The 249,660-nt window shown below is 37.7% G+C and overlaps 4 protein-coding genes and 1 long non-coding RNA gene across 16 annotated transcripts in view; 2 read left to right on the top strand and 3 right to left on the bottom strand.

Annotated features, from left to right (window-relative positions):
• Window positions 1–19,999: 19,999 nt before the first annotated feature.
• On the bottom strand, window positions 20,000–204,380 carry acot7 (acyl-CoA thioesterase 7). Of its 4 annotated transcripts, none has more exons than XM_007247940.4 (10): window positions 204,160–204,380; window positions 190,336–190,453; window positions 182,449–182,605; window positions 146,339–146,430; window positions 142,170–142,284; window positions 141,059–141,073; window positions 140,751–140,837; window positions 88,546–88,662; window positions 71,144–71,328; window positions 20,000–20,449 (listed from the first exon to the last, which is right to left on the bottom strand). In XM_007247940.4, the coding sequence occupies exons 1-10, from the start codon at window positions 204,210–204,212 to the stop codon at window positions 20,351–20,353; spliced, it is 1,038 nt and encodes a 345-aa protein (XP_007248002.3). In that variant the 5' UTR covers window positions 204,213–204,380; the 3' UTR covers window positions 20,000–20,350. The 4 variants fall into 4 exon arrangements, with proteins under 4 accessions (XP_007248002.3, XP_007248001.3, XP_007248004.3 ...); XM_007247939.3 differs by lacking the exon at window positions 204,160–204,380 and adding an exon at window positions 202,338–202,425; XM_007247942.4 differs by lacking the exon at window positions 204,160–204,380 and adding an exon at window positions 195,618–195,751.
• On the top strand, window positions 182,576–237,685 carry LOC111192688 (uncharacterized). Its single transcript, XR_002650088.2, has 3 exons — window positions 182,576–182,663; window positions 234,439–234,641; window positions 235,746–237,685. It is a non-coding gene; the product is annotated as an uncharacterized LOC111192688 (long non-coding RNA).
• hes2.2 (hes family bHLH transcription factor 2, tandem duplicate 2) lies at window positions 205,864–207,355 on the bottom strand. The gene is made up of 3 exons (XM_007247938.4): window positions 207,157–207,355; window positions 206,853–206,940; window positions 205,864–206,681 (listed from the first exon to the last, which is right to left on the bottom strand). The coding sequence occupies exons 1-3, from the start codon at window positions 207,313–207,315 to the stop codon at window positions 206,389–206,391; spliced, it is 540 nt and encodes a 179-aa protein (XP_007248000.2). The 5' UTR covers window positions 207,316–207,355; the 3' UTR covers window positions 205,864–206,388.
• On the bottom strand, window positions 224,132–226,066 carry LOC103027912 (transcription factor HES-2). The gene is made up of 4 exons (XM_007247994.4): window positions 225,486–226,066; window positions 225,298–225,393; window positions 225,090–225,177; window positions 224,132–224,908 (listed from the first exon to the last, which is right to left on the bottom strand). The coding sequence occupies exons 1-4, from the start codon at window positions 225,573–225,575 to the stop codon at window positions 224,604–224,606; spliced, it is 579 nt and encodes a 192-aa protein (XP_007248056.3). The 5' UTR covers window positions 225,576–226,066; the 3' UTR covers window positions 224,132–224,603.
• Window positions 237,686–244,281: 6,596 nt separating the features above from the next.
• Window positions 244,282–249,660, top strand: part of espn (espin) — a 101,639-nt gene continuing 96,260 nt past the window's right edge. For 3 of the 9 annotated variants that reach the window (XM_049485551.1, XM_049485550.1, XM_049485547.1), the window contains exon 1: window positions 244,285–245,380. In XM_049485551.1, coding sequence (XP_049341508.1) covers window positions 245,087–245,380 — 294 coding nt within the window. In that variant the 5' untranslated portion in view covers window positions 244,285–245,086. Of the gene's footprint in view, window positions 245,381–249,660 lie in introns of all 9 variants that reach the window. The other 6 variants (XM_049485545.1, XM_049485542.1, XM_049485543.1 and 3 more) reach the window with 4 other exon arrangements.

The following is a 249,660-nucleotide window of genomic DNA, read 5'->3' as shown; positions in this document are numbered from 1 at the left end:
TCTGGAGATCTAAGTTTACTGTAAATAAATGGAAGCGCTTTACTCCCCCAAATAAACAGTTTTCAGAAGAGAAATCTGTGTAGATCAACATCCAGCACTTATTTTTTGAGAATTTTATTTTTAAGAATTACAGTTTTGTTTACTTAGCTTATCTTTATTTTACTTAGTTACCCCACATCACCACCGCCCAGCGGCGAGACCTGCTAAATTAGAAGGGAAATATGGCGACTCCACTGTTCCTTACTAGTGTCACATAATGTGTCTTATAATACGGTGCACATTATAAAAAGAAAATAGAAATAGAAAATAGAAAATGGACATTTATTGATAGTGCACCTTATAGTGTGAAAAATTAAGTCACGATAAGTTGACTGATGAGCACAAATGGATAGGTAGGATAGGGGAACAGACTGCAAAATTAATTCTGTGGAAATGCAGGAATTACAGCAGTTGCTAAAAAAATATCTAATGAATTAAGAGCAACATACAACAAAAAAGCATAAACTTAGTGCCTTTTAAGATTTTAAGATGGCGGTGCCCAAAGAACTGCCTCTATTCAACAAAAGTTCATACTCGTTATCATGTTTCACTACACCCTAAGTCCATTTCACACCAGATTTCACCTTTAACAGATACAACTGTAATGATATAATCTAGGTTAATCAGTTTACTGATCAGTGGGTTTAATGCTATGGCTAATAACATGTTACATTATGGCATATAAATAAACTGAGTGTGTTATTGCACATCAGTGGGTCTTATTTTCATGGCATTGTGCAGAACAGGACTATATACAGTAAGAATGAAAGCCAGGGCTGTGGAAGCCAACAGCTCTGGAAGTCTGGCTGCACGAGTGTTATATAATCACACAGAGCCTCCCCCGTGATTCACACAGAGATGTATATGTTGCATCAATGAACTCAACATCATTCACAGTAAGGAACTGAGAGAGCCTTGCATTGCACTGTTTCACACTGTGTACCATTTTTGCAATTGTATGAAGAAATAAGTAAGACAATGTAAATCTGAATAATACAAATTATTTTTAGATGTTTTATTCAGAATTAAACCTCAGATTGCTTCAAAATTCTGCATGCAGTTATGTCTCAGGCAGTGTACTCTTGGTTAGTGGGTAGTGTACCTCTTGGTGAAAGATCGTTGACTGCTAGACATGCCTTTTTGATGCACTGAAAGACATTTTGCCCAGTTTACAGACATTGAGAGAGGGTGCACCATTGGATTGAGAGAAACAGGATGCATCTCAAAAAAGTAGAACATCATTGAAGAGTTACTTTATTTCAACATTTAAATGCTTGCATTTGCATCTGTACTCAGTGCAGTTGGGTTATGAAGGTAGTATAAAGTATATGAGATAAATAAAGTGATCCAGACTAGTGCTGGCTACCACCATCATGCTAGAACATATTAACATAAAACATAAAACTGCTATCAGTCAAATATCAAGTCAATGGTGGACCAGACAGGCCACATCTGTTTTACAGCTTGGCAGCAACCAACATTAAGTGTGAAAACAGAAATATATGTATAAATATACAGGGGTTGGACAATGAAACTAAAACACCTGGTTTTAGACCACAATAACTTATTTTCCTGATGGACAGTTCTGGTGGAAACAGGAGAGTTGAGGTGTACATTGAATTCTGCCGTGATTTGAGCAGCCGTGGTTTTATGTTTTTTTGGATACAATCCGGGTCAGCACCCGAACATCCCTTTTAGACAGCTTCCTCTTACAGCGTCCACAGTTAATCCTGTTGGATGTGTTTTGTCCTTCTTGGTGGTATGCTGACATTACCCTGGATACCGTGACTCTTTATACATCACAAAGACTTGCTGTCTTGGTCACAGATGCGCCAGCAAGACGTGCACCAACAATTTGTCCTCTTTGTCCTCTCTCTGGTATGTCACCCATAATGTTGTGTGCATTGCAATATTTTGAGCAAAACTGTGCTCTTACCCTGCTAATTGAACCTTCACACTCTGCTCTTACTGGTGCTATAATGTGCAGTTAATGAAGATTGGCCACCAGGCTGATCTAATTTAGCCATGAAACCTCCCACACTAAAATGACAGGTGTTTCAGTTTCATTGTCCAACCCCTGTATATGTTGAAGTTACAAAAGTTTAAGAGATTTCTCAACAGTATTATGGAATTGGACTGCAGTAGCCATTTTTAATGCATGCTGGTGTTGGTCCACTGTGTTCTATCAAGTCCAAAGTCAGTGCAGTGTTTTCCCACAAAATCTTACAGCACTTCATGAGTCCCTCTGCTGACAACTTTTATGCAGATGCAGATTTAATTTTTCAGCAGGATTTGGCACACTGCCCACACTGTCAAAAGTACCAATTGGCCTTATATAATATTGTAATTTTGGGCTTTCATTGGCTGTAAGCAATAATTATCAACAATAAAAGAAATAAACACTTTATATAGATCACACTGTGTGTAATACATCTATATAATATACGAGTTTTACATGTTTGACTGAATTACTGAGATAAAGTAACTTTTCAATGATATTCAAGTTTTTTGAGACCTTTTGAAGAACCATTTTGCCAGGTTCTGTACTGCATACATCATCAGCCAGGCAAAAACAAATGCCTAAAAAAGGTTAGATTATCCAAATAACATTGCAATGGCCTTTTAAAGCAGGTGGTGGTCTACATTGTAAAGTGAAACTGGTTTAAATCACACCAGACCATCCATTTGCACTAAGAGGTTGAGAGGTTGTCTAGGTATTTTTTTTCCTATGATAGTAAAAGTCTGGCCTTCACACAGCCTTAAATTGCTTTCTGTCTGGAGCGTTTTTGTTGCTGGCCTGTTGTGCCACACAGTAATGCAAGATTTTCAAACAGAGCAAAACACCAAAATAAAGTACACTCACACAAAGAAAGAATCCATTCAGAAACTCAATTTCAACATCTCAAATTGTGAGTCAGTGTCACAGAAAGAGTAGGGCTACTACATACTATAGAAAATAAAAAACAATCTCCGTGCTCTCAACCATGGGAAAGTTTATAAAATATATGACTGGCAGATCACATGAAAAAGTGAGATATAGGATACCACATATACAATATGAAGCTAAAGCAAAGATGAACATAAAGCATAAAATATGAATAAAAATATAAATTCAAGTTTGAACAATTATTCACACTCAAGAATGTATGTAAAATAGAAGGAACTTAACAGTGTGTAATATAAGGATGAGCAGCAAGAAGGAATAAATAATACTTTGCTACATTTACTTCGGATGTTGGATATCGAAGCTGAGATTGACATTAAACCTGAGTTGAATGAATTCTATTTACAGTTGGGCCATTCCACCGAATGGGTGCCATTTCTGTACATAGGAAATGACATGTATAAATGTGAACGCAAAATAACTTTTTTTTTTAATAAAAAACATTTTATATTAAAAATAGTTTCTTGTACAGTGACCGAATTGCAAAAACAGCATTTGTTATCTGTCCCCCCCAGATATGTAATGTATGGCATTGTTGTGACTCCAAATCCCATCTATGCTTTAAAAATATATATTTTCATCATAAATCCACAATATTTAAGTTAAAAAACACATTTTAGTTGTGTCCTTGGGTTTCACTCATTCCTGTTACCGTCACACATCACCCCATCTGAAACATCTGGAACATTCTACAAGTCACATCTACAACAGGAAGTGACATCAGCTGGTTCTTCTGAAGATCATGGGAGACCAAAATTAAGTTCCTTTATTTGTTTTTCTGTATATTTGATCTTATTGTAACTCTGACTGAGGAGCTCAATCTCAACATTCATTTATGTTACCTAAATTCATTCTTAGATATTATTTGTTTATTTTTAAAATACAAATTTTGGCAAAATCACTAGAATGTGCTGTGTTCTCATGCTATTAGCATAGCCGCCACTTAGCTATTTAGCTATTTTTCATGTTTTTGCTAATTCTATGCTAAAAACTCATTCCTGTTACTTTAATTGCTGTTACTCATAATATAAAAAGTAACAGAAATGAGTGCCAATAACAGGAGTTATTTTCTGTCATAAATATCAATTATCTGAACATGCAGTCAACCATTTCTTTAAAATAGAATTAGTGGACTTGCTTTTAAACATGCCTTTTATGTAGGGTTGCCTGAGATTGAACAGTACATGTTTTGGATAGTCCAATATATGTGTTATTAGATTCAGAGTTGAAAAAAGTTTCATTTTGAAGGGTTACAATAAGCAAATGGCACCCATTCAGCTATCATTGATAGCATTGTCCCAGGGTTATTTTGGACTTTTAAACACCATGGAAACGTCCCCAGATAGAAGTTGGACTGTAATGTGTATACAACGGATTTAATGAGGCACCAACTGAAGTGCTAATAAACTCGATACAACTACTTCTTTTTTAACTACTTTCTGAACTCGGGGTTGGTGAGGCTCTCCCGAAGTAACTAGTAGAAAATTCCAACATCCAAGCTCAAATGAACTGCAATATAAGTACTGAGTGTGGTGTGTGTAATCCTAGCTGATGTCCTGTTTTAGAACACAAATCGTATGTGGGAAGAAGCTCTTCCTCATCCTCTCTGTGTTTGCCTTTACAGAGTAAAAGCACTTCCCTGACTACAAAAGAGAGAATTGTTCATTGTTGTGATAGCTTAGGGCCACATCTTTCTGGCCTCGGTCCTGCACCACGTCTTATGTAAATGTTTTACATTTACATGCACTCACCTGAACACACCACTCTCTGAAGTACCTGCCTGTTCTGCTGGGTGATGTTCCCAAACCAGACTGTGATGTTCCCACTGAGGATGCTTTCAATTCGAAGTGTAGAAGGTGTAGAAGTTGTGCAGCACCTTGGAGAGCAGCGAGAAGTCTTTTAAAGGTGTTCTTTGTGAAATACAATAGGTCTCTCTGAGTTGTTTATGATGCTGCTCATGAAACTTTTTGTTAACCTCCATTGTCTGCAACAGGTAAAAGATAATATTCAGAAAAAGGAGTTGATCAGGAAAAGCATCCGTGTCTAGAATTTGTTTATGGAACACCACCAGCAAAGTACAATTCAGATAGGTAGGTGTATGTTTAAACAGCTCTGTTTTTATTAGTTTTGTTCTAACTGTCTGGGCGGCTCTGCTGTGGCTTGTCCAAAAAAACTCTGGGGTTTATTTTTATTTTCTGGACCAGGATTACCCACTTCTGTTTAAATGTCCAGGTTTACATAGGATCTCCAGTGGATTTTGCGCTTTACATAAACTCTAAGGGTAGGTCAGTGGCTGAACTAGGCATTGCACATTGCAAAGACTGTTATTAATGTAAAAATGTCTTTTAAAAACATTTATAACTGTTGCCTGTCTTTCTGCCTCGCAAAGCTGTAAGCCAATGAGCCGGGGGTGGGCTCTGTAAGGATCCAGATGCTGTGTACCTAGGTCCAAGACAGGGCCTACACCAAATACTAATTTTGCATAAATTGTTATCTAATACATTGTTAATGCTATCAAAATTCAAGATGTTATTATTGCACGCTTGCCTCTGGAGTCGTCCTGGTATAACTCTGGTCCTTGAACCAGTTCCGTAAGGGCTTATAAGAACCATGGTGCTTTTCAGCGAACCAGTCTGCATTTCTGCAAGTTTTAGTGCAGTGTTAATTTAGACAGCAAATTTTGTTTTAGTTTTAGTCATAGTCTTGAGACGAAAATGACATTTAGTTTAAGTCATAATTTACTCATTTGAAATGTTTTTAGTTTTAGTCTAGTTTTAGTCGACTAATTATCATAAAAATATAGTCGACTAAAACTACTGTCAATTTAGTCGACTAAAAAGTAAAGGGTGTAAATGTAAATGCTTTTTCATCAGTTCCCTTAAATTATTAACCATACACTTATAAAAAATGAAACATTTATTAACCAGTTATGTAATATCATACATTTCTGAATGTAAAATCTATTTACAATTATATAGATTTAACGAATATTATCATTGTAGTTATGTGACTGTAAATATTTGACATTAAATTTTGTTTTAGAAATCAGGTCATAATTAGATGAATGTTTGGAATGTAAAACCCTTAATTAAAGCCCTGTCCTGTAGAGATGCTCTCAGGATGTACTTAGAGACAGGCACAGATTGGATGACTACCTTGCTTGTCCCGCCTCTCCACCTTCGCTAAAGTGGTAGTGATTGACTCTTCCTAAATAGTCCCTACCTTTCACAAAGCTAAATTTGTTCTGCCAAACATATTAGTCTCGTTTTTATTCGTGGCCAAAAATGTCAGTTAATTTTGTCGTCGTTTTTATTATTTTATGCTGTTTTTATTTAGTTATTGTCTTGTTTCCGTCTTGGAAAAAAGGTTAGTTGATGAAAACTATGGCGAAAATTACTCGTCAACGAAATTAACACTGTTTTACCTTCAAAAAGTCATGTCATACATCGCCAACAGAGGCGGTTTGCTCAACATTTTGCTCCTGTCCAGACAAACATGCCCACAGATGTCGTCACAGTTCGCGTTGAAGAACCTAGTATTCTTTGGATCCCATTGTGAAGAAAAAATAGGTTCTCAAACCAGAACAATGCCGGTTTCACATTGATGGAAAAGCACTGTAAGAGGCCTCCTGCCCAGAGAATAGATGTGTTTTATACAACATTTCTTTATCCTTAAGTGTAAAAAATATTTTTTTTTTTTACATACGACATCAAGCTCTTAAATGAAAAAAAGGGTTTAAAATTAAATCTTCAAAGCTCCACAGCACTGCTTTTTGTCTCTGTATACTGCACCTTCTCCTCCTGTTTGTGTGTGAGGCAGAGGTGCAGTTGCAGGAAAGCTGCCAACACAGCAGAGGAAAAATGAGAGGCTATTAGCAGTGTAATGATGTGGCTGGATGCTATTACTCGTAGATCCTTAGCTCATGACAGCTCACTCATAATACCAGGAACACTGCTGCAGCTGGGAGAGAACGAGGAAAAGGGTGGCAGTGATGAAGGACAGTTGTATACTGTAAGTTACATCATGTATAAGTTGTGAGATGTTATCCACACACTTTACTGTGTGTACAGAGGACTATTAGTGGCAACCAAACTTCTGAAAAATAGGTTATGTTTGTTAACTGATTATGAAATTCCATTGAGTTGTGGCTGTATTTGCAGTGTGTTTCTCTATTTGCAGCGCCTGTATTGTCATTGTGGTGCATGTGTTTTGTGCTTTTGCAGCTCTTTTCAATTTGCAGCGCATTGGGCTGCATGCTTTCATTTCTGTGGGACATGGCAGAATCACTGGATACAATTCAACAACATTTTCTACTACTTACTACAGTTCTTAAATGTGTCATTTGCAGCTAGTTTTTCTGGATTATTGGCTTCTACACATTCTAGAGTAGGGCTGTCTAGATTGGACAACACAATCACTCATTGAGAGAATATTTTTATACCAGATGTAACTCATTATATTCTTATTCTGTTCTTTTTAAATAAATGAAAAACATTTTCATTGAATCAAAACAGCATTAACATTTTAAACAGTCCGAAATTGGAAAAAAAAAAGGTTGTGGAGTGACTGCCCAGTAATATAAATACAGGCTTCTTATCTTATAGTTTAGAGATTTAGTTCACGATTAGTATGTGAATGTAGTCATAGTCCGGATTCTGGTAGAGTGTAAAATAGTAAATATATTCATATTTGAATATATATAATTGATAACTTCTTATAACATCAGATTAGAGCAGCTCTGCAAGTATAAAAAAAAAAAAATCTCCTCAGACCATAAAAACGTTTTTATTTTGACATGGTTTTCAATTACATTTTGATAATATTTTTGATATACTTTCACATCATTAATCAATATGTTTTTTTTTTCTTCAGGCTGGCTTAGTTTACCACGACAGCTAATTTTATAACATTTTAATGTTATGAAATGTATTAATGTCAGAAAAGACCTCGTGGTTTAACAAAATTATATAAAAAAAAACTCTTTAAACAGGCCTCGACAAAATATTGTACCCCTGAAAATAATGTGACCACAGGGGACACGCTAAATTAAGGTGTGTCACTAATTAGCATCACAGGTGTCTACAACCTTGTAATCAGTCAGTGGGTCTATATATAGGACTGCAGGTAGTCACTGTGCTGTTTGGTGTCATGCTGTGTAGCACACTCAACACTAAAGAAAGGTTATCTCAGGAGATTTGAAAGAAAATTATAGACAAGTTAAAAATTAAATAAGGAAAATGTAATAATGTTTATTTTAAGTACATAAAAAGTTAACAATTTGTACCACTTGAATAAAAGGGTGTAATTAAGGGCTTTAATTAAAACCTATTAACCCTTAGAACACTAGGCTGTTCTGTTGTGTTTTTTCTCTGTTTTTGTCAGTTCTTCTTTCAGGTCTTAAAACACAGTAATTATCAGACAGACACATGCACATATGAGCTCTTTTACTCCAGAAGACATATAATTGCTCAGAAATATAATCATTTAAAATGTAAAAGGAAGCAGAATAGTTATATTTTCCTGGAACTGATCATGTTTTGGTCAACATTTTACCATTTATTTTTGAATGTATAAGCCTTAAATATATTCACACCTAAGATATCTTTTAAAAATTGGTTAGGCTAGAGCAGGGGTGTCCAAACTCTTTTTGTTGGGGGCCAGAAGGAGAAATATATTTGAAGTCAAGGGCCACACTCTGTAATAAAACAAATAATGAAATATAACACTTTAAATAATACATTTTCCTGATAACTTTCATTTATACACCATTTTACTTGACTTACTATCTTTATCTTTGTCAGTGTTGTGTAAACTAAGATTTTTCAAATAGATGTTTCATTTCATGATGTCTCTTAATATTAAACTCCTTAATTACGCCAACTTTTAGACTCATTTGCCCTTTTTCTGCGCTAAAACTGCGCACTCTCTCCGCTTTTAGACTCTTCGGCCCATTTTTCTGCGCTAGAAACGCGCACCCTCTCCGCTTTTAGACTCTTTAGCCCGTTTTTCTGCGCTAGAAACACGCACTCTCTCTGCTTTTAGACTCTTTGGCCCGTTTTTCTGCGCTAAAATGCGCACCCTCTCTGCTTTTAGACTCTTTGGCCCATTTTTCTGCGCTAGAAACGCGTACTCTCTCCGCTTTTAGACTCTTTAGCTCGTTTTTCTGCGCTAGACACACGCACCCTCTCTGCTTTTAGACTCATTGGCCCGTTGTTCTGCGCTAGAAATGCACACCCTCTCTGCATTTAGACTCTTTGCCCCGTTTTTCTGCGCTAGAACTGTGCACTCTCTCTGCTTTTAGACTCTTTGGCCTGTTTCTGACACCTAGCGTTCAAACTTTGAATCTCACATTATAAAAACCTGGCTAACAGCGGGACCAACTTTCATTCTATTTCTAAAATACCTCGTGGGCCGCTCCAAAAAAGGAAACGGGCCGCAAATGGCCCGCGGGCCGTAGTTTGGACACCACTGGGCTAGAGTGTTTATGAGTTGAAAGCATAAGAATATTGATTACATGGTTTATTAATTATTACTTTGACAAAATACATAGAGAAACAGCATCAGGCGGATTTATTTTTCTTGATAATCACACCTCTAGGATACATGTAGATTCCTAAAAACCTGACACTCAGAGCAGCCTGTGGCTTTCAGTCTTTTAATCAGGACACACAAAGAAAACTATATACAAAAATTTTAACTTTTACTCTAAATAAATACAAATGTTTAGTGCAAAATTACCACTTAGTAAAATAAAAACTATATAAAGTAGTGCACACACCATACCTAGCTTTAGTTTGAGTAAAGCAGGTAGTTTTACACTTTTCTTTCTGTGAACACTTTTGAGTCAATTACTAATATTATTTTGGTTTGAAACATCATATAAATATGTTTGAAGCACTAAAGGTAAATACTATTGGTTGGGGAAGGAGATCTCACTTTTTTAGGTGTTTTTCTAAATGGGTTTCTTGTAGATTTAGCTTTATGGCACTATTTTTAGAAAGAGTAAGTTCCACCCTTTCTAATCATATATGGATTATGCTGATGTGTGAAGGGATTTCTGAGTAATTAAGCTGAAAACACAAGGTGTGATTTTGGATGGAAAATCCGTCCGCAGGGTTCTAAGGGTTAAACATAATATCAATATACTGAATAGATTCTTGCAGATACACAAATGCACATCACACCCATTTAAATGTATATTTTTCAAATCTAATTTCTTTGTTTGTACAGAATATTGCAGGCAGGACATCATCCCTGCATTTTATCTATTAGACAAAAAAATTGGGGAACTTTTAAAACAGCTGCCAATGGCCTTTAAGATCTATTATTATTAGTGGCATGTTTACGAGTGTGAGGACTATTTTTAATATTTTCTACATATTAATTAAGTAATGCCTCTTTATTATAAGAGTGAAGGTGTTTCACATCATTTTCACGTCTGAGTGTGATGTAGGCGGGGGTCCTACAGCACGTGTGATTGGGTTAAATACGTGTTCCTCGGCTGGAGAGCGTGAAGAATACGTATGGTTCAGTTCCTACATACAAGTGAGAGATTTTTCTTCCTCATTAAAAATTGATAAGGCTGGAAATGAGAAAAAGGTTCAGCACCTGATATTCTGTAAAATATCACACAGAAAAGCACATACAGTATGTCACGGACCCTGTGAACATTGCTCTGCTCCAGTATGGAGTCAGGTGACCTGTGAATGAGATTTTAGAGAGGAAAGGAATGGCAGAAGGCAGCCGCCCCCGTACCCTTGCCTGAGGCAGAGAGCGTGAAGTCCTCCACTCTTCTCCACGGAGCTCTGGGGAACTCTCGGGAACAGCCACACACACACACACACACACACACACACACACACACACACACACACACACAGCCACACCCCACCCTGCAGAGACACTGAGGATATCCTCTCACCTAGATCCACTTTCATGTTGACATTTTCATAGCAGAGCAACCATTTTACATTTTACACCATTTCACCTTCATTTTTACTGTAAAGCACAACTGTACATGCATGAACCTCAGAATTTTCCACCACAAAAGACTTTGTCTTAAAGCTATACTAAGAAATAAATCGCTAATGGTGTTAATAATAAGTAACAGCCAGTGCAAATGCTACAATGCTAACCATGGTAGCCATTAGCTTCCATTTATTATTATTGTGTTGATGTTTAAGTAGAACTTCAAGTAGACTTACACATATGGAAAAAAAATTTGGTACCCCTTGGTAAATGAAAGAAAAACCCACAATGGTCACTGAAATAACTTAAATCTAACAAAAAAATATGAAAAAAAAACATGCCAGACGGCATGTTTCAGCTCCTTCCAATGATGCTCAATAAGATTTAGGTCAGGGCTCATAGAATAAAGGCCACTTATGAACAGTCCAATGTTTTCTTCTTAGCAATTCTCAGGTGTTTTTAGCTTTGTGTTTTGGGTCATTGTCCTGTTGCAAGACCCATCACCACCGATACCAAGCTTTCTGACACTGGGCAGCACATTTCTCTCTAGAATCTCTTGATAGTCTTCAGATTTCGTTGTACTCTAAACAGATTTAAGACACCCTGTGCCAGATGCAGCAAAGCAGCCCCAGAACATAACAGAGCCTCCACCATGTTTCACAGTAGAGACAGTGTTTTTATTTATTGAAATGCTTCATTTTTTTCTGTCTTCTGTAAACACATGGAGCAGATGTGCCTTGGCAAAAAGTTAGATTTTTGTCTCATCTTTTCATAAGACATTCTCCCAGAAGCTTTGTGGCTTGTCAACATGTAGTTTGGTAAAATGATAGTCTGGCTTTTTTATGTTTTGTTTTCAACATTGGTGTCCTCCTTGATCATCTCCCATCAAAGGAGAATAGCCCACCTCCACTATCCCGCAGTTTTCTAAGATCCAGTATTTTGTGCAGTATTTTGTGTATTTTTTTGCACAAACAGCCTATAGAATGAGTGAGACAGTGCATGTCTTTAGATAAATGCCTGCAGATAAATCTCTTTTTCCCCATTATCTAGTCTCAACATAGCTCCACACTTTATTGGTAGAATCTGGAGAGCCCTGAAAATTAAAATGAAGCATTAAGAACTTTAAAACTGCACAAAAAGTGTATTAAAAGCCATTGTTTACATCCTAAGTCCCAAGTCAACCGTAATTAATGTAATTTGTTGTTGGTAATCAGATATTTTCAGCAACGGCTGGAATTCATGCTTTTCCATAGAACAAATTTTGCAATCTGCTCAACTGTTTGTTTGACTTAAATTTAAGTGGCAGTGTCCGGAGATTTACCTACAGTATGGGATGTAAACAGTGCCTTTTAATAGACTTCTCATGCGGTTTTAAAGTTCTAAATGCCTCGCTTTCAGTGTGGACATACAAGGACTTAGAAATTACCCAGGACTGCAGTGGTCTATGATATTGTACTTTTAATATATAATTTGCAATGTTGGAAAGTTTGATTGGAATTAGTCCTTTAAGAATTTATTAAACAGCTAAATGTGAAGCATAAAGTATAAAGAGCTTATAGAGACTCTTAGACAGCAACTGATGTACAACAACAGAACGCTGGTCTATGACTACTAAACGTTTCATGCCCTGAAATAATAAGTGAAGTGTCATTTTTGTCTCGCAACATTAGCACAGATAAATTGGGCGCTTTTGCAGAAACAGCAATTATATTGTCTAAATTCTCTCCAATTAGTTTCATGCTGAGCTTATCAAACCAGTCTATGAGAATCCTCAGCCTCAGCTTATTTTAGGGGATGTACATTGATTGTATTTTTCTTACCAATACACATCAGTCAGTCAATAAAAAAAGACTATAGATTCTGCATTATTATCAGGCCAAGGTGATGCGAACTCGTGTCAAACTCATATTTCAAACTAATAGCCACATTTCTTTGACAACAGAAGCACAAATATGACTTTTGTTTTTGTGGGAAAACCTGGCCGCTCCAGCACAGCTCCGATGATGTCATCCGTGACTTTGCCGGCTAGTTTATTTTCATCCAATCACATGATCTGTTTTCCCAGCTCAACTGAATTACTCTCTCACCCCAACTCCCTCTTGACCAATCCTATGAGAGTACTATGAAGTTCACTGCAGGACATAAATAGCCCGATTCCTTCCCTTTGATTGAGCTGGAGATGTTCTATTTAAAGACAAAGGAAGATGCATGTGCTCATCAGGGAGGACATGCAACTAACAAACGCTTCATAATGTGGGTTTTCATCAATGCTATTTTTACGATATTATTATGCATCGCTGTCATCACCCTCAGGCAAAGTATGCATGTCATCTGCTGCAGAAGGACCAGGAATCTGTTATATGTATATATTGAATATGAGTGCTTGCTGTGGTAACAGTATTAATGAAGCATAAATTAAATCATCCTTCTTCCACTGTGATAGGTAATTGGTATCTGGTTCTAATTCATCTTTTATGCCATTTAAAAATGCCTAGAAGCTTAAATTGTATTTATCTTGGCATATTTGAATAATACGAGACATAATGGGATCTTTATTTATTTTTTTATTTAAGAGAAAATCCAGCATAACAAAAACATGCCTGTAAAAAGCTCCTGAAACAGTAAAATAGAACACCAACAGGAGAATATGGTGGTGTTGATGCTGGAGAGCAGCTCATGACCTCCACACATGGACATGTGGACATGTGTACTTACTATTGAGGCATCATAGAAGACTACAAATACTCAAATGCATTGATTTACATATTTAATGGTATGAAACAGTGGTTTAAAAAAGTTTGGACACACCTGATCATTTTCATGATTTTCCTTTATAAATCGTTGGTTGTTCAGATCAGCAAATTTAGCTAAATATATCATATAGCAGACAAACACAGTGATATTTGAGAATTGAAATGAAATAACTTCCAATGAGAGTCTGGCTTCTGGTTGAAGGTATTTTGGATCATTCTTCTTTATAAAACATCTCCAGTTCAGTCAGGTTTGATGGTTTCTGAGCATGAACAGCCTGCTTTAAAATCACACCACAGATTTTCAATAATATTCAGGTCTGGGGACTGAGATGATCATTCCAGAACGTTGTACTTGTTCCTCTGCATGAAAGCTTTAGTAGATTTTGAGCAGTGTTTAGTGTTTAGGGTCGTTGTCTTGTTGAAGTATCCAGCCCCGGCGCTTTAACTTCAACTTTCTCACTGATTCTTGAACATTGTTCTCAAGAATCTGCTGATATTGACTGAAATCCATGAGACCCTCAACTTTAACAAGATTCCCAGTACCTGCACTGATCACACAGCCCCACAGCATGATGAACCACCTCCAGATTTTACTTTGTCTTGGAAAGCTTTGTTCTTTTGCTTCCATGCATACTACATACCGCATTCCAAACAACTCAATTTTAGTTTCACCTTATTCTTAAATGAAGCTGGCTTGTCCAAATGTGCTTAAGCTTTAGCATACCTCAAGTGACTCTGTTTGTGGCGTGTGCTCAGAAAAGGCTTCTTCTGCATTACTCTTCCATACAGCCTCTCCTTGTGCAAAGTGCACTAAATAGATAGTTAGACGATGCACAGTCTTTGGAGCTGGTCTGTGGGTTGACTATAACTGTTCTCACTATCCTTTTCCTCTGCTTATCTGAGATTTTTCTTGTTCTGCCACTTTGGGTCTTAACTAGAACTGTGTCTGTGGTTCTTCCATTTCCTCAATATGTTCCTCACAGTGGAAACTGACAGCTGAAATTTCTGAGATAGTTTTTTGTATCTTCCTCTAAACCATGATGTTGAACAATCTTTGTTTTCAGGTCATTTGAGAGTTTTGTTTTGAGGCTCCAGTGTTGCCACTCTTCAGAGAAGAAGCAAAGAGGAGAAAAACTTGCAATTGGCTCCTTAACCCTTTCTCATAATTTCCAGGATTCACCTGTGTATGTAGGTCAAGGGTCAGTGAGCTTACTAAACAAGATTTGTGTTCCAATAATTATTGCTAAAGTTATTCAAATCAATAAAACGACAAGGGTGCCCACTCTGTTCATCTGCTATATGATATATTTAACAAAAAATTACTGATCCGAACAACCAATAATTTATAAAGGAAAATCATGAAAATGCCCAAACTTTTTCATAACACATAATTACAATAAACACAAGCTAAAGTATAGTTGTTTCTATAGAGATTAGAATGAGTTGTCTTTTAATGTCCTCTGAGAATAAATAAAAAATGACTAATAACAAACAAATCCTGGTTATAGACCCAAGGGTACGTAAATATTTAGTGAGTGATCTGAGAATAAACCACAAGAATTGTGCTGTTTACTGTACAAACAGAGATTTTCAAACTGCGAGAACATCCACACACGTCTGTTTATCAGGCTAATCCCATACTATGGGAATGAATGAAGCGTGTTTTCACAAGGCAGCACTGCACTACACACTGAGATGTGGAATTGTTGGATGTTTACCACGAGGAAATATTCAGCCATACTGATAACCCTTATAAACCTCCCCCATTCATTTCTACATACCCTCATCGTCAAAAGAATGAAACTTGGTGGGTAGTCATGTGAAGGGCTGGCTGAGAATAACATCTTTTTAATCATGTTTAAGGATGGTTTATAAAATAAAAATGTCAATATGAAATATAAAATATTACACACAGGCTCCCAATACAATGGAAATAAAAAATATATTTAATATTTTAATTAACTGGATTTATTTACAAGTAGAGCTCATAAAATAATATTATAGTCTTTTTTTCTGTGCATTACAGACATAAATCAGTATTCTTACATCCATCACTTCAGTGATAAGCCCTGTTTTTATCTTTGCTAGAGATGTTCAACGAATCCCGTGTGGAGGCATCATCAAACATCACAAGTGTCATAGTGTCTGGTGCAATGTGTACATTCCAGATCACTATTGGTCTTAACCCTTTCAGACCCTGCATCCATTACAACGGACATCATGTATTTCTTTATTTTTAAATGTTTCGTTGCACAGAACACTATTTGAGAGCTGTCCATCCGAATAGACCATGAACCAGCCAATGAACAAGTTTAGCACTAATACTAAGTAACAGCTAATTTTAACTAGTTTAACTGGATTTAGAACACTTTTTAATCATGTTTAAGGATGGTTTATAAAATAAAAAGGTCAATATGAAATATAAAATATTACACACAGACTCCCAATGCAATGGAAATAAAAAAGCTATTAATTATTTTAATTAACTAGATTTATTTACATGTACATTTTATAGTAGAATATTAGAGTCTTATTTTCTGTGCATTACAGACAGAAAACAGCATTCTTAATTTTTTTTTGTTTCATCTTAACAATTTAAGTTTAAAATACAGATATTTATGTTTACTTATGCCAGAATTTGAGTTTAACTTAAGTTCATGTGAGAACAGATTCCAACAAAGTTTTGTAAGTACTAAATTTGTTTAAAATGAGTTTTCAAACATAAGAAAAACTCATCCATGCAGACAATGGTAACTTGCTCTTATAACCATTAACACCAAGGTTCACCAGTCAATTCTTGCACAAAATTTAGTAAAGAGGAGCAGGAGACACATGCGCTGTGAAAATAAATGGTTGCAAATGGGAAAGGTGTGAGCCATAACTCAAAAATTAACTAGTTTACTAAACTAATATAAAACCCTTGAAAAGTTGAAAGGCTGATAACTCATCAACTCTTGTTGAAATCACAAAAATTTAATTTGATAAAAAAATATCCTCACTTATTGTATGTACAGAAAATGTCCAGTACTAAGAGTTGTAGCGGAACTGAGAAACCTCCTAACTTTTTTTTTTTTTTTTTCTTCTTTTTTTTTTTGAATTGGTATCAGGGCTTGGCCCCAATCCATTTCTACATAATTCTCTGAAATGTCCCTTGCCCTGACTGACAATAGCTTGAGCTATTGAGCTACTACCAGGGATTCACAGTCCGTAATTTTCCCTGCTTCAGTCGCTGGGGGTTGGGGTTGAAAAACTGCTCTTCATCAATCATCGGCCGTGGCAGAAGGATGAGTCAGCAGAGCTGCATGTTAAGTTACGCTCTCTCTGACTGGCAGCGCAGAGGGAGCAGTGCTGATGGACTGCCGGATAGACCCCGGTGATAATGCTCTGAAAAAGAGGCGGCAGCAGACAGGGGGTCCGTTATGTTTCATTACATCTGTACTTTGGATTAATACCCTTCTCACCCTGCGCTCGGTTTTAGTGCTGACCGCCGCTGTTCCAGCCAGACAGATCGAGAAAAATCTTACTGACTTTCTGAACTTTTGAACTTTCACATATTCAATATAATTAGCATGCTATTTTAGATAAAGTCTAAAAATAGTACAATAGAGTTATTTGGAGTGATTCTACCCTAAAAAAAAACCTTACAATGTTAAGTTCAAAAGGAAGTATATATGCAAATGAGACATGACTGAGTGTGAAAAACCTTCAAAATGTTATAATAAAAAAAAAAAAAAGATCACATCGATAACATAATAATAATAAGTTCCTCTGTGCTTTTTTCCTTTGACACTCAGTTCTTGGGGAAGAAACAAAGCAAATTACCTTTTACTACATTAAATTACAGTTGTAGTGCAAAGTGCACATGCACTCATCATAGACTTGAATGTTTCACAGCAGTATGTGGCTTTTAATAGTTTCTGAAGGTGCTTTCTGTCCGTCATTCATCTTGCTTGATAAAATGAAATGTTATCAGCTGCATGTAACTAAGTTTGGTTAGCCTCCCACAAAACAACCTGAGCCATGTAAAACATTGACTGTCTGCAAGCTAGCTGGCTGTCTGGGTTTTTTGCTACCTAAACGTGGCACAGTAGGTGCTGTCAGATTATTTAGGATCACTAAACGTCCTAAACTCGACGAAATCGGATTTTAGAGAAGTTGATTGTGATCATGTCTTGTAATACTGTGAAGGCTACATTTCAAGCTCACCTTTAGGGCAGTCGCTCTACTCCCACGGCATCTTCAAAATCCTCTTGGGTCTCTGCTAGTCGGCTGAAGCGCCGCCCGGTCGTGTGCTGCGCTTTTTTATAATTTTTTTTTCTAGTGAAGCGTGCTCTCGAGGTGTCTGAATCTGAATGATTGACTCTATAAACTTTGTTTTACGAAACTTCAATCAAAATTACGAATTATAAAAAAAATCTTGTTGAAAAATGAAATCATATTTGCCTATTTTATTTTTTCCCCTCCCTCGGAAGGGCAATATCAGCCAAGGACGGCAAAAGGGCAGTTGCCCAAGCACATTGGGCCATAGCGTCTGCACGTCACTGTCTGAAGGAACATTTTATGGTCACACGAGACAAAGCAGTTAAAAGTTTGGAGCAGGAAACAGGAGGCATGTTAAGCATGGTGGTGGTAGCATTATGCTTTGGAGCTGGTTTGTTGTCAGTAAGCTGGTTTGTTGTCAAAATAAAGTTGCTGAACGAGATTATGGCTTGGTCTTGTTACTCCACCCTTGGGTGATGTTAAAATATATAAAGTTGTGCACCAACTGTACATTTAAAAACTCCTTTCTTTAGTAACCTTTATTTTTAAGGACCCATTTCCAAGCCAAGGATTAAGGCCCAATTCCATTTCTTCTTTGTACCCCTACCCCTTGTTTTTGAGTGTATCCCTTCTCATTGGAAAAGAGTTAGAATGGGAAAGGTTGAGATCCTCCCCCTAAGAACTGGGACAATCCTTCAAGCACCAGATATAGATACAGCTATACAGCTCAGGGACAATATTAAGAGATCACTGCAGTTTCTCAATCAGTTTCTCTGATTTTGATATTTATACGTATATGGTAAAATTAACATTGTTGTTTTATTCTATAAACTACAGACAACATTTCTACCAAATTTTTAAATAAAAATATTGTTATTTAGAGCATTTATTTGCAAAAAACACGAAATGGCTGAAATAAGAAAAAAGATGCAGAGCATTCAGACCTCAAATAATGCAAAGAAAACAAGTCCATATTCATAAAGTTTTTTTTAAGAGTTCAGAAATCAATATTTTGTGGAAAACCTGGTTTTAAATCACAGTTTTCATGCATCTTTGCATGTTCTCCTCCACCAGTCTTACACACTGCTTTTGGATAACTTTATGCCACTCCTGGTGCAAAAATACAAGCAGTTCAGGTTATATTCCAGAGGCTTTCAATTTGGTAAAAAAAAAAAAATTAAGACCTTTAACAATAGAGAGATAAAGTTTAGCAACCTAGCTGCTGATTAACTGGATAACTTTAGCGCATTGTATGTCTTCAGAATGGGGGCAGGTGGAGCAGAAATTATTATTTTTTGTCCACTACCCAATTCCTCTGTGATAGGGAGATACAATTAGCTTTTATTAGCTCTTATTTTAATGTGTTTTTCCATTCCACCTTAAATGCTGCAGCTGCCGAACCATTTAAATGTGGAACAAGAAAAGTTAGCTAGTTAGACAACTATCTACTGAGACAAACTGCTATTTGTTAATTAATGCTTATTATGAAGAAAATGACCATAAAACATTGGAACTACACATTAAACTATGGTAAGATAAGGGTTAATGTAATTTTTAACAAAGAAAATACTTACATTTGTGTGTGTCTTTGGTTTTGTGCCATCTTGCCAGTGATTCCATACCCTCTGTTTTGATTGTGCCTCTGAAAAATCTCTGTTTAAAGGATCATGTAGCCTCATAACACCCCTCTCATAACCAAGGGGAGAAATGGGATTGGACCAGGGATTAAGTCTAGTCCTGGGCTGCACAGCATTTTAATGGAGATTTTTCATTAAAAGGAGAATCTAGTCTACAACTAGGCTTAATCACTTTATAGTAAAACTGCTAAATAATCTTTTAAAATTCTATGGCTATGAAATCTACACTTTCTTATGGAATTACATTAAAAAAGAAAGTGTGCATTTCGGTTTTCATGATATTTCAAGTTAATTTGTTGGCATTTGCTTTACGATTGATATTTAATTAACCTGTGATCAATACACATTACTTCAACAAGCACCTTTCTATATAAATAAATCATGTTCTGCTACACAGGTGAAGTTCACGTAAGTTTTTATTAGTGCATCATGTTCATCTCCAATTTCTTCCCGCACAGAATGATCAAGGCGTTTCATAAATAAATCTCTTTAGAGTTAAAATAGCTTTACATTATATAATATTCTCTTTCATCAAACCTCCACATACACAAAGCTTTGGTATGCAGCAGTCAAACATCAGGAGTCAAAAGAACCATTCAAGTCAAGTAAAATTACATACACATTCCCCTTCCATTCAATCAACTACAAGAACCATAAAAGAGTAGCAGTTTTAACACAACAAAGAACAAGATTGGACGTTTCTGGAATATTCAGCTACAATACCACGAAAGATTTGATTGTGGGACATGTCATTGTTTGAGCTCCTTATCCGCCAGCCTCTTCGCCTTGTTCTGAAGATACCTCGCCTTCCCTTCCTCAAACCGCTTCTGCTCTTCTTCACCTTCCAGCTACAGAGAGAGAGAGAGAGAGAGAGAGAGAGAGAGAGAGAGAGAAATGAGAGAAATGAGTCATTTTAGTGCACAGAACAGACAGACAGATGCGAGACCTTTCACTGGCTGCTGTTTGATGAAGTTTCCAGGAACACTTCGTGTGAAGGTCAGTTTATAAGGTATTTATAAATCAGTTTAATAGATAAAGGGCTTTACTTATGAAGTGAATGGAGCAGTAGAGTACACACAGAAGAAGAGTACACCAAGAGAGTACACTTTCACGAACTGGTCACTATATTAGAAACACTGACCATGCACAAATATATGCTATTTAAACCACTTTATTACAAACATCTACTATGCACTGGCCACTTTATTAGAAACACCTACCATGCACTGGCCACTTTATTAGAAACACCTACCATGCACTGGCCACTTTATTAGAAACACCTACCTACAGTACTATCATCTACTGGCCATTTTATTAAAAAAACACCTACCATGCACTGGCCACTTTATTAGAAACACTTACTCGCCACTTTATTAGAAACACCTACCTACACTACTTTCATCCACTGGCAACTTTATTAAAAACCACTACTGGCCACTTTATTCGAAAACCCTTCCTATGCACTGGCCACTTTATTAGAAACACATACCTACAGTACTTTCATTAACTGGCCACTTTATTAGAAACACCTCCTATGCACTGGCCACTTTATTAGAAACACCTACCTACACTACTTTCATCTACTGGCCACTTTATTAGAAACACCTACCTACAGTATTATCATCTACTGGCCACTTAATTAGAAACATCAACTGGACACATTTTAATAGAAACACCTCCTATGCACTGGCCACTTTATTAGAAACACCTACCTACACTACTTTCATCTACTGGCCACTTTATTATAAACACCTACCAAGCACTGGCCACTTTATCAGAAACACCCTAGTCACTTTATTTGAAACCTCTTTAAGTTTGCTCGATTTATTTTCTTTTCTCTAATTGCTTGGAAAGATGATCTGTGTATCTGAGCATATGGCTGTAGCTGCAGCAGATGGAGAAAAGGTTTGAAAACTTTTTTTTTTCTGTGTTTTGATGATGAATATCTCTGAAATCTGCAGCCTGTAGAGAAGCTCTGCCACACAATCTCACACAGAAGCTCAGAGAGGTGTACAATGAGTGTCATTAATTATTACTGACTCCAGCCTCTGGAGTAAAATCTGATAGTGAGCTTGGTCTACTTTTCCACCTGTGTGAAGAACACCTGTCAGCTTGAGTTGAATGTGTGTGTGTGTGTGTGTGTGAGAGAGAGAGAGAAAGAGAGAGTGAAAGTGAGAGCATCAGCTGCATCCTCATTTTGTGTAGTCAACACAGTGCTAATTAAACCACTAGGAATTTGACTGGAAGAAACATGTCAAACACGTCACTTTCACGGTGCTGCCAGAGTGCAGCTGAGAGGCTGAGGTGTAGATTTCTTATCTAGTGTTGGGGTGAAGAAAAAACCCCAAAGGCATTAGAGAAATATTCCAGCTTGAAAAACCGATATTGCTTTTTAAGGCTCCTTAAAGGTAAAATACTGGACTGTCTTTTTTCCGTTGGCATATTTTCACGCACCTTCATGCAAACTTGGGTTGCCAACATTAACGTATTAACGCATTCAGTTAATCCGGAAACTTGCAGTAATTATTTTTTTTATACAAATTAATCACATCACAAAATTGACAGAGCCTTTTATTTGGAAATATAACACAGCAACGCTTATTGTGGAGCTCAGAAGGTAGATCACCTTTCTTTCTTTCTTTCTTTCTTTCTTTCTTTCTTTCTTTCTTTCTTTCTTTCTTTCTTTCTTTCTTTCTTTCTTTCTTTCTTTCTTTCTTTCTTTCTTTCTTTCTTTCTTTCTTTCTTTCTTTCTTTCTTTCTTTCTTTCTTTCTTTCTTTCTTTCTTTCTTTCTGACCATACATACACACAGGAATTCAGTAAAAATAAAATCAAATAAATAAAACAATCTAGTCTGCCAGGTTTAAACCACATTACACCATTATCACTGTCCCCTTTCCAAAAATACATTTCAATCATTAAAGTACAAGCATTAAAAAAAATAAAATCATGATTCTACCCATGATTTAGTCACAAAATATTGTTGTGATTATTATTAAAATTAGATTATTACAATTATTTAAAGGACTGGCATCAATAATGCAAATCTACGTGCTTCTATCACTGATTTGTTTAATCGTGTTTAAATACCCATTATCAAAAGCTTGTTTCTAAGGAAAAAAAGTGTGAATAATCATAAAATTCATTACTTTTTTTTAAATCAATTGACACAAAAAAAAAAAAATTGCGATTAGGCTTAGTCTTGGACTACACAGCCTTTTAAATGAGGATGTTCCATTAAAAGGAAAACTATTATTGAGCCTAAGGAAATGAAACTGACCCATAGTGTAAGTAGTCTTGTCCAGAGACTCCTATTGGTGTAGAACAGTAGTATTTAATTAGAATTCAGTATGGTCCAGATAGAGAAAATTTCGATAGGCCAAGGTTCGGACCGATTGTTAACTTGTGTTGTAATAAGTGCTATATCCGGTAAGGTTGTTTGAACGTAATGATGAAAAAAATATATAATAATAATAATAATAATAATAATAATAAATGCCTATCTGGCCAGATTTTGTATACATTCCTCCGGTCTCTCTGTCGCGCTCAGCGTGTCTTTAGTTTCCACCCGTTCTCGGGCTCCCTATCTCCTTATAAAGGCCTTTTTACACAGCCGCGCCCCAATTCAACAGCGGAACCACGACCCTGACAACACGGGTTGGATCCCGCGCGAGGAGCGGTGTGTTTATTTATTTATTTTTTCCTTACCGCGTCTGCACAGATCTGATTGACTGAAGAGAGCGTTTGGTGATCTTACCCCACACGTGATTGGTCTGTGAGATTACTGCGCCGCAAAGCACGAATACAATTAAATCCTTCTCAGTATACATTATCTCATAACAATAACAAACAATTACTTAAGTACATTTATTTATTTTTTTTATATTTTTATATATATTTTTAAGTTATATTACAGTGTTTCCTCTAAGGTTAGCATTTTTCACTCCACCCGTGTATTAAGCAAAGGCCTGAAAGGTATTCACATTTATTACTCGGGTAGAAGTATAGATACTAGGGTTTTAAATAATTCTGTAGTTAATGTTAAAGTATCAACTTTAGTCAAGTAAAAGAGTAAAAGAACTGGTTTCAAAACTACATAAAGTATAAAAGTCATGTAAGGGAGTTCAGACAATACACAGGAGCCTATAGGGCTTAAACAGACCACAACATGCTTTATATTTCCGATACTTCAAAGAAGATTAGATGGCAGTTTTGCACATCTTGGCTGGATTTTCTCAGTCAGTTTTATGAGGTAGAGTCTCATATGACTTTATAGTCTGAATGACTTAGTTAGCAATTGTTACAAAGTTCCTTCATTTTCAAAGGCTCAAACGTAATTGGAACATAAATAAATACAAATATACTAAACACAAAGATCACTTTTTAATTATGAATAAACTTTTCTATAAAGCGAAAAAAAAATGACAGGAAATTTGACACAGACTTTCCACAGACTTAAATAAAATGTTATTTGTTTTTCTCATGTCTTTCAAAGAACACAGGAAGAGTATAATAAACTGAACACAAAGAATAAAGTATAGAGATTCTCCGGTAATCACATCCACAATCCACCAACCCACCAAAAAAAAACAGACTACTTTATGCACAGCAAGACACTCCAGCAGCATCCTGTTGTTCCACTAAAGCTCCCAATTACACAACTGCAGTTCTCCGACTGAGCACATTTCATACTGAAATGAATGATTTGACTCAGGAGGAAAGCACTTTTTCTAAATTATGTGTCTATAAGTCTATATGTATATATGCAAAACAACTCTATTTAGTCTGGCTTAAATAGCTGTAGAACTGCATTCAAGATCATACATGCATGCAAATATAACACAGGCATGCTTTTATATGAATTAATAAGTCACATGTGTGGGCGCGCAAACACACACAGATACATTTATTATGCATGCTTGCATTCATTTATTCATTCATGTTAAATAAATCATACATGTGAACACACACACACACATGCACATCCATGTATACAGTCTGCTTATATACACACACACAGTGTGTTGGCTGTATTTCAGAGATCTTCTCACCATGCCTACATCTGATCTTTTATATACACACTTCCAGTCAGGGATAGGTCTAGCAATGCAACTGTTCAGGTGCCGATGTTCAGTTTATCAATCCATTAATGGCATATTATCTGTATCTTCTCTTGAGAAGGCAGCATTCAGAAATCAATTTTGGTGGAATAACCCTGGTTTTTATCAATTTTATCCCAGTTTTCATGTATCTTGGCATGTTCTACTCCACCAGTCTTACACACTGCTTTTGGATAACTTTATGCCACTCCTGGTGCCAAAATTCAAGCGGCACAGCTTGGTTTGATGGCTTATGATCATCCATGTTCCTCTTGATTATTTTCCAGTGGTTTATAATTAGGTATAATCAAAGAAATGTATAATTTTTACGTGATCTTATTTGTTTCCTCCAGAGCTGCATTTAAATAATAATAATAATAATAATAATAATAATAATACAATAATAATACAAATTACTTTTCTTGCTGGACTTTTTGTACATTATTTTGCATTTTTATTTTCCATATTTTTCGCACTATAAGGTGCACTTAAAATCCTTTAATTTTCCTAAAAATCGACAGTAAGCCTTATAATCTGGTGCTTCTTATGTATGAATTTTACCAGTCAGGTTATAAGGAGCAGTAAAGCCACTCCGCTGAAGTGCAGCGTTATACAGGAGTTTCAGTGAAGTTACTTGCGCTAAAATATTGCACGGTTAGTAGCGCTAATCTAAGCTCACTGTAAATAAACATGATTTACACACCCAAAAAAACACGTATCAGGAGAGAAATCTGTTTTGTTTACTTATGCGCCACCCAGCTTTCCTATTAGAGGGGAATGTAATGTAATGGAAACATGGTGACACCCTTATTCCTTACTATTGTCGCTTAAGATGCACCTTACAATCCAGTGCGCATTATATATTAAAAATAGACCAGAAAATAGGCATTCATTGATATTGCCACTTATAATCGGGTGCACCTTATAGTCCATAAAATACGCTATTTTCATCTATTCTTTGCACGTACTGTAATGATGCTGCTGGAATTTACTTTCCCTGACAGAACTCCCCCAAAATGATCAATAAAGATCTGTCTATCTCTTGCAAGAACACAGTCAAGCATTGTCCCGTTGGAATTGCAGTTGAGTGCAGAAACTTATCACATAAAAAAAATTCGGCAGTCAAAGTTCCCAAGTTGAGAACCAAAGATGATTAGTCATCATACAACATTGATAAAACACTGATAAAATGGTTGTGGGTTCAAAATCCAGATGTGCTAGGCTACCACTGATGCTTCCCTTGAAGACATACGACAAGATAATATGACATCACATACGAATTGCAATAATAACATGCAATACCTTTCCTGCTGGACTTTTTGTATATTATTTTGCATTTACCGTATTTTTCGCACTAAAAGGCGCAATTAAAATCTTTCATTTTCCCAAAAATCCTGTAAGTCTTATGCATTAGTTCTATCAGCCGTGCTGTAAGGAGCAGTAAAGCAACTCTGCTAAATGTACAGCATTATACAGGAGTTTCAATGAAGTTTCTCCAGCATCAAGGCTGGAGCAAAATAAGCATCATCCACTAACCACAGTGCTAGCTTTTTTTCGCTATTCAGAGGTGATTATATCAGAGTGTAGTCTGTGTGTTTAAAAACAAGCTACGTGAGATGAACCATGAGCAGAACATTCAGGGTAGCTCTGTGTAGCGCTGTCAGGCAGCATTTACTAGCGCTAAATGCTACTAACCATGACTACCGCTGCTGCTAACCGGAGCAAGCGCTGCTGCTTACTGCGCCAAAATAGTGGAAATCTAACTTAGTGTATTTAAACAGACAAGATAAAATGACATCACAAGTCACACATCTCCAGACCTATTGTAAGTATGAGTGAAGTTGTATGGGATGAATTATTGCAGGGCACCATTAGGAACCTCTACAGCTCCATGCCTAACTGTCCAATATGTTGCATTTCACATGCATTACACACTATACATACTATCGGATACTTCCCCACATATCAGTCTAAAATTCTAATCTTTCATTGTTCCTGGATTGCATTGCAATCTGACCCTTCTTTCTGGCTGCAACTATTTTTGCAACCATTTCTTGACTATGGGTATACAGTATATTATTTTCAGTTTTAAAATAACGAAGAATGATATGGTACAGAAGTCATGTAACCATAGAACCATCTGTGTTACTGGAGCAACTTACATTCCTTCCTATCCCACTTCAGAAGCACATCTAATTCATAAATCCTCACAGTTTTACCAGCTGAAAGATGCGGCTGCATCAGTAGATGTTGGTTACCCAGCTGCCCTCTGCACCGTGGCTATTTTCATCATTGGCTATAGGTCACCAAGCAGTCATGCACAGCAGTGGCAGATGGTAGGAAACCTTCGGGAAAGAACTGTGCAATGACAACTGAAGCAGCCTCGCTGCTGAGGACATCAGCTAAGAATCTGTATCATATTAATCATAGTAATACGGACTTTTAAATGTGAATGGAACGTTGTGAGCTTATACAGTTTATTCCTTTAATTTAGTACATTCAGATGTATTTATATACTATATTTATATTTACATTCCAGATATGGTTTAGGCTGCTTGAATGTACCTCTACTAAAGGTTTGGGTTTTATAGAGTGATTGCTAATATTACAATAGGGGACTGGAGTAACTCTTTAGATATCTATAATAGTTAAATGTGTGATACAGTTTTTTGTTAACATAAAAGAGTATTATTATGAAAATAAAGACCCTAGTGAAAAAAGTAGATTAAAGTATACTAAACATTATCATGCTATAGTGCACTAAAGTGTTCTTGTAGCCACATTACTAATCAGTATACTTTTAACTTTTTTTTGTACTTATTATACTTTAATTGTATAAGAAGAGTACAAAAGTCCTACTTAAAGTGTGCTAAATTGTGCTTTAGTACTTAAGTAACATTTAATCATACTACTTCATGTATGTAACCCCTTATTTTAAATATGCTTACAGTAAAATTATAATACATTCAATGAGTATTACAACTGTATCACTATTTATTATACAACAGGTATATTATAAATGTACTAGGAATTGATGTTAAATATATTTACATTAGAGTACAAATATGCTTCCTGTTCCTGTCTTTTGTAAGAAGCACACTTCTAGTATACCTTGTTGGGTGTAAAAATATATTGTAATATACTGTACTACAATGTTTAGTGTGTTAATAAGTAGTAGTAATTTAATTTACTTTCTAAAACGTTACATGATACATTGAACTTTAAGTGAACTACTGTAACAGTTGTTTTTTTTAACACACTTTGCTAAAAAATGTACAAAAATATATTTGGACATAGGTATTTTAGAAGTATATTAAATTGCATTAAACTAAAAGTGTACTTAACAGTTGTCTATTTATTTAAAATACACTATACTGTACTTAAAAAATATGATTAAAGTTTACTTTCAAACGTTTGATGAAAGCATAATTTTAATGTACTTTTAATATATTTTAAGTAAGTACATAAATCTGTATATTTACAGCAAACTAAAAAAAAACAACACTTGAAAATTGTTGCCCACTGTGATCAACAGTATGCTACATTTTCATTCTAGGAAAACTGACCCCACGTAACTTGGTGGGTAGTCACTTCAGACTGACATGGAGGGACTTAGAACAACAGTGCATCATCATCTGTCACGAGTCCTGCTTTTGTCTTGGTGGACCAACAAACCTGTGTGTGGAGGCACCATAGTCAGCACCAAGATTAAGATCAAGAGTTCCAGTAACAGGACCGAGTATTGGCCCCTGGTTTATTGACTTACAAATGTGAATATAAGTTAATGAAAACCACTTTTTTCCAATTCTGTTTGGTTCATCATTTATCCATTTGTTTAATAAATTGCACAGTAATAAATTTGATTAATTGCAGGTTGTGCATGCATACATAGTGATTTTTTGTTGTAAATATCAATCATTTCTTTAAAATAAACGCCTTCTTGAGAGAAAAACAAAGGAATTTGTGGACTTGCTTTTAAACATCCTTTTTGATTGTCACATGAGTTTTTGACTGAAAAAAAAAAGAAATAAAATCATCTGTGCAGCTTTAAAACTTTCTAAACATTTAATTAAAGCTGCCTGAGTTTGACCAGTACATGTTTTGAATAGTTAAATGCATATGTTATTAGAATCAGAATTAAAGATTTTAAAAAGTCTGTATAATTTGGACGCAAATGCCACTCCCATTCCTGTTTTACACTTCCATAAGGGCATTAAAAATAATAATAATAATAAATAAATAAATAAATAAACATTTCGGATCGGGTCCTAAATGGACGTTCATGGACATTTCACATTAGTCAGTGGTGCTTTAGTCACTGCTTGGTTTGCTTATATAATCAGGATTGCACTTACAAATTGTCGCTGTTCAATGAAAAACACTTATCTCCAAAACAGCAACTTTACAGGAGAGAGAAACAACCTTGTAAACTTTCAATGGAAGTCAATGTAAAAATAACTTATTTCAGGTCATTTTAAAGAGTTCCTATTGGTCCGTTCATCAATAATTTTTGACACAGTGTGAGGGGCAGTTTGTCTGTTCAAATTATGTAGTAAACTAAAAATCGACAAAAACGGAGATTTTTGTTTTTCATTGGACAGCAAGAAAAAGTACTTACACAGAAATTATTTTACAGGCTAGGTTTCTTTCTGTTAATAAGCTCATGCAGGTTAATAAATGGTGTGATGTAAGTTATGCAAATTCATAGTGAGCTTCAGCTGAACACAGTTTTCTGGGTGAAGGGTAAAACAAGGGCAGCAGAGTCAGTGATGGATTAGTGGGCAACACTGCTGGAGGTTAAACGGGTAAAAATAAATTACGGTGAATCCGTGACACCATCCGGGAGCTGGAGTGCTGCTATTTCCTGTGGAGGGCTCCCATATCTGAGAAACTTATTTATACATTCCTCTCAGGCTGGATATGAAATCCAGCCGCTTTTATGCGTGAGAATCAGCCAGCTGCAGTTTTTTATTTTATTTATTTATTTATTTTGGAAGCTCCCCTCCCCCCATTTTTTTTTTCTTTTCTTCTTGCGAGCAGCAGCATCATCTGACCTTGAAGGAACTCCTTCCGGGGTCACTGGCTGCCCTGCCGTGATGAGTTCAGAGAGGAATGTGTGAGTCTATGTATGTGTGTGTGTGTGTGTGTGTGTGTGTGTGTGTGTGTCGAGGGGTAGGACGACCATGCTCCATGCTTGTCTTGAACAAATTGAATTAAGTTGAAGGGGCACACAGTGCTTTAGTCAGAGGGAACAGCTGGCACGGGGCCAAAATGACCGGCTTTTATAAAGGCCACGAGAGCGTGAGACACAATCAGATGGGAGCTCTGATGGAGGGGGGGGGGGGGGGGGGGGGGGGAGATAATAGCTGTTAAGAGCTGCTATTAAATGAAAATGAAAATGAAATTGCCCATCTGATACAGTAAGGAGATAAAGGTAGTGAGCAATCAAAGCTAAGTAGCGTAGTAGCTTTTTTTTTTCCCTCCTGTAAAGAACAGACTGTACTAGAAGCTGGCATTGCTCACCATTAAAAAAAGGTTAATAACTCTCGACCCTACAGGTCTCACAGTTCATAATGGAATTTAACTACTATCTAAAATAATGATTTACGCAATAACACACGAGAGGAAGAGCTATAACGTGTAATATTGGCACTGCTGTGATGTGATATTACAGGTTATAGCATGAACCTCGAGTGTATTATTGCGATTATACCACAGTTCCATTATCGCTGTTTATTAAAAGATTTTGAGTAGGGCTGCAACAATTAGTCGATATAATCGACAATGTCCATTATTTAAATTTGTCGACTACAAATTTCATTGGCGACTAATTGTTCATTTGTAACAGTACCGTTACACAAAGTGCTGAGGACAGAAGTGCAATGGGAGATAAAGGGTAAATGTCTCACTCACACAGTTTACACTCAACTTACAACATATTCTGTGTCTCCAAAAGTGCACAAACACAACAGATTACATATTTACTCACTAAATATCAGTGATTTTCACATTTAAACAAAATCTAAACATTTACATGGTTCATGTTCAGCTGTTTCTATTGTTTTTAGAGATGGAGGACATGGCAGAAATAATCGTTGACTAATCGACTAACCGACAAAATAATCATCGGATTAGTCGACTGCCAAAATAATCATTAGTTGCAGCCCTAATTTTGAGTTAAACAGGATGAGAAAATGCGATCGGTTTGGTTATAAAAATGCTTTACTCACCTAAATAAACATTTTTTTAGGAGAGAAATCTGCATAGATTAAAGTCCAGTGCTCGTTTAACTGAAAGAAAATATGTTTCAAACGTTTTAAGAATTAAAGTTTTGGTCACTTCGGCGCCCCCCAGCAGCAAAACCTGCGAAATTACAAGAGTCCATCTTATATTCATCTTAAAATATCCTGAAGTAACTGGAAAATATATACACTTAAGCTTTTATTTAATAATAACCACTCTTAACCTGATATTAGCGGCTGATAATGTATTTATTGGAAATATGGCGTTTCTTCACTGTGCTTGTGGCATCCAACGGCTCCTAGTGGTGTATAATGACATTACATTTGGTTTGTATCATTGCTAGGTTACCTGTTTGTGGCGGAGTAATACATGGAGAGGTTCGGTTACAGTGCATTACAAGCTAATAATGTCACTCATAAAACACCTTACAGCCAATCATATTACAGGGTCGGACGTAACTGTGGTATAAACATACATAATGAAGCTGTGACGCTGCTACACCATGGCACAGTACTTTTTTTATTCTTTTTTATAAACTTACAGTTCTATTAAATATTTATTCTCTTTACAGCTATAAGACCCTATAAGATCTTACATCCTGTGCAAGGTGCATCGCAATGCTCATTGCTATCCTACACCCCACAAAAAAAAAGTCTATTTTCACACCTTGGGCCTGCAACGTTTAAATAGCAACGGTGCTTGTGAATATATCTACACTGATTGGCTCTCTTGGCAATGGAAAACACAACCATCAGACACCCCCCCTTGTTATGCACACATGGATACACAGCAGTGCACAAACCCATAGTGAGTGCCAGTTGGCAGCTATGCAAACTTTCACATTAATAATAAACAGCTCAGTTTCCTCTGGACACAACCACATAGCTGCCAAAGTCAGAGCACACCTGGCTGTTAAAGGGAAGCCAAACACTGATTGGTTTATTGCATGATACATCCAAAACACCCCCATGTTTAATTACGAGAATGTGTTTTTTTTTTCTTTTGTGTGTTTTGAGCCACGCAAGGCATACTTTTCCCGTCATTACGATAGCAAAGACAAAATATTTCTAATATAGGGCTAATAATTTTTATACATTAGACCTTAGTAAAGCCTTGGCTACACTACACATCTTTAAAAGTATAGCAGATACTAAACAATCTCACACTTTTTCCCCACCACACAGTTTTCCTGATATTTACGGAAAAATGTCCATCGCACACTATCCGACTGAGTATCATACACTACAACACTATGACTCCAAATTGCTGCTAAACCAAATCGAACACATCCCCAAAACAAAGAGGAAAACATGGAAGCACAACAGCCTGCTGCTACCATCCTTTGCACCACCATGTGTGCTGACACAAACCAATAAAAACGAGAAAAATAGATTTGAGACAGGCTGTAGAAGAGAAAACAAGTTCAGTATGGTCTGTACAGACTTCAGAAGTCAAGTCAAGTCAAGTCAAGAGGCTTTAATTGTCATTACATCTGAGTACAGGTACACAGTGTGATTACGAAATTACGTTCCTCCGGAACCATGGTGCAACATAGAACCACAAGCAATAGACAACATAAAGTGCAGGAGTGACGACAGTGCAACATAAAATTATAAAATTATAACAATAAATACAATAAATACAAAAGACGCGACAATTTAAAGACAGGACAGTGCAGTACCGATACGGTATAATAAAGTGTATAGTGGGGATAAGGTGCAGAGATGTGTGACATACTGTAACATATAGAACATATATAATCACAGCAGTTACTGAGGTAGAGTTTATAGTTTTTAAGAGTGCAGCAAATAAAGTCATGTCAGCCTCTGTGTGCTGACTGGGTGTGTGTGTGGGTGAAGTTCAGTTCTTTGTGAGTGTAAAGGGGGGGGGTGTACAGTTTAGTTTTGTGTAAAGGGGGGGGGGGTGTACAGTTTAGTTTTGTGCGAGTGTGTTGGGTGAGTGGTGGGTGGGGTGGGGGGACTGCCTGGTGGATGAAGCTGTTGCAGAGTCTAGTAGTGGAGGCTCGGATGCTCCTGTATCTTCTGCCGGACGGCATCAGAGCGAAGAGTCCGTGTGAGGGATGGGTGGGGTCGTCCACAATGCTGGTGGCTTGGCGGATGCAGCGTGTGGTGTAGATCTCAGTGATGGAGGGAAGAGAGACTCCGATGATTTTCTCAGCTGTCTGCACTATCCGCTGTAGGGTCTTGCGGTCTGAGGTGTTGCAATTCCCAAACCTGACGGTAATGCAGGTGCTCAGGATGCTTTCTACAGTGCCTCTGTAGAACATGGTGAGGATGGGGGGTGGGAGATGTGCTTTCCTCAGTCTCCGCAGGAAGTAGAGGCGCTGCTGGGCTTTCTTGGTTATGGAGCTGGTGTTGAGGGACCAGGTGAGGTTCTCTGCAATGTGAACACAGAGGAACTTGGTGTTATCCACAATTTCCACAGCAGAGCCGTTGATGTTCAGTGGGTGGTGGACACCTGGAGCTCTCCTGAAGTCAACAACCATCTCCTTGGTTTTATCCACGTTAAGAGATAGGTTGTTGGTTCTGCACCAGTCCGTCAGCCACTGCACCTCCTCTCTGTATGCTGACTCATCGTTCTTGCTGATGAGGCCAACTACAGTTGTGTCATCAGCGAACTTGATGATGTGGTTTGAGCTGTACTTTGCAGTACAGTCATGAGTCAGCAGAGTGAACAGCAGTGGGCTGAGCACACAGCCCTGGGGGGCGCCGGTGCTCAGTATGGTGGTGCTGGAGGTGTTGTTTCCAATCCTGACTGATTGTGGTCTCTCAGTCAGGAAGTCTAAAACCCAGTTGCAGAGGGAGGAGTTCAGGCCCAGCAAGCTCAGTTTTCCTATCAGATGCTGAGGGATGATGGTGTTGAATGCTGAACTGAAGTCGATGAACAGCATTCGAACATAGCAGTCTTTGTTGTCCAGGTGGGTGAGAGCCAGGTGGAGCGCAGTAGAGATGGCATCGTCTGTTGATCTGTTTGGACGATACGCAAACTGCAGAGGGTCCAGTGAGGACGGGAGCTGGTTTTTGATGTGCCTCATGACCAGCTTCTCAAAGCACTTCATGATGATGGGAGTAAGTGCAATGGGACGGTAGTCATTAAGGCAGGACACTTGAGACTTCTTCGGCACAGGGACGATGGTGGTCGTCTTGAAGCACGTCGGCACGACTGCAGTACTCAGAGAGATGTTGAAAATGTCCGTGAGAACATCCGTGAGTTGTTCTGCACATCCTCTGAGCACTCTGCCAGGTATGCTGTCTGGTCCTGGGGCTTTCCGTGGGTTGACTCTGAGTAGAGTTTTCCGCACATCAGCTGAGGACAGGCACAGTACCTGGTCATTTGGAGGAGGTGTAGTCTTCCTTGCTGTCGTGTAGTTCTGTGCTTCGAACCTTGCATAGAAGGAGTTCAGTGCATCTGGAAGGGAGGCATCACTGTTACAAGCAGGGGAGGGTGACTTGTAGTTGGTGATGGTCTGGATGCCCTGCCACATGCGCCGAGTGTCAGTAGTGTCCTGGAAGTGGGCGTGGATTTTCTTTGCGTAGTTGCGCTTTGCCTCTCTGATCCCCCGAGAGAGCTTGGCTCTAGCTGTTCGGAGGCGAGCCCTGTCCCCTGACTTAAAGGCCTTGTCTCGGGATCTCAGCAGCGCACGCACCTCTGCAGTCATCCACGGCTTCTGGTTGGGGCGGGATGTGATGGTTTTGGAGACAGTAACATCCTCAATGCACTTGCTGATGTAGCCAGTCACTGAGTCTGTGTACTCCTCCAGGTTGATGGAGTCATCAGAAGTAGCAGCTTCTCTGAACATGTCCCAGTCAGTGTGCTCAAAACAGTCCTGAAGAGCAGAGATGGCTCCTGGAGGCCAGGTTGTAACTTGCTTCTTCTCTGATTTGGCACGTCTGATGAGCTGTCTGTATGCTGGGATGAGCATGACAGAAATATGATCAGAGTAGCCGTAGTGGGGGCGGGGCTTTGCTCTGTACGAACCGGGAATGATAGTATACACACAATCGAGCAGGTTAGCTCCACGGGTTGGAAAATCCACATGTTGGTGAAAGCTGGGCAGCAGAGCCTTCAGATTACTGTGATTGAAATCACCAGCAACAATAAACAGTCTGTCGGGGTGTGAGTTCTGGAGTTTCGAGATAACAGTGTACAGTTCTTGCAGAGCGTTAGCATTAGCACCGTTAGCATTAGCATTAGCACTGGGTGCTACATACACTGCTATTATGTACACGCTGCTAAGCTCTCTGGGCAGGTAGAATGGCCTGGCTCTGACTACAGCAAACTCCATCAGTGGCGAGCAGTAGCTGGAGATCAGCGCAGCGTTGTTACACCATGCTGTGTTGATGTAAACACACACCCCACCTCCACGTACTTTGCCCGAGAGGCCTGCGTCGCGGTCCACGCGGTAGCTTAGCATGCCGCTCACCTCAATCGCGGAGTCCGGGATGGAGTCCGTTAACCACGTCTCCGTGAAAACGAACACACAGCAGTCTCTGAACTCGCGCTGGGATGTCCGCTGGAGCCGGAGATAGTCAATCTTGTTCGGCAGGGAGCAAACGTTGGAGAGAAGGAGAGATGGAACCGCTGGCCGGCTGGAGTTAGCCATTAGCTTAGCGCGGACTCCGGCTCTCTTACCGCGCTTTCGGCTCCTCGCGCAACACTTGCGGAGAGACCTCTTCCGGCTAGCAGGCTCAGGAAATGCCGCGGATCTTAGCAGGCCTAGCGCGCGTAGCTCCGCTCGTAGACCGTCTGTAAGTACAGATTTTTGTTGATTTTGCAGGCCTAGCAGGGTCTGTCGGTCGTAAGTTGTTCCCATAGCGAACTTTTGCATGATTGCGAGTTCAGATCGGATTATTTACACAGAAAAACAAACAAAAGCACCGAAAGAGCTGGAAGTAAAAACTGCAACCGTTCATAGAGGCTACGCTACACGTTAGCTTCTTTTTTTTTTCATGTTCTAGATTAAATAGTGCTGTGTTGTCTCTAGGGCTGCAGCTATCAAATATTTTAGAGATCGAGCAATCTGATAAAAGATATTTTTGCTTGGTTAACTTGACCTAATTTTCATAAAATTTCTGCCTGATATTTGAGAAATCTTGAGAAATCTTTGAGAAATCTTGAGGATTTCTACTCAAGTGTTACATAAAAAGGTTTCTTACTTGATAAGAAAAACATACTGAAAATTCTATTTGTAATTTTACCAGAAAAGAAAAAAGAAAAGAAAATTTGAAGTAAATCTGCAAATTTCAAAATATAATGAATAAAAAAACCTTCCTGTTCTTTACTTAAAAAAAATATATATTTTTCTGAATACACATTCAAATTTCATGCCCTCTAAAATTGTAGTTTCATTATGGACGTCTAATTTTTAGATCTATTATTTTAAAATGTAAGAATATGAGGTTGAGTCCTGTTACTGATCTGATATTATTAAGTGGAGTAGAGAGTGGACAGGCACCTTTTTAAGTGTTCTATAGAATGTGAATAATTTATTTTACTACAGAGAAAAAGGGTGTGGTATCACCGACATACGTGGCTTGGGTGCTTTAAAGAACATAAGGTGTGGATTGAGTGTAGAGTGTAGAGTTCAGTCATTGGGTGAATCGACTCAAAATTCTTCTGCTCACCTATAAAGCTCTGAACAACCTCACCCCTCCTTTTTTTATTTTATTTTTTATTTTTAATGCCCCAACCCACCAGGAGGGCGAAGACTAGAACATGCCTCCTCTGATACATGTGAAGTCAGCCACCGCTTCTTTTCGAGCTGCTGCTGATGCCGTATTGCTGAGGAGGAAAACGCAGCGACTCGGTTCTGATACATCAGCTCACAGATGCCCTGTGCTGCGGACATCACCCTAGGAGTGGTTTAACTTTTTAATTTAACTTTTTACATTTTGTGCTGGTATTTTAGGGCCATATCACCCACTCCAACTACCAAAGCAAACTAACGTTTTATAATAATAATAAAAAATATATATATTAATAAGATGTTGGCTGCAAACCATTGAATCTAATGTTGTTCTCAAGGAGAATGTTAAGAAAATTCTTAAAAAGATATTGGTAAATTTTCTTAACATCCAACATTATTTTTATTATATATTTTATTATTTATTTATCATATTGTTTTTATACACTAAGCAAATCTGAAATAAGAAAACATTGGTGAAAATTTAAAAATTTCACAAGTGGGTTGTTAGAACATGCTTAAGAATGGTTGGTAAAAGAGGCTAATTATTAAGAAATTGGTAACACATTATAATAAGGGTACATTAATTAACAGTACTTATGATAGAATTAGTTAAGACATAAATCAAGAAATTCATTATGCGTTAAATTCTTATGTGTTAAAATGTAAAAATGTTTAACAATATATTAAATAATAGCAAGTAAAAATTAGTTGAGAAATTACTTAATCATTTAACAATGTTTATTATTGTCGTAAATACTGTTAATTGATGTGCCCTTTATTGCAAAGTGTTTCCAAGGAAATTAGATGCCCACTATCTTTTGTCACGTGTGATTAATGATGGGAGCGTTTCTGTAAACCTGCAAGTCAGCTGATAAACTTTGATTTGTAATAGGCCACAAGCCCCCATGTGAATACAACCAATTTAATCCGGGCTGACACTGGAGAGATTTGGACGTTCAGTGTCAGCAGAAGCTCCAAGAGCGTTTTATTGTGGTGATGGAACATTAGCCTCAGTGGAAGCGTGACCTCTGCTGCAGATAAGCTGATTGTTTGACGGTTATTTCCTCTGCTGCTTTCCCTACATTCAGCTTTGTGACGCAGCACATTTTTTGGGTAACTGACCTCAGTTTGACCGAGCAGTGATTTGATTCTACAGCTCTGGAAAAAATTAAGAGACCACTTAAGATTTTGCTTTTTATAGGTATATGTTTGAGTTAAATAAACATTGTTGTTTTATTCTATAAACTACAGACATTTCTCCCAAATTCCAAATAAAAATATTGTCAGTTAGAGCATTTATTTGCAGAAAATGAGAAGCTCAAATGGCTGAAATAACAAAAAAAGATGCAGAGCTTTCAGACCTCAAATAATGCAAAGAAAACAAGTTCATATTCCTAAAGTTTTAAGAGTTCAGAAATCAATATTTGGTGGAATAACCCTGGTTTTTAATCACAGTTTTCATGCATCTTGGCATGTTCTCCTCCACCAGTCTTACACACTGCTTTTGGATAACTTTATGCCTGCACTCCTGGTGCAAAAATTCAAGCAGTTCAGTTTGGTTTGATGGCTTGTGATCATCCATCTTTCTCTTGATTATATTCCAGAGGTTATCAATTTGGTAAAATCAAAGAAACTCATCATTTTTAAATGGTCTCTTTTTTTCCAGTGTATCAATCATTTTAATATGATTTTATATAATTGAATTGTTTGGGAACACATTCATTGGTGCTGTGTATATTCCGTCAAAATTTTGAACACACCTCTTCTTATTCAATGTTTTTTTTTTTTTCATGATTTTTTTACATTGTAAATTTAGTATTAAAGACATTACAGCTATATAGGAACACGTGTGTAATTAAAATGTGTTAAACACATTAGAATATGTTTTATACTTTCTATTTTTTCTAAGTAGCCACATTTAGATTTGAGGGCATTCTTGTTTTTTATTTTTATTTTTTATCTCAGTGTCTTCATGAGTCACCTGGAATAGTTTTCTCAGCGTCTTGAAGGAGTTCCTGGAGGTGCTGAACAATAGTTGCTGCTTTTCCTTCACGCTGTGCTCTTAAAAAATGTAAACAATGTAAAAAAATAAAATAAATTTAGACCCATGAACCCAAATCTGAACCCTGAGCAAGGCCAGTGAGTCTTTAAATCTCACCTTTAACAGTTTTGGCTTTGAATATCCACTAAACCTTCATAGTGACTTGAGGTCAGAATTGAAAATGCATATCAATATTGTTGCTAGATTGCTACATCGAAAAATAGCATGCAAAATATAATTTGGTTCCCTGTAAATGCGCTCTGGAGTATTGGAATTCCACTTGACACTTGACAGTGAACCATTAGATGTTTCCTGAGAGAAAACATGTCCCACTCCTCCATGCAGAATTCTTTCAGCTGTGTGACTTTTGAAGGGTTTCTTGCATACACAACCAATTCATGCCCATGTAAGAGCTAGGCTTTGGATTTTTTGTGGGTCATTGTCATGTTGCATGGTCTACCTCAACTTCAGCTTCAGCTTTAGATTTAGCTTTAGTTTTTCTTAAGCACCCTCTCATACAGTAAATAATTTAAAGTATGATATCATCATGAATCATTTATAGTATGTATGATGGAGAGCTTGTTAGGTCCTGCTACAGCAAAGCAGCTCTAAACCATGTATTGTTCTACTCCTCGTAGGCAGGACTTCAGCTGAGATTGTAACTAAAAACTACAAACTGCATCAGGACACAATGCTCATGATGCTAATCTGCCGTGTGGCTGAACAGCGAGATACCTCGATTTCGCTGTATGACACAGGTTTAAATCAGCAAGGATCACCTGACCCGACCACATGCACACACACACACCTTTGTTCATGCCAGAGAGAGCTGACGCTGAGTGGCCTGACTATTAATTAGAGAAATGGATGTGGTCTGGGAGGGGTCCTGTGGAGGACATAATCATCTCTTGCCGCAAAGCCCCCGAGCCTTTCGGCTCCTTAATTACACAAATTACACCGGAAGCCGCTTCCAATGAACCAACAGCCGCAAAGTGGCATCTTTATGCAATCAGAGAGGCAATTAATCCAGCACTAGTGCACAGAGTTTTCTGGACCGAAATGCCTCCATTCTGAGCCATTCTGTCATTAGCGAGGGAGCCGTTACATAATATGATGATGATCACGCATTTAAAAGACAGCGGAGGTCAGTCAGCTTGACTTGGCTTTGGGTTGGTAAATGTTGGGGTATTAGAGATGAACATGAAGCTTCAATATGCAACTAAACACTCTTTTTACACTAACCAATCAAAACCTTCTGTACAGTGAGCTGTGAGCATGTTTACTAGATTTCTTTAGAGCTGCCGAATGTTTATTTTCATTCATTCAACACATAGGGCGTAGTGTGGGCGTAACGTGAAATAAACCAATGAGCGGGTCACTTACCATTTCCTTTAAGAGCCAGGTGTGTCCTGACTTTGGTGGACTGGTATTTTAACAGGGATGTATGCTTGTTGGGAATGTGCCTGTTGACAATTCACTGCCAAGATAGCAATAAACATCTCTCCATTGTCAGTAAATGCACTCTGACGTATATAATGGAATGCCACTTGGACAGTGAACAATTAAACTTTCCTTCCTGTAACCATCTATTAGTCTGACATTGACTAAGAGAAAACATTTCCCACTCCTCCATGCAGGATTCTTTCAGTTTAGTGATTTTTGAAGTGTTGCTCCCTGCTCTGCTCCCTGCTCTGCTCTCTACTACTCTGGTCTGCTGCTGTGCTGGTCTGCTGCTGTGCTGCTGTGCTGCTGAAAGCTTGCTTTAATCTTCAGCTTCTACACTTTTCTCTGTTTTCTTCTCTTTTTCTCTCTTCACACTTACTAATCCACTTTAAGTCTGCTTCCTCTTTGCTCTACACACCTATTAATCCACTCTCAGTCTACTTTTATAGACTTTTTCCTCAGGTTTGCTGGATTAGCTGTTTGCTGCTGCAGTTTGTTTGTGTAAGTTTCTAATTTCAACTGAAACAAGGTGAGTGCTTTTTTCTCCATGGCTTCTGCTCAGGTTTACACCTGTTTAGAGTGTGGCATGTATAGCTTAGATCCCTTATCCACCGATACTGGTAACAATAGTGGTATTTGTACTAAGTGTGAGATAGTTAGCACCTTGGTGGATAAGGTGAATAAGTTAGAGCTGCACGTCCGGGGTTTAATAAGGGATAGACAGCAGGATTCACTGTTAGCAGCCCCGGGTGTCTCAGGGAGAGTTAGTACCCCCTCGACTCCAGCCTTAGAGCCCTCACAGCGGGGCGAATGGGTAACGTCTCGGCGGCATAGTCGAAAGGCTAAGGCTAATGCTACCGCAAAGGCCACAGCCAGCCCACCTAAACACCACGCTCCCCCAGTTCACGTGTCAAACAGGTTTGCCCCGCTCAGTGAAGCACCAACTGAGGAGCCTGTTAAAGGTACTCTGGTGATAGGAGACTCTATCGTCCGACACGTGAAATTAGCTACTCCTTTAGGGGCACCAGCGGCAACAGTTACTTGTTTACCGGGAGCCAGAGCACCGGACATTAGTGGCAACCTCAGGTTAGGGAATAGGAGATATTCGAGGGTAGTAATTCATGTAGGGGCCAATGATATTCGTCTGCGGCAGTCTGAAGTAACTAAGGCTAATATTAAAGAGGTGATTAAACAGGCCCAGACGCTGTCCGAGGAGGTAATCTGCTCTGGCCCCATCCCAATGAGGCGTGGTGATGAAGCTTACAGCAGGCTTTCTTCGCTGAACCGCTGGATGTCCAAGTGGTGTGCAGAAAATCATGTGGGCTTTATAGATAACTGGCTACACTTTGAGGGCAAGCCTGGTCTTTTAGGTAGGGATGGTGTCCACCCCACGCGGGAGGGTGCTGCCTTACTTTCATGCAGCATAGCTCATAGTCTTTTAGCTAGTCGGCAGAGTAGTATTAGAAGCTGCTGACAATCCAGAGCCGGGACCAGGCCGCAGACAGAGAGGCTTAACCGACCGTCTGCGAGCTGCAAAGAGACGTTACCTAGATACCAATGTATTCAGACTGTGTCTGTCCCCCGAGTCAAACAAAAACATCAAAAAACTAAAACAGTAAATCTAAATAACTTAACTTATATTAAACAATCATATCCAGACTGTAGTACTAACATTTCAAGCCTAAAGATTGGTTTACTTAATATTAGATCTCTAAATTCAAAAGCAGTTCTGGTGAATGAAATGATAACTGATCAGAAATTCGATGTTCTGTGTCTGACAGAAACCTGGATTAGGCCAAATGAATATGTAGCATTAAATGAAGCCACCCCTGCAGGCTATAATTATATACACAATCCGAGATTGTCCGGTAGAGGAGGTGGGGTCTGCATATTTTTCCAAAGTACCTTAGTTAGCAATCAGAAACACTATGAAAATTTTACTTCTTTTGAGCTTCTTTACACCAGTATAATTAATCCAGTTACAAAAAAGAATGCATTTTCTTTAATTAACATCTACAGACCACCAGGGCCCTATTTAGAATTTTTAAAAGAATTTAGTGATTTTGTCACAGACTTAGCAGTAAGTAATGATAAAGTGATTATAGTTGGAGACTTCAACATTCATTTCGAAAAATTGGATGATCCATTAAAAAAGGCATTCACATCGATTTTAGACTCAGTTGGTATTATTCAAAATATAACAGGACCTACTCATTACTGTAATCATACTCTGGATTTAGTTTTGACCCTGGGTGTGAGCATAGATAACCCGAATATTCGTTCTCAAACCTCCGCAATTTCAGATCATTACCTTATTTCATTTAAATTACATCTCAGTCATAATATATGTACATCCCCTAGCTACTCTGTAAAACGTTCAATTACGCCTTTTACAGCCCAACAATTTACAGATAAGCTTCCAGACTTATCAACTCTAATATATTCTCCTATAGACCCAGTAGAACTAGACAAACTAACCGAAGGTTTAGAAAATACCTTTCGCTCTACCTTAGATGTTGTAGCACCCCTTAAACATAAAATAGAGAGACAGAAAAAGCTCGCACCGTGGTACAATGATCAAACTCGTACCTTAAAGCAGTTAGTACGAAATTTAGAGCGTAAATATCGATCAACTAAACTGGAAGTGTTTCACTCTGCGTGGAAAGACAGTCTTGTTAAATATAGAAAAGAACTAAATAAAGCCCGCTCAGCGTATCTGGCCTCACAGATCGAGATAAATAAAAATAATCCTAGAGTTCTCTTTAGTGTTATTTCCAAATGAACTAAAAGCCAGGCAGGTACTGAACCTCAGATTCCAGCCATTCACACCAGCAACGATTTTATGGACTTCTTCAATAGTAAAATTGAAAACATTCGGGATAAAATTAAACAGATAAATATTACATCCTCTCTGTCATCTGGTGTGGCTGATCTAGAACAAAACCCTGTTACTGAAGTTAGGTTGGAAGTCTTTAACCCACTTCCACAGCTAGAACTAGAGAAAATTATCTCCTCTTCAAACAGCACAACCTGCACACTTGATGCTGTTCCCACAAAATTACTAAAACAGGTACTGCCAGATATAATTAAACCTCTGTTAATGATAGTAAACTCATCGCTCACCCTGGGCCATGTACCCAAAGCCTTTAAAACAGCTGTAATTAAACCTCTGATCAAGAAACCAAATCTTGATCCTAGTGTACTGTCTAACTATAGACCTATTTCAAACTTACCGTTTATTTCTAAGATTTTAGAAAAAGCTGTAGCCCAACAACTTTGCTCTTACCTGCAAAGAAACCAGATCTATGAAAAATTTCAATCTGGATTTAGGCCTTATCATAGCACTGAGACAGCTTTAGTTAGAATAACAAACGATCTACTTATAGCCGCCGACAAGGCTGTGTTTCCCTACTGGTACTTCTCGATCTGAGCGCAGCCTTTGATACAATAGATCATACTATCCTTTTAGAAAGACTAGAGAACATGGTCGGTGTAACCGGAACTGCCTTAGCATGGTTTAAATCGTACTTAACCGATCGCTATCAGTTTGTGAGGTTAAATGATATGTCTTCCAGTTATACCAAGGTAAGATATGGAATTCCACAAGGCTCTATATTAGGACCGTTATTATTTACATTATATATGCTCCCACTGGGCAAAGTTATTAGAAAACACAATGTGAATTTTCATTGTTATGCGGATGACACGCAGCTCTTCATATCAGCCAAACCTGATGACAGAGTGAGATTAAAGAAAATCGAGGATTGTGTAGAAGATGTAAAATCATGGATGTCGCACAACTTCCTCCTATTAAATAGTGATAAAACAGAAGTTCTCCTATTAGGCCCCAAAGCTGCTAGAAATAAATTATCAGACTTAATGCCCTGGTTCAGCAGCTAAAAACCTTGGAGTTATCATAGATTCAGATCTAGCATTCGATAAACACATATCTAATGTAACTAGAACAGCTTTTCTACACCTCCGTAATATTGCCAAGCTAAGAAATGCCCTATCACTGCATGACGCAGAAAAATTAGTACATGCCTTTATTACCTCAAGGCTAGATTATTGTAATGCGCTACTGTCTGGATGTTCAGGCAGTAACTTAAATAAACTTCAGCTAGTTCAAAATGCTGCAGCCAGGGTCCTTACTAAAACTAGAAAATTTGACCATATTAGTCCAGTACTATCAGCACTGCACTGGCTTCCAGTCAAATTCTGCATAGACTATAAAATTCTTCTGTTAACGTATAAAGCCCTACACGGGCTCGCTCCTGAGTATTTACAAGACCTCATCTCCTGTTATGAACCACCGCGATTACTTAGATCTCAGGGTGCTGGTTTATTAGTAGTTCCTAAAATTCAGAGGAGCTCTGCAGGAGGAAGAGCTTTCTCTTATAAAGCGCCTCAACTCTGGAATAATCTCCCCGAATATGTTCGGGACTCAGACACAGTCTCAATCTTTAAGTCTAGACTGAAAACTTACTTGTTTAGTTTAGCTTTTGGTAATTAATGTTTTTCCCTTTAGATAAGGCTGCAGATTTAGGGGTTCATGGACAGAGGAAATTGTGGTAAACTGAGATGCTGGTGCTGTTGTTCTCCCACTGCACACGGTCACTCAGGTTTGTGGACGGTGGAGTGGGTGGATGCCAGTGTTTCAGGGAGCCTCCATGTCTATGTTACCTTCTGGCTCTCTGCCTTTAGTTAGGCTGTTTTATTCAGTTCTGCCGGAGTCATTTGCCACACTCTGATAATGTTTTATATTCTCTGTTTTACATAAATCCAGTCAAAACTAATTCCATCTCTCTGCCTTCCTCCGAGTTACTGACTGCCCACCTGTCTGACCCGATACCGAGGGATGTTGGACCCTCAGGCTCTCATGTCCTCTGTCTGGCCAGACTGGAAGTTACTGAAGTCAGCTCTTCTCCATCCACCACCACAGATCAGCTGCTCATCATCCATCTTACTCTATAAGCCATTAGTGGAGCTGCTATACACCTGAATATATAAAACCTATGTGGATGTATGAAAGACTTTTTAAAATTAATTTAAAAGCCATTTGACCAGTGGTAGGATGGTCCCCCCCTTTAATGTGAGTCTTGGTCCTCCCAAGGTTTCTTCCTCCTCCTGCAGCTCTGAGGGAGTTTTTCCTTGCCTCCGCGCTCACTGGGGGTTCTGTATTATGTATATTCTATGTTTAATGTTTTGCCTGATTCTTTGTCCTGTAATCATGTTTCTGTAAAGCTGCTTTGTGCCAACACCAGTTGTAAAAAGCGCTATACAAATAAATTTGATTTGATTTGATTTGATTTGATTTCTTGAATGCACAACGCATTAACGCCCATTTAAGAGCCAGGCTTTGAATTGAATATTCCAGAACTCTTTGTTTATTCATTTATTTTAAGTCATTCCGTGGTGGATTCACTGGATTTTGTTTTGGATCATTGTCATGTTGCATGGTCTACTTTAACTTCGACTTCAGATTTTTTTCTAAGCACCCTATAGTGGATCTACATGTATGATGAAGAGCTTGTCAGGTCCTGCTGCATAAACCACAACATTTCTTATTCCATGCTTCAAAGCTGGTATATGGTTCCTGTGCTCAAATGCCAAACATGACTTGTGTTACTTTTACATCCTGGAACTTTCCCAGGATGTAAAAGTTCCCATTGCAAGTGAGACAAGTCAGGCAAAACATGAGGACGCAAAAACACACAAGAACGCATATTAAGAAACAGCCCAATGATTAGATTCAACCAATCAGATAATCAGATAATCATCAAGCTCTTTAAGATGTGTGGTGGCTGTGTTAAAGCAGGAAATCCTTTAAAAATCACAGGACATGGTGCCTCCAGAACCAGGAATACGAAACGTCACTCTTAATGATGGTCATTTCCTAAAGGAAAACTAAATTAAAGCACTGTAGAAGAACCATTCAGACCCTTGAACACAAACCCCAACTGTGAGAGAGACCATTGAGTCTTTATATCTCACTTTCAACAGTTTTGTCTCGGAGCCTCCACTAAATCTTCAAACTGACTTGATGAAACATTTCTCAGCTTCTCTTGACAAATTAGCTGACATTCCCTGGCCAGCTCTACTAGATGGCAGTTTTATTAACACTTGCTGCAGATACTCAGCGGGCTTCAATCAGGCCTCTGTGTCAGTCAAGAAGATTCTCTTCTCATCTTCTCGTGAATTCCCTTTCGCTTTTTACTTTGTGCTTTTTAATACTTTTAAAATATATTTGTTCAGCTAATTTATGATTTTTTTAGTTTGTCTTTGTAAGAGGTTTGCTGGCCTGTGTTGCCAGCAAAATCACCCAAGGAAACTCCAAATCCCAGAGTTCCAAGAGGTGATCAGTGCAAACCAGGAACACCTGCTGGCACTGGTATATAAGGCCATGGTGAGCAGCAAACCCTTGTCGCACCTTTGTAGATGGGTTACTGGAAACATAGAGGGAGGGATCACAAAAGAAAGCCAATAACAAGCTTTCAAAAAAGGAAGATCTCAAAAGAAAGCAAAATGCTCACAAAAGAAAACAAGAAAAAAAAGAAGACTGCTTAAAAGCAAGCTTGTTCTCCATGTTCCTTTTTTAAGTTTGTTTGTATGTCCTTTGTTTGAGCAATGCCATGTTGCATTTCCTTTGTTTGTCTTTTCCGCCTTTACCCTTCTCACATAAGGGGTTATAAGTCTTTGTCAGTATTGAAGTATTGAGTGTTTTCCCAGCACTGACAAGGTTGTTAGTTCAAGTCCTGCTTTGAGTAAACCCGTCTTACACAGTTAAAAGGTCTCATTCCATCATTTTTTCATTCATTTTAAAATGTCTGGTTGTGGTCTGTAGTATGAATGAATGCCATGTGAGCCGTTTTATGTGTAAAAAAAAAAAAGGTTCAGGTGTTTCTTTTAAGCCCTGCTTTAGATCACTGAATTAGAGGTCTCTGAAGAAAGACAGGATTTCGGCTCTTGCTCATGAATATTATATACATGCAAACATATCGCCTCTGATTAGCTAACAGCACTGCAGCATAGAACGCTTACCTGCATTCCCCACAGTCAATTTTACAGCTTTAACAAAGTTAAAGTTTTCAGAGATACAGCCTTAGTTATAAAGATATAGCACTGTGCTTTCCTACTGTATATTTAAAGTCTCTGTAAAATGCAGAATCAACCGGAGATCCCATTTAAACCTAAAGTTACACAAGATGGCTAACGTTAACTAGCTGGTGTAAACAGAGCTGTTAAGTTTGTTAGCTAACGAGACAGTGTCGGCTTTGCTGCAGCCCAGCTTTGGCTCTGTCTGTTGGTGGTCCCAAACCAAGGTGGGCGAGGCCATGAACTCACAAGTTGACAGACACGATGCTTTTCCTGATCGAATAATTTTTTCTGAGTATTTTCTTGGTAACACTTCCTATGAACCCTGTATGCATTATAAATGTATTTATAATGCATTATATGACATACAAAATACATTATAATGACTGTAATAAGCCAGTATAATAGCTCATACGTACTTACAGTGACATTCATAACACATTATAAACTACAAGTATAAGGGTTTATAAAGAAAGAGCTTATAATGCCCTATAATATCGGTTCATAAGGACATTGTACAATGTAGTGTTGTAATGCACTATAACACAGATTTGGTCTATTTTGGTATAATGCATTATAATATGCAGCTATGATTTCTCAAGTTAAGCTTTTAAAAAAAGTATGTAACATTATAAAGCCTTATATACAGTCATTACTGACTTTAAGTGAAGTGAGTTTTCATATGCTTTTTAAACGTGTATAAAATAAAAGTAAATTTTATTATTCCTCACTGTAATGTCTTATAGAGCATTATGAGTGCTCTTTTCTGACTTTAAGTGAAGTGTGTTTTAAACGTGATGAAAATGTTATTATGCCTTACTATAGGTATTAGAAAAGGCATTTGAAAACACACTTCATTTAAAGCCAGTTTTTATAAGCATTATAAGCCCTTTCTTTATAAACCCTTATATTTGTAGTTTATAATGTGTTATGAATGTCACTGTAAGTACTTAGGAGTTATGATACAGGCTTATTACAGTCATTATAAGGTATTATGCATGTCATATAATGCATTATAAATGCATACATAAGGCATTATGAAAACAGGGTTACCATTTTCTTTTATTAGCTACTGCAGACAATAAAATTTGAGGAACAGTTTCATATGCAGCATCAAATACAACTCAGAAAGACCTATTGTATTTGTATTTGTATTGTATAATAATTATAATATATACTGTAGATTTTCCTCTTCTTGCTTGGGTCCAATCCTTAATAGTCTTGTGATAGTCTTGGAATATTTCGCTGACTATTTGTCCTTCAATCTTGACAGAATGAAAAAGTTATCACCTTGACTGAGAGATGCTCTGAATTGAACACATGCCAATGTCGCATCACCCAGCATTTAATCCAAAAGGTGTGTTTTAATCCAACTGCACTCAAGCACCTTGTGTTTCCTTTCATTCAGCCACACTCCGGGCTCTGAGATGGTTACGCCACCTGGTCACTGAGGTGAGTGATGTCTAATGTTCTGGGAACAGCCGACCGCTTCTATAAAATCACTGACGTCTGTACATTCTGAACGGTTATTTTTGGCCTCATAAAGACATCTCGTCAGTTTTCTCCCCGCCATTACTGGAGGAACAGGTTGATCCAGATGTATTTATTTAATTATATCTGTAAAAATGACTGCACTTAATACACTTTACCGCATACACATAAAAGTCCACACAGAGGGCCTTATATAGACCTACAGTCAATGCAAACAATTTTAGACGTTAAAATAAAAAAACAACTTTTAATTACATTTTATAAGAACAAAAATAAAAGATGTATTACCTCTTGAATTCACAGAATATATAAGATAAATGCCACCTCATGCAAACTAGTCTTTTTTATATAAATTTAATCATATGGACATTTGAGCTTTATTTGAACAGCATTCAGTGATGGAGCTTATATAATTAAACAAACACAATTTAATTGAATTATTTGTAAACATAAATTGTAAAATCTAATGTACAGTTAGAGCACCCTATAACCCCTTATAGATGGTAATCCAAACTGTAGTATAAATAATGATGTCAATTAGATGTTTCCTTCCTGATTTCCTACTCCTCCATACAGAATTCTTTCAGCTGTGTGATGTCTGAGGGTTTCTTGCATGCACAACCCAATTAAGAGGCTGTCTTTGACTTGGACATGACATGAACTCTCCATTTATTTATTTATTTTAAGTAATTCCTTGGTGGATTTACTGGAATGTTGTGGATCATTGTCATGTTGCATGGTCCACTTTCACTTCAGCTTAAGTTTTTCCTCAAGCACCTTTAGGTACAGTCAAACCATGGTCTAAAATCTAAGTTCAGATCATAATGTGTCATAGTGTCATAATTTTTCTATATTAATGTACAGTAGGGTAGATGCCTTTACTGTGTTTTCAGATGCTTCACTGCATCTGGAAAAATCCGTTCCACAAATAAATTATGATATAATAAAAAATAATAATGTATGTACACGACACCACAGGATCTGCATAATATTATCTGAATGCTCCTCATGACTCATTAAAAGACTCCCTATCTGCGACAGACGATTAAAAAGAATCTTAAACCGCTGTCCTCCCGCTGTTAGTGCTACCGAAGCTGTCATACAAATTAAAAACACGGTTTCATGTTGCCTCACAGTGTCTCGGTTTACTTGTTATTGGGTGACCTTTGCAGACCTACTCAGACAGCATCAGGGTGTTGCGGCAGAATGCGCTTCGTTCAGGCAGCTCCACTGGGCTTGAAAATGTGCATTTCTTTAACTTTCGCTTTGGCCTGTACAGCTTGTAGTGACATCTGTGAACATGACAGAGGCTGCTTGGTTTTTAGCTTCCACCAAACGCAGCCTTCACTTTATCTAAGAGAATTCTAGAAAAATCCAAATGCTGCACAGAGTACTTGTGTATACTTATGTACAGTATATGTTGAGCACTGTGGCCATTTAGATTTCATAATAAAAATCCTCAGGCCAGACTGTATTAATTAAACGATGCATACTAATAAAAAAATATATATATGTTTTTGTACTATTTTATTGTTTGGATGTTCTTACAGTATATATTTGGATACACTTCACAAACACGCCAAACACTTGTGGGCTGACTAAGGCGCTGCCACTACGATCAGGAGATTGCTGGTTCGAATCCCAGTCATGCAGCTTGCCAACAACTGCCGGAGCCCTGAGAGAGCACAATTGGCCCTGCTTTTTTTCGGTGGGTAGATGGTGCTCTCTCCCACAGCACTTTAAAGAGTGATGTCAACCCATACATCACCAAGCCTTTTTTTTTTTTTTTTTTTTAAGCATTTTTCAAATTTCTTATGTTATTTATGTGAAATAACGATTTTTTTTTTTTTTTTTAAACTTGCATGCGAGTTACAATATCAAACTCGACCTCAAGAAAGCAAAGCCAAAGCTGGAAAAACAAATGGAAGCAAATCTAAAATCAGGTCATATATATCAGGAAATTCAGTAAAATTACTATTTATACACACCTTAGCCAATGCTATGTGAAGCTTATCACAACAGTGTCTGCTGTTTAAATAAAGCTCAAATATATCATATTTTTCGCACTATAAGGGGCACTTAAAATCCTTTAATTTTCCCAAAAAATGGAGCAGTAAAGCCATTCTGCTAAAATACAGCATTATACAGGAGTTTCAGTTTCAGTAGTTCTCAGGCTCCAGGGCTGGAGTGGCATTAGCCGCTAACCGCTATTTCTCCGCACGGAGGAGAGTTTGATCAGTTAGTTTGTAGCCTGCTGCTAACCCTAGCTAGCAGTGCTGGAGTAACATTAGCATTACCCGCTAACCGCACTCCCTATTTCCCAGTTCAGATGGGAGCATTATCAGCCTGTAGCCTAGTGCTAACCCCGGCTAGCACTGTTGGAGCAGTTAGCCGCTAATGCTAATGCTTCAGCCTTAGTGCTGGAGAAATTCAGCAATCTAAGCTTACTGTAAATAAACAGAAGAGCTTTACTCACCCAAATATACAGTTTTCAGAGGAGAAATCTGTGTAGATTAACATCCAGCGCTCAGTTTTGTTTACTTAGCTTAGCTAGCTTAGCTCTACTTAACTTTCTTAGCCACCCCCCGACAGCCCCCCAGCAGCAAGACTTGCTAAATTTAGAAGTTTCTTTAATGTCTCTTAAATTGTGCCTTATAATCCAGTCCGCCTTTTGTATTAAAACACACTAGAAAATAGACATTCATTGACAGTGTGATTTTTAAATCAGCCGATCCACGGAAATAAAACACACCATGGCTCTGAGCTGATTTGTCTCATCAAGGTGATCTATCTTCCACATGGCTGAGTTCCTTAAAGCTCTCACACTTACCGTGAGGTGCTAGCTTGCACAGTGATGGATAGACGCCAGAAAGTCTGGACTGTCTTGGCACTGCCCGTCGCTGGAGCAGACAGGGGCCTCGGTTCTATGCCAAATGCCAATCTCAGCACAGTGGCACTAAATAGTCAATGGCGGCGTACAATGGAAAATAAGCACCTGGATATGAGCCCAGGGACATGCAGTCATTGCTTCAACCCTTGTCTGACTGAATTAGCTATCTAAGTACTGTTTGGTGTGTGTGATAAGATTTTATTATCAAAAATTCAAAATGAACCTTCCTGTGATGCTTCAACCTTTCAATACTACTTTTCTTCAAATTATGACCATGTCAGAGTACAAAAGTTATTAAACATTGATGCTTAAAATCTAAATCTAGAAATTCTTATAAAAGCCAGAGACTTAGGCCCAATCCTGTTTCTCATTTTTACCCCTGCCCCTTGTTTTCTTGTGTCACCCTTCCCCTTGGAGTTGCCCTTGGAACTACTTATGTCAGGTTCACACTACACGATTTTAGCCCACTTTTTCAGTCGCTGACTGTTTTTCTTTGATTGCTGACAAAAATTCTGCTCTGAGACAAATCAGAGATCACTCTGTGATTGCACAGTCATGTAGGGTATATTTACTGAAAGACGCTTGCCAAGCCTTTGTAGACTGATCACTGACCAGTCCAGATGCCTGGCAAATATCTGGCATGCTAGATATCTGACCCAGTCGGTGACTTGGAGTCAGGAGCTGATGTGGCTACATAACGGAGAAAGAGAGAACCACATGTCCAAAATGCATCCCCTGCATTACCAGAGCTGTTTTATGGAGAGTCTGACCACACTCTGCTTCCCCTGTTATATCAGTAAATGACTGTTAAACACTACAGGGAGCCCACAAGTGAAGTAAAGCACTAGCATTACTGCTACTGTGAGCTGATTGGTTGGTGAGCTGATCATGGAGATACAGGTAGAGCCTTTTTAAAAGGCTTATAACTGGAGTTTAAAACGATAATAAAAAATGATGTCTGAGGTACTGAAACATTTGATATAGTTCTGTGTTGAGGACATAAGCACATATTTCAATCAGACATTTATAAACTCTGATTTATAACTCTGAAGTTGCTTCATATGAACCCGTTCATGTTGGACTCATTGTTAGTGCATATTCTTCTCTATAGAGATTTTCTGGCACAACATCGCTAGTTATCGTGTGTTTAGTTCTGGTGTATTCTCGTGACGAAACGGGTTTCTGGAGAGCAGCCAGGTGAGTCTGTGGTTTCCCACAGTAAAAAATAATGTGTTAATTGTTATCCCGTGTTGCCAATCAGTCATGTAGTGTGAAAGTCTCATCAACTGAAGAACTCACGATTACAGCACAACCAGTTGTGTAGTGTGAACGTGTTTTTGTGACTGACCACACAAAAAAAATCATGTAGTGTGCCCTTGGCATAAAATAAACTACTACATAGTTGAAGAATGAAGAAAAAAACACAATGAATCGATACATCATTAAACATAAAGATAATGAAATGGTTATCGCAAAACTGTAGGAAGAAAATTTTACATCTTTGAGTTTTTTCATAACTTTCCATTCAGACAGTACATCTCAAAAACCTCAATTTGTAGAGTCCTATAGCCCTTACATGTCACCCCACCCCTCTATCCCAATAACAATGGGGCCAAACCTACCCCTAGGTATTAATGCACATAATTGAGGGGTAGGGCTAAGTGGGAGGGGAAAATTGGTGAAATGGGATTTGGCCAAGTTAAAAGCCTATGTTCAGCCTTTTAATGATTTTAAGGTATTGATAAAAAGATTTATAAAGGTTTTACTTTTCCACAACACTGCATAAAACATGTTCATGTCTAAGATTAATCTACAATGTAAAAAATAAATGTAATAAAGAAATAAAGAAATTAAAGAGTTAAAGTTGCCCTACTAAGATACACTACTAGTGATTAGGCCTGTCCCCATAATTACATTATCGACTTATCGAACAATAAATAGACACTACCCCAATAATTTTTGATAATGGTGATATTGTCTATTGTGTTTATTTGAATGTTTGTTTACGTACATAACAGAGAATAGTATTTTAGCCAGTCATGCTGTAAACAAATCTTCAATAACTGCAACTTATTAGGTAATGAAAAGATCATACATTTTCTAAACTATGATTAATTAAAATTTTGTTGTATTTTAAAGGGTATAAATGCTTTGTATAAATGTCCGACATTTAAATGGTCCTAAAATGACAATAATACCGTTTATTGCAATCATTTCTGAGATGATATATAGCTCATAAAAACAAAAAAATGCTATTGTGACAGGCCTACTAGTGATCTCAAAAGGCCTGTGCATCTCAAAAACCTCAATTTGAAGGGTCACATAGCCCTAAAACTTTGCCCTACGCCTCTATCCCAACAGGAATCAGGCCAAATCAACCTCTAGATGTAAATGCACAAAATAGAAGGACAGGAATAAGTGGTAGGGCCAAGGGGTAAAATGGGATTGGGCCTAGGTTAAATCCTACAGTATGTTTAGCCTTTCAATAATTCCAAAGTTCCAAATAGCTACAAAAAAAAGGCCACTCATAAAACCTCCATTTTTCAACCAAAAAAACTTATCACATACTGTACACAGCCCTCAAAGCTTTCATCTCTGAGAAAAAAAAAGTCCCACTTTCACTTCCCATCTAAAAAGATCCACAAGTGTCTTGCCCATCCTTCCAATATGAGAGGACAACCTGGCGATGTGGGTCTGAAAGTATTTGGCTCTGATCAAAAAGCTTTTACAAAAAAAAAAAAAAAAAAAAAAAAAGAATCCTGTTTTTATAGCTGCTGTTCTCAGAACAAAGGAAAGACCAGCCCAGAGTCCAGACCTCAGCATCATTAAGTGTGTTTTGGTTTGTCTGGAAGCTGAGAAGCAGAAATCACTCCAACTTTTAAAGATCTCTCTGCAGAAAGAAACAGAACGTGTTCTGAAGATAGTGAAGGCAGAATTAAAATCTGCAGGAAATGCATGAGAATTTTACAGTGGCTTGCAAAAGTATTCATAGCCCTTGAACTTTTCTACATTTTGTCACATTACGACCACAAACTTGGAATTTAATGTGAATGACTAACACAGAGTGGAATACAACTGTGAAGTGGAAAGAAAATTACGCATAATTAAAAACACTCACTCACGCACGCAGGCACTCACTCACTGACTCACTCACTCACTGCTACTGCTACTGCTACTCCCAAAAAACTATAAACTCTCTACCTCAGTTACTGCTGTGATTATATATGTTCTAAATGTTACTGTATGTTACACATCTCTGCACCTTATTCATCCTCACTATACACATTATTATACCGTATCTGTACTGCACTGTCCTGTCTTTAAATTGTCTCGTCTTTTGCTGCATTTTTTTTACTGTATTTATCATAGTTTATAGTTTTATGTATCATCGTCACTTTGCACGTTATGTTTATCTATTGCTTGTTGTCCCATGTTGCACCAGTGTAATTTCACTACACTGTGTAGCTGTACTCAGATGTAATGACAATAAAAGCCTCTTGACTTGACTCGACTTGAAAATATAGAAAAGGTCAATACTTTTGCAAGCCACTGTAGGTTGCATAGGACAGATATTATTGCAGGACACCATTAGGAACTCCATGCAGAGACATTTGACATTGATGTTGCTATTGCTTTCAGACTATCAGTCGAAATCGTTAATCATTTATTGTTCCTGGTAAAACATTGCTAGAAACATAGCTCCATTGGCTACCAGTTGATGCTCGTATCAAATTCAAAGCTCTTACAATCGCCTACAAGGTGACGACAGAACAGCTCCTTCCTACCTGCACTGATCACTCCTGATCCTGATGAAGACTTACTGCTCTTCTCCAATGAACGTCGCCTCGCTTTACCAAACAATCATTCACACAAAGCAATCCAGACTGTTCTCATACAGAGTTCCCCAATGGTGGAACAAACTACCTTCCACTACCAGATCAGGAGAATCTCTCTCTATCTTTAATAAACTCCTGAAGACAGAGCTCTTCAAAGAGCACTTACTCTCCTAACACCTCTAACTAACTACCTTCTACTACCAGATCAGGAGAATCTCTCACTATCTTTAATAAACTCCTGAAGACAGAGCTCTTTAAAGAGCACTTACTCTCTTAACACCTCTAACTAACTACCTTCCACTACCAGATCAGGAGAATCTCTCGCTATCTTTAATAAACTCCTGAAGACAGAGCTCTTCAAAGAGCACTTACTCTCCTAACACCCCTAACTACCAAACTAACGACTTCTAACCACATTTCCTTCTTCCCCTTCTCTACTCCTCTTTCTCATTTTTCCCCTTTAACCTCCTTTAGGCCCTATCTAAAGATGTTTTTACCTTTAACTTCTATTACTTTTGTACTTAACTATTGTAAATCGCTTTGGACAAAAGCGTCTGCCAAATGTAATGTAATGTAATGTAATGTAATATAGCTCCACTCTCCCTTCACATCTAAAAAGATCCACAAGTGTCTTCACACATGCACTGCACACTAATACTATAGCCTAACATATACATGTTGTACATTTGCATTACATATGCACACAATCTACAGCATATACTTCGCATGGATGTCTTCCAATTCAGATTCTAACCCGAGGCAGTGGCAGCATCGCAGCACACGAAGCGAGGGGCTCGGCGCCCACTTTAACCTCATGGTGTACACACGCTACATGAGCTGTGCCTAAAAATAAACACGAATTTCACATTGGCAGCCCAGAGGTTGCTACAGCAACGCAACTTGTTTTGTGCGGCAGGAGCGGCGCTAATGGGCGCGGGCGACTGAAAGGGAAGAATAAAACCTCCAGTCTCTTTTCCCCTTTATCTCGTCTCGCTTCTGTACCCCGCCTCGTCCTCGGGAAGATGTCCCGAGGAGAGGAGTCGCTATTGTCGCCCGCGGACGCAGCAACAAAAAGGCCAACACGGCCCTTTTGAGTGATCCTTACAGTGTTTTGTGTGCCGCCATTGTGTGCAGCGTGGCATTCAAGGCCACCCGGGACAGGCCTAGACCTCCCTCCATCCTCCATCCCTCCCCGTCGCTCCCTCACTCACTCACTCACTCCTCCGCTTCACTCCCCTCCCCTCGCCTCCCTCCCTCCTTTCCTTCCTTCCTTCCCTCCCTCTCTCTCTCCCTCCCTCTGACAACACCACCCCCCGCACACACACACTTCTGTGAAGAACTAAATCAGGAAAGTCTAAAAATAGACACGGATCTTTCACTCGGGAGGGGATGAAGAAGAAGAAGAGGAGAAAAAAAAAGTACCTCGGGTCAAAAAATAGCAACGGCAGGCTTGTCGATATACTATTTATAACTCGCAACACACTTTCCGACGGCCACATATGACAAGTCCATTTACATGAAGGGTGCTCAGCCAGTCGCCACGGAACGGGGGGCCTCGGTGGAGTACGCTTTTAGATACTTATTTTTATACCGATCGTGTGTGTTTTTCTTTTTTTAAATTTTTTTTTTGATTCTGCGCATGCATGCATCGCCGAGCAGCTCACGCAGAAGGCTTTAAAAGTGTGCTGTTTTAATAATGCACAGCACGGCCATTCTGGATTTCAATCAAGCCGAGGAGGATGCTAGCACCTACAGAGCCTACCTTCTGTCACTGGCATCTCTGCTGGACTTCTGTCTGAATAAGGTCAAAACTGGGACAGAGAAGCCTTTTATTCAAGGGTGTCCTTCTCCTGCCCGTCTGCCTTAATAGCAATACAGCATTAAAGCATCTACACATCTTTCTTTGACTCTTTGAAAGAGATTAAAACATGATTAAAACAATACAAATAAAGAAAAAGAAAGATCTGATTTAACCCTCCCATTATGTTCATTTTTCAGGAACAGAAATGGTTTTCCCGAGTCAATTTGACCTAGGTGAATATTTTATTACTAACTCCACTGCTAATTATTATCAATATAGTCAATATTTAGTGCAATAATGTTCCTTACCTCTAACAGGTAATGGTTCAATTAGGACAATTCACTCGTTTTTAATGAAAAAAAAAATTAAACTTTTTTTTTAATGTTTCACTACTTTACTACTTTTGAAAGGGCAGCCTATAAACCAATAGTTTTACATAATATTAAAATTAGGGGTGAAACGATTACTCGAGTCATTCATGTTACTCGATGAAAAAAATTTATCAATTTATTTTTTGTGCCCCGAGGGATCGTTTAATTAATTTTAAAACGCAGAGCACGGAATTTAGCACGGACTTTTAATGTGAAATATCGCGCTTAGAGTTACGTCACACATGCCCAGGAAGCAGGTGGAGGAGGTGGAGGTTTTTGAAGCGGTGAGCAGATAAATTTAACTTATAACAAATCAATGACAATAACAATCATGTACCTTAATACATTACAAACTATATATATATACATATATACATATGGGAAGGAATATTGCAGGACACCATTAGGAACCTATACATAGTTTGTAATGTATTAAGGTACATTAATGTTTATCTATTTTTTAAACATTTTACAAAAACTGTATAAAATAATGCTTAGCAGATTTACCTTTAATGTAATGTATTACTTTTGTGAAGGAAATTCTACTCTACGCTCTGGTAGAGGAGATACTATCGACTGAAACATCTGAACCCTCCTCCTGTTTCTCTACACTGTCTACAGGCAATACAGTATGCAGTATGAATATTAATGAGGCATGCCCTCCAAATGCCTGAATCAAACTGATGAAGAATTACAAGCCAACGTAGAAACATTTAATACAGAGGTAAAAAGAGAAAGAGGATTCTGCTTCTGCTTTTACCTCTTTATCTTCTACCAAAGATAACAAGCAAATACACTTAACGTCGAAGAACAGCTGCAAAAACAGCAATATTAGGAAGAAGATAAAGGAACAATCATTGATTAAAGATTTTGATTGGCTGATACGGACAACTATTGGTCATATTCACAGTATGGAGCTATCCATACAGAAGAAGCATGTTTACTGTAACATGCCAGACGTCATTGAATGGAGATGTAGAGGTTCCTAATGGTGTCCTGCAATATTCCTTCCCGTAGCTTTTGTTACAGCAGCGCTATGTGAACGAGCATTGTCCTAATATTTTCTCTTATAAAGTGCCCCAGATCTGCAATAACCTTTACTGAATATGTTCCGGACTCAGGCCTAGACTAAAACTTTTCGATAATTAATGTTTTTCCCTTTAGATAAGGCTGCAGATCCAGGGGTACATGGACATAGGGAATTGTGGGTAAACTGAGATGCTGGTGCATGTCTATGTTACCTTCTGGCTCTATGCCTTTAGTTAGGCTGTTTTATTCAGATCTGTCCGCCCAGACTGATGAACATTTCTTAAGTCACTAGGGGTTCTATATTATATGTTCAGTGTTTTGTTAGATTCTTTGTTCTGTAAAGCTGCTTTGTGACAACTTCAGTTGTAAAAAGCACTATATAAATACATTTGATTTGAGATTTGATTTATTATTATATGGGTCAAACAAAATACCAGGTATGCTTTGTCGGTTTGCAGTCACTGACAATTAGAGAAAGGGATGAACATTTATTATATATGTGTCAGCCATTTTCTTGCCCTTCAACAGAGATCAGTTTCTGACCAGATCTGTACTGTTAACTTTTTGACTGGCGGTTTATTCTCAACGCAGCAGTGTCACTGACACATTTTAAACCCCAGCCTTCTCTTATAAACTCACTCCAGCATCACGGCATGCCACACCGCCACGCCACAGTGATGTTAGTGTCACCGCTGTGCTGAGAATAGAGGCAAAGAACATCTGGTCAGTGGCGTCCTATAGTGTCTATTTACCACTGATAGATTAAAATAGATGGGGGCAGGAACAGACTGAGCAATAACTGTATACCTACATCAGTACATACTGCAATAACTGCTTCACAATTCTTTGATCATAAGTACAAGATTAGTCTGTAGAAAGCTTTATGGAAGCTAGAGCAGTGGAGATGTGTTATATTGAGTGACAAACGGATCACACTTCTCCATCTGGTGATCCGATGGAGTTGAGTCTGGGTTTTGTGGCTGCTGAGAGAATGGTACCTATTTGACTGCATTGTGCCAAATTACATTACATTACATTACATTTGGCAGACGCTTTTGTCCAAAGCGACTTACAATATTGAAGTGCAAATAATAGAAGAGGTTAAGTACAAAAATAATAGAAGTTAAAAATAAAGCATCTATAAATAGGGCCTTAAGGAGGTCAGAGGGAAATAATGGGATAGAGGAGTAGAGAAGAGGAAGAAGGAGATGAGGTTAGAATTAGTTAGTTTGTCAGAGGTGTTAGGAGAGTAAGTGCTCTTTGAAGAGCTCTGTCTTCAGGAGTTTCTTAAAGATAGCGAGAGATTCTCCTGATCTGGTAGTGGAAGGTAGTTTGTTCCACCATTGGGGAACTCTGTATGAGAACAGTCTGGATTGCTTTGTGTGAGTGTTTGGCAAAGCGAGGCGACGTTCATTGGAGGAGCGCAGCGGCCGGGAGGTAGCGTAAGCCTTCAGGAGCGAGTGCAGGTAGGAAGGAGCCTGTACTGTCATCACAGTACGATTGTAAGCACTTTGAATTTGATGCGAGCAGCAACCGGTAGCCAGTGGAGCTCAATGAGCAGCGGGGTGACATGAGCCCGTTTTGGCTGGTTGAAGACCAGACGTGCTGCTGCATTCTGAATCATCTGTAGTGGTTTTACTACACAGGCCGGGAGGCCAGTTAGTACGGCATTGCAGTAGTCGAGGCGTGAGATTACCACAGCTTGTACCAGGAGTTGGGTGGCCTGTTGCGTCAGAAACGGTCAAATTTTTCTGATGTTGTAAAGCGCAAAGCGGCAGGATCGAGCAACTGAGGCCACATGCCACATACACACAAATGCAGTGTAAAGTTTGGCAGAGGGGGGATTATGGTGTGTGGTTGTGATGGTTTTCAGAAATTGGGTTTGATGCCTTTTTTGGACAATTTCATGCTCCCAAATTTGCAGGAACAGTTTAGTTAAAGTAAAAGACTTGGATTCTTCAAGTTTGGTGTAGCCCGAGCCCAATTGAACCCTTGAACCCTAGGCTGTTTTGGTGTGTTTTTGTCAGTTCCTCTTTCAGGTCTTAAAAACAGTAATTATATCAGACAGTCACATACCATTAGCCATATGGCTGCTCAAAAATCTAATCATTTAAAATATAAAAGGAAGCAGAATTGTTATAATTCCTGGAACTGATCATGTTTTGTTTAAAATTTTACCAGGTGCCTGTTTTTTTTCTTTTTTTAACTTATTTTTGAATGTATAGACTTTAAATATATTCACACCTAAGATATCTTTTCAAAAATGGTTAGACTATTAGACTATTAGAATATTGATGATAGTTCATTACATGGTTTCTTACTTTGACAAAATTAGATTACTAAAAACCTGAAACTCAGAGCAGCCTATGCCTTTCAGTATTTTAATCAGGACACACAAAGAAAACTATATATGCAAAAATGTAAACGTTTTAGTCTAAATAAATAAAAAATGTTTAGTGCAAAATAACTACTTAGTAAAAATGTGCAGGTAAAGTAAAAACTATATAAAGTAGTGCGCACACCATACCTAGCTTTAGTTTGAGTGCAGGTAGTTTCACACACTTTTTCTGTGAACACTTTTGAGTCAATTACTGATATTATTTGGTTTGAAACATCATATAAATATGTTTGAAGCACTAAAGGTAAATACTATTGGTTGGGGAAGGAGATCTCACTTTTTTAGGTGTTTTTCTTTTATAAAGAGTAAGTTCCGCCCTTTCTAGCCATATATGATTCGTGTTGATGTGTGAAGGGATTTCTGAGTAATTAAGCTGAGAACACAAGGTGAGATTTTGGACGAAAAATCCGTCTGTCGGGTTCTAAAGGGTTAAATCGACATTTTTTTTAGTAAATAAAGCATTGGGAATCAACACTGTACTGGAACTTGGCAAGAGCTGATGCATTCACACACTCCATACCTGCACCACTGCTCATACTTGCACTGTCATACCCACTTTAACTCCCCCTTCAACTGTGACATAAAAGAACTTTATGCACTCATTCACTTTACCAGCCCTAAGCTTTTATACCACTATACCTGCACTACTGTTTATACTGGTTCTCTTCTGTTTACAATACTACTGTCATTCACTCTTTAATTCCCCCCATCATCACTATTGCACTAGTGTCTTGTGTCTCTTGTCTCACGTACGGTATGTCTATATCTGTGACCTTGTTGAATTGTGCATTTAGTGTCTCTCATTCTTTTATATTTATATTTTGATCCTGTTGTTCTTGTGAAGAAGAGTAACGTAATTTCAATCCTCTGTATATTCTGTATATATGCAGTATTGACAGTAAAACTACTTGTCTTGACTTGAAACTTGAAAGTAAGCTTGAAAGTAAGCTTTTTAAAAACATTTTTTCGGCATGTTAAAATCTGTTCAGAATGATGTAAACTAACATTGCAACACTGAAGAAGTATATGCAAACAATTTAAACATTGATCCACATGCCTGAACATCGCTAAATTAGGCTGCATAAATGGTGTCTAAATGACTTTTCTCTAATCTAAGATTATTTAATATGGTTTAAGAATATGAAACACTTTCTAAACAAACAAACTTTTTTAAATTGAGCTTATAGTTTAAGTGCAAAAACATTTAAAAACAGCAATTTGAATATGCACTGCACAATCATCAAACCCAAATAGACCAAGATCAAAAACATAATTTACAGTTACATCCTCTAATATACTCTAATTTAATATAATTAACAGGGTTTAAGAATATAAAACACTTTCTGAACAAACATTTTGTATTTTATTTTAAGCCTATTTTGCCTTGGGGCAAAAAACACACTGCGCAGGCCAGATCTGCATGATTATAACATTGTAACTTGCGCAACTTTTATTAAAAGCACAGTTTGATTTGTTATTTTGTTGCATTATGAAAATAGCATTAAAAACAGACGCCTACGTTACAGACCATTTTCTTGAGCTCGACCCCACACACAGTACTGACTTCAACTAGATAGAATCCTTTGGGATGAATTAGAATAAAATGTATTTCTAGAGGAATTTTCAGTGGACTCTCATAAACACACTCCTAAACCTTGCAGAAAGCCTTCCAAGAAAAGCTAAGCTGTTATAGCTGCAAAATTTGGGCTGACATCACTACTTCTTGTATGAAGAATATTTTATTATATTTCCACTGCTCGAATTAATGGTGCAAATGCAGCGAATATTAATATCTGCTACGAAGCCATTGACTTCCTGAAAGAAATGTTGTAAACCCCTCCCCCCTCTCTTTTTTTTGGTGTTTTTTTTTGGGTGTTTGTTTTGGTGTTTGTTTGTTGTCTTGTCTTGTTTTGTCCTGGTTTGTTAGTATTTTTGTGTGAATGTATCTAAAGGCCGGTTGTGACTTGGTAAGATTGGTAAGATTGGAATTGTGTTATATGTTCGCAGAACTGGTTGCTGCTTTTGTTTAAATATTCATAATAAAAATAATAATAAAAATGATCATATAAAAAAAGAATATTTTGATATATTATATATATATTATATATATTAGTGTTTTTTCTGGACAAATATACACTTACTGCACTGATGATCCATTTTTAAAATATGTTCTGAGTCTCCTTAACTTGTACAGGACTGCATACAGAATTAGCCAATAAAGCACCACAGCTAAAAGAGAACACAAAAATCCGAGGCAGACTGACAGATAAAGAAGAGGTGGGTGGGTGGTTGTAGGGGTCTGTAATGAAAACCAGTCCTGCTGAAGCCCCTGGGGCATTTCAGGGTGCAGGAAGTGCAGCAGTATAGAATTTACGCTCCAGATCTGACCCAGGAACGACTGCGCCGTGGAGAAGAATACATATTGACGTGATTTCCAGGAAGACATGTTACTCTTAAGGATGGATTTCACCTTCTGGAAGACGGAAGGCTAAAGCTACATCAGCATTCAGCTGGAATTACCAGCCACGACCTTCAGAAGCTACTGCGACTGCATTTTAAAACCGGGAAAGAAACGTACCTCGAAGCATGGGAAAGATTTCAGCTGTCTGGGTTTGTAGGAGAGAGAATGAGGGGGTGCAATTAACCTCTTAGCTGAGTGTCCTACCCACTTTACCATTATTAAGCTATTAACTTTTATTCTGAATTCTTCTGCCATTCTAAAATCTTGGATTTTGCTATTTATAGGTATATGCTTGAGTAAAATGAACATTGTTGTTTTATTCTGTAAACTACAGACAATATTTCTCCCAAATTCTCAAAAAAATATATATATAATTTAGAGCTTTTATATGCAGAAAAAGAGAAATGCAGAGCTTTCAGACCTTAAATAAACTACAGACAACATTTCTCCCAAATTCCAAACAAAAATAGTGTAATTTAAAGCTTTTATTTGTTTATTTGCAGAAAATGAGAAATGAGAAAAAAAAGAGACCACTTCAGTTTCTGAATCAGTTTCTCTGATTTTGCTATTTTATAGATAAATGTTTGAGCAAATGAACAAAATGAACATTGTTGTTTTATTCTATAAACTACAGACAACATTTCTCCCAAAATTCAAATAGAAATATTGTAATTTAGAGCTCAATTATGCACAAAAAAGATGTTTTATCAGCTTCATATGGCTACTGCAAATGCACAGATCTCTACATCAAGGCAAGCTTTGACCGCTACCATCCTTACCATCATCCACTCACTGCGTAAAAAGCAAGCTGATGGCTCCGCGACTTTATCTGTAAACAGACTCCTATTTAGATTTTCAACTCATTAATACTGTCTCTGGCTACATATAGACTAGGTTTCATATGTAGTTGCGTTCAAAAATGTCCTCTCTTTCTGAGTAAATAACTGCTGTTTGCTGTTGTTCTTCTATTTTAATTGAATAAAAACACTCATACAGTGAGGAGCAGCAGCAGCAGGAGCTCCTCAGATAAAGTGCCGTTCTCATTTCTCTCCAGGCAGGACAGAGCGAGATGAGCGTTTGACTCAGAGCTGAGCTACTGTCATTTCAATGTGTCACCTTGTTATGCTAACTGGCTAGAGCTTTGCCAGTATGCTTCTTTGGCAGTGCTGTTTTACGGCAGTATGTGAAAAATGGAACTGGTTATGACTCAAAAAAAAAAAAAACCTGTTATGGTGCAAACAAAAAGTCTAATTATTTTACACATAAGGTAAAGTATATACCAACAGTATATCCTAAGTATTTGTCGCATTTGTTATTAATATAATAGCAAGCTAAACAGATATGGGCAAAACAGGGCAAAAAAAAAAAAAACTAACTTTAGACAAGATAAAAAAAAAAAAACAGGGAAAATGACAATAGAGAGAGACAATACACAAAACTAAAACATGAAATTGCTCTTCATGCAATAAGGAATGGTTGGCAATACTTCGCAAAGGTTAGAGAAACTGAATTAGTATATAAACTAGCAACAAAAGTGACAGAAAACAGGTCAGTACTCAGGTAAGCGGGGGAAGCAGAACACATTCGTTTTTGATTGGGAAGTTAGAGAAGATAAATTATGGGAAATGTTGTTGGTGGACTTAAGGGAGGCAGAGGGAGCAGAAGGAAGCCTGGCACTTTTCTAATGATGAAACTTCTTTGCAATCAGGACAATAAGGCAGCAGACAGCAGCTCCTGTCAGTATGACTCTTACTGAATGTCAAAAAGCTTTCAGACTGTCTAAACTAAGCTTATAAAATTGTTTTCTCATGTTCTCATGTTACTCTCCCTTTCAGAGAACCATTACTTCAAATTATATTGTTGGTATGCTCTTTGCCACTTGACCACAGCTTTTATAAACAGACAGAAAGGTAAAATAAGAGATATTCAAACTAAACTGTATTGCACTAAAGACTGTGGCTTCGAAAAATAAGAAAATGTCATAAATAGTGACACACTGGAATCATGCCCACGAGGTCAGCAGACGTTTCGCTGAAGCGCCGTGAACCTTTTGAATGGGTTGCTAAGTCCTTGTAGCTATGCATCAAGTTAATGGCTGCAATAATTCACAGAGAGCAGTAAAGCCTGGAGAAAGCACAACCTTGAACCAGTATGGTGGAAAATAAAGAACCTGGATAGACTTCAGACTTCCCTTTTTCCTTATATGGGCATAAATGCCAACATATCATGTAAACTGCTCGTTACTAGAGACATGTTCCATAGGTTAAAATGTATACAACTCCAGTTATAAAGTGGGAAACTGAATTTGTGAGGCATAGTAATTATATTAATTAAGGATTAATTCATATTCAGAATCTATTGTGGTTTTTTTTGCACTTTTCTTATATTTTAGGGCAGGGGTGTCCAAACTACGGGCCATAGTTTTTTGAGAAATAGCGGTATTTTAGAAATAGAATGAAAGTTGGCCCGCTGTTAAGCAGGTTTCTATTATGTGAGATTCAAAGTTTGAACGCTAGGTGTCAGAAACGGGCCAAAAAGTCGGAGAGGGTGCGCATTTCTAGCGCAGAAAAACGGGCCAAAGAGTCTAAAAGCGGAGAGGGTGCGCATTTCTAGCGCAGAAAAACGGGCCAAAGAGTCTAAAAGCGGAGAGGGTGCGCAGTTATAGCGCAGAAAAACGGGCCAAAGAGTCTAAAAGCGGAGAGGGTGCGCATTTATAGCGCAGAAAAACGGGCCAAAGAGTCTAAAAGCGTAAAGGGTGCGCAGTTATTGCGCAGAAAAACGCGCCAAAGAGTCTAAACGCAGAGAGAGTGCGCAGTTATAGCGCAGAAAAATGAGCCAAAGAGTCTAAAACCAGAGAGAGTGCGCATTTCTGTCAAAGATAAAGATAGTAAGTCAAGTAAAATGGTGTGTAAATGAAATAATCAGAAAAAATTTATCATTTAAAGTGGTATATTTCATTATTTGTTTTATTACAGTGTGTGGCCCATGACTTCAAATATATTTCTCCTTCTGGCCCCCAACAAAAAAAGTTTGGACACCCCTGTTTTAGGGTCTATGATATTAAACTAAAGAGAATTATGACAGTAGAGTATTTTCTACATTGTGGATTAATATAGATATTAAAACAATTTAAAAACCATTAAGAATTATATATTTTCTTTAATAATTCATAACATGATCAGGATGCATGATCAGATATTAAGGAAAGATGCTAAATTTAAACACCGGCTGATCTTATCAGCAGAGCTTTAGCCAGTATTTTCTTATTTGAACTGTGTGGTACATCACAGTAATCTGTATAGGTTGTTGGCCCTGAAACTGCCCACCACTGATCCCTCATTCTCATTTTCACACCCTAGGGTTGCCAGGTAGAAACAACAGCATGCAAACAGTGCATTCCAGCCATGAAAATGGTCGAAAACATGTAATCACTGTTTTCACTATTTGGAGAAAATGAGAAATGGTTGAAATAAAAAAGATGCAGAGCTTTCAGACCTCAAATAATGCAAATAAATCAAGTTCATATTCATAAAGTTTTAAGAGTTCAGAAATTAATATTTGGTGGAATAACCCTGGTTTTTAATCACAGTTTTCATCACATGCATATTGGCATGTTCTCCTCCACCAGTCTTACACACTGCTTTTGGATAACTTTATGCCACTCCTGGTGCAAAGCTTAATTCAAGCAGTTCAGCTTGGTTTGATGGTTGTGATCAACCATCTTCCTCTTGAATTTATTCCTTTCTGATTTCTTGATTTTTATTTTATTCAGAATGCCTCAGATGGGTGCAAGGAGTGAAAGAATAATTCAAAATGTGTCTAAATTATATCAACAGCGAGTTTCCTGTCTGGAAACGTGGGCTCTCTGTCAGGTTAACGTTTATAATACTGTCATTGCAGGATGGGTGAGTGTTAACCCCCTTTAAACATGCTTCTATTAAACCTTATTATTAACAGAGTAATCTCACTGGGTTTTCCTTGGCGTGAATGCATTCATTTACAGTGAGTATTAGTAAGTACCAGAATTAACTTACATTTATAAAGGATGTATATACTCATGTATGCAAGAAGAATTAGCAATTTCTAGTTCCGTTTCTATGGGATGAAACAGATAATGAATATATTTGTTCATATAAAGGTATATATTTTTCTATATCTTTACTAATTGAATGGAAAATTAACTTAATTAACTCAAACCTCTCAGGCACTTGCGCTGTCTCTCTCTGGCTCTCCAGCCTATTTGTGTTGACTCTCTCTAGCCTCATGTCAGCTGTTAAATATATACGTTGTGTGAGAATAATTATTACTTTTGGTAACACTTTACTTGGATGGTCTATTTGATGGCCTCTTTGATGCTCAACTGACATTCAACTAACATTTAACTACATGTCTATTAAATGCAAATGAACTAAAAGGTGAAAGTAAATGATTCTCTGTTGAATATAACCCTACATCCAACTCTAACCCAAACACTTATTTTAATATTCTAGGATTGGGATTAGGGTTAGATTTTAAGCTCAGGTTAAGGTTAAGGTTAGGTGTAGGGTTTGATTTTATGGTTGATTAAGGGTTAAGGTTAGGGTTAGGTGTAGGGTTTGATTTTATGGTTGATTAAGGGTTAAGGTTAGGGTTAGGTGTAGGGTTTGATTTTATGGTTGATTAAGGGTTAAGGTTAGGCGTACGGTTAGGTTCTATTTTAAATCATTTACATTCAACATATGCTTGAGTTAAATTTAATGGATAATCAATTCAGTGTTAATTGAATGTCAGTTGAGCATCAACAAGACCATAAAATGGATCATCCAAGTAAAGTGTTACTTCACTTTTTGTATTTTTTGGTTACAATTTAGAAAAAGGTATCAGAAAAGTATCGCTTGGGAATCGTTATCCAATTCAAACTGTCATATCAATATTAGGGCTGCAACTAATGATTATTTTGGTAGTCAACTAATCTGACGATTATTTTTTCGATTAGTCGATTAGTCAGCGATCATTTCTGCCATCTCTAAAAACGATAGAAACAGCAAAACATAAGGTTTAAATGGCATTTAAATATCTGAATTTTGCTTAAACATGGAAATTACTGATATTTAGTGATTTAATATGTAATCTGTTGTGTTTGGTCACTTTTGGAGACACAAACTAAAAAAATAAAAGTCTCCTATTGCACAGGCTGCAGAGCGGAGCTGACGGTCTGTTATTGGTCCCGCCCATAACCAGCCCTTTTACAATAACCACACCTTTTTTGAATAGAGCTGAATAACGTTTTAAAAAACGAATTCTGTGGAGATATAAACATTTGACAATATAAGCAGAGGTTACACTAGCTGTTGTATTTAAATAAAGGAGGTAGAATTACAGTATATTAGAAAAAAAATATATTGAAAATTGTCTGTTTTGCCATTAAAACCTATGGGGATGGGTGGGGTTACACAGCAAGGGGCGCCCGACCTGTGGTGGCTTCACTTTTGAGAGACGATGCTCTGTCCAGCTATATGTTGCAGCCCTAATCAGTATCAAATTTTTTTTTAATGATACCCAGCCCTGCTCACCACATATATCATTGCATCCACCCACCTGTGACCACAACAAGGCCGGCTGCTATTTTCTAGAGTGTAGAGAATGGAGATACGATGTCCTGATACAGTATAACAGCAGTTTACTACAACTACAAGTAGGTTTACTTATAAAACTTTTTAAGTGGCCTTCACGTTGTGAGATTGATCTATTGATGAATCATCTGAGAGCTGCAGCTGTCTCAGGAAGCGAGCGGTGACAGCGAGCAGCATGCTTAAGTGTAAATATACCTCTGGGGTCTCTCAGAGTCTGTTATGTAACAACAAGACAGATAACTGAGCATCTTGAGATGCAAAGAAACCTACAGGAGCTCTCCCACAGCTCCGAGCCCATCTGGCTGAAGAGCAGTAGGTTCTGTTTAATGGGCTTCAACCTAACCACACCCCACCATCTGTAATTCCAACATAAAGACCCCGGTGGGGTCTGCATTCTACAAAAATACTGAGTACAGAAATAGCTGACATGAATACGATGCTAGCCTGGTGAAACGCTGTGAAGACAAGCTGCAGGAAAAGCACTTAACTCTCATAAATACAACAGCAGCGCTAACATGAACACGCAAGTACGCTACACCTACCTGAAATCAAGTGAATTAGGAAAAAAAAACATATTTATGAGTAGATCAATTATGTTAGTATGTTGGCATGGCAATAAACGAGACACAAAGCAAACATAAAACATTTATAAAGCAATATACAATATATAGACCTACTTCTGTGTGCTGTGGATAATTTTTCCTATTTTCTGTTTTTTACCAGATGTAAATAAACGAAAGATTAGACCACACAAATTGAATATTGACCAAAAAAACAGAAAATATTGGCTTTTTTGCTAAGGACTATTGAAAAAAAATAGCTAAATAAAATTATGAATATATTATTTTTTTTAACAGTCAATCACAGTGTCATGTGAAATTAACAATTCTATACAAATGTAGAGTTTCAGTAACAATATTAACCATATGTTTGTAAAGTTGATCGTTTTATGAACTGGTGTATGAGGTCTACTGCAATGAATGTTGATTGTGAAATACTGTGATTATGACCAGCAGCATCTGGCTAGAATTGTTAATGAGAACAGATAGAAATAAATAGAAAATTCACACCGTCATGCCTACCCATGAGCATGCTGGTCAGTGTTCAATCTGCCTCACGAGATAACACCTTATACTTACATATACTGTATTTTTCATTTTTCACACTATAAGGCGCACCAGATTCTAAGGCGCACTTTTAATAAACATTTATTTTCTGGTCTAGTTTCTTACATAAGGTGCAGCAGATTATAAGGCACATTTTATTCAACACTAGTAAGGAACAAGGGTGTCGCCATGTTTTCCTTCTAATTCAGCAGGTAAAGCTAAGCTAAGTAATCTACTCTCTCCTGAAAACTGTTTATTTGGGTGAGTAAAGCACTTTCATTCATTTACAGCAAGCTTAGACTTTCAGATTTCCGCTAAAACTGGAGCATTAGCTTTAGTGGCTAACTGCTAGTGGTTAGCAGCTAATGCTGCCTGACAACGCTACACTGAGGTACCCTGAGTGTAATCGCCCAGGAAACCAAGGGTGATATTAGCTAGCAGTTTGTCCCATGTAGCTTGTTTTAACACGGTAAACAGACAAGCTACAGGCTGATATACTCACCTCTGAACTGCGAAAGAGCTAGCGATTAGCACGGTTAGCGGCTAATGCTTACGCTGCTCCAGCAGTGCTAGCAGGGGTTAGCAGCACGCTACAGGCCGATAATACTCACCTCTGAACGGCGAAAGAGCTAGCACTTAGCGCCTTTAGCTAATGCTATTGCTAAAATTGCTGGAGAACTAAACTCCTGTATATCTCTGTACTTCAGCATAGTGTAGAATAACTTTACTTAACTTAATAAAATCACTTTAAATATAGTTTAAAATACTGTGCATATTAAAGTAAGAACCATATCAGAATGCATACTAACTGCAAAATGTGTTCTTTTTCAAATCAAAGGTGTGTGGTCAGCAATAGTTACTTCAGTAATTAGAGCAGTTAGATGTTTAAGTGTATTCAAGCATGACTTTTTAAATGCCTACCTTCAGCGGGGGCACAGGCAAGGGCTTGTTCTCTTTGTCCAGAGAGATGTAGGTGAAGAAGGCGGTGACTGCCCGGTATTTCCCTTTGTCAGTTTCCAACAGTGAGTCGGCATCCACAAACACTTCAATCTCCATCGACTTGTTACTGGTGAAGGTCATCCGTCCAGATATTGTGATCACGCAACCTGCAGGGGTGCCACAGGGTCAGGTATTAGGCCCATCGTTCATTTTGCTATACGAGTATTGGTAATCTGAGATTAGGGTGTATACTAGGGTTGCAATTTAAGACTATTTTAGTACTCGACTTATCTGCCAATAATTCTTTCGAAAATTTGAACAGTTCAGCTTGAATTGATGGCTTGTGATCATCTAGCTTTCTCTTGATTATATTCCCGAGATATATTCAAAGAACAAATCAAAGTAACTCATCATGGTCTCCCATTTTTTTTCCAAAGCTGTATGTTTTATATAGTTACTATAACAATTTTAATATAGTGTACAGAATACAGCATTTCCCTAACACTTAGCCAGCTACTCTATCTAGCGTTAGTAAAGTTAATGAAGGAGTTAATCCTGTTTAAATCCACCTTATTAAGCTTTCTGCAGTAGTTTAATCCACCACAGGTAATATACAGTAGAAGTCAGCGTTTAAACTGTGCAGTGAGCAGAACTGTCCTTATTTTCCTATATCCAGACTTCAGACTTCCAGTGTTCACTAAATCACTGTTTTTCTCTCACACACTGTCCTGCCCACACTGAAACCTCACTGGCTGAATAAGCAGGTTACAGGCCGATATACTCCCCTCTGAACTGCAAAAGAGCTAGCGCTTAGCGCAGGGGTGTCCAAACTTTTTTGTTGGGGGCCAGAAGGAGAAATATATTTGAAGTCAAGGGCCACACTCTGTAATAAAACAAATAATGAAATATACCACTTGAAATAATACATTTTCCTGATTACTTTCATTTATACAACATTTTACTTGACTTACTATCTTTATCTTTGACAGTGTTGTGTAAACTAAGATTTTTCAAATTGATGTTTAATTTCATGATGTCTCTTAATATTAAACTCCTTAATTATGACAACTTTTAGACTCTTTTTGGCCCGTTTTTCTGTGCTAGAATTACGCACTCTCTCCACTTTTAGACTCTTTGGTCTGTTTTTCTGTGCTAGAAATGCGCACTCTCTCCACTTTTAGACTCTTTGGCCTGTTTTTCTGCACTAGAAGTACGCACTCTCTCCGCTTTTAGACTCTTTGTCCCGTTTTTCTGCACTAGAATTACGCACTCTCTCCACTTTTAGACTCTTTGGCCCGTTTTTCTGCACTAGAATTACGCACTCTCTCCACTTTTAGACTCTTTGGCCTGTTTTTCTGTGCTAGAATTGCGCACTCTCTCCGCATTTAGACTCTTTGGCCCATTTTTTTGCGCTAGAAATGCGCACCCTCTCCGCTTTTAGACTCTTTGGCCCGTTTTTTTTCGCTAGAAATGCGCACCCTCTCCGCTTTTAGACTCTTTGGCCCGTTTTTCTGCACTAGAAATGCGCACACTCTCCGCTTTTAGACTCTTTGGCATGTTTCTGACACCTAGCGTTCAAACTTTGAATCTCACATTATAAAAACCTGCTTAACAGCGGGCCGGCTTTCATTAAAATACCTCGCAGGCCGCTCCAAAAAAGGAAACGGGCCGCAAATGGCCTGCGGGCCGTAGTTTGGACACCCCTGGCTTAGCGCAATTAGCGGCTAATGCTAAAACTGCTGGTGAACTAAACTGAAACGCCTGTATATCGCTGTACTTCAGTGTAGTGTTGAATAACTTATCTTAATAAAATAACTTCAAATATAATGACTTTAAATTGCTATTTGTGTTTAAAATATTGTACACATTAAAGTAAGAACCATATCAGAATGCATATTAACTGCAAAATGTGTTCTTTTTTTTATCATTTGTTAAAAAAACAAAAAAAAAACAATCACATAAAATATTCTTCTCTTGCGGCTTCTCGTAGCTCTCCTATTGGTTGTTGACATTGTTCCGAGTCTCAGACTTACTATCTTAATAGATAATATTAAACACAGTTGATTTTATCTGAACCAGGGCTCTAGCCTAACTTTTTGCACTGGTGCGCCTAACTTTTTTTCTTAGGAGCACCAGCACAAATGTTGGGTGCACCCAAATTTTCACACTGCGGTTTTGCATGGTTACTTTTTTAGTGCTGTCCATCTAGGCAATATTGACTTGTAAAACAATGCGGTCAGCATAAAGTTCTTTATTTGAAGCACAATTCTAGAAGAAAGGATATACGGAATATACGGTAAATATGTTGGTGTTTAAAGTGCTTTACTGATATTAAAGTTCAACTTAAATCTTTTAAGATAAATTAAATAAAAATAAAATGTAAGCTGATGTAATTTGTGTTCACTAAATCATCGTTTTTCTCTCGCACTGCAAGTCCCACCCACACTGAAACCTTACTGGCCAAATAAGCATAAGGTGAGGCCAACCAGGATGCTTTATTTCTCACTATATGTCCCCTTTTTTTCTTGCGCTCTCTCTTCACTCTCTCTCTCTCGCACTCCATCACACATTAACGACGCGTCGAATATGAAATTCTGTGTCGACAATTTTCTGTAGTCGATGTTGTCGATTACGTCGACTAATCGTTGCAGTTCTAGTCTATAAATTGAATTTATGGCTGAGTGATGATACTGAGTGATACTAGACAACTCAACTGGATGTCTATTGCAAAATCCACTGCACCAGAATAGAGAGATGCTTTTTTTTACCAACATGTGCAGCTTGGGACATAAACACATGCTAATGCTAATAAAATATTATGGCCTTCAGCATGGAGAACCAGTGATTTTGTGCAGCTGGATGGCAACATCATGTGTGTGTGTGTATGTGTGTGTGTGGGTCTGCATGTGTATCCTGGTGACACTGTGCTCACTAGCAGGGAAAAAGCAGCCCCTTCCAAAACGCACAATTACCGCTTGCAGCTTCATGTCTGCCGACTTTGATCTTATCATCCAAGGCTTTTTTTTTCCTCTCTTTTTTTCTTCCCCAGAGCGTCACTTTGGCTCTTTTATTTTTCCATTACACAGGCCCGGCGCTGACTGCCCTGCATCAGTACCTGCCCTATGAAACACGGCCCCGTAAGGGAGGGGCTTCATTACCGCATCGCGCTTGTAATGGATGCTAGATAAAGACATCATATAAATGTAAATATACTCATCTAATAAAGTGCTGTGAGGAGTGCTGTGGTACACGAACAGGGCGCTAGAGCTGAACATTTCAAGGTATTGTGGAGAAAAGTGCTTTCTACCTATTTAAGTAGTCAGAGTCATGATCATCTGTCATTTAAAAGACCAAATATAAAACAAGAGAACAGAGAACAACTTCTATGACTTCCTGTCATACTTTATATATTCATATACAGTGGTGCTTAAAAGTTTGTGAAGTATTTAGAGACATTTCAGTTTCCTCCCATGAACTGCATTTCTATTGGACGTCAGAAGGTCAGGACTTTTAAAACATTACTGTATTTTACAGTATATTTTTTTTGCACTATAAAGGGCACTATCAATAAATATCTATTTTCTGGTCCATTTTCATACACACCGGATTATAAGGAACATTTGTCGCCATGATTCCGTTGTAATTCTGCAGGTCTCACCGCTGGGGGCAAGATCTGTAAAGCTAAGCTACGTTATGTAAACAAAACTGTAATTCTTAAAAAAAAACAAAAAAAAAAAAAACAAAAGTCAAACAAGTGCTGGATATTAATCTACACAGATTTATCTCCTGAGATTTTGGTGAGAAAAGTGATTCAGTTTATTTACAGTAAACTTAAATTTCCAGATTTTTACTAGGGCTGGAGCATTAGCATTAGCAAGCGGCTACAGTGAGGAACCCTAAGTGTTCCGGTAAGCCAGGGCGGTATTAGCTAGCTTTTATTTACCTCTAAACGGCCGAATGGTAATGCAAATGCTGCTTCAGCAGTGCTTGCTGTGGTTAGCAGCAGACTACATGTCAATAACACTCACTTCTGAGCAGCCAAATGGCTAGCGCTTAGCAGGTAATGCTAATACTGCTTCATCAGTGCTAGCCAGAGTTAGCAGCAGACTACAGGACGATAATATTTACCTCTGAATGGCTGAATGGCTAGCGTTTAGCGGGTAATGCTACTGGTGCTGGAGAACTAAACTGAAACTACTGTATAACTCTGCTCTTTAGAAGAGTGGCTTTACTGATTCTTACAGACTGACTGGTAATATTCATAAGACACAACAGATAATGAGGTGCACTGATGATTTTTAGAAAAAAAAGTATTTTAAATGCGCCTTATAGTGTGAAAAACATGGTAACTTTATTTCAATTCTTTAACATTCTTTAACCATTCAGAATGACTTGTGTACTTAGAGTCGTTGTCTTGTTGCATGATCCACATTCACTTGAGGTTCCGAGGTTCTGTTCTTACAGGTAACAGTTATCCAGATATTTTCCTTCATAATTTGCTGGTACAATTGAAAATTTATTATCATTGTCGACAATAATTACAAGCTGTCCTGGACTACATTCAACAAAAACAGACTTAAACCATGATACTACCACCACCATGTTTCACAGAAGGGACTTTTTCAAGTTTTTCCATGATGAAATGCAGTGTTTTCCTAACTCCAAACATAACGCACCTCATTTAACCCAAAAAGATACAGTATTTTTATAAGAGCAATAGTAATTCGTTCACAAAACAATATTCCAGTAGTCTTTTGGCTTGTCCAAGTGAGCTTTGGCAAACTGCAGATGGAGATCAGTAGCTTTCTCCTCGCAAACCTGCCATTCACATCATTATGTTCTCAAGCTAACAACATGATTAACAAGTAACAAACTAGCCAATTTGAGAAAGACCTTCTGTTGTTTAGAAGTTACATTTCGGTTCTAATTATATTTAAGGTCAAATTTCTACAGAAATATACATATAAGGAAAAAATCCAAAAGGTTGACAAACTTTCAAGGACCGCTGTACAGTCTTTCCTAGAAAAGTTTAAGACGAGATGTTTAAATGCACACACACACAGCTTGTCCAATCCCTGTGTAGAAGTACTTCTAATATAATTAGTCTCTATGGAGCAGATAAACAGGAACCTAGAACTTTTGGCTCCACATATCATGCCAGATGCAGGCTAAATGGGATATAAATCTCGCAGGATTGAGCTGTAGAGCAGTGGAACAGTGGTGCTTCATCCAATACTTGAGTTTCTGAGTCCTCAAAAAACACTCCAAGATTTACTAGAAATTCTTCTTTAGACAAAAGAGAGGGTTACTCCAAAAAAAAAAAAAAAAAAAAAAAAAAACTTTTTAAAAACTTTTTAATTTCCTTGATTTCTTAAATAACAATAAATAATAAGCAGGTTTTCCAATACTTTTGTCCACAAACTGAATCTTAATAGAGTCTAAATTCATTCTAGTCCACCAGGGAAAAATGTAAATGCTGGAGAGTTAAACTCTAACTCTCCAGAGAATGCTGTAAAGTTCCTGCTCCCTCTACATGTTTTTTTTTTTATTATGCACATCTTCCTTCCTAAATCATTAAGTAACATTAAGTTGCCCTTTTTTTTTCTTTTGTCTTGCAACAGTTTAGTCTGGATTGCTTTCATAACTGTTCCCCCATGTGTCCCCAATTAAGCTGTAATTGGCCAGCAGAGCAGACCTTCTGCGAGAGAGACAGCCTATTAGCTGGGATCAAACAAACATAATATGACTCGCCTGGAAAGCACTAGTGCTCTAGTATCTTTTTAAGCAGCAGCTTAAAACTTTGTTAAACTTTAGTAAAAGAGAGAAAAAAAAACTGGTGTAGTTTGTATTAAATTGAAGGAAGTACCAAATGTTTTTAGTTGTTGCCAAAATTGTACAAAATGAATGATTTTGCCACAAATAATAGACAGGTGGCTGTGAGTATTCATACCCCTTGAACTTTTTCATATTGTGTCACATTACAACCACAAACATAAATATATGTCATTGGAATTTAGTGTGAAAGACCAAAGTAAAGTGGTATACAATTGTGAAGTGAAAATATATATTTTTTTGTTTTCTTATAACAATGGCTTTCTTCTTGCCACATTTGTTCAGTGCACGACTTATAGTTGTCCTGTGGACAGATTCCCCCACCTGAGCTGTGGATCTCTGCATTTCATCCAGAGTTACCATGGTCCTCTTGGCTGCATCTCTGATCAGTGCTCTCCTAGTTCGGCCTGTAAGTTTAGGTGGACGACCTTGTCTTAATAGGCTTACAGTTGTGCCATACTCTTTCTATTTCTGGATAACGAAGTGAACAGTGCTCTGTGAGATGTTCAAAGCTTGGGAAATTATACTTTTTTATAGCCTAAGCCTGCTTTAAACTTCTCCACAACCTTATTGCTGACCTGTCTGGTGTGTTCTTTGGACTTCACGATGCTGTTTACTCTTTTATATTCTTTTAACCACCCTCTGAGGCCGTCACGGAGCAGCTGTATTTGTACTGAGATTAAATGACACACAGGTAGACTCTTTATAGTTATTAGTAGAGGTGTGCCAAAAAATCGATTCACATAAGAATCTTGATTCTCATTTACTACGATTCAGAATCGATTTAAAATGTCCCAAAATCGATTCTGAGGGGCGGGTTTTAGACTGATTTTGGGCTGGGTATTTTTGTTGGACCTGGCAACCCTGGGGATAGCGCTTGTCCTTTCAAACGGAGATCTTCCAGACACACACAGAGCGTAGGTGTTTGAGAATCACCGGTAAGATGGCAGAACAAGCACTATATTACATTAGATTAACGTGTAGTTTCAATGTTTTATGGCAGAATGCTTCATAACAAGCATAAAAAAGATCGCTAGTAGTTAGTTTCAGTAACTGTTAGCTAGCTAACTAGCTAACTTTCCAGTTCCACCTTAAATAACGCTACAGGTGGCAGCGGGCTGCAGCATTTAAGGCGGAACGGAAAAATACAATAAGCTAATCAGAGCTAATTTCAGCTCCTCATCACAGAGGAATTAAGGAATGGACCATATGAATTAATTTCTCCACCTCCTGCCCCCTTTCTGAAGAAATACAACGACCTTAAATTAACTAGTTAATCAGCAGCTGCTCCTGAACTTTAGCGCTCCACTGCTATCATCACATCAGCCCAGCAGCGTCACCTACACACCACCGCTAGTAGCCTGGTAATAAAGCAGTGTTATTTATTATTTATTTATTGTTCATTAACGTCATTGTGATATCCCAGTGATTCCTCTGTCACTGAGGACCCACATTCCTGCACATTTTATTGTTTTTGTAACACATTACCTGCTCCAGGACCAGTGTATATTATGGAGGGTTTTTTTTCAATAAGATTCATAAGCCAGAAGCAGAAATTTTTATAATTCAAATCGTTTTGAATCAAAAATCGATTTTGAATCGAATCGTGGCCCCCAAAATCGGAATCGAATCGAATCGTGAGATAGTAAACGATTCCCACCCCTAGTTATTAGCATTCATCAGGAAACTTCTGAATGGAATTGGTTGCACTCAGAGAAAGGGGTGGCTGAATACTTTTGCACACCACACTTTTCAGTTTTTTATTTGTAAAAAATGTTTTGAATCATGCATCATTTTTTATTTCACTTTACAATTGTATACCACTTTGTGTTGGTCCTTCACATTAAATTCCAATTAAATAAATGTATGTTTGTGGTTGTAATGTGACACATTATGGAAAAGTTCAAGGGGTATGAATACTTTTGCAAGTCACTGTATTTCACCACTTTTTTCAGCACTGAATAATTAGCCTGAATTACAATTTTAGAATGTTTAAATAGTAGCACTGGGAATGGAACATTCTGGCACATTGTGTCTTTAATGGCTTTAAAGGAGACATATTATGCCAAACTCATTTCTGTGTGCTTTTTCTATTTCCAGTTAGCAGCTAACGCTAATGCTGCTGCCCCCAGACTTACTGATCTGAGCTTACTGTAAATAAATGAAATCTGTGTAGATTAACATTCAGCGCTCGTTTGACTTAAAAAAAAAAAAGAAAATAATATATATATATATATATATATATATATATATATATATATATATATATATATAAATTTTTTTTTTAAGAAATACAGTTTCGTTTACTTAGCTTAGCTTTACTTAAATTGGTTACATTCTGATTGCATTCAGTAACAACTCCCCAAATCATCCAAAAAAAAGTACTGTATGGATAATCAACTCATACTGTATATGATCTGAAAACATGTTACTTTGTAATGTGTTATTTTGACTTATATAAAATAAATAAAATCCCACCCTGCTATTAATAAGGAGTTAACCCTGTGCTTGTTTATTCTCATGCTGCATTTACACTAATCCGACGCATCGACGCACATGAAAGAACTGCCCCCTCCTACTGGTCACATGTGGCCGTTACAAAAGCGTTTTCTGCGTCGCCAATTAAGTATATTTAATAATTGAGAAATTATTTTATACAAGCATTATTTCCTATAAAATAATAAATAAAAATTTACATTTTGAACGTTCGATTGAGCTTCATAACACTGTCTAGTGCGCTAACAAAGTATAGGCTAACAAAAGGAAACTTTTCCAATTAAATTATATATTAAAATTTAAAAAACCCAGCAGAGACCCCAAAAATCTCAGCAGCCTTTTTCCACACTGTAATACGCTGACCAAGGTCACTGTAAATCAGCAGGGTTTAATCATAAAGGGCAGGGAAGTCTGAAACTGCAATGATTAGCTTTTCTTCCATGCTCCTCTGGAACGCTTGAAAGCAGAACTAAAATGTTTTCATACACTGCGCTAGTGCTGGGTGCTATAGCGGTTCATTCTGTATACTGCGGGGTGAACTTGAAGCGGTATGCACTTCTCTCATACCGCCACACCACTAGAGGCGCTGCGGAGCACCGTGCAGAACAGCAACGTCAATGAAGAAAAGAGAAATCCGAACAGCTCCTGCTTCTGTTTCTACTGTATGAGTGTTTTTATCCCAGTAAAATACAGCAGTAACTACAGGCCTTTCAAATATATTAATACTGTAGCTTGAAGGATGAACTGAATGTATTTGTTACATGGAAAAAGAAGAGAATTGTGGCTAAATTTAAATACTGTTATGCCTCTAGTGGCTTCAGGAATAACATATAGTAAATGTATATTAAACTTATGTCTTTAGGTCCGTTTATAGTGCTTATGGAACTATTACAACTATTTTTTAATATTTTGTAAAGAAAGTTGTGCTAAAGTTGTTGGCATATGTCTTGTAAAGTCTATTATTTACATTCTTTAGCTATTTTTCTGATAATAAAGTCTGATTTCTTCATATATTGTTTAATTTTGTGGGACAAAGTAAACCCATTACTAATCAAAGCCTTAATTTAAAGGCTTAGTGTTTTATATTATATGTACTCCTAACAGTACAGTAACTCACAAACCTATATTAAAGCCCAGTCATGCAAAAAAAATTATAATAAAATAATAATAGAAAAATACAGTGATATACTGTAAAACCAACAGAATCTTGAAAAATACCATGATATGCATTTTTGGCCATACCGCCCAGCAATACACTGCGCTGAGAACACTGATTGGATTGGATAGATGCATAATGTTGGACAGATTAATTTGCATAAAGTTCACCTTAGCTCATCTTTTTATCGCATTGCATCCCCTGAACTCGTCGTGCTGGACCCAAGATGCACCACGCGACTGCGTCTGATGGAGACGCCGCTTTCAATTGAAAATACTTTCCAATAGCGCATACTTCAGTTCTATTTATGCATGCAAACGAAACAATTTGTGGACGTTCCATTCTAAATGTGTCATTAAAAAAAAAAAAAAAAAAAAAACTGAAGGAGCTGATAAATGCTTTTACTGATACCGATGTCGTTTTCTATTTTATGGCCGCAAATGAGAAAAGCAATAATCGAGTGTTCCCACTGGCAGACTCCACTCTGACATAAACCAGCAGTCGGCACGAGAAAGCACGAGTGAAGTCAATCTCCGCAGTGCCCCGCGGGCCCTAAAATATCAACAGCACTGATGGCTGTTCCTGCCGCCGCTGCCACGCATAACCACAGTGTGATTTAATTTGCTGTTTACTGAACCCTAGAAACTAATTTATACAGCACCTCCCCGTTCCAAGCAGAGTTCAGGATAAACAGCCTTTCCAGCTGATATGTTTAACAGAAAGTACTTCAGCACAGTACGGCGTTGTGCAGCGCTGATGTCATGCCTGTTATAACGACCGCTGAGAACCACTCCGCCAAGTTCTGTGGAAAGCTTGCTGCTGGAGATACCTCCATAGCAATGAACCCAAGATCCTGAGCAGAGGTGGAAAGTAATGAATTACACTTACTCAAATTACTGTAATTGAGTAGATTTTATGAGTAATTTGTATTTTTTTAAGTAGTTTTTAAAATAGGTAATTTTACTTTACTCAAGTACAAAGTTTACACAAGTAATTTTTTATTGGAAAACTCCCCGTTACTGAGTAAAAAAAAAATTACGTCCTCAATGCAATGCAAAATGTGCCCCGCCAGACAGAGCTGTCAGCTTTTAAAACTTCCACATCAAATCTGCGAAAGCATGTGGTGGTAAGTTATATATATATATATTCTAAATTCACTGGTTAGCTGTGTATTTACTTTACAAAGACCAGTAATCTCCATTTATATGCAGCTACACAGATCATAAATACTTCTGTATTTAGTAAAATATCCAGTACAATAATCCCTTTATTAAAATTTTACAACCTAAGCCAGGGGTGTCCAAACTTTTTTTGTTGGGGGCCAGAAGGAGAAATATATTTGAAGTCACGGGCCACAGACTCTGTAATAAAACAAATTAAATGAAATATAACACTTTAAATAATACATTTTTCCTGATTATTTCATTTACACACCGTTTTACTTGACTGACTATCTTTATCTTTGACACTGTTGTGTAAACTAAGATTTTTCAAATTGATGTTTAATTTCATGATGTCTCTTAATATAAAACTCCTTAATTACGGCAACTTTTAGACTCTTTGGCCCATTTTTTTGAGCTAGAAATGCGCACTCTCTGCGCTTTTAGACTCTTTGGCCCGTTTTTTCTGCGCTACAAATGCGCACCCTCTCCGACTTTTTGGCCCGTTTCTGACACCTAGCGTTCAAACTTTGAATCTCACATTATAAAAACCTGCTTAACAGCGGGCCAACTTTCATTCTATTTCTAAAATACCTCGCGGGCCGCTCCAAAAAAGAAAACGGGCCGCAAATGTCCCGCAGGCCGTAGTTTGGACAACCCTGACCTAAGCAAATTCTTTGACAGAATTCTGTTTTCAGGGTTTTTTGAAAAACAGTGAAAGTTAATGGAGACTGAAGGTGTTTGTTATCCTGTATGTTAATTAATCGACTAACGTGTATTAACGCCTAAATTAATAGTATATTAAGTGCACTAAAAGCTGTATGAATTGCCTTTGTCGGCGTGATGTTAACAGGCGATTGGGGCAAATATAACCTAAATACCTTAGCTAATGATCATGGATTACATAGATCCCTTTTAGACATTAAACAACTAAACTGGAGACATATCAAACTGCCTGCCTAGGTTAGCTAACAAGTTAGTTAGTTAGCTAATCCAGCTAACAGAGCTGCGCTACATTACGTACTTAACCTGCGTCCACAAACTGAGTTTACCTATCTGAAAGTCTTGGTGGTGAGAGAAATGCCTCATAATGTTCGCTGTGTTTTTGTTCTGCTGATTTTATCACAGTTTGAGTTTTGTTCTCCATGGTAGCGTAGCTGAACTTTTCCTAGCTATGTTTATTACAGTTGTCTGAACAAATACTGCCTTAATGGTCCAAATTATTCCAAATTATTCCAAATTATTCCAAATTATTATGTGGAATAATAGTTATTTAAAATTATTTACTTTTTACATCAAATAATTAAAAGTAACTATGTAACTTTTACTCAAAGTACATTTTAAATTGAGTACTTTTTTACTTTTACTCGAGTAGATTTTTAATTGGGTACTTTTACTTGAGTAGATTTTAGCAAAGTAAAGGTACTTTTATTTAATTACAATTTTTCAGTACTTTTTCCACCTCTGATCCTGAGCAAAGTCAATAATTCACAGTGAGTGTAAAAGCTTGAGCAAATCTCACGTCAAGAAAAAGACACACACACAAAACCGATGCAGAACAAAAACACTTTACATTAAGTGTTGACTAATTAACATGAATTAATGCATAAGTTACCATGAATAAAACATGAGGTAATACATCAACAATGCTTAGGCAGTGTTGGGCGTGTTACTTTAAAAAAGTTATTAGTTACAGTTACTAGTTACTTCTCCAAAAAAGTTAAGTTACTAAACTATAAAAGTAACTAGTCACCAGTAAAAGTAACTATTGCATTACTTTTTTGTCACTCGCCCCATAAAATGTAAAAATGTAAAAATGTCTTGTAGTTAATATTTAAGATTCATTGCATTTTTTTTAACCAAAGAAAATGCAGAGCAAGCGGCATTATGAATTTAATTGGTCAAATCCTGTTGCCACGTCTGATTGGCTGGAGACTTTTGGCAGCTTTGTTGCAGTGAAAAGCTCCGCGCTCGAGCAGGGAACGCTCCGTGAGCACACAGGGGGAAGTGGAGCGCGCGCACACACTCTCAAAACATTAAGAACAGCCAGATAGCACACGAGGATGATATATCCGAGAGGGCGCACGCAGATTCGCACAAGAGGAGAGGTAATCTGAGAGAGAGCATGGTGAAATTGTGAGAGTACAGCTATATTGTACACGTGAGCAAATAAAATCCGTGAAAGCTGCATGAAATAGGCTCTTGCATTCAAAAACTTCGTTCTTGACTATTGGCAGTAAAATGACGGCATAATTGAGCGGCTAAAGTAACGGGCAGTAACGGGGTGTGGGAAATGGTAACGGCGTTATAGTTACAGTTAGAGTAATTAGTTAGATTACTCGTTACTGAAAAAAGTAACAGTGTTAACAACGTTGTTTATTTCAACGCTGTTACTCCCATCACTGTGCTTAGGTAATGTTAATTAAACACAGAACTACAGCATTAATTAATTAATTAATTAATTAATTAATTTCACATGAACTAATGTTAAGAAGTAAAGCATTGGTTAAGATGAACAATAAATCATACACTTCATTAATAATGTTATCTAATGTTAATTAAACAAGTAACAACTGCTCTTCTTACAGTCATTGTTAAATATTTATTCATTAAATATTAGTTATAAATATATTTGGCTGTGATAACACTTATGCAGTGGTAGCCAGTTACATGTTTTATTTACTGATGTCAGTTAACTAATATAATATTATATTTTTTACATTTTTACTTCTATTGGAAATAAATCTCTACATGGATTAGAATTATTTCAATTTCACTTTACATCAGAAATATTTATTTCACTGAACAGAGTTGTCTGTATAAGTGCTTAGTAATGTTTAACAGATGGTAATAATGCTTAACAAAGGCATTATTGGTTAATCATGGTTTATGCTTACAATTTCCACATGTAAGGTGAGTTCCAACAAACACTCATATATACTCACACATATATATGTGTGAGTATATATGATATATATGATAAAATAAAGCACAATCACCATCCAGACTAATATTTACTTAATAAATATTTAACGATTACCGTATGCATAACTGCAATACACAAGCAAATGACAAGAAGATAAACTAATGCAGTTGTTACTTGTTTACCTAACATTAGTAGAGTATATGATTTATTGTTCATCTTAATGATTCACTTGTAATGTGAAAGTAACATTAATTAATGTAGTTCCATGTTTAATTAACATTACCTAAGCACTGGTAATGTATTACCTCATGTCTTATTCATGGTAACTAATGCATTAATTCATGTTAGTTAGTCCACATATAATGTAAAGTGTTAGCCTTAATCTTAATCTGGCTTCCTCTTTTACATTTTAAACCAAATATGGTTCAAAATGCAAAACCTTTTTAGCCATATTTGAGCATTTTTGGAGCCTAAATCAAAGCTAAGCGTGACCACAGATGCCTCCAGACATGAGCAATGGAAAGCTGGAGAAAGTTATCGACTCAATTATTAATGGGATCAATTATTCATATTCGCTCACTGGCTCAGTGTGAAACAATAGCCGGTTTTGGAGGCTGGGAGTGTTGAAATGGGAGGCAGTGGAAATAGCAATTCAGCTAATAGACGACTGCGGTGAACAACACATAAATATCATTATCTGATACAGAATACAGAAATACTGCATTTATAGTACTTACTAAACAGGATGCTATTGAGTTATATATTGTGTGGTAGGGGTATATGTAATTACTAATAGTATCATCAGTAATCATTACATTTGTTGTTTTGTTTCTTGATTCTGGTTTTCTTATTGTAATTGTTAACTTTACTATATATTTTGCTGTGTTGTACCTTCATCAGTTTTTGCTTAATCTTTGTTGAGTACTTTACGCTTTTAGTAAAGGAGATCAAAGGAGGTCAAAAAATCATACAGTAAGAAACAGCAGCAGGAGCTCCTCAGATAACAAGCGTTTGACTCCACAGAGTTGAGCTTCCAGTGTGTTAGCTTGTTATGCTAACTGGCTAGCATTAGCTAGCGAGCTGTATCTGCTTCTTTGGCAGTGCTGGTGCTGTTCTACACAGCGCTCCGCAGTGCCTCCAGTGGTGTGTAAAAAAAAAGCATACTGGTTTTAATTTCCTCTCTGGTATACTGGATATACTGGATGAACCAGTATACCACCCAGCACTATATTTTAGAGGTTGATTGCTATTTAATTGCTAATTGGTTGCTAAATTGTGAGGATTATGTGGCTGTTATGCAGGTAATGTGTAGTAACCAACTTTTTTCTTTATTACATTAAATGTATTAATTATTAAAATGTAATATATGACCTGTGACTCTGTTTTCTGGTGTGAACCAAGGTTTTTGTATTATGTTGTACACATCTTGTGTGGTTAGTGTTGGCTTCACACTGTAATTTTGTAATTTGGTAAGCTAAACTCACTAAAAACCCATGCTCAACATTACTTTGTGTTTCTTTTTGGCTTCAGAGCTTGCTTCACTCCTACGTTTCTTTGTTTTTACTATGAGTAAATGAGCTGCTGAGCTCTGAGTTTCCTCTTCTGAAGTCTCCATTGCTCCACCAGCCGCTCGCGTTCAGTAAAACTGAGCCAGATCCTCTTTTAGAGGCTGTACGTGTGACGTAAGTACGCAGAGACGCGTGACGTGGCCAGAAGAACTAATGCAAAAAGTGACCCGACACCCCAGCTTTTAGAATGAATATATTAGGCTTAGCAGCGATGGTCGTTTTAGCACACTGTTAGCATTAAACACAATATTTTACCCCTTCTCCACTCAGAAATGCTTCTGCTTTCATTTTAGAAACAAAATAATACTTCAAAAAAAAAATTTTTTTCCAAATGTTTGAATCTTTACTGTGTAAATCACAAAAGCCTGAAAGTTACAGTCTCATTACAGACAGGAGAAGAATTCAGTCTTTTTTATTTACTGCCAATAAATATCAACTGCTTACAGAAACCTTATGCTACCTAAAATTTAAATATCTTTCCTTTCCCTTCTTTTGTTGGGTCGGCTCTACAGACAGCGATCAGATAACAATCTCATCCTGTACAGGTGGAGGAAAATAGCAGCAGTGCTTTGTCACTTCAGTGGGTGGCGTACTTTACGTCTATTTAATTTTCCACTACTCCATTTGCTTTGTTTATCTAGGCTATTTAAAGGCTCTGTCAGCAATCGTGTATACCTTTACCCATCAGAGCCGTCCTGGAGGCTTCTTAGATATTGTTTCTGGAAACATAATACTCCAATCTGCAGCTTGTAGCGTAGGATATTGCTTGCTCGTCTGAAATATAAATATAACCAGCGTCTGTAATGGATTAGCTGAGCAGCTCATTTAACTGGATGCTGTCTCCCAGAGCTGAAGCACAGGAAAAACCTTATAAGGAAGCTGACATCTAGGCACCAGACTGTAGTACTTCAGGACAGCAGGGCCATTTAAAATCATAACATGCTTTTCCGGTGACATTGTTTACCTTTATTTGTATAAGTAGCATAATTAAAAGCTCTACACAGCAAAAAGCTAAGTGTTGAATTAACTCCTACACAGTTCATTTGAACTCTTTCTCAGGGTTTATATAACTCCACACACTTCGGAGTTAAATAAACACTTTAAATATAGTTAAACATTTAACACTTTGCCAGACTTCCTTTTTAGCTCACATTTGTATTTGTTTAACTCCCTAAATTGTTACGCTAACAAAAAATGTTTAAAAATAAATTAGAATATTAAACAATTGATATGACTATTATAAGTTCTTCCAATGCATGGTAACTTTAATCCTTTAATCTCAGTGCATCACCAACACTTTGTCACAATTTACAGTACAAAAGATGGTAACTTGCTTTTATAGCCTACAACACAGTGGCTGGTGACCAACAATTATATAAAATATAATAGAATACCCAAAGGAAGGTAGCCCTTGTGGGCAAGTCAACACAGTGATGGGGGGTGGTTACATCCAACACGAAACACTATTTAAATCTGAAGGAGTTAAAATTGCACATTGAGAGTTAAAATCAACTCTAAATTTAACTCAACTCCTATTAGCCGTAGCCGGAGGAGGGTGGGGAAAGAAGGACGGCAAGAGAGTTAGCTAACTGGCTATGCTACAATCCAAACAACCTACAAAGCAACCCGCTCTGTAAAAAGAAATACTTTTTTTCACACTACAAGCTAGAAATCACTATACGCTCTTTGAAACTGCTCATTGTAGACATTTGCTCATGACACTGCAGTTGTGGGTTTCTTACCAGGTGATGAAAATGTTCATAAGGAGAATCAGTGTCTGTCTCCATGCCATCACTTCCACTAGCCATTTATTTTAAATTTTTACATTTTTACATTTTACGGCATTTAGCAGACACTTTCATCCAAAGTGACTTACAAGGTTATTTCAATTACAAAGGTGGGTTAATGTAGTGTTAGGAGTCTAGCCCATGGACTCTTATTGGCACATTTAGTCACCCAGACTGGGAATTGAACCCCAGTCTCCCACATGATGTGGTAGCTCACTAGCAAGTAGTGGTGTTATCCGTTGCGCCACACCAACCACCAAATTGCAGCGCTTATTTTTTTCTGGTTATTTTTTTTCACCTGTTATTTATGCGCCCCCGACTTGTATTTTTGAGCCCTCAACTTTTGACATTGATGTGACGCCATACATCATCCCAAACAGCAAATCGGTTAGGTCTGGAAAAAGTGACTAATTAATCATGGCTATAAAGCTGCAGTATTCTTATTTTTCTCTCTTTTACCTTTCTTGATCTTGCGGTGGAAGTTAATGGCATCCACAGACGCAGTCACAATGTTGGTCTTGCAGTGACGAGCTGCCACAATCCCTGCCACCTCATCCATCAGCTTCATGGTCACACCTGAAAATACATGAAGAAAAAAAAAAACCTTTAGATTGATCTCGTCATTTATTAAAGACCTTGTGTAACACCACTTCTGCTGCTGCTGAATTTTACTTCTAATGTAAAAAAAAATTCATCTTTACCAACAGCAGGCCAATGAGCCGCATCGATTAGCATAAACATGTCAATTAACTTCGTAACGACTTTAATTATAAGTAAACTGAGTTTCCATTCTACACGGTAATTGCCCAGACTTTCATGTGGAGCACCCATTTCATGCGTATTCCCATCTGACATAACACATTAATCTAACGCATGAATATGGAACTACTTGAGTGATGTGATGTTAATTACATAACTTCTGGCCTCACTGCATCATTAAATTAGACACAAGATAAAAAAAAAAAAGAATATGATAGAAACTTTCTTAGCAAACAGAATATTGTTATTTTAAATATTAAAAAAAGTTTGTTTTTGACATGAAACTATAGTGAAACCATTTTATGATCATTTTCACAGCATTTTTACAGCATTTTAAAAAAATAATCTAAAAGAGAATTTACATAATAGTAAAGATCACTTCTTGAACCTTACTTTGAAGCATTTAATCATTCAATTAGTTCAGTGAGTTGCAACAGTTCTCTCTCTCTCTCCCCCTTTCTGGATGAGTGCAATTAAGGAAACTACTGACTAGAGATGCAAAACTTTTTTTATTTTATTATTTTTCTTCTAATTTTTTTCCATTTTCTCACTGATTTTCACAGCCAATTACCAAACCCACTCATTAGGACTCCCCCTATCACTAGCGATGCCCCAACACCACAACAAGGAGGGTGAAGACTAAAACACGCCTCCTCCGATACATGTGAAGTCAGCCACCGCCTCTTTTCAAACAGCTGCTGATGCAGGAAAGCACAGCTACTCTGTTACAATACATCAGCTCACAGACGCCTTGTGCTGATTGACATCACCCTTTGGAGTGAGGTGGGTAGAGAGAGCGCCATCTACTCACCCAGAGAGAGAGAAAGGCCAACTGTGCTCTCTCAGGGCTCTGGCAGCTGAAGGCAAGCTACATAAATGGGATGCAAACCATAACATGAACGGGATTCGAACCAATGCTTTTCTTTTGGTTTTTGCCCTATTCACATAGAATTCGTTAATTAGGGTATATGATCAAACAAAAAACTGGCACATTTAAAACTGTAACAGACGTGAAAGAAGTGATTGAGTTTAGTTATTAAAGAGATACATTTACATTGTAGATTCTCACTGAAGGCATCAAAACTATGAATGAACACATGTGGAGTTTTATGTACTTAATAACAAATGAGCTGTCCTCCACAGTCACCGGCCCTGAACCCAATCCAGATGATTTGGGGTGAGCTGGAGCGCAGAGTGAAGGCAAAGGAGCAACAAGTGCTAATAAACACCTCTGGGAACTCCTTCCTTCAAGACTGTTGGAAAACTTCTCATTTCAGGTGGCCACCTCTTAAAGCTCATTGACAGAATGATGCCAAGAGTGAGCAAAACATTAATCAGAGCAAAGGGTGGCTATTTTGAAGAAACTAGAATATAAAACTTTTTTTTTTTTTAGTTATTTCACCTTTTTTGTTAAGTACAAAACTCTTCATGTGTTCATTCATAATTGTGATGCCTTCAGTGAGAATCTACATTGTAAATAGTCATAAAAATAAAGAAAACGCATTGAAAAAGAGAAGGTGTGTTCAAACTTTTGGCCTGTACTGTACATTTCTTTAATCATTATCCAACTGCCATCAAACTGCTTTAACATAAACTTCTGTAGCTTTTTAGGCTGGATGCAAAACTGAGAAAGCAAATTTGGACACCAACCACTTTCTGAATAAGTGAAAACATATGGGACAGGGAGAAAATCTTGGAAACGTACAGCAAGGCAGCTTTCTAACACTGACAAAGCTGCTGGCTGTGATACAGCGGCGACCGAAAACATTTATACTGGAGCAACATCAGCGCAAAAGCACCGCTGCCTGACTCGTCTACTTTTTGATTATTTCCTGTCAGGAAAGCTGTTAAATCAGCGTGGATCTGGCCCGACACTTCCACCGAGCACCATATTTGTTCCACTGTGAAATCATGTGACATGATTTCAATTTCCAAAAGCCACGGCTTCACTATGTATTGCTGCTGTAGGCCCATTTATTTTTAAACCCAGCTGGAGGTTAGCAATTTCACAGCACAGAGCCGGGCTTATATAGAGTTGATATATCACCTATAGGCTTTAAAGCTTCATGACAGCCTTCAAGTGACAAGTAAGCAGCGGCAGATGTTATCATTTATCAGTTATCATTTAGTCGGGTCATGTCCTGTTTAGTGGAGGAGAAGAAGAATAATCCATTAAACGCTATCTTGATCGCTCTGGTTCTCGAAAGTATCACATGATAAGGGTGATAAAGAGAAGAGAGGGGCGGAGGGGCTAGAGAGTCGGATCAGGGAACCATGATCTGTATACTGATGAGACACAAGGAGGAGAATTTTTATTTGTAGTTCTATTTTACACTGTAGTCCTTCTGTAGTTTCTGTACATATATTGTTAGCTTTATTAGACTTTATTTTTCAATGGTCAAGACCTCAAAAGACTAGTTATTATGAGAGTGTTGGATCATTCTCAGCATCTCAGTGAGATAGATAGATAGATAGATAGATAGATAGATAGATAGATAGATAGATAGATAGATAGATAGATAGATAGATAGATAGATAGATAGATAGATAGATAGATAGATAGATAGATAGATAGATAGATAGATAGATAGATAGATAGATAGATAGATAGATAGATAGATAGATAGATAGATAGATAGATTTTTTTTAATACCTTGGGTTATTTGTAAGGTGCAGGATTTAAAAAAAGAGTTATGTAATAAAACTCAAAAAAATAACCCATAAAAAAAAATAAAAATAGTTACTGTGCATCAACCAACTGTCCACAATAACTGTAACAGTCCACAAGCCAGCAGCCTTAAGTGCAAAAAATATATGTAACTCAGACTTTTACTTGATGTGCTTGATGTGCATAGTTTTAGTTAGTTTTTATTAATTCTAGTATTAGTTTTAATTTTTTTCATACTTTTTGTTATTTGTGAGGTACAGGATTCAAAAAGGTGTTATGTAATAAAACTCAACAAAAGAAACCATTTCAAAAATATATATTGAGTTACTGTGAATCAACCAACTGTCCGCAAAAACTGTAACAGTCCACAAGCCAGCAGCCTTAGGTGCAAAAAATAAATGTAATACTGCCGCGTGTTTCCTTCCGCTGTAAAACTGCTTGAATTGAAACAGCACTTATAAATAATTTAACAAACACAAAAACAAAGGGTATTCTATATGCAATTTTAGTTTGTTTTATTTAGTTTTATAACTCTCAATTTGGTTCCAGTTAGTTACCTTTTTATTTTTTTTTATTTTAATCACCGTTTCTATTAGTTTCAGTTAACAAAAATGTTTTTTTTTTCACTTTCAGTTTTCGTTATTTCATTTGTTTTCGTTAACATTTTTATTAATAATAACCTTGGTTAGTAGTATGACTTAAAGAAGTGATTTCTGGTTGGTGGACTATTAACAGTCCAGCACTGAAACTGAGGTGTTCAAAAACTCCAGCAGCACTGCTGTATCTGATCCACTCATACCAGCACAACACACTACCTACTAACACACCACCATGACGATCAGTGTCACTGCAGTGCTGAGAATAATGAGCTACCACCCAATAAACACCTGCTCTGTAACAATCTATCCTGTGGGGTCCTGACCACAGACAAGCAGGGTGAAAGTAGGATAATAATAAAAAAGTATGCAGAGAAACTGATGAAGGACTACAGTCTGTAATTATAGAACTACAAAGTGCTCCTTTATGGTAAGCTGAGCTGATAAAATAGCTGACCAGCGTATATTAATATTCTGCTGAAGGCTAGTGAGGACATTATAAACATTTACTGGAAACCTGAGAGCAGAAATAGCCAAGTGGAAAGAAAATAAAATGTGCCAGAAAATCATGAATGATTATCTTAAAATGCCATTACTTATTTCTTTCTGCTCAGGTTTTGGCAGATTCTTTGCTGGCTCTTTGCTGGCTTGTCAGCGCTGTAATCAATGCTATCAACGATGCCTGAAGCTGTAAATCGGTCTGCTTCAAATTTGCCAGGGAACAGGCTGTGAATCACACACACACAGTGTGGCTGCAATTGTTTTCTTTGGCAAACCGCCCTTTGGTATCAAATTACGTCAGAAATATGTGCGCCAAAAATATGATAAATGCAACGAATGCTTTTTAGTTTTTTAGGCTTATGTTGTGGTAATTTATCTGTGTTTGTGACTTTTCCTGATATTGGGTTTTAGAACAGTTACAGGACTCAATGCTTTTGTCAAACTTGGTACGACAAAAAAAGTAAACATTTTTTTTTTTTGCTAATGGGATTATTAGAAATTAACAATGACTTCCTGCAAAAAAAACAATGTCCCCATATGGGGACAGCAGTTTATTTTAACATTAAAAAAATATCCTAGCCATGGTAGCACCCAATTAATCCAAAAACAAAATTTTAGCTTTCTACAGTAACTAAATAAACTAGTTTTAAACATAGAATTCAATGAGATTTTTTATCTGATCCATGTTTCTGTCTGGACTGGCTGTAGAAACTTTTGTCTGGGATTCCCGCAACTGATTTTTAATCAATTGAGTGTAATGCTGTCATGTGACCACTAGGGCATACAGTCAGTGTCTCAATATGAGGCCACAGGCTCAACATTTTAAGGAATTAAGTATCTTTGTTAAGAGAAGCAGAAATGTAATGTCCACATACGAGGACGCAGGGTCTCAAGAGGTTACATATGTCCTAGAGTTATGGGGTCCTTAGAGTTTTCTGCAGTATATGAGTAAATCTTTAACAGCAGCAACATTAAAAGTGCACTGGTTTCAGGCCTTTTCCAGCTCCGCTACTATGATGTTAATAGTGGGTCCCTAGGCTAATGCAGCATAGCTATCATACAGTCAGAAGCACTATTAAAGCTGTTATCATCACTAGCACACCCATGTCATGCATTAGCATCAGTACCCAGCTGTTAGCATCAGCCAGTTTTTGTGGTATTGGAAACGCTGTTGCAGCATCAGCCTCTCCTTGCATCACTACCACAGTGTTAGCATCGCAAAAATGGCTGGCTGCCAGCTATAACCAGTCAAAAGCCATATTCTTCAGAGCTTATCACATCTAAAACCTGATAAATATATGGCCTACATTAGGGGCCGGCAATAGGCATTAAACATACGGCCCATGAGGTAGTTTGAACTATAATGAACGATAATGAACAAAAAAATTAAAATTTTAAATGCTTTTCTGGCGAGCTTTAGTTTACATTCCTCCCCTGTCTCTCTGTTGTGTCCACATGACTTTAGTTTCCGTCCGCTCACGTTTTTCCAATCCGTTCTTGGGCTCTCTATCTCCTTATAAGGGCGTTTTTTTTTTCCAGCTGTGTCCCAATTCACTATTTATTTATTTTTCCTTGTTTCTTGGATTTACCTGCTTTGAATTGAACTGCAAATTCTGCAATTGGGTTCAACATCCCTCTGGGCTGGAGAGCTACTAGTCTGTAGCACTCCATCCCATTACACTTTATTTTCCAAAAGAAATTTTGGATTTTTTTTTTTGTGGCCCGCCACTTAATGGCTTGGAAAATATCTGGCCCGTGGCCAAACTTAATTGCCGACCCCTGGTCTACATCTTAAGGGTTTGAAACCAAGACTTGAGTTCTTACCAGGCAAGGTCACATGATATGGTACATTAATGAATGTATAAATAATGTGTTTTCTAAATAATGTATGCATATAAACATTCTGTGCTCATTAATTTACAGCAACGAGCTAAAAAATAAAAAAACACCCACATTGTAAAACACAGGCCTGTCAAAAAAAAAAGCTCCTATCTGAAGGAGACTGCAGGGTGAAGCTGAGAAACATATTTCTGCCAGTTACCATGAATAGCAAACATATTGCTGCGCTCAGAATAGCTGAGACGCTAAAGAGCTCACAGGGGCTTGAAAATATTCCTGTATGTTTACAATCTTAATTAAAGCCAAAATAGATTTTTTTATTTCTGGTCAACTCCGGAACGGCTCGCTGCGCTTTTTCCTAGCTGTTGTGTACGACTAATTAGGCTGAAACAGCTTTAAACCTTCAATTTACATACTCTGTACTTTAAAATTTGCATAGACTTCACATAATTTATATACAGTTATGTGCACCTGGGCACAGACAAAAATCTTTCAGTAATAAGAGAGTTTTTTACTGTAAACACTCTAAATCACATAGAATAGACGCAGGTATTTCACATTCTGAAGAGAGTAGTTAAGATTTTGAGAGCTACTTTAAAGAACAAAGCTTCCAGGTTCCAGATTTCTCCTGGATTTTCAAAGCCAGCACAAACAGCTCTGGAAAAATAAAGAAAACACTTCAGTTTCTCAATCAGTTTCTCTGATTTTAGATGTTTTAAATTTAAACTTTTTGATTTATAGGTATATAGGTATTTATAGGTATATGTTTATATATATATATATATATATATATATATATATACATATACACACACACACACACACACACAAAGGTTTGGACAATGAAACTGAAACACCGGTCATTTTAGTGTGGGAGGTTTCATGGCTAAATTGGAGCAGCCTGGTGATCAATCTTCATTAATTGCACATTGTACTAGTAAGAGCAGAGTGTGAAGATTCAATTAGCAGGGTAAGAGCACAGTTTTGCTCTAAATATTGCAATATTGCAATATTATGGGTGACATACCAGAGTTCAAAAGAGGACAAATTGTTGGTGCACGTCTTGCTGGCGCATCTGTGACCAAGACAGCAAGTCTTTGTGATGTAGCAAGAGCCACGGTATCCAGGGTAATGTCAGCAGACCACCAGGAAGGACCAACCACATCCAACAGGATTAACTGTGGACGCTGTAAGAGCTGTCTGAAAGGGAAGTTCAGGTGCTAACCCGGATTAGTATCCAAAAAAATTAAAACCACGGCTGCCCAAATCACGGCAGAATTCAATGTGCACCTCAACTCTCCTGTTTCCACCAGAACTAGTTTTTGCAACTTGGGGTGTCTGTATTACTACTACAGTCACAGCTACAAGCCTTCTGCTGCATCAGAAAGGCACAGCCAACCAACAAGCAGATCCAACCAAATAGTCCTGTATTTAGTATAGATAGGTTTCTAAGAAAGCTGAGAAAAGTTTTGACATGGAAAAGTAGCCACAGTCTACATACAGTATTGTATTTAACTGATTAAATTAAGATAATGTTCAAAACACTGACGCCATCCATTAACTGCACACTTTTCAGATGCTCTCTAATGTTATATTTACACTCCATTCATGTAAACCAGAGTTCAGTCATGGTGCAGGAGTTGAAATGGGAATTCACAGATCCACAGGGATGACAGAGTTTGGATGAAGTAACCCCAGACAGGAATAAACTCACCAGCTGAAAATGCACTAGGTTTGCCCTAGATGGGCAAATAATGTGGTGTGTTTTATGGATGGCTCTCTGGGGCTTTTCAAGTGTTCCAGAGTCTGGATGGACCACATCATTAGGAGAAGGAGGATGGAGAATTTGGGCAGGGTGACAGGATGTACCATGCAGTGCATGTAGGCTGTGGTATACTGTACGTGCCAAAAAAAAAAACCTAGAGGGACACACTGCTCATACCATCAGTGTGTCTGGAGACCGTCTGTGCATACAATCTTCCAGCCCCCTGACTGCGTAATGAAGTTCCCTGCTAGCTTTTCTGCAGTAACTTCTGATGTACTGTAACAATTCCCATTTTAAAAGGAAGTTCTTTACGGGAAATACTGTAACACTGGGCTTCATGGTGTAGGAGAGGGTTAGACTGCTGAATTTCCAGGAATCTGTTATTGCACATCATTAAAAAACAGTTGTACATGTCATGTAGATTGCCATAAGCTACCAGAGCAATGAGAGAGCACAATAGGCCTTGCTCTCTTTGGGTGGGTAGATGGCGCTCTTTACCATCATCACTCGAAATGGTGATGTCGCTCAGCACAAGGCATCTGTGAGCTGATGTATAGGAACTGATTACAATGACATAAGATAATGATAAGAAAGATAAATGCTACTAGGAACTATAAATGATCAAAAGATTAGACTGATATAGGCAATATTTATTCAGCTACTCATATAGAATTAGGGTGTAATGTATGTAAAACACGTGTAACGAAACATGCCAGACTTTTTAGCAATTGGAGTTGTAGAGGTTCTTAATGGTGTCCCACAATAATCCATCACATGCATCTACAATATTCCTGCAGATTTAACAGTATAGGAGGAGAGTTGATAGCATATTAACTAGCATCCCATACATTATAAATCAGAGCATAGCATCTGTATCTACAAGGTGTGTATTCAGAAAAGGTCATGGTAATACCATAATTTCCAGGCTTTTGAGCGCACCTTAATGTAAGCCACGCCCACTAATTAAAAAAAAATGTACATGTACAGGCTGCACCTGTATAGATTATATAAAAAATAACGTTAAGTACCACAAACAGTGCTGCGACAAAATACAGTGGCCTACCAGAAAAAAAAAATTCACAAGAGTAAAATATTGAAAGGGAAAAGTAGATCAATTACAATGGCTGCCAGTTCAAGAAGCTCGGAGGGAAAGGAGTATTTTCCACTCATGATCCTTTACAGGGCTGCTGTGATTACCATCAGTTAATTAGATTGATAACCTGCTGCTTATTAATGCTCTAGTGAGTTAAATAGTACAGTGTGCAGATTTTGCTGTGGAGGCAAAGATTAATCTACACACATCACACATCAGAACAGGTTATTTGGCTGAGTATAGCATTTTTGAAGCTTGTTTGAAGTGCATTAAAAATATATATATTGGCCACACTGTTATATAAGCCATTTACAAGATTTGTTTAACCACGAAAAGAAAACAACCGTCTATACTAAAGAATCAGTATTAACCCATTTATGCCCAAATTTTTCCCAGACATGCAAATATGCAAATCATGTGTTATTAGTAACCCTTTGAAATAATCAAGAATTATTTCCTCCAAAAAAATGAGAAAAGTAGATGAAAAAGTGTGTTTTATTACCGGTCACAATTGTGACCGGTGGGATGATATGCGTATTCTCAATGAAAGGTTGCTCAAATAGTTTTTTTGTTGAAATAAGGGCCTTCTGACAGCAATCACTGAAAGAGAATACTTGATCAGGAACTTGGGACTTTCCACACCATAGGAACACTAAGACCCATGGCAAAATATGTTCAAAATATGTTAACCTTGTTTAATTATTTCAAATACAAATTGCAACAGCATCACTTTAGTGTAACATGTATTGAAACATTTATTTGTAAACATTTTAAATTGTACTTTACTGCAAATCTTTTAATGTTGGTATAATATTTTAGTACAACATTTACAACTAAATGTAAATTACAGTCAAATACTTCATTCAAAACTTCAGGAATGATGTAAACTGTTGTGTATACTATTAGTAAACAGTGTTGGGCACGTTACTTTGAAAAAGTAATTAGTTATAGTTAGTAGTTACTTCTCCGAAAAGGAAACTGATTTACTAACTGAGTTACTCCACTATAAAAGTAACTAGTTGCCAGTAAAAGTAACTACTGGGTTACTTTTGTTACTTGCCTCCGTAACCATACCCACCCCCCCGACCCCCCCCCCCCCCCCCCCCACCTCCCAGGCCCCACCTTCTCAGAGTGTGTTTCATAAGCCAGATAAACAGAGTGCACAACAGCAAAGACAACAATCATTGCTTAGGCGGTTATCTCATCCTCCCCTCCCTTGTAACTCACACACACAACACACACACTTGCATATTTGTCTGTATGCGCAAAGTTAAAAAAAAAAGTTAATTGAGCGTCTAAAGTAACGTGCAGTAACGGGGTGTTGAAAATGATAACAGTAATTAGTTACCAATTACTCCTTATTGAACACCGTTATTCCCTAATTTAACAAAAAATTGATTATAGGCAGGTATACAGTAACGAGGTATACGAGGTACCTGAGCGAAGTGCTTGATTCTGTTCAACAATCAGTCAGACATTGTATTACAGTAACTTAGAAAATAAAGTAACCAGATATGGTAGTCCATATCTGACCCATCACAATCACAATCACTTATAATAGCATCTTTCTCATTTTGAGGTATGATAGCAACGTTGCATGCCTAAAATTAGTCATCCTAAAATAAAAATATATATAGGTAAGATGCAACAAGAAATTTGTTTGTATATTTAGTATGTGTGCATCTGGATACAACATTCTATCCCACCGGTCACAATTGTGACTGTTTACATGTTTACTCATTCTGCAAACACACCAAAGACATTTGACTAATTACGAATGCATATATCATAACTAAACAACTTCGAGAGCATGTGTACAAAAATATTTGTTTCTATGTTTATTTTAACATACTTTACCAACCTTTTATTTGGGAGCTTTGAGGCAGCCATCCTCTTCTCAAGATGCAACCAGGAAGTAAACAGCTCTGGTCATGTGACAATTTACTCAAAACATTTGATACTGTCCACATTTAATTGAAACATTGTAATATTTCAATATTTCCTTATAGAGTATTGGGAAATTAACCAGTAACATTTTTAGAGGCTAATAATTAAAAAACTTTTTTTGGTCACAATTGTGACCGATGGGTTGAAATGGGTTAAAAGCGGCTTTAAAAAGGTACCACTTAAGATGTTTTATATATATGTTTTTCTTGTATGTGTAAAGTTTTGAACTTATCAAAAAGTGTTGAAATCCAAACCTCAAAACTATCAGCTATTTAAGATTCCTCTCAGCAGTTCGCTTTTTCTTGACTTTTCAGACTCACACAGAGCTACCAGAGGAGCCTTTAGAGATGCTTTTTCAAAAGGGCTTAAAAAAAAAAGGTTACGCTCATGCTGGCTACTTGGTTTTAAATCAACTATTTTCACTATTTTAGGGTATTCACATCAAAATCACTTTGAAATTATAAGACGAACATAAAATCTATATGTGCAAACTGATGGTTTGAATGATTTGAAATTGTGTATTGTTAAAACAAAATCTCAGCTCAAATTAATTTTAAGATGTTAATAAAATTCCTATTTTTCACACTATAAGGCGCACTATCAATGAACATTTATTTTCTGGTCCATTTTCATACATAAGGCGCACCGGATTATAAGGCGAATTTTGCAACACTAGTAAGGAACAGGAGCATTACCATGTTTTCCTTCTAATTCAGCAGGTCTCTAAGTTAAGTAAAGCTAAGCTAAGTTCTTCTTAAAAAAAAAAACATTTTATTTCAACATCAAACAAGTGCTGGATGTTGATACACACAATTTTCTCCTGACAATTGTTTATTTAGGTGAGTAAAGCGCTTCCGTATATTTACAGTAAACTTAGATTTCCAGATTTCCACTAAGGCTGGGTGCAGCAGCATTAGCATTAGCATTAGCAGCTAAGCACTAGTGCTAGCTGCAGTTAGCACTTGTAAATGCAACCAGACAGAACTACACTGAGGAACCCCGAGTGGCAATAGGCAATATTAGCTAGCGGTTCATCCCATATAGCTGCTGGAAAAAAAGGTTTAAAAATGAGATGCACACATTAGCAGAATTTAAATATTTGACCATATTTTTATCAAAAGTTTACTTGTCCAATAAAAAAAAGTATATGCTCAAGTATATGAGTTTCCCTGAGGACTTTTATCATAAAGCCCACAATCAGACCATGTAATCTTTATTTCTCACACTTCAGCTGCACAACTATTCTGTGTTTCCTTTATAAAATAAATTTTTCTATACTAAAGACTATTTTATAAGTTACTCTAAGTTGTGAAACAGCCCTGTTCACACCTACTAAGCCTGTGTGAGAGCACCGAGTCTATTTTCTAAAAATAGCAGGTATGTTCCATCTCTCACACCTTACCCAGGCTAAAAGTAGCACATTAGATCCAAATTACATCCAAATGCAGCAGAAATGCACTATGGGCAGCCTAATAGTAAACACAGCTATAACAGGAAGAGTAATAACCCTCTAGTCTGAACAAAACATCCAAAGGCAAAAAAGAAAAGAATTATGGTGTTACAACTGATCTGGCTCTGTCACATTCTCATATCAGTGAAATGTAGGCCTCTTTATACTTTTATTAAAGGAGAGAAAATGCTCAGTCTGACAGCACTATTTTCTTACCTCTCAGGACTTCTGGAGGCAAAAAAATGGAATATATTTTAAGTTTAAAACTACTTCAAGTGGATGTACAAATTTAAAGGAAATTTCAGTTTTACTATGGAGCTTTTGATACTAAGAAACCATCTTAAATGCTTTGCTAAATGCTAATGCAAAGGCACAATATATCAATTAAATACTGTGGTAAAAGACAAGTAATGGAAGACTTAGTTTAGGAGTTTAAAAAGCTTAATGCTAAGGAAAATATAGAATCTAGGGCTGCATCCCAATTGCAACCTGACTTAGCTATTTATAGGTTTATGTTTGAGTAAAATGAACATTTTTGTTTTATTTTATAAACTACAATAAGACGTTTTCTCCTAAATTCCAAATAAAAATATTGTCATTTAGAGCATTTACGTAGTTGCAGAAAATGAGAAATGGCTGAAATAACAACAAAGATGCAGAGCTTTCAGACCTCAAATAATGCAAAGAAAACAAGTTCATATTCATAATATATTCATAGCATGTTCTCCTCCACCAGTCTTACACACTGCTTTTGGATAAATTTATGCCTTTACTCCTGCTGCACCAATTCAAGCAGTTCAGCTTGGTTTGATGGCTTGTGATCATCCATCTTCCTCTTGATTATATTCTAGAGGTTTTCAATTTGGTGAAATCAAACAAAATTACAATTTTTAAGTGATCTCTTATTTTTTTCAGAGCTGTATGTACATGCATTGTATCTACAAAGCAGAAAGCCTGAAAACTTCCTTTTATAAGTGATCTGTATATATTTAGTAAAACCTTACATTTGCAGATTCCCTAAATTAGAGCGGTTATTTGACTGTACTTATCTATTGGTTATATTGAAAAAACTACATGTACTTAGGCCGAGTGACAGTCCTGTATAGAATAAGTTTTTATAATCAGAAGGGCCTTCTGGGGGGTTTTAGTGAAATAATCAACACGAGAGAAAAAGAGAAGATTAACTCTCACTTAATCGTCTCTTGCAGGGAAATGTGGATACCTTAATGAAAGCCAAATACTGCTAAAACCGCTGCAGGCAGGAAGCAAAGGCCAGAGCTTCTGAGTTTTAGGCAGAACTTTCGGTTACAAGTCTTCCACACTGAACAAGACTTTAAGTACAATCGGGATTATTTACACCCAGCTTGCAGGGAATGTTTCCACAATATTGGTTAATGGTATCTAAAAGTTCTCACAAAAATATCAATGGAACATTCTAAAAACTTTACAAGATCTAGTCCAAAGTTCACCCAAATATTGGAACAAAATATTCAGAAAGTAACATTTTTCCTCCACTTCATTCACTTCAACTTCATTCACAGTTCTCCCAAGGTTGGGAAAAAATAGTAGAAAATGTTCCGACAGTAATGTAACTTAATTAAACATTCTAAAAACGTTACACATGTTGTTTTAAAGTCATTTTAAAATAAGTTAAGGTCATATACTGGGAATGTTTATGTAACTTCAGATAAACAATCTGGCAATGTGTAAAAATTGGACAGATTCACATTGAGGTTCACATTGAATGCTATTTTAAAGTTACATTATGATAAGGCTCATTTAACTTGCACAAAACATCCTGGGAACTTGAAGAAAACTTGATATATGAACGTTATAGGAACATTCTGAAACATTAAACTACTATTTTTCTTATTAAGGATGAGGCAACATTGTGGGAACATCCCCTATAACCTTTCAAATTTCAGAAAACATTCTCACAATCAAAATATAACATTAGGGGAATGTTCTAAGAATTAAAATTTGATAGCTGGGCAAGTAAGCAACTTTTATATATTCAAACATTTAAACAAATTCACTTTTTAAATAAAGAGTTCTTTAGTAAAGGAATGGTTCTATATAGAACCAAGACAGCTCAAAGACCTCCAGAAATCCAAGAAAGATTTGGATGGGCAGGTTCAGTTTCATGGATGGAGGGATGGATGAACGGATGGACAGACAAACAGCCGTACTATATAGAACCAGGATAACTCAAAGACCTTGATTTGGATGCTTGAGCTGGTTGAAAACTTTTTAGTTCTGCTTCAAAGTCACAACCTAACAGCTTCAGCTTCATTAGTGGATGGATGGACAGACTGAAAGACAGATAGATGGAGCACAGCAATAGGTTTTCACACCACCTGAAATCTAAACCTAAAGCTGTAAGCAACTGCATTTGTAAAGTATTGTAACAAATGAAGTGGTTAAGGAGTATTGCTATGATAACTGTAGTCTTGTTTGTCCCTCCTGCTCCACTTTTTCTATCCTCCTCACTTTTATTTCTCTACCTCTGTCTTCTGCATGAAGAGAGAGAGAGTGTTTGTTTTTGCGTCTCTCTTTATTCTTTAGCTCTCAGTGTTCTCACTTTTGGATTTAAAATAACTGGAAATAAACAAGTATTTTACTGATATTCTTTAGCTTTAGTTTTTTATTTAAATTGGACAAGAATGAGTCATGTCATTTGTTTTTCGTCTGTTGCATTCAACCATGACACTTCTACGTGAAAACCATTACATCACTAACCAAGGCTTAAAGGAAATTTCACCAGTGACTTGAGGAATATCAGCCCAGTTAAAAAACTAGCACCTTTTATTAATACTTTTTTTTTTTGCAAAGCAATATAACTTTTCATGCATTGTCAGTACAAAATGGTGCAACATATGGTAATATTTTGCTCACTAACCTACCAAAATCTTAAAACTAAAATAATATAGAGTGGTATTCATGTTTTAAATACAGCTGGGCCCCTTTGCATTCTAAGGATGCATTCACTTCTCTTTTCAGACTCATCATCATTAAATCATCACAACTATTTTCTGTTGAGTTTTTCAGACAGTTTGGGTAATCCTAGCTAATTTCCCCCAACCCTCCCATCAAAAACCCATTTTCAGAGCTAAGATTTCCTATTAAATTATGGATTCTACACGGAAAAGCTCTTTATGCTATCCAGACACGATCACCAAACGGAGCTCCTGATCCTTCCACCAATGGGGCCAAGTGGAAAACGCAGGGTCTTGTTCGGGCCTTGGCGAGAACAATGACAGATGTTTTCAGTCTTCCCACGTTTTGTTTGTCACACAAAGCGGGGCGTCACAGTGGGACTGCAATGACCTCACCATCTGCCTCGCTTCGCTCTCCTCCACCGAATGCAGATTGCACAGCGCTCGGACCACTTGCTCGCGCTCTGACTGTAGGCTGCCGTTGCATATATTAAGATAAAAAAATCAATATTCTCACTGTTTAAATCTGCTAGTCTTCCAAAGGTCATGCCTCCTGTAACACTTTCACTGCATCTTGTTTCATGCAGAAAGTTACAAACTGAAAGATGCTTTATTCTAGAAATAAATATCATTATAAAATGTCATTATAAAAGCTTGCAAGGTGCAACTGGAGGCCTGAATAATAATAAATAAAAAAAAACACAAAAATATGATTGTATATACTGTACTAGACCATATATATGAGGCATTGTACAATCACATTTCAAAGTCATGGGATAGCAGTAAGTAAAGTGATCATGAAGTGTTACTTTGGCTTAAGAATTGGGAACACCCACATTTGTATATGTTGTGAGGTGTTATCTTGCGAGTGAGGTTGATGGCAATGGATTATTGAGATCTAAGCAAGTTTACTTACTTACAACTGCACTTATATAGTGCCTTTTTGCCTTTCTAGGCACCTGAGAACAGCACACTTACTATTACACTTACGATTCAAAACACAATAATTTCTACTCAGCACTCAACCAACAAACACACACCGTGAGAAGCGTCAGCCAATCACGGACAGCAAACTCTCAACCGGAAACAATCGTCCACCTGAAAGACTACATCTGGCATTAAGGACAGATCCATATCTAGACATACAGTCATACACACATTCATAAGCACTGACACCCACATACACTCACAACACCAGGGCAATTTTAGTGTATACAATTTTTCTGGGCAATTTAAAGTGTCTAATTCATCTAATCTCCATGTTTTTGGACTGTGAGAGGAAACTGGAGTCCCCGCAGACACAAGCAGAACATGGAAACTCCATCCAGATAGGGACTTGAACCCGAGACCCCAATGCTAAGAGATGAACGTACTAACCACTAAGCCACCGTGGCGCAAGGTCTAATAGGTTTCTGAAGTTGTGTCGGCATTTACCATTCTCCAATCCGCAGTGCTACCTGTGTACCGGGAATATGTCACAGATTTCAGTTATCAGTGGATGGTAATGATTGGAGCACTCAAAATCATTGAATTTCCCCAAAAATAGTCATTGCACCTTATAATCCAGTGCGCCTTATAATCCAGTGCGCCGTTCAGGCCATTCAGAGGTGAGTATTTTCGGCCTGTAGCCTGTTGCTAACCCTGGATAGCACTGCTGGAGCAGTATTAGCATTATCCGCTAAGCGCGCAAGCCTTTCGGCAGTTCAGAGGTGAGCATTATCGGCCTGTAGCCTGCTCCTAACCCCGGCTAGCACTGCTGGAGCAGCATTAGCCTTACCCGCTAAGAACACTAGCTATCTGCCCGTTCAGAGTTGAGTATTATCGGCCTGTAGTCTGTGCCTTTACCATGTTAAAACAAGTTACATTGGACGAACTGCTAGCTAGTATTGCCCTGCCTTAGCGGAACACTCAGATTTCCTCAGTGTAGCGCTGTCAAGCGGCATTAACCCCTAACCGCTAGTGGGTAGCGGCTGTAAATCTAAGCTTACTGCAAATAAACGGAAGAGCTTTACTCACACAAATGAACAGTTTTCAGGAGAGAAATCTGTGTAGATTAATATCCAGCACTGATTTGACTTGAATTGTTCCTAACAAGTGCTGCTTAAAATGCACATTCTAATCTGGTGCGTCTTGTGCATGAAAATAGACCAGAAAATACACATTTATTGATAGTGCGCCTTATAGTGTGAAAAATACGGTACGTACTATTTCGGCTTTCCAAAGCAGATGCCTTGTGCAGTTTCCTGGCAATGCTCCAAGCAGTGGTAAAATTGATGAAATCCAAAAACACTTCCATGTTTACTTGTACACAAATTGGACCACACAGACCTCAGTTTCCCCAAATCCAGCACATCACAAACAACCTATCCACTAGATTGTGGCACAGCAGTAACACTTCAGTCAGAGACCGGCCAATATCAGAAACAGCAGTGTTCTCATTATAGACACAGGACAGCCCACTGAGAGCTCATCAGATTCTGTACTGAGATCAGCTGGCAGGCCCGACACTCATCCTGGACTTAGGAAAGCATCTGTGCCTCTCCGAGCAGTCAGGAACTCATCTTGAGATTCCTGCAGAATTTCAAACCTGAAGAATCTCAACCTGTTTGGATTTGAGGAGCTTTTAGTCTCATCATCTTCAGCCTTCAGGCTGATGTGCTCCACATGGCCATAAAATCCATTAACGGTTGAAGAGATATATCTGTCTTCAATTGATTCAGGCTTTTCATTCTCTCAAGTGGGGAAATCTGTCAGAAAAACAGTGCTGTGAGCTTTCACAGGTAAAATCAAAAAACAGTCTTCCATACTCTTAAAGTCTTAAAAACAATGGGCAATGGAGATTTCTTATGTTTTAAACCCCAAATGGTAAAAGGAGGGGACTGAAGATTTGTGTTGTGATTTTTAAGTTAAGAGTGTAAGATTTGGAAGAAAAGTAAATAAAAAACTCAAGGACTACCGGTCAAAGGTTTTACAACACTTCCAATTTTTTCCATTTATTTATTTTTTTCATTTAAAGCTCTGGAAGTCCAGAGAATAAGCTGAAATGGTACAACATCTAGTGAAATTAAGAGATACAAATGTTAGAAGTAAGTTGTGTCTTTTAAGGAAAAAACTGTATATTTTTTATAAAAAAAAACTGAAACTGGGTTGGTTAACATCTCACAGCTGGTAAGTAGCAATTGAAATAAATTAAGCTTTAGAGAAGGATTCAGAAAATGTCAATTAAGAAAAAACCTTTGCCTGTAGTAAAGAAGTACAGAAAACTTACATACTTACACACACACATAGCACATTCACCCTTTCATCATAATTACTAAAAAAAGACACAGATGCTAATGTGTCTTTTTCTGCCTGTGTAGTAAAACCACTCCAAATGATCCAGAACGCAGCAGCACGTCTGGTCTTCAACCAACCAAAACGGGCTCATGTCACCCCGCTGCTCATTGAGCTCCATTGGCTACCAGTTGATGCTCGCATCAAATTCAAAGCTTACAATCGTCTACAAGGTGATGACAGAACAGGCTCCTTCCTACCTGCACTCGCTCCTGAAGGCTTACGCTACCTCCCGGCCGCTGCGCTCCTCCAATGAACGTCGCCTCGCTTTACCAAACACTCACACAAAGCAATCCAGACTGTTCTCATACAGAGTTCCCCAATGGTGGAACAAACTACCTTCCACTACCAGATCAGGAGAATCTCTCGCTATCTTTAATAAACTCCTGAAGACAGAGCTCTTCAAAGAGCACTTACTCTCCTAACACCTCTAACACACTAACTACTACTAACCTCATTTCCCTCTTCCCCTCCTTTATTTCTCTATCCCCTTATTTCCCTTCGACCTCCTTTAGGCCCTATCTAAAGATGTTTTATCTTTAACTTCTATTACTTTTGTACTTGACTATTGTAAGTCGCTTTGGACAAAAGCGTCTGCCAAATGTAATGTAATGATGTGGTACATAGGCTGCTACTAACTCCAAAGCTAAAATACATATTGTAAATTGTACAAAATATATATGTTTCAATACTTTTCAGGAAACAACTCATTGGTTAAGAACAGTGGAAGGAAAAATAATGTTCTAAAAAAAATAGATGCAAACAGTTCAGATATCAAACTTTTGCTAATAGCTTAACAGTGCTGGAACAGAGTGTGTTTCTGCAGAATATACTCAATAAATCCTGTATGTTCAGATTGCTATCCCAATGACTACAAAAGGGCAATTACAGTAAATCAGAGATAAAGCATTATGACTCTAACAAGTGAAGCACTTTTCTTTAGAGAAATTACATAATTACCATAATTACATAAAGCCTGAATGTCATGAGTACAGTTTACAACACCATTAAAAAAGGACACCTGCTCGTTTCTTCTGAAATCAGTTTCTGTTGAGTTGATAATGCTCCTTTTGCTGGAGTACCTGCCAATGCTGTATATGGACAGGTTTCCAAAAGCGTTAGTGAGTTCCTTCTCAACTTATCTTAAAAGTATAAGATGGAGCACTTTTATCATTTCTTAGAACACAGTTTAAATGCTCTACAGCTCAGAGAAAAATACTAGTATTTTAATAGTATTTTTTTTTTAGACCTTTCAAAGGCATTTGATACATTTAACCATAATATATTATTAGAAAAGTTGCATAAATATGGTTTTCAGGAAACTACGTATAGTCTAATAAAAAACTACATCTCACACAGAAGGCAGTTTGTTTGTGTAGATGGCTGCTACTCTAGTAAAGCTGAATTGCTTTGTGGTGTACCCCAGGGTTTTATTCTGGGACTATTATTATTTCTTATTTATATCAACGAGTTGTCCAATATTTCATATTTTTACCCAATAAAGTTTGCAGATGATAACTCTAATAAATTGTCATTCAAATTTTAGTTAATTGAATGAGGATGCAAATACTGGTTTAGCTGCTTATGCAATCTGGTTTAAATGAAACAAACTTGTCTTAAATATAAAAAAGTCAAACGACATTATTTTTAGTTGTAGAAAAATGTACTCTAAAAACATATAAAAAAAATTATGCAAAATTATGTGTTGCCTAAAGTGCCAAATCAAATTCAAAGTTTTTAGGAATCATTATTAATAAAAAAAATTAAGTTGGAAAGAGCAAATAGTCATAGGGTTAGTAGAAAAATAAATAAATATACTGTATTGGTATAATAGGGAGGGGTAGTTATCTGGTTAACGCAAAATGTCTTCTTACTCTTTATTACAGTCTTTTTAATCCTTATCTTTCATTCTGTGATATACTGTAGTTTGGGGAGTACATTTTTTCTACTAGTCTTAATAAAATCTGGTTCTTCATTCGATTAGTTTTTTTTATTGCAACACGATCAAATGTATGCACGCTATCTGCTCCTCTATTTCAGAAACTTCAACTTCTCTCTATTTATAATATTAATATATTTTAAATATGTATTTTTATTTATTAAATTTATTCAAATCATGAAAATATCCCAGAGCAATAAATAAATTGATTTATTACAAATGCAGCGATTCATAACAATTCAACTTTTCATCTTCCTAAATTTCTCTTCTGTAGAGGTCAATTTTCGATAAGATATAGGGGGACAAAACTGTGAGATGATTTAAAAAAAAAAAACCTGTTTAAAATATCATTTGATGAATGTATAGTAATCATTTCTTTTTGTATAAACATGTACTTTTTTGTGTTATATAGTTGAAATGTGATATTCATATGTTGATGTTTTGTTCGTTATGATATATTATTATATATTATTTTATTATCTTTTTTTGTTTGTTTGTTTGTTTGTTTTTAAATACTTGCACTGTTATGTGTAAGTGCTTGTATGCATGTATGTTTTTTTTTATGCACTATACCTTTTGTCTATGGCTGTGTTGTTAAGCGCTTTGAGTTTTTTGAAAGGCGCTATATAAATAAAATATTATTATATTATTATATATATATATTTTTTATATTATTAAGGTAGAGGCTTTATTTAAGCCCATGTTAGGTTTTTGCCTCTACCTGCACTGTATTTCATTGCTATTTGCAGTTTGTGTCTATTGCAATTTGTGTTTATTGCAACTATTTCTGGAAAAATATATCACCAAAACATAAATTTTTTTTGTAACAGGCCTACGGACCAGTGTAGGTTTTAACAGAGAAACACTGTGGCTGTACAGAGCTAGTTGTATAGATTTCCCTCAGCACTCTACAAGTGGAGACATGCCTTTGCTTTAGTGTGAAGTGTAAGCGTTTCCCAAGGGGAGTTGAAGTGAGATTCCCTCAATTTACACGTGCCGCCAAAAAAACCCTCCTCTGCCGGTTTTCGAAGCGTCTCTCGACAATTTGTGGCGGATTTTTCCCCACCATTCACAGACGCTGGGCTGGTGTCACCTCCAGAAGCGCCGCTGGGATAAAAAATGGAGAGTGGAAAAAATAGAGGAGGCTGGCGCTCTGTGCGCTAGATGGATGAAGCCATTTTGAAATTGAACAGGAGAATTTGGTGGAGGGAAAGCGGCCTCCACCTGCAGCCTTCTATAAATGATCTGTCATGTCCCGACTCATCTGATTTAGCAGGGAGTCCATTCTAAAAAGGAGCTCCAGCAGATCTGTCACCCCAGTCACTAGACTGCAGACCAAATGCCAAGCCCACACCAGGGACTCGGGCAGTTCTGACTTACAATAGCAGTAACATTTTCACCATTTAAAGCAGCAGTCCCTGAGATTTTTTATTTTAAATTAATAGAAGTAATATTCCTAACATTGGAGGGGACAAAACATTGTGCATTTTTTGTTTTAGTCTTCTGGCATGACCATCCCTGCAACATTAACAAATAAATTAATTACAAAAACAGTGTGGTCTGGTAGGTTTTTTAAATGATCAACACTGCAACTTACAAAATATTCCTTATATCTAGGCCCATTACGATAATTAAATTTTTTTGGGACGATATATTGTCGCAGAAATTTTTGTGATAAACGATAATATTGTCATTTTAAAGCACCACTATAGAAAATGCTTTTTTCCTACCTCTGGGTTCCTAAAGGATCTTTAAGACAATGTGCCACAGTAATAATATACTAGCATATTAATACTATTACACCATTTTACAGAAAAACGAAGTTTTTATTATTAAGAGCAGACACTGGGCTTTCATATATATATATATATATTTTTTAATATCCTAACTAAATATGTAAGTATATAATAAGTCTCAGAACTGCAGGTTTTGAGAAAATGTAATTTCTTTACACTGCATAACTGTACAACCTGTCCTGTAATGACAACAAAAGCCTCTTACTTTGACTCTTGAATGCGTCATTAAAACAAAGTCCTTCCGGGCTGGACTACTCTAAACTTTCTCTAAAGTTGTTAAGTTCTATTATAGTTCTAAAAGTCCTTTTAGCCTCAAATACGCTCACCAACCAACACATCTCCACACATTCAGCACAGCGTGACTTCTCAGCAAAAATGATTGCGGTTAAAAATTAGCGTACGGTAAGTCAGTAACGTATTTATCGCGAGAGGCCTAACTATATCTTGTTTTTTTTCCACTTAGAATTTCAGAACTTAAAATGATAAGAGCAGCCATTTACTGATTGGATGAGTACCCCGCTTGTCCCGCCTCTCCACCTTCGCTAAAGTAGTAGTGATTGGATCTCTTCCTAACTGGTCCCTACCTTTCACAGAACTAAATCAGTTCTGATTGGATGTCGTCCCTGCCAATCATTTTCGTCTCGTTTTTATTCGTTGACGAAAATGTCAGTTAATTTCGTCTCGTTTGTATTTTTTAATGCTGTTTTTAATTTAGTTATAGTCTCGTTTTCGTCTTGAAAAAAAGCTTTGTTGACGAAAACTATGACGAAAATTATTTTTCTACTAAATTAACACTTTCAGAACTGAAAATGATAAGCAGCCATTTTCTTGTTTTATTTAGGGTTTACAAATACTAAAATCTATTAAATCTATTGGTCACAGATCAAAAATTAGTAGATATTAATCAAACTTTCCTTTTCAGTGTATATCAGTGTTTATATTGTTCCCTTCACCCTGTTCAAATTTACCATTTGTTCTCAAAAAAAAAACTAAACAAAAAAAACATTAGATGTGTGTTGTGACCATGATTATGTTCTATTTCTCCATAGCAACCTATCACAAATAAATCTTTAAATTGTGATTTTTAGTGCTATATCTAGGGAAGATGCTGTCAGACAGTTCTTGCACCAGTTCCCACAGATATATTCCAGCGGCAGTGCTGTATTTCTGCAGTGTTTAAAGCAACAGTGTGTACATTTTTGGGGTTTGGAGACCTCTGTGGTGAGAATGTGTAACTGCAGAGAGCATGTGGAAGAGTACTTTTGCTTGATTTTAAGCATGATTTTGTTTTTTGTTTTTTTCTAATAAAAAACACATCTCCATTTTTGTGAATTTTTAGTTTACTACATAATTTGAACGGACAAACTGTCCCTCACACTGTGCCAAAATTTCTTGATGAACGGACCAATAGAAACTCTTCAAAATGACCTGAAATAAACTTTTTTTGCATTGACTTCCATTGAAAGTTTACAATGTTTTTTCTCCCTCCTGTAAAGTTGCTGCTTTGGAGATAAGTGTTTTTCAATGGACAGCAACAAAGTACACCCAATCACAACCTCCAGACCAATCTGTTTCTTGAATGAATGTATTGGATGTTGCAGGGATGATCATGCCAGGACAAGATATATCATTTAAGCTTCGGGATCGTGATGCGCAATGTCACTTAAGGCAATTAAATCACACATCGTGTTGCAATGTTTTGATTCTTGACACAAGAAGTAGATACACAGCGCTGTCTCTGTGTCTGTGTGAGTGACAGGCTGATGCTGCCTGAGAAGCACGAGGGGGAGGGGGAACATGTGTTGAAAGCTGTGCACCTCAGTCCAGCATAGTTTTTTGAGCAGATATTTCCAGTTACAGCTGAATTCACGCTTTTAATCTCAGAAAAATGCTCTTATTTACCTTTTAAAAAGCCATTTAAATGCCAGATTACTGTTGTTTTGCTGTTTTTCTTAGGTTTTGAGTGCTGGGTGTGGGCGGGGCTGTGCCCTGCATTGTTTAATATAGAACAAAAAAGAACATTTGCAATGTAATTTTTTTCCAATATCGTGCAGCCCTAACTGAAACCGTTAATTACAATATTTTTGAGGTTTTTTGAGATTACAATATTTTTGAGGTCTCTAAACCCTCAAAACTTCCAGACTGTTGCTTTGAACACTGCAAAAATACAGCAATTCAATTTAAAAGGAAAAATCTCAGGGACTGCTGCTTTAAATGGTGAAACTGTTATTGCTATTGTAACTCAGCCCTGCCCAAGTCCCTGGTGTGGGCTTGATTTTGAGCATATTGTTAATTTAGTTTATTTGTGAATAAACTAGCAATTACATCCAACAAACTACCAGACCACACTGTTTTTATAATTAATATTTGTTACTGTTTCTAGCCATGTAACATACCTTTAAATTCACTTGTCAAGTAAGGTAATGTGAGGAAATGTAATATTTAGATTTTTTCTCTTACCCACTTTTTGCTACTACTATATAAAAGAAGTCAATCAAGAGTTCCTGAACTGAATCCAGGCTAAATAAATGTGCTGGTCAGGTGGAGAGACTGTTCTTTTAAAGCTGTCGTTCTACATCAAGCACAGCAGTCTGAGGCAATTACGCTCCTGCTCGAGGTTTAAGAGTCTGAACAAGAACAATGAGAATCCAAACAATGAATCACTGCCATCTGACATTTCATAAAGATGATACATTTCCAGATGAGACGACACTGTCAGGTGTTGAAATGTGTTATTTAAATTTATGAAAGCCCCCTCCCCTATCTATCCCCTACATCTGTCTCTGGCTGTTAAGGGTAAAGTGAAATATAAGTTTCTCGTTGAGTCACTCAAGGAGGATGATGGTGACACACTACTTTGTAAAAGTTCTTAACACAAGTTTTCCATGATGCAGAACACTTTAGTTCAAAATTTAGTGTAAAATGATATTGGTATTGACCACTGAAGTACTGTACAGTAAATCTGGTTAGGGCATCAGATTATTTAATAAATGAATTAGTACTTGCAATTACTAGCTTCTACTGTACTTTTTACTATTGAACTATTTTCTATGTAGTATATACTATTAGGTGATGAGATTAAAATGGCAGGATATTTATCGTCAGGTGTTAAATGTGTCTCATGAGACAGGTAACCAAAAAAAAAAAAAAAGTTGATATATTTGGGCAGTGCTGCTTTGCTCGAGTGGGCCGCTGCGCGCGCACACACACACACACACACACACACACACACACACGCACACACACACACACACACACACACACACACACACACACACACACACAAACACACACACACACAAACACACACTCACACACACTCACACACAAACACACACAAACAAACACTCACAAACACACACAAACACAAACACACACAAACAAACACTCACAAACACACACAAACACACACACAAACACACACAAACACACACACACACACACACACACACACACACATTCAGTCATAGGTTGCCAGGTCTGTATAAAGCCCTCAAGGGGATTGCCAGTTTAATACAGAACACTCACTGGGGGATTCTGATAGTAATACTTAGGTCTGAAGAAACTCATGAGATTATTATTCTCATGAGTAAAATTATTATTCATAATAATCAGATCATTATTCATATTCAGAGTAAAACGGATTGACATACATATTAGAACATATTAAAAATATTAGAACATATTAAAAAATACAAACACAAATAACGCTTTGCATTTTGTGAGATTTACTCACAATATTTTCAATTATTATATATTATATATGAAACAATTAAAATAAAATAAATATATAATGAGAAATTATAATAATTATAATTTGTTTGAAAAGCACATTTAAATTATGAAACAAATTGATTAAATGAATATATTTATTTTTTTGGTTAAACCAGAAGTCAGTTGTTTGAATTAGGGCTGTGGCTACTTGTTGATGTAATCAATTTAATCAATTAAGGAAATATACGGATTTGCATAATGTGTATCACTTGAAATCATTGTAGTTAGACTACGCAAAAAAAACAAAAAAACATTTTACAACGATTACACTTTTAACCAGGCTTCTGTTATTGTACTTTTTATACAGTGTATGTAAATGTAATCTGATTGTGACTGTCTGTCTTGAATTTACGTCAAGTGAGGCACTGGGCACCCACTGAGAGCTCAGTAATGTTATCAGATTTTTGATGATATTTTTTTGCTACATGCCTGATCATCATAGATTACAATGCTATACAGAAGGAGGAGAAAGGTTCCAATCCATGACCACAGCATAGACCCTCCATCATCAAGGAAGGCTGTAGGGACAGAAGCAGAATGTGGATTGTCCTGTTGGAATAGTGCATTCAAAAAAAGGTAGAGTCAATTGTTGCAGGACCTTATTAATGGAATGTTGGACTGCCATTCAAAAAGTGACTAAAATGAAGACCTAAGGAGAACTGGCATCATACGTACTCGACTTTTCACTGCCATTCCACTGCATTACAGCCTGGCACAACTACCCACCAAGTTTCATTTCTGTTGGTTGACTCCTTATGGGTTCAAATATGTTTTATTTTGCCTTATGTCAGAAATTGTGCCTTACAATTCTCTTAATTTTCCCTCTAAACAATCCCTAGAATCTTGAATTCTTTTTTTGTCTCAACGTTCACAGTAAAAGCTATTGTTCTATTACTTTTTCAGGTCTACAAAAAGGCATCGCTGTCAGTGTTATGGCTGCAGCAGCTCCGCTAAAATGGCACACTGCCTGCAATGCTCCAGTCGCTCCAGCCCTGCTCTTACTCAGCCAGGCACTGAGTGACTGCAAAGGGCAGCGTTCCCTCTGTTCAGAGACCAAGCCGAGGACAGGCAAGGCCAGGGCAGCCTAAGGGGGCCTCGGCTGCACGATGAAAGAGTGACGCTCTGGTCCCGAGCCCCAGCGAGCTGAGAGAAAGAGAAAAAGAGCTGGGCGCACAATGGAGGGGAAAAGGGCAATTAGAACGCCACTCCCGGAAGAGCCCAGTTCGCTGTGGGCGCCCGGCTCGGTGATTAGATTCCTTGTGACTATTAGTCTTAAATCTTCTCCCACAATGCACTGATCCAAGGGACCACTGAAAATAACAGTTAGGAGAGCAATCTCATTTGTTTAATACAGAATCTTATATAATTGTGAGTAATGGTGAACATGGGGGAGAATGAGCAACAGAGTTCTGAGCAACACTGAGGAAAGTGAGGAAACTGGAATCTCGTTTACAACAGAAGGATCTCATGAATGCTGCTATTATTATTGATGTAGCTCTCAAGTACCAATTAACTTTAATCAAACTACAAAATCAAGAAAACTGCAACTTATGATTAAAATGTTTGGATTTTGGCTCTTGCTCATGAATATTCATACATGCAAACATATAATTTCTGATTGGCTAACAGCACTACGAGGAGGGGAGACAGACAACAGTTAGGAACGTTTTAACATAAAGACATTTGTACACTAATAACAGTCTTCTCAAATGTCATATGCTACTTTACCACATGTGTAATGATCTGCTAATGCAGTTCAGCCACTGATCTAGTCTTAGAGTCTCTGTAAAACACAAAATCCACCAGAGATCCTATGTAAACCTGGTTCTAAACATACACCTTCCTATCTCATTTGTAATTAGGTGGTGTTCCAGAGACAAATACTAATCATTTGTTCCTTAACTCTGAATTACTGGGCAAAGCATAAAACACTAATGTTATATGAAGGACATCTTTAATGCCTTCTATTGTTTTTTGGCCAAGAATTAGAATTCTAATGTTTGGCCGAAAACAAAAGATATGATTTTTAACTTAGTGGAACCATCACTCTGATACACTGACACATTTTTTGTGCTCTGTAAATGGGGCCAGACATTGTGTGCACTCCACAACATGTCCATTCTTTCAGTTTATCTGTATTTCTAATGCTTCTTGCTTCTTTTTGAAGGTTGGGACGTCTGTAGTAATGATACTACAGTACATCATCATCATCTCTCTAGTCATATTACAATAAACATTCCACTTTAGCTAATAACAACATTAGATTTTCTACAATTCCAATTCTGTTTTCCTCTTTTTGTCTACTTGCAATTGCAAAGTGTTTTGTACAGTAATCACAATTACTGTACAATGATTTTAACAGTTTTAGTGTGAATGCTTCAAATTTGCTTGGCTGTAATTTAAGTGTAGTAGTTATTTAGTGAATAAGCCAGATTTAGTATGTGATTAGCCTGATTTATGGGTAAACTGAGTAAACTAGCTAACTAAATACACTGTATTGCCAAAATGATCCACTTGCTACTTTGCTTTTGGTGATGTGAGGCTTTGATTGGGGCTGATCAACCATGAAAACCCATACCATGAAGCTCTTTATGCTCTACTGTTCTTGAGCTAATCTGAGATCACATGGAGCTTGAAGATCTGTAGGGATTGAGCACTGAACACTATGCACCTCAGTGCCTGCTGACACCACTCTGTCATTTTACACTGATAGAGTAAGTTGTTTTCGTTCCCAGTCACTTCCACTTTGTTATAATATCACTGACAGTTGACTGTGGAATATTTAGTAGACAGGAATTTGCGCGACTGGACTTGTTGCACAGGTCCTGCACCCTGTCACAGTACCACACTGGGTCCACTGAGCTTCTGAGAGAGTGAAATACTATAGGTCTTTCTGAGTTGTTTATGATGATGCACATGAAACTCTTCCTCAAACTATAGTCTGCAGTAGCCAGTGAAAGGAAATATTCAGAAAAACAAGCCAATCAGGAAAAGCACAGTGTCTACGTCAACCCGTGAATTAGTATTCATGGCCTCGCCCACCTTGGCTCGCAACCACCCACAGGCAGAGCTGAAGCCGAGCAGCGACGCTGTCTTGTCAGACAGGAGCTAACTAACTAGCGTTCCTGTATTATTTGTGCGAATAACACATCAGTGTTAAATGCTTTGCCTAGTAATTCAGAGCTAAGGAACAAATGATTAGAATTTGTCTATGGAACACCACCAGCGAAGTCCAATTAAGATATGTAGGTGTATTTTTAAGAAGTTAAAAGTAAAAATGGATTGAAGAAGATTTATATTTTTGGACCTGGACTACCCACTTCTGCGTGTTTATATAGGATCTCCGGTGGATTTTGCGTTTTACAGAGACTAGGACTAGGTTTTACATAGTAGGTCAGCGACTGAACTGCACTTAGCAGGACATTACACATATTGTAAAGTAACATATAACATTGCAAAGACTGTTATTAGTGTAAATGTGTGTATGTGTATTAGTGTATGTCTTTATTTTAAAAGGTTTCTAACTGTTGTCCGTCTCGCTGCATTGCAGTGGTAGTGCTAATCAGAGGTGATATGTTTTTTTATATATGAATATTCATAAGCAAGAGCCAAAATCCCATCATTTTTCTCCACCCCACTCTTCCACGGGACTAAAGAAGCGTCATACTGTATCACCGGAGCACTTATTTTTCCACAAAAAAACGTATATAAACTAGACGTTTTAAAATAAATGAAAAACGATGGAATGAGACTTTTAAAGAGGCATTCACACAATTTGACGTTGCAATCAATTCATAACCAGTTGTTGTCTGGGGACCTCAGGCTAGTTCAGGGGCCTAGGCCATTGATTGGTTTGCTTGCCTTGTTACAACAGGCCTGATTGCACTTCTATAAGGACGAATGGTGAAATCTGGGGAGCTGAAAAACTGACAATTGCACTGATTTCTCCATTTCTCAATTCTTTCAATCGTTACATTCTTGCTAATCAGCGCACATACAAGCTTTCATTACTTGCTTCATAGCAAATCTAAGAAGCTAACTCAAAGCAAAGAAGTCATGTCTAATAGGGGGAAAAGTGAGTAAACCTGTCATCTTCCTCTGCTCTGCATCACTTTTCAGCTCTATTTGTCTTTAGCCTTTGTCAAATTCTCTACTCTACTTCAGTCTGTATTAATAGTAGGCCTTTCCACATAAACAACAGAGCTCATGGCTTGTAAATAACATTCGCTGCCACTCACTACTCTACTCAAAAATGCACACTACCCCCTCCCTCCCCCGCCTGCCTCCACCTCCCCCACTTTCCCCTCCTCTGCCAGTGTTTTAATCATAGCGCTATAATCAAAAGACCTGAACCCAACTGCCTCGCAATGAAACGTTGCCATGGCAACAGGTTCTGGGTTATTGTCGCCAATGGGCTGAGGAGGAGTGCCTTTTATGTATATTTGTCCATTGTCTTAATGTTTCCAGCTGCTGCTGAAGCAGCGTTGCATTGGGACACATGCTGGAACTACTTTATTTGCATCTGCAGTAGGGAGCAACGGTGGGTGGGTGGGTGGGAGGGTTCAGGACCTGGTAAACCTCCTGACAACCATTTATAGAGTTAAAAATAAGCTTATATCAATCAAATATTTCAGTATTTCAAAAAATAACAAGTTGCAATGGAGAATAAATGAAAGGTAGCAGCTACTTATCATGACTGTATTTGGATTTGGATTGCTAATTGGTGGCAATTCACTTTCATTTACTGCTGACAACCTAAGTTTATTTTTAGGGAAGCATCAAATATTTGGCAACCTCGATTGTTCAGAGGGGGAAAAAAAACTCTTTCAGTGTTTAGTCAAATAATTAAAAAGCCCAAATAATTCATACTAAACAGTGACTAGTTTACTAGAAGTCATATTGCAGTGTTTACTCCAATGTTAGGGTTTTTTTAATGGCTGTGAAACAAGCCCACTCTCCACCCCATTTTTCCCACCCCACCAGTAGCACTGCGAATCATGCTGTATACAATGCCAGCATGAAAGCGAAGCAGGTTTAAGTTCATTTTTACACCTTAAATACATAAATTTAATGAAATAAGGCTTTTAGCATCACTTTTTATCCAGAGTATCAATTTACTAACTTTCTTTAAACTGCTCACTGTCACAAGCTGTACAGAACTAGGATAGTAAAATGAATGTCCAAACATTTGACTTGTACTGTATTTCAGTGCTTTGCTATATAGGTTAGAATATCATTATTGCAAAAATATGAACGAAATATCATGAAATCATCTTAGGGTTATAACGCCCATCCCTAATAGAAATTTTATGTTAAATTCTATTGTAAAATTGAGAACTGTTGAAAGAAGCAGGGGGAATTGGCTAATTTTATGTTGAGCCAAATGAAATGACCTCAGGCCAACTGGTCAAACACTTTGGCCCGCTCTGTTTAAGAGAGTTTTCACACTTGTAGTTGGTGTATCTGGTTTTAATCAGTTGTTGATTTTGTTTTCTTGAAACACACACAGAGACACACAAATACAGAGAGATACAGACACAGATACAGATACAGAGAAACACATACAGAGACACAGAGACACAGACACAGATACAGAGACACAGACACAGAGACACACACAGAGACAGACATACAGAGACACACACACACACACACACACACACACAGAGAGACACACACAGACACAGATACAGAGACACAGAAACGCAGACACAGAAACGCAGACACACAGGCACACACACAGGCACACAGACATAGAGACACACACACACACACACACACACACACAGAAACACACAGACACACACAGAGACACCAACACATACACAGAGACACAGACACACACATACAGAGAGACAGAAATGCAGACAAAGATACAGAGACACACACACAGAGACACAGACACACAGAGACACAGACACACACACAGACACAGATACAAAGACACACATACAGAGACACAGAAACGCAGACACAGAAACGCAGACACACAGGCACACACAGACACACACACAGGCACACACACAGGCACACACACAGACACACACACAGGCACACAGAGACACAAAAACACACATACACACACACAGAGACACACATAGAGAGAGACAGAAATACTGACAGACACACAGAGACACACATACAGAGACACAGACAGACAAACAGAGACACACAGAGACACACACACACAGACACTGCAGTAATGATGGATGTAGCTTGCCTGTGCACTATAATCATTTGTGGAGGAGCCAGACCAGAGACTATCCAGATGTGCTTATGCCCCCATTTGTTTAAGGTTTAAGGACACCCTGTCTGTCCAAACAGTCTCTTTCTCTGGCCAAGCAATCTCTCCTCTCACACACACACACAAACACACACACACACACTCAGGCTTCTGTGTATGGGAGCAGATCCAGTGTAAGCTATTGATGGTGGTGTGTAAGAGCTGCTGGAACAGGCTTGTTTTTAGTTCTGAGGTTCTGCTCACAGTGTTCCAGTGCAGTGTATTACTTTCCACTATAAGTCAGAATCTGCTGAAGCATATCAGCTGGAGCATATCAGGTTCGAGAAGAGGAGGGAGGAGAGAGGGACGGTCAAAACAGTCTAAAACAGTCCTTAGATCACTTAAAGCATAAAGCATAACATAATAATACAGCATATCACAAGATTGGGAAATGCACAACATAACTAAAAACAAAACAACACTTTATCAAAAGTTTTTTTTAGGGCACGACATTTGAGATTAAGAAACATCCAAATTATTCCTTTTACCAAATTTTGCCCCAAATTTCTCTTGCAATTCCCTGTTTTTACAGAGCCTTACTTTATGGCATACAAGACAAGCCTCCATAAAACAAACGGGGGTGAAGGATTTTTTTAATTAACATTCTACATGAAGGTGGAATAATCTTTTCAACCAAAGTCACATGGGAGGCAATACCAGCATTTGATAAAATTAAGTTTAAATGCCTTAAAGTTAAACTAATAAAATATGTATACGTGCATCAATATGCAATGAAATACACTGAGGTATTAAATGACATTTTTCATTTTTATTTCCTTATTTAAACAGTGGTTTTCATTTGGTGCCTCGGGCCAACATTATGCTGTCTCTTTATAAGCAGTGCTTGATTTTTTTATTCCAAATAAAATGAAATTCATGCAGCAGAGGGTTAAGCTTTACCTCTTTAACCTCTACGTATGGAGAGAACATGAGAAATATTGAAAGTAAAATTCATTATCGCTGAACATTCAGCAAGTGTCTTCTGTCCCTTGAAATTTAAAAACTGACCTACAAACCTAAATTATTAAAAAATCATCAAAACATAAGAAAATATAATTAATATATTATAAATGAGTATAATTTTTTATGCACAGTTATTAAACGTATCCCAGCAGCACTGTGGACATATACAAAATGAGCAAAAGGTACTTTAAAGTGAGGGTTAACATTCCTCTATAGTTATAATAATGTTTTAATCCAGAGTAAATCTTGAAAATGTGTTGTTACACAATGTTTGTATGAAATTAAAACAACTATGTGGCGAATACAAAAGACATGTTATGGGCCATTCGGCACCAAATCGGTGCCATTTCTTTCTTTCTTGTATAATGTGCACACAAAATCACTTTAAAATACATTGTATTATTGAGCATTATTATTGTCTTGTACATTGACCTTATTGCAAAAGTAAAATATGTTATTAAAACATTAAGAAAAACTACTTAGAACACTGAAAAAAAATGCATTTGTTACTTGTCCCCGCTCTCTAACTATAAACTTTACCATGAAATATAATTATTACAATTCTTTAGAGATGTAATTTTTCACATTGTTGTGTGACTCAAAATCCCTTCTATGCTTCATTTTTTTTTCCTAATAAATCCATAATATTTACCGTATTTTTCGGACTATAAGGCGCACCGTATTATAAGACGCACTATCAAAGAACGCCTATTTTCTGGTATTTTTCCATACATAGGGCGCATCGCATTATAAGTTAAGTGACACTAGAAAGGGTGCCTATATCAAAGTGAACAGGGGTGGCGCCATGTTTGGGTTTATTTGGGTGAGTAACGTGCTTCAGTTTATTTACAGTAAGCTTAGATTTCCAGATGTCCACTAAGGCTTGCTGCACCAGCGTTAGCATAGCTATCCGCTAGCACGCTAGCTAGTCCCCTAAACTAGTAAAGTTAACCCAAACTTAAACGACAGCGTTACACTGAGTAATCCTGCGTGTTCTGGTAAGACTGTGAGATATTAGCTAGCGATTCGTCCCCCGTAGCTTGTTTTAACACTGTAAACAAGCAGATTACAGGCTGATAAAACTCACCTCTGAGAGAGTTAGCGCTTAGCATCTAGCTAATGCTAGCCAGGCAAAGCAGCACAGACTTACAGGCTGATAACTCACCTCTGAACGGTGAACGCTTAGCGATTAGCATCTAACTCTAATAATACTGCTCCAGCAGTATTAAAAGTACTAAATTTAGATAATACTGATCTCTGAACAGTGAAAAAGCTAGCTAGCTTAGCGGTTAGCATCTAGCTAATGCTATTGCTGCTCCAGCCACGGAGCTGCACGGCTCTGCACGGAGTGTGTGTTTACTTTAGATAATTTAGATAATACTGATCTCTGAACAGTGAATAAGCTAGCTAATGCTATTGCTGCTCCAGCCTCGGAGCTGCACGGCTCTGGACTCTGTATAGCACTGAAACTCTGTATAACGCTGCACCGAGTGTGTGTTTACTGCTCCTTACAACCTGACGGGTAAAATCCATACAAAAGGCGCACCGTATTATAAGACGCACTGTCAATTTTTGTGAAAATTAAAAGTTTTTAAGTGCGCCTTATAGTCCGAAAAATACGGTAAGTTAAAATACACATTTTAGGGTACCACTTTAAAATAAGACTACCTTTATAAAGGGTGTATCAATGGTTTACAATTAGTTTATTAATGGTTACTAATTAGGTTGTAAATGCCTTAAAAAGCATTAATAATCAGTTATAACACATACGTAGAAAGGGCAACAATATAGATGGCTGTGGGTTCACTATTTGGCAAACAACAGGTCATGTGTTATAGCTGATTATTAATGATTTTTAAGGCATTTACAACCTCAATAGTAACCATTAACAAACTAATTGTAAACCATTTATAAACTCTTTATATTTATTTTAAAGTGGTACCCATTTTAGTTGTGTCCCTGGGTTTCACTCCTTTCAGTCCTGTTACTGTAACACATTACTCAATCTGAAACATCTGGAACATTCTACAACAGTTCACATCTACAACAGGAAGTGACATCAGCTGGTTCTTCTAAAGACCACAGGAAGACCAAAATTAGGTTTCTTCATTTGTTTTTTCTGTAAATTTGATCTTATTGTAACTGTGACTGAGGAGATCAATCTCAACACTCTGTCCTGTTACCTAAATTCATTCTTACATCTTATTTGTTATTTTTAAAATATTTTTTTTATTTTAGGAAAATCACTAGAATGTGCTCAGTATCCTCATGCTATTGGCATAGCCACTATTTAGCTATTTTTCATGTTTTTGCTAATTCTATGCAAAAAACTCATTTATGTTACTCAAAACATAAAAAGCAACAGGAATGAGTGCCAGTAACAGGGGTGAGTTTTTAGTAACAGGAGTGAGTGCCAGTAACAGGAGTAATTTTTTATCATAAATATTATTTATTTGAACATGTAGTCAAACATTTCTTTATAATAAAGACTTTCTTGAGAGGAAATCAAAGGAATTACTGGACTTGATTTTAAAGATGCTTTTTAAATATGTTAAATGCGTTTTGTAACCATCATCGGCTTAGAAACTTTATGTAAAATTAAGTAAAGCTCCCTGAGATTGATCAGTACATGTATGTTTTGAATAGTTAAATACATGTGTTATTAGATTCAGAGTTGAAAAAATATAAAAAACTAAAAATATTAAGTTAATTTGGCAGAGTTACAACAAGCAAATGACACCCATTTGGTGTAATGGCCCTTATATTGATATCACTTCTAAAAAAAAAAAAAAAAATCTCTTTAGCTTCCACTGCTGCTCATCATGCAGTCACGTTCCCTGATTTATATTTGATTGTGTGAGCATTCAGACAGACTGCAAATGAGCAGAAACAAACACTGCCAGCTTAAACGAGGCGTTTTCTCTCCCCCATGTAAATGGCTTTGGAAACGCTGTGTACAGTTGGAGTGTGGGAGCCGCTGTGCTGCTGGTTCTAGCATAACTTTATAATGAAGGGAAGACATGATCCTGCATGTCATGCCTACACACTGAGCCTATTTATAGCAGCCTGTCACTTAGGCAGGTCGTACTCGAGCGGGGATCGGTTTAAACGCTCGTTCGCTCTCTCGCTCGTCCTACACGGTTCTGCTCATGCGCTCTCCAACGTGCGCTCGGCTAGCTCGCTGCTAAACGCTTGATTTTTTATCACTCCGGTTTTATTCCTCTTCCATGCTGCTCTCCTTCTTGTCTTTAGTGATCAACCTCTGTTTCCACAGAAACCGGTAGCGCGGACCCAATCTCCCACCACCACCACCCCCTACCCTCCCCAAAGAGGACAACAAGAAAAGGACAAAGAGTGGGAGGAAAAAGGAGGGAAAAGAGAAAAGAAATACAAAAAAGGAATGTACAGCAACAAGAGAACAAAGAAAAGAGAGAAAGAAGTGTATGATTATGTTGATTCGACTCTGACTGATGTCATTACTGTTTTGTAAGCCACAGATTTTAGCAGCAGTTTGTGAAAACCACTTCAGATTGAAGACAGAATGAATTCAACTACATTAAATGATTCATTATTAATAAACATTACACATAGGCCTATTGGCTGTACAAAACATGAAGTTCTTTGCTAAAAAAAAAAAAAAAAATCACTCCCACCTAAAGAAGAGAGTTCTCACCAGCTTTCAGAATGAGCCGTTTGAGGGGTCTCTCACTTTTATGCAAATAAGCTGTTGCTGCCTATATGCCATGTATTGGAGAGAGGTTTTCACACGTAAATGGCAAAACATGAACAAGCTCATTCATGCTCATTTGCGATAGAAGCACAAAACTCTCTCATCTATTTAATAGATCTGCCATGGAGAGTAGGTATAGATTCCTACCTCAGACAAAGTCTGCTGGCTAATGGGAATGGAAATGATTCATTTATTTTTTTGAAGTGTGAGCAGCATAAAACAATGCACATTTCCTTAAAAAGACTTCAGTCCACAATTAAAGGTAATAACCAAGAAAAGAGGTTTAAAATTGTCACAATGTATCGTTTCTGTGTGTACTGTGTGTACTACAAATGTAGGCTACATCTAGTATTTACTGGTGGCCCACAAACTAATTGGAATGATTGTTTGGCCAGAGGTGGGTCAGATATGGTTAACGCAAATTTCGAGGAAGTTTGATCCATGTTAAAGGAAAAATCCAGAGTGAAATAGACTTGGAATGTAGGAAAATATGATAACTAGTCCAGACATTTGTCGAGTGGCCCGCGTCAATTTCCCCCAGCATTGTGTAATTTCCAATTTTAGCTGATGCTCCCAACTGGCTTACAATGCTATAAATAGGGGCATAGCGGTGCCTATGCAAATAAATCACTACTTTTACACCATTAACTCAAGCTCAAAGTAGCTCCACACTTCATTGGTAGAATTTTGAGGTCCCCTTAAAAGGAGGCACTAAGACCTTTGAAAGTGAACAGGAAGGTAAACTAAAGAGAACCAATGAAGAGGTAGGAAAGGGGAACAGATTGCTTAATTCTGATTAATTATTTGGACATGCATAAATTCCAGCTATTGCTAATAATATCCCTACAATATTCATGTTTTGACACATATTTTTGCAACTGTTCCTTATCCTACCTATTTGTTTGTGCTTGTCTAGCTGTGTAGCCGACTTACCATGACTTAACTTCAAGATGGCGGCACCCAGAGAACTACCTCAAGCTACTGTGTGTATAAACTGTGTTTTTAATAAACTATCTGTGCACTTTTAAGGTTCTCAGTGCCTTGTTTTAAATTTCAGGGCCCACAGATTTCTACCAATGAAGTGTGGAGGTGTATGCCTGTTGGGAGAATCATCTAAAAGTGCTGTATTTCGGAATGCTGGGGAAAAATTAGGGTGGACTATTCAACAAAAGTTTGTACTTGTTATCATGTTTTACTACAACCCAAGTCCAGTTCACACCAGAGTTCTCCTTTTTTATATAATCCCATTTTTCTTCCCAATTTACACGGCCAATTACCCAACCCACTTATTAGAACTCCCCCTATCACTAGTGACGCCCCAACACCACAACAAGGAGGGTAAAAACTAGCACATGCCTCCTCCAATATACTTGAAGTCATCTACCGCCTCTTTTCGAACTTTTCCGAGTAGCATCACAGGTCACTCGGAGGAAAGTGCAGCGACTCGGTTCAGATACATCAGTTCACAGACGCCTTGTGCTGATCGACATCACCCATCGACATTTTGGAGTGATGTGAGGAGAGAGAGAGCGTCATCTACCCACCCAAAAAGAGAGCAAGGCCAATTGTGCTCTCTCAGGGCTTTCGGTAGCCGACGGCAAGCTACATGAACAGGATTCGAACCAGCAATCCCCTGGTCATAGAGGCAGCGCCACCAGATTTCTCCTTTAAAATGTTGTTATCAGAGGAGTATCAACTCCGCAACTCTGTGTCCATCCAATAATCCAGAGCTCAAACCACTGTGGGTGAATGCGGCTCAAGTCTGACATTTAGGCTTTGGGGATTTGTGCCACTTCAACTCCGCAATATAAACGTAGCCATAGAGACGACATATAAAGGGGAAACAAAAAAAAAGAAAAAAAAAACAGCCTGAGAGTATTAGAGAGAACAGGACGACAAAAGAGCAGGAAAAGACGAAGCGAGGGGAAGATAAGAGGAGACGGGCTGATTCGTTTCCAAAGAGGTGTGTCACCTGCTTTTATTGTCCGAGAGGTCGTGCTGCTGGCTTTGTGTCCTGTAACAGGCTGCCAAGGGCCAGACATGAACCTAAAGACCAAACCCTCTCAGACATACGCATGCCTGCTCTCTCTCTCTTTTTCTCTCTCTTTCGCTTTCTCTCTGATCCTTTAGAAAAGCATTCAGGACGTCCAGGAGCATCCATCCACTTTCATCTTTTTACAATGGAGCGAGAGACAGAGATTGAGATGCATACAGGCAGGCAGTGAGGAGCAAAATAAAGAGATAAAGAAGCAAAGACAGTGGTTTTTGTGTGTGTATATATATATATATACAGTTGTGGTCAAAAGTTTACATACACTTGTAAAAAAACATAATGTTATGGCTGTCTTGAGTTTTCAATAAGTTCTACAACTCTTATTTTTCTGTGATAGAGTGATCGGAACACATACATGTTTGTCACAAAAAAAAGTCATAAAATTTGGTTCTTTCATAAATTTATTATGGGTCTGCTGAAAATGTCACCAAATCTGCTGGGTCAAAAATATACATACAGCAACATTAGTATTTGGTTACATGTCCCTTGGCCATTTTCACGGCAACTAGGCGCTTTTGGTAGCCATCCACAAGCTCCTGGCAAGCTTCAGGTCGAATGTTTGACCACTCTTCTTGACAGAATTGGTGCAGTTCAGCTAAATGTGATGGTTTTCTTGCATGAACCCGTTTCTTTAGCACTGTCCACATGTTCTCAATGGGGTTTAAGTCAGGACTTTGGGAAGGCCATTCTAAAACCTTAATTCTAGCCTGGTTTAGCCATTCCTTTACCACTTTTGATGTGTGTTTTGGGTCATTGTCTTGTTGGAACACCCAACTGCGCCCAAGACCCAACCTTCGGGCTGATGGTTTTAAGTTTTCCTGCAGAATATGGAGGTAATCCTCCTTCTTCATTATCCCATTTACTTTCTGCAAAGAACCAGTTCCACTGGCAGCAAAACATCCCCAGAGCATAATACTACCACCACCATGCTTGACAGTAGGCATGGTGTTCCTGGGATTAAAGGCCTCACCTTTTCTCCTCCAAACATATTGCTGGGTGTTGTGGCCAAACAGCTCAATTTTTGTTTCGTCTGACCAGAGAACTTTCCTCCAGAAGGTTTTATCTTTGTCCATGTGATCAGCAGCAAACTTCAGCCGAGTCTTAAGGTGCCTTTTCTGGAGCAAGGGCTTCTTTCTTGCACGGCAGCCTCTCAGTCCATGGCGATGTAAAACACGCTTGACTGTGGAGACTGACACCTGTGTTCCATCAGCTTCCAAATCCTTGCAGACCTGCTTCTTGGTGATTCTTGGTTGACTCTTGACCATCCTGACCAATCTCCTCTCGGCAGCATGTGATAGCTTGCGTTTTCTTCCTGATCGTGGCAGTGACACAACTGTTCCATGCACTTTATACTTGCATATAATTGTCTGCACAGTTGCTCTTGGGACCTGTAGCTGCTTTGAAATGGCTCCAAGTGACTTCCCTGACTTGTTCAAGTCAATAATTCGCTTTTTCAGATCCACACTGAGTTCCTTTGACTTTCCCATTGTAGCTTTTGTAGCTGAGTCTAATCACTGGGTCAAATGAGCCCTATTTAAATGGGCTCATGAGAAGTCAACAGCTGTAGTCAATCAGAATCACTTACAAGAAGTGAAGAGGCCATGACATGAAGCTAATTTGATTGACACAACTCGCTACATCACCAAAATTGACAAATTTTGTTGCTGTATGTATATTTTTGACCCAGCAGATTTGGTGACATTTTCAGCAGACCCATAATAAATTTATGAAAGAACCAAATTTTATGACTGTTTTTTGTGACAAACATGTATGTGTTCCGATCACTCTATCACAGAAAAATAAGAGTTGTAGAACTTATTGAAAACTCAAGACAGCCATAACATTATGTTTTTTTACAAGTGTATGTAAACTTTTGACCACAACTGTATATGTGTGTGTGTGTGTGTGTGTGTGTGTCTGCGCGTGTGCCAGATGTCCTTGCGTAGAAGACCCAGCTGTGAGAAAAGGCTCAGGGGGGGAAATGTGTTATTTTCTCCAGTACTGGCCTGTTCATAGCCCCCATTGAGCTGTCGTTCAATCCACAGCACCACCCCACACTTTAGCCTGCAAAACACGCTCTTCCCCCAACACACCCACACTCCAAATCCACAAACGCACGTCAATCCACGTGACATTTGTACAAACGGCACAGCACAGGGCAGATTCAACTGCTGTTAACTGAGGCTCCACTGACACACATTTAGAGGTCAAAATCTAAACATGCAAAGCTTGCTTGACTGGCGCAGAAGTGACAGTTATTAAGAATCTATTATATGTTGTATATTATATACCATAAAGAAGAGACTAGAGCTTAGATCGGACCCGCAGTCGGACTGCAGTCATTGTGAGCCCGAGCCAGAGACAGATTTAAAGCCAACATTTTTTTTTTTTTTTTAGTAAGTAGAGTGTTAAAACTGAGTGTTAAAAGCTTTTGAAAAACATTTTTGGGCTGTTTAAATGAGTAAAACCTGCTTATAATGATGTTAATTAACATTGCAACAATGAAAAAGCATAGATCTATTATTTAAGAAAAGTTTATTATAAATTGTATGCCTCTTTTTCAACTGCTATAGATGTAGCATTACCGGGTAACTGGAGCAAAGCATGGCAACCCACCTGACGTTTGTACAAACAGCACAGCATTAACAGTAGCAGACCCTCACAGCACAGGGCAGATTCAACTGCTGTTAACTGAGGTTCCGGTGCGCTTTAGATCGCTAAAATAAGGACCCTAGTGTCTTAGGTGGCTGCTCAGGTGTTGGCAAGTGGTTGCTCTTGTACCCCATATGGTTGGTTGTGTGTTACTACTAGGGGTGTAATGGTACACACAATTCATGGTTCGGTTCACACCTCGGTATAAATCCCACAGTTCAGTATGTTTTCGGTACGTTTTTGGTGCGGTTGGTGGAAAAAATAAAGAAGCTGGGCATTCTGTACAACATCAACTTTATTAACTTATTATTAATTAAAACAATGGATACCATGTTTAGTTTTTTGGGATGGAATCTTGAAACAGGGCTCAAGCTCTTTCATTAAATGCTTGAAACCAGGGTTCTCTCCTACTGTCATCATGAGAGGCTCCACCTTTTGAATCTTGTTGAAACAAACAAACAGTGAGCATGATTTATCACCAGTGGCGCTTTATCACCAGTCTGAATGATCTGCGTTTCTGCTAAGTCAGTAGCGAGTTGCTAATAACAACAGTGCTACAGCTACACTTTCTGGGTTCCATGCATTGGCTCCACAAGTCTCCTATAGACTGCCTGTGTACCGTGCATTCTGCGTGCATTTGCGCATACTGAACCGTGAACCCCCATGCATTCCTAATGGATAAAAATCTGCAAAAAAGTTTCTACACTTAATAAGAGATTTTACTGTTAATACAAGAACACCAGGAGCTGACTCGGGTAGTCTCAGCCGAAAATAAATAGTCATGAACCGCATTTGGACCTGATATTAACTTTCACATCAACTCTATTCCCATCCTCTCTCCACTACCTTAAAACCAAATAAATGTCTCTGCCCTCCTTTGCATGCCGCCATTAATTCAATTACCTGAAAATGGCTCCATTTGTCTCTGACCAGTCCTCAGCAAGGGCAAATTAATTAGCAGTGATTGATTTGAGGCAGCATCGTTAAGGCGTTCTAGAACATCTTTAGCTGAATAACACTGGGAGGAGAAGAGAGTGCGGAAGATGATAAGGAGGCGCATTTGCTGCTGATGGATTTGGCCCTCTGCAGGCGCAGTGTTTTCACCCCCTGATATAGCCAGCCTTCTGACGGCACTAATATGTGGGTGTAATTGAGCCATTCATTTTCTCTGCAGTGGATCAGCTATTATATGCCTGGTCCTACAAGTCTGCATCCTTAATACCAACATCACACATTTTCTACAAAGAACACTGAGAATCTAAGTGTGTTTTCACAACAGCAATATTTGGTCAGAAATTTGGTTAAATCTGACTCTGGTTTGTTTGCATCTTGGTGCGGTTTGTTTGAGCAAGTGTAAAATCACTGATTGCACTTGAGAGCAGACCAAAACAACCATACCAAGATTCGAGAGATGAGGTAGTCTTAGCCCGATTCTGGATCTTTGACTGGGCCATTCTAACACATGAATATTTTTTTATATAAACCATTTCTCTGTAGCTCTGGCTGTATGTTTTAGGGTCATTGTCTTGCTGGAAGGTGAATCTCCTTCCCAGTCTCAAGTCTTTTACAGCCTCCACCAGGTTTTCTTCCAGGATTACCCTGTATTTAACCCCATCCATCTTTTTTTATCATCTCTGACCAACTTTTCACTCCCTGCTGAAGAAAAGCATTCCCACAGCGAGATGCTGCCACCACCACGTTTCACAGTGCGGATGGTGTGTTCAGGGTGATGAGCAGTGTTACTTTTCAGCCACACAAAGCACTTTGTATTTAGGCCAAAAAGTTCAGCTTTGGTTTTATCGGACCACAGAACCTTCTTCCACATGTTTGCTGTACAAACAGCACTTCTTTTGTCTTTCTTTCAGCAGTGCCTTTCTTCTTGCCACTCTTCCATAAAGGCCAGATTTGTGGAGTGCATGACTTATAGTTGTCCCGTCAACAGATTCTTCCACCTGAGCTGTGGATCTCTGCATCTCCTCCAGAGTGACCATGGGCCTCTTGGCTGCTTCTCTGACCAGTGCTCTCCTTGCCTGATTTGCCTGTCAGTTTGGGTGGACGGCCATGTCTTGGTAGGTTTGCAGTTGTAGATACAGAACAGCTGTGTTTATACTGAGACTAAATTACATACAGCTGGACTTATTCATAACGTATTCAGTAACTTTTGATTGCACTGGACTGCACTGGATTTTATTTAGGGGGTTCAGAGTAAAGGGGATTAAATACTTGTGTACATCACACTTTTCAGATTGTACCATTTTCATTTCACTTCACAATTATGTGCTACTTTGTGTTGGTTTATCACTTAAAATCTCAAAACTGTTTCTCTACAGTTTGAAAGTGAAAATTACACTTTGAGCCACTACTCTAAAGCCCTATCCGGACGGGATTAGTTTCTCAGGGGGACGTCTGTTAAAAATATTTCACACTTCTTCTCTGTGATAAGACTTGTTTTCTAGGTCATCGTGTTCAGTAGCTCCTCCATTTCCACTCACTGTTAAGTTTACATGGATCTCCAAAGTGTAATTACGCTGCACGGCAGTGGACAAATAGCTATTTTATTAAATCTGAGCTGACGAAACTCAGAGATGTGAGTCCAGACAGGAGTAAAATTACCTTACGACCACAGAGATCAGCGATAAACAGGAAAAAAAACAAAGAGGACCCCTCCCATAAAAGAAAAAAATAACCCCAGGACCCTCTGAGAAACTAATCCCGTCCAGACAGGGCTTAAGATAGAAAAATAGCTGTTATACATTTAAGGTCCCAACAGTGGTAGTTTAACAGACATGCCATGGGTACCTACAACCAGGTGAACAATAAGCCAGTTATCTAACCAATGAGCCAACATCCTCAAGTCAAAGCGTGTTATAGTCAGTGGCGTGCAGTTAATATATTGGGTACCCCTTCTGCAACAAACCCCCCTTCCCCCCTCCACCCGCCGACCTACACATAGATTTATATTAGAACTACATATTCTCTGTCTCGACTTAGTTATATGAGCTTAATGCACATTAACAGCCATAAATACAGCTACAAACTACAAAATCAATGCTTAATTTTCCTACAAGTACAGCCGGCCAACAAATATCACTCATTTGTGTGCCTACAAGATGTCAGGTCAGCAAAAACATTAAGCACACACATAAAACACTCACCAGTCAGGTCGCCTATTGTTGTACATTAGTGTCACATTGAAGGACAGCCTTTAAAAAGGCTTTTTAATATATGACACAATATTTGTCTCATTTACCCTCGCAATTCCATGATAGGTAATAGCTAACTATTGAACTAATCCAGCATGCACTCCTTTTTACACTAAGCAACACGTAGCCCCTTCATCAGAGCGCTGAGAAGGGGTTAGACAGCCATGGCCCCGCCCCCGGAGTGAAAATCATGAATCTGATTGGTTAGATTGTCCTGTGACTTTGCTAATATACTCATTACTACACCCTTCAAAAAATCATCAGAAGGGTCCAGGCAGACACAAGGGGGCAGAAGCCATTTTAAAAAGCAGCTTTGATTGGTTAGAACAGCTGTCAGTCACATAAGAGACCTGTAGCAACTGAAAAACACAGACTAATGCTTTGAATTAGTTGCTGTTTTTTATTTTAGTTAATTTATGAAATATATGTTTACAGTTTTCAATAACTATAATATATATTTCCTAATTAAATACTATGTAATGATTTACATGCACCTATTGTCACCCCTTCTCGAAAGGGTTAGAAGGGCCTCACTGCACACCACTGGTTATAGTAAACTACTCTGAAGGCAGATCTTAAGAAAAAGGGATAGAAAAAGATAAAAGGGTAAAGCCTATGTCTAAAAAAAAAAGGCATCACTGATGACACATTAGGCAAGACAGGGCTATTCTCAAATATAACAGGACAGAGCAGAGAAGTTCTCCATATGGAGATGAGAAAGTGTGACACAAACTGTTAAAGAAACGCCACACACTGAACTCCTCAGAGCTCACATGCTAGCCTCACAGCAGTGCCACTTCACGCTCACCACAATAGCACTGAGACTGAGAGCTGCCTTCTGAACATTCCACAGTTATTAGCACTCTAAACACGAGCAGAAATGGATATAAAATTAGAAAATAGATTTTTTTGTGTGTCAGCTGTGGCAATATATAAAAGATCATATAAAACATAAAAGATATACAAACAAATAGTTTTTAAAGTATTTAAATAAACTGGAGGTTTCGAAAATATATAAATATATAATATATTCTTCAGAACTGTATCAATTCAAAATAAACCACTATACATTTGAATGAATAGTTGCACAATCAATACAATAAACTGTGTATTCCTGCTCTGCTCTTGCTGAGGCATTGTTAGTATAAAGGACAGAGAGGAATCATTTGGCCGTCTACATCTTTTGTCTGCCAAGTGCTTGAAGTTGGAGAAGCTTCTCAGTCCTAATCTGTGTGTCAGTGCTGTTTGCTTCTAACAGTACTGTGCCCTTGAGAAAAGCGACTCTCAAAAAAAAAAAGCCTGAGCATCTTGCAGCGACTGCTGAAGGAAATATTTATTGCTATTTTAAGTGGAATACACAGACGTAAACCCTCTCACTGGTACTGACTGAGATGTTAGCCAACCTCTTGTCGTCCAATTTCAAAATAAACAGCAAGTCAGTGATAGCATTACCCTTATAAAACCTGAAAAAAGCATGATCAGATACTGTATATTGTAAGTTAGGAAGAAACTGACAAAAAAGAGAGAATTTGATTCAATATATTGCAATACAGTTGCAAGAAAAACGATGTGAACCCTTTGGGATTACTTGGATTTCTGCATAAATTGGAATTGCATTAAATGTGTTCTGATCTTCATCTAAGTCACAACAATAGATAAACACAGTCTGCTTAAACATGTTAACATTCACAGTGAGGGTGGATAAAGTATGTGAACCCCTAGGCTAATGACTTTTCTAGGAGCTAATTAGAGCCAGGATGTGATGAGATTGGATGTGTTGGTTAAAACTGCCCTGCCCTATAAAAAAAAAACACACAGCAGTTTTGAGTTTGCTGTTCTTAAGAAGCATTGCTTGATGTGAATCATGTCTCACACAAAAGAGCTCTCAGAAAACCCACGTTCAAGAATTGTTGACGTGCATGAAGCTGGAAAGGGTAACAAAAGTATCTCTAAAAGCCTTGATGTTCAGGTGTCCACAGTAAGACAGACGGTCTACAAATGGAGAAAGTTCAGCACTGTTGCTACTCTCTCTAGTCGTGGTCATCCTGTAAAGATGACTGCAAGAGCACAGCACAGAATGATCAATGAGGTGAGGAAGAATCCTAGAGTGTCAGCAAAACTTACAGAGATCTCTGGCACATGCGAACATTTTTGTTGACAAATCTACAATAAGGAAAAAATTAAACAAGTGTGGAGTTTATGGGAAGACACCATGGAGGAAGCCACTGCTGTTCAAAAAAATACATTGCTGCACGTTTAAAGTTTGCAAAAGGGCTGTGGACAGATAAAACCAAAATTGAGTTGTTTGGAAGGAACACACAACGCTATGTGTGGAGAAAAAAGGCACAGCACACCAGCATCATCAAAACCTCATCCCAACTGTGAAATATGGTAGAGGGGCATCATGGTTTGGGGCTACTTTTTCTTGCAACTGTAAACTGTAATCAAGCGGATGTGTTGAGATTTTTTTAATCCTATGTTAGGAAAACTGTCAGTACAAAGGCACAAAAAAACACATGCGGGTAATACCCCAATAATATAACCTAATAAACCTGATAAATGATGACCCTATATTAATTTCAGCTTCTGGAAGGTTTCTCAGCATTTGGCTGGGCTGGGCAAATTATTTGTCACCAACCGTGATACATCTTAATGTTTAATGCTTTGTTTCATTTAATTCACAAGAGTAAGTAAAGTAAAAAAGAACTTAAACCTGCCTTTTATATGTGCTTTCTGCCTGGCCTAAAAAAAAAAGGTCACACTCTAATATTTCGTTGGACAGTCTTTAGCATTGATTGCTGCAATGTCGCAAGGTTTATTTTAATCCAGTTTTGCATGACCGCTGCACAAAGCCTTCTCCAGCACATCCTAAAGATTCTCAATAGGGTTAGGGTCTGAACAATCCATGTGTGAAAATGATGATCTCATGTTCCCTGAATCACTCTTTTACAATTCCAGCCCCATGAATCCTGGCTTCGTCATCAGGAAAGATAAAAAATCCATTGATGGAATAACCTGGTCTATATTCAGTATATTCAGGTAGTCAGCTGACCTCATGACTTCAGCACATACTGTTGCTGAACCTAGACCTGCAGACCAACTGCAGCATCACAACCCCACATCAACCCAAGCCGTGCATATTGCAGCGAAGAAAAAAAAAAAGGAAAAGAAGCAGAAGATTAAGAAAAAAGGGAGAAGAATACAGGATAGATACTGACTGACTACCAACATGCAAGTAAATCAATAAATGAGCTGAGACTGCCGAGGCACTTTGTTATTCTTTCTCTAATCCCCCACAGATCATCAGTGCAGGCGAATAAAATCCAAAAAGCTCCAAGACATCAATAGTGCTTTATCTACAGCTGCTGTTATGAACTGTTTGACTTTTGAAGTTTCTTTTATTAGAAACAATATAGTTGTTCTTTTTTATTTTCAAAAAGACTTTAATTTACAATAAAATGCAAATAAAAACAACATAAAAAAACAACTTAACCACTTAACCAACTAGGTCTCACTCATCTGATCTATACCTAGCACTTATTATACCTGCTTAATTTATGTAATGATCAATTATCAAATCTGAATTCTGAGTACTCTAAATTATGTGTGTTCAGGTAAATTTCTAAAGTTTGTGTGTATTGCTATCTTGGCAATGGAAAACACAGGTGCGCCACTTTTACGCCACTGTTACGCACACATGGACATGCAGCAGTACACAAACCCATAACACATGCCTGTTGGCAGTAGTGCTGGGCGGTATGACCAAAAACGTATATATATCACATTATTTTTTATCTTTTATACAGGTTTGTGACTTACTTTACTGTTAGGGGTTTATATACTATAAAACCCTAAGGTTCTAAATTAAGGCTTTGATTAGCATTGGGTTTACTTTGTCCTACAAAATGACACAAAATATGAAGAAATCAGACTTAATTAGCAGAAAACAGTTGAAGAATAAAACCAATAGACCTCAAAAAAGAGATACTCCAACAAATTTAACAGTGCTTTCTTTTTCAAACTAAATATTTAAAATAGTTCGACAAAAACTATAAATGGACCTAAAATACTCAATATTTAAATATTCAGAAGAGATATTTCTCAAATGTTCTATTGCACAAGTAAAACACAAGTTTAACATCAATTTACAATATGTTATTCTTAAAGCCAAGGCATTACAGTATTAGTCAGCTACAATTCCCTTCTTTCTCCAGTTTATTGTGCATTAAGATTGTTCTTCAAGCTACAGTATTAATATATTTAAACAGGGCTAGAGTTACTTCCTTGTATTTTTGTTTTAGGGAGTTTTATCCATTGTATAAATGATTTCACACTTGGGACTGATTCTGGGCTCATCGGGGGCACGAAAGGAACGTTTGTCTGAGCTGTGGATCGACTGCGCAATTCCATTCCTCTCACTCCAGTCCGTAATCATGTCTATGCTCCAGTCACTCCAGTGTGTTAGCTTGTTATGCTAACTGGCTAGCGTTATCTAGCGAGCTGTATGCTTCTTCGGCGGTGCTGTTCTACAAGGTGCTCGGCAGCACCTCTATCAGTTTCCCTTTCTGAGAAGCATTGGACATGTCCAGGTAGCTGCACCCCTGAAATAGTAATCCGCCAAAGTCAGAGCACACCTGGCTCTTAAAGGTAATGGCAAGAGAAATGCTGATTGGTTTATTCCACGTTACGCCCAAAACACACCCATGATTAATTATGGGAATTAGTACATGCCTTTTGTGCGTTTCGAGAGGCACACAGCATACTTTTCCTGTCATTACGATAGCAAAGGCACACTGACACACCCTAAATCAAAGTGCACAGAGAAACTTATCATCTGGAACACAATTTAAAAGCAAAGTCATTTACAGAGAAATCATAGACCTAGAACTGGTCACCCTCCAAAGCTTTTGCGACCTCTACTCAACCTTCTAAACCCAAAATACGATACTGAAATATGATCATGTTTCCAGATTTGAGCAGTATTGATTGGTCTAGAAGCTGATGAGTTATTCTTGATGTCTTCTATTTGAGACATGTCTCCCTCCATCCATTGCTCTATTTCCCCTCTATTTCTCCTCGCTTGTCTTTGTCTCTCTTTTGAAATATATTCTTCCAGCCACAGCATGTAAACTGTTGTCCTTGGCTCTGATGGTATTATATCAGAAATCAGTGCGTGTCTGCGTGTGTGCACATGCTCAGAATTACCCTTTGGAATTACTGGGATTTCTGCATTGATCTCTAATGAAACGTGTATAGATTGTTATCTACGTCACTATTATAGACACGCACAATTAAACACAACCAGACAAATAACACTAAGAACAAAGAGTTGTGCTGTTTTACTCTTTTCTTGAGCACACAGAGGCAACATCTAGTTCAGCATAGAAAAATAAGTGAACTCTAAAATGTGACACCCTGTAGATTCTAAAGACTACAAGCTTTACTGTAGCACATCTTCTGAAACCTTTAAGAAGTTGGTCACAGTGAGAGACTGAGGTTTATATTAATATATCCTAATCGAAAACATCAGATTTGTCGGTATCCAGGCTTAGTGTGTTTTAATCTAATGGCAAAAGACCCATGAAACCCACATTAGGCAAGTCAGTAACACCTAACGATTTTATAGAGATTTTATAGGCAAGTCAGACCCTACACCTAACGATTTTATAGCAATTTCACTGTCGCAGACAAATTTCCAGAGCCAGATGAATTTACGAGAGTCTTGCTAGAGTCGAGTTGTGGTCGCGTCATCTCGATTGTTCAGTGTAAGGTGGTTAGGATTAAAAGTTTTAGTAAGTCTTTTTCTCGTCCTGTGCTCAGATAAAATCTTAAGATGCAAATAATGACGTGAAAAATGTCAACTGCCAAAATAAATAAATACTATAAATTGTCCAAAAATAATGATTACAGTGACATGCCTAATCATATTTCCAGATCTTTGGATTCATGATGTATTTTCTACACAATCAAATGTGAAATTAATGGTAGAATGGTGAGGTCATAGATTTCCACCCCTACTAGGCAGCAAATCTGTCCAATTAGGACATAAATATTCAGCATTCATTTACATTCTGTTTTGCCTCTGTCTCTCTCTCTCTCTGTCTCTCTCTCTCTCTCTCTCAGTCTCTCTCTCTCTCTCATTAGGGATGCTGTGTGTGCATGGCTGGGCTGCTGCTGATGTTGTTGTGTTTACGTAACTCATTCAGGTCAGCGACTTGGACTTCTCGCTCTGTGTGTGTGAGAGGAGGTTACAGGACATGACATGAAGGTCCCACTCCAATACTCTTCATCTAATCCCTCTCTGTGCTGAACTACAGTGCTGTGCTCCCATTCCTTTACTGCTAACTGTTATTTCAGTACATCTTAACCTTAAACACAGTCTCTATTTTCTTATTAGAACTGCAAAATGATCCATTTGCTATCCATTTGTTATCCCATTCCAACTGTTTTTAATCACAGTTTTCATGCATCTTGGCATGTTCTCCTCCACCAGTCTTACACACTGTTTTTGGATAACTTTGTGCCTGCACTCCTGGTGCAAAAATTCAAGCAGTTCAGCTTAGTTTGATGGCTTGTGATCATCAATTTAGTAAAATCAAAGAAACTACTTTTTTTCCCAGAGTTGTATATATAATTATTTATATGTGAATAAAATAAACATTTCACAGTCATTTGCTGACAAAAACACACCTACACACTCAAAAAAAATACCAAAAGATAAAGCTAATCTTTATTTGAGTATCTTTAATTCTATGATTCATGATATATTCCTTAAAATATATGCTCGTAACTCAAATGTGCGATTCTAGTGAAGTGCTTTTAGTTTGTGTGGAACCTGTAGAAGGTTCTTCAATCATAAACAAAAAGGCTTTTTCAATAAATTGTTCATTTAAAGATGTTTTAAACAATTGACAAAGGATTCATCATTAAAATAAACTATTATAAGATTGTGTAATCAAGAATTGTAAAGCAACAGTCCAGAGATTTTGGGAATTTTTAGTGTGTCTTTATAGTCCTCTCTGGTGAGAATGTGTAATTACTGTGCTGTAGAGTACTTTGAAAACGTGTCTTGTGGTGTGGTCCACTTTCATAATGGATTATCTAACCACTGTAATTTTAGATAACGAATGTGCAGCAATATGAAATTAAATGGTCATATTTATTAGCAACCTTCTTAACTCTCTCAGTTTTTCATATGAATAGAAAATTAATTCTAAAATATTCCCCATGCAGGAGTACTACTGCTCTCGGTTAAAAAGGACAATTCTTAAGGACTGCAGTTTTAAAAGCCATGAATCACAGATATTGATTTTCTTGAGGTTCTGAAGTACATTTCTTAAACATTCTGAGAATGTTGAGTAGAGGAAGCTTTAAATTTGCTTACCGCCGTGAACAAAGCCATGCAGAGTGCAGTCTGAGGGGCCAATCAGGTGGATGAGACTTGACTGGCTGAATCCAACAGTATAGGGCTCTACAGCACACACACACACACAGAGACACACACACACAGACACACACACAACACCACTGAATCATTAAAGTCTGTCTTCAAGATACACATTAAATATACAGTAAAAAAAAAGAACCAAATTATCCACTGATGGAAACTCATTAACAAAATCATGAGAAAAAGAGAAAATGTTAGTTTAGAAGCTTTAGTTTAGCTTTAGATTTTTTTTAAATTTTGTTTACCTTTTGTATGTCTTTCTGCAAGCATCCAAAAAAAGAGAGGAAAAAATGAATTTAAAAAATTAAACACTTATTAGAATTCTTCAACCGTGAACTGCTAACAATATACATGGCAACATAAGTCCAGGAACTGTTTACTACAATAGCTGTGTAGGTTTATGGAACCCCTACTTTGTTTATATAGAACATTAATATAAACAATCAGAGATTCATTCAGAATGTCACTGTTGAAAAAAAAACTATAAAAAAAACTTTTTAAAACATAACATTAATATAATAAAGAAAGTGAATTGTTGAATTGAATTGTTTAGGATATATATAAAAATAAAAGTGTTAAAGAGGTTAAAAAATAGATATGTTGTTTTAATATAATAGCAGCAAGGGTTTTCTGCTAAAAATAAAATTGGTTACTCTAGGTCAAGTCTTTGTTGATGGGGTTGGTGGGGGTGGCAATGGGTATGTGGCGGTTCTGGCTGTTTACTGTTACTTCCCGAAAGTGCAGTAACATAATTAATCAACAGATGCTACTATTTGCCGTCAAGGTGGCCACCCTAACTACAAAGCGCTGCAGGAAACCCCGATTACTGTTGATTAAGTTATAAGCAAACAAATACAAAAAAAACAACTTAGAATGATCCATATGTAAGAGATAATAAAATGGCAATAACATATAGACAAGATATAAAAATATGGATATAGACAGCATCACTGGGTAGACGACACGTGTGAGTAAAGCACAGCACCCTGGCTCTGATACATGAGCTAACAGAAGCATGTGCTGACCTACATCACATTAGGAGTGATATGTGGGAAAAGAGCACCATCTACCCTCCCAATGAGAGCAAGACCAATTGTGCTCTCTCGGACTCCGGCTGCTGATGACAAGCCACATGACCTGGTTCCTTGGATGATCCAACGTTCCTTGAATCATAGTGACAGTGTCCCGCATCACAAAGAGTCTCTATCTTACCCATCTTATTATAATGGAGATATAACATTGATGTGTGACAATGACAATATATATCACAGTGAAAATAAAACATATAGAGCTATTTAGTAACCGACATACAGCTAATTATTACAGTTTTATAGTAGGCACAGTAAAAGGGATTACCAGGAAAAGAGATCGGTGTAATGACCTCGCCGTTCCTCTCTTTTGTCTCCATTCTTTCAAGCTTCTGAGCCTCGTACCTCTTCTTACCCAGCTCTTCACTTTCAGTGCTGGTATACTGAAACAGACACACAATATATAAAACACACTATATTTAAAACAATAGCAGCCACAAAATGAAGCTATAATGTACACTGTATTGACAGAGATGGGAACTAAAATGTTGATCCACATACAGGCCTTTAAGGATTAATGGGTTTTAGCTGCAATAAATGTAAAACAGAACTGGAAACGCCTTAGAATTTACCCCTGCAGTACCCCTTCCTTCTTTTTAATAGGGCTGCAACTAATCTAATCAGCTAATCTGCTGATTGTTTGTTTGATTATAATATATTGTCTGATAATCAGCCCTGCTATCACATTTTTGTAAAGCTGCTTTGCGGTAACATCAGTTGCGCTATATAAATACATTTGATTTTGCTGATAACAGTCTGGATGGTTCTTCATATCTTTGGTCTGAAGCCCAAGGCATCTATTTCCATAAGTTATCACTGTATGATCGTCTATTCTAGATGGCTTTGAGCTATTGAAATCATACTAAATACAGTATGCTAACATAATAAGGTTTAAAAAGGACAATAAGGCTTCTGGATATAGAAAGTGGTGTCTAAAACTATTTGTTCCACATGTTAAAGAGATTTATTTGATATAATTTTGATGCTATACATTACAAAAAGAGAAACAATAAAACAGATTTTCAGTAGAATAAGTCAATTTAAAGTCATGGCGTGCATGCGTGATGTGAGCAGCTCTTTTTGTCTGCCAGTATACATTTTAATAAAAGCTAATGAAGGGGCCCTGAAATTTGCAGCACATTATTCACCACAGCGCATTACATAATGCCATCCTACAGCCCAACCAACCCCCTCCATGCAGTCCAACAGTCACTAAGGAGCTGAGAGTAAGTGTCCAGGCCGTGTCCTGAAGACTGCTATGACCTTGCACTCGCGCCTCACTCATACTGTGAGCAATGCTGACAGGACAAAACCCCGACGTATGCTCTCAATGCTCTTCACCGAAACCACGCCATCTCTCCGCTATCACGTAGCCAGACTCCAATTCAGAAGGACAGTTACGCACCGAAGCACAGAGATCAGACTGTGACACTTCAGAATAAGACGGAACACTGATGACTACTTATAAATTATACATTGCTTGGCCTCAGAATGACATTGCGCGCTGAAATAATATGCTGCTTTGAATTGACATGAATAAAAAGTGTCAAACGCCGGCACATTAATAAAATGCGTTACATCAACACAATTCCTGTCAAAAGAAGCAAACTGAAGACAGCAATTGAGTTGATGAGGCATGTTTTATTCATGTGTAACCATTCAACACATTTTACTAATGTCAATTCAAAACAGCATTTCGTATAGATGGCTCCTGCCTAATGTTTTACTGGGTGTGATGAACTGTACTGTAAAAAAAAAAAAAAAAAAAAAAAAAACTGAAAGTGGAAAAGTAACTGATTACCGTATTTTTCACACTATAAGGCGCACTTAAAATCCTTTACATTTTCCTTTACAAAAATCACCAGTGCACCTTATAATCAAGGGCATCAGTCAGGTTGTAAGTAGCTGTAAAGCCACAGACGTTTCAGTTTAGTTCTCAAACACCGAGACTAAAGCAGTATTAGCATTAGCAGCTAACCTCGCTAATTGCTAGCTATTTTGCCGGTCAGAGGTGAGTATTATGCCCCTGTAGACTGCAGCTTACCTCGGCTAGCACTGCAGGAGCAGCATTAGCATTAGCCACTAACCGTGCTATGCAAGACAAATTAGCTAATATAGCCCTGGCTTACCGGAACACTCAGAGTTCCTCAGTGTAGCGCTCTCAGGCGGCATTTATATCCTGCCAACGCTAGCAGTTAGCCGCTAATTCTAATGCTGCTGCACCCAGCCTTCGTGGATATCTAAACTGTACTGAAACGGAAGCGATTTACTTACCCAAATCAACAGTTTTCTTTTAATTCTTTTTTAAGAATTAAGAGATTTGTTTACTAAGCTTACCTTTACTTAATTTAGTTATTTCCCAACAACCACCCCTGTTTTACTAGTGTTGCATAATGCACCTTATGTATAAAAATAGACCAGAAAATATAATACGGTAATTAAAAGAATTTGTACGTGCCTTTTGTGCACTTCAAACCATGCAAGGTATACTTTTCCTGTCGTTATGATAGCAAAGTCACACTGACACGCTCTAAATCAAGCTGCGTCATGCATGGCTGACGGCTCACCTATAGATCGCTAAAACAGGGCTCTTGATGAGTTAGACTGCTGTGCCACTCTTAGTTATGAATGTTGTTATGTCTTGTTTTTTTTTTTTATTTACTTTGCTAAAAGTTTAACATATCACTCAGTGGTTGTACTGTGTTCCCATGCAGTCTAAAGTTTTTCTAAAGCATTTTCACTAGAAAGTAAGCTCCAAAAATGTTTTTTTTTTTTTGTTTAGATTTTGTCTCAAAAAACCTCTGGTCACCCTATTTCTCAATTATTATCTCTCATGTCAAAACAAGCTGTGTTTTTAAAACAGCTGTAATTGTGTAACAGTGTATGACCTACAGTACTTAGTTACAAAGTGTCCTTTTTAATGATCAATGTTTAATGTTTGATGTAATTAATTTATGTTCCTATGAGAGTTTCCAGACTCTCTGATTACAGTGGTATTTGGTCTATGGATTGTGCAATACACTCATTAAGACCTAGACTCTGAACAGCTGAAGAGCTGGCTTTGAAATAATCCTAGTGTGTCTCAGTGAGTTCTCTGGTGAGAGTTGCTCGATTGATCTTCGCAAATAACAAACAAAATAATGAAGGACGTGGGAAAAGAATGAGTCAGTCGGTAATGATCATTACCTGAAGAGTTTGGTAAACTGAAACTTAATGAATGAGCGTCACACAATGTAAAATCGGTTTAGAACTGACAGTCATGCTCTAACAGCGTACTCTGACGGGAATAGGATTCTAAATGGGAATAAGGAGTAAAAATCTGAGAGAGCATTTAGCTAATTTTAGCCAAGTAATCATATTTCTCAGCAATGTATTCTTCTAACTGGAGTATTCTTGGACTTGGCTTAACACAGCACCAATTATATGGCAATAAAACACTTTTGGAGCAAGTACCCAACTTAAAGCTGATGTACATTCATATTACAGCCTGTTGTATTTTTAAAAAAGGCACAACAGGGCGCCGAGTAGTCCAGAGGTAGCCGGGTCAAAGCAGGCGCTCAGAGGGAGCAAAATTGGCCTTGCTCCCTCCGGGTGGGTAGATGGTGCTCTCTCCCCACATCACTAAATGGGTGATGTCCACAGCACAGGGCGTCTTTGAGCTGACGTATCAGAACCGAGTCGCTGCCCCAGCATTACCGTGCTGTGATGCTACTCGGTAATGCTGCATCAGCAGCAGCTCAAAAAGAAGCGGTGGCTGACTTCACATGTATCGGAGGAAGCATGTGTTAGTCTTCACCCTCCTGGTGTGTTGGGGCATTACTAGTGATAGGGGGGGTAATTGGCCGTGTAAATTGGGGGGAAAATGGGAAAAAATAAAATTATAAAAAAAAAACCACACATTTACTGTATTTTTCACACTATAAGATGCTGGATTATAATGCGCACCATCAATAAAAGTCTGTTTTCTGGTCTATTTTTATACATAAGGCACTTGATTATAAGGCACATTATAGGACACTAGTAAAGAACAGGGGTGTCGCCATGTTTTCTTTCTAATTCAGAAGGTCTCACTGCTTCGGGGTGAGGGGTAAGTTAAGTAAAGCTAAGCTAAGTGAACAAAACTGTAAATCTTAGAAAACATTTTAGTGCTGTATGTTATTCTACAAAGATTTCTCTCCAGAAAACTGTTCAGTTTTTTAACAGTAAGCTTAGATTCCCAAATTTCTCCAGCTTCTCAAGGTTGGAGCATTAGCAGTAGCGGCTAATTTGAGACAGTTTATTTGAGATAGTTCAGTACTTTAGTTACTGAGGCTATGGGAAACATCATTAATTAAAAAAAATCATTAAGTTACTTAAAAGGAAACTAAAAAGACTTAATGTAAAGTATATAATAATTAGATGGAATTTGTCAAAGGTAGTAACAACAACAAGTCTTACCTCAATTGGAGGGACTTCAATGATTTTGTCCACGTTCCGAAGGGAAAGAGGAACATACCACAGCGTTGCTTTGTTGGTCACCTTCTTGGCACCTAAGGAAGAAGAAGAAAGTGTATATGGCTTACAAATATGCTTTTTTTTAAGGCACAAAATCGACATTCCATTATTTTTCTTCATTAAAATCAATATACCATGGACTAAGTATGTCTCCATTGCTTCAAAAGACAGGATAACTACTTAAAATAATGTAAAGTAAATGTGTGATTCTTCAGGCATGTAGTTTACTTGAGGAGCTAGTTTACAATCTAAAGCCAGAATCATCAAATTTTCCACCAGAAAATTTAAATTTTTAAAAAAAAATTTAAGGAGTAACCAGTAATCAGAAATTAAATTATTTTTTCAAGGTAACTACACTCTCCCTGACTGTAAGTCAAAGAACACTAAACTTATGATACATTTGGCTGTAAAGGATTATCGGTAACACTTTATAATAACTTTCGTTAATATATAACTAATATATAACTAATGATCAGTAGATGTGAACAAAGCAGTAGTTCATCAGAATTTAAATATTAACAAATGCTCACACGACACTTATCTATCAGCATTGATATTTATATTAAACATGTTACCAAATCATTAGCTCATCAGATTTTAAACATTAATAAATCGCTAGTAAATACGTATTTTAAACTAGGTGAATGTTTATCAATTGCAGTTAATGTTGCCGATGTGTTTATTAGTATTTACAAATGTGATCGCAACTTTTTAGTTTCTTAAAATGTAAAAAATTATTAAACAGTTATTAAACATTAGTTAATGGTATATTAATGAAAGTAATTATAAAGTGTTAACGGATTATCTTATCTTATCTGTCCATATATATATATATATATATATATATATATATATATATATATATATATATATATATATATATATATATATATATATAGTGTAAAGCAGGGGTGTCCAAACTTTTTTGTTGGGGGCCAGAAGGAGAAATATATTTGAAGTCACGGGCCACAGACTCCGTAATAAAACAAATAATGAAATATACCACTTTAAATAATACTTTTTTTCCTGATTACTTTCATTTACACACCATTTTACTTGACTTACTATCATTATCTTTGACAGTGTTGTTTAAACTAAGATTTTTCAAATTGATGTTTAATTTCATGATGTCTCTTAATATTAAACTCCTTAATTACGGCAACTTTTAGACTCTTTGGCCCGCTTTTCTGCGCTAGAAATGCGCACCCTCTCTGCTTTTAGACTCTTTGGCCCGTTTTTTCTGCGCTAGAAATGCGCACTCTCTCCGCTTTTAGACTCTTTGGCCCGTTTTTCTGCGCTACAACTGAACATGCTCTCCGCTTTTAGACTCTTTGGCTCGTTTTCTGCGCTAGAAATGCGCACTCTCTCCGCTTTTAGACTCTTTGGCCCGTTTTTCTGCGCTACAAATGCGCACCCTCTCTGCTTTTAGACTCTTTGGCTCGTTTTTTCTGTGCTAGAAATGCGCACTCTCTCCGCTTTTAGACTCTTTGCCAATTTTTCTGCGCTAGAAATGCGCACTCTCTCCAATTTTAGACTCTTTGCCCTGTTCGTCTGCGCTAGAAATGTGCACTCTCGTTTTTAGACTCTTTGCCCTGTTTGTCTGCGCTAGAAATGCACACCCTCTCCACTTTTAGACTCTTTGCCCTGTTTTCTGTGCTAGAAATGCGCACTCTCTCCACTTTTAGACTCTTTGCCCTGTTTGTCTGCGCTTGAAATGCGCACTCTCTCCACTTTTAGACTCTATGGCCCGTTTTTTCTGCGCTTGAAATGCGCACTTTCTCCGCTTTTAGACTCTATGGCCCGTTTTTTCTGCGCTTGAAATGCACACCCTCTCCGCTTTTAGACTCTTTGGCCCGTTTTTCTGCACTAGAAATCCGCACTCTCTCCTCTTTTAGACTCTTTGCCCTGTTTGTCTGCGCTAGAAATGCACACCCTCTCCACTTTTAGACTCTTTGCCCTGTTTTCTGTGCTAGAAATGCGCACTCTCTCCTCTTTTAGACTCTTTGCCCTGTTTGTCTGCGCTAGAAATGCACACCCTCTCCACTTTTAGACTCTTTGCCCTGTTTTCTGTGCTAGAAATGCGCACTCTCTCCACTTTTAGACTCTTTGCCCTGTTTGTCTGCGCTTGAAATGCGCACTCTCTCCGCTTTTAGACTCTATGGCCCGTTTTTTCTGCGCTTGAAATGCGCACTTTCTCCGCTTTTAGACTCTATGGCCCGTTTTTTCTGCGCTTGAAATGCACACCCTCTCCGCTTTTAGACTCTTTGGCCCGTTTTTCTGCGCTAGAAATCCGCACTCTCTCCTCTTTTAGACTCTTTGCCCCGTTTTTCTGCGCTAGAAATGCGCACCCTCTCCGCTTTTAGACTCTTTGGCCCATTTTTCTGCACTAGAAATGCGCACCCTCTTATAAAAACCTGCTTAACAGCGGGCCAACTTTCATTCTATTTCTAAAATACCTCGCGGGCCGCTCCAAAAAAGGAAACGGGCCCGCTTTAAAGAGTAAAACATGTGTTCTGAGAGTGTTGCACATTATTCTTCCTCGCTCTGCCCGTTATTAACCATCATTTCACATCCAAAAATGACTCTGATTCCAAAATCAATGACCTGCTCAGGATAAAAGCCATGTCTGCTCTGTAGAGGTCCGTCCTAATCCACTCTGAAACAAACCCATCTTCCAAAAAACTGCTCCGCAAAGTGGACTGCTGGCTGCTCACTGTTACTTTTAGTTGTCATGGAGACTTCAGCATCTCACAGCGAAGCTCGTTCGCTAGCTCGCTCCAGAGTGCAAAATGAGGCTATTTTGGGTAGGCTGCATTTATGTGGCAGTGGAGTGATTTCAGGGAGAGAAAAGCGACGTGCGAGTGCTGCGGAACACTGCTATGAACCTTTCACACTAAATGATGGGAAATCAAGAAACGCAGAAAGGTTTAAAATCCACATTCATTTCTCTGAAACACAGGGACAGTCTGCTTCCACGAAGCGGTGTGACGTGCACAAGAAACCTGCTTCGGCTTAAAGTGAAACAAATTCTATATAACAAACGAAACTTCATCAAAGAAAAAAACTAATTACAGCAATATAACGCAAAAAACAGTAAATTTGTTCACGTAAAAGCAATGGAAAAAACTGCAAGAGAACATTTGTCAAAAGAGCCTTTGTACTAGGCTTAGGCAATAATGTAAATTCAGACACACAATTTATCACCACCAAAATGATCGCAATAAATGATATAATTGAAAAATTAATAAGGAACCCCATGTGACCTTATGGGCTTGGTTTTAAGTGATCCTGCTGCAGCTGAACAGCAAAGAATAACAGAGAATCTTGATACAGGGAAAAAAAAAAAAAAAAAAGATTAATAATAATTTTTTTTCTTATAGTTTCTTTAAGTGGACTATGCAGGGCTTTAAAAAAAAAAAAATGCGCAAGTGTGACGTTTAAATTAAGAATAAAATTATAAATAATGGGATATAATTAGCCTTCCATTGCAAAACCAGACAGGTGCTATTATTCAAAACTACTTTTATCTGTTTTTCCAAATAAGCTTCTTTAAAATATACCAGAGGAACACGCCTCATCCAGGAGAAAGGAGAAAGAGATGTTTTGTTATAATCCCATTATTTTAGAAACGAAATCACATTTGTTTTATATATGTGTTTACAATAAAGTTTATATATAATTTGTACTATATTATGGAAAAAAACATTCCACATTTTTGTCCCCTTAAGTGTTATTGACAATTGACCTCTATACATGAGACATTTCAGGAAGATGAAAATGTAAAAGTTGAATATTGATGCATACAAAATAATTCTACCCTTAAATATTTCCTTCATTTTTATTTTTTCTTTATTTCTTTCTTTAACTTATTTTCTACATTGTAGATTAAGGGACACATAGTTACCAAAAAAAGTGAATGTCTGAATGTGCTGTATGTTAATGTGCAAATGCTGCAGTAGAGAGTGCAGTAACACAATCAGTTCCAGCACTGCTTTACTACAGACACAGGCTTTGTAAATGTTTTTTTTTTATTATATATATTATTTTCAAAGCTAAGTTAATTTCTACTGCTACTTACCAGCTGTAAGCTGTTAACCAATAAATTATTTGCTAAAAAAATTCCCCTTTTTTTTTAACAATTTCAGATTTTTTCCAATATACCTTTACTTTTTTTACTTTTACTCCTATTTTTACAAAATTTAAAGGTCCTGGCAGTTTACCATAAAAAAAAAAAAAAAAATATATATATATATATATATATATATATATATATTATTATTTTTTTTTTTTTTACTGGATTTTGTACCATTTCTGGTTACTGACTGGACCTGAAGAGCTTAAATGGCAAAAAATAAAGGGGAAAAACAGGTTTTTATCTTTGAAACAAAATGATCATGTACCCAAATATTTGCATTAGGTTAAAGCATATTAATTAATTAAAGCATATATTTTCTGTGGCCCTGGCTGATGCATGCTGCTTCTGCTTCTGTGTTGCTGTCCTTCTTGCTCAAATGAGTGCTTAGCCTGAGTTGTTTTAAAATGACAAAGTAATAAAAATAATTTACATTTTTAATTTTAATAAAAAATAATTTAGAAAAATCATTGTTGTTGTTATTGTCTACCCTGTCAGAGTGGACAAATGCAGGCAAGTAAAAATGGATTAAAGATGTGTGAATATAATTTATCTATAGTCTAAAGTCATATACTGTTAATATAAAGTAATTAATAATAATACACTTTTAAAAACTAACGAGAGAGATGAGCTTTGATGGAAACTCCGACACTTGTTGAGAGGCCGTCTCTCTCTCTCTCTCTCTCTCAGAAGACCGTTAAAGTGAGAAACACAACGGCACGGTTGCGGAAGACGGGGTGACACTACGAAAATAGCGCCGGCTCCTCTTACAGTCAGTCAACACGGAGCAGATGATTTCTGAACCCAGCCCCGACTGTACAGAATCAGCGGAAAGTGCGAGATGGGTTCTGACAGGCCGCGTTTGGGAATAGCATTTGCATTTTACACTCCGTTCGAGGCACCCAGACGAGGGGCGGTTGCCGTGGCAACCACGCAGGGATCCTTCTCGCTAGCATGGTGAGAGAATGGCTGCTCTAATTGGTTCCCGCAGCAGCTTGTCTTCTGCCTCCACATATGAGGGATATTTACATGTCTTCAGCTAGCAAAGGCTGGCCTGCTAAAAATAGCCGCGTGCCGGACAGATGGAAATTAGATAGCGGCGTGTGCCGTCATGTTCTACTCGAGTCCAAACGAAGAAACTCGACAAGAAGAAGAACGAGAAGAACATCATCTCCAACCTCTTCCGGTCGGAGCAAAGATGACCTTCTGTACGGATAAACCAGGTAAAGAAAGTTAAAGAAGTTTAAAGAGAACTTTGTAGTCATGTGACGCACGCTTCACCCAATCTCCAGAAGCTACAGGGGGGGGGGGGGACAGAGCAAAAGACTAATCCAGCTCTGCAGCTGTGACTAAGAGCGTAATTAGATGAGTTGAAGACCCACTGGAGAGAAGGTGTAGCTCTTGTTCTTCTGCTGCCTCCATAGCATCATTATCTCCCTTCATTTGTTGCTCTCAAATATCAAAGCCTGCTGGTTTTTCTCCTCTTGATGCTGAAATTAAAGATTCCCGAGAGTAAGAAACTCTCACAGTCCATCAGGCTGTGAAACCAAACCTAATGAATCTGTGGCTTGTTTTCAAAACAGGTCTCTGCAATGAAACAATGAGTAATATAGGATTTCCGACAAATTTCTAACTCCTGTCTGCTTCACCAGATTTACACAGTGCAGTTAGCAGCATGCTAAACCCCAAGAAGCAACAACAAAAACACTACACTCCCTATTACAAGTCAGAGGAGCATTAAAATGTGGGCGTAACTAGAGGAGATGAAGAACTGCTTGAAAGTAAGAAGATATAGATCTCTTCTGTTGCCTCCATAACATCATTATCTCCCTTCAATTGATGCTCTCAAATATACAACGCTGGCTGAGTTTTCTCCTGTTGATGGTGCAAAATTGGTGAAATGAAAGACTACACAGAGTAAGAACTAGGAATGTCCCAAATCACATTTTTTGCTCCATATTTGGAGTCCAAATGATCTTATTTCGAGTATCCGTTGATACAGAGTCACGACCTGATACTTTGGCAATGCAAAAAAAAAAAAAAAGCAGAAACAACACATCCAAATTGTCCCTTAAGGTTTTTTTGGATCATTTTGTAATTGTTATTATTATGACCATTTAATCACAAAATAAACAAGTACTAAATAGCCATTTCCACTTAAAGAAATATCTTTTCTTAAATAAAAGAAATGTTCATAAAATCAAATATCATACAGAAATTTGTCATCGCAATTATCTGTGTAAAAAAAAAAAACTGTCAACATGCATTCTCAAAAGTACGTTTAAAAGTTATAGTTGAATAGTTTTAAATGTGAGGTGATGCATATTACTTGTGAATCTGTAGCTTAATATTACAACTCTACTATTTGTTCCTATGTACTGATTTACTAGGGGTAGTGATTAAGGGGGATGCACACAAACACACACAGACACACACACACACACACACTCACCCTTACAGACACAGAGGGTCTATTTTCCAGCCTCGTTCCTACTCGTTCGCACTGAATATGCGTGTTAAAGCCTTAATTATGCGACTAGCATTATTATACTCTATATTCCTTCAAGTCCACTCTCTGCTTTCTGCAAATGTGTATTGCTTACAGCATGGTCATATGCACAACATAATGTTACATTTTGATAAATCAGTGATCCAGATCTTTTCACATGATTGGATCGGGGACATCCCTAGTTAGAACCTTTGGCAGTCAATCCAGGCAGGAAACCAAACTAATGAATCTGTGGCTTGTTTTGAAAACCAGTACAATTTCCCCTCATGTAAGACAGTTTGAGTTTGAGCTACCCCTAAATGACTGCCCTCTGAAATGAAACAACGAGTAATATTACAGGACTTTTACATAAATCTTACTCATGTTATGCAGCTTTTCGCAGATTTTGCAAGCACTGTCGTCCTGTCTGCTTCACCAGAGTTACATAGTGCAGTTAGCAGCACACTGAGCGCCGAGAAGCAACGATAAAAACTCAGAGGAGCATTAATATGTGTCTTAGAATCTCTAAATGAGCTGCAAAGAAAGTACAGTTCTCTTCTGCTGCCTCCATAACATCATTATCTCCTGCCACTTGTTGCTGCTCTCAAAAATTAAAGCCGGCTGGTTTTTCTCCTCTTGATGGAGCCATGCTGAAATGAAAGATTCCTGAGAGTAAGAAACTCTCACAGTCCATCAAGGTGTGAAATCAAAACTAATGAGTCTGTGGCTTGTTTTCAAAACAGGATCCATTTTCTTCTACATAAGACACAGCAGGCCTACACCACACCTGTGCAAAATAAAGTTTAGGGACATTTTGTCTGACTTTTCTCACTTCACCTGTGCTACATAGTGCAGTTAGCAGCACAATGAGCCCCAAGAAGCATCAACAAAACACTATTATTCCTAATAAAATTCAGAGGAATGTGAAAACATGAGAGTAACTAGATGAGCTGAAACCCTGCTGAACACTAAGCATAGTTCTCTTCTGCTGCCTTCATAACATCATTATCTCCCTTCAATTGTTGTTCTCAAAAACTAAAGCCAGCTGGTTTTTCTCCTCTTAAAGAGGCCATGCTAAAAAGAAAGCTTGTTTTCAAAACTGGTGGCATTTTCTTCAACGTAAGACAATTTGGGTTTGAGACACACCTGGCATGACAAGCTGTGGGATACAGAACAAAAAAACAACAACAAATGGACAGAGACCGTAGAGTACTATTATCAGACTTTACTTTAGGCAAATCTCACCCAGTTATGCAGTATTTCGCAGATTTCGCAAGCAGTGTTGTCCTGTCTGCTTCACCAGAGTTACACAGCGCAGTTAGCACCACATTAAGTCCCAAGAAGAAACAACAAAAACTCTTTATTGTTCTCCTTATTACAAGTCAGAGGAGCATAAAATGCAAGAGTAACTAGAAAAGATGAGGACCTGCTTAAAAGCAAGTTCTTCATAACATCATTATCATCTCCCTTCACTTGTTGTTCTTCTCAAATATCAAAGCCAGGTGATTTTTCTCCTGTTGATGGGGAGAATGTGGTGAAATGAAATATTTCACAGAGTAAAAACTTTTATAGCCCATCAGGGCAGAAAACCAAACTAATAAATCTGTGGCTTGTTTTTAAAACAGGTGGCATTTTATCTCACATAAGACAGTAGGCCTACGCCACACCTGTGCAAAAAAAAAAAAAAAAAAAAGCACAATGGGGACATTTTTCCTGACTCTCTTACGTTATTTATTTATTTATTTTTATTAAAGCAGCAGTATGTGAGATTTTTTTTTTTTTTTTTTTGCTCCTTGGCCCCATCGACAGTTAAATAGTAAATTGCGGTTTGAGCCACTCATACTGTGCTCATACTGCAGCTTTAGCCGGCATAATAGAGGAGAAGGCAAGGGGCCAGGCTGCAACATTATGTGCTTGTCACTCTACTGATCATGACTTTACTTAAAGATGGTGGTGCCCGGAGATGTAGCTAACACTACTGGTTGTAAACAGTGTTTTTAATAAAGCACTTTTTAAGTTCTTAATGCCTCGTTTTAAATGTCAGGGCTCTCCGGATTCTACCAATAAGGTGTGGAGCTATGTTGAGCCTGGATATTGATATAAAAAGTGATTTATCTGCAGGGGAAAATTATGCCCTGTTTTAAACCCATTCTAGGCTTTTTTTTGACAAACTGTACAAAATTTCTGGACCTCCGAAAGCTGGGGGAGAGCAGAGGTGGGCTATTCAATAAAGGTTAGTACTCTTTATCGTGTTTTACTACACCCAAAATCCATTTCACACCAGAGTTCTCCTTTAATTAAGTGGATACTCTAAATTGATCTGGTGTGTATGTGTAAAAGTGTGTAGTATGTACGTAAGTTCGTGTGTGTGTGTAAAAGGTATGTATGACTGTGCCCAGATATGGACTGGAACTCTGTCCTGGGTAAATGCTGTAATAATAATAATAACAATAGCCTCAAATATGTTAATAGTTTAGGTATCTTAAGACGCATCTTTCTCTCAGATAAAGTTAATAATATATCTTTATTAAAGAAAAACTTGTCATTCTCAGGGACCGAAAAGTCTTAAAGTCATATTTTATGTTTTACTGTTATAGTAGGATAGCGTTCAGTTTGTTAAAGCTCTAATTGTTCTATTATTTTGTACATGACTGTTCCTGTAATTTTAATTATTTATTTTATGTTGCACATTGCTGTTTTAATAGTGCACACTGCTGCTACCAAAAAAATCCACTAGATGGCATTACATATATATCTTAATTAAATTATTTAAATCTGACCATTAGTGCCTAATGTGGTGTATTACAGATCACTTGTATCACTTTGCATCACTTGCACCAAGCCCACCTTTTGAAATAAGATATTGTACATTTGACGAATCAAACCAATGACTGACCATAGACTAATCTAAAACTGGCATAGGCCTCTCTGCTGTAAAAAAAAAAAAAAATTGAGAATCAAATCGAATCGTGACCCTAAAATCGGAAAAAAAATCGAATTGAAGATTTAGAGAATCGTGACATCCCTAGTACAAACGTGTATATTGTAAAGCGTTCTTGGGTTTCTAGAAAAGTGCTATATAAGTTGAACTTCATTCATTCATTCATTTAATTACCAGATAATGCGGCTGCAGATTCAGGGGTTAAATCACACTTTCCAGATAAAACCGCTTCAGATTAGCGAATAGGAGAGACCCCTCAGGAAGAGTGTGTTGCCAATGGACTGAGACAATAGTTGGCTTGTTTAAGATGTTAGGACATCGCATCACCGTCTCAGAGTTTCCACTGCGCTTGCCAACTATGTGCACACTGCTTTCAATTTTGCAACAATGCTCAACAATGCAGCGCTTATGGTTTCCAGCAGTGGGAACGTTTTCAGGGGGTCTGGTCCGAGTATGCTTTGTTTACAGGCTGCCTTGCTTTTTAAGGTGCAGAGGTTGTGGACACACACACACACACACAAACAGAGAGACGGCCCAAAGGCTAAAATCAGTCTCAGTGTCTGCTGATCCTGCAGAGTTTGTAGTACAGTAGTAATTAGCACAAGCTCAGCTGAAGCTGAATATCTTCCTTTGGTCATTAGGGAGACGTGTTTACTGTGTGTTTATTCAGTGCTTACTGCGTGTGTGCGCACATGTGCGAGCGTAATGCGATTGGAACACTTGACTTGTGGTGGTCTTTGGGACATATGGTGTGTGAGAGTTTGTAAACGCTCCCTGAAAAAGCTCTCTGGACGTGCTCTCTGCAAAAAGATGTAATTAATTCCTCTTTTAATTAAGCTCTGTCCAGAAGCCCACAGTCAGCTCCTCACGTGGGCATCTGTTACTCTAATCTCACACACACACACACACGTTTCTCCACTGTCACTGACCATAGAACTTATTTATGTGCTGCTTTATCTTAATAAGTCAATACTGCAATATTACACAATAGACACAGTACACTTAAGTGCAGTTTAATCTGATTGCACAATATAAATATGTATAAATATCTAGTGCATTATCTGTGCTGTACTGTGCTATGATAATAGAATAATAGAACTGTGTTTCACTATAACCTCTTGAGACCCCTCACTCTCATATGGGGACATTACATTTCTGCTTCTCTGCACCATCAATATTTTCTTTCTTTTTTTTTTTTTAAACATTGACCCTTTGGTCTCATATGGAGACACACGGAGGCCCATACCATCTAGTGGCCACATGACAACATTACACTCAATTGATTTGAAAACAAAATTGCGGGAATCCCAGTCAAAAGTTTCTACAGCCAGTCCAGAGAGAAACATGGACCATTGACTTCTTATCAAGTTGATTGATAAAAGATTTATTTCTGGTCTTGATTCTTGATTTGTGGTCTATGATTCTGTCAGTGTTCTCTGCATTAAAAAAAACAAATCATAGGACTTACATTGTAAATCCTTGCACTTGTGAGACATCCGAAGTCACAAAAATTAATTTCAGGGATGTACCTGTAGCACTCGTTATGTGCAACGCAGCAGCCACATTAGCTAGTTCACAAAATATCAGAAATTTTATACAACAGTATTACAATAGAAAAATATATAGGCAGTAAATCCGGGGTTGGACCAGTATCAGAAGACTCTTTAGATTCGCTCGGAGGGCTTTGATTAAAATACAACAGACCGGGATATTTATACAGAGTTCAAGATGCAGGTTATTTATTAAAAGAACAAAAATAAATAAAACGTACCTTTAGTGACTATGAAGAGAATATGGGTGTGGATGAAATTAAATGGGGAAAGGAAAAAATAATAAAAAGGGGATGTGGCTTAATTCAATGGGGCTTAATACTGTAAATTCACTGAATGAGTTAATAAACAAAACAAAAATCCAAAACCTCAAAATAAAGAAATACAGTGAGTGCATCTATGCAGTATCAAGTAAATCAGAACACAATCTGCTCAACAACCCTTACAGAACTCATTTACTAATCACAATCTTCTTTGTGAAACAGCATTTAAATGTTCAAAAAAACCCAAGAGTCCCTTTTTTTATGTTTGTTTCAGTCCGTGTCTCTTCTTTTTTTTTTTTATGATTTGAGTTTGCTATTGTCAGAAAAAAGTGTGTCTCTTCACTACCCGGGTAGACTACGTTTTTTTAGAGAGTGTGTGTGTGTGACTCTGCTCCTCTTATCTGTTTCCCTCCTCGAGGCGCCGTTGGGGCTCGGGTGGCGGGAAAACGCTCGCATAGGATTCTGGGGATCGTAGTTTCAGGGTTGGCTCGCCATCTTGGATTTGACAAGTTCACTCGTTTCTCCCGTCTATTAAAACAACCGGAGTCTCCCTCAATCAAACAGCGCAAAAGTTTATCCAACTCGGTTGATAACTAAAAAATCTCCAACGAGGGTACTTGTGTATCACTGTAGTACAGTTTAAACAGCGTCTTTACTCAATATTTCCTCACACAAAATGGACATTTATCTCCAGCTCCGTGCAGCACACACACGCTGGAAGAGAGCAAGGTAGAGAGAGAAGGAGGGGGGTGGAGAGAGGGGAGAGTGGGAGAGAGGGAAAAGTGGGAGGGGTCTACACACAGGCTCCTCAGAATGGCTTTACCCAAAGAGTGCTTATTTTACCAGGGTTACATCCTCCCCGCCTAGAATCTACATGCGTCCCTGCATGTTACTTTAACTTTCATTACCAGCTATAAGCTGAGCAAGTTCAAGGTTTTCTGGGTTCAAAGCTTGAGTAAAAGCCTCATCAAGTCCACTGAATAAAGACTGCATCACTAAGACTAGTGGATTTCCCAGTGACTGATAAGTTAACCTCTCTGGGACTGACCTCTGTCTAGTAGACCTTCTTAACTCTGCTTCTACTACAGACTTTGGCTGAACAGTAATTGGTTCAGTTTCAGTAAGTGTAACTGATGGACACTCAGGCTGCACTATAGATGCATCATTGTCAATGTCATGTTTTACATCTAAAGAATCAGGCTTGACTCTTTCTAAAGAACTTTCAGATACAACAGGTACAGGTGGTTCTTTACACACGTTGTCTTGACTGGTTTCTTGGACTGAATGTACTTGTGACTCTGTATCAGGAAGAGTCTTTTCAAGGATTTCACTTGTGCTTGGGACTTCTCTTGAGACATTGCAAGTTTCCAAAGTCTTTGGACAGAAAACTTCAACATCTGGGCTTAGACTTTGAACTTGTCTTTCTCCAGTTACTGGATAGATCCTTGTTTCAACTACAATGCCATCTTTGGGAAAGAATTCTTGAACAGAATAGTCTTCTTCATCAGTATCACCTTCGGGCGTTTCATCCTCCATTAAAGTTTCTGAAACATCAACATCTAAATGAGTAGCGGGTGGCTCAACCTCAACTACTTCAGCGCTTTTATTGGTATCTGGCATTTGAGCGAGGAATCCACAAGGCAGTAACAAGTCTCTGTGCAGAGTTCTTTCTGGTCCTCCAGACGTTTTTGGAGCGACAACATACACAGGGGAATCACCAATCTGTTTCACAACCTTGTAGACTTCTTGACTCCATCGGTCACTTAATTTGTGCTTTCCTCTTAGACCTACGTTTCGGACGAGAACGCTGTCTCCAGGTTCAAGGACAGATTCACGAACTCTTTTGTCATAGTGTGCTCGGTTCCTGGAAGCATTTTTCTCGCTATGCTCAACTGCAAGTTTGTAGCTTTCCCTTAGGCTTTCTCTCAAGTTCTTGACATACTCTGAATGAATTGTAGCAGTCTGTTCTCTGGGAAGTCCAAAAGCAAGATCAATTGGTAGGTTAGGGTCTCTACCAAACATGAGCTGATATGGGGAAAATCCAGTCGTGTCGTTTTTTGTACAATTATAAGCATGAACTAACGGTTGCACAAAATCACGCCACCTCCCTTTATCCACTTCCTGGAGGGTTCCTAGCATACTAAGGAGAGTCCTGTTCATCCTTTCAACTGGATTTCCTCTCGGATGGTAGGGAGTGGTACGAGTCTTTTTAATTCCAAGTAGTTGACACAGCTCTTTTATCAAAGCAGACTCAAAATCGCGACCTTGATCACTATGTAGCCGTTCAGGGAATCCATAGTGAATGAAAAAATTGTTCCATAGAGTCTTGGCCACGGTCTTCGCTTTTTGGTCCGAAGTGGGAACAGCGACTGCATACTTCGTGAAATGGTCAGAGATAACAAGAATGTCTTTCGTCCCTCTGCGATCTGGCTCTAATGAGAGGTAATCAATACAGACTAACTCCATAGGTCTGCTAGTTCTAATGTTGACAAGCGGAGCGCTTCTTTCCGCAGCAGCTTTTCGACGAATACAGCGTTCACAGGTTCTGACTTTCTTTTCCACCTCAACTTGCATGTGTGGCCAGTAGAACCTGGTACGGACAAGATCAAGTGTTCTGTCAATTCCCATGTGTCCCATGGAATCATGGAGATTGTCAAGAGCTATTTGGCGATACGTTTTTGGAAGAACGAGCTGAAAAGACGGCTCACCTCTAACCATTCGCCTTCGATAGAGCACGTTATTGTCTAGGACAAGCTGATCTCTCACTCTTAGCAACAACTGCACTTCTCTGTCTTCTCGCTGTTTGGCTCTGTAGGACACTCTTTTCCCAGAAGTTATGAGAGAAATAACACGATTGATGGTTGGATCATTCCGTTGCTCTGAAATCCAGTCTTGTTGAGACATTGAGGGTAATGTACTAGATCCAGGAATCAGTTCAGTGCATGTGTACTCTGTCGGAATGGCATCGACATTCATAGCAAGGCATTCAATGATGGCTGGGGTGTTATCCACACAGTTGGACTTGTACAGATGTATCTGACAGACAGCTTTAACAGCTTCTTGTGGGAAGACTGGTTGATCGTCTTCTATGAGGCGAGAAAGGAACTGCTTAACTCTGTCATCCTCAGCTTGTAAACTTGAGTCAGATTCTAGCTGAGCATGAGGGCGACGAGAAAGTCCATCAGCATCTTGATTTCTTTTTCCAGCTCTATATCTTATGCTGAAATTAAAGGTTGACAATGCAGCTAACCATCTGTGTCCGGCAGCATCCAATTTAGCCGATGTTAGAACATACGTCAAGGGGTTATTGTCGGTCATGATGGTGAACTCTGCTCCATAGAGATAATCAAAGAATTTGTCAGTGACTGCCCATTTTACAGCCAAAAATTCTAATTTGTGGGTAGGATACCTTTTCTCTGAATAGGACAACCCTCTGCTAGCATAGGCTATGACTCTAAGTTGCCCATCTTGTTGCTGATAAAGTGCTGCGCCTAACCCTTGAACGCTGGCGTCTGTATGTAAAACATAGGGTAGATGTGGATTTGCAAAACCTAGGATGGGAGCAGTTGTCAATTTCTCAATGAGCGTGTTAAATGCTTCGTCACACTTTTCATTCCACTTTTCTTGGAGTGGTCCTCCAGAATCTTGGTCGACAAGTTGGTGGGGTTTCCCCCTTGAGCGTCGTTTTTGGGGAATATAGCCAACAGTCAGATCATTTAATGGGCGTGCAATCTTTGAGTAGTCCTTGACAAAACGCCTGTAGTACCCTGTGAAGCCAAGAAAAGATTTGAGCTCACGGATATTTCTAGGTTTAGGCCAAGTTGTCAGGGCGGATATCTTCTCAGGGTCCGTCTCAACCCCATCTTCTGAGACAATATGACCGAGGTAACGAACAGACCTTCTGAAGAAGTGACATTTTTCTGGGGAAAGTTTAAGTCCGAAATCTTTCAGCTTTGTTAGTACACGCATCAGACGACTTTCGTGTTCTTCCAAGGTGTCAGAGAAAACGATTAAATCGTCCAGAAAGACCAACACTTCCTTCAAATTCATAGTTCCCATGCACTTTTCCATGACACGTTGGAAGGTACTTGGAGCGTTAGTCACCCCTTGAGGAAGCCGATTAAATTCCCAGAACCCCATCGGAGTAACAAAGGCCGTCTTATGTTTGTCTTCCTCCTCCACTTCCACTTGATAGTATCCTGACTTTAAATCCATGACTGAAAACCATCTGGAACCATGTAATGCTGAGAAAGTTTCCTCAATATTGGGCAATGCATAAGCATCTTTTATAGTCTGGCTGTTTAACTTCCTGTAGTCGACGCAAAGTCTGATAGCGCCGCTTTTCTTTTTGACGACAACCACAGGTGACGCAAAAGAGCTTTCTGATTCTCGGATTATGTTTGCATCTTGTAGTTCTTTTAGGTGAAGTCGCACAGCTTCATAATCTGATGGATGGATAGGCCCAGCTCTTTGCTTAAATGGTGTGGGGTCAGATAGCCGAATACGATGTGTGACTGCAGTAGTATGACCATAATCTAGGTCACCATTGGCAAACACTTCAGGAATGGAGTTTAGATTTGCAGTTATTCTGTCTTTCCACTCAGCACTCAATTGAGATTCTTCCAAGTCGAACGAAATCATGCTCTGACCACCAACAGGAGCTAATAAGCTACAGGAGGCTGAAGGATGCTCATGAGACTTGGTCTCTGAAACTCTTTGGGACTGGGGAAGAGAAACAGCTTTCGGTACAAACAGCTCAGCTATAACGCGCTTTGCAGGAATGGATATGGTGTGGTCAGTTTCATTCTTGATCAGAACAGGAACTTTAAAAGAATTTGTGGAGGGACTGGTCATGATATAACTACAAGAAACAAGACCACCGGGCAAACTCGGCAGAACTGGTGGCTCAACCAGTAACGGAGATCCTGGTGTGTGTAGCACATTTCTCACATAGCCTGACAAGGCAACTTTCTGTCCTGCAGAGATGACAACATTGCTCTTGCTCTGTAATCTCACTTTACCGACTCTGCCGCCTTCTTGATTTGCTTGGTGTCTACGACATAGGTTCTTGAAAAGAGCAGAATAAGCATGGGTCCCTTTACACCCATTGGATGCAAGGTCAGAACAGAGAGAGGAACTATAAAGCATGTCCAAGGTGTTTGTGCCGATAAGCACAGGAATAGCAATATTGGACCTACAGTCTGGTATGACTAAAGCCAGTGTGTGTACTTCAGTTGGCTGTCCAGTAATGCTGCTGTCAAAATGAATGCTAACTGCAGTATAGCCGAGATAGGGAACAACATGGCCTCCAGCACCTTCTACTTCGAGGAGGTCATTTAAAGGAAGTATAGGATGTGATGATAAGTACTGCTCATGAAAAGACTTTGACAGTGTGGTTACCTGAGAACCGGAATCGAGAATAGACTGACACTTGTTGCCTTCAATAATGACAGTGGCCATGCATTTAGGGCCTACTAGTCCATTAATAAGATTGCTGCAAGGTTGACTCTCAAGACAGCTCTCACACATAACTCTCTGTTTTCTTACGGCTTGGCTGGGACAAGTATTAAGAAAACGGGTCTCAGTCTGTCCCTCTACTGGGACCCTGGCCTGTTTAACGACTGGCCATGTCTAAGCTTCCACTCATCTTGTTTTGCTCGTAGCTCTTTGTACTTTTGGTCAACCAGCGACTTATTCATGGCTTCAACACACTGCCGTGCAATATGACCATCTTGTCCACATCTGAAACAAAACCAGGCTTTTGGCTGAGATGGAGGCATAGCCTGATGGACAGGGGGGACAGCTCTGGGTCTGGGAGGTGCTTGGTAAGACAAAGAGTTAGCTTGAACACCAGAGGAACTTTCTTGGCTTCTGTGTTTTAGGGAATCTCTGTTTTCTTTCTTTGATTTTTGTTCTCTGAGCTGTAGCTTTACATCAGCAAGCTCTTTCCTTAGCTGTTCTGTCTCACACATGTATTTTTGTAGTGTTTCAGCATGAGGATCTAACCGTGGGGACATTTCCAGTGCAGAGTGAAAATTCAAGGACGGCTTTTGCTTTGAATTGCTGAAATGACGTTGCATTCTTTCGAGTTTTGAAGATCTCCTGTCTTCTTCAGTTCGGAGCAAGAGAAGAAACTGTGCAAAATCTGGAGGATTACTGATCTTTGCTTCCAACTGTAAGCTAAGTATGAGGGTGTGATCCCAGCAACCACGGATGAATTGTTTTAGTAAGTGGCGTTTTGCATTAGACTGTTCTACACCTCCTCTTTTGATTGCAGAACCAAGAAGAACTTGTAGTCTTTGGAGATAATCAGAGGGTTTTTCTCCAGAATTTTGGTGGGTATTCAAGAATTTTGCAAAAATTTCTTCTCCATCTTCAATGAAACCATAAGCAGATTCAAGCAGGGTGACATACTCTTCTGGATGAGCAGATGGACCAAGCTGCTTTACTACTGTTGCTGCTGGTGGGAGAAGACTCTCTAAAATCTTCCTCCTCTGAGCATCGACAGGAAGATGGTCTTGGAACATAAGCTCCACATGAAGGCACCATGTTTCAAAGTCTACCTCTCCAGGTGGCTTTGGTGTCTTCCCTGAGAAGGTTCGTAGCCATTTAGACCCATAGCTCTGTGCTGGCAGTGATTCATTTCTAATAACATGTTCTACTACTACCCTTTGTATGTCGGGAGGATTCAACATGTCAGTACTCAAGGGTTCAGGGGTAACCTGGCATGGTTTTTGTGCTTTTTGGGAAGAATTTAGGGGAGTAGGGCTAGCACTAACAAGTGCTTTGTGAGGCGATAAGGTTGTACTTGCACTAGTGTCAGAGGAACTGTCAGAATCACTATCCCTACACTCATTTTCTGCAACATGTCTAGCCTGAACTGCAGGTTGGAGCTCTGGTAAGTTGCTTATGCTATCAAGAAACCACTGGACATTTGCTGCGCTAGGAATCTCAACAGGGAAATCAGGTTCAAGTCCCAAAATGGGAGCTTCAGAACTAAACTCAACAATGACTATTGGTTCACCTGTGTGCTTTGTCTGGAGCTGGACAACTTTGGTTATAGTACCATATTTATCTAGTACAGCTACTATTTCATCCTGTGTTTCGCTACCTGAGAGACCAGAAACATATAGTGACCTGCTAACATTTACACCATGCAACTCAATATCCATAATGGACATATGACCCAATTATTTAAATAAAAGGGAAAAATTTGTAAATGTGTAAAATATTAAAGTAGTCTGGTTGCAAATCGTCTAAAACCCTCCTGGCTGGCTCGCCACAATAAGCGATGTAGCACTCGTTATGTACAACGCAGCAGCCACATTAGCTAGTTCACAAAATATCAGAAATTTTATACAACAGTATTACAATAGAAAAATATATAGGCAGTAAATCCGGGGTTGGACCAGTATCAGAAGACTCTTTAGATTCGCTCGGAGGGCTTTGATTAAAATACAACAGACCGGGATATTTATACAGAGTTCAAGATGCAGGTTATTTATTAAAAGAACAAAAATAAATAAAACGTACCTTTAGTGACTATGAAGAGAATATGGGTGTGGATGAAATTAAATGGGGAAAGGAAAAAATAATAAAAAGGGGATGTGGCTTAATTCAATGGGGCTTAATACTGTAAATTCACTGAATGAGTTAATAAACAAAACAAAAATCCAAAACCTCAAAATAAAGAAATACAGTGAGTGCATCTATGCAGTATCAAGTAAATCAGAACACAATCTGCTCAACAACCCTTACAGAACTCATTTACTAATCACAATCTTCTTTGTGAAACAGCATTTAAATGTTCAAAAAAACCCAAGAGTCCCTTTTTTTATGTTTGTTTCAGTCCGTGTCTCTTCTTTTTTTTTTTTATGATTTGAGTTTGCTATTGTCAGAAAAAAGTGTGTCTCTTCACTACCCGGGTAGACTACGTTTTTTTAGAGAGTGTGTGTGTGTGACTCTGCTCCTCTTATCTGTTTCCCTCCTCGAGGCGCCGTTGGGGCTCGGGTGGCGGGAAAACGCTCGCATAGGATTCTGGGGATCGTAGTTTCAGGGTTGGCTCGCCATCTTGGATTTGACAAGTTCACTCGTTTCTCCCGTCTATTAAAACAACCGGAGTCTCCCTCAATCAAACAGCGCAAAAGTTTATCCAACTCGGTTGATAACTAAAAAATCTCCAACGAGGGTACTTGTGTATCACTGTAGTACAGTTTAAACAGCGTCTTTACTCAATATTTCCTCACACAAAATGGACATTTATCTCCAGCTCCGTGCAGCACACACACGCTGGAAGAGAGCAAGGTAGAGAGAGAAGGAGGGGGGTGGAGAGAGGGGAGAGTGGGAGAGAGGGAAAAGTGGGAGGGGTCTACACACAGGCTCCTCAGAATGGCTTTACCCAAAGAGTGCTTATTTTACCAGGGTTACATACCCATGGATCTGAACCTTGATCCCCCACCCAAACCCAACAAAAAATAAAAAATATAATACATAAAAGAATAAAAAACCTTGTACACACCAAAGGATACCTAAGGATAGTAGAACTGATGCTCCTTCTCTTACTGATTAATATGTGGTAGACTCCCGCAGCTTCCGGGAGACTTGGGATGTCTAGATTGTGTACATGTTGTGCAGCCCTACTAACTATTACACTTGTGCACAGATGGAATTTGCTTTTAACCCATTTGTGCAGTGAACACACACACACACACACACACACACATACACAGCAATGAGTACACTCTGAAGACACACATAGTAATAATGAACCAGGCTCAGCAATGGCGGCCTACCAAACTTCGGTATTGAACCCACGACCTTGTTGTTGACCACAACCACTCAGCCACTCAGCCATTATAATCTCAATTTATTGCAGATCTCAAATACTTGAGCTTCTTTCTATTTGCTATAGCATTATTTGCTAGACTGAACATGTATACTGTCCATAGATGATAACTGTCTATATATGTTATATTAAATATTGGCCAAAGGATAATTACTAGCAAAACTAGTTCACTGTAAGTGATGATGTCACTTGGTCGATAAAACCAGTTCTCATTGCAATTGTTACTGGGACAGTGCACAGACCTAAATGCTGTGCTTCGTGCCACTTAGAAAGCAAATGTCAGCCTATAAGGATGCAGAATGAAGAATGTTCATTTGAGCGTACACTTGTGCATAAATGCAGGCTGCACACTGTGTGTGTTCACAGCTTTGTGTGTGCATGTATGTGTGAAAGATTGAGCAAGGGAAAGAGTGAGAGAGAGAGAGAGAGAGAGAGAGAGAGAGAGAGCGAGAAAGAGAAAGGGAGAAAGAGAGAGAGAGAGAGCTGGCTCAAATGTGTCCTTGCATTTTGTGACTTTGCATGTGCGCATAGATGTTTGTGTGTGTGTGTGTGTGTGTGTGTGTGTGTGTGTGTGGAAGGAAAACTAAGAGAAATAGATGGGGGCTGGGGGGGCACGAGCCCTGCGGTAACAATCATCACGGCCCCTGCGTTCAGAGCCAGGAGACCCCTGAGGAGTGTGAGTGAGACGAGGCTGACAAGATTGGCCCTGACTGTGTATGTGTGCATATGTGTATATGTGTGTGTGTGTGTGTGTGTGTGTGTGTACGGTTGTAACTGGGAAAGGAGTCATGTGATGGCCCTAAGCCCAGCCCCAGCTCTCACACACACTGCAAACACACACACACACCCCTCTAGAGCAAGGTTTGTGTGTCATTTCCAAACACAGGAGTCTATGGGCATTTTTCCCAGCAATTAACAATACAGTTTCTTTATATTCAAAGTAAACCTATTTGGACCCCTTCTAATGAACGCATTCAGTTACATACAGTTGCACCCACTGCTGACACAGATGTGCAAATGCACACACATACACAGCCTGGCTAGTCCCCGTAGAGTATTAAAGTACTGCCAATAGAATAGGACTCTATAAAGCTGATAAACATGAACCCGTTGACACCATGTCTAATGCCAGACATGGGCTATAGAGCAACACTGAGCTGTGGAGGGATGAGTTGGGAATGAGGTGAGGTGAGGTGCGGTGGTGATTATCAAATATCTTCACAGCCACGCTCAACAATCGAGTAGATCCTCACAGTCGATCCTTAAGTAGAGACAGTTACTCCAACAGAAGATAAATAAACTCTTTTTTTAATAATCTTACTTCCAGAAGAACCAATGAATGAGCAGGTGTCCCAATTGGCCACAATACATTTGACCAAACAGTTTATCTATTGAACAAGTATCATGTCTGCACAACTTAAGGCTGAAAAGGAACAGGAAGAAGAAAGGTCCCAACAGTCTCAAAAGTGCTGCACTGCTTGAACCCCTAATCAAAGCTACAAAGGCAGGTGCTGAAGAAGGTTTTCATTAGGGCTGGGAATATATTGGGAATATCAATAGACAATAAAAACTTCCTTACTTTAATACTGCACTTGCTACACAGGCTGCCATCCATGTGTAACCTAATATCATACTTTGATTTGATAATATTACCAATTATTAAAATTAAGAAAGAGCCATATGCCCCAACTTTAATATCACTATAGTATTTTTGCACTAACAATATCAAAAGTCAATGTATTTTCAGGTAATTTTGGAGAATTTCTATTGATTCATTCATTTTTTTTTTAAATATCTATATCCCAATTTATTCCCAATTTACAAGGCCAATTACCCAACCCACTCATTAGGACTCATTAGGACTCCCATCACTAGAGATGCCCCAACACCTGGAAGGTAAAGACTAACACATGTCTCCTCCGATACATGTGAAGTCAGCCACCGCCTTTTTTTTAGAACTGCTGCTGATGCAGCATTGCTGAGTAGCATCACAGCGCACTCTGAGGAAAGCTCAGCTCACAGACACCTTGTGATGTGAACATCACCCTTTAGAATGATGAGGGGAGAGAGCGCCATTCTACCCACCCAGACAGAGCAAGGCCATTTGTGCTCTCTCAGGGCTTGGGCAGCTGATGGCAAGTTGCATGAACGGGATTTGAACCAGCGATCTCCCGATCAAAGTGGTAGCCCTTATAGCGTCCATATTGTTTTATTCATTAAAACATTTTGACACAGTGTAAGGGACAACTCAACAAAAAAAAAATCAGCAAAAAAATCTTGTTTTTTTTTTTTTTTTGACGGCAATGATATGTTTTTTTGCATTACAAATATAATACAATATTATTGTTTGTCAAACTGCCCAGGCTTACTTCTCACTGGTTTCTATTATAGTGTGTGTATGTTTCCAATCAGTGGGTTTTCCCATTTTCTTTACAATATAGCAAGTAAAGGAAATATGCAGATCAAAATTCCAGCACCTAACCTTTTAGGCACCTAACCAGTTTTCTGTGGCCAAGAAAAAACTGTATTGTCTGTTTAAAATTGAAACAAATACAACAAAACAATCAATTAATATAAATGATTAATATCCAAACTCTAATATCCAAAATTCTTTTATCTACATTAAAATATCCACTATAAAAAACTTGCGGCTCAGAAGAACTAATGAGATTAATCGCAGCTAACCACCGATTTTTGTTGTGATTAATCTGAATACATTTCGATTGACACCAATTGGAGCTATGAACACTACACCCTACAAAACCTTGTCCTAACAATGCAGGAAGCAGCAAAGACTAAATAAAATTAAGATGTATTAAAAAAAAGATTAGCACACTTTTACAGGAGAATGTAGGGGCAACAGTTCATAAACTCAAGTTGAAAAGTTGTTGGGTGTTGCAGCAAGACAATGACCCAAAGCACACAAGTACCAAACAAATCAACTTAAGCGTGGTTAAAGGAGAAGAAGATTTCTGTTTTAGAATTGCCAGTTCTGACTTTAACCATGTAGAAATTTTAGGGCATGACTTGAAGTGTGGGTTTTCCAATTTTCTTCACAATATAGCAAGTAAAGGAAATATGCAGATCAAAATTCAACTGAAAAATGCTGGAATTTCCTAAGGACAGTTGAGTCACTCTGTGAATGCTGAAAGGATATTTATTTGTTACGCTGTATTTGTTTAGTAGGCATATCAGGTTCTCAAGAGTCAGCCAATGGATAGACAGGAGACTGGAATAATGCAGCATAGAGTGGAGCTACACTATAGCGTAGCATGTATGAACATGAGGGCTATGCTAATCAACAACGCTTATGCTAACAAAAAATGTGAGTGCACATACTGTACATTCACAAGACCACAACATTCAATTCCTTAATTACTCATAAATAAATAAACAAAACACACAGAGGGTTCGAGCAGGAGATTTAAGGAGAAGCTAGCGTGGCATGCTAACACTAGTGTGTATTATGGAGGAGAGCTGAGGGAGCCTGTGTGTGCAGGTGCTGCACTGCAACTGTGGCCTGCGTGTGTGAAGTGTGATGCTAAGCTAACATGACAGCGGCACATAAAGTCTGCTCCCGTTCCTCGCGCTCGCCTCTGGCACAGCGGGAACCTTTAAAGGGGCAATGCTGACACAAAGCGGGACCACCCTGTAACACAGCACTGGAAAGCCCAGTGACAATTCAGAAAGCAATGTGGGGATGATTTCTACTGTTACAGAAGTGTGTTTTTGCAACCTGTGGACCACAGTGATGGGTGTTGGCCTAATACTACCCCAATTTTTGTAAAACATTTGGAAAGCCACATTTTCATTTCATGGAAAACATTTAGAAACTCATTGCTGGCAGCAACACATCTCAACAAAATGGGATGGGGAAACAAAAGAATAAAAAAGTAAATTGTATTAATGAAAAACAGCTGCAACTGGAGCAATTGTGACCATGCATAAAAAAGGGTATTTCAGAGTGGCAAAGTATCTCAGAAGTAAAGATGGGCAGATTTTCCTGCAGAGAAATCTATGTAAACTGTTTCAAAAAGTTGTGGAACACTTTCAGAAAATAAAAAATAGCAAAAACTTTGAATTAAGGCTGCATCGATACTAGAAGAGGGCAACATTTTCAATGCTTACATTTTTTATTTGGACATTCTGATTCTGAATCGATTCACAAATGCCAAGAATCGATTCTGACCTGCCCACATGTACACATTTTAACCTCCAAGTACACTTGTACGATTGCATGTTCAAAATATAGCATATTTATACAACAGTTAGTTCCGACCTCACAATCTGATTGGTTGAGAAGTGTTCTAGCCGTGATGATATTCGTGATAACGTGGAAAAAAGGGACCAGCCAGGCTAGGCTACGCTAAGTTAATGCTGAGCTAAAGCAAGCTGCGCTGACTGGGAATTTCCGAAGCGCGGATAGCTTGACTCCGGTCACCTACCCACAGTCCAGCCACACCGGCTAAGCTAACCAACAACACCCAGCAAAACAAACAGAAATGCTCAAAAAATGCGCAGCTTTCACCTGAAGATGACCCCACAGAGCAGGAGAGGGGAGTAATAGTGTTATTTCACGCTTCTTACGTTACCATCTTCACCTATTCCCAAATTTTCTTTCAAGCTAACTTTTGTGGTGTTAGTCTGCCTGAACCATACACTGTTTTGTAGTTAAGTTGTGGTGGAACTACTTTTTGGCGGAAGGCAGAGTCCATATTTAACCATATTCTTGCCTTCTATTATATACTTTGTGAACGGGCACTACGCTGAGGACATAGAGTGTGTGTTGTGCTGTAGCGCTACCAGGGAGACTGCTGGACCGAGCTCCTTTCTTTGATTTATTTTATTTCTGTAAGTAACGCCATAAATGTGCATTAGTGCTGCATTAGTTTATGTATGATCTAATTCATAAGCATGTAGAATACTACCAGAGCGAGTCTGAGTGTCCTGCACGATCTGCTCCATTGTGCTTAGTGCTTGCCCCAGAGCTCTCTATAGGCACTCTATAGGTGTCGTAAATTAATTTGGGTCAAAAAAATAAAGTGTGCGTTAACGCTTTAGCATCAGCAGCCCTAATTTCAATATAAAAATGTATAGTTGTCTGATCTATCAATAATGTTTTTTTTTTTTCAGAAGCATTGTGGCACATCCAGAAATATTTATTTTAATATATATTTTTTTAACTTTCCATTAACAACAATCTTGTTCAGTGTGTGAGTTTTCTATAGTGTACTTTGTTGTTATCTTTTATGTTTATTTTTTTTATTACCTCTTTTCTAGGTTTAATTTTTGGTATACCATAAGCTGCATATCACATTATCATTAAACGTCTCACACACACTTACACCCTTCAACTCAGTACCTGATTTAATGTAATATCAATTACATTACATGTAATGTAATGTAATATTATGTAAAGAAAACACAAAAGACCTTCATGTTTAGAAAAACAAAACACTTAAACTCTACTCAAATGTGTCCTTGAAGTAAGAAAGTAATGTAACCAAAAAAAAAAAATCTTATTTATAGCGGAATGCAGGATTTCCACTATAAATTCACGGCAGTTCTACACTTCAGGTATTCTCATAAAAAAACAGCTTTTAATGATTCAATTAGACCTCTACACTTTTCAGCGATGCATGGTTCGCAGTAAAAGAACTAAAACCCTTCACATAAAGCAATGCTATAATGGGAACTAATGGCTAGTTGCATCAGCACCTGCCTCTCAAAATAGAAGCCAATGGGCTGCTGCTTCAGTCCATTATATTCAGTACATTATATTATATTATTTTGAGTCAGCAGGTTCTCTGTTCTTTTCCTAAGAACAGGAAAATGCATCAGAATTATAATCTTCAACTGAACAACTTCAACTTAAACTGAACAATAAAAAGATCTGACTTGTGTAAATGATAAAAAGAATTCCGCTAAATCAAGTTTTAGCTTAGATGTCTTTGATTTAATCTGGACTTCAATCAAAGTTGTACACAAAGTATGGGCTAATGCTAGATATACATAATTTAAATAATTATTGCATTGCTACTTTCAGTAACTATAGTACATCCACCATGCATAACTTGATTAACTGTGTATTCTATGACAGAGATTCCCAGCACCTAACCTTGTAACCCAGTTTTCTGTGGCCAAGACAAAAACTGTATTGTCTGTTTAAACAAATACAATAAAACAATCAATTAATCTAACTGATTAATATCCAAAGTTTTATTTTTTTCAGGATTGGCTTTCTCTATTGTGTTTTTCCATGAAAATTGTTCTTGTTCAGTGTTTTTCTAATATTAGGAAAAACAGGATGAATCAATGTAAAATACCTTTTAAAATCTATTTATTAAATTAATTAAGAAACTTCTTGTTCAGATTTTGCACATTTGTACATTCATTCTTTTCTCTACATTAAAATATCCACTATAAAAAACTTGCGGCTTCAGAAGAACGAGTGCGATTAATCGCAGCTAACCACAGATTTTTGTTGTGATTAATCTGAATACATTTTTTAATCAATTGACACCAATTGAAGCTATGAACACTACACCTACAAAACCTCATCCCAACAATGCAGGAAGCATTAAATACTGAATAAATTCAAAGATGTATTAGCACAGTTTTACAGGAGAATGTAGGGGCAACAGTTCATAAACTCAAGTTAAAGAGATGTTGGGTGTTGCAGCAAGACAATGACCCAACACACACAAGTATCAAACAAATAAGCTTAAGCGTGGTTGAAAGAGAAAAAGATTTCTGTTTTAGAATTCCCAGAGTTTTGACTTTAACCATGTAGAAATTTTAAGGCATGACTTGAAGAGGTCTGTGCTAAAGCCAGAGTACACTTACTTTTTCTAGTCTGCACTGTGAATGTTTACAAATAAAAATATGCGCTCGTGTCTTCTATAAATGTGATTTTAAAACTGGTCAGATCAGAGTTTTTTTGTAACCAGTGCAAAAAATTAAGGACATCACTTTATTTATGCATTTAGATACTTTATGTTACATGCACGACTAACATTAGTGACAAATGAACACACACACATTAAAATTGCAAATAAAAATCAAGCAGAAAGCCTTTACTTTCCTTCACATTTTTTTTTTGTGTACTTAGAAGCTGCAGTACACACTGTACTCAGCACAACTGAGATTCACAGACAGCAGTGGCTGCATGCGCTACCCTACTGTACGTCTGTACATTAGAAATTAAGGATGCACTGATGTGAGAATTCTGGGCAGATGCCGATATTACACATGATGTATATATCTGCCGAAATTTACAAAGAGAAACCCTGGTTATATCTTTAGAACATTATAACAAATAAAAGTAACTTAAAATGAGCTTAAAATCTATTGATGTTTTGAAGTTGCTGGGCCAGGGTCACTTAGTCTTTTTCTTATAAAAAGAATTGGCCAAATCAGCCAATTCTGATGTTAAAAATAATACTAATAATAATAATTATTGGATTATTGGCCAATACCAATATAATTCCTATATCACTGTGGATCCCTATTAGAAATAAAGCAAACAAAGTACAAATACAATAATCAGCTGTGTTTAGAATGACAGAGAATCACTGTAAGCAAGCATGCTGCAAATAAACAACTTCCAAAATTACTGTAATTGTTTAACTGTACTAAAATGTATAATGTACTCCTAAGTCTCCAGCATTTACTTATCTTCGCTGTTCCTGCCGACTTTTAAGCGATTGAGCGGATGTGGAACGGATTTCAATCAAACGTGTTATGACTTTCCATCTAAGGCCTGAACCTTGTTTAGGCAGTGGAAAATCCATAAATCACAATCTGGCACCGAGGCCTGATAGAAAGGCCCTTTTCAAAGGACACTCATTCCACTGCTTAACGTCTGTCAAATATCTCCATCAGCGAGTGAGCCAATACCTTATTATAGCCAGAATGCAAAACAAGACCATTTTAGTATTTACTGCGTAGTGCAAGTTTATGGTGACCTTAAGGAGGAGTGTAATGACAGTGACAAACTTAAACATTTGCTATAATCTGCAGCTGAAAATCTTCCTTACATTGGCATCTATTTAGCATAGTAAACATGTTTACGTTACAAGGACTTTACTATTTTACCTGGATTTGTAAATTGCACAAACAACCTGTAACATGTTTTACATGGGGCTATGTATTTGCAAGAGACTGGTGACACTCTATGCATGTTTGATTTACAGATCATATAATAATTTTACATTTAATATACTGAGATATACTGCAATTATATAAATATAATAAATATATAAATTAATAGAAAAACTGTCATAGTTTACAAACACCATCAAACTCATTTAAAGAAAGTTTCACATGCCCTAGAGTTCAGATAAATACATTATTAATAAATAAAAGGAATATGGCTCATGCATAAATCTGCCTTGAATCGGCCTTCTGTACAAACTGAGCAGCCGTGCAAGAAGGAGATTAGTGAGAAAGACCTCCAAGACCCCTATGACTCTTAAAAGGTACAGCAACAAAAACAGACCAGGTTTATTCTAACGCTGTGTTTCAGGGAGGTACCAAATATGTGAATAAGTGAAAATATTCAGCCAAGAATGGCAAAATAAAGGTGAAAATGACACCAAAATATAAAACCACTGAGCAATTTATACCAAGCAATGACTAATTTAATTCAAACTGCTGTGCTTCATATACATGTTCCTCTAATGACTCAAACTTCTCTACTGCCTCCTTAAACAAAATACACAAAATACATTTTGGCTCAATGTGGACAATTTTTGGCTCAAATGGTGAAAAAAATGTAGAATATAACAAAACCCTGCAAAAAAACATATCCAGAATTCAACCTTCAAATGTTGCATTTCTGATTTAAAAAAAATAAAAAATAAAAATCTCTACTGCATTCACAATATGACAATAGACAGATGATGGCACACTAAAACATCCGCATGTTTAAGTGTCAATGGTGAGGTCATATCATGACAGCCAATGGATACAGCATTTTTAAATTTAAAACTATAACATAAGTTTATGATACTTTATGGATAAAAGAGAGGCAAACACTATTATCCTGCACAGTCACACCAAAGCTATTCTAGTCATGCCATGGCAACAAATGCTGCCACTGGTTGTGCTGTACAGCTTTGAGGCATAAAACAGATTTTTTTTTTTCAGCAACATGTAAATGCAATAAGTACATAAACCATAAAGCCATACTAACCTCACAATAGACTATTAAAACAGAGTACCACTCAAAGGTTTGGACAGACCACTTCTTATTCAAAATGTAAGCTATACGGGAACATATGTGGAACTATTTTGCAAACAAAAATGTTTAAAGGTCACCTTCCGCGAAAATCCGATTTTTCTTGTTTTTTGTGGAATACAGTAGGTCTCTCCGAGTTGAATGTGTACACCTGCACATTAAACTGTTTTGCAGCCCCCATTGTCTGCAGGAGCTAAGCAAAGAAATCCCCCCTCCCCCCCTCCGAAAAACGGGTGAATTTTGAATTATCTTTCTGCCTACGTAGGCAGAAACTCACAGACCAGCCCACCTTGGCTCGAGAAACTCCCAGAGGCGGAGCTGAAGAGACGCAACATCACCGCTCATCAGTTAGGAGGTGGGAGGCAGTGAGCGGCAGAGCGGTGGAGGGGCTTCGCAGTGCTCCTAGCCAATCAGAGGAGAGATATTTGCATGCTGTTTGCATGTATGAATATTCATGAGCAAAGCTGGAATCCGGTCATTTTGGACACACCCCTAAAACAGTCCATTAAAAAAGAGCTATACAGAGACACCTGAGCACTTTTTTTTTACAAAAACGGCTCACATGTCATTCATTCTTACTAGAGACCACAACTAGACATTTTAAAATGAAAGAAAAAACGACGGAAGGTGAGCTTTAAACAAACCAGAATATGTTTTATACTTTAGAATATTCTAAGTAGCACATTAAGCTCTGAGGACAGATCTGCATTTTAATCTCACTGTCTTCATGAGGGAGAGTCACCTGGAATAGTTTTCTCAGTTTCTTGAAGGAGTTCCTGGAGGTGCTGAATAATAGATGCAGCTTTTCCTTTATGCTGTGAAGCTCTAGCTCATCCCAAATCACCTCAAATCACCATCTCAGATGGGTTTAGGTCAGGGGATCGTGAAGGCCAAACCATTTTTTGTTTATTACATAATTCCATATATTACAATATATATTATAATTGGTTGTTTGTTATTTTCTATATTCTAAAAAACATTGAATGAGAAGGTGTGTCCAAACTGGCACTGTACACTCGAGTCTGCTTTGTTCAATATCCGTGTGTATTGAATTGGGAAGATGCAATATGATATGCTGTATTGATGCACCATTATTTAGGCTAGTAGCTTCTATTAATAGAATACACTCCCAACCTTGCTTTTAAAACATTAAACGCTAGCTGTATCACGCAGCCACCGCTAGTTTATCTTCACTGCTGTTCTCTGCTTCATTCTCCTCCTGCAAACAAAAGAAATAGTCCTTTCATCTCCCATGACATCATTCATCTTAACTTGGAAGGACCTTCTAAGGTGTGTCTTTGTCACTGCCTGTTCTTTCCAATGCAATCGACTCAGTAACGCGCTCACTAAGCCCTGCTTCCTTGACAACTCTGTTGCTGTGGTAACACCATGCACCTTGGGGATGCCTCTTTTGTTTTGTCCTGATCTGTTTTCTGCTTCGCCCCTTTTCTTCTCTTCACCTGCAACTGATTCATTATCCCCACACAAAGATGTATCTCTCAAGGTAAGCATCTGCCATTTCTAGAAGTGCTAGCCCTGCTTGTGTTTTTCAATGGGTCTATGTTTAGAATCACATCGGATTCCGATTCTGAGAGATATCTGAGGCTAGACTCTCAGAAGAATTGCTGGCATGTTTGTTCATGGTGTTCTGGCACCCTCTTGAGATAAGGCCTGAATAAGAACTGAACGAGTCTTTTCTGAGCTAAGATAAAAGCGTGAATTGAAACATCAGTACTGGTGTGTTCTGAATTTCAATCTCTGGTTTACTAAAGCAAACTAATATTTGGTCTTATATATACAGCTCTGGAAAAAATACTCATACTCATACAGTTTTAAGAGTCCAGAAATCAATATTAGGTGGAATAACCTTGGTTTTTAATCACAGTTTCCTCCACCAGTCTTACACACTGCTTTTGGATAAGTTTATGCCACTCCTGGTGCAAAAATTCAAGCAGTTCAGCCTGTTTTTATGGCTTGTGCTCATCTGTCTTCCTCTTAATTATATACCAGATGTTTTAAATTTGGCAAAAAAAAAAAAAAACTCATCATTTATAAGTGGTCTCTTATTTTCTTCCAGAGCTGTATTTATATACTCTTCATCAAAACAATAGCTGCACCCAGAGAGAAGTGACAAATTGCAAATGTATTCTGAAGAAAGATAAAGATTACCAGAAAAAAAATAAATAAAGCACTCGTGTCTTTAATGCAAGTTAAAGCAGCACCATGTGGACAGAACGTTTCTGTATTTTTCACAGTATAAAGCGCACCAGATTATAAGGCGCACTATCAATAAACATCTATTTTCTGGTCTATTTTCATACATAAGGCACACCGGATTATGAGGCGCATTTTATGTGACACTAGTAACTAGTAACTAGTAGTGAAAAACAATGTTTTTCTTCCACATTCAGCAGGTCTGGTGAGACCTGTAAAGCTAAGCTAAGTAAACAAAACTGTAATTCAAAAAAAGAAAACGACCAATGGACTTTAATCTAAAAAGATTTCTCTCATGAATGGAAGTAAAGTGCTTCCGTTTCAGTTATAGTAAGCTTAGATTTGCAGATTTCCACTAACGCTGGAGCATTAGCATTAGCAGCTAACCACTAGCCCAACAGAGCTATACTGAGGAACCCTGAGTGTTCCAGTAAGCCAGGGCGATATTAGCTTGTTTTAACATGGTAAACACGCAGGCCACAGTCCGATATACTCACCTCTGAACGGCCAAAGAGTTAATGCTTAGCGGCTAATGTTAACACTGCTTCAGGTTTAGTGCTGGAAAACGAAACTGAAACTCCTTTATAATGCTGCACTTCAGCAGAGTGGCTTTACTACTCCTTACAACCAGACTGGTAAAATTCATACTTAAGGCGCACCGGATTAAAAGGTGCACTGACAATTTTTGGAAATATTAAAGGAATATAAGTGAGCCATATAGTGCAAAAAAATAAAATAAATAAATAAGTTCCTGCAACCAGTACAGTGCTCATCCACATACTGCTTCCATCTCAAGAGCTTGCCTTAAAGACACAGATCATATGCCATATCGTCGCTGTCCTATGAAAAACACTTATCTCCATTTTTGTCGATTTTCAGTTTAGTACATAATTTGAACAGACAAACTGTCTTTTACACTGTGTCAAAATTTCTTGATGAACGGACCAATAGAAACTCTTCAAAATTACCTGAAATAAACTGTTTTTACATTGACTTCCATTGAAAGTTTACAAGGTTTTTTCCCTCTCCTGTAAAGTTGCTGTTTTGGAGATAAGTGTTTTTCATTGGACAGCGACGATATGCACAGTCTGGTGCTTCTACATCAGTTCAATGCTTATCCACATACTGCTGCAGTTTCTGCTGCTATGAGTTTGCCTTAAAGACACAGATGTGTATATCTGTATATTTGATCTCTATATATACACTTCTCATAATCTATTCAACTCTATTTTGCTAAAACTGAAGTAAGAAACAGTGGAAATTTTGAGTATGTCATGTAATGTTATGTAACGTCCTATTACACTCCAGTCAATAGGCTTTCTAGATTTCATTCAGATTCCGGAAGACTAGAAATCTGAACAGAACAGCATCAATGACCAACTGCTCCAGGGAATATTTCTCCAGTGATTCATCCACTCCACAGAAGTCTACAGTATAGCAGACTGTTTGAGAGCACCAGTCAGCCAAAGCTTCTGATTTCTTGCACTGGTGCTGTTCTGCCATTCAGAAAGATCAAGCCTGTACAAAACTGTACACTATTTTAAATAAAGATGTTAGAAAGAGTATAACCAAAATGGGTTCTTCTATTGAATCACTCACAGAACCCTTGGTAAGGCTTTATTTCATTCATTTCATTTATTTTTAATGCACACAAGTGTCATCAATCCTGGTTTTCTTGATTATCTGTAGAACATTCACAAGCTGACTGGATTTGATCACATTCTTTCTTAAAGAACTTCAAACATGACCAATGCTGGGAACAACCTTCTCTATTCATCCGTGTACAATTCAAACAATTACATATGTTATGTGTGATGTGCTTAATTTGCAGTATGTATCCAAATGTCTGTGGACACCTCTCCCAATAAATACATTTAGGTACTTTAAGCTGCACCCATTGCACATAGTGATGAGGAAATGCACACACAAACACACGCACGCACACTAGGGGTGTAACGATATGTGTATTCTTTACGAACCACTATGGTACAGGGGTCATGGTTTGGTTCGTGCAAATACATGCACAATACACAGTATAGGCAGTCTATAGATGACTTGTGGAACCAATGAAAGTAATGTGGAACCATAGACTGTATATAGCTGGACAGAGCATCGTCTCTCAAAAGTGAAGCCACCACAGGTCGGGCGCCCCCTGCTGTTCGGTTTCAGAAAGCCGTGTAACTCCACCCATTCCCATAGGTTTCAATGGCAAAACAGACAACTTTAAATCACGTTTTTTTCCAATATACTGTAATTCTACCTCCTTTATTTAAATGCAGCAGCTAGTGTAACCTCTGCTTATATTATCAAATTTTTATATTCCCACAGAATTAGTTTTTTAAAACGTTATTCAGCTCTATTCAAAAAAGGTGTGGTTATGGTAAAAGGGCTGGTTATGGGCGGGACCAATAACAGACAGTCAGCTCTGCTCCGCCCCGTTCTGCAGTCTGTGACCGCGAGGCAGCCCTCAGAGGCGGGGTTATTCAAATGAGTAGGCTGCTCTCCACAGTCTTTCTCCCTCCTCTGGTCTCTACTGCGCAGAATCGGGTTTCAGGATCGCCAACATGGCGGAAGATTTTGGCTTCATTTTCACTGAATGAATGGGAACGGAGACACGGCGTCCATCTTTATATACAGTCTCTGTGTGGAACTAATAAGAGTGCTGCACCTAGAAAGTGTAGCTGTAGCACTGTTGCTATTAGTGACTCGCTACTGACTTAGCCCATAGCCTGCGCTGGGACGTTTAGCTCTGGCTGAAAACAGTGCAGGCTGAAGCACACAAGCAGAGTGTGCGTACAGAAACGCAGATCATTCGCTTGTACTTCATTTTTAAGTGACTGACACCCCTAATATAATTTAATTTTAACAGTCTAATGCTGATATTTCTTAAAATGAACTCAAACACCTAATCAATAGAATACAGTAGGACTCTATGAAGCACATAAACTAAACAGAAGTATAAATCCCACAGCATCTTCAAAGATTATGCTCTATCCAATACTTTTGGGATGAGAAGGGAAAACGTTGGGGGTGACATCACTATAACTCTTTTTACTGAATGCAATCAAATCCCCACAGCAATGTTCTACAATCTAGAAGATTCTTGTACTGGACAGTAGAGCCATTTACTCCAGCAAATCTCTTCTTAATTCCCTCAACTTCAGAAGAAACAATGGAGCCATCTTCTCACAATAAAAGAAGATTCTTTTAGATCTGAAGAGAGAGTGGATCCTGATGTTCCCCGCTCTTTGAAACATAAAAGCTTATCTGATGGGAACCGTTTTTTCTGATCTGTCAGCTTTGTTGAGAGCCTTCTCTGTCGTTTTTTAATCTATCTTCTTTTAACTTTGACCTTTCATATGCAAATATATTCTCATACATCTCTAATATCTGAGTAATCTATCCTGAAAATTAATAACTTAAAAGATGCTTTGAATATAAATTAAATTAATGAAAACCTTTATAAGTCCTGTAAAAGACAGATAAGATTAAAACAAATTGACCACTGGAATATATACTGTATATATTGACACCTTAATGTGGAAAGCTTCAATATATCACATATTAGAGATGCCCAATAAACTTGGAAATTAAATTATTTTGCTGAAAAATGCAAATTGTGAATGAATTTGAATGAAAATAAGTAAAAACTTTTGAATAAAATATGCTGAACAATGATGTTTTTGATGATGCAATCAAATCACAGACAATTAGGATAAAAATATATTAAAATATTCAGTGTTGAATAAATATTTTAAAAATGCAAATACTTTTAAGGACATTTATGCAAAAAAAAAGTCTAAATTAGCTAACAAAAAACTGTGAAAAAACACGTTCGGTATACTGCCTTAGGTTAAATGTTTTTTTTCCAGTGTAACTTTATAGATAAACAATATTCTCAACTTCTGATGAAAGTCCATAAAAAATATTATTACATGTAATTTTGAAGCAATTAAAAATTTGAAGCATCCATTAATAATAAAAAATATAAAAATAAATTTAATAATAATAAATTCAGCTTTTAACCAATTTAACCAAATTTCTTTTTCCAAAAAATTGAGTTTCACTTTATTGCTATTCAATACACGGTAACTTTATAGCAAAAGGAAAATACAGTCCTTTCTTAACTTTCTAAGGATTTCAATGTAAAAAAAAAGTAATCCAGTAGGTCCATTCAACATGATATTCTGACAAAAAAATGAAAACCTAAAACCAAAGTATGATCAATAACTGATATACAAAGCCATTTGTTTTATTAAAAACCTAAGAACCTTGTTAATTCAGTTTTAGGCTTAATCTGGATCTGGAAAGCAAGTCTAACAGTGTATGTACGTGTAAAGAATATGTAATAATCTTTGCATACTGAGAGTCAGACTAACCTGTGAGTATGTTTTCAGACAGGACATTGACCTGCACCTCCACGGAGTGCTTGGAAGTGTAGGTGATCTCAGCGCTCACGTGTGCCACCTCACCGATGAACATGGGGTACAAGAAATCAGTGCGCTCCACTCGAGCCAAAGCAGCCACACAGCGATCCTGCAGAGATGAACAAAGAAGAGAAGTCGTCTTCAGCGTTCCTCCTGAGAACTCTCAGGTGATTCAGTTTATGTGTCCTTGGTTCCATACAGACAGCAATATCTTTGGAGTCTTTCAGAGCTCAGAATGAGTAAACAAATCAATCAATCAGAAGCCCAGACCACCAGGGTCATCTGATCTATATATATATAGCTGGATATCAGACAGGTACTATTTTAAATCAATACGTGAAATCTACAGATTATGTTTCCTTTCTGTCTGTGTGAAACCATAGATTGAACATTGTAGAACATTCTACAGTAGCATGGATATGAACAGCAGCTTTAGTTGCACAATATAATTATTCGTTAATGACTAAATAGGGCTGTAGAATAATTCAATATCAATATATAACACAATATAACATTTTTAAATAAAGATTTTTGATTGATGCCACAGAATAAACCCTATCGGCTTCATAAAAACAAGTTAGTAATAGAGATTTTGAGATAAAGGTTCTTCTTACTCATATATCTCTAACAGGGATCATTGTAGTGAAAATTCTTCTTCTTTATTATCTGTTAAAAAGCCATTTGCTGTACCTCTATTTTGAAAGAGTGAATGAAAACTCTATAGGGTAAAAATACACTCTGAACAATGCGAAAGCAGGTTTGTATGATTTATGACTATATGCTGTCCTCTAGTGGCAAGAGATAGCATAGCATTTTCAAGGCATTAAATGTGGATAAAATGTGAAATGAGTTAAAAAAAAAAAAAAAAAAAAAAGAATAAGTTAAAGCCTTTGTCCAAAATGTTTTATTTGGTACTGAACTAAATTATTCTTTTTTTTGTATTATCTAAATGTTTCTAGAGAACCATTAATTCACATTCACGCTTTTGATTATTAAAATTGATTATTAAAAAGTACAAAAGACTATTTTTAGGCATGTAGATCTAAGAACAATAGAAAATAAGTAAACAAAGTTGTGATCAAAATGAAGCACAAAATATTTCTAAAAAGACAACTACACTATTTATATTTTGCATTAAAAATAATGAAATATTGTGTAAACACCTGAAAAACTTAGTTTTATAGAATAGTATAAACTGCACTCTATTAGTTATTATTAAATGTAAAATATTAAATATGACCACAAAAGGCAATTTATGGATTCAAGCACAAACTGGCATGATGATGATGCCTACTAGAGCATAGGCAAGTTAGGGAGGTCTAAAACCGTTTTAGGCTAATATACAAAGAGGGGACAAAAGCATATGAAATCAAATCTTCATTTGTTGTTAAGAAATGGTCTTTAAAAACATAATCTATGCTTAATTCAATGTATACTGATCTAATAAAATTTGTGGAACAATTACTTATATATAGTATAACCCTTTAATACAATGGGCCATTCTGGAAACAGACAAGAGACAAGGGGTTTTGTTCAGATTAATCTTAGACTAATATGATAAAAAGGATTATATTTCCTAACAAAATATGCAATTGCAATGACCAAATATGTGAAGATAGGTCAACAATCCCAGGACTAGTTTGCAAAAGTAGGATTTATAAGTAAAAGAGATCTATTCACTACCTAAAAATTCCTAGTATGACAAGTTTATTCCAAACTATTGATATGTCAGAAAGTTCAGTTTTATCGTCTGTTCATCTGCTTGAATGCGTAGCCTGTCCAGAGTCTTTAATTGCCCAAATTTCCTGACAAGATCCTTCAGAGTGCACGATTTTGGGTGGGGAATTTATAGTTGATGAAGAAGCCAAATTAGCCCAGTCAGGGAGGCTTCTGGTCTCACAGGGAGGAGAGTCTTGTCAGTTGACTTGCTGCTACATCTAATCAAACTTTCCTTAATTAGCTTTTAATTTCTGACTGGCATCACCGTTCAAAGAAGTCCTCCTGAGAGCTGAACACAGGCAATATAGAACAGGCCTACAACTTCTGCTCATTCAAAGTTTAGACAGCTTACCAATAGGACTGTACATTTATTCTGCAGGTGCTGCAAACTTCATGAGATTAAATAAAATTTGATTAAATAACAAAAGAGTACAAATTATTAATTTTATTTTATTTATTTTTAGACAAGATAGTTACTAGACTAAATACTGAGGAAGTGAACTACTGCTGCTGTAAATGAATAGCACAGGGGAAATTCCAGTTACTACCGTTAAGACAGCTACACTAGCCTGTTTCAGCTGGGCGTTTTAACACTGTTTATTTCCAGTTCCAGTCACTGCAGTGTGTTTGTGGTTTTGAAGGCTGTAGGGACAGAAAGCTGTAATTAGGCAAGAACACAAGCTTAAGAAAGGGCTTAGTTAAATCTGGAAAAGGAACCAATTACGCAACATTTGTACTAGACAAAAAGCTTCAAGTTCAACAGTGACTCAACACAATTGTGGACCCAAGCAGATCATTGTTCTGCTGCAAAGCCCAAGTACGTTTCAGCTTGAGGTCACAAACAGATGGCTAGACATTCTCCTTCAGGATTTCCTGGTAGACAGCAAAATTCATGGTTCCATTTGTTACATCAAATCTTCCGGGTCCTGAAGTAACAAAACAGCACCAGACCATCACACTACCACCACCATGTTTTACTGTAGGTATGATGTTCTTTTTCTGAAACGCCAGATGTAATGGGACATACACTTTCCAAAAAGTTTATCTTGTCTCGTTAGTCCACAGAGTATTTTTCAAAAAGTCTTTTCGGGATCATCAAGATGTGTGTTAATGTTCTTTTTGTGTCTTTTTTATGGTGAAGTCATAAATGCTGACCAAGTAAAACCTGCAGTTCGTTGTTGTAGGGTCTTTTGTGGCCTCTTGGATGAGTAGTCACTGCACTTTTGGGGCAATTTTGGTCAGCCAACCACTCCTGGGTACCACTTTACCACTTGTGGGATGATTAATAATTTCTAGATAATGGCTCTCACTGTAGTTTGCTGTAAGCCAGACTGATAGATCTCAATTAGATTATTTTCTATTTTTTTCTGAATTTCTTTGGATATTGGCATGATGTCTAGCATTCAAGTATTTTTTGGTCTACTTTCACTCTGGTCATATTTCAGTGATTTCATGATTGAGAACAGGTGTGGCAGTAATCAGGCCTAGGTGTGGGTAAAGAAATTGAACTCAAGTGTGATAAATCACAGTTACATTTTGGTTTAACTGTGGGTCAATCACTTTTTCACACAAGGCCATGTAGGTTTGGATTTTTTTTCCTCTCCCTTAATAATAAACAAATTTTTTTCAATTACTGTATATATAGTATCTATAAAAGTCAGTTTTCCCCAGACAAGCCAAGTTGTAGAGTATTTTTTTCCTTTCAATGGAAAAGAACTTCACCATTCAGAATGCTGTATAGTTCAAGACTAATCCTTGTCTGGGGAAACTGCCCCCTATGGTCCATAGTGAATCCTGTTTTTGGTGCTAGGGAAGTTTTTTTAAAGCTCACTGTAAGTTGTTTATGACAAAAATGTTGTGTTTTTCAGATTGCTACTTCCCTTTTAATTATCTTAATGAGTTTAAACTTTAAACATATAGAAGTTGTACAGGACTAACGTTTATCTGCAACAAACACTAACTCAAATACATTTAAACCTTTTTATCTGTAGCTTAGCCTGGACTTCTAAGATGGACATTTCCATAGTTAGCATATTAGCACCAGAATGGGCTAGCTGCATGTTAAGTGCATTTTACCTAGCATTTAGCTAAGCAGTGCTGGGTGGTATTTATAAAGTGTAATTATTAATCAGTAATTATGTTTCATAAACCAGTTACAGCTTGTTTACTTGTTTAGCTTAGACTGTAACAAAAATGCATTGTTTAATTCCCTATTAATTATCTAAATGTTTATAAACAATAAGGTGTACGGGACTAATATTAGAATCATTTTATACATTTATCTGCAACTAAATAGGATCCATAAAAAAAAAAAACATTTAAAGCTTAGCCTGGACAGATAGATACTTCCACAGCTAACATATTAGCACCAGAATAGGCTAGCTGCATGTTAAGTGCATTTTATCTAGCATTTAGCTAAGTAGTGCTGGGTGGTATTTATAAAGTGTAATTATGTTTTACAAACCAGTTACAGCTTGTTTAGCTTAAACTGTAACATAAATACACAATTTAATTCCCTATTAATTATCTTAAAGATTTTAAACATATGAAGGTGTACGGGACTAACATTATAATTTTTTTATACATTTATCTGCAACTAAATATGATCTATTAAAAAAAAAAAAAAACACACACACACACATTAAACCATTTTTAACAATAGCTTAGCCTGGACAGATAGATACTTCCACAGCTAGCATATTAGCACTTGTTTGGGCTAGCTGCATGTTAAATACAGTTACCGCAGCATTTAGCTAAGCAGTGCTGTGTAGTATTTATAAAATTGAATTATTAATCAGTAATTATGTTTCATAAATCAGTTACAGCTTGTTTAGCTTAGACTATAACAGAAATACATTGTTTAATTCCCTATTAATTATCTTAATGCTTATAAACAATAAGGTGTACGGGACTAATATTAGAATCATTTTATACATTTATCTGCAACTAAATAGGATCCATTTAAAAAAAAATAATAAAACATTAAACCATTTTTAACAATAGCTTTGCATGTACATACTTCCACAGCTAGCATATTAGCACTTGATTGGGCTAGCTGCATCTTAAGTACAATTTATTTAGCATTTAGCTAAGTAGTGCTGGGTGGTATTTATAAAGTGTAATCATTAATCAGTAATTATGTTTCATAAATCAGTTACAGCTTGTTTAGCTTAAACTTTAACAAAAATGCATTGTTTAATTCCCTATTAATTATCTTAATGTTTATAAATAATAAGGTGTACGGGACTAATATTAGAATCATTTTATACATTTATCTGCAAAAAATAGGATCCATTAAAAAAAAAAAAAAAAAAAAAAAAATATATATATATATATATATATATATATATATATATATATATATATATATATATATATATATATATATATATATATATATATATATATAGCTTAGCCTGGACAGATAGATACTTCAACAGCTAGCATATAAGCACTTGATTGGGCTAGCTGCATCTTAAGTACAGTTTACGTAGCATTTAGCTAAGCAGTGCTGGGTGGTCATATTGTAATATTCTTGAAAGCATTTTTTTTTTTGTTTTGGTTGTTTTATTTCCTACTTTATTTTCTTTTAATTGTTAGTTTGCAGTTTATATGCATGCAATAAATCTGCTGCACTTTAGTTTTGGGGTAGATTTTTGTTATTACATTACTTCATTTATGTCATATTTTTTTATTTTATTACACTATTATTAGTCAATACATAATCAGGCCTTTAGGATTAGGAAGTTACTGTTTACACAATAAAAAATAATTTATATATTATTTATTTTGTTTCTACTGAATATACGAAACTCATATTTATACTTAATAACTAAATTTAATTTTTAATTGGGTTCAGGGGTATATTCACGAAAACATGAATTAAAACATTTTTAACAATAGCTTAGCCTGGACTTCTAAGATGGACAATGCCATAGCCAGCACATTAGCATTTGCTTGGGCTAGCTGCATCTTAAGTGCACTTTAAATAGCATTTAGCTAACTAATTAGTGCTGGGTGATATTGACAAAGTGTAATTCTTAATCAGCAATAATGTTTTATGAACTGGATACAGCTTGTTTTTCTTGAGCTTTAACAACAACCATATTGTTTAATAACTTTGCTTTCATGACTGTACTGTTAGTGAGTTAGTCATCTAATTAGTCATCTAACTGTTTACCTAGCTCCTCCGCTAAGTGCGTCTCCACACGCTAATTATGCTACAGCTCATGACCAAGGCAGCTGTGCACCTTTTATTGCTACATGTGGGTGTGCAGCACTATGCTCTCACCTGTATAAAATATTACTGTGTTTACTTTGTGTTTTATTGCTTATGTTTGGTGAGTTAGGCAACATTTGTTTGCTAACTGCGCCAAAATGGAGGATTATTTTTATAGTGAGGCTTCCAGGTCACGCCCATTTTTTACAAGGTAACAAAACCTGCATATGTTTGGTGTGACTATAGCTTTGATTTTTGTCTCATTTTAGGAGTTCTGGTAAAACACATTTTTCTTGGAAAGTCGCTGGGACAGTTTTGCTCATGATTTAACTAATTGAATTAAAGTGAATGTAATTTTGCTCCTGAGAATTTGTTGGCAAAAAGCCTTTGTGATTGGGCCTTCAGGCTAGAGAGAGTCAGTACAGTACATCCAGACCCTGCTTTAAAAATAAAATAGTTCAAGACCAGCTGATGAGTTAACACGCTAGCCTACCAGCTTGCTCACGTTCATTACCCAAACCAAAGAAATGAGCCCATACAAAAGAGGCATTACTTATAACTGTATATACTGTATCATGTATATAACTAACACATCTATAATGCTATAAAGCCGGTAATATTGGAGAAAACTAGATAATAATTTCTGATATTTTTTGATACACTTTAGGGGTGTGCCATATCATATTGTACGGAACAATATCAGAAAAATAATTACATACTAAAAAAAAGCAGTCTGTTTTCTATGTTTCGCCATCTACTGTATTTACTTGTAACTGTTTTTTTTTGTTGTTTTTTTCCGTTTATTCAATAAATATCTTACACTTTAGCTTTATGGTAGATTTTTGCTGTTACATTACTTTATTTTTATTACATTTATTATTTTGTAACACTTTTATTAGTCTTTACAAAATCATTTATAGAGTTTTTATGTTTCTACTGGATATATAAAACTCTTACATTTATGCTAAATAAAATTTTATTTCAAGGGTATGTTCATGAAAGTAATATTTAACAAATCAACGTTTTGTCATATCGCCAATAATATAATTATCTGAAATTTTGTGATATTATTTTAGGGCCTCTAGTGTGTTGTGCTTCTAAAACAGTAGCAGTACACTGGTAGTTACATAAAATTGTTCTGCTATTAAACATATCAATCTTACTGAACTGCTGGCCTAAGAATATCCATAATGCAATTTTTGTTCAACTTAGAAAGTTAATGTTATGCTTCTTTTAAGTCAGTTTAGAAAAATGAAATATATTGTGGAATACTGTGGTATTTCAAATTCTAATACAGTGTCAAATATCTTAACAGAGCCACAGAGTGGGGACACTGTGGGAACTCGCTGACCAGTTCCCTAAAACAGTCAAAAATTACTTTTTAAATCGTTCTTTCTACATTCTGCTCTCAGATATGAGGCTTTATCTTCAGAATGTGTCTGATTTGAGTTTTGTATTTGCTCCACCTGTGCAACTTATCAACTACTAGTCACTGTTAATACTGTATGCCACTGTAATATTTTCAGATGAGATGGTATCACCCAACTTTAAGAAGACTTTTTTTTTCTGGAAATATGGAACTCCATCCAATACTTTTTGAGAGGAACTAAAGAGTTTAGGACAAGAACATGACATCCTGTTCTCATTATCACCAACTATTACTGAATGCAATCACATTCTTACAGCAATGCCTAAATTATTAAAAGCCTTTCCTGGACAGTAGAGACAGGGACTGCATACTTCAGAAGAAACAATGATTGAGCAGGTGTTTCAGTTATTTTGCCCATATAGGGTATAAAGACTCAGGAAACACTGCAGAACCATATTTTATTTCCACAAAACAGTGAACATAAAAGTTATTGTTGGTCATGACCTGCAGAGTCCGTAAAAAAGGAACTTACCCCTGTTTGAGTGTTGCAGTGGCGTGTTCCTATGATGCAACCAGCGTCCTCAATCATTTTCAGGATTGTGCCACCGTGGACATTACCCACGATGTTGGCATCATCAGGACCCATGATCCTATGGAGAAGAACATAAAAACCAATGGTTAAGTCAGGTCAGGTCAGAACAGATCAGGCCAAGTCTCTATTGTAAAAGAGACTGTTTGATCTCAATGGGACTTCCTGGTGGAATAACAAAAATAAAAGAAATAAAAATAAAGAATTTCAACCATTAAAGAAAAACATGATTCAGGAAATCCTGGGAATCACGAGTTGAGCTTCAAAGTGATGAGTCACAAGACCACAGGCTCTGAATTGCTCTGTGTTCCCTTCTAATTCCATCACTGGCTGCAGACTGAAAGCTAGCAACAGCATTGATCCCAGCATATTTAGACATTTATTTAATTAGTGATTTATTTTAAGGCTGGTGCTATTGTTGGCTGGCCATGCTGAGAGCAACAGCAGAGGAGTGCCAGGCAGGGTGGCACCACCTGGGGCAGCAGGGAATTCCACCAATTCCTCAAAACTTCTGCACCAAACCAAATAAAAAAAAAGATTTAATAACTCTAATAATTCTAATAATAATACTTTTTTATTTAAAAAAGTTATTTAGAAAGTTTTGAGGTAGAAGATTCCATTCTAGAGCCACATCAATCACATCCCACAACAGTTCTGTTTACTGCAGTGACAATAGAAAGCAGATGTCTGAAATGCTTGACTCTTTATAACATGATATGGATATGAAAACATTTCCTCATCCCTCAGGCAGTGCTTTATAACAGTTCTGATTTAAGTTTCTAGAATGTATTTTGTTGTAGAGAAGAACATACAAGGTTCTCCCTTTTAGACATACCACTGTTTTACAAAAATCAACAACATTTACCCTCAAAACAATTATATTTAGAAGGGGTGCATAACATGGACAAATAATGGGATGTGCAATAATGCTGTTGGATATCCCGAAATCTGTGTACCGGTAATAAAATAAGAAAATAAGACTCTAAATCAGCTCCTTAAAGGTATTTCGGCACTTGGATTGGCTGCACACATTTTTCTCAGGTTAAGCAGTAGTAAGTGTGTGTCTACTGTGGACCTCTGCCTCTCTCTACCTCCAGCCTAGTTGTGTCATGTGATCACAGTCTGCAGTGTGAAGATATCCCCTTGTTGCAGCATGCAGGTAATGCATGAAAACTCATATCGCAATAACAAAATAATCTGATTAATTGTAAAGCCCAAATATTTCAGGTTTTTAATAAAGACAATGGTTCTATAGGACTCTATTTAGCAACTCATATAACCATCTATCTCAAGTCTTAAACACAAATGGCTGCTGAGGCTGCCTTAACATATCGTACATGATAATATCGCCAACATTTTTGTATATCGTGATACAAATATACCCTTAAATATCGTTCCATATCACCCACCCCTAATTTTCACATAAGGGTACTACTTTTGTGCTGTTTTTAGCAAAAGAAAAATTCACACTGTTCTCATTTCCCATTATATATTGTGGCGTGAGGAGGCGGGGGAACCGTGGGTCCGCCCCACGCCGGAACTCACAGCCATGTCTGTCCCAGCCGGTGTGCTTTCAGGACTGATTAAGCAGCCGGCTGGGACAGGTATAAAACTCAGCCTCAGCTCACTGAAGGGAAGGACTCTTGACTGGGGAGCTGAGGGCTGAGGCTGCACGGACCTTTAAAAACGAAGAGAAGTTCATTATACAGACTCTAGAGCCCCATAGGGCCATAATTATGTTTTAAGTTGTTTTTGGGTGTGGTGGAGGGCGTTTAAAAGCCAAATAAAAGGTACGTTTTGAGTTCATTTACTCCCCGTGTCTGTGTTCTCTGTGTGCTTCCTCCTTCCGGGTCACAGTGGTCACGCCCCCTACCCCAGGGGCCTACCACAATATCTACTAGAGACATATTATATCTGTCCAGTATCGTTTATTTTACTTCAGTCCTGGATATATGGAGATATATGGAGTGCATTATTAGTATCATGACATTCTGGATCATTGACTTCTGTTACAAATATAATTGTAGTTACAAATCTAAATCTAGTTAGGGGTCATATCATTTCTTATGTAATAATACAATTTAATATTCATTTTGTTGCAGTAGTGTATTCTTGAAATTAATCTGTGAATGCAATGTTTTTTGTCATATCGCCAAGAGTATCATTACAGCAAAAATACCATGAAATATCGAGATATTATTTTAGGGCCATATCGCCCACCCCTAGGCGGCACATTAAACAAGTAGAATCATGCGTGGTGCTAGTTATAGAATGAAAACCTGTAGCACTTTACATATAGGACTGAACACCCCTGATCTAAATGTATAGAGGGTTCTTTGTCTGGTACAATGGTTCTTCATGGACAAGCAAACATTTGTAGATGTTTTTTTTCTACAACCATTTAAATAAGGGTTCCACTATGGACACAAATCAAAGAGCCATTTATCAGTGATACAATGAGGCCCTAAAGACAGACGACATGCAGTTCCACTGGTCGTTTTGGACAGTAAACAACAACACTGTCAATTTCCCACTAAACCACTTTGACTGACTTTGTTTTAAGACCACAAAACAGAAATGCACTGCCCTGGGCTGATGACTATAATTAAAAAAAAGATAAACTTAAGAGAAATGACAATATACTATACAGTGTGATGATGAAATTCATAAAAGAGTTTATTGTTAAAAGTATCAGTATTAATTTGTAACATCAAAAACACATAATGCTTTTTTTTTTAAGTAAATGTCTTACTGTCACAAAGTGATAATATATACAGCTCTGGAAAAATTGAGAGACCACTTCAGTTTCTGAATCAGTTTCTCTGTTTTTGCTATTCATAGGTGTATGTTTGGGTAAAATTATCATTGTTGTTTTATTGTATAAACTACGGACATTTCTTTCAAACTCCAAATAAAAATATTGTCATTTAGAGCTTTTTTTTTTTTTGCAGAAAATGAGAAATGACTGAAATAAAAAAAGATGCAGAGCTTCTTTCATATTCAGTTCATATTCATACATTTTTAAAAGTTCGGAAATCAATATTTGGTGGAATAACCCTGGTTTTTAATCACAGTTTTCATGCATCTTGTAATGTTCTCCTCCACCAGTCTTATACACTGCTTTTGGATAACTTTATGCCACTCCTGGTGCAAAAATTCAAGCAGTTCAGCTTGGTTTGATGGCTTGTGATAATCCATCTTCCTCTTGATTATATTCCAGAGATTTTCAATTTGATAAAATTAAAGAAACTCATATTTTTAAGTGGTCTCTTATTTTTTTCCAGAGCTGTATATGTTTTTTTTTTATGCAAAAGTGTCAATGACTAGGATTAGGATAGTAAATCATAAGATATTTTGCAAATTAAGTGGCTGTGCATGGCTTTACAAAATGTCATGTGGTGCCACCATGATTTATCTTTAAATGAATTCATTTTCTTAAATGCCCACCATTTTTTAAGTAGTGCATGTTCTCAGTAGTGTGAGTAATGAGAAATCAAGTTCCTTAGAGTGTCTTTAATCAATGATTTCTTTTTTTTATTCTAAAATGTCCCAGTTGCCATCTTAAACGTACCCAACAGACAAATTTTTGTTAGTCATATAAAACTGAAACAAATGTTCTTAAATGCAAGCAAATCCTCCTGAATCTAGCAACAAACCCTTCCCTTGTCATTAGAGATATTAGAACTACTCCAGCAAAAGCAGAATACTCTTTTTTACTACTACTGATGCCCCTAATACCCAAATAGTAGTCCATGGACAGTTAGATAAACCTGGTCATACATCTCAAGGCCACAAAACAGGAATGCCAAGTGTGACATGAAAAAAATATTTATCTCCCTTTACTCTGAAAACCCCTAAATAAAATCCAGTGCACTCAACTGCATTCAGAACTCACTTAATTAGTTAATAGAGTCCAGCTGTGTGTAATTTAGTCTCAGTAAAAATATAAACACCTGTTCTGTGAAGGCCTCACTGGTTTGTTAAAGACCACTAGTGAACAAACCGCATCACGAAGAACAAGCAGCTCACCAGACAGATCAGAGATAAAAAATTGTGTAGAAACATAAAAGCAGGATTAAGGTTATAAAAAAACATCCTTAAACTTTGAGCATCCCAAGGAGCACTATTCAATCCATTATTCAAAAATGGAAAAAGTATTCTACAACATCAAACCTACCAAGACATTGCCTTTCACCCAAACAGACAGACAGATGAAGCAAGGAGAGCACTGGTCAAAGAAGCAGCCAAGAGACCCATGGTCACTCTGGAGGAGCTGCAGAAATCCACAGCTCAGGTGGAAGAATCTGTCGACAGGACAACTAGAATTCGTGCACTCCACAAATCTGGCTTTTTTTAAAAGAGCGGCAAAAAGAAATCCATTGTTGAATGGTCTAAATGCAAAGCATAATTTGTGGCACAAAAGTAACATCACCCTGCTCATCACCCTGAACACACCATGCCCACTGTGAAACATAGTGGTGGCAGCATCATGCTGTGGGGATGCTTTGTTCAGCAGTGACAGGGAAGCTGCTCAGTGTTGTTGGGAAGATGGAGGGAGCTAAATCTGTGCGAGATATAAAAAAAACTGTTCACAGATGCCCTTTACCAACCTGGCTGAGCTGGAGCTATTTTGCAAAGAAAAATGGGCGAATACTTTTGAATGTCACATTTTTTCAGATTTTTGAAAACCATGTATCATTTTTGTTCCACTTCACAATTATGTGCTACTTTGCGTTGGTCTGTCATTTAAAATCTCAATACAACATATTGAGGTTCGTGGTTTTAAGGTGACAAATGTGAAAAAAGGTTCAAGGGTTATAAATAAATATGTTTTTAAGCCACTGTAAATACATGGTAGCTAAATGGGATGGCTACACACATACTTGTTACACACAACATGGATTTTTTTTTTTGATAAACCCAGTGATACACAGCCATCTGCTGGTCTAACAGGTTCATTTTGGAGACAAACAAGAGCAGTTAACATATTTTGCATACTTGGCCTTGGCTTACCTGAGCTTTGTCTTTGTCTTAAAACATTTTATGCTTCATTAAAATCAACAAGAATCTGAATCGCATACCACAACAATAATTAAATAAGCCCGTACTAGTCAGCACAAAACTAACAGACACAAACAGAAAGCTACAAACAGAAAGACTGCACAGCCACGTGAGAGAGAAGTATCACTTCTTCTCATACGCTTCCTGATAAACACAAACAGTACCTGGTTAGCTGAACAGCAGAAGCCATGTGTGGTATGAAGTGCCGGCCGAGAGACTAGGAAGAGGTTGTCTGAGGCAAGCGTCTGTGAGCCAAAGAAAGCAGAGTAATTCATCTCTCCCTCTACTAGACACCATGACATCAGCCATGACATCATCACTTCCTGCACCAGTAGCACGGCTCCCGACCTGACTGGCCCACCCAGATTCAGGCCACGGGGCTTCTCAGCCAATCAGAGCGGCCCGGCAGATGAGGTTGCTGTGGCAACCTCTTGAGTGAGAGGGAAATGACAGGAAGTGCATATGAAAGGGCTTGGTGTAATGTTAGTATACGCTTCTGATAAGAGGAGTGGAGACTGATAGACTGATTTCCTTCACCACACACAGTAATCAGACCAGCGAAGTCAAGCAGAGACAAGTGGATTATTCATCTGCCAATGTGACAACAACAAACAATGCAGGTCATTCTAGCGATTACTGAGGTTTTTACAGCTTAAAAACACATATTACTCTTCTTTAAACACAAGAATAGGTAGAGTAAGTGCATGGGCTATATTAAACATGTTCATGAAGTTCTCTGCACAAAATAACTCATATAAAGAGATCTCACCAGCTCTATTCTTGTCAGTTTCAGTCCTTTTCAGAATGAGCCATTGAAGAGCTCTGTCACTTTTATGCAAAGCTTTTTACACTAAGCATTTATGACACATTAGTGTTAGGTTGTCATAAATGGCAAAACATGAACAAGTGAATTCATTCTTAACAGCGATGGAAACAAAAAAACTTGAGAATTTATTGAAAAAGTACTTAATCTCCCTCATCTGCTGACTTATCATGGACACAATGTACAGATTCCTCAGTCAAACGAAGTCTACTGTCTAATCCAGCAGTGTACTGTCCAAGGTTCTCAGCCAAAGTGATTTTAATGCTGTTCCTTTAACTGATCTAGTGGGTTGGGGTTGACAGGTGAGGGGTGGTGCCAGGGTGGGTCTATGCAGGTTTCCTTATTTTGATGCCACAATAAGGGAGCCATTCAAACGGCTCACAGAGAAGCATATGAGCCTGATATATTTCTGACAGCAAATTCTTTCAACTTTCAAATGGATTTATTTTTTTTTCTTTGAATTTTGAGTGTTAATGGTGCTGTTAAGCCCCAAGTGGAAATACAAAAGCACACAAAAATCAAGTTTTGCATTATATGTTCCTTTTAATATAGCATAACGCCTTGGACAATTTTAGTGATTGCCATTTTTCAGCAACCAGACACAGAACAGGAAAAACCTCATCCTAGGTCAACACACATTGAGTAAGAGTTCACCAACTGCAGATGGGTGTTTCCTACTCCAGCTAGTAGAGCAAGTTAACTCCGACCAGATGGCAATCGCCCGACATACTGAGCAGATCATTAACAAAGAATGCATGCCCTTTCTGTCTCTTCCTATTTACCACACACAAAAACAGGTTAGATACTTTCAAGATTCTATCACTGATCCCAGACCTGATGTACAGACAAGTGTTTCTCTAAACATCGCTCCAAGATGCTGCTCATACTTTTAATCCACTTAAACCAGAACACTACAGTAACAGCAGCACAAGGCCTTGAAGGATCTCTAAAATATTTCACTTACTTTCATTCACACAGCTCAACAATGAGAGTCCAGACCACCATGAACTTTAACCAAAGTTGTTCTGCCATCTTCTGACTGAAAGAGGACTGACAAGTTTTACAATTCCAAATCCAAGAGCCCTAGTAAAAGGAGTTTGGGCACCATTGTCATTTTATTGATTTAAATACTTTTAGCACTAATTATTGGAACACAAATTTTGTTTGGTAAGCTCATTGACCCTTGACCTACATACACACAGGTAAATCCAATTATGAGAAAGGGTTAAGAAGCCAATTGCAAGTTTTTTCTCCTCTTTGCATCTTCTCTGAAGAGTGGCAACACTGGAGCCTCAAAACACGACTCTCAAATGACCTGAAAACAAAGATTGTTCAACATCAAGGTTCAGGGGAAGGATACAAAAAGCCATCTCAGAGATTTCAGTTCTAGTTAAGACCTGAAGTGGCAGAACAAGAAAAATCTCAGATAAGCAGAGGAGAAGGATGGTGAGAACATGATAGGCAACCCACAGACCAGCTCCAAATACCTACATCATCATTTCTGCAGATGGTGTCACTGTGCATTGGTTAACTATTTAGCGCACTTTACACAAGAAGAGGCTGTATGAGAGAGTAATGCAGAACTGGGAATCTTGTTAAAGTTGAGGGTCGCATGGATTCCAGTCAAGATCAGCAGATTCTTGAGAACAGTGTTTAAGAATCAGTAAGAAAGTTGAAGTTGCGCCAGGGCTGGATACTTCCACAAGACAACAACCCTAAACACTAAACACTGCTCAAAATCTACTAAAGCTTTCATGCAGAGGAACAAGTACAGTGTTCTGGAATGATCATCTCAGTCCCCAGACCTGAATATTATTGAAAATCTGTGATATGATTTGAAGCGGGCTTTTCATGCTCAGAAACAATTAAACCTGACTGAACTGGAGATGTTTTGTAAAGAGGAATGATCCAAAATACATTCAACCAGAAGCCAGACTCTCATTGGAAGCTATAGGAAGAGTTTAGAAGCTGTTATTTTCTGCAAAAGGAGGATCTACTAAACATTAATGTATTTGTTTTCTGTTGGGGTGCCCAACATGTATGCATCTGCCTAATTTTGCTCAACATATTATTGCACACTTTCTGTAAATCCTATAAACTTAATTTTACTTCTCAAATATCACTGTGCTCATCTGCTATATGATATATTTAACTGAAATTGCTGTAATACATTGGCCTGTCTCTCTAAGTCATTTTCACTTTAACCAGTCACATACTCAATGTTTTTGCACAACAAAAAAACAACTTAAAATACTCAAGAAATGATTAGTCTTCCTTAAGCCATTATCTGATCCCTCTACACTTCAGCACACAATGATTAAATAGTTTGCAAGGTTACCGGTACATCTTGATAATGAAGTTTCGGTTTCCCTAAAAAAAAAAAAAACACCTCTTATTACACCAGTATTTAACATATTCCTACCTGAGTATATTACTGTGAAGAAAGCACCTCAAATCTTTCAGAAACATCCTGAAACTCAGCATGCTGCAGCAGAAGACCGCTCGAAAATTAAACCCTGATGACAAACACTTACAGCTAAAAACGCTCAACATTCAGCAGCACTTGACGTAATAAGCATCTGCCTGGTCCAGTATCCGTGCAACGACTGCGAGGGCAGAAAATGTGAGTCCAGGCCAAACAAATACAGTGTCTGTGCTGTTCTATCTAGGCACGGTTACTCTTACAAAGTGGTAGAAAATTGATTTAGTTACTGAAGAAGAGATTTTTTTTTTTACAATCAGAAGCAGGTGGTAGAGTAAATAAGTGACCTTTCTGAGGCATTAATCTGAATTATGGCAATTTAATATTAAAATAATTCAATATTCAGGCTACTGATAGCTAATAAATGAGCAAATGAGTACTTCACACCCTTTGCATTAAGTTTACTCATTTAGCTCAACGACAGCATAGTGCAGCCTCAACACAATCTGTCGATATATTGAGCCGAATCTGAAGTATCTTAGTTCAGCTAAAAGTAGCAGTAACTCAGCATGTTCGATCGCTGAGCCACAAATACAACATTGCAGTGTGTACAGGATTTGCTTTCTCAAATGTATTGAAATCATTACCATTTACACCAGTCCCAATTTTACTATCCATCCTAAAGTAGATTATCTTTAAAAATGTGGACTTAGATGGTTTTCCAACCAAATGCAATACACTTGGAATTATTTCTGGTTCTTTAATCTTTGTTTTGAGGCCCCCATGTTGCTACTCTTCAGATAAGATGCAAGGAGGAGAAAAACTTGCAATTGGCCACTTTAACCCTCTCATAGATGGATTAACTTGTGAATGTAGGTCAAGGGTCAATGAGCTTACCAAACTAATTTTGTGTTCCAATAATTAGTGCTAAAAGTATTCAAATTTATAAAATGTATGCACCTGTCTGTTAGGCCTTTAGGTCGTTTTAATGCAGAGTCTATAAAAAAAAGAGTCTATAAAAAAAATACCCTGGGCCTGGACAGGCAGGGTGTAGGTAAGAAGGCACCTAATTCTGCCCACAGTCTTGTTTGTGTGTGTGTGCTGCTGCCACTGTTTGTTAGTGTGTGTGATCACTGCCACATGATGTTTATGTGAAGAAAAGACTACATTCCATTGTAATGTTGTGCGATAGCTATGAAAAATGTCCTGATCTTAACTTTTGACAAAAGCAGTGTGATAATGGTTTCATTCTGAACATTGCAGCCTTTCCTGATGGCAGTCTCCAGTTACTTCTGCAATCTTCTTTTTGTCTGGCTTAATGGATATTGTGTCTCCATGGACCAGCACATTGTAGTGGTTACCTGCAGTGTTTTTATCTACAATGTGGTCACATCCGCTTGCTTGTACAAGCGCTACACAATAACACACCACCGCATCAGTGTCAATGCAATGCTGAGAATGACCCACCACACAAATAAAAGCTTCTCTGATCATTGTAGATCATGTTGAAAAGAGGATAATAAAGTAAGCAGAGAAACAGAAGGACTACAGACTTACAATTAATTAGAATTACAGCGTGTCCTATATACTCAGTGAAGTCAAAAGAAATGAATGGGCCTGTATCCTAATGTCAATGCTCCTCAGATACTTTTGATCCTCTATGATGCTAAGAACAAGTCGGTGTTTAAATGTGGTTTCATTAGACACTATTTTCCATCCCACAATGATTAGCAATTTCAGTTAAATATATCATATAGCAGATGAACACAGTGATATTTGAAAAGTAAAATTAAGTTTATAGGATTTACATAAAGTGTGCAATAATATGTTAAACAAAATGAGGCAGGTGCATAAATTTTGGGCACCCCAACAGAAAAATTAGATTAATATTTAGTAGATCCTCCTTTTGCAGAAAATAACAGCCTTTAAACACTTCCTAAAGCTTCCAAACAGAGTCTGGCTTCTGGTTGAAGGTATTTTGTCCATTCTTCTTTACAAAACATCTCCAGATCAGTCAGGTTTGATGGTTTCCGAGCATGAATAGCACACTTTATATAACACCACAGATTTTCAATAATATTCAGGTCTGGGGACTGAGATGATCATTTCAGAACGTTGTACTTGTTCCTCTGTATGAATGCTTTAGAAAATTTTGAGCAGTGTTTATGTTTACAGTCGTAGTCTTGTTGAAGTATCCAGCCCCGGCGCAACTTTAAACATTGTTCTCAAGAATCTGCTGATATTGACTGAAAAATCCATGCAACCCTCAACTTTAACAAGATTCCCAATTCCTGCACTGACCACACAGCCCCACAGCATGATGAACCACCACCAATTTTTTTACTGTGGAGAGCAGTAAAGTGTCTGTCTTGAAATCCTGTGTTTCTTTTCCACCAGGCATGCCGCCCTCCAAATAACTTAATTTTGGATTCATCAGTCCACAGCACATTATTCCAAAATGAAGCTGGCTTATCTACATGTGCTTTAGCTTTAGCATACCTTAAGCGACTCTGTTTGTGGCGTGTGCTCAGAAAAGGCTTCTTCTGCATTTCTCTCCCATACAGCCTCTCCTTGTGTAAAGTGAGCTGAATAGTTGAACGATGCACAGTGACTCCATCTGCAGTAAGATGATGATGTAGGTCTTTGGTCTTTAGAGAAGATGCAAAGAGGAGAGAAACTTGCAATTGGCCACATTTACCCTTTCTCATAATTGGATTCATTCATTATTGGAGTATGTAGGTCAAAGGTCAATGAACTTACCAAACAAATGTTGTGTTCCAATGTTTATTGCTAAAGGTATTCAAATCATTCAAATGACAAGGGAGATCACATCTATGCACCTGCCTTATTCTGTTTAAAGAATTAATGCACACTTTCTGTAAATACTATAAACTTCATTTCACTTCTCAAATATCACTGTGTTCATCTGCTATTTTATATATTTAACTGACATTGCTGAATCGAACAACCAATTATTTATAAAAAGGAAAATCATGAAAATGATCATATTTTTATACCACTGTAAAGTTTAAGTAAAGAAAATACTACATTCCATTGTAATGTTGTGCAATAGCTATGAACAATGATGCTAATCTTAACTGTTGATAGAAGCAGTGTGATAATAGTTATACAATCTGAACATTGCAGTCTTTAAAAAAAATTGTCTGATGGCAGTCTCCAGTTATTTCTGGAATGTTCTGTTGTTATGTAGTGTGCACTAAATATTAAAGTACAGCTCTGCAACTTTTACCATGAGCTACAAAGGGGAGATTATTCAAGTTCCTGACCACACCAAATATGCGAATATGCTTTTGTTGCTGAATGCAAAATCCTCACAGCAATGCTCTTTCCTGGATAATAGAGACATTTAATTTAACAAAAGCATGATACACTCCTAAAACTCCCTCAAATAAACAATGGAATAGAATGAGTCCCAATACTTTTGTCCACACAGTGTGTAAATAAGGCTGCATTCCACTGCACTGTGTTACACATGTACTCATGACTCTTGTTCTGTATGACAATAAAGGACATACTCCTTCAGTTTAAAACAGAAGTCAGGTTTAGTCCAGACTAGGGGAAAGTACTTGGGCATCGTGGCGCATCTTTAAAAACGGGTCTATTTTATTAAATACGTACCTAGATGTGATTATCGCCAGCCGGGACAGCATTTTCCCTACAGGACCCCGCAGCATTTCTAAGAAAATAACCACGTGGTCTGCTTGATGACGTCAGGCGCTCTGACGCACAACAGAGCGAGTGTTTAAATGCTTTATCATCAGTCCGCCACTAGAGGGCGACCTCACAGCGACGCTCAGGTTTTTTACCTATCCGTATTCCTGAAACTCCCGCCTCAAATCGCCTCTGCTCGCTGCCATTGGCTGGAGGGAAATGTCTAGTCAATCGTATCGAGGAGCAGACAGGGACAGTTTCTCACTTAATGTTTTTATTTGTTTATTTTTCCCCTACAATCTAAAATATAAAACATATTGTGTTGTTTTTAACACTTTTTTGTTTACTAAATAATAACGTGTTTTTCTTCATAGTTTAAATCTCTTTAGTATTAATCTACAATGCAGAATCACTGAATTTAAGAGTTTCAAACTTATATACAGCTACGTTAATTTGTTTATAAACAAAACAAGATTAGAGGATATAACATAAGTGTCAGGAAATATACAAACAATATACAACACTGCTATATACAAAACATGCAAGCGAGAATATACATTTATTAAACGAAAAATAAGAGGTCTAGAAAACTAGAGGATTAGAGGAATTATGGTAAGAAATAACAAGTGATATTGCACATAGGTTAACAGTAAATAAATAGTAGGTCTTAATAAGTGGTGATACATGTCTACATGTAAATACTGATATAGACTGTACAAATTTACCTTGTACACATTAACGATATAATATTTTTTTCCTTTGTATGTTGTGTCTATGGTAGATACTTTTAGTTTGTATACAGCTCTGGAAAAAAATAAGAGATCACTTAAAAACGATGAGTTTCTTTGATTTTACCCAATCTAAAAGCTCTGGAATATAATCAAGAGGAAGATGGATGATCACAAGCCTTTAAACCAAGCTAAACTGCTTGAATTTTCGCATCAGGCATAAAATTATCCAAAAGAAGTGTGTAAGCCTGGTGGAGGAGAACATGCCAAGATGCACGAAAACTGTGATTAAAAACAAGGGTTATTCCACCAAATATTGATTTCTGAACTCTGTGAACTTTGTGAATATGAATTCCAGAGCTGTATGTTGTCTATGTTATACCTTTATTTAGTTTGTATAAATTGTATACATATGATGAATGTACTCACCTGTATACCTGTGTTATTGTTTGCATTGCTTTTATACATTACTATTAGATGATATAATATATAAAACATCCTTGGAGATATAAAAACGTGTCACTCAGTCTTAAAATAAACATTGTTTTGGGGATAATAACGTAGCTTACACCGTCCAAACATAACAAACATCATCGTGACAGTCCTAAAAATGCACAGTCGTATCGTTTTATATGTGTTTCTCACCTAGCTAGCTAGCTAACTAGTATGCTGATGCTGTGGCTGAATAGCTAACCTTGCTGGCTGTGCCTCCATCATGCCTCAGCTCCAGCAGCATCACTCGTTGAGGTCATCACATACGACAAATACTACATGCTGCTGCTGCTGAATGGTAAAGCATGGTGTGGAAAAGCACCGGCAAACCGGCTTAAACACGCTGTTCTTCCTCCTCCTCCTTCACTGATCCTATACACGGCTGTGTTCATTACACATACTGAAATACTGATAGGTAGCTGGATAAGTAGATTGGTAGCTGGGCTGTGTGAAGCAGTGAGTGGTGTGTTTAGAGGGTTAGTTAATTTAGCTATCTGTCTGTGCTGAGCTATTAAACAGTCTACAGCCCCGCCACAATGTCCGCGCGAGCCGGGGCTTCATAATCTTACCTGCAGATCTGAATGGACGGCGAGGCGGCTGGAGAACCGGCGGCAGACATCATGTGCAGCTCGGGTCGACCCCTAGTCTACTAAACTAACTATAACTAGCAGTAATAAAGGGTGATGGAGAGAGAGAGAGAGAGAGAGACAGAGACAGGCAGAGAGACAGATAGAGAGAGAGCTGCTTCTGCAGACCAGCTAGCGAGCTCCGGCTTGGACCAAAGGGGGGGTTTAATAAGGGCGAATCGATTTACAACACACACACTCTCACACACACTAGAGCTCGAGAGGCGTCAGTACCATTGGACACCCAAGTGCTGCTGTTTGTTTGATTTTGTTTTGTTTTTTTTAAGCTCGTGATGCTTAAACCCGTTTCTTAATTCGAAATAATTCAAACTGCGTTTTTAGAACGTCTTCCTGTCTTCCCTGTGCTTCCCGCTCTGTTCTTTATCTTACAAAAAATACCGCGAAATAAAGGCTGCAGAAAACAAGGCGGGCTGAGTTACAGAGTTACAGCGCTGTTTAATATTTTAGATGTTTAAAAGTCTCCTGTTCTCGCATTTTAAACAGAGAGTACAGAGTACAGGCTAGGTTGCGAGTAGAGAGCGATGGATAGGCTAGTCTAGGTCCATAAAGTATAACTCCATCCCAGGGTTTTGTTCCAACTGCCTGGGCGCCTATAGGCAGTTGGAACAAAACCCCGGGATGGATTTGTACTTTCTGAACCTGGACTGATCTATAGGCTTAGCTAAGCTCTATGTTTTACATGGGGTTAGAACAAGGAAGGCTCTTATGTCTCTCAAACACATGCATTACCCCATGTGACCACATGGTGACAGCACAGACCACGTTTTTTTTTCGCTCTGGAAGTTGAACAATTTGAACATTTATCATACTAGTTAGTATGGAGCCCCTAAGGTGACACATTGTAAAATAAATAAATAAATAAAGCGAGGCCACGACTTAAATTATTAAATTATTAAACCTTAGGGGCTCCGTGAGTAAGCACTGTCTCTTAAACGTAAAATCGCAAAGACAGAATTCTTGTTTTGAGACTGTAAAGCCCCAAGTCATGTCTGAATCTAAAGGTTAGTAATCTAACATTACGTTTTTATTGGGCAAAATGCTAACAGCTAATGACAACACCAATTCTTATGTCTAACAGTTAATTCTTCCATTTTAATTCGTATACAGAGATCTTCATAACTACACTGCCTTCTTTTTGAGGGCATATAGTGTTTAATAAGGCATTTTTTGCGTTTCAAACACACGGACAGTTAAACTGATCTGAGATCAGGTCTATATAGTCAATGTAGTATATGTCATTTATTAGAGCAATGGGAATGACAAACTGATCCCAAATCAGAAAAAAAACTGTTCATTCGAAATATCCACAGAAATACTAATTATCAACCATTAGTCCCTTAGCAAATAATGTAGTTTGTCAGGAGACACTCGGCTGTGCATGTATTTTTTTTTTTAAATCCCCCCTTCAGACCTGGCCTTATAGCAAACAAAGGATTGTTATTTATTGTGCATTATATTGAGTAGATAATGCAAGTTACCTATCGATTGTAAATTCTAACTAAAATGTATCTAAGGATTTATAAACCCAAAAAAATATACATCCAAAGATTTTCACTCACAATTGCATTTTTTTTTTTAAATCATCATTTGCCCACACATTTCAACTAATAAAACAGGACACAATAATTGGGTAGCCCATTCCTTTTATTCAAAAGTACTGAGTGTAACATACATATACAACGATATAATCAGCACATCCCTTAAACAGAGACTTTACAATTAAACACATTGTGCTTACATACGACTAATCTGCACAAACTCAGAATACTGAAGCCAAACGTGCAAATGCCTTACATTGAACAACCCGTGGGGTTTTACATAGGCGTTCTCCACAACCCCCACCCATTTAACCCCCCCTCGAAGAGGACTAAACAGAACCGCGTTATTTACAGGCGACGCGCAAGAAGGAATCGAGAAGAAAAGCGACCGTTTCGGACGAACCCGACGAGACCGGCTAAGCAAAGTAGCACAAGTATACAATACTCAGGTGATCGTGACTCGGCTGATCCTGACAGGATCCTGAGTCAACTTATAAAACGTATTAAAACGTATAAAAGCAGGCTGGTACACACCAACCGCATCATCTTTCTTTTTTTTTGAGTCATTATGTACAGTTTTAGTTTGGAGAAAGGTGTCCCGGCTTTGGTGCAGCTACCAAGGCCTCCACACGGGGGCTCCAGAGACCGGGACGACAACGCTTGCCCGGCTTTCACTTCTGGAGACGGTAGCCTGGAGGCTGCGGAGGCGCTGCTGCGGGGTTTGGGGGGTAGCAGGAGCGCCGTGGCCGCTGCAGTGCTGGCACGCCGGGCTGGAGGAGGGCATCGCCCGCTGCATGAACTCGGTCACTCGGCGACCTGCCTCATGGTCTAGGCCGGTGCGCGGGAGTAGCGCTGAGACGCGCTGAAGGCAAGCTTTATAACCTTCTTTATAGTTATCTGCAACATCTGAGGAGAAACAAATGAAAACAGAGGGTTAGATGCTGAACAAACTGGTTAAAAAGTAATAATGGCGTATAAATGAGCTATTAAACTATAATACTCTAATGTTAGAACTGGTTAAGAGCTATAGTATGACAGATATTTACATTTTAAATGATTTAAAGAAGTTTTATTTACCTTTTTTCGGAGTGGCAGGGATATCAGTCAGGAATCTGACGGTCATTTCCAGAATATCAGCTTTTTCAAGCTTGGAATATCGGCATTTCTGAAAAAAAACAAAGCAATAAACGTTGAGCTGAAATCCAAAAACAATCCACAACAGTAAAAAAAGACTTGGGAGCGTTCCAAATCGCACAGATTACTACTGCATTAACTAGGGTATTAAAATAGTACTTTAGTAGCAGTGTGTGGTTTAAAACGCATCCTTTGTAAATATAGAATAATGCCTATATAAATCACTTTGTTTAAACTCTTAACTCACCTCTTTTCCCACCAAAGGGAGGATGAGGGTCTTGAGCTGGTGCAGGCTGTCGTTAATGCGAGCGCGCCTTCTCTTCTCCACCAGCGGTTTGAGGGTCTTTCTGAGCTCGAGCGCTTCTTTCCTCATGGCGACAGTGCTGGGCGGTGCGTGAGGAGTCATGATGCTGGATACTCTTCCGTTCGCTGCGGTGAAGCTTGTGTCGGTGGAGTCGCAGCGCGCGCCTTATATCTGCGCAGAGCGCGTCTCGCCCCGCCCACCAAGCGCGCGGGGTCGCCGAAGTTTGGGCTCGAGAACAATAGAGGGAGCGTTTGAAGTCTGTACACGTCACCAGATTGCAAGCGTGCCTGTGAAATTTGCGTTTGAATTAAATGCGTTTACTAATAACGCTATATCATCTATCGGTTTAGTAAGTGAATAGATATTTTATTTCGTTATTTCGTTTTATTTATTTCAAAGTTCTTGCTATTTTAAATGGTTTAACTTTAACAATGAATGAACCATGTTCATTTTCCCGCCTTATTTTCTATTCAGTTGTGTAACATTTACATTTTAACGAATGAGACAAAATATTGCCATATACACTTTTTTAAATATCTCCAATCAAAGTTTAATGCTTTATAATGCACGGAGTGTTTTTAAACCCAGTATAAATATGTTATACGCTATAATACAGCTTTAAAACTCCAAAGAGACTGTTTTAAAGGCTTTGTCTTTGGCATCTCTTTGTTATTTGCAAACAAGCTCTTTGTGTAAGTATATATCAAATTATAAACCCCAAACCTCACCAGTGTGTGTAAGTTGTTTCTCAGCAACATACTTAAAATGAAATTTCATTTATTTAAACGCGTATATGTTGTATTGTAAACAGCCTACAAAATAACATATACCATATTGTTTATTAAATTCTCCTATGTAGTTGGGTGGGGGTGGGCAAAAAACGGAGGGAAAAACACTGAAAGGATGAAGGTGGGGGTGTTGTCCAACTTTATGGTGGGGTTTGGGGAGGGGGCACGTTTGCACGCGCATCTATAATTTAAATTAATAGCACAGATCCCCAAGCCACGCTATATTTCAAGTAACATCTGCTTGCAAACGTCGATCAACAATAGTTTCAATAGTTTTTTTTTCTTTCTTTCTGACGTACATGCCTATGATGACGTTGTTTAGGATTCGTATTGGTTCACCTGCAGCTTTTGCGCATGGCATGGCGCGCGGGGGGGTGGGGGGGTGGGAGAGGGAGTGTTGGGGGGGGGGGGCTGGAGAATTGGTGGTGTATAGGACACACTCTCATATCCATCACGAACAGACATTTATACATTGTGTTGTATTTGCGTAAGAAGGAAAGGTGCGTTTTTTATGGTTGCGTTTTGGGTGCTTTTGGTTTTACGCACGGCGCACACACCAAACTGAAGCGTTTTTTGAGTCAATCGTCCAGTGTGAACGATCAGATCAGATGCTGATTTGAAGGGTCCGATGATGAAAAGCTTGCACTTTGTTCACTTTAGCATCACTTTTTTAGTTGATTTATTGTTTGTTTGAATTCACTTCAAAGGCTAAAGATAAAGAAGTGTTGTGGACTGGATGGATTTGAAGTACTTCATTTAGATAAACGTATTTTTTAGTTTATTCCAACGTTTTGTCCTCGTTAAGATGAAGATGGAGATGATATGGGTGTGTGAAAGCAGGGAGGGGGGGTTAAGTGGGGGTGAAATGAAAAACCGTCGCATATTTTCAGTTCTGGTCCCCTGAGGCCTCCGTGGGATCCACGCGTCCAGCACGCGCCATGGGCACACCAGATGGCCTATTCCGTGCTTAACACCCCCCTCAGCCCCTCCCCTCCCACCTCCGCGTGCCCGTCGTCTCGCGAAGTTTTTGTGCACGTATAGTTCTTTAGCTTTTTTCCTTTCAAAACAATATTTGGCGTCATCCGAGGCATTGGGTTACAGACGTGGAGACAAAAGCTGAAGCGCTTTGCGTTTGGGTTTGGGGGCTTTTGCGCAACGTGATTGGCTGAGAATGTTTAGGAGGAGGAAAGGGGGAATATGGAATTGGCGTCGCGTGTGTGTCATTAGCAAGCTTTGGAAGCAGATGTTGTTTGGAGAATTAGATTTAAAGAGAGGGGTTTATATATATTTGATAAAATGGTAAAATAGCTTGTTTTAGGGGTTTACGTAGCATTTTGTGGTTATTTGCAGTTTGCGTGATCAAAAATGAGTGTAAATGCATTTTGGATGGAAATAAAACAAGAATGTATCCAAAAAAACACTTTAATGGCTTAAAATGTGATATGTTTTGATATAAATACAATTATAGACTTCCAAAGTGCCCTATAATACTCTAACAACATACAGCATTTAATTAACTTATCATTTATAAAGAAAATGCGAATACACATGCAATCTGCAATCATCTCGAAGCTTTTCTTTGTCTTGTTGGTTGTTTGATCACTCCTTTCTCAGTCGTGCAGTGGGCGTTAATACAATAAATAAATAGTAACGAAGGCTATGAGATTTGTATATATGGATATATACAATTTGGAACCCATTGCTAAAAGCATTTTCATTAAATATTTGCTGTTTAAAATCTTTCAAATACGTTTATTCTGCTGTTCAACAGCAACACGTTCCAAACTACCGATCATAACCGATAGGGGGCGACAAACTCACCTCTTACGATCGAGCAGAAGCGCACAACACGCATCCATCCACTCTGCACGCGCCCCCAGTACTCCCCACGGGGCCCGTAATGACCGAGACCCGTGAGAGCAAGAACTATTTTTTTTGTAGAAGATCGGCGTTCGGTTGGGCCTCTCCTTTGTCCTCTGTAGAGCTGATTAGCGTGGGGTGACCCATCTGCGAACGCTGGACGGGACAGACAGCTTTTGTTTAAGATTTCTGCTGCTGTATGTTGAGAAGGTCCATACAAACGCACGCACACCCACAGCAGGAGAGCGTGCAGCCAGGCTGCAGGACTGTATGTGTTCAGCAAAGAAGATTCCAGAAGCTCATTCCCACTTTCCACATTCCCATTTTCTTCTACCTCTACACTGAGAAAAATAAAGCTCACTAAATGGTTAAGAATTTGGAGAAGTTCTTAATGAAAGTCTGAAGTTTATGTAGGACTTTACACATTTTTTCTGTTGCTTGGCTCTCTCTATATTTGCCTTAACCTTAACAGTCCAGATTTTTTGTCTATTGTCTGCTTGACGTGACACCACTAAATCTTGAGGATTATTATTCAAGCATTCCATACAAATATTTAATGTCTGATAAAGAGCATTACTGAAAAACATAATTGTAATGTAATTGGCTCTTTCCAAACCTTAAGTTTCATTATGTTTGTCTAGTTTTTATATCTATTTTCAAACATGCAGAATTTGGGTTGATTCCTGTTACTAATCTCTGTAATTATTAAGTGAGGTAGAGAGAAAACATGCAAGTTTTCCAAGTATTCTGTAGGAGATTTTAAAGCCCTCAAATGTTTAGAGTGTAAATAACTTACTTTACTGCAGAAAAAAAGGGTTTTGTATCACCTACACCTGTAGCCCGTATACGGGACAAGGCATTTTAAGGAGTTTAAAGCCTTAGAGTTTTTAGAGTTATAAAACATAAGACCCAATTTTGTTCCCTAAAAATCATTTTTAGTGGTGTCTGTTTGGTAAAGATTGTTAAGGATCCTTAAATCTTGAAAGGTGCTTCAAAGGCTTTATCTTAAAAATGTTTCTTTAGAAAACCAAAGTCTAAAAATCAAAGAAAAAAAAATCAAAGAGTGCCTACACTTAAAGTCTTTTAAAAGGGTTATTGTCACAGTAAACCCTCTGTTTATTCCCTAAAAGACCGTTTTAGGAGATCTGTGAAGAAAGAAAAATTAAGGATGTGGAGGTGAAGATTATTTTCACCTTTAAAGTCACCTAAATCTCAAACATCTCTATCACAGAATTGGGTACTTTAGTGAACCAAAATTTGTTCTTCATTGGCACAGTTTTAAAGAGCCATTTGAACATGTTTGCCTTTGAGCCTGCTATCTTAAGAAAGTTGTTCTAAAATCATGTTTAGTTTCTTTTTTTTTTTTTACCTTTATTTTGCCTTAAGGTCCAAAATGATCCACCACCATGTTTCACAGCAGATTTAATTACATTTTTTCCAGGTCGAAATTGAATGCCTTTGAGTTGAGTGATGCTAACATTTGAGAAAGTGAAACAATACCTTTGTTTATAATTTTAGAAAAGCTGTTCACCCATCAGGGTACACAGGATTGTCTTTGGGTCATTTTAACCTCAAGGTGCCATATTCAAAATATATTGTCTTATGCAAAGAGAAACACTTAGTTACACTGTACAATGAAATTTTTACTTTCACTTTTCCCCAGACTACAAACACTAACAATTACATTATACATTCTAATTGATTTGTATTTGTATAGAACAATGCAAATACACTGCCACCAAAATAAAACCTCACACACACTAATCATTTGTTGGACCACCTTTAGCTTTGATTGCAGCACACATTTGCTGTCGCACTGTTTCGATAAGCTTTTGCAATGTCACAAGATTTATTTCAATCCAGTGTTGCATTCATTTTTCACCAAGATCTTGCAGCAGCATTGATGATGGTAGAGTCTGACCGCTGTACAAAGCTTCTCCAGCACATCTCAAAGATTCTCAGTGAGGTTAAGGTCTGGACTCTGTGGTGAACAATCCATGTGTGAAAATGATGATGTCATGCTCCCTGAATCACTCTTTCACTAATCCAGCCTCATGAATCCTGATATTATCATCTTGGAATATGCCTGAAAAAAATCCATTGATGGAATAATCTGGTCTATATTCAGTATATTCAGGTAGAGTCAGCTGACCTCATTCTTCCAGCACATACTGTTGCTGAACCTAGACCTGCAGACCAACTGCAGCATCAACCCCACATCATTTACTTACTTAAATCTAGATGAAGACTTTTTTTTATTTGGCCAGGCAGTGTATATATGCTATATACTACACAGTCTGTGTGTGTTATAAGTAAGGCATGTTTAAAGGATGAAAGTGCAGGACATGAGTACACTGTGCAATATAAATGAAAAAAGACAGTGAAATGTGCATTATTAGTAATAAGACAAAACAGTGCACTACTGTGTAATAGCAGCTAAAAGAGACTCAGATCTTATACATAAATACATGTACATAATGCAATACATATACAAGTGATGCATGGAAATGACTAGTGTATTGTGCAAAGTGTGTCTGGTATGTTCTAGTAGTCATCTCATGGGAGAATGACCTGCATTACTGGCCAGATGCTTATGTCCGAGGAGAATGAGGTAAATTGGTGGTTGGAGGAATGGCCATTGGGTGCGAGGTGTTCAAGAGTCTTGTAATCCAGTGATCCATGATTTCACACTCCTGTAAGACTGTGCTAACATTTCCAGCATTCCCAACTACAGAAGAGACCACTTCAGTTTCTGAATCAGTTTCTCTTATTTTGCTATTTATAGGTTTATGTTTGAGTAAAATGAACATTGTTGTTATTTGCAGAAAATGAGAAATAAAATGCTGAAATAACAAAAAAAAATGCAGAGCTTTCAGACCTCAAATAATGCAAAGACAACAGGTTTATATTCATAAAAATTTAAGAGTTCAGAAATCAATATTTAGTGGAATAACCCTGTTCTTTATGCATCTTAGCATGTTCTCCTCCACCAGTCTTACACACTGCTTTTGGATAACTTTATGCCACTCGTGGTGCAAACAATCAAGCAGTTCAGCTTTGTTTGATGGCTTGTGATCATCCATCTTCCTCAATTTGGTTAAATCAGGGAAAAACATCATCATTAAGTGGTCTCATTTATTTACAAAGCTGTATATCACATTGTAGAAAGATGTAATGCAGTGCAAATTGGGGTAAAAATAAATGGTTTTTGACTTTGAAAACCTGTACAGAGAGGATCTTAAAATTGAAAAGGTTCATATATTTATAACAGTTGGCTAACTCTCAAGACTTGACTTTCATTTGAATTGTAATACTCTGGTAGCATAATATAGTGTGATGTGATTTCCAAGCTGTGTAGTACCAAAAGTTTGTTTTATGGAAATCAGTATTAGGATAATATAAACAGAATTCTGAATCAGATATAAAAGAAAACAAAACAAAGAATCTGGTATCCACTCACAATTGGTTCATCTAGTCAATATGTTGGGTGTGGAAAATGTTGCTTAAGGTGAAAATGTAGAACTTTGGGTTGATTTCAAGGCTTGTGGTGGTGCTTCCAGTCAGCAGTGGTGAGTACCTACAAACAGTGGTCCAAGCACAGTCAAACTACAAACCAGCAACCAAAGCTTAATGAGATATGATGCCAATGCCTGGGTTGAAACAACAGAAAAGGGCTGCCAGAATTGTTGTTCCCAGAAACGTTTAACATCCTATATTCCAAAGATCACAGGACAATGTTTTGTCAGTAGAATGTTTGGTTCATTAGTGTGTTTTGTTTCTTTGTGGAAACATCTGACATAATAGGATGAAATTGCAAAATATGTAACACAAGGACATTAAAGAGGTCCACAAATAAAAAGTACAACAGTGGTTTCATTAATTGTAATGTGAAACGTGTTTGGTGTAAAGTAAAAGAGCTGGGTGGTACCATCAGTGTTGGGATCAGTTTTTGTTTGGACAAGGTCTGAGACATTCTTACCAAACAGGCTTTAAGCATGTCAGCAACCATAATTAGGAAATATCAGCTAAATCAAAATTTTCCAAGCTTTATATTATATTATATTATATTATATTATATTATATTATTCTCTGTAGTGTCATTGTTCCATTTTGCACATTCCTTGCACGCTTGCACTTTATGTTGTCTATTGTATTGTAATTCCATATAGCACCACGGTTTTGAAGGAATGTAATTTAATTGCACTGTGTACCTTGCATCTATGTACAGATGTGATGACAATAAAAGCCTCTTGACTCGAATTATTAAACCTTATACTAACATTCATCGACATGTAGCTTTCTGCAGTCCCTAAAAAAAGGAATCATTGCTCACCAAACAAGAGAAGATTTAAAGAAGAGTCAAAATAGTCTAAATGTATCTTCAGCTTGTGATTTCTAGCATAGTATTTATTTAAGGTGTTATACAAGTTTAGATTAAGGGATATCTCAGTTTAAGCAATTTAGAATATTTTTTTTCCTGCACCCTGTAAAATATGACCAGTGTCACTGGCTGCAGCACAACCCAAAAATATCATAGATTCACCCAAGGCTTCACAGTTGGGAAGGCGTTCTTTTCATGAAAGATGGCTAATTCGTTTTTCTCAACTTTTCTTTTCTGATTCTGTTCCAAAAAGGGTTTAACTTAATCATGATGCACAGCAGGTACCAGGAGTTCTCTCCAACTATTTTGTTTATGTCCCAGATCTCACTCACTTTGACCTCCATTGTTCCTGAACTGACATTTCTTAAACAAGCTGTGCATCCAATATGACCAAACAATATTTTGAAGTTTAAGCCTTTTGCAATGAAGAGTATTGAAAGACTTATTTATATAAAAGCATTGTTGTTTTTTGCCACTAAGTCTGTAAAAGGCGACACTGATGATCTGATGATTGGGATTTTTGTTATTTTTGCTATGAAGGAAAAAGAGCCACGTTAGTTTTGATGGAAATTCTGTCAAAAACCTTTTTATCTTCAAAACAGCAACAAATAAAGGAGAAAAAAAATCCATCTTAAATATTTTTCTGAATTCTTTTAGAACTTTTGTATTGGTCCTGAAGCTTATTGTGTGTGAGATACAAGGTTTTTTGTCTGACAAAGATTATACGTTTAGAAAATATATTTATATTTGTATACATTTTATTTTATGTGGCTGTTTTTTTCAAGCAATATGCTTTTATGATTAACCTAACCAGGACATTTCATTAACGATCCATTAAAGTTCCATTAAGGTTCATTTTTATTGTTTTCTTTTTAGGTATCTTTTATTTTGTTTACTTCCTGATTAGTTTAATATAACACACTAAACTAGCACTTTGAAGAAAGCTTAACACAATTCACACTTATCATCGCTGTGAAATGTTTATATTATATATTACATTTTTTACATACTAAACCCAAATTTTACTTTATTACTTTATAACTCAAAACTCATATTTGTCTTCTTAGTGATAACCCTAGATCTTCTTTACCTCATCATGACTGCCTCAAAATAATAATGCATAAATGTAACGACAATGAGCCAAACATCAGTTCATAACAACACTTGTTTTATACTTTTCGAAAGTATACACATCATCTTTCTTTCTCTTTCTTTCTACTTTATAAAAAACATTTTCCTCCCCTGTTTGCCATTGTCTCACATTCTGTACTCTCAGACCCCCTGAACCATAATCCCGTGTCAGAGGGGGTTTGTGACTGGGTATTTTGGAGGCACGCTGGATCAGATGTAGTGGGGGAGGGGGGTGATGTCTGCTGGGGTGATATCTTATAGATGCAGTAGGCTTAGATTCAACAAAGAAGCCATTCAGAACATTGTACACTGGAAACATATTGAAACAATGAAATCTGCTTTTGTTAAAAAATAGTATTGATATTTAAATTTTAAAGCCCATTACTTTCATGAATTAACACATTTCCTTAACATAAAAACATTTTTAAAAGTTGCACACGACAATCAAAGAAAACAACAAAAAAGGGGACAACGAAAGAAAGAGAAGTAATGGACAAAGAAAACAAAAGCTAAAACGTGAAAAAAACAGTGTACAGTTTTTGTGTTTGATGTTGAGAAAATGCAATAAATTAATAAAGTATACCCACATACACAGAAGAAAAGATTGAAAAGCTATATTATTAAGTTAAACAAACAGTTATATTATTGTAAATAGACAAAAGGGCAGTGGACCTGAGAGAGAACCTTGGGGAATCACTTAGGAGAAGTGGTGGGCTTGTACAGTTCCACAGTTCCACGGTTCTAAGCCTTAGCAGAATGTTACACAAAGAGTAACACAAGCTGTCTCAAAAGCTGCACTCAACTGCACAGTAGAATGGGAACTTTAAGAGCCTCTCGCTTTGCAGGATTTGCTGAATTATTTATATCTATGAACAGGCCTGTTTTGGAGCTCTGGAAGTGTTGGAGTTCAGACTGAAGAAAGAAGATAAAGCTGGCAAAAATATATACAAGATAAGTTTTTGTATTATGGTATTATTAGTTAATGTTTTTAATATAATAAACAAACAAAAGAAGAAGAAGTAGAATATGCATAAAATTAATTTATTGTTGATAAAGGCATCACATTTACTTTTGTAATGTACTATTGTACTATTGCTTCCAACAGGGTTTGCTTCTGGCAACAGGGGTTACAGACAATACCTGCGAAAAACAATTAATTTCCACAATACAATACATTTCCACAACCCTTGTTTTCAGAAATATGTGTTTATTTAACAGACATTCTCTGTAAGAAGTACTAATATAATTTGTGCTTTTAACATATTGTCACAGGAGCCAAACACAGGTCAGACAAGCATGGATACAATAATTATGGTAATGGTTTATTAAATGAGGACCTTAATAGATAAGAGTAGTCAAAAGCAGGCAGAGCAAAGAGCAAAATTGCAGCATAAATAAACATCCAGAGTACCAGAGTGTTTACAGGCAGGAGGTCATAAACAGATAATCAAAAACAGAACAAAATGGCAAGACAAAGGCATGGTCAATAACAAAAATGGGTCAGAACTGAAAGAAGCTAACAAACAAAAGTGGTCAAAAAGGAAAAAAGGGTCAGCAACAACAGAGAAAACGTCAAAACACAAGAGAAACACAAGGAATAAAAGCTATGTAAAATAGGTTTAATATGTGGGCAAGGACTGAGTGAATGTGATGACTATTTATTTAGTGCAGAGTCCAGGTGAGTGCAATCAGCAGGAGGGAGAACCGGATCGCTGATGAGTCATGTGATCCGGCATGTCAAGAGTGTTGAGTGCAGGTGTATCATGGGAAAAATGGGAAGAAATTGTCACACATATTGTGACAATAGCATAGAATAGCATTTTGTTCATATTTATACTTGCATTGCAACACTGTTGACAAATAAATACAATAGGTACTGCTTTTGTTTGAGTAACTGTTTCTTACTGTCCAAAAAAGGCTTTTCTTTTTTCTACAATTTTAGGTATTGCTGATTATTTGATTGCATCCAGCAACGATTAACCATAAGGTTATAAGATTGCATGATGATTATCATCCCACTCCATCCCCAGCTCCCCAACTCATTCCAAAAAAATGGGATCGACCACAATGATTTCCAAGAATACAGTTCCACTGCTCCACAGCTAAATGCTGGGGGGTTGGGAGTATAAAGCCCTCTGGTCCATGCCTGTAAATTAGGCATAGTGCCCATGGGTTCATTTATATCTGCTTCAGAAGGTCCTATTTTGTAGGCAGTACTTCTCTTCAGAGGCTGTATAAGCTATGTCAGCAATGGGTGCTACTTATGGTAGCGAAATGCTTTTGTTGCATGGGGTGTCCACAAACAATGTATAGTAGACATTTAGTTTACATGCAGTATTCAAGTCAGTGGTTGTGAAAGTAGTCTGAAGGTTCGTATTGTGGTGTCAGAAGAGAAAAGCTTTGACTGGGATAACCAGCTGCTGTTCCCCTCCCCCATCAGAGCAGGGGGCTGTCAGAGGCTTGGTTTTGGTTAGCTAGGGTATGGTTCTGTATGGATTTTGTCAGTTTTACTGCAGGGAAGGAGTTAAAGAAGATGAAACAGAGCAAGGTTTTATTTATATTGTTGCATATTTTAAGATCATGAACTTTAATTAATTTACTACAATCAGTCCTGGAAAAAATAAGAAACCACTTCGGTTTCTGAATCAGTTTTTCTGATCTTGCTATTTATAGGTATATGTTTAAGTAAAATGATCACTGTTGTTCTATAAACTATGGACAACATTTCTCCCAAATTCCAAATAAAAATACTTTAATTTAGAGCATTTATTTACAGAAAATAAGAAATGTCTGAAATAACAAAAAATATGCAGAGCTTTCAGACCTCAAATAATGCAAAGAAAACAAGTTAATATTAATACATTTTTAAGAGTTCAGAAAATCAATATTTGGTGGAATAACCCTGTTTTTTAATGACAGATTTCATGCATCCTGGCATATTCTCCTCCACCAGTCTAACACACTGCTTTTGGATAACTTTATGCCACTCCTGGCGCAAAAAGTCATCCATTTGTGATCATCCAACTTCCTCTTAATTATATTCCAGAGGTTTATAATTTGGTATAATCTAAGAAACTTTTTATTTTTAAGTGGTCTCTTATTTTTTTCCTGAGCTGGATACAGTGGCGTGAAAAAGTATTTGCCCACTTACAGATTTTATTTTGTATTTTGTCATACTTACATTTTTCTAATAATCAAACAAACTAAATATCAGACAAATATAACCTGAGTAAATATCAACACTTTTTTAATGATGATTTCATTTATTAAGGGGAAAAAATATCCAAACCAATCCAGCCCTTTGTAAAAAAAAAATGTTTGCCCCTCATAAATTCACTGTAATAATTCACACTTTTTGGAAAGCTGAGTTTAATTTCACTAACCACAACTAGGCCTGATTACTGCCAGAATTGTAGAATCAAAAAATAACTAGATAAATAAATAACTGATAATAAATAAAACCTGTCTGACCACATGAAGCAGGATAAAAGATGGGAAAACAAAATTATTGACATCTTTTAGTCTGGAAAAGGCTACAAAGTAATTTTTAAAGCTTTGTGACTTCAGCGGACCAGTGAGAGTTATTATTTACATTTGAAGAAAACATGGGACACTGGTGAACCTTCGCAGGAGTGGCTAGCCAACCAAAATTATTTAAAAAGGGCATGAACAACTCATCCAGGAGGTCACAAAAGACCCCAGAACAACATCTAGAAAACCACAGGCCTTACCTGCTTCAGTTAAGGTCAGTGTTAGATTCAATAATGAGAAAGAGACTGGCCGAAAAAGGGTCTCCATGGGAGAGTTCCAAGGCAAAAACACTGCTGAGAAAAAATAACACAAAGGCCCATCTCACATTTGCCAAAAAACATCTTGATGATCCCACAACTTTTTGGAAGCTGTGTATCCTGTTACATCTGACGTAAAACTAACATATGATTTATGAAAAACAACATCATACTGAACAGGAAACATGGTGGTGGTAGTGTGATGGCTGCTTCAGGGCCTGGACAACGGTCTGTAATTCTGCTGACCAGGAACAACTGCAATTATGCATTTGTGATAGTCTTTTTATAGTGTTGTGGAAGAATATTGGCCGCCTCTTTCTTGCGGAATTGTTTTAATTCTGCCATGAATGGCATAAACTGCCTGTTTAAGTTCATGATGTGGACTTGCTGGTGTGCTTCGAATCATTGTCCTGCTGCAGAACTCAAGTACACCTGAGCTTAAGGTCACAAACTAAGAGCATCAGACCATCACACTACCACCACCATGTTATACTTTAGTATGATGTTCCTTTTCTGAAATTATGTGTTAGTTTTTTAGCAGATTTAAAAAGAGACACACCTTCCAAAAAGTTTCACTTTTGACATGTCAGTCCAAAAAATATTTACCCAAATTTTGGGGGTTGTCAAGATATTTCTTAGCAAATGTGAGGTGGGCTTTGTGTTATTTTTGATTAGCAGTGTTTTTTTCTTGGAATTTTGCTCAGTATCTTTATTATAATTGTATTATTAACACTATTAAGACCTTAACTGAGGCAAGGTAGGCCCTGTAGTTCTTTAAATGTTGTTCTGGGTCCTTTTGGGACCTCCTGGATGAGTTGTCCATGTCTTTTTGTGTAACTTTGATAGACTAGTCACTCCTGGGAAGGTTCACCACTGTTCCATCTTTTCTCCATTTGTGAATAATCCCAAAAGCTTTTTAAAACCACTTTGTAATCTTTTTCAAGCTGATAGATGATCAATGGCTTTGTTTTCTCATCTGTTTTTAAATTTTTCAAATCGGGGCATGTTTTGGTTTTTGCCGTCATGGTGTCAGACAGGTTCTATTTAAGTGATTTCTTAATTCTACAGGTCTGGCAGTCATCAGGCCTGGTTGTGGTTAGTGTAATTGAACTCAACTTTAAAAAAAAAAAAGTTAAACACACTTACTTTTTGGGGGAATGTTCAGATGTATTTTTCCCCTTAATAAATGAAAACAGATTTGTTTGAAAATCTGAAAAATGTAAGTTTGACAAAAAAGCAAAAGCAAAATAAATCTGTACGGGGGCAAATACTTTTACACGGCACTCTACTTCTGATCTTTGGGACCACTGTGTCCATAAAAAGTAGACTAACTTTGATTTAATTCATTTGAATTAAATTAATGTGGAACATACAGTGGCTTGCAAAAGTATTCATACCCCTTGAACTTTTTCTCATTTTGTCACTTTATAACCAACTTAAATGTATTTTATAGAGATTTTAAGTGATAAACAAACACAACATTGCACATAATTGTAAAGTGAAATGAAAATGAAAAACAATTATACATTGTTTTCAAAATTTTTATATATATATATATATAAATAAAAATCTGAGAAGTATTCAACCCTCTTAACACCCTAAATAGAATCCAGTGCAATCAATTGCACTGAATAAGTAAATAGAGTGCAAATGTGTGTAATTTAGTCTCAGTATAAATACAGCTGTTCTGTATCGACCTCAGTGGTTTGTTAGAGAACACTAGTGAACATCAGCATCATAAAGACCAAGTAACTCACCAGACAGGTCGGAGAGAAAGTTTTGGAGAAGTTTAAAGCAGGGTTCGGTTATAAAAACATATCCCAAGCTTTGAGCATCTCAAAGAGCACTGTTTAATTGATAATCCAAAAATGGTTTCTACAAAGTGTTCTACAACTGCAAACCTACCAAGACATGGCTGTTCACCCAAACTGACAGATCATGCAAGGAGAGCACTAGTTAGTGAAGCAGCCAAGAAGCCCATGGTCACTCTGGTGGAGCTGCAGAAATTCACAGCTCAGGTGGAAGAATCTGTCGACAGGACAACTATAACTTGTGCACTCCACAAATCTAGCCTTTATGGAAGAGTTGCAAGAACAAAGGCACTGTTGAAAGAAAGCCATAAGAAGTGCTGTTTGTACAGCAAACATGTGGAAGAAGGTGTTGTGTCAGATGTAACCAAAGTTGAACATTTTGGCCTAAATATAAAGTGGTTTGTGTATTAGAAACACACCATCCCCAAAGTGAAACATGGTGGTGGCGGCATCATGCTGTAGGGACAAATGCTTTTCTTCAGCAGAGACATGGGAAGCTGGTCAGAGATGATGAAACGATGGATGGGGCTAAATATAGGGCAACCCTGGAAGAAAACCTGGTGGAGGCTGTAAAATATTTGAGACTGGGAAGAAGATTCAGTATGGCCCATTCAAAGAGATTCTGTGTCAAGACATGAAAATTGCTGTTCACAGACGCTCTCCATCCAACTTGGCTGAGCTTGAGCTGTTTTATAAAGAAGAATGAGCAAAAAGCTCTCTATCTAGATGTGCAAAGCTGGCAAAGACAAACCCCAAAGCACCTACAGTTATAATTGCAGCCAATGGTGGCTCTACTAAGTATTGATATAGGGGGGATAAATGCTTTTGTACGTCATATTTTTTTCAGATTTTTATTTTATAAAATTTTTGAAAACCATGTATCATTTTCGTTCCACTTCACAATTATGTGCTACTTTATGTTGGTTTATTTAAAATCTGATTTACTTAAAATCTCAATAAAATACATTTAATTTGTGGTTGTACGGTAACAAAATGTGGAAAAGTTCAGGATGTATAAATACTTTTGCAAACCACTGTAAATATAACAGGACAGATCAGACATGGATAAAGCTAGACCAGATGAACTTAGTGTGAAGCAGAAAAGCTTGGCAATATTTCCTATGGATTTTCATACAGGAGGCATGGTTGGTACTGAAGAGAAACAGAAAAAAATGTGTAGCTGATATCATGAGCATGTGAAATTTTAAAGCATGGCACCTTTCGAAAATAGTTATTTTACTAAATACAATAACCTGCATAAATTATATTAAGTCAAATACAATTTATCATTCATACCATAACATGCACCATCAGCAAATCAAATTTATTTCTGTAGTGCTAACTATAACCTGATATTGTCACAAACAGCTTTACAGAAATCTGGAAATAAGAGAAAAGGTCAGGGCAATAGAGGCAATGTAAAAAGAAAACTAAAGCTGCAGGAAGAAACTGTAAAAAAAGAAACTTGCAATGGAAGACCCAGCTTGTAAATGACTAAAAAATGGCACTTTACTATATACTATCTACTTTATCATCTATATGCTTAGCAGCAGAAACAGTGCTGCTCAATCAATCCCATCATATCATTTAACCAGTTTTTTTCTCTCCACAATTTCCACCCACTAGCCTGGGTTCCTCAATCACATTATGTTACCAGGTTAAGGCAGGGTGATGACTTGCAGGAGAACCCTAACATCAATTTTGTTACATCAGCAAACAGATGGCCATATTGGCTAAAAAGCAAAAAAGCAAGCATGTGCTCTCTGGGACTACCAAACACAGTTGGCTTGGGTGAATCTTGCATTAGATCTTCCTCATAGGGCCAGCACTTAGACAACAGCACCACTTGGGAGCCGTATGCATTTTCTTCAAACCTCAAATATTCTACCAGTGAACCTTGAATTCATCCGTCACTGAATGTTATATATTAATATTAACTCCTCTTTTGATGTTTGCTTCAGTCCAAGTATTTTCTCTGTCTCCTTTGAAAATAGAAATCTGTATAGTCTGTGTCATTTTATACCATAACTGTATTTTACATAACTGTAAAATAGGAAATAAATTACATCTTTATAGGAAATAAATTAAACTGGTTTGGATTGAAGGAGTGTATAGAGACCAACTGAACAAAACTGTCATGCCAAAATAGCTGCTACATTGGAATCTAAAATATTTTTTAAATAAAAATGGATGGGCATCAAAACTCAGTGCATAGATTGTCATGTTTTTTGCATGCGGTCATGGCGATTATCTAAATTGGTTAATTCTCGCTGTATATGCTTATTCTCCCAAAGTTTCTGTTATATCTTAATTAAATCTTTTTAACATGTAACATTATCAAAACAATTTCTTTCATAACGTCTTTCATAACTATTGCAGAAATGGGTTAAACCTATAACCCCTTTCCAGCAAAAATCAAATGCTAGTTTGATTTCAGAAAGACGTTGCAATCTAAAAACGGACAGATACTAAATTTTAGATTAAAAAAAATCGGGGGATATCAAAACCCAATTCTAAGACGTGGAGGTGTGCTCAAAATCACATATTCACATATTAGTTAACAGCATTTAAGTCACCCGACGTCACAACCTTCATTCACATAGATAACAACTTCCAGTCTTAAGCCAACTCGGGTGGCCACATCAGTCCCGTAAAAGACCATAAAACAACTAATCCTGAGTTTTATGTTTATATCCATTAGCGTATATAAAGCGTATTTATTCTCAGCACATTGACGCAACAGACAACGAAGAGACGGAACAATGGAACACAATAGCACTTAAGTGCTTTGATCTCTTTTTTGTTGTGCGCTGTTGTAAATCAGGGATACAATGAGGCTTAGGCTCCCTTCAGAGCAGGGGGTTGGCGCGTTTGGGGTTCCCGCGCAAACTTCCCGCGTAAACTGAAGGACTATTCTGTAAATACAGAATGATAAAATCTGCTATACAAAAGTAACTTGGGGACATCCGCTTTTATTCCCGGATTTTGTACATGTTAATTGTTATGCCTCACAATCAAAACCTCATATTGTCATAATAAAATGTCTTGTTTATTTTATGTTTATGTTGTATCGCATTTTCATTATTTGATATGTTAATGTTTATATTAATGTTAATGTTATTATAAACTGCGTAAATAAAACAACACCACTAACAACAATTTTCAAACGTTCATTTTCGTTTATTTTTTTATTTCAGAGTCACAATAACTTACAATCACGTCACAATAATAAAAAAATGTTTAACACACAGTGTTTACCGCTCCTTTGCACAGACCAAATATACAAAAGTCAATCGTGCAAACCTCACAAAAATACATTATAACCCTTGGGGTTTACAATTGTGTTGTTTACAACCCATTTTCCTTGAAACCCCGGAGAGGATTGCATCAAGTCACTTACATGGCATATGAACCATGCATGATCTGTGCTCAATAGGCTTATTTTACCCATTATTCGTTCAATAAAGCAAAGCATTTTTACAAAATACATCCGAAATACATCAGTCAAGTTATTCTCCCTAATGTGCTTCTTGTGCTTGTAGTCTATAAAGAGAACAGCCAGTAGTTACATTAAATTAAATTAATAAATTAATAAATCATTTTAATTTGAGTCTTTTAGTGATGCTCCAATCTACCAGGGTCTCCACATGTTGCTGGAGAGAGCCTGTGGAGCGGGCTGAGGGTGGCTGGAGCTGGGCGCTGGAGCCACGATTGCCTGGAGACTGCGGAGGCGCTGCTGGTGCGGGGTCTGCGGAGACGCGGAGGCGCTGTGGCCGCTGCAGTGCTGGCACTCCGGGCTGGAGGAGGAGGGCATCGCCCGCTGCATGAACTCGGTCACCCGGAGCCCTGTCTCTCGGTCCAGGCCGGTTTGCGGGAGGAGCGCGGAGACGCGCTGAAGACAGGCTTTATAACCTTCTTTGTAGCTGTCTGCTTGATCTGTAGAGAAGGGTATCTGGGTTAGATACTTGGCTAAGATGCTTTGATGTTCCTCAATAAATTATTGAACTCTTATAGATAAAGGTGCTACAAAAGGTGGCATCAATAAAAGACCCATTTGCAGCACCTTTTTTGTTAAGAGAGTGGAGAACACAAGAAGCCATCAAATATGACAAATTACCTTTAACTGGTGATGAGGGAAGATCTCGGAGAAACCTGACGGTCATTTCAAGAACATCTGCTTTCTCGAGCTTTGAATAACGAGATGTCTGAAGAAAGAATAAAGAAAAAGGCCTGTTAGATTCTCATTCCATTACAACGAATCAATGAATTCACAACTTTTACAAGGCAAATGCATCAATTTGTGTTCTAAAAGCTGATCAACTTACATCTTTGCCCACCAGAGGAACTATGAGCGCCTTCAGCTTGTTGAGGCTGTCGTTGATGCGAGCGCGCCTTCTTTTTTCCATCAATGGTTTGAGAGTCTGCGAAGCAAAACAACCATTAGTCTCCATTCAAAAGCAACAATTAAAATCATTGTAGAAAATTATCTCTGGGTCTGCAAACCGGTCCTCACCTTTCTCAGTTCGTTGGCCTCTTTTCTCTGGGCCACCGTCATTGGAGAGCTGTATGAGTGGCTGGAGGTGCTGATAATGCTTGGAGTCATGATTGGACGTTGGTCTGGATGTTTTCTCGTGTGCTGCACAAGCGCGCTTTGAGGCTGAAGTGCCTGAGCAGTGGCTTTTATGGGGATCCACGGCTTGGAGGGAGCGTTGCTTTGCCTCCTCCCACCCGTATTCAGAAGCACCCCTGCGCGGGGATTGGCTAGAGGTCCGCAGTCCTGCGCCCGGATTGGTTACTCGAAAGCTGCCCGCGCGCTGGATGCCGAAAAACGGGCAGGGTGTAAAATATCTACGCGCGCGTTCCCACAGGAGGCAAGCGACCATCTGTTGAGTGAGGTTTGAGTTTATTCAGGACTGCTGGCACGCGCCGTGTCTGATTCTTACATTGGACATGTTTATAGGCTACTATTTGTTTATAGACGATTGTATAAAAAAGGAAATACCGCCTATCTTTTTTTTACATTTTCTACACAGTATAAAACACTTTAAGGGTTCATTTAAGTGTGAGTGTTATTTGTTAACACTTACAGTGTTATTTTTCACACCACAATTCTGACAAACAAATACACCTAATACGGCGAACAAGCTATTTAGAGTGGTCTGGTGTTCAGTGGTGTGTTGGAAAGAAATGTGCTGATTTACATGTATTTAAATTTTTTTAAAGAAACTCGAATTGTCAAAACAAATATAACTATTTTATTTAACATTAAAAAACACAAGTGTACCTAAACGTGTTTTCTGACTTGTATGTGTAGCGTTAATAATGGTAGAATAGTCTAATCTAAAAAAAAGTTTTATTAAGGACTGATTTTCCTTACAAGTATTTCTTTATGAACCTGTTTTAAATAAAATAAAAATACATTTAGGAACATCAGCATATTTGTATTGCAGTCTAGATTGATGGTTGCATTAAACACTTTAGATGTCTGGTTTCTATTACCATTACTGTGATTAATTCTGACATTCTTACTAGAAAGATTTTGCGTGCATGATAAGGGTTGAATTATGCACACATTTTAATAGAATGTTCCTTTTGTTGCTTTTTTATAGATGTGTGTTAAATGTGTGTAAACGAAGTTGCTATGCCTCATAATTTTCTTAATGAATAAATAAATCTACAGTTTAAAAGTATCCCTTAATACATCTTTTAAAACAACACATTTAGAGTGCTAATTCGTCATCATGAGCTTTTTTGGTAATGTTTATGGTTTAACATTGTTTAGGTTTATATATAATAAAGGCATGGTTCTGAGGCATGATTCTGCTTGCAACGTTGTCCCACGTATTTATGTATATTTGTAAATGGAAATGCAGAAATATGCATAGATAATAAATGTATATGTATGCCTATGTTTTATATTGATTGGTGGTCTAGAGTTGTATAACACAACTCGTGTTTCAAAATGTATTCATTCTAATAAACATGTTTTACTGTTACTGCTTATGCATGGGGGCACTTCAGGTGATGCTTGCAATGTAGAAGCAGCAAATGTCATCAATAGAATAATTTAAATGAGCAAATTTATCAAGCTAGTTTATAGTTTCATCGCACATATAAGATTAAATGTATAAACCTTTTAAAACTCCACACAGCCTACCCTCCAATATGCGATGATGTCCCATAATACCTGAATCCACGCTGCTAACCATTGGTGAACAATAGCTAAAAAGCTTGACATGGCTGTGGTATAGAGCTGCATGGGGGTGGTGTCAAGTGATTTTTTTTATGTAGCTACCCAAGCCACGCTAGAGCAGGCTGTACAAACGCGCGTTCACAACTTTTCAAACCGTGATGGCATGCAAACGAGGTTGATGGTTGGTGTTTTAATGGCGTTCAGCTTTCTATATCCGTACTAGTGGGGCTGGGGGAGGGGCAGTGGTCTACAAAACAACACAGGACTCAATATGTATCAAAACAAATCTTAAAAGATTAACTTTGCGCAAAGAAAATGGTTAAAACTGTATGTTCTTGCACTATGGCCTTTGTGCGCTTTGGTGCGCTTTTGTGCGTTTGGAGCAATCTTTGCGCACAGATATGAAGCAAACATGCACATAAAAGGTGATTCATTGAGCAGTTCACCCAGAGCATTCAAATCGTTGTGTCAAATGCAAATACACATGGCTCACGCGCTCGGCACGAGCCATGAAAACTCAACAGATGGACGGCGTCTGTGACCTCGACCAAAGCGCGCCACCGTTACCATCACCACCACCACCACCCCCACAATTCTGCCCCACCAGACCCTCTCGGAGCCTATTCGGTGTCCTTCCCATCAACATCAGTATTTTTTAATAGCGTACTTTTTTTTCAAAACGCTATTGTGGCGTCCAAGCCGCATTAGCCAGAGTTGGGGAGGGGATGGTGACGTATACGACGCTATGAATTGTCTAGATGGATAATTCTTACAAAGCTATTTTTTTAATCAAGCTTGGGTCTACCTACGTCCCTCTTTGTTTGCCCGCCCTAGCATACATTTAATAAAACGTTGATTCATTTATAACTGGCCTTTCCCTTTGGTTTGGCTGTGCTTTTGCAATTTATTTTAACACGTTATTACACTCCATCTATTTAACTTAATGCAAATAATATCATATCTTCTTAAACATTACTGCGTAAAACTAAAACAACAAAAACAATATGTGTTTTTAAGCGCGTTTGCGTTGTAATAAAACGCAATGCGACAGCTTCAAATGTTGCATTGTTCGCGCTGTGCACGCGTCATGCCATCAACCAAGGGAGTGATTAAGCTGCAGCTTCTCCCTGTTCCACTCTTGGGGAAGCATCATTTCGGTTGAGACCATCTTTGTGCATATTTTGGCGTGGGGGTCCCATCTGTGCACGCTTCAAAAAAAGAGGACAGAATCTGAAACGAAGCTGCCACGAATTTAGGGTTAGATTACAGCCATTTCACCGTTCTTCACATTTAGTGGCAATAGACGGACTGCCTACATTAAAAACGCAAGTTTTTCTGTCTAAAGGTCTAGTCTTTCATTGGGTTCATATGTCAGTTAGTTATCTATTATTTATTCAGTCTTCTTATGCCTTAAGCCATCCCAGCTATACCACAATCTTGTTTTAATAATGGTTGTTTCACAACGTCTGCATTTGTGTGTTTAGAAGCTGGCTTAATCTTAAAGCAGGAGCGTTCTGACGATTTTCAAACAAACAAAAAATCCAGCACAGCCAGTAAGATGTAAAAACGACAGTTCACAGATGTTTGGTTTGGGAGTGGAGCTTAGATATATTAACAGTAGTGGTCATGTACCTAGGCATTTTATATACAATCAAACACAATCAAACAACCTCCACACATCTTCTAAGTATTTTTATGGATTACTTTTCGTGGTGAAGGTAAGCCATTAAGAAGTTGGGTTGAGTTGAGATCAAGCCTTTTTTTTCAAAACTATAATAAAATGATGTCTCAGCTATCAGACGACATATATTTAAAATTATTTCTTGTAATAAAAGAGGGAGGGCTCAAAATCTTAAGATTTTGATCACTCACAGTTAACACGTGAACTGTATATCTCTTTCTAAGTTGGAGGATCCCGTTATCAAACTACTCTGAATGATTTTGTCATTGTGGGCAATGTAAGTAAATGTTTTTTTTTTTTTTAATGATATAATCACGCTTTAATTTACACTTTAAGCATGCCAAATAAAGTTATTTTTTGTAATCTTTGTAATAGAGTCTCTCTTTGGAACTCAAATAATTTAACAAATATGGTTTCCTGAAGTTATTTCTGCTCCAGACACTAAAAAACAACATCAGGTAGAAAATGTGTAGGCGTGACTGAAAAATATCAACTTTGCTAAGGTTTATGCATACTATATTGAATTATGAAACATAATGTCTGATTACACTAGATAGAAGGTTGCTTACAGTATAAAGGCTGACAATAGCACAGGACCGATTTCACCAATATACAAAGAAGGAAGAGGGAAATAAGTGCTAATAACCAGCCCTACTTATAACACATGCTTCTGCTTGGCATAAACAAAAACCTGGAACCACACCGACCCTTTGAGGATAAGGTTTTGCTGTTGTAAATAGTGCTGTCACTGATGCTGGTGTTCAGGCAGTTTTCAGTTCATATGAGCCTGATCTGTTCCATTGTGGTTCATGTGTTCTTCGAGAACCTTCCAAACCAATTTCTGCTCAGCTGATGGTGAAAGTTCTGGACTTCTCTCAGAACAAGTGGCTACACCTCCCAATAACTTGTGCATACAGTATCTCACAAACTCAATACACTCCTCACATTTTTGTAAACATTGAAGATATGACACTGGTAATGTAAAGAAGTCAGTGTACAGCTTGTATTACAGTATTACAGTGACTCATTTTCAAGGTTTGAGGTGTGAGTAGGAAGCAAGTTACATTTGGTGTTATTATTCTCACACTCTCTCATAATGGTCATTGCAAGTTAAACATGGCACCTAATGGCAAAGAAATCTCTGAGGATCGACATAGATATGGCCTAGGCTACAAAAAGTTTGTCACTACCCTGAAACTGAGCTGCAGCACAGAGGCCAAGACCATACAGTGGTTTAACATCACAGGTTCCACTCAGAACAGGCCTCGCCATGGTCGACCAAAGCAGTTGAATCCATGTGCTAAGCGCCATTTCCAGAGGTTGGCTTTTAAATAAAAATTACATATAAGTGCTGCCAGCATTGCTGCAGAGGTTAAAGTGTGGGGAGTCAGTCTATAAATGCTTAGACCATTCACCCCACACTATATCAAACTGGTCTGCAAACAATTGGCTGAAGACAAGCAGACATGGATTACTGAAACCATGCCCTGTGGTGTGATGAGCCAAGTTAAACTTATTTAGTTGAGATGGTGTCAGGTGTGTGTGGTGGCAACCAGGTGAGGAGTACAAAGACAAGTGTGTCTTGCCTTGTATTGACAATTTGGCCATTCTCACATACTTTTGCTGTCAGTGGTTTAGACATTATTGGCTGTGTGTTGAGTTATTCTGAGGGCACAACTAATTTACAATGTTATACAAGCTGTACACTGACTACTTTGCATTGTATTAAAGAGTAATTTCTTCAATGTTGTCCCATTAAAATATATATTAAACAATTTACAAAAATGTGAGGGTGTACTTACTTTTGTGAGATACTGTATAGTTGTTTGAGCTGTCAGTCAAGAAATATCTATTTTTATAACTGATGTTACAAAGCAGCTTACAAAGAAGACAAAAGGCTGAAACATAAAACATAAAACCACCAATGATTGAGGAATGATTGAAAGGGGACAGTGTCCAAGAAAAAGACATTTGAAACCAGATATAGAAACCTCTGTAAAGACAGAACAACCATCCACCAGTAATCCACCAATCAGCCCTGTATTGTAGAAAGACCAGATGCAGTCAACTCCTTAGTTAATGGCATATGTAGTATGTAGTTTACCAAAATGCAAAATGCACCTGAAAGACTCTCAGATTACATCAAACTGAATTATTTTGTCTGGTGAAACAAAGATTGAATTCTTTGGCCTGAATGTCAAGTATGTCTAGAGAAAACCAGGCACCACACATCACCTAGCCAGTGAAGCATGGTCATAGCAACATTATGCTTTTGCTATGTTTTTTGGCAGCAGGGACTGGGAGACTCAGGGTTAAGAGAAAGATGACAGCACTGTACAGAGACATTCTTGATTATAACCTGCTACAGAGCACTCTGGACCTCAGACTGGAATGAAGGTTCATCTTTCAACAGGACAAATGACACTAAGCACACAGCCAAGAAAACAAAGAAGTGGCTTTAACAGATAACAAAGGGTCAACTGAGTGAATGAGCATCCCAAGGAGCACTGTACAATCCATCATCCAAAAATAGAAAAAGTATTTTGTACCTGCAAAACTACCAAGTCATGGCTATTCACCCAAACTGACAGATCAAGCAAGAACAGCACTGGTTAGAGAAGCAGCCAAGAGGGCCATAGTCACTCTGGAGGAGCTGAAGAACTCCACAGCTGAGGTGGGAGAATCTGTATACAGGACAGCTATCAAAGTCATGCGATCCACAAATATGGCCTTTATAGAAGAGTTTCAAGATAAATTCCACCGTTAAAAAAAAAAAATACTGTTTGCAGTTGCAGCAAACATGTGGAAGAAGGTTCTGTGGTAAGATGAGACCGCTAGATAAGGAGGAATATGGGGAGGAAAATGAACACTGCTCATCACCCTGAACACACCACCCTCACTGTGAAACATGGTGGTGGCATCATTCTGTAGAGATGCTTTTCTTTAGCAGGGACAAAGAAGCTGGTCAGAGTTAATGGGAAGATGGATGGAGCTAAATACAAAGCTATCCAGCAAAAAAAACCTGTTGAAGGCAAAAAAGACTTGAGACTGAAAAGGAGAATCACCTTCCAGCAAGATAATGTCCCTTAATATACAGCCATAGCTACAGTAGAATGGTTTAGACCAAAAAATATTCACGTGTTAGAATGGCTCAATCTTAAATCGGCAAAATGGGCAAAAATGTCAGTCGCTAGATGTGCAAAGCTGGTAGAGACATTCCCCAAAGCACTTACAGTTGTAATTGCAGCGAATGGTGGCTCTACTATGTATTGATATAACAATTTTGCACATTATACTTTTCAGATTTTTGTTTGATAAAATAAAAAAACATGTATCACTTTCATTCCACTTCACACTTTATTTATGTGTTATAAATAAACACAATACTTTGTGTTTATTTAGCTATTAAATTATCAATGAAATGCTTTGAAATGAAAGTTTGTGGTTGTAGGGTGACAAAATGTGGAAAAGTTCAAGGGGTATGAATATTTTTGTAAGCCACTGTATTAAGTTTAGTTGCAGTTATTTCTGCACAAGGGAGGTCAGCAAAGGTTTACATTTGTTTGTCCCTACAGATGTGTAGTATTGGATAACAGCTCTAATATTTATGTAAAGCAAAATTGCCTGTGTTAGATCAACAATGTCAATAGTGTATTTACGGTATGTGTGTTCTATACATCTGATGAGGTTTTAGGTTATGTTTTTCTAGCAATGTAGAACACGGTGAAGGGTTCACAATCTTACAAGCATCCTTGTGCAGACCATTGTTGTCTGTTTATCAAATTTCCAATTCCCAATAAGGGAATGTAAATCTGCTGTAGCGCTTCCCAAGCCTAAACTAACGCTGTTTGCTGAGCATCTGTTACAGTGTTCAGCTGTGATGTGGTGTAATGACTGGTGTATGGGTGGAAGAAACATGGACTGTATGGCTTTTGCATGTGTACGCGAGAGTGAGTGCTGGGGTGGGGGATGGGGTTTTACTTTTAAATTGAGAGTTTCGTAAATAATTAAAATAAGAAAAGATCTATACAGGTCGATGGGTCTGTTTTTTTATTTTACGTTTATTGCAGAGAATGTATGGAGCACAAAGTATGAGTACTTGATCGATGCATTTGTAGATTTAAATTTAAATGATGTTTAACTATAGCTAAATGTTTGAATGCATCTGATTTATCGTTCTTTTCTCACTTTAACCGTCTTCAAATTTTAACAGAAAGTTTATGGACCTCATTATTTGTTTAAATGACAGCGAGACAGTCTTATTATAACTTTGAATTGGGTTTATACTCTGTCTAGCGTCCTTACCAAATCTTTGTAACCTATTTGAATTTTTCCTGTCTGGATTATTATTTGCAACCCAAACAAAGCCCGAGAGACGATCAAGCTTCCCTGCGTTTCATCAAAACACGCGGTGTGAACGAAACTTGGTTTTAATTAAGGTGGAAAAAAGCCCCACGCCAAACACCAAGCCAAATACAATGAACATCTGGCGAGGAAACTTTACACACAAACATTTCGTGCTGTGTTTTCGGTGACGTGGAGCAATGCTTGAACCTTCTCCGCCAATAAGTGCTCCTCAGGACCACAGCAGGACTTCTGCACTCCAGTCTGATCAGCAGAACAAAGGATATGCAGCTCCAGCAGATTATTAATTTATAGCCTTTATATTCTGTACAGACTTTTTTACTTAGTTGTTGAGACACTTTATATTTTGTTCTTACTCTTTGTATGTTTCGTTATTTCCTTTATCCTAAGTTTCTCGTTTTTTTTCTAATTTAAATATTTTTCCTGTAGCTGTTCATCTATGACTGACTGCCTTTGTTAGCGTATCGCGGTCGGCAGCCCTGTCCGCACTTGAGCGCGTGCCTGACGGACACAAAAGGCGCGTTTTTTGAAACTCGTCAGTGAGGTCCCTGGGGGGCTCGCTCGCGCTGATATTGAGAGCACGAGAACGGCACGAGCCGAAGAGACAATAGAGCAGATGGCTCCTCAATTAGAATAAATTATAGAGACGAGAGGACAGCAAACTCGTGCTTTATCTTATATTTTTCTTAACTGTAGTGCTAACTATATTATATTTAGAAACACAAGAAAATGTAGTTATATATTTGTCTGGTCTTAAAAAAAGGGATAAGAATAACAAGCCAAGTTGTTAGCCGTCGTGTAAGCATTTTTAAAAATTTAACAAAAGTGTGTGTGTGTATATATTGATATGCAGCCATATCAGAGATCAATATTTGCTATTATCTTATAGACTAATTTAATCCTAAAATACTGCTATCATCCTCTAAATTTAAATGATCTTATTATTTATTCTATTGGTCTTAAATGGTGGGCAAACATCGCTAGTGTTAAATTAACAACTAAATAAAACAAAATCGTCATTTTCGTACACCGTGTTAGTATTTACGTTTATTCAAATGTATCGTTTTACCTACCAATGCTTAACTACTGCATTTTCTCTCTTTGGTGATTTACTAATTTAATTATTGTATTTTATTTCATTTAAAATTTTCCTGCTAACCTAAAAAAATATTCGCCTTTTGTTTTCTTTTTCAAAGCCTGCGTTTTCTTTGTTTTATCTACATTCAGTATCAACAGGCTCATTTCCTACACGGTTTGATGGAGCAGGTCGAGAAAGGGCTCAGATGATCCCCGCCCACAAAGCGCGTGCCCTCGAATCATATGCGCTTGAGCAAAAGGGCGCTCGATACGAGTGCACGCGCCTGCTCTGCAAGCCACGAGGTTCCTATCAGTGCTGAAAGAGGGCGGCGGAGAGAAGGAGCACATATTGGGTGAGTCCTGTTATATACAGCAATGTGTGTATTATATGCTTTTCTCTGGCGTTTTGGTGTTCCAGTGTAAAACTGCATTGGTAGACACTGTAAAAAATATTATCTGAGTGATGTTATTGATGAGTCAGTTTTGACATATAGATTAGTGTGAATGTGAAAGACTTTTAAAGGTCCAAGAAACATCACTGGATGTTGAGGTTCTTTAATAATTTTATTTGTAAATTAAAGGTTAATTTATTTTATATTACGCAATATGGAAAAATGGAAAATTGGTTCTTGTAATGCACTGCTTAAAGAAAAAGTATCTGAGTGTATAGGGTTTGCAGAATTGCTCATGTTTTATTATTATTGTTGTACTAATTATAACTAATGCTTAGTTTTTAATTAAGAACGTATTTTCACTGTTATATGTTCAACTTAGATTGTTTACTTTTTTTTATATCTGTCTGTCTTACTGTTAACCTACAACATAAAGAGGCAGTATAAAAACACAACTTTATCCTGTTTTAAGCATAAATATGTTTACAGTGTAAAGCTATAAATATTCTTTGTCCAAATGTTTGTGGACAACCTGTAAAAAGTAAATGCATTTAGCTGCTTTAATTTGCACCCATTGCTGACACAGATGTGCAAATAAACACACATTCAGTTTGTCTAGTCTGTGTAGAGGAGTATTGTCAATATAATATAGTACTCTGTGGAGCAAAAAAACAAAAACCTATTGGGACCATGTCTAATGTCAGGTGTTAAAGGGTTTAAATATCCCCAGGAGTGAGCTTTGGAGCTCTCTGGAACTATGGTGCTCCATACAAAAGTGTTTGTAGAAATTGAAGGAGTTGAGGATGAGGTGGGGTAAAGATAATTCAGAATCCTGACCTCATTAACACTCTTATTCCTAAAAAACAATGAAATCCTTATAGCAATGCTTTAAAAAACAGGATAAACTCTATTTTCACTCTGATTTAAGAAGAAACAATGATATATACAATTACAATAACACTAGCTATAATTATGATATCCAGGACTGAAGATCATACTCAATAATGTTCTATATGGATTCATAGCATAACTGTCAATGAATAATTTATCATATTGTTCCACAAGGAGATTCATTGTTAGAAGAAACATGCCAGCAGCGTGAGAAACTTCAACCATGAATGTTCCCATACACCTCAGCCCAGTCCAGCCCATCCCGTCCAAGCCCAGCCCAGCCCAGCCCGGCCCAGCTGCATGCAGACCAGCCCTAAGTCTGGTAGGTATGTATTGGAATTGTTATTCTCAAAGAAAGTTATAATATGGCCTCTAATTATGTAAGACTGTTAGACATTGTTCAACTTAGGGCTGTAATTAATGTTACTGATTAGTGTAGCAGTTAACTAATCTGATGATATGTTTTTTATATAAGAGTCAATGAGACACTGATTATTTTTGTGGGCTCTTTAATGTAGAATGTTTAAATGTAGAACGTACTGGTATTTAGAGAGTAAATATATAGTTTCTTGGACACTTTTGGAGACACAGACCAAGTTGAGTGTTTTGTGCTTCTGTCTCCAGCACTGCAGCACTTTGTAGTGCAGTGCTTTTACAAAAGAATAAGTATAAATGTGTATAAATCACATTGTCGATTATATTGTTTAAGGACTCCAGCCCTAATAAATATCCGACATTCTATTGAGTTTTCACAGTCTGGTGTATAACTATAAATAGCTGTAAAGCTACATGGTTAAACGAGTGTGGAGTCAGTGTAATTTGTTTATGTTTAAATAAATATGTTATATGTTAAAGCTAATACAAAATGTGTTGTCCTTAACGAGACACAAAAAGGGTTAATATAGGTTAAATTAAAAGTAATCACGCCTGAAGATGTATTAAACCAAAACATTCCTACAAATAAAGGTGTTATAAAAGGTTTTTTGAGAGATCCACTTTTGATCCTATTAATGTATAAAGGCAAAACGAATTCTCTCAACGTAAAGGTTTACAAGGTTACAAATCTTCTTTATGGAAACAAACATGATTCTTCTGTGGCATCCCCCAAAGAGCCTATTGTAGCACCTTCTGTATAAAGACTGTAAAACACTGTATTATTGTTTTTCTTATTTGAAAGTGTATAACATTTAGAACAGATAAACACTTTATACATCTAAGATCAAGCATTAAAACCCTTTAGATAGTGTACTATAGATTGGAGCAATGCTGTAAGGATTTGATTGTATTCAGTGACAAGAATGGTAGTGAGGACAAAATGCTGATTAATTCCCACCTCACCTCATCTGCAACTCTCCAACCCATCCCAAAAGTACTGGATGGAGCACCATCATTCCGGAAAAAACACAGTTCTTTTGCTTCAAAACTCAATGCTGGATAGCTTTATAACCTTTCTAGCACACCTTTCTACCTTTCTAGCATCAGTCATATTGTCAATACATTCCTATTTATCTGTTACAGATAAAGTCTATACAGCATTTTCTATTGACAGTGCTGCTCAACAGGGACTAGACAAGCTGTAAGTGTGTCAGTAATGGATGTGATTTCCAGGAGCTAAATACATTAATATAAAATATTATCCTGCACTAAAAAATGCATAGATTTGCTGTTCTGCCTTGAACCTTTCTCTCCAAGTCCGATGTTTTTACACTATTCAACAAAAGTAGTGTCTGGCAGCAGTGTAACATAATTCATGTTGAATGGACACTAGAATGGACAATAGAAATTCCAAAACGATTTAGAATAAAATTATTTTACATTGGCTTCCTTTTAGTAATATTAAAGTATTTTAATATTACTAAATGCATGATGATGTATTAATGTAAAATAAGAGTAATATAAAGTAATATATTAAATTGTAATTTATCAGATTATTATTCAAATGTAAGTATTTTTCATATTTTTCATCTTGCAGTAAGCCGACTGCAGGGAAATAACATTGTAATGAATGTATGCTTGTGTGTGTATGAGAGAGAGAGAGTGAGAGAGAGAGAGAGAGAGAGAGAGAGAGAGAGAGAGAGAGAGAGAGAGAGAAAGAAATAAAGCTTCTTTGTTCTTTCCTGTGTATGATGTCTTCTTAAACACATGAACACACACACACATACACAATAAAAATGATTTTCCATTGTTGTGTGGTTTGCCTGATTTCACCTGATGCTAATACTTTTGAATATGGCTGGCTGAACATAACAGCAATGACCCATGGGGTTTCGGAATGTGTGGGTGTCTGTGCATTTATTGAAAGAAAGCTGTACACATGTGAACACAATTTCAGAGAAAAAAAGCTGCAATAAATCATAAAATGTACTAAAATATGTGTGCAGTTAGTACAATACAAAATGTAACTAAATAATATAATATAATATAATATAATATAATATAATATAATAAAACACTGGCTATATGAGAACTGTTGATATGGGGCCTTTGTGCAGTGAAACGGCAGTAATAAGAGGCACGAGTGAGTGGCAGATGGGCCAGGCAGCAACAACAGCAGCAGTAGAGCTGTGGTCAAGTGTAAAGGAACGATTATCTCAGGAATTCAAAAATTAAAAAAAAATATATAAGTAATATATGTCTATAATTTTAGTTTGTTATAAAATATGTTTAAAAGTAAATGATTTAAACTAAAAAAATAAAGTTTTTGTTTTCGTCTCTAGCCTACTCTGAATATTTAGCTTAGCTGAGTTTATAATAAAAACTATGGAGAACAAAGCATTTATGTATTGTTAGTATAAATTACTTAAGCTTATGTATTATAAGCTGATAAAACATTTGTTTCTATTTTATTCTAGTAGTTTTGTGGCGTATTTTAGTTCTAATTGTTCTATATCTTTCCTTGTTTACCCTATAGCTCTGTAAAAACACCGTTTAAGAAAGGTTTCCCGCCTTTATTCACCAGCGTTTACTTTGTAGAGGCTCCATGGCTTAAGTTTGAACCCCTCTCACCGGGAAACAGCTCTGTTTTGTTCTGGTTTCTCCTCTGTATGGCACCAGATGGCTTCCACAATAGCCGCTTCGGTTGGCCTTTCCTGAAGGGAATAATTGGAGGGAAATTTGAATAACTGTCGCGCGCCTGACGCGTGCCGCTTATATCCCTGGATTCTTTTCCCAGGGTTTGAACAGCGCTCAGTTCAACCGCGTGTTTTTTTTTCACCACCCGTAGTGTGACAAAGCCCCGCCCCCCTTGCGCCAGGATTGGCTGGAATGCTACATTTGCTGCAGGGCCAGGTGTTGTATAACGGCGGGCTGTCTGTGAATATCAGCAGCTAGCCAATGCTGGAAAAAGGGGGCGGGACCTTCCGGAATTCGGGTGGGAATTAATCTCTGCGGTGCAGAGAGACCGTTAGGTCTCCGTGTCTGCGCGGGTCTGGGAACTCTCTCAGCACCCGGGTCGCACGGAGCTGAACCCGTCAGTTGGGAGATAATGAGCCCGGCTGGCTGTTTAACAGGATGAACTGAATGGCTCATGGCGAGGAGGATGGGTTTTAGAAGAAAGTGGAAAAATGCAGGTTTAGCAGTGTTTTGTTGTTTACTTCAGCCAAATAAATTTGAAGCAAATATAATAAAATATGATTTTTACCTACACTGTGAGATTAAGAAGTGTATATCATACAGCTAACTGACCAAATTACATATTTTATTAAATCAAAGGTAAAAAAAAAGATAAATTAAATTAAACATGTATAATGAATGTTAACCAAAATTTATATTACCAAACAAGAAAAGATTGTTCCTTTAAAATGTAAAGAGTGAATACAATAAATATAAATATTTTCCGCACATTTAAAAAACATCAAATACTTATAAACCTATACATTTATTTGACATATTATATTCAACGTATTACATATTATAAAACATAAACACCATGTATTGTAATGTGACATTACTTTTTTACATGCCTCAATCAGTGAATACTTAATCTTGTGCTTTAAAATGTGCAAACATAATTACTTTAAAAAGTCCAACACACATAATTACAATCTTTATTTTTAAAACCTATAAATCTTTCAGACATTTACTACTATTACTCTATTCTAAGGTCAGTTTGAAATTCTACTCCAGAATATGCGATATTAATATTAAAATGAATTATAAAAATCAATATAGCCCATAAAGGTGAGCACGCGCTCATGGAGCACCGCAGAAATTTCCCACAGTCAGTCAGTGGGGACTTGTTGCGCTATGCCCCCGAGGGATACCCCTACCCCACCCCCAGCATACGCCTGGCGCGTGCAGATCGGTTAAACGGATGAGGATGGGGAGGGGGCGGGGTGTCAGCGTGGCACGCGCCAGGCACGAGGCTGAACCCTCCTGGGAATCAACCACAGAAAAAGCGCTCGAGCGGAAAATCAGGATAAGTGGCATATGGAGCGCGCGCGATGTGCACAGTAGTGCTCAAGAATTGCATGTTTTCATTGTTTAGATACGCAGAAACATGTCAGGTGTATATTAGCTTTAATAACAGTAAAATCATAAAGTGTTCTAGTTTATTAATTAATCCATAGAATTAAATAAACCTAGCTTCTGCAATAAAACGACGACTTATCTGTACGTAGTAGGAGTAACGTCAGTATAGGAGGGACAATATTTGGTTAAAGACGAAGTGACTTACTAAAGAATGTATAAAAAATGTAAATAATGTGTAATATAGGTAGAATGCTTTCTGTTATTTACAAAATATGGTATATATAAAGCATAAAAAATCAATTGTATTTAATTAAAATTTCTTGATAATTAAAGAAAAGGAGTAACTGTTAATAATACACACAGCTTATTACACCAAAGTCTCTTGCCAAGTGTGTGACCACACTGAAAGTATAACGCAAACGAGGTTTACTTTTACATCACATTAATTCAGATGTAAACGTAAAAAGACAGAATATACAAGCATTAATTTAACGCTGTGCATACGTTACTGCATTGTTTAAATAAATAGGTTTGTGTACAGGTTTAATTTGTATCGCATTCAGTATTTATCTGAATACGATTTTTGGCTGGTTTATTGGGACTAAAAATACTAGGCAAATACTGGTCTTAAAATGAAAAGCGAAATGTTTGAACAGCACGAGAAAGGATCAACGGAGAATGCAATTAAACTGGATGTGTAGTGTATTTTACATTGATTGCAGTGTGAACCGGTTTATGATCCTAAAGAAAAAAAATAGGTCACAATTGGACACTTCTTACAGCCAGGTATTTATCTGATCTATACTGCATTATATATACAGTAACTAGCTGGAGGGGTGTCAGGGTCTAGTCAGTATAATTTTCAATGCTATATCGGTCTCATTAAACTTTATTTATTTATTCGTTCGTTCGAACACCCTGTGCAATGCTTACATTAAGTGCTTGAATGCCAATTGTGCTCCGTTATTATTCCTACACTCATAAATAAAGGTTATGCTCGCCTGCCATCTATTGGTGATAGACGGTAGAGACTGTACCAGCATAGATGGTGTAACAAAGCCTATTTATCCAGCAGTAGGCTGACAGTAGGTTCAGAATATGAGCCTGGGTTAGCCGGTCCAGACTGGGTTTAAATCAGTGAAATCAGTAGGAAACTGAAGACAATCATTTATTCACGCTTAAAAAGTGTAAATGGCAAAAATTAAATAAATAAATAAAATAAAAGTTTTTTTTTTACCTGATTATTAGGCTATTAGAAATCTTGCCCATAGTTCTGATGAAGCATTTGCTGGTGGTTTTACCCTGAAATAGCTTAATCTCTTTTATTTAGGCAGTTTCACCTATAAATATGCACTACGGTACATGGCAAAAAAAAACGTTATAAAAAAAACTGTAAGCAGTCATGTCAGAAAATGTCTGTCAAAAATGGGAATTTTCTTCTGCCAGAAATGAAGTTTTTTTTTAAAAGACAGAAATGATGTTAGATCAAAAAGCCTGAGTTTAAATAAATAAATAAATAGAAATTACTTTCTTAACAGGCATATCAACTATACATTAACATTATTTCAATGCAAACCAATACCGACATATACAAATATAATACATGGTTTATATGAAGGAAAACAATGAAGGAAAATAAATAATAAATAATTTAAAATATTGAATTGAACTTGTGATTTATATAGGCAGAATAGTGCTTTACCACTTTCAGTTTGTACAAAATGGTCTAGTGCATTAATAGTTTGTGTATTAACCTGCCACAAGACCAATTAAATATATAGTATATACCTAATTGCATCTAATTGTACATCAGCTTAGATTGCATTATGATGGTGACACCTAAAACACTTAACTGCACTTACTCAAGCGCAACTAAACATTTTGTTAACACAAAATTATGAAGCATAACGTAGCTGCAACTAAATGTTCTTTTTTTTTATAACAAAATCCTAAATGCACCCTAACCACAGGGGAGCCAAAACAATTTTGTTTAAGGGCCACTAAACCCTAAACATTTGTTCCCATTAACAGCTGAAATGTGTCCCTTTGAAGTAATGAAACATATCAGACCTGTTTAATTTTTGTTTTAAATAAACATTTCCTAACCTTTAAAATATGCTTTTATTGCGGTAATATCTGCTTCTGCAGCGCCCTCTCAGGTTCAACTGTGCTATAGGCGTGGATGATGTGTCCGTGTACTTTGGTATGCAGACGCATATGGGCGTGGTAGTGGGGGAAAAGAAAACCTGACTACCCAGGGCCCAAGCAGGAAGAGGGGCCAATGAAAAGTCCGGATTTTTTTTTCGCCCACTGACTTTGATAGTGTACAGGGCCAAGAATTTGCTGCTATGCCCCTGCAGATGCATCCCAATATGCAGATCAGTCAATCAATAATACCACCCAGGGTTTGTGGGATCAATAACGTGGCATATTTTAATGAAACCAGTAAAATCAGGTAAGTCATGAGGTAAATGCTTTATTTACAACAGAGCTATACAGAGCAAAATACATTCTAAAATTAATGTGTTATCAAGTACCACACAAACCAAAGAAAGAAACATAACAAAACATAAAACACTTCACTACGCAGAATTACAAAAGGGTTTAACTACCCCCAACCCTCCCTAGCCAAGAATAAAATACACTGGGTGGTGCTACTGCCCTCTAGCTTAGGAAGACTAAACTTACCTACCTAAAACCCCAGGTGGCACAACCCTGCGTAAAATACTTTACAATAAAGCACATTTAAAAACAAAGCAGGTAAAAACTCATTAAAACAAACTAAAAGAACATGCTGATAAAACTGAAAAACAAACTAAACCAACAGATTTTTTTTTCCGTACAACAAAACGAATTTCCTTAAAGAGTGCTTTCTTTTCGTATTTATTTTTAATGTAACTTTCCAGTAAATACAATATACAGGTAGAACTATTAGATTTATTTGTGTAAGCTAGGGCTGGGAGGTTAATCAAATTAATTGAATTAATCAAATTACTGTTTTAATGCGGTTTCTTTGATTTTACCAAATTGAAAACCTCTGGTATATATAAGAGGAAGATGGATGAACACAAGCCATCAAACCAAGCTGAACTGCTCACATTTTTGCACCAGGAGTGCCATAAAGCTGTCCAAAAGCAGTGTATAAGACTGGTGGAGGAGAACATGCCAGGATGCATGAAAACTGTGATTAAAAAACAGGGTTATTTCCCAGGCCCGTAGCCAGGGGGATCGAAGGGTTCGTTCGATCCCCCCCATCCCCCCCCAACCACCCCAATCCCCAATTGGTCGCTCCACGAATCCACGCATATCTAATGAATCAGCAGACCCTCACAGACCAAACGGTATGCAAATGAGCTCTGTCAGCTAATCAGGCGCCGAGTTCAGCGAGCTGAAGGGAGGGGGGGGGTCAACGAAGTCCCAGCACAGTTGTAGGAAGATTTGAATAAGACAGAACACTTCAATTTATATTATTATTAATTCATGTTTAAGTTTTAATGACAATACCGATAGTGTTCCTAATGAAGTAATTCTTATCTATTTATGTCAATAGTAGAGACAATAAAGGACAGCAACATCAGAGACAGACAATGGAGGGCAGCAACAGAGACAATGGAACAAAGCAACAGACAACTGAGGTGAGCAACAGAGACAGACAATGAAGTCACATCACAGATGTAGGAAGTTTGAGTAACACTTACATTTATATAAAATGTATGTTAACAGTGGGGAGCAACAGACGAAGAAATAAGGACAGCAACAACAGATTCACAACAAACTTATAATAAATAAAATATGTCTAAATTAAAAGGTTTGAAGTGTGCTCGTGTAGTTAGGGGGCATTGGAGTAGAGAGCCAAATGAAGTCCACTTTTGGGGGAAAAAGAGCCCCCCCATCACAATGCTGGCTACGGGCCTGTTTCCTGTTATTCCACCAACTTGTTTTCTATGCATTATTTGACGTCTGAAAGCTCTGCATGCTTTTTGTTATTTTAGCCATTTCTCATTTTTTTGCAACTAAATGCTCTAAATTACATTTTACTCAAACATAGAGCAAAACCTGAGAAACTGATTCAGAAACTGAAGTGGTAAATTTTTTCCAGAGCTGTATTTCAAAACTCCACCAGCCCTAATCTTTGTAAAAAACAGTGTGTTTTAACAGTCTAGCACTCTGCAGGTTGCTGTTGTATAGGTGCGCCGTTTGCAGGCTGTTGTCTGTAGTTACCGGGCGCTGCGCCTTTAACGGTTGAGCCGATTTGAGTGGAGCTGAGACGCAGCCGGAGCGGCTCTCCTCCTCCCCTTGATGGATTATTCAACAAGTGGTTGAAGGAGTGAGGCAGGCAGGCAGGGAAGCGGCGGAGGAGGAAACCTGGACATATTATAAAATAAACTGTTCACCGTAATTCACCGCGTTTAGGGAGTCCGTGTAGATCTGAGGGAAGGAGAAGGGTGGCCCACAGTGAGCGCGTGAGCGGGGCGCAGGTGAGCGGTACCGAGCAGGTGCAGTGAGGAGATCAGCGCCTAACGGATAACTTCACTCCAGCCTGAGCCTCGAGCTGTTTCACCACACGGACAGAATGGACCGGGGCGCGCGGGGGTTTCTTCAGGCTGCGGCCGAGCGGTACCGGGCTAGCTGTGTGTTTACTGTTATCAGACCTGTGTTTATATACTGAGGAGGTTGGTTTATTTAAAAAAAACCAGATGATTAGTGACTCCGTAACCGTGTAGACTGACTCACTGACTAACTGACACACCGACCGTTAGTTAGTTATGTCCGTGCTGCTGGCGTCGTCTTTAGCTTCTAGCTAACTAACAAATTAATTAATTAACCTGTCGACATGTTAACCTAGCGCAGTTCCGTACCTGAGGAGGCCCCACTGTTAAATAAGGAGATGTTCATACGTCAAACTTTAAGACGCCACACGTTAAACTCAGTAAATAAGCTAGGTTAGCTTAGCTACGTGAGTATTAGGGCGTCCCGACGAGTTTGAACTAATCTTAATGGTGTGGGAACTGTGCTCTTCTCGGGGGTGTTGAGCAGCTATCAGTATGGTAGCGGAGCGGACTCTTCTCGCCGCCCGGCAGGGCGACATTCAGACTCTGAAGGTGCAGCTGGCGGAGAAAGTTCTGGGCAGGGATGTGAAGGACATGCTCGGAGCCACCCCGGTGCACCACGCCGCCCGGGCCGGGAAACTAACGTGTCTCCGGTTCCTTGTGGAGGAAGCGGGGCTGCCGGCGGACAGCGTGGCCAACAACGGGGCTACCCCGGCTCACGACGCCGCGGCCACGGGGAACCTGGCCTGCCTTCAGTGGCTCCTGACGCAAGGAGGCTGCCGAGCTTCGGTGAGTAGCCTGAGAGGGGGAGGAGGGGAGAGGGAGAGAGGGGGAGGGGTGGGTTTTGTAAAGCAAGTAGTTAGTTAACACAGCTATTTTAGTTGTATCACCTTACTACGAAAAAGAAAAGAAAATTGGCTGTGAAATCTTATGAGTTTTTCCACAAATATAGCTAGTGTTACAATTTAGACAGTTTACTCATTTTGCACAGGAAGCATGTGGCTAATGCTTAACTGGTAAACATAGGTTAGCTTAGGTTAGCTAAGCTAGCTAATTAACTTACCTTAATTATTCACACTTATCAATATTTTAAGTCACTGTAAAAAGGTTTAAAGTAACTTAAAAGTTGTAACACTGAAAGACTTACAAGTTAAATTTATTCTTAGTAAATTTTTGTCTTATTCATGTTTAGCATTAGTACTTCCACCTTAAATGTGACACTTCGACCATCAGTTCCGAAATAAACCATAATTTAAGTCAAGCTAATGTTATTGACAAGTTCTGTTGTTTCTCTCTGTCAGAGTTACTAGAGCCTGCTAGAGTGGTGAACAAGATGTCTTTTTTTTTTTAGTAAGTTTGCATCTCATTCTCACAAGAAGGGAGTTTACTGGTCCACCTTGAATTTAGTGCCAGTTACATTCAGAGTGAAAGAAAATAAATCAAATGATTTAAAATAATAAATTTAAAGCTTTTTAAAAGTCGTTTCTGAATCTAAGTCTGACGTTGCATGGAAGTGTTTTAGAATCACAGACACATGCATATTTACAATAAATACATTGTTGTTTTGTTACTAAATAGTGCTAATAATAAAATGAACGTAACTGGCAGGTTAATTCTTCATGTAAACACAAATATTTTTAAGATTGGTAGGTTGTGTGTTCCTTAAATAAAAAGCTGGAAACTAGATAAGCCCTATTTTCCTTTTTATTCAGTTAATAATAGGTTAATCACACACGATAATTTAAAGGTTTAGCCATTGTAAATGACAATAACTGACACAATTTTCCGTTAAATTGGAAACAAACTGCTTTACTGTCCTGCTGTGTGCATTGTCTGCATTAACCTTGCATAGCACAATCTTTTTAATGTCACCTTGTGCAATATTATTACCTATTTACCACTTATTTAATATTATTGTATGTGCAATATCACTGGTCACTGCTTACCACAGCACATATATACTGGGGAACCATCAAGGTTTCTGTATTTGCTTGCATTTTTAATATATTATGACAAATGTTTTTTTTTCCGTACTATTGGAAATTTCCTTATCTTATGCTGTATAATCCTATCTTCAAGGTGGTACTGCTTTGGCTATATGACAGACATGTCATTTTCTGTGGATAACAATAATAATGTGTTAAACATACATAAACCACAAAGTGCAAAACTAAAAACATATGGTTTGGAAACCGAACATCTACAGCTAAGATGAAGAGAAGTCTGTATACATTTGATTCTTCAGTGAACTATCACTTTAAAGCCGGGAAGCTTTTTGGCTTAACCCACAGCCAGGCCTTATAATGCACTGTCACTTAAAGAATTACACAGCACTCTGTCCATCCACAGTGGAACAAATGCTGCCTAATGCTGACGCTGTTAAGTCCCTTCTCATTGTTACGTATGGCCATGTCATACTCATTCAACCTTCAGCCCATGGTCAAAGGGTTTACTCACTTGTACACCTAGGTTAAAGCCATCAGACTGTTCAGTTGACTTCACTTCTTATGGAGTGTTCTAGAGCAGTCTCTCAATCATAGTTTCACTGCACTCACCCCCCCCCCCCAAAACACATTTGAGGATGTAAAGTTTAAGATACATTTTAATCAAGAGATCTTATAAGTAAAGAAAATACAAAGGGTATAATGATAACACTTAAGAACTGAAAGAACAAATTAGACTACAGAATATTGAAACAAGACTATTTAGACAGATTAAACCAAGGTTTAGAATTCAAATAATATCACATAACCTGTCAAACATGGTGGACAGTGAGTTATAGCATGGATATAGACTGCGTCATTGAAGCCTATTGAAAATATTAAGAGAATTATTGAATTTTGAAGTACAGTGACGAAAATAAGTATTTGAAAACTGCGACTGCAACTTTGCAATTTCTCCCACTTAGAAACCATGGAGGGGTCTGAAACATTTATCTTATGTCCACTGTGACATAATCAAAAAAACTCTGGAAATCAGCAAATTATGATTTTTTTTTATAATTTATTTGTGTGTTACTGCTGCAAATAAGTATTTGAACACCTGCCAATCAGCAAACATTCTGGCCACCAAAAACCTGTTAGTCTACCTCTAAATAGTCCACCTCCATTCCACTCATTATTCTAAATTATAAGCACCTATTTGAGGTCGTTAGCAGCATAAAGACACCTGTCCACCCCACACAATCAGTAAGACTTCAACTACTAACATGGCTAAGACCAAAGAGCTGTCTAAAGACACCAGAGACAAAATTGTAGACCTCCACAAGGCTGGAAAGGGCTACGGGGCAATTGCCAAGCAGCATGATGAAAAAAAAAAGAACTGATGGAGCAATTATTCGAAAATGGAAAAAGCTTAACATGACTTTCAATCTCCCTCGGACTGGGGCTCCATGCAAGATCTCACCTCTTGGCGAATCAATGATCCTAGGAAAGGTGAGGAAACCGCCCAGAACTACACAGGAGGAGCTGGTCAGTGACCTGAAGAGATCTGGCACCACTGTTTCCACGGTTACTGTGGGTAATACACTAATACCTCTTTTTCACCAACAAAGTGCTGGTGCTGGCGCTGGTGCCGGAGCCGGTTCCTACGAACCTGTGAACCTTTTAAGGTATTTCCACTGCTTCAAGGGGTCACTCACTACGTATGTAAATGTGGGCGTAAACAGGAGTCAGGGAACAATTTGAAAACAACATGGCAGAACCCTAGCTCCTTTTAAAACTTGTGCTGCTGTCCACGGTGGACCACTGTTGTTTCATTTTCATTCATTTATCTGCTTCTGCTGCTCTTAGCTGTGAATGGAGGTGAGGTTTGTAAACAACTTTGCCCCGGAGACGCTGCAACGTCTTGCGTCACAGGTTCACTGGTTCCAGACCAGCAAGATTGTTGGGCCAGAACGGAGCTTTTCTGGCCAAGAACCTGTGATTTTGCGGTGGAAACGCAAAGAACCGTTCGGGAACCCGGCACCAGCATCGGCACCATGCCGGTGGAAAAGCGCCTTAATACGCCATAGTTTAAAGTCATGCACAGCACAGAAGGTTCCCCTGCTTAAATCAGCACACGTCCAGGCCCGTCTTAAGTTTGCCCATGACCATTTGATCCAATGATCATGGGAGAAAGTTCTTTGGTCAGATGAGACCAAAATAGAACTTTTTGGTCTTAATTCCACTCGCCGTGTTTAGAGGACGAAGAATGATGAGTACCATCCCAAAAACACCATCCCTAATGTGAAGCATGGGGGTGAAAGTATCGTGCTTTGGGGGTGTTTTTCTCCAAATGGGACAGGACAACTGCACTGTATTAAAGAGAGGATGACAGGGGCCATGTATTGCAAAATTTTGGGGAACAGCCTCCTTCCCTCAGTTAGCGCATTGAAGATGGGTCGTGGCTGGGTCTTCCAACATGACAATGACTCAAAGCACACAGCCAGGATAACCAAGGAGTGGCTCTGTAAGAAGCATATGAAGGTTCTGGAGTGACGTAGCCACTCTCCAGACCTAAACCATATAGAAAATCATTGGAGGGAGCTCAAATTCTGTGTTTCTCAGCGACAGCTTAGAAACCTGGCAGATCTGCAGAAGATCTATGTGGAGGAATGGGACAGTGTGTAAAAACCTTGTGAAAAACTACAGAAAACCTTTAAACTAGAGGTGTGCCAAAAAATCGATTCACATAAGAATCTTGATTCTCATTTACTACGATTCAGAATCGATTTAAAATGTCCCAAAATCGATTCTAAGGTCCAATCCAATTTCTTCCCTTGGCCCTACCCCTCACGGTAAGTTCACACTGCAGCGGCACGAAGCGTTTTTCGCTCCGCCTCCCACTGCCCAAAGCGACCGTGGCCGCTGCAGTTTGAACTTACCGTCAGACCCACACAGAGCGTAGGTGTATGAGAATCACCGGTAAGATGGCAGAACAAGCACCATATTACCTTAGATTAACGTGTAGTTTCAATGTTTTATGGCAGAATGCTTCATAACAAGCATAAAAAAGATCGCTAGTAGTTAGTTTCAGTTTCTGTTAGCTAGCTAACTAGCTAACTTTCCAGTTCCACCTTAAATAACGCT

The sequence above is a fragment of the Astyanax mexicanus genome, chromosome 12, assembly GCF_023375975.1.
Source record: "Astyanax mexicanus isolate ESR-SI-001 chromosome 12, AstMex3_surface, whole genome shotgun sequence".
NCBI classification, from domain to species: domain Eukaryota; kingdom Metazoa; phylum Chordata; class Actinopteri; order Characiformes; family Acestrorhamphidae; genus Astyanax; species Astyanax mexicanus.
The sequence above is the reverse complement of the archived record's forward strand: the minus strand, read 5'-3'. Positions and strand labels throughout refer to the sequence as shown.

What these genes read in the sequence shown, in the direction of transcription:
- hes2.2 (XM_007247938.4), bottom strand. Translation starts at nt 207,315, where the DNA reads ATGACTCCTCACGCACCGCCCAGCACTGTCGCCATGAGGAAAGAAGCG. An exon ending in TCCCTTTGGTGGGAAAAGAG is followed by an intron (nt 206,941 to 207,156) that starts GTGAGTTAAGAG and finishes GTTTTTTTTCAG; the next exon opens with AAATGCCGATATTCCAAGCT. An exon ending in CCCTGCCACTCCGAAAAAAG is followed by an intron (nt 206,682 to 206,852) that starts GTAAATAAAACT and finishes GTTTCTCCTCAG; the next exon opens with ATGTTGCAGATAACTATAAA.
- LOC103027912 (XM_007247994.4), bottom strand. Translation starts at nt 225,575, where the DNA reads ATGACTCCAAGCATTATCAGCACCTCCAGCCACTCATACAGCTCTCCA. An exon ending in TTCCTCTGGTGGGCAAAGAT is followed by an intron (nt 225,178 to 225,297) that starts GTAAGTTGATCA and finishes TTCTTTCTTCAG; the next exon opens with ACATCTCGTTATTCAAAGCT. An exon ending in TCCCTCATCACCAGTTAAAG is followed by an intron (nt 224,909 to 225,089) that starts GTAATTTGTCAT and finishes CCTTCTCTACAG; the next exon opens with ATCAAGCAGACAGCTACAAA.
- acot7 (XM_007247939.3), bottom strand. Translation starts at nt 202,393, where the DNA reads ATGCTGCGGGGTCCTGTAGGGAAAATGCTGTCCCGGCTGGCGATAATC. An exon ending in GCATGGCTTTGTTCACGGCG is followed by an intron (nt 88,663 to 140,750) that starts GTAAGCAAATTT and finishes ATGTATTTTCAG; the next exon opens with GTGTGACCATGAAGCTGATG. An exon ending in TGCCTGTGCCCCCGCTGAAG is followed by an intron (nt 20,450 to 71,143) that starts GTAGGCATTTAA and finishes CTCTCTCTGTAG; the next exon opens with CTGGAAGGTGAAGAAGAGCA.